This window comes from Geotrypetes seraphini, chromosome 14 (genome assembly GCF_902459505.1).
Source record: "Geotrypetes seraphini chromosome 14, aGeoSer1.1, whole genome shotgun sequence".
NCBI classification, from domain to species: Eukaryota; Metazoa; Chordata; class Amphibia; order Gymnophiona; family Dermophiidae; genus Geotrypetes; species Geotrypetes seraphini.
Genome location: NC_047097.1, coordinates 21,153,686 through 21,404,349, shown reverse-complemented (window position 1 = coordinate 21,404,349; position 250,664 = coordinate 21,153,686). Strand labels below are relative to the sequence as shown.

The window sequence follows — 250,664 nt, the reverse complement described above, 5'->3', positions numbered from 1 at the left end:
TAGGAGCCAGAATTGCTGGTTTTTTAATGGTTTATTGCTAGAATAGAAACTGATAGGGTTTCACTAGGTTACATGGGATAATTTTTAAATGCATTTACTGGTCAATAGCCAAAATTTCACCAGCCAGATATGGCTGCTGACCGGTTTAATTGTTTGTTCAAGGCTGTCTGCTAATTTTCAGCTGTAATTAACCAAATGGCTATTTGGAGGGCGTTCCAGGGACAAAGTCCGCACCTGGCTGGTTAAGTACCGATATTCAGCACTTCTGGCCATGGTAACCACATAAATCACAGTCCTATCTATATGCAGCAACCCATGGCCAGTTAAGTGCTGAATATCAACTTAGAAACATAAACATGATGGCAGATAAAGGCCAAATGGCTCATCCAGTCTGTCCATCCGTAGCATCTACTATCTCCTTCTCTCCCTATAGGCCAGGGGTAGGGAACTCTGGTCCTCAAGAGCCGTATTCCAGTCGGGTTTTCAGGATTTCCCCAATGAATATGCATGAGATCTATTTGCAGTGGCGTACCAAGGGGGGGGCAGTCCGCCCCGGGTGTAAGCCCTAAGGGGGTGCTCCAGGTCCGGTTCCCCCCCCTGCATCCGGTTCAGCCCCCGACGTCCGGGTGTCACGTCTGGATTCCCTCCCCCTCCCCCCCGGCCTCTGACGTCAGATGAGGGGCGGGACCATGACAGAGGAAACAGCTGAAGCAGGCAAAGATCGCTGGCATCGCGATCTTGCTGCAGGCTGTTTCCCCAGGTAAATGGTGCGGGGAGGCCGGGGGGATGAGCAGTCCTTCGTGGTGGTGGTGGGGACAAGCAGTCCTTCGAGGTTGTGGGGGGACAAGTGGTCCTTCGGGGGGGGCAGCAGGCCTTCAGGGTGGGGCGGGCAGGCAGGCCTTGTGGGGGTGGGGGGAGACAGACCTTCAGGGGGACATGCCTTCAAAGGGGGGACAGGCCTTCAAGGGGGACAGGCAGGCAGTCCTTCAAGGGGGGGACAGGCCTTCAAGGGGAACAGGCAGGCAGGCCTTCAAGGGGGACAGGCAGGCAGGCCTTCAAGGGGGGGGACAGGCCTTCAGGGGTGAGGCAGGCCTTCGGGGGGACAGGTAGGCAGGCCTTCAAGGGGGGGGACAGGCCTTCAAGAGGAACAGGCAGGCAGGCCTTCAAGGGGGGACAGGCCTTCGGGGGGGTGCAGGCCTTCAAGGGGGGGACAGGCCTTCAGGGGTGGGATGCAGAACTTTAAGGGGGGGACAGGCCTTCAGGGGAGGGGGGCCCTGGTGTAGAAGTACACGGAGGGAAGGGGGAGGGACTCAAAGAGATGTGCATATGCCGGACTTTGGGTGGGAAGAAATAATGGGTCTGAAAATAGAGGAGAGGGAGAGAGATAATGGACCATGGGTTTTAGGGAGGGAAGGAACAGAAAGGGAGAGAAGTTGGACACAAGGGATGGTGTGGAGGGGGGGGATAGAGATACTGGTTAAGAGGGTAGTTGGGAAAAGAAAGGGAGAGATGGTGGACCCTTGGGTGTTGGGGAAGGAAGGAGAGCTGCTGGATGAAAGGGTAGTTAAGAAAAGGTGGCTCTGTGGAGGGAGACAAAAAAAAGGAAAGATGCCAGACATCCGGGGGAGGGAAGGGAAACGGAAGGGGAAGACAGAGATGGCAGATGGATGGTTAGCACGGAAAAAGAAGAAAGAAGGAGACCCTGGCAAGCAAGTTATCAGAAGACAACCAGAGCCTTGGACCAACAAGATTTGAAAAATAACCAGACAACAAAAGGTAGAAAAACTAATTTTATTTTCTGTTATGTGATTACAATATGTCAGATTTGAAATGTGTATCCTGCCAGAGCTGGTGTTAGACCGCAAACATGAGCTAGGATTTAACAGAGAGAAGAAAAGTCCTTTTTGTTTCTTTATTTTATTTACACCACAGCGCCAGTGTGGTTAGGAGAAGCCAAAGGGAGGTGAAAAAGCTATAAAATAAACCCACCAGGATGTTTGAAAAAAACACCCAATTGGGCAGGAAAATTGAATCGATAAACCAATTCAATAGGCTGAATCGAATTAAAAAATTTTTTTCCTGAATCTGGCAGCACTGGTTTGCGCTACTGTCTTAGACTTTAGGACCTGGGATTGGGGAGAGATGGCATCCTCAGTACTTTATAATGCAAGTGAAACGAGGATTTGGTCAGACTTTTGAAAGGTTTGCAGAAGAAAAATATTGTATAGGTCGGGGACATGAGACAGCAGGAAATGGGAACTTTTCTTTGTTCTATTTTTGTGAATGGAAAGGCTGAAGATGTCAGAGAGTTCAGTTAAAATATGTGCTTTATAAGAAAATATCATAATGTGTTTTATAAAGTTTATAGCATTGCTGGCTTACCCGGTGAGGTGTTCCTAGTGGTGGTGGTGGCAGCGTGTCAATGTGTTGAGAGGAAGAGGTGGTCTGGGAAATTCTGCTGAGCAAACTCCGGGCCCATTTCTACCCCTCCAGTTAGTCCACTCCACTCAACTGGTTCACACACTGAGTGGGTCTTTGGGTGTTGGTCCTGGGTAGTTGTTTTTGGGTCTCTTCCAGTGGTTTGTCAGTATCTCCTTCTGGTCCAAGGAAGGAAACTTTGTTAACCTTAGCATTGACCTACAGAATATGTTTGTAACAGCGCTGCTTGTGTGGCATTAGGCAATGTAGTGATAGAAAGAAAAAATCAGACCTTTGCACATTTTTGCACTATATGGTGGGTGTATGAAGGGATTCACATTTCCTGCACAGCTAAGTCCGTGTGAAGTTACCTTGTGCTGTATTTGACATCTAGCAAGGTCTCTGTTTGGAAGGAAAGATCTAAACTTAAAAATGAAGTGGCCAGAAGTTATGGTAAAAGCAGATAGTGTAGCTGGTTTTAAGAAAGATTTGGACAAATTCCTGGAGGAAAAGTCCATAGTCTGTTATTAAGACATGGGGGATGTGTCTGCTTGCCCTGGATCGGTAGCATGGAATGTTGCTACTCTTTGGGTTTTGACCAGGTATTAGTGACCTGGATTGGCTACCATGAGAATGGGCTACAGGGCATAATGGACCATTGGTCTTACCCAGTTAGGCTATTCTTATGTTATGTTCTCATCTGTAGGGGCCTTTGTTTTCACTTCTTATTTTAATGTATTTTTTTTCTGGGAACTTATCAGTGTTTTTTATAATGGGAACATAAATGGAAGAAAATTAATGTGTGTGGAATGGGGGGGGGTAACTAATTTAATTCAATCCACCTCACCAGACATAGGAGAACTCACGCACCATTCACACACCCTGCAACCAAAAACATTTTTTTAAAAAACTGTTCGACAACCTCCTAGCCATTTGAGCTGCAATACTCGACCCCCAACTCTACAACCTATTGACCTCAACCACAGACTACAAAACCTTCAAAAAAGAAATAAAAACCCTTCTATTCAAAAAACACATAAAACCGAACTAACACAATCAGAACTGTCCCAAGCATCACCTGCAACTACTCCATATGTACTTCTGATGTCATGACAATTCAGACATAATTTATGTTATGTTATGGTATGTTTGGAATAATGGTTACATATATGAGGTTCAATAAAAGAAAATTTTTACTGCCTGTTTCTATTCTGACCATTTATTCTGTTTCATGGTCATTACAAAAAATATTTTTTTACATGGGGGGGTGTCAAAAAATGATGGGCCCCGGGTGCCACATACCCTACTGTCTATTTGCATGCACTGCTTTCAATGCACATTCACTGGGATAATCCTGAAAACCCGATTGGAATACGGCTCTCGAGGACCGGAGTTCCCTTCCCCTGCTATAGGCTAAGGCTCTTTACACCTGCATTGTGAGGTCATAAAGCTTTATGCTTATAGGTTAAGGCTCTTAACACTTGCATTGTGAGGTCATAGAGATCTATAGTTATAGAAATATAGAAACATGATGGCAGATAAAGGCTAAATGGCCCATCCAGTCTGCCCATCCGCAACATCCATTATCTCCTCTCCCTATAGGCTAAGGCTCTTTACACCTCTATTGTGAGGTCATAGAGCTTCATGCTTATAGGTTAAGAACATAAGAATAGCCTTACTGGGTCAGACCAATGGTCCATCAAGCCCAGTAGCCTGTTCCCATGGTGGCCAATCCAGGTCACTAGTACCTGGCCAAAACCCAAGGTATAGCAATATTCCATGCTACCAATCCAGGGCAAGCAGTGGCTTCCCCCATGTCTTTCTCAATAACAGACTTTGGACTTTTCCTCCAGGAAATTGTCCAGTTACGCTATCTGCTCTTACCACATCCTTTGGCAACATGTTCTAGAGCTTAACTATTTTCTGAATGAAAAAAAATTTCCTCCTATTGGTTTTTAAAATATTTCCACGTAACTTCATCGAGTGTCCCCCTACTCCTTGTAATTTTTGATGGAACGAAAAATCTATCTACTTTTACCCGTTCTACTCCACTCAGGATTTTGTAGACTTCAAGATTTTGTAGACTTCAATCATATCTCCCCTCAGCCGTCTCTTTTCAAAGCTGAAGATCCCTAACCGTTTTAGTTTTTCCTCATACAAGAGGAGTTCCATATCCCTTTACCATCTTGGTCGCTCTTCTTTGAACCTTTTCTAGTGCCACTATCTTTCTTGAGATAAGGAGACCAAAACTGAACACAATACTCCAAATGAGGTCGCAACATAGAGCGATACAGGGGCATTATGACATGCTTAGTCTTGTTAACCATCCTTTTTTAATGATTCCCAGCATCCTGTTTGCTTATTTGGCTGCCGCAGCACATTGGGCAGAATGTTTCATCATATTGTCTACAATGACTCCCAAATCCTTTTCTTGGGCGCTAACCCCCAAGGTGGACCCTAGCCTTTATTGGGGATAAATTCTGCAGGGTAGTTTCCCTAACCTTCCTGCTTCTAGTAGCAGGTTTAGGGATAGTTTTAGAGCACTGCAGGGTTTCTTCCAGCATGACAGGACTTTTCCTGTCGCAGTATAATAACATAACATTGTACTTATAAACCGCATAACCATAAGTTCAATGCGGTGAACAAAAGATTAAAAATAACATAACCTAAGGATGATATAAATTAGTTCGCTAAATATGTTGAAAAAAGTTGAGTTTTCAATTGAGTTCTAAAGTGCTTGTAAGAGCAAGCACTACGCAACAGTGGCCTAAATTCCCTGTCATAGAAAGCAGCCTGAAATGTTCGAAGGATTTCTTGCTCTTACAACCTTGAGCAGACTGAAATTAAACAATGCATGTGATTATCTCCTATGTTTATGGAATGCTATGAAAAATCTATCGGTCATATAGTTTGGAGCAATACCATACGCAACTTTGTAACAAAGACAACCCAGCTTAAACAAAACACATGCCTCCACTGGAAGCCAATGCAACTCACATCATATTTCTTTAGACCATAAATTAATTTGTCCCCCGTATTTTAAATCAGTCTAAGCCTACCATCTCTTTCTTGGCACATGTCAAATAGACACTGTTACAATAGTCGAGAAGATTTAGAAGTAATGACTGAACTAAAAGTTTAAAGGCCGGAAACTCAAAATATGATTTTATGGTACACAGCTTCCACAATGTGTAATAACCCTTTTCCACCACAGCATCTATTTGCTTTTTTATGGTCAAGTGTTGATCTATAACAACTCCCAATATTTTAATCATTGGATTGATCTTATAGAGTGTTGAGTCTATAATAATTGATGGTTCATGTAACCAGATAACCACTGCAGAGACAAAGTAAAGCCCCCACACTCTCCCCCAGTTATCACTGACCCCTTCACACCCCCACAAAGATCAGAATAAAAATGTACAAACCTGTCTCCAGAACATCAGCACCTGGTCTGGGAAAGCCTAGTAGAGCTACACAGAGATATCTTAAATTGCCTGTGGGGTGGGCTAGTGAACCATAGAGAGGAGGACCCAGGCCCATAAGCCACTCTAACTACTACATTTATGGCGGAACATGTGCGCCCACTAAAACCGCCCAAACCCTACTCTACTGCTATATAAGTGTCACCTGCAGCCATAAGGGCTATTGGGGTTATAGACAGGTAAGTATAGTAGGTTTTGAGGGGCTCACCATAACCTATAAGGGAGTTCTGGTGAGATGTCTATGTAGCACCCTTTTTGTAAAGTTCACAGCAGTGCCCTCTAAGGTGCCCCACTACTCTGTTGCCATGTCAGGGTGGCCAGTCCATTGAAAGATTGGCCCCTCCTACACCTAAATGGTCTTGTTCTGGGTGTTTTGGACTTGGATGAAATTTTGGTCGAAAATGTGATATAATGATAGATGTACTGGTGGTCTGGATGTCCAGATAGGTGATTTTCACCCCATAAAAATTCTAGATGTATTTTTTTGAGAATGGGCATTTCCCCTCTGCTGACGTCGGGCATCTATTTCCATATGACCAAATCGGACTTAAATTAATGTTTTGGTTATGCCCCTCTTTGGCTCCTAACACTTGCATTGTGAGGTCATAGAGTTCTGTGGTTATAGAAACATGATGGTAGATAAAGGCCAAATGGCTCACCCAGTCTGCCCATCCACAGTGACCATTATCTTTTCTTCTCTCTAAGAGATCCCATGTACTTACCCCAGACTTTCTTAAATTCAGACACAGTCTCTGTCTCCACCACCTCTTCCAGGAGACTGTTCCACCCTTTCTGTAAAAAAGTATTTCCTTAGATTACTCCAGAGCCTATCACCTCTTAACTTCATCTTATGCCCTCTCATTCCAGAGCTTCCTTTCAAATGAAAGAGACTTGACTCATGAGCATTTATGAATGTAGGTATTTAAACGCCAATATCATATCTCCCCTCTCCTGCCTTTCCTCCAAAGTATACATAACTTAACTGGCTATATGTTAGCTGGCTCTGCATAAAGTGGATATTCAGTGCTGAAGCCCAGATGTGACCCAGCACTGAATATCTGGCAATAACATTGATGGGGTTAAAAAAAAAACAACTTAGAAGAGCAGCTGTGAGTCAAAAGTTTACATCGGGTGTGGATGTTGTTTATGAATACCATCCTGGAAGCCACAACCAGATATTCCATGTATTGAATGAAGAAAGGAAGACCAAATGGCTTTTGGCATGGTTTATCAAAAATATCTTCTCATATAGAGAGGTTTATAGTAGTTCAACCCACAGACCTCAGAAATGCCAAGGAGTATGTTCAATTATCTTTAGAGAACATACGACCCTAAACGGCACCCATAGTCGTCATAGGTCTTTATTTTAATGTTTTTGCATTTATTTAGTAACTTATATATTTTTTAGATAATTATATCAAAAGGTACTCATCTTAGCTTTCATCTATGCGGGTGGGGGTAGGCACTCCGACATAGGCTATGTTTCGCCCCAACGGGCTGTATCAAGGAATCCCCCTGCAATAATATATAGTTATTTAGCGTTGTAGCACTACAACATTATAATAATTCTTAACATATAAGCATAAGAAAACATTCTACAATACCTTATATCCAGCGACTCATGCTTCCCGCTATAGAATTTTAAATCGGAAAACATGGCCGCGGCGTTTGTAGCTATAAATAGCTGATTTCGTTTCTAACGTAATGACGTCCTTCAGGCGTCAGACACACCCCCGGTCTAGTTTATCTATTATTTTGCAATCAAATTTAAAGACAACGTTCATTCAAATCAGAGTAAACCACTCGAGTTCAGCGTTAAGCCCTAAAGGTATAACAGAATTTAATTTGTAGATCCACTTCTGTTCTCTAAAATTTAATTTTTCTTTAAGGTTTCCACCCTCCCACCCTACAGAGACATGATCTATAACCCGCCATTTCATATCAGAAATCTTATGTTTTTTATCCCTCCAGTGTTGGACGAGAGGGGCCTCTAAATTCCCTGTATTTATTCTCGATTTATGCTCGGTAAGACGAATATTTATTTTCCTGCTTGTCCGTCCAATATAAAGCAATTGGCAGGGACATTGAATCATATAGATGACAGAGGAGCTTTGACAAGATGTATTAGAACGAGCCCGATAAGTAGTCTCAGTCCTTGGGTCGTTCCAGATAGGGCCCTCTAGTGTAAGATCGCACCATTGGCATTGGGCACAAGCTTGATGGTTAAATATAGTCATGTCATCTCTTCTTTTGATATCATAGCGGTATGTGGATAGAAAATCCCCCAATGTCCTCCCCCGTTTATAAGAAACTATAGGATAATTTTGAAATTGTGAGCTAAGTTGAAGAGTCTGCCAATGATTTTTTATTATCACAAACAGATCAGTACTTAGAGGCATAAATGGAAGAACCATTATCAGCTGTTCATCTCGAAGATCCATATTTTTCTCCCTAAGAAGAAGGGAGCGTTGGGCAAACTTTGCCCTAAGGTAAGCTCGTTTTACTGATTTGTGAGAGTAACCTCTCTCATAAAAGCGCTGGCTTAGGAGCTTAGCCTGTATTTCAGCTAAGATGTATTTCAGCTAAGATGAGTACCTTTTGATATAATTATCTAAAAAATATATAAGTTACTAAATAAATGCAAAAACATTAAAATAAAGACCTATGACGACTATGGGTGCCGTTTAGGGTCGTATGTTCTCTAAAGATAATTGAACATACTCCTTGGCATTTCTGAGGTCTGTGGGTTGAACTACTATAAACCTCTCTATATGAGAAGATATTTTTGATAAACTATTTGGAGAGGTTTCTAAATATAGGAGCTGGTTATAATAGATTTGTATTGACAAGAAAAATATGGCTCAATACAAAAATACCTTTGAAGGCTATACAGAAGAACAATTCCAGCAAATTTTATTAAGACCATGTTTGCTGGATGAAGGAGGCGATACAGCCACTACTAACTCCTGGGAAGATCTAGAGAACGTTTGGAGGAGGCTGACTCGGGCCGAGCTACACGAAAGTACTTTAGTTCAATACTTACGTAAGAGTATGATCCCTCGAGGTCTCCGAATTCTGAAGGAGCCAAAGACATTTACCATGGACAAAACGTTCATGGATAAGTGGACGGCTATCTTAAATAAATGTAGCAGAGACTTGATGATATTATTAGTAGAAACTACTTCTAATGTAGAAACTGAACTACGTGAACAAATCAAGAATATAGAACATACTATTCAATCAGACCAACAAGTTGACAATGATGATGTTGTAATAAAGAGGAAACACTTGGATGACACGATTTTGGCCTTTAAAGATTCCCTACGCTTGAATAAAATAAAGAAATTCAAGCGAGACGAACGAGATTACCAATATGATCGGGTATATACCTGGATGAAAAAACCAATGGGAAATAGACAAAGGGGAAACCCAAAGGGGCCCTATAACACTACCAAAAAAGTGGCATTTGATGGATCTTCTGGTACTTCCGAAGGAAGCAGTGGTGAAACAACGGATAGTTCTAGTCTACAATCAACTACCGAAGAAAGTTCGTCGTCTCTGAAACAAATAGAGCCATCCAAAGGACGAGGGAAAGGTGTACAGAGACCTCGCGACCAAACCGGTCCGAGCCTGCGCTCAAAACAATATCAGAAACATTGATTATAAATTTGTCATCAACCACTCTTTCAGAATTTCAGATTCAAGTTCTTCAGCTCGGCCTAGGATTTGTCCCTACAGTTAAATATGATTCATTTCTAATGAGAATAGCTTTTTTTCGGTTCTTTAGGAAGCTTCAATTGAAAATATTTTTTGAAGAAAATCCTCCGGGATTGGATATTTCAATTATGAAAAGACCCTCTAAATGGTGCCCCCCAGGATTTACTAAACCTTTTCTACTCACTTTTAGAGATCTAGTATTAAAGGACTTGAACGAGCTAGAACAACGATATTATGGTCATAATAGAAGCTATAATCTTTCTAAAAATCTAGAGCTAGCTCTTAAGGAACTTTCTAACAACTTAGACATAATGATAATGAGAGCTGATAAAGGGGGCGCCATTACAATACAAGACCGTGAAACATATAATCTGGAAGTTAACCGACAATTGTCGGACTCTCTAGCTTATATAAAGCTGGATAAAGATCCTACAGAAATGTTGAAAGTGGAAATTGAAAAACTTATTGATGAGGGTATGCAACGAAAATTTCTGACTCAGAAGGAAGCTGATTTCCTCCTAGAAGTAGGACCATCTACTCCGAAAATATATATGCTGCCTAAGGTGCATAAAAGACTCCAAAACCCCCCGGGAAGACCAATTGTATCTACCAGAAGATCAATTTTAGAACCACTGTCTAAATTTGTAGACTACTTTCTAAGACCGGAAGTTCCGAAAATTCCATCTTATCTTAAGGATTCAGCCCATCTGTTACGTATACTTGAAGAAAATAAAATGATAGAAAACGTTACCTTTCTTGTGACTTTAGACATAACATCTTTATATACGAAAATACCCCAAGAGGCTGCTCTTGATGTTATTAAAAAGATTCTGATGCAGATTGATTTGGGCAGATTTAAATCTGAATGGTTATTAGCCTTAGCTAGGCTAGTAATAACGGAAAATTTCTTCTGGTACAATGGGGACTTCTTTAAGCAAATTCAGGGGGTGGCAATGGGGGCTACTCTAGCCCCATCTGTAGCAAGTCTATATGTTGCCCATTTTGAACATGATAAAGTTTTTTCCGCTCCTAATTTCCAACATGTCATCCTCTGGAAGAGATATCTGGATGATATTTTGATACTATGGGATGGATCTGAATCCGAACTGAATGATTTTCTAGGATGGCTGAACTCTCTTAACCCTCACCTGCTGTTTACTATGTCATATCATAAAGATCATATCTCTTTTTTAGATATTCTCTTGATAAAAGATGGAACTCAACATCTCAAAACAACGCTCTTTCGAAAAGATGTGGATAGAAACCATTTCCTCCATTTTTCCAGCTCTCACCCTTTTTTTCTGAAGTTTAATATCCCGGTGAGCCAATTCCTGCGTATCAAGAAACTTTGCTCTTCAGAAGAAGATTTTGAAATACAGGCTAAGCTCCTAAGCCAGCGCTTTTATGAGAGAGGTTACTCTCACAAATCAGTAAAACGAGCTTACCTTAGGGCAAAGTTTGCCCAACGCTCCCTTCTTCTTAGGGAGAAAAATATGGATCTTCGAGATGAACAGCTGATAATGGTTCTTCCATTTATGCCTCTAAGTACTGATCTGTTTGTGATAATAAAAAATCATTGGCAGACTCTTCAACTTAGCTCACAATTTCAAAATTATCCTATAGTTTCTTATAAACGGGGGAGGACATTGGGGGATTTTCTATCCACATACCGCTATGATATCAAAAGAAGAGATGACATGACTATATTTAACCATCAAGCTTGTGCCCAATGCCAATGGTGCGATCTTACACTAGAGGGCCCTATCTGGAACGACCCAAGGACTGAGACTACTTATCGGGCTCGTTCTAATACATCTTGTCAAAGCTCCTCTGTCATCTATATGATTCAATGTCCCTGCCAATTGCTTTATATTGGACGGACAAGCAGGAAAATAAATATTCGTCTTACCGAGCATAAATCGAGAATAAATACAGGGAATTTAGAGGCCCCTCTCGTCCAACACTGGAGGGATAAAAAACATAAGATTTCTGATATGAAATGGCGGGTTATAGATCATGTCTCTGTAGGGTGGGAGGGTGGAAACCTTAAAGAAAAATTAAATTTTAGAGAACAGAAGTGGATCTACAAATTAAATTCTGTTATACCTTTAGGGCTTAACGCTGAACTCGAGTGGTTTACTCTGATTTGAATGAACGTTGTCTTTAAATTTGATTGCAAAATAATAGATAAACTAGACCGGGGGTGTGTCTGACGCCTGAAGGACGTCATTACGTTAGAAACGAAATCAGCTATTTATAGCTACAAACGCCGCGGCCATGTTTTCCGATTTAAAATTCTATAGCGGGAAGCATGAGTCGTTGGATATAAGGTATTGTAGAATGTTTTCTTATGCTTATATGTTAAGAATTATTATAATGTTGTAGTGCTACAACGCTAAATAACTATATATTATTGCAGGGGGATTCCTTGATACAGCCCGTTGGGGCGAAACATAGCCTATGTCGGAGTGCCTACCCCCACCCGCATAGATGAAAGCTAAGATGAGTACCTTTTGATATAATTATCTAAAAAATATATAAGTTACTAAATAAATGCAAAAACATTAAAATAAAGACCTATGACGACTATGGGTGCCGTTTAGGGTCGTATGTTCTCTAAAGATAATTGAACATACTCCTTGGCATTTCTGAGGTCTGTGGGTTGAACTACTATAAACCTCTCTATATGAGAAGATATTTTTGATAAACTATTTGGAGAGGTTTCTAAATATAGGAGCTGGTTATAATAGTTTTGGCATGGTTAACATGTGAGGTGAAGGAAGCTATTGGAGCCGAGAATAAATCCTTCAGAAGTTGGAAGAGGGATCTAACTGAAAATGTTAGGGGACAGCATGGGGAATGGCGGGTCGAATGCAGGGCGATGATGGGGAGGGGAGGGATATCTTGGGGGGGAGGATTGCATTGGAGGCAGGGCCACATATTAAAAACATTTTGGGGTATATTGGAGGCAGCAAGATTGTGAAGGAGGTAGTTGGAATGCTAGATGTCCAAGGGGGGAAATGAGTTCCCTTGGGGATTGGGAAAAATTTGTCCCCATGTTATTCTCTATTCAGTATCACTCCTCTATATCCCTATGCCCCTCCCACATTCCAGCATCATCCTGCTTATATGTCATGTCTGTCTGTTCTGTCCAAGCTAGATTGTAAGCTCTTTCGAGCAGGGACTGTCTATAAATGTGAAAATGTACAGCGCTGCGTATACCTTTCCGCACTATATAAGTGATAAGTGGTGTGCTCAGTGCCTCCAACGGAATATTTATTCCTTAATCTCTGCCTGTATGTTCTTTTATAATATAGGTTCCTAGAATGTTGCTCAGCAGCATTGCAAAGGCAGGTGGCCCTTTTCAATGTACATGTGCACTGCACCTCACTGTTCCTCCTAGCTCCACCCAAACACTGCCTCTGGCAATACCTAAGTACAGTCCACACAAAGGGAAATGTGCTCTTGTTAACATGTGCACTTGTAGGCAGGTGCAGACATTTACAATTTTATAGGGTCCATTTTCCACCTGTAAACATGCTTTATACACTAGAAATTTATTTATTTATTGGGATTCATTAACTGCTTTTTCATGAAGAGATTCACCCAAAGTACGGTTCCAGATTTTCCAAGGAGGACATGTCCGGGAAAATCTGGACGTCTAGTAACTCTAACCCAAAGCAGTTTACAATACACTGAATAGCAATCAGGTACTCTTAAGTATTTTCCCTATCTGTCCTGGCAGGCTCACAATCTAACTGGGGCAATGGAGGATTAAGTGACTTGCCCGGAGTCACAAGAGGCAGGTTGGGATTGAACTCACAACTTTAGGGTGCTGAGGCAGCTAGTGCTAGTGCTAGGCCACTCCTCCCCTGACAGTACTGTTATGGCCAAAATACCCAACACTGGGCCCAAGAGAAATGCCAAAGACACACTAAGAATCCCAAAACCCACCAAGGATGCTGCTGAAATCCAAAAGGAACTGAGCAGCCACCCAAAAAACAACCAAACCACAAGCATATTTATAAACGACCTGGAAAGTGGTACGAAGAGCAAGGTGATTAAATTTGTAGACGATACGAAGTTATTCAGAGTAGTTAAGACACAGAAAGATTGCGAAGACCTGCAACACGCTCAAGAAATGGACCTCGACATGGTAAATGAGGTTTAATGTGGATAAGTGTAAGGTGATGCATGTCGGTAACAAAAATCTTATACACGAATACAGGATGTCTGGTGCAGTACTCGGAGAGATCCCACCAGGAAAGAGACTTGGGAGTACTGGTCAATAAGCCAATGAAGCTGTCCGCGCAATGTGCGGCGGCAGCAAAAAGGGCAAACAGAATGATAGGCATGATTAAGAAGGGGATCACAAACAGATCGGAGAAGGTTATCATGCCGTTGTATCGGGCCATGGTACGCCCCCACCTGAAATACTGTGTCCAACACTGGTCGCCATACATGAAGAAGGACATTGTACTACTCGAAAGGGTCCATAGAAGAGTGACTAAAATGGTTAAGGGGCTGGAGGAGTTGCCGTACAGTGAGAGATTAGAGAAACTGGGCCTCTTCTCCCTTGAAAAGAGGAGACTGAGAGGTGACATGATCGAAACATTCAAGATAATGAAGGGAATAGACTTAGTAGATAGAGACAGGTTGTTCACCCTCTCCAAGGCAGAGAGAATAAGAGGACACTCTCTAAAGTTAAAAGGGGATAGATTCCATTCAAATGTAAGGAAGTTCTTCTTCACCCAGAGTGGTAGAAAACTCGGAAGTTCTTCCGGAGGCTGTTATAGGGGAAAACACCCTCCAGGGAATCAAGACAAAGTTAGACAAGTTCCTGCTGAACCAGAATGTACGCAGGTATGACTAGACTTAGTTAGGGCACTGGTCTTTGACCTAAGGACCACCGTGGGAGCGGACTGCTGGGCACGAAGGACCACTGGTCTAACCCAGCAACGGCAATTCTTATGTTCTTATGTTCATTAAAAAAAATAAATGGGACAAGCACTGTCTCCAGCACACCCCCTTTTGTTGTGCATACTAATTTTTTTTTAAACACCTTTTAGGGAGGGTCACGTGATGTCATGTGCGTGTGAGGACGTCTCCTCGCTTGCTCCGGGGCTACCCTGCATAATTATCCGCAAATTAAGACTTTTCCCCCACTTTCATCGCTGGTACACCGTCTTTTGGGACATCATCCCTGCATGGAAAGATATATAACAAGATCTCAAGACTCCATGCAGGCGAAATCGGTTAGAAAGGATCGGGAGCGAGTGCGGCCTAGCGAGACCAAGATGGTGGCGAGCCCCGCAGCGGCGGTCTCACATCTCACGGAGACCGCACTGAGCGATATAAAAGAGGCACTTGCACAGGTACTGGGGCCAAAACTAGAATTGCTCACTGCGCAAATCTCTAACATTGAGAACCTGTTAGCAGCTGCCGCGGCTCGCACAACAGAATTGGAGCAGCGGGTCTCAAATTTAGAGGATACCTCCACAGCTCGAGGTGCAGATCTTAGCGCGCTGCAGGCACAGGTGCGAGCCCAAGCCGAAAAGCTGGATGACTTAGAGAATCGCTCGCGCCGCTCTAACTTGCGCTTGATGGGCATTCCAGAAACGATTGCAGACCGGCTATTGTTGGACGTACTGGAACGCTGGCTGCGGGATGAGTTGCCACTCCCGCCTTCTGTGGAGCCTTTGCACTTAGAACGGGCACACCAATTGGGCCCCCGACCTGGCCTGGAAACACGCCCGCGGGTGGTCATCCTGAAGCTTTTGAATTTCAGGCATAAAGTGGAACTGCTACAACAATATCGGGCTAAGAGGGATGACTTGAAATATAATGGAACTTTGGTCCGCATTAGCCAAGATTTTTCTATGGCGTTGCAGGAACGGAGGAGGCCTTATTATCATCTCTGTGCACAACTTTCGGAGCTTAAACAGAGGTTTCAATTCAATTACCCGGCCCTCTTGAGGATCCAACGTAATGGAGTCTGGAAATCTTTCCAGTCCCCTGAGGCAGCAGCTGAATTTATCAAGCTCCTTGGTAATCCCAGTTCGGGGGAGGACTGACTGTGTGGACATTTACCTGCCTTGAGAGGTTTGATAGTGATACCTGACTGTTAGCTTTCTATGTTTGAAGGGGAAATTTGTCATATAGGCTCTTGAGAGCTTTATTTTTCAGTTGGTCGGGGTGGCCCTGGAAGAGGCGTCTTTCGTGACCTGCATTTCTCCCACATGATGGGGTTTTTTGGGATTGTTGGGGGGTATTGGGGGGATGGGAATTTCTGGGTGGCAGCAGCGGCTTTGTTATGGCATTTTGTGTTATATTCTGTTTATTGTTTGGGGTTTACTTTTATAGGGCTGATTGCATGGTTTGAATGGAGTGTGCATGTGGAGTCTTGGGGTGAGGCTGGGCGCCCTGGGACACTTCCTATTGGAGGGTTCACTTGCTTTGGTGTTCATGGTGGGGTTCCTTATGGATGACCAGACACTACGTATACTTTCCTGGAATGTGTTGGGAATTACATCCCCTGCTAAATGCACGAAAATCTTGTCCCAATTGAAGCATCATTCGGCTGATATAGCCTGCCTCCAGGAGACTAGGCTCACGGATTTAGAACATCAGAAACTTCGGAGAGGTTGAGTTGGGGATTTACACTATGCTTCTTCTCCAGGGAAGAGGGCAGGGGTAGTCATACTAATTAGGAAGGGCTTACCATGCACAGTCCAGGTCCTGCGGCGTGATCCTCAGGGCCGTTACCTTTTGGTGAAAGTGGTTGGACCTGGTGGGCCCTTTTGATTATTGGTGGGCTATGGCCCTAATGGTTATCAACATTCTTTCTTCCAAAATTTGGTTAATATTTGTTTACAGGATTCTGATTGCCCATTGATACTAGTGGGTGACTTGAATCAAGTATTAGATTCGGGCATGGACCGCTCTGGGTCAACGGGAGTGGCGACTGTAAAACAAACCAAGGGTATCCCTTATCTTTGTCGAGCTCTGGGGTTGGTGGACCCCTGGAGGTTACTTCACCCTACTGAGCGGGATTATACACACCAGTCTAGAGCACATGGTTCATTTTCTAGAATTGATTACACATTACTTTCTGAAACCTTGTTTGCTCGGGTCTCTGAGGCAACAATAGGCCCCCTTGAAATGTCGGATCACCATATGATTTGGCTTGATGTTGCAGTGGGAGGTCCTGTGGGTCCCGGGTCAGGATGGAGATTTCCCTCCTATCTACATAATGATGCCAACTTCCAGAAATTTCTATTGGAAAAGTGGGAGGCTTATTGTTCCTTTAATGCCCCACATATGGACCAACCTATATTATTTTGGGACACAGCTAAAGCAGTGTTACGTGGGGACATCATCACCTATGTTACTACTAGGACCCGACGCATAGCGCATCGTATAGTACAGCTTGAACGTCAGTTGGTGCAGTTGAAACGTGATTTATTAGATAATCCCACAGTGGCTAATAATGAAGTGTACAAAGCAGTGCTGGCTGAGTTAAATTCCCTTATCCATGAACGTACAAAAAAATTGTTTTTTCACAAATTTCAATTTTACAAATATGGCAATAAAGCAGGGAAACTATTAGCGTCCGTAACTAAGAGCTGGAACAGATCTAGGTACATTTCCATGATACGGGAGAGCTCGGGGAAGATGTTGACATCCGCAGTGGATATTTTGGCTAGCTTTAAAACCTACTTTGAGGCTTTCTATGCATCACCGGGCCCTTACACGGGTCCTGATGTGTGTGACTACCTGGAGGATGCGGGGATGCCTCGATTAACAGCGGCCCAGGTATCCCTGTTGGATAGACCTTTACATCTGCAGGAGGTGCTGCAGGCGATACAGAAATTGAAGCCTTGTACGGCCCCGGGGCCGGATGGTTATTCCCCTGAGTTTTTTAAGATCTTATCTTCTTCTATAGGGGGGGTCTCTCTTAGACTACTACACGGCCGTTCAAGACCAAGGTGCATTCCCCCGCTATGCTAATGAAGCCCTGATTACATTGATTCCGAAACCATCTAAATCACCCACAGACATAGAATCTTATCGACCAATATCTCTATTGAACGTTGATATTAAAATCTTGGCTCGTGTATTGGCGGATAGGTTGGCGCCTCTGTTGCCTACTATTATTGTGCCTAAGCAGGTGGGCTTTGTTCGGACGCGCCATTCCGTACTTAATGTTCGCCGGGTTTTACTGGCTTTCTCTCGAGCACATTTATTAGTTTATTAGTTGGGTTAGATGCGGCGAAAGCCTTTGACAAGGATCATTGGCATTACCTGTTTCAGGTATTGCAGTATATCGGCTTCCTAACAGTTATTTGGCGTGGTACAAACACTTTACTCAGGACCAACCGCCTCAGTGTTGGTTAATGGCGTGAGATCCCTCGCTTTTCCCGTGGGCAGGGGGACGCGACAGGGTTGTCCGCTGTCCCCCCTCCTTTTTCTTTTGTATCTGGACCCTTTGTTACGCACACTTCAGAGGGATGATGAGATCACGGGGTTACCAGAGGGTTCTTCCCAGTTGCGGGTGTTGGCATTTGCAGACGATCTTTTGCTCACTTTGGGTAACCCCCATAGTTCGTTGTCTCGAGCATTGGACCTACTAGACGAGTTTAATCTCTACTCAGGTTTAGTCCTCAATAAACAGAAGTCATTGGCGCTTCCGACCTCGCACCTGAGGTGCGACAGACCTGGCAGGGAGAATTTCCTCTGTAGTGGGCCCCTTCCTAATTGATTTACTTAGGGGTGGTTATTCCTCAGAACCTGGATAGGCTTTATAATGCTAATGTTTTGCCCTTATTACGTCGTACAGCGAACACACTTCATAATTGGTGGAAATATCCTCTATCTCTTTCTGGCCGGATTGCTCTCTATAACATGATGATACTGCCCCAATGGCTTTATATATTACAAATGCTTCCCATTATGTTAACAACCACACACTTATCTCAACACAAATCCCATCTTTCTGCATACTTGTGGCAGGGGAAACGGGCTAGGATTTCTTTATTTAAGCTAATGTTACCAATTAATCAGGGGGGGTTGGGTCTTCTGTGTGTGTCTAGGTTTAACCTTGCATGTCAATTACGTCATATCCATGACTGGTTTTGTAATACTACTTGTTTTTCATTACCTGAGATTGAATGTTTCAATTTTCAGCCCTACCATTTTAGTTATTTTTTACATGCTCTCCATTTGCCGGACGTGCCTCTGTTATCTTCACACCCATTCTTACCTGCAATGCGTAAGGCTTGGAAAATGTTGTGTGGGCTGTTGAAGATCTCTCCCTGCAGAACGCCTTACCTTTCTATAGCTGGCAATGGAGACTTTTTACCTGGCTTGGATTCTGCAATATTCCAGCACTGGTCTACTGTGGGCCTTCAGTATGTGTCTCAGGCGGTGCTCCACACGGGTCTTCCTGTTCCCTTTGCCGAGCTACGGACACTGTTTCATCTTCCCCCTGCGGATTGGTTTGCCTACCAACAACTTCAACATTACTTGCAGACCTTGACTCCGGTGGTGGTGCGGGAGGATGTTCAGAACAGTTTACAGGAAGCTCTTTGTCTTACAGCCCAAGAGCCCATACCGTTGAAAACTTATCACAAGTTCCTGCAAGAACTCTCTGGCGAACTGGACTTTATTTTCTTGGCCCAGAAATGGTCAGCTGATCTCCAAATACCTATTTCTGATGATATGATTTGTAAAGGTATTCGTTTGGGGACTGCTTCTACTTTGTCATCAGTGGAGAGGGAGCGAAATTACAAGTTTTTACTGCGCGCCTTTTATCCACCCAAGAGAGCTCACGTAATGAGGATAAGTACGGGATATGCTGTGGTAAATGCGCGCAGCCTATGGCATCTTTTGGACACATGTTTTGGACTTGTCCCTTGGTGTCTGCCTTCTGGTTGCAACTGGTGTCCTCTGTGGCTCAGCTTTGGGGTTGTTCCTGGAGGATGCATCCAAGTTTTCTCTTCACTCTACAGATCCGTTTTCACCCGCCTAGACCAGGTTGTGCGGCCTTCCTTCGGAAAACTGTATTGCTGGGCAGGAAATGTGTCCTATTACAGTGGCTCTCGCCTCAGCCTCCTTCTATTCCGCAGTGGAGAGCATTAATGTTACAACAAATGTTACTGAAATGAAAAGACATTGTGGACATGTCTGCTAAAGCAGGCGGTTGTTTCGTCAGTATTGGTATTCTTTTAGTTTGATCTTTACTCATTATGTTCAAAGACAACTTTGGGATATTTGATTTGTCTAATGTTTACATTCTGATTGTGTTATTACTTTTGGGGTGCTTACCGCTGCTGCTGCTCAGGAGGGGGGGGGGGGTGAGGGGATTGGAGTTGTATTATGACTAAATACCTGTTCTTTACTGTATCTTGTGTTTCTATTGGTGGTTTAATAAAAATGATTTAAATATATAAAAACACCTTTTAGTAAGCTTTCCAAAATACTGTGCATATTGTATATACTCCCAAAGTGACAGATCTCATAATATTATGTTAATTGATGCTTATCCTTGGACAAGAAGGCAGCATATTCTCACATGTGAGTGACGTCATCCACAGAGTCCGGTACGGAGAGTGGTAAAAGTATATTTCCACGTTAAGATTTTTTAGAAAGTTTGTGACTGCCCGCATCACGCAGGCACGAGTGCCTTCCCACCTGACGCCGGCTCGCGAGGTCATCAGTTTTTCATTTTCCATGGAGTGAAGATGGATCTCAACTTCGTTCCCTCCAGTTTGCCTTCCCGCTTCTTTTTTCAATTATTTTCATACTTGTTCATTGTTTATTATTCTACTTTATTTTTTTTAAAAACCGAAACTTAAATTAAATTAAATTAATATGTTTGGGTGTCAAAGGGCCCTCAGACAACTTTCAAACCTTTGCTCCTACCGTCAGCATCAATGGTTTTTCATCCTTACTAGCTGGTCCTGACTCCGAGGCTAGATACACAAATAAAGTAAAAGAACTAGAAGAATAAAAGCAATAATAGCAAACTACCACAATGTTTTCTTCCTCTCTTTTAGAAATATTAGGCCTGGAGTTGGATTTCTAGCCACTTGGATTTTTCTTTAGTGCCTGAACGAAGCATATACAGGCCAAGAGTACCAACTCCAGTTTTCCCATCGCAGCATCGATAAACATTGAGATTTAAAGGGAACATCATAACGTTACAATTTTCCTTCCTATGACGCCATCGATCCAGTGCTGCAGCTGCCACACCAATGTTACCGGCTGTTGACCAAATGGTACCAGTGCAGATCTTCAAGAAACAATTCAATGAGTTTATTGAAGAGAACCGGTACTTACATCGCCTCCCTTGGTACCGGCTTAGCCTAAATATAGCACTTTGAGGCCGCATGGTACCGATTTCAGGTCTACACTGACATGCTGCTTTTGATGCCCTTCCAGTAGTTATTGATGCTCCCCATCAAAACCTTTAAAGAATAATTCTTTCTTTGTTTTTTTGGCTTGACGCTCTCAATACCGAAACATCTGGGATTTATGTATGCTTTCTGACCTGACTTCACACATATTTCTGGAAGCACTGAGTGTGAATCTACATTATCTGTTCCAGGATCCTATGACATCCCATCGTATCTCTCTCCTCCTCCCTTTTTCCTTAAATATATCAGATGCCTGAGGAAAGCTCTATAATGGTCAGATATGGAGCCCACAACAAAAATCCTTGATCCCTTCGATTGTGATAGACATCTTCAGTTCCATATGTACTACTCAGGGCCGCCATCAGAAATTTCTGGGCCCCTTACTGAGCAATCCTATTGGGCCCCCCACGCACCCCTTCCCCTCCCGACCCCCCTTTCTTCCATGGGCCAAATACAAACATACTTTTGTCTGTCGCCGCACTCTTTGACCAAAAGATTTGTAAGCCTGCAACCACGTCAAGGTAGACTCTTTCAGCAGGGCCCTAACCTAACCTAAACTAAACTAATCTATACCTATCTATTCTAAACTAACATATGTCTAATACTGAACTAATAACAAACTAACAAACATCTGCATAATAAATAACTAATAAATAATTGTGCTAGTAGCTATAATTCACTTTTGAATGTAAAATCTCAGTTAAGGATTTCTTTTGACCTTTGTAGGCCAGAAGTAGATTACAATTGCACAATATTTTTTGTAACAAGTATTAAATGTGTTTTTATAAATACTGTAAGTTTAATAAATATAACAGAAAAAACTACACATCTGAGCACATATCTGAACATACACATCTGTATGATCCCATCCTCCTCAGCTTGTCTATAGCTGCATCATGCATGTTAAAAATGTACGATATGTTGATATGTGCACCTTCCTTCCTTCCCATACATCCTCCTCAGCCTGTCCTTACACGTCCACAGCTGCATGTTAATGATGATGTATATGTTATGATGATAAATAAGTGCATATGAGCACATCATTAACATGCAGCTATGGATGAATATAAAAAAGAAACAATATTCTGTACAATTGTCAATTTATAAATCAGCGTCTTCTCCCCACTCTCTCTTCCCCATTTCCCTTCAGCATCCTCAGCCCACTCTCTCTCCACTTTTCTTCAGCGCACGCACATAAAAACAAGCAAGTAATTTATATCATTTTCATTCTATTCATTCATAGAAATTAAAGTATAAATAATGGCAGTCACATAACAAAACATGATTTTACAAAAATAATTCCCTGCACAGTCAAGCCTGCAAGGATTACTAGATGTCTTTCAGCAGCTCCCCTCCCTCCCCCTTACCTTTGTGGCCAAGTCAAAATGATCTACCAACAATAAAATTTTAAAAACACAGAGAAAATGTTAATTATCATTTATATTCCGCGGGTTTTCAAAGAGGTCAAGGCAGATGACTTTATGCAATGTCACCTCAGTAACAACTATACAAAAATAGACAAATATACTCCCTCCCTTTTTATTAAACTGCCTGGCCAGCCTGGAATGTCCTCTCCGACGTCAGAATTGACGTCGGAAAGACTTCTTGTCGGCGGGGGGAGGTAGGATTGTAGTGGCGCCACCGGGGGAAAGGAAGGGCAGGAGGACCCAGACCTGGCCGGCTGTGCACCCCTCCAAGCCGTGCACCCGGGGCGGACCGCCCCCCCCCCCCCTTGGTACGCCACTGAGAAAAACAGTATGTGTCTCCACCTAGAATTTTACATGAACCATCAATTACTATAGACTCAGCACTCTATAAGATCAATCGAATGATTAAAATATTGGGAGTTGTTATAGATCAACACTTGACCATGAAAAAGTAAGTAGATGCTGTGGTGCAAAAGGGTTATTACACATTGTAGAAGCTGCGTACCATAAAATCATATTTTGAGTTTCCGGCCTTTAAACTTTTAGTTTATTCGTTACTTCTAAGTCTTCTTGACTATTATAACAGTGTCTATTTGACATGTACCAAGAAAGAGATGGCTAGGCTTAGACTGATTCAAAATACAGGGGTCAAATTAATTTATGGTCTAAAGAAATATGATCATGTGACTCCTTTCTACCGTAAGTTGTATTGGCTTCCAGTGGAGGCATGTGTTTTGTTTAAGCTGGGTTGTCTTTGTTACAAAGTTGTGTATGGTATTGCTCCAAACTATATGACCGATAGATTTCTCATAGCATTCCATAAACATAGGAGATAATCACATGCATTGTTTAATTTCAGTCTGCTCAAGATTGTAAGAGCAAGAAATCCTTCGAACATACACTAGCATTTCAGGCTGCTTTCTATGACAGGGAATTTAGGCCACTATTGCGTAGTGTTTGTTCTTACAAGCACTTTAGAACTCAATTGAAAACTCATCTTTTTTTCAAAATATTTAGCAAACTAATTTAAATCATCCTTAGGTTATATTATTTTTAATTTTTTGTTCACCACATTGAACCTACAGTTATTCGGTTTATAAGTGCAATGGATGATCTGCAGGAACGCATCACTGAAGCTATAAGCGGGATCATGCCATTTATGCTTTGGAGAGTCTGGTCCGAGCTCGATTATCGCATCGATGTTTGCCGAGTAACAGGCAGGGTACATCTCGAGTGTGTGTAATCAACAGATACTATATGAGACTTTATGAGTTGATGAAACTGTAGCCTCAAAGGTGAAAGAATATTCCAATAAATTTTGGTTTTGTAACCATTTAAAATCAAGGAGTGTGTTTGTGTTCACCCTGTATGATTACACCACCCAGAGGCAGGTAAAGGACTTTACACTTACAAAGAACTGGCATGGGAGAGTTGATACCTGACTGGTTTATAACAACATCACATAGGTAGTTTTGGTGTAACTGAAATTCTAAAACCTCCCAAAAGTTTCCAGTAGCTGACATACACAGAACCAGCTGCAGCCTTCTTAGAAGTAGTTCATTTCTGTCATAACATTAGCAGTGAACAGAAATACTGAAAGCAGAGTGAGTTTTTATTAAGCCCATTTCCTAGAACAGGGTCAGAGTGCTAAGGTTTCATGGAACTTGAATTCAAGCCGGCAGTTTATAATGGCATCAGTGTGAACTCCTTTAAAATGTAAACCAGCTACATGACATGCCACCTCTGGATCGGTCTGTACTCTGCTATTCCACATTCTTAAGTTTTACTTTGACTTAGAGAGGTTCTGTCTCTTGTTTCTCTTTCTTGTGTCTCTCTATTAGTATACCATCTGTGGAATGCCTGCTCTTGCAAGTCCTCCAGGACTGAAACTCCAGTGATACTTGCAAACACTTTTGAGTCATTGTCAGAGAGGCACTCCAGTGTTTAGTAACTTAATAGCTCTAACATCTGTTGTAGATGAGTCATGGGGAAAAAACTGAAAACATTTTTTCATGATAAAGTTTAACATTTTCACTCCTTTCTGATTCCTTATCTAGACTTTTTCCCCATTTCTCTTTTGGACTGCAAAGATTTCCTTCCTGGAAATGGTCATCTGGATGAACCAGCGACGTATTTAATTTCATCAGCAGTAGAGTCTGGGCTTTGCTAAGTTATGCTGACTTCCCAGCTTGCAATGGGCCTGGAGGAGTGGCCTAGTGGTGAGAGCTACTGCCTTGGCCCCCTGAGGTTGTAGGTTCAATCCCTTTGACCCTGGGCAGGTCAATCTTTTATTGGTCCAGGAACCCCAGTTAGATTGTGAGTCTGTTGGGACAGATATAAAAGACACCTAGATTACCTGAGTGCCATATAATATAAATCACTTAAGATCCCTGCTGGGACCATAAAAGTAATATATAAATACCCAAATAAAAATAAAATGCCACGTCAATGCTTTCAGGTTTCAAGATTGAAATACTGACCTGTTTGATTTAAAGATCATGTTCTTAGCTCTTCTGGCTAAGGCAGTATACAAACCACTTAATAACCTCACAATGTGGGGTCAAATTTAGTATAATGTTAAACTAATAGCCCAAATGAGACAATTATAATATTGTGAGACCAATATTCAAGAAAAGCCGAGCTCCTTAATTTAGGCATTGAGGTATCTATGGAGTGAGGAGTGGCCTAGTGGTAGAGTTGCTGCCTCAGTACACTGAGGCTGTGGGATCAAATCCCAGCACTGCTCCCTATGACCTGGGTATACAATAAGTACCTGTATATACTGTATGTAAACCACTTTAATTTAATTTAATTCTTATATACCGCTAATAACTGTGAGGTTTCTAAGCGGTTTACAAAAATGATGCATTAAAGATACAATAAATAAAAACTAAATAAATAAGATAGGTACTTGGAAATTCCCTAACTGTCCCAAAGGCTCACAATCTAACTAAAGTACCTGAAGAAACAGTATGAAAAATAAAAAGACAGAGGTAGAGATAGAGATAGAAATGAAATATTCCAACAAGTAATGAATAAATAATTTAAAGATAGAATTAAAATAATAATTAAAGTAAACAAAATAGAGATAAAAATAAGCATAGAGAGAAACAAAAACACACTCCAAAAAAGCATCAAGATCTTTGACTTGTAATTATTATGATCATTTAACACCAGATCTTAAATGCCTTAGGGGACAACGAGAAATACTGCAATATACATGAACATCATTTTTTTAAAACTCAGCATTGCTTCTTCAACTATTCACTGCCTAGTACTTGAAAATTACAAAATTAGCTGTGGCAAATACAGGTCAGTATCATCCTTCCTATCTTAAGTAAAATAGCATGTGTGCATTAGAGGTCAACCGAAACCAAAACTGTCTAAACGTTTTTGGCCAAAACTAAAATAGCAGCTGAAACTTATCACCCGATTTTAGCTAAAACTGAAAACTCAAGTTTGGTTCTATGAATGTGAACTAGTGAGGGCAACTGGGGAACGTAGAGCTTACGGTTTGCATCCCTCTGCTAAACCCGTGGCGGGGCATAATCGAATGGAATGTCTAAGTCCATTTTCGTCTAAGTCGCAAGTCGTCCAAAGTAAAAAACCAGCTTAGGACAAATTTTCAAAAAATACGTCCACAATTTTTTTTCATTTCAAAAATCGTCTAAGTATACGTCCTGTCGATCTGATCGTCCAAGTTGCTAAATTGTCCATCTTTATACCACATTTTCGTCCAACTTTTCGTCCAAGTCAAAAATGCCTAGAACAAGCCCTGTTGGACGTGAGAGGGGTCTGCAAAGTGATGGACTGAACACCTAGACATGGCACCTAAATAGTGGGGTACCTTGCAGGGCACTGCTGTGAATGTCACAAAAAGGGTGCCATGTCATCATCTCACTACAGCTCCCTTATAGGTCACGGTGAGCCCCCCAAATCACCTCCAGAATCCCTAGACCCACTTATCTACCACCCTAATAGCCCTTATGGCTGCAGGAGCCACTTATATGCCAGTACAAAAGAGTTTTGGGGGTGTATAGGGGAGTGCACATTGTTCAGTATCAATGCAGTGTTTACAGGGGCTTATGGGCATGGGTCCTCCTCTCCATGGGTCCCCAACCCACCCCCAAGATGGCTTAAGATGCCTCTGTGCAGGTCGACTAGGCTTTCCTATGCAGGGCTGCCAGGTGATGATGGTCTGGAGGCTAAATTTTAAAGGTGTGATTATGATTTTTATGGGGTTGGGGGGGTCGGTGATCACTGGGATAGTGTTTGGGGGTTTGTATTATGTGTTTGCAGTTCTTATCTGGTGACTTTAGGTGGGGTTTTGTGACTTAGACCATGTTTTAAATGGTCTAAGTCACACCGTCCAAGTTCCGTTGATCCTGTGCTGTATAACTTTCGGTTATACATGCAGTACGACTAAGTCTAAACCTGCCCACGTCCCACCCAACTCCCACCCTCGCCACTCCTCCTGAAACGCCCCGTTTAGCTATGGTTGTTCAGTGGCACTATGAAGGTCTAGGTCGTTTAGAAATACGTCCAAAACCCGTTTTTATTATCGGCACTTGGATAATATCGGCACTTTGACAATGTTAGTCCAAGTGCCGACTTAGGCCAGTTTTTGGACGTTTTTCTCTTTCGATTATGAGCCCCACAGTATCCAAAACCAGAATATAATAATTTAAAGAAAGAAAGACTGAATTTTACCTCCAAGCAAAATAGCCTCTGCATACAGACCTTAGTTCATGAAAACTGAAACTAAAAGCCGTGGAGGGGCATAATCGAAACATAAGTCTAAGTTTAATTTGGGCGTATGACACTAAATGCCCCAAGTCAGCAGTGGGAAAATGCCCATTTTCGAAAAATATGTCTAGAATATTTTTTTTTTTTTTTTGGGGGGGGGTTCTGGGTCATCCTCTCTATGGTTCACTAGCCCACTCCCTAGGCTATTTAAGACACCTGTATGCAACTCTACTAGGCTTTCCTACACCAGGTGCTGATGTTCTGGAGACAGGTATGTACTTTTTTTATTCCAATCTTTGTGGGAGTAGGTGTGGGTCTTTACTTTGTCTCTGCAGTGGTTATCTGGTCACTTTGGATACCTTTTTGGCACTTATACCTGTTTTTACATTGTCTAACTCACAACGTTTAAGTTTCGTCCAGGATGTTGAGTAAAACATTTGATTATCCCTGCAGGATGACTAGGTCTAGGTCTAGTCTAGGTCGGCTCACATCCCGCCCACATACTGCCCTAACCACTCCTCCAGATATGCCCTTTTTACCTCTGGGAGCACAGCGGTATTCAGAGGCATAAAAAGTTCCACCATATGTCCAGAAGGTTTGATTGGCACTTGGACGATCTGTCTTTTAGGCCGTCCAAGTGCCGACTTGGGCGGATTTTTATATGTGTTTAAGTTTTGATTATGAGCCCATAGTGCTTTAACAGTGGCTGACTCTGTGCCACACTTGAAGTGACAGCTGATGTCGTAACTCCAAGAGAGGCTAATTCCTAAGGAACTTATCACCCCAAATTTACAGATTTAAATTCTTGTTACAATTTTGTATCAAAAACATTTATTTGGAGTACTCTACCATATAAACTATTCTACTAGATCACACCTGCATTACTGCATTACTTGTACAAAAATAGAATATAAAGAGTAGCCCTCCTCCTCCCCACAGGACTACCTTACAATCCCTGTTGTCTAGTGGTGTAATCAGAACAGGAAGAATACCCCAATCATGGCAGACATTTTCAGAGCACAGCTGGAATAGCCAGAGTAATTTGAGATCATTCTTACCCTATCTATACCTCTATACTATCAGGGATTGTAAAATATGCCCGGAGTGTCTAAGGGTGGGGGTGGAGGCACTCAGGAGGGTCCAGAGGGTCTGTTCAGAGGGAGGGGATGGAGGCATAGGGTTACCATATTTGTGAAGACAAAAAAGAGGACACATGATCCTGCCCACACTCCACCCAATGTTCCCCTCCCCTCCCCCCCCCACACCTTTTCCCCACTTCCTTGGTCCTGCTTACCATTCTTTGTACCCTTTTATTGCTTCTCTCTCTCTCACCCTCCCTCCAACCCTCCTTCCCCATAGGTGCTTCTCTCTCTCTCTCTCTCCTTCCAATCCTCCTCTTCTGTTGGTGCTTCTTTCTTTCTCTCTCTCTTTCTCCTTCCAATCCTTATCACCCCCCATGGGTGTCCCCCCTCTCTCTCCTTCCAACCTCCTCTCCTGCTGTTTCTGTTTCTCCCCCCCTCCCACCAAGCACTATCCTACTACATTCTCTTTTCTCCAGCACTGTTTCCTTCCATAATGTTTCTTCAGCCCTCCCTCTCTCCTTGCTGTTTCTCCAGCCCTCCTTCCTTCCTTTCCTCCATACTGTTTCTCCAGCCCTCCCTCCATGCTGTTTCAACAGACTTCCCTCCCTCCATGCTGTTTCTCCAACCTCCTTTTCTCCTCTCCCCTCCCGATATTGATTCTTCAGCCTCCCTCCTCTGATGCTGCTTCCCTTCATGACCTCTCTCTCTAGCTCCCAACTCCCCCACCTACAGTACCTCCTCTTCGATCACTGTAATTCAGTCTTTGGGCAACAGGCCATCTAGGGGTTCCCCCCCCCCCCAAATGACCTTTCTATACATGTTTGCCCTTCATGCATATATCTTTTTTGGCCATTTTCAAACAATAAAATGTCTAGATGAAAAACATACAAAACAAGCCATTTGCAAGTTGGAGGGGCCAACCTTTTTAGTAGACTGTACACATAGACATGCCAGCACAGCAGTGGAGCATCCAAGGGGGCACTACAGTGTAAAACGTCCAAATCCGAATCCTGCCCAAAACACCCCTTTGTGATTTAGATGCACTGCCGACGAACTGCTTAGAAAACCATCTAGGAAGTAGGTTTTGAAAATGGCGATTTGGATGTTGTGTCGATTAACACATCCAAATGCCTCTTTATGTTGTTTTTTGGACATTTCTATGTTTTGAAAATGAGCTCCATTGCTTTGTTCAACTCTCTCGGCTTCCCTTAGGCTACCTGCTCTGGATTATCATGGCTCTTTCTTGATAGTGTGAGCTTCATCAAATTTTCTATCCCCCCTTTTTATAAAGTTGCGCTAGTGGCTGCTGCAGTGGTAACTTCCCTGAAGTCCTTAGGGATTTAAAGGGCTTCAGAGCTTTTGCCGTGCTGCAGCCTTATAAAAGAGGGGGTATATGAGAAAATAGACCAGGCAACACTTTAATTGAGCTGAAATGTTATATTCAGCATCTCCAAAAAGAAAAACTTCCATACAATACAGATTATATAGTATGAAAGCATCATAAGTATACCATCCATGAAGAAACAAATATGTCACCCCATCAATATTATATATAGCATAAACATGAACTAATATCTAATTCTCAGGGCTTTCTGGATATTGGTTCTCATGTAGCTATAAAGGTTTTTGAAAAGAGTTATTCTTATGGGTTTAAAAACTATTCTTTATTTATGGGTAAAATCTGTGGGTCCGACTTATGGTCAATGGAGAGATTGTATGTTACATCTTATATGTATGGAAGCTAGGTCTATTTCTGATTGGGCGATGAAGCAGGGAAGACTATTTCTTATGATTTAATGAGTAGATCATAAATTATTTATTTATTTTATATGCAGTCTTGAGAAGGGGAATGGGTAGGGGGAGGGTTTGGGAGAGGGTAATAGTTGAATAATCTTTCTTTTATTATAATTGTATTTGAAACAAAGTTTATACCATTAATTTATGAATTGTTTAATTTTGTATTTATACTTATACGTTATACATCAGGGATCTCAAAGTCCCTCCTTGAGGGCCGCAATCCAGTCAGGTTTTCAGGATTTCCCCAATGAATATGCAATGAAAGCAGTGCATGCACATAGATCTCATGCATATTCATTGGGGAAATCCTGAAAACCCGACTGGATTGCGGCCCTCAAGGAGGGACTTTGAGACCCCTGTTATGCATGATTGTAGTTGTTCATTTATATATTGTTCACTGTATTTATTATTTATCTAATAAAAATAATAATACAAAAGAAAGTCTTTGGCATATTTGCTCTAGCACTCTTACAGAAGCAACAAATGAAAGTTCTGTTTTCGTTCAGTTGCTGAAGAGGTTAAAATTCTCACCATTTCCCACTCAGCCAGATGGAGGGATGTTTTTGAGAAAGCGTGACAGCTGTGAAAGTTCTCCCCTATCACTATCTACAACAATCAAATGCTTTGTTACCTTCTACCAGTGACTTTCCAATGCAGTTGAAGACTCCTTGACTTATCTGATTACATAAAACACGCTATAGATAGCAGTCCAGTTAACACAATTTGTAAGCCCATGATCTGTTCAGTTTACTGCCCTTGCATTCCCTCTCTGCTTATATAAGCAGCTTACATTGAATCTTAAGAGAACACAGCTTTTGTTTGATCTACTGTTTCTCTCCCTGCCCTGCATAAGGAATATGCAGAATTCAGGAGGTCTGTGTGAGTGATGATCATGTGATATTTGAGGATTTTTTTTTTTTTTTTTTAAATCATGCTCTAAATCAGGCTTGTCCAAGTTCATTTGAGGGCTGCGAACAGGCCAAGCTGTCAGGATATCCCTAATGAATATGCATGACAAAGATTTGCATGCCCATCTTTGGTATACAAACTGTTCTCATGCATATTCATTAGGGACTTCCTGAAAACCTGGTCTACTTGCAGCCCTCAAGGACTGAACTTGGACAAGCCAGCTCTAAACATAGGCAAAATCATGCCCAAAGGGTATATTTATCCTAGAGCTTGATATGGTGAGGTGAAAAATACTGACATCACTATTTTAAAAGCACTTATCTGGTCAGCTAATACCCATAACTACAGGCCCAATTTATGCTATGGAACCCATTCACTAACATGGAGTTAGCACACCTTAGTAAATTTGGCCTTGATTGATAAAAGTTAGTACTTTTACATTTGGGCAGATTTCAGAGTAGTCTGGAGGAGGGCCAAAAATTAACAGGGATAGTGGAGGTTCTCAGTCCACCAACCAACTTCCTAAATTCTGCGTGTTATTTTGGCATTGTAACTGAAAAGAGTGTTATCTTATTTCATTAAGTTAAGAAATTCTATATTTTGAGATTATTTCAGATCATTGATTGAACCCTGTCCACATCATTCTCGTGTTCAAGTCCTAGCTACTTGATGATCATCATCATATTTTTATGGCATAATAATCTAATCTAATCTCCATTTTATATACCGGATCATTCCAATTAAGAAGGTAATAGAAAAATTTTCAATAAATTAGATCAGTCCTCAATTAAGAATCTCTGAAAGAGTTATGTTTTCAGATTTTTCCTAAAAAGTGATAGAGATAATGACGTTCTGATAATCGAGGGAAGATCGTTCCATCCTTTTACCAAGGAATAGGCTAAGGAATGTGAGAATTTATCTAGGGTTTTAATCCCTTTAACAGAAGGGAAAAGCAATTTAAATTTATGTGTATTCCTGGTAGTGTGAAACCGAAGAGAGTTTAATGATAGAGGTAATAAAGGCAAAAAAATTCCATGTAAAATTTTAAAGATTACATTGACACATTTAAATTGAATTTGCCAGTAAATAGGAAGCCAATGAAGTAGCCTCAACAATGGAGAGGCATGATCATATTTATGTCTTCCAAAAATTAATTTGGCCAAGTGTTCTGAATAAGTTGTAGCCTCTTCAGATTAAATACAGAAGTCGATTGCTGGGCCTTTCTTCAACATTGTCACTGTTGTCGCAACAAATGTGATCCTCCGCCGCCAACACTGCCCATCTGCTTCCAAGATGGGTGGTACATCGTTAGTCTGACATCTCCGCTGAAACCAGTCCACCTTGGGAAGCCCTGCTGGTAGTGCAACTACCGACGGCATAGCTTTCAGCTTCTCAAATGCACGCAAGCCCCAGAGGCACGACAAGCCCATGTACCATGACTGGAGACAGTACCTCTATATGCAAAGTTATATTCTGTATAGCTTAAGGTAAATATATACAGTAGTTTTAAGGTTACAAAATCCCCATAGTGCAGTTTAACAGAAGCCTCATTAATTATATTATTATATGATGTATCAAAGGGTTCCCCCCCACATATACATTTAAATTCTTCCTTTATCCAAGTTTTTAAACTGCAGTTCCATTTTCCATCTGTTGTAATTTTCCAAGTAACCACATTATACCAAGAAGAAGTGCATGTACCCTTCAAAACAAACTGCCGTCTTGGAGCCATAGCAGCAGACTCCTCCATTTCTGGAAGAACTGAGAACAGTGGCTGTTTCTAGCTGGCACAGGCTCGCAGGCTGGAGCAGCTGCCTTTGTACGTGGCCCAGATTACAATCGTTCCCTGGGTTACCCATAAAGATGCTGCACAGAATGACGATTTACAGGAAGTATGCAAAAGCTAGACCTCTCACATACAGCACCACACTATACAGTTTGCCTTCACCGCTAGTTCTGCTGTATATGTGATTCTATATCTTTTAACCTAACATGGATGCTCCTCAGTTTTGATTTCAAAAGAATCTGCAGGGCATGCATTCCTTATCTGAATGTGATGAAGTCAGATTTCATAGTCTCATTAGAGCAGAGATGTCTAAACTAGGATCCATTGGCCAACTATGCCTCACAGGCACATTTAATCCAGCCTGCATATCCCAGTGTCCCCTCTATTCCAGCTGCCATAGTAACATGATGGCAGATAAAGGCCAAATGGCCCATCCAGTCTGCCCATCCGCAGTAACCATTATCTTTTCTCTCTAAAAGATCCCACGTGTCTATCCCAAGCCTTCTTGAAATCAGACAGTCTCCGTCTCCACCACCTCTACCAGAAGACTGTTCCACGCATCTACCACCCTTTCTGTAAAAAAGTATTTCCTTAGATTACTCTGGAGCCTATCACCTCTTAACTTCATCCTATGCCCTCTCATTCCAGAGCTTCCTATCAAATGAAAGAGACTTGACTTATGCGCATTTAAGCAACATAAGTATTTAAACGTCTCTATCATATCTCCGCTCTCCCACCTTTCCTCCAAAGTATACATATTGAGATCTTTAGGTCTGTCTCTATATGCCTTATGACGAAGACCACGCACCATTTAGAAGATTTAGAATCAGAAAATAATATTAAAGATTGAACTAGGCCAGTTACTGGGCAGACTTGTACGGTCTGTGTCTGTGTATGGCCGTTTGGAGGAGGATGGGCAGGGGAGGGCTTCAATGGCTGGGAGGGTGTAGATGGGCTGGAGTAAGTCTTAACAGAGATTTCGGCAGTTGGAACCCAAGCACAGTACCGGGTAAAGCTTTGGATTCTCGCCCAGAAATAGCTAAGAAGAAAAAAAAAAAAAAAAAAAAAAAATTTTTAAATTGAATCAGGTTGGGCAGACTGGATGGACCATTCGGGTCTTTATCTGCCATCATCTACTATGTATGTTACTATGTTACTATGTATATTTTAGTAGCCTTCCTCTGTACTGACTCCATCCTTTTAGATTGTATATCTAGCACTGTCCTGGCAACTTCAACAAAGGCCCAAAATGCACACTTTTGATGAGGAATTGAGACATCCACAGTATTCTCCCCAGAAATTTTTTCCAGCCGGGTGGCATGAAAAAGTAGCCTGGTGGGGTGGGACGGGGAAATTTGGTGGTGGGGAAAATTAAGGGCTCCTTTTACTATGCTGCAATAGCGTTTTTAGCGCGTGCAGAATTGCCGCGCTACATGGCTAGAACTAATGCCAGCTCAATGCTGGCATTAGCGTCTAGCATGTGCGACAATTCTGCGCGAGCTATGCGTGCGGTAAAACCGCTATCGCAGCTTAGTAAAAGGAGCCCTAAATGTGTACTATTTGTATTAGTTAATTATTATTAGTTATTTTCCAATGACTGCCTTTCTTAAGGTTTGACACTTGTTCCATAATTTTTTATTAAATTTAATAAGTATCCAATTCTAGAAGTGAATAATTAGATATTTGCCCTCTATCAAATGGTATAGAGCAGCGTCTCTCAAACTCTTATAACTCCGGCACACTAAACGGAGCAAATGTTTTTTGTGGCACACTAAATGCGGCAAATGTTTTTCATGGCTGGAAAAAATTTCTGGGGAGAACACTGCTGCCGTTAGTTTTCAAAGTCCAATTACGTCAAAGAATGATGCTTATCTGGGCAGTTGTATAATAAAAAGAATGGATAAGATAACATGAGAAGTGAAATTGTCATGAATCAGAGGGATACATACCCTGTAGGTCCTAAAAGCAGGCTTGTGGATTAGATATAAACTATGAAGCATATGTGACACCCGAGGCCCATCATTTTTTGACACCCCCCCATCTGTATGAAAAACATGATTTTTAATAACAATCCACACATCACACAAGAGTGTACCTAGGAAAAGGCAGCATTTTACATACTGCAATGAGCAGTACATCAATACACCCATTGTAAAACTAAACAAGCCAGACTAGTACAGATCAATCCTACACAGTCAATCCTAACTGAAAACCATGTCTTTCGAACACACAGAACACAGAAAACACCTTCGCCTAGGATGGAATATGTAATCAAAAGCTAACCCCTCTCACTTTTACAAAACTGTAATGTGGTTTTTAGCCATGGTGGTAACAGTTCAGACTCTCATAGAATTCTGAGCAATTACTACCATGGCCGGTACTAAAAAAAACGCTCTACAGTTTTGTAAAAGGGGGGATAAAATAGAAAAACGTAGACAAAGGTTAAATTGAACCACCAAGAAGCTGGACTCTGCATACAATGCAACACCACAGAAACAGTGATGCATCTCCCCTACAGCAAAAAAATAAATAAATATAATTTTTTTCTACATTGTCTTCTCTGGTCTCTGCTTTCCTCATAGTCTTGTCACTCTCTTCCTTTCATCCACTGTCTACCCTTTCTCTGCCCCTTCTATATGGCATCTTCTCTCCTTGTATTCCACTTCCATCTCTCCCTTCACCCCTATTATTCTGGCATCCATCTTCTTCCCTTCCCTCCTCCAATGGTCTGGCATCTCTCTCCTCTTCTTCCTTTCCTTCTCCCACACTCTCTCCTCCCCCTTCCCCCCACCAAACTCAGAATTAATGAAATAACATGCTAAAAGAACTTACCCCCTCCCTAAAATAGGGCTTATACATACTTAAAATGAGGGCTGGTTACAAACAGTATGCCTAGACTATATAGACCTAAACAGGGCAAAAGTAAACGTATGGGAAATGAACAGCTGATAATACAGTGTATCTTGAAAACATAAGCCGATAGTAGCTCAAAGACAAGCCGACCAGGTAAATGAAAAGTGAAACCTGGGAAAGATCTAAATTATTGTTCAAATGAGCTTCTATTAAAACCAAAGAATAAAACCACAGCACTCGGGAAAGTAAAAAAGGGAGAGTAAAATGGTCTTACTGAAAAGGTCTCTGCACTGATGAGATAAACTCGTACGCAGAATAAATGTGAACACGCGACAGTGGGGCTATGATATTTGATCCGTTGAAAGAGGCGCCAAAAAAGTGTCGGCGGTGGATTGGATGCACACTGATAGGGGAGGGGCATCGAGCTGTTAAAAAAGGCTGCTTTAATAAATAAATGAAAATACTGGTGAAAAATTAAATCAAATACCAAAACCATGATACAATGCCGAACCTGACTGCAAGTGGTAGTGAAAGTAGCATAAGGCACCCGTAGTACTGTTAGTGCTAGAGCTGCTTAGAATAAAGAACCGTGCTGTAAATGAGTAGAAAAAAGAAAGAATGAGGTGATAAGATGTAAAGTGCTGGCCCCTCACTGCACCATTTGATAAAACTAAGGAGCGATGTTTTAGAGCAGGGAGGGGTGCCCACACTTTTTGGGCTTGCGAGCTACTTTTACAATGACCAAGTCAAAATGATCTACCAACAATAAAATTAAAAAACAAACACAAAGCACACTGTACGCATAGAAAATGTTAATTATCATTCCTATTCCGGGGTTTTTTCAAAGAGGTCAAAGCAGATGACTTTATGCACTGTCACCTCAGTAACAACCATACAAAAATAGACAAATACTCCCTCCCTTTTTACTAAACCACGATAGCAGTTTTTAGCGCAGGAAGCTGCGCTGAATGCCCAGCGCTGCTCTCGACGCTCATAGGCTCCCTGTGCTAAAAAAACGCTATTGCGGTTTAGTAAAAGGGGACCATAATGTAAAATATGAATAGCAGATATAAATTTAGACACATTTTGATCACTAAATTTAAACTAAAACAATTTTTCCTACCTTGTTGTCTGGTGATTTCATGAGTCTCTGGTTACACTTTCTTCTTCTGACTGTGCATCCAATCTTTCTTCCCTTCTTTCAGCCTGTATGCTTCCTCTCCTCCAGACCTCATTCCCTCCCCCAACTTTTTCTTCCTCTCTCCCTGCCCTTTCTTTCTTTCTCTCTTCATGCCCCCTTTATTTTTTTCTGTTTCCCCCTTGCTGGAGGTGTCGACACCTCTCTGCCCCCCATACTCCATGCTCATGCCCTCCCTTCTCCCCCGTACCTCTTTAAATCTTTACCAACACGAACAACTCCTCCAGCCTGCTGCTCGCGCCAGCCTAACTACTCTCTGAAATCACTTCCTGGTCGCGGGGCCAGGAAGTGACGTCAGCGGGAATGCCAATGCTGATGTGAGCAGTAAGCTGGAAAAGTTGCTTGTGCTGGAGAAAATTTAAAGAGGTACAGGGGAAAGGAGGGCGCAAGTGTGGTGTGGGGGAGGGTCGGGGCATGTATGGAGCAGGGGGTGTCCCCCTTGCCTCCTACCCTCACTATGCCACTGCCCTCCTCTTCTTATGTTGGGCCAATAAAGGGTATCTAGACATGCAAAGAGTCTACTTCAATATTACAGCAGACAAGGAAAAAGAATGAAAATAACTATACAGAGATGGAGCTACTGTGATACCGGAGAAAGCATATAATTCTTTCCCTCATTATTCTTCTAATAATTTAATCATGTAATAGATATAAGGGATAAAACAGGTGGGGCTTTACTAGGGGATTACAGCATTTCTCAGGTGGCTGAAGACACAAGGCTGACATGTGCAATAAGCCTCCAGAAACGCTCTGCCAGAGAGTCACAATTTATTGCTTGCCTTAAATCATAAATAGAAGGATGAAGTAAGGCTTTTTGCTATGCGACTGAAATGCAGCTATACAAAGAAAAGATTTAACGAAGTAGAATTATTCTGTTACTGATACTGCTAAGGCAAGTCAAAATCACTATAATTTGTATTGTGTGCAGACTGGTATGTTTTCATACATGTCCTTTGTGAAGAAGGGCAACAAGGCCTGCCTGTTCATTTGCAAGAACAATATATAACAATTAGCAGAAGCATACATAAAATCTAGGAATCCCCTCCAACCCTAGCTATCATTCTATATGTATTCCAGTGAACCACTGCATCAGCTGCCCCAACCCGATCCTTGTTAATGACTGGTTCCAAATTCTGCAGCAACCCAATAGGATACATGTAGCCTTACTTAACCCTATTTGATTCAATCTAATCATCTACTTGTTGGACCCAATCACCTACTCTTGCCTTATTTATTACTATTATTATTCTCACATAAAATAAGTTATTTTAAAAAAAGTTAACTAAAGGGAGAAGGTTTGGGATGAATTTCCAGTGAAATTCCAAAAAGACCACAACTTTATTCAAGGTTAAGCACTTGCTTGTTTAGCCAAGTTTATAGGTTGACTTTAAGGACCGGATTCTACAAATGGCACTGGTATCTGTGGCGGCCTAAAAAATGGCCGCTGATCGCGTGTCAATTACGCACTGGCGCCATTTGTAGAATTGCAGCTTCCTCAAACACAAGCACCAGAAACATAGGCCAGGGTTTTTGAGGCCTACATTTCCAGCACCTATGTTTGACGTGAACTATGTCTACGGAGGCGCCTAAGGACGTCTATGGTCATTTCTGGCGTTAGCCCAACTGATCAATTAAGTTGTGCAGATATATTTGCTACACGTACTGATGTATGCGCACAACTTTAGGTTCCTTATACAGAATTTCAGGGGTAGTGCTTATTCTGAATCTAGGACATTGTGTAGTCACATTATTACATCAGGGACATCATCTGGCAAGTGTCAACGCTTTCTACTATTTCATCATGCTGATTGCCCTACTCCAAAGGCTGATATAAATTTTCCTGCATGCCTATTTATTTCTTCCTTATTTTGTGTTCTTCTGAGATAAGTTGACCTCCAGACTTTAGTCATATTGGAAGAAACTGTCTACAGGACTCATTTTCAAAACACAGAGACACCCAAAAAGCTACATAAAGTATTATTTGAATGTGTTACTTGCCAAAACATCCAAATCACCATTTTTGAAACCTACTTCCTAGATGTTTCCCAAGTTATTCGTCTGCAGTGCGTCCAAATCTCAAAGGGGCATGTCAGTGGGGGGGGGGGGGGGGGGGGGGGCGGGGGTGTTTTAAGACTTTGGATTAGGACTTGGACATTTTGCAGCGATAGCTGAATATTTCATAGAATGTCCAGGCACCATTCACCAAAGATATTTGGGGCTAGACCTGTTTTAAGAACAAATAAAGGCCAAAAAGGTGCCTAAACTGACCAAATGACCACTAGAAGGATAAAAGCATAACCCCTCACACTCCCCCAGTGTTCACTGACCCCCCCTCCCAGCCCCAAAGATCTGAATGAAATTGTATATATCTGTCTGTCTGACAGCAGCAGATGTTAATAGCCAGGTCCTATTAGAGCAGCAAATAAGTGTCTGGAGTAGCTTGATGGCTGGTACAGTTGTCTCCAGAGTAGGGGACCCAGGCCCATGTGCCACTGTAACTTACAAGTATACACTTGTGGTGGAAAGTGTAATCCCACTAAAACCCTCCAAAACCTACTATATTGATATTTGTGAACAGGGTTAGGATTTAATTTGTTGAGGGTCCCTAGACACACAAGTGCACAGGGCCACTGCCTTGCCCCACCCCACCCACCATGCCCCATCCCACCAGGCCCTGGCCCCTTCCACACCCCACTATGTCCCGCCCCCTTCCAAACCTCTGCCCCGCCCCCATTTATCTACACATTTTCTTATTTACTTCTTTATTTCCACTTTATTTCTTTTATTTTAAAATTAAAAACAAACAACAAAGATTACCATACCAGTGTCAGTGTAGTTTTTCTTCTTTGCAACCTCCAAACATCTCTGACCAATCCCCCCTTCCTTCTCGAAGAAGAGATCTTCAGCTGGCAGGGCTTTGGGATGCCACCAATTTATATTATTGCATTTGGGTAGGAGGCATGGGGCATGGCAGGAAGAAAATTTAGTGTCAGCCATTTTATTGGACTAATACATTTCTCAATTAGATTTCAGAGGTTAAAACCTCTTTCAGGTCAGTAAACTATACTGCTATTACAGTATCTCTGTCTTGACCTGAGGAAAGGAGTTATGGTCTCTGACTTAGTAAAAAAATATATTAAAATTAGTCCAATAAACAGTATCACCTTATTTCCATTTTCTATTAATAAACGATTATCAACACAGCTACAATAATACTTTATCCTAAAGTAAAAATAAAACAAATAGAAATTTTTGTCTGGTTTCTGCTTTCCTCTTTCCTCATCTCATCATTCTCTTACTTCTATCTACTGTCTGCCCTATCCATCCAGTGTACCGCCTTCTCTCCCTATCTACTCTCTCCATGCTCTGGCACCTCCCTCCCTTCTTTCCCTCTGTCTGGCATCAGTCTCCTTAGTTTCCCTTCCCACCCCATGCCCTGGCATCTCTCTGTTCTCCTTCTCTTCCATCTATCCCTTCATTATCTGGCTTCTTCTCGTCATTCCTTTCTCTCCCTCCCTTCTTCCTTTTTCCTATTCTAGCATTTCTCCCTCCTTCCCTCCCTCCCCCCCCCCTCCTTTCCTTTCCTTCCATTCCCTCCCCTCCCATGGTCTTGGCATCTCTCTTCCCCTCCTATCCCTTTCCTTGTCATCTTCCTTCTCTACTCCCCAATTGCGTGCAGCAGCATTTCTCTCCCCCTTCCCTCTTCTTTCCCTCTCTCTCTCTGTCTCACACACACCCACGTCAGTGCACAAATTTCTTTTATTGCCTCTGGGCCCCTGACTGCCTGCCCAAAAACATCAGGAGGGCCCCACCGGTGTTAGGGGAAGGCAAGCAGGCTGCCTGGGCATCTGTTCCCCTTCCAGGGCCGGCATTAGGGGGCAGCAAACAGGTCAGGGGCCCCCCAACTGCGTGGTGAGATGATGTAAGCTTCCCTCCCTTCGACTCCCTCGCTGCCCTCTCTCCCATAGCTGCCGCAGCCTGTAAGCAAATTGAACCCATGCTGCGGGGCTACTCTAATACTGTGTATTTATACTTCCCTTCTTCTCCCTCCCCCATCTTAATAATAGCTTATAGGCTTTTCTTTTAGGAAATTATCCAAATCTTTTTTAAACCCTGCTAAGCTAACTACTTTCACCACATTCTCTAGCAACGAATTCCAGAGTTTAACTAAACATTGAGTGAAGAAATATTTCCTCCAGTTTGTTTTAAATCTACTATTTAGTAGCTTCATCACATGCTCCATAGTCCCAGTATTTTCGGAAAGATTAAACAAGCAATTCACATCTATCTGTTTCACTCCACTCAGTTATATGGGTACTGCTGCCACATGTTAGTGGTGCCTGGGTAACTCCTAACTGCCCCTCAGCCTTGCCTCCAGATTGCCCAGGCACTAACTGAATAGTGTCATGGTAATCAGAGCAGATATTCAGCGGCACTGTCTGAATGATGCACAACTCGATCAAGTCAGTTCTGGAAATAGAGTGCTGTGTGCAGAGCTAGTGGCTGTTTGGTATTCTGGTACAACATGGTTTGAAAAGTTGCCACCATGACTGAAATAAGAAACAAATGGGTTAATTCTATCTGGTAGCTGCCAGCAACATTTTTATTTATTAACCACTTTCATGAAGAGATTCACCCAAACCTTTTGAATAGTAGTCAGGTACTCCAAGCATGTGCCCTGTCTGTCCCAGAAGGCTCACAATCTAACTATGGCGTCTGGGGCAAAAGAGGGTTAAGTGACTTGCCCGTGGTCACAAGGAAAGGTGCTGGGATCAAACCCACAACCTTAGGGTGCTGAGGCAGCAGCTCTAACCACTAGGCCACTCCTCTGCTCTATGCCAAGTACCGGTATTATTATTTTTTGTTTTCTGTGTAAAATATGGGCACTTGAATTTTTGATATGGACACCTGATTGTTTGACTAGCCATTTTTACTCTTTATTTGATGGGCTGCTTATTAAAATAGTGAATTGTTAGTAGGTTTGAAAGTAATTAGACCGCAAGAACTGATAGCAGCCATTCAGGGAGTGGCGTGGGCCCAGGCTGGAGCGTGAAAACCTCGCACCTGCCTTGTGCGCCGCTGACCATTAAGGAGAAAGGAAAGCGGATGGCAAGGTGTCACTCTTGACAGGCCGTATTAAAAAACTTAATGGGCCGGATATGACCCGCGGGCCGTAGTTTGCTCATGTCTGACCTATACAGAATTATTGTACTTATAGTTATGAAACCTTTGTAAGTAATTTATTTTATTGAATACATACATTAATTTACTCATAGTTTGTAGTACAGAATTCAGAAGTTTGCCTCCCTAGGGCAAGAGACCTCACGGCTCTGAATGTAAGTGGAAGTGGTGTTTTTAAAAGGAAAAGCTTTGTGGCAGAGGTGCGAGAGGTCACTTTGGGCAGCCAAAAAACCTAGAGACTTGAAGAAGGCACAGATAGTTTATTAGCATACGTATGCGACTCCCGAGCTCCAAGCTGGCTGCAGAAGTGCCGAAAACAGGACGTTACAGAGATATTTAAACATTCTTCTGGCTATACAACTGAATTCTAGAAAAAACTTTTCACGTGTTACTTTTCTTAACAATCATTGGTGCTAAGCTCACACTAGCAGGTCATTATCACCTGAGGTGGAAGTTCCACCTGAGGTGGAATCACCTGAGGTGGAAGTTCATTCCAACGATCGACCACCCTTTCGGTGAAGAAGAACTTCCTGGTGTCGCCATGAAATTTCCCACCCCTGATTTTCAGCGGATGGCCTCTTGTGGCAGAGGGACCTTTAAAAAAGAAGATATCATCCTCCACCTCAATATCACCGGCCGTATTGAGGTGGAGGATGATATCTTCTTTTTTAAAGGTCCCTCTGCCACAAGAGGCCATCCGCTGAAAATCAGGGGTGGGAAATTTCATGGCGACACCAGGAAGTTCTTCTTCACCGAAAGGGTGGTCGATCGTTGGAATGAACTTCCACCTCAGGTGATTCAGGCCAGCAGCGTGAAGGATTTTAAAAGGAAATGGGATACACATGTGGGATCTCTAGGGGGGTAAATTCAAGGGGGTAGGGTTGTTGGAGTGGGCAGACTTGATGGGCTGTGGCCCTTTTCTGCCGTCATCTTCTATGTTTCTATGTTTCTATTAGCAGGTCACTTATCTAAGCCCTGCAGTCTTTCTGTTACATGTAGTTTATGCTGAGATAGCCATAAGAAGTTAGAATGTCCAAGCTAACACCCAGTACAGGCAGGCTAGAACATGAGATAAGTTAGGTTTGCAGCTAAACATAATTCAGCATTTTATTAAAGAGAAAACTTAGTTCAACACTTAGGAAAACCAGTCCCAGACTCCTTCAGTACTTGGAAAACCAGTCCCAGACTCCTTCAGATGGAAGTAGTTGCAGGCAGTGAGATTCTTGAGTTGTGCAGTAGTAGGTAAAAAGAGGCATTCACTTCAGGGGAACACATACTCCTAGAGTAACATAGAGTTGTTTTCAATTTTGGATCATTATGTTATAAAGTGTTGTTTGGCCTTACTGCAAATTATCTAAAGGAACATTTTGAACTGGCTGTATCTAAACGGTCTCAACGCCTCTTAAGATACTTCACTTTCCCTTCTGTTAAGGAATGTCGATATAAAAAATACTTTGATAGGCTATTCTCGTTTCAGGCAGCAGTCAGAGACAAGGAACTTAGTCGGTTGATAGTCAATGCTGTATTATATAAACATTTCAGAAAACTCTTGAAAACTCATCTATTCGATAAATTTTGGTAAGATCGGGATTTAACAATCCATTATTTTGTTGTAATTCCTGATATTGTCTCAGATTCTTAAAATGTGAACCGCATAGGAATAAATAAGGTTTTGCGGTATAATAATGTGATGTAATATGGAAGCATCTGGCTTGCAGGATCAAGAAGGAGCAATAAGAACACTCACAAGGGCAGGGGCAAAGCAAAGGGCCAATAGGAATAGAGGTCACAGAGGAGGTCATCAATGGTGGTCCTTGATTGGAGAAGTCATACTCTGGCTGACCCAGCAAAGTTATAAAGATATTCAGGAAATAGCAGCAGGTAGAAAAAGGACTCAAGCTCAGCTTAGAGGAGGTTTTTACAGAAGAAAAGGAGTGGAGCTTATACACTAAGCAGGGGTAGCTCCAGCACAAATGGGACTACATTACACACAATGCATTGTTCACATAGCAAGACAGGAAGTAACTGCAGTACAAAAAAATCCTAAGAAGTAAGAATAGCATTGAACACATTTTAGAGTTCTAATCTAAAGGATAGTACAAGGCTGTCAGGGGTAGAACACCTATATGGAATAAGAATGTGATACCATCCACTATAAATATTTCCTAGTTGATTAATTTTAGCTTTGCCAGGATCATGCAGAAACACAGTCTGAGGCCTTGATACTGAAGCTGAAATCTCACACATGGAAGCTGGGAAACCAGAGAAGTCATTCATATGACCTTCTCCATTTTCAGCAATGGGTACGCTTTGCTGTTGCTAAACTGCAGGTTTGTTCAAAAGGCAGCCTGGTATGCCACACTGACAGCTCTCTTGAAGAGAGATTTTGATGGACGCTTCATGAAACTCTTCTATGGATAGGCAAAATCTAGTGAACTGAATGCAGTGATCAATAGATCTAATCAGTGCACAATGTCCATGAAGAGAAGGTTTCAGCAAACATTGCATCTGTTATTGTAAGTACAAAGGAAACAACTGTGAAACCGATGATCTTGATGCAAACTTTATTAAAAAAAACTTCATATACAAGGTGCAATTCAATAATCCAAAACGATAATACACAGTAGATGTCTGTGTTTCAGTCAAAAGTGACCTTCTTACAGGGTCCAGTCTACTATGAACCACAAAGAATGGTGTGCTGAATAGCAAAACAAAGTACTATGTACTGTGCCCATCCCACTCAGCTGTGGAATTCTTCTGGTGGATCTGTTATTCTAATATTAAATTTATTAAAGATACACTTTCACAAGAAAGATACAAAAATGTCATATAGACAGTGCTGCTTTAGTTTAAAGGGATGTGTTTCAAAAAAATGGAGGAAAAGCCTCAGACAGAAGCCCTCCCACCGCCACAAAGGTGGATTAAGGTGGTTGGGTGATAACCTCACTGGCAAAAAACCTCCATTTCACTCCCAAGTATAAAAACTTTAGCAGGGCTGTCTATGCAAGTTGATAGAAGAAAAGCTTTCGACTTATCTTCAGTTGATCGGTACACCGACGGTGGCCAGCGTTTCACGAGGCTGCTGCCTCAGGGTGTAAAACAATCCGATCAAACTTTTAAACAGGACGCCAAAACGCCTCTTCCGATCAAAAGATCACCACCTACTTCTGGGGTTATGCCATGAAGAAAAAACATCACCATACATCTGTTCTATTCCACATTTCCTGGCAGATTGTATAAAAGGGGCCTAAAGTTATGCACCTATGTTGGCGTGCCTAACTTAATTATTTAAAAAGCATAATCGGGACTGATAATATGCAATTAGCATCTCATTATTGGCCTAGTCCAAGGAACCTGCTAGAAAGTGGACATGGTTAGGGACAGATTGTGGGCATTTTTGGCATGTAGGCCAAGAAAACCCTGGTATAAATATGATGTGCCTAAGGTTAGGGTGCCAACCCAGCACCTAAGTCCACTTTAGACACTGCTAGGTGTGATTCCATATATAGCGTCTAACTTAAGATTGATATGCACTAATTTAGAAAAACCAGCTTCCAAGAAGCATGAAATTAGAATAGAGGATCAAATTGGTTCCAGCGCTGGAATTACACTTATCTGCATGCAATGATATATAAGAACATAACAATAGCCTTACTGGGTCAGACCAATGGGCCTTCAAGCCCAGTAGCCCATCCTCACAGTGGCCAATCCAAGTCACTAGTACCTGACCAAAACCCAAGTAGCAGCAATATTCCATGCTACCAATCCAGGGCAAGCAGTGGCTTCCCCCATGTCTTTTTCAATAACAGACTATGGACTTTTCCTCCAGGAAATTGTCCAAGCCTTTCTTAAAACCAGCTACGCTTACCACAACGTCTGGCAATGCTTTCCAGAGCTTAACTATTCTCTGAGTGAAAAAAAATTTCCTCCTATTGATTTTAAAAGTATTTCCCTGTGTTTGGAACAATGATGAGAGCAAAGAGCCAAATTTCAGCAAATAATAATAAGTTGCTAATGATCATGACAGGGGTTGCTATTCAGAATATAACCAGAAATTGGAAAGATTATACAAGACTTAACTATACCTTTTGGTGGAATTCTATATGTTATATGTACAAAATAGAATGAGTTCTTGCTATACAAAAAGGAAAGTATAATAAGTTTAAAAAAATTTGGGGGCCATTGATTGAATATTCGAATGATTAGACACCTTTTTATAGAAAGAATATTATGATATGGGAATGGGAGAGTATAATGTGTAAGATTCAAATAAAATGTTAATATGTGTGGAAGGGAGGGGGGATAATATAGGACTTAATATTGTATGATTTATACAAGTGAATTGTATGAATATTGAATGTTTATCGTATACTTGTTATGAGATATAAAAATGAATAAAGAATTGGAAAAAAAGAAAAAAAAAAAAAAAGTATTTCCCTGTAATTTCAACGAATGTCCCCCTAGTCCTTGGAATTTTTGACGGAGTGAAAAATCAATCCACTTATACCCGTTCTAATCCTCTCAGGATTTTGTAGACTTCAATCATATCTCCCATCAGCCGTCTCTTTTCCAAGCTAAAGAGCCCTAACTGTTTTAGTCTTTCCTCATATAAGAGGAGTTCCATCCCTTTTATCATCTTAGTTGCGCTTCTTTGAACCTTTTCTAGTGCCACTATATCCTTCTTGAGATAAGGAGACCAGAACTGAATGCAATACTCCAGATGAGGTAGCATCTCTGCTTCTCAAGCACACCCTCCTCCAGTTTTCATTTGAGTCCTGAACTGTATTTTTGTGTTGAAAAAAGTTGGCTCAAGTATCAGGAGCCTCAATGACAAACTTATGGAATACGGTTTTTTATGTTTTCTTTAATTATGTCCACCAACTTTTCAGTTTAACTTAGCTGCCCTGGACAAATTCAGGCATTTTCTATTGCAGCTGCAATGTTTTAGATACAAAATTAGTTCCCTTTTCTGTTGAGATCTCCTTAGGCATTTCAGTTCCAGACAAATCAGATTAACTGTGCAGCTACTCAAGCAATACGTTTTAAAATTTTGCCTCACTGTTCATAAAACACCATTTATCTAATGTTGTATTTCAAACTGGCAAAACTGTTTGCAATTTGGACACAACTTCCTGAATTCCAGTCTCTAAGATGTACTGCCAATGTGAGCCATCCACGCTGAAATACACTCATATGATGATTAATGTCAGCAAATCCCAGTCTGGATGAGGCTAATTTAAGAAGCTGGATTCTGATCAGGTCCACATATGTTGTTTTAATTATGCATCTATAAAACGATTTAGAGGAGCTGCCAGATAGTGGGAGGTTCAGTGCATATATTTATTTTAGAAACAATATAACTTAAGAAATAAAAACTCTACATAATGCAATCAAATCTTTTTGAATGAAATTGGTTTTCAGCTAAACTTTGAAATGCTCATCTACTGTCTACCTCCAGTTTGTAAGACAGGTTATATGTCTGTAGGGTTACCATATGTCCAGGTTTCCCAGACATGTCCTTTTTTGGCACTCCAACAGGGTGTCCATGTGACTTCTTATTTTGTCATTTTGTCCCAGGGTTTTGCTATTTGGGGTGTGGTGGCAGCAGACAGCGAGCTGCTGAAAATTAAAATTCAGTTCCAAAGTCCAGAACTTACTGCAGCAGTCAATGTAAAATGCAGATGCACGGCCTGTGCCAGGTCATCTCAGGTCAAGCTGGAATGGTCACCTGATCTACTGACGCATGCTGTTCTTCAAGATGATTCGCTGGAACCTCCTCCCTCCTATCAATAGGACAGCTGCCAAGGTCCAAAGAGAGGCTGGAGGAAGCACTTTCCAGGGAGCAGCACCTCTCCTTCCATTCAGTACCTTCCCCCTCACCCTCATCTCCACCATCTCTCCTTCTATCACCCTTCTCTTCCCGGCTGGCAGCTCTCCTTCCAAGTTGTTCACTGTTCCTCATTCCCTCAACTCTACCTTTACTGGCCTACAATCACGGTCAGCAGCAGCAGCAATTTACAAATGCTGCCTTGCTGCCAGCCCTGGAGTTCTTCTTGGCACTGCATCCTACCCCTGAGGAAACAGGAAGTTGCATTCAGAGAACATGGACACAGTGGCTAAGAAGACTCCGGTTGCCTATGACAAGGCAGCGTTTGTAAACCCTGGCCTCCATTTCCAGCGCCTACCTTTGCTGCAGACGCGATTCTGTACCCGGTGCCATTACAACGGTTGACACATGATTGATGGCCGCTTTTAAGGTGGCCAACCACAGCAACATTTACAGCCTTATGTGCTTCAGAAAATCCCTATCATCAGCATCTATCCAGTTACCAGTACTTGCTAACTGAATAAGTCTCTTAGAATATCAGCTCCCATATAACTGATATTATGGTGTGTTAAACTGAGCTTTTCTTTTACTCTCTTCCTCTCTTTTGCTCTCGTTTGAGCATCTTGCATCTTCATTGTGTTTTTTGCAGAAAAGCAGATAAACATATGCAGATAGAAACACAGAAGTGGGACGGGACAATGGACCTTCCACTCATCCACCAATGTTCAAAGGACCAGACTGCAGTCAAACCAAATGTTTGGTTTGACACTGGTGGCTTAGAGGAAAGTCCATTGTCCCGTCCCACTTTTGTTTTTCTGCTTGTGCTCTTGTGGGCTCGTCCTCGCTGGACTCCTTGCAGTTTGTCCGATAGAAACACAGAAACATGGTTAAAGAATCGTGCGGTCTTTGTTTCATATATCCTGGCTGCAGGATCTATTGTTTTGCTTTGCTGCTACCCTAGGCAGCTGGCCTAGTCCTTGCCGCACTCTCATTTTGGATGCTGGGGATGGGCACCAACGGACCCCTTGCCTTAGGCAGCAAACTGTCTTCAGCTGCCCTACTCACTACACACAGCTGGCAACTGCCTAAGTGAGGGGTGAGGCCAGAAGGTCAGGGTGGAGCCATGTATCCTCTTTTTTTTGTCTTCACAAATATCGTAACCCTATGTGTCTTAACACTGCACCGGAGACCTCTATCAAGGTGCTTCATTTACGATGTCAAAATCATGCAAAACACAAATGAAACCAAGAAAAGAAAATCATGCCAAGGGAGGGGGGGGCAGGGGAGGTGATTTAAATGCTGGAAAGTACAGACCCAGTCAGTTTGATTTATGACTGTGAACTTTCCTACATTAATGTTTCTTCATGTAGGAGCTTAAGGTTGAAACTGGAGAAACTATTACAAATCCTAGCTAAACATGTCAATTGAACCGGTCAAATACCGGGACGACTGGAAGATAGCAAATGTCATCCCAATCTTCAAAAAGGATCGAGAGGAGAACCTGGCAACTGATAGACCTGTGAGTCTTACATCGGTTCCTGGGAAGATGGTTGAAGCACTAATCAAGGATAGCTTAGTGTAACACCTGGAAAATCATGACCTAATGAGAGCAGGGGAAATCATGCTTGTGAATTTACTTTAATTTTTTGAGAAGGTGAACAACAAATCGATAGCGGAGACCCGGTGGATATAATTTACTTGGACTTCCAGGAAAGCGTTCGACAAGGTCCCGCAACGCAAGGCTTTTGAGGAAACTACAAAGCCACGGAATAGAAGGGATGTACTCAGATGGATAGGCAAATGGCTAGAGAATAGATTGCAGAGGGTAAGCATTAATGGGAATTTCTCGGACTGAGAGAAGGTGGCAAGCGGCATACCCCAGGGCTCGGTTTCTTGGGCCCATCTTATTCAATTATCTTCATAAATGACCTGGAAGAGGGAACGACAAGTAATATAATCAAGTTTGCAGATGACACAAAACTATGTCGGGCAGTTGGATCACAAAAGGACAGCGAGGATCTCCAGAAGGATTTGAACCAGCTGGAGAAATGGGCGGAAAAGTGGCAGATGAAGTTCAACATAGAAAAATGCAAAGTGATGCACCTGGGTAGGAAAAACAAGGAACATGAATATATATTGTTAGGCGTAATATTGGGCAAAAGCGAACAAGAAAGGGACCTGAGGGTACTGATAGATAAGACCCTTAAGCCGTCTAGCTCTCAATGTGCGGCGGCGCAAAGAAGGCAAATAGGATGTTGGACATGATAAGAAGGGAATCACGAGTAGATCGGCAGACGTCATTTTGCCGCTTTACAGAGCAATGGTCAGACCACACTTGGAATACTCTTATTTCAATCTGCATATAAGATACTTTTTAAACACTTCTTAATGGCCTCCTTTTCAAATATGGCCGTAAAATGTTGGAATTCCTTACCCTCTAGTTTGAGACCAAAATTTTCCTCCATGCTAGATTTGGCCACGTATGGGACACAGACAGGACAAGTCTTTTCCAACATTGACCTCCATTCGCCCATGGTGAATTTGGTCATTCTTCTTTGTATCTCACTATTTGCCAAATATCACAAAGAATGAGAGATAGAGAAGAGTGGCCAAATCCAGCATGGGAGAACGGAGGCCGATGCCAGACAGACTTGTATGGTCTGTGTCCTGCACATGGCTAAATCCAGCTTGAGGGAACGGAGGCCAATGATGAACACACTTGAATGGTCTGGGTCCAGCATGTAGCAAGATACAAAGAGTGGCCAAATCCATCATGGAAGAAAGGAGGCTGATGCTGGACAGACTTGTATGATCTGTGTCCTGCATGAGGCAAGAGATAGGTGAAGGTTCAGGAGGAAAGGGAAGTCATCTTGACTAATAATTACTATCAGCATCACTTCATCCCCATCATGTTTGACTGCTTATGTGACTTACACAACCAGCATTTAAATATAGGTGACCTGGGATGGAACTAGTATACTGTCTTTTTGTGGTTACACAGTCAACCAGTTTACATATATACAGGTACTTATTTTTGTACCTGGGGCAATGGCGGATTAAGTGTCTTGCCCAGGGTCACAAGGAACAGCGCTGGGATTCGATCCCACAACCTCAGGGTGCTGAGGCAGCAACTCTACCTCTAGGTCACTCCTCACTGAGTGGTGGGCAGGACTCGTCACCTTATTGGGCAGACTGGATGGACTAAGAGGGTCTCTCTGCCGTCATTTTCTGTATATTAGATTTAGAAGACTATTGAAAACCTATCTTTTTAGAAAAGTTATACCTGAGAAGGTAGTATTTGTAGGTTTATAAATAGCTAAACTACTTTTGAAACTTATTATCAATTGTATTAAGTTAAAGGTAAATCATTGATATTATGTTCCCCCTTTTTATCTTTTGTAATCCTCAATAAACCCACTGGGCATTGTGGCAGAACAGAAGTTCTTATACTGTACTTGTATTGTAAAATAGCCCATCAGTAATTTGGGATCCCAGGTATGCTCTCCGATGTATTTCTAAGCTGAAACAAACCACTGAGACATTCTTTGCTAAACCTTCTGGAGCAATATTGCAACATGAGAAAACAATGTTACAATGTTTTCCACAGGCTGGTTAAGGCCTGAGAGGATCACATACATTTCTGCATCACCCAAGAACCTATAAGAAATCAGACTTCCGGTGGGGGTGCAGGAGAGTTTGAAGGAACAAGTAATTTGCCAGCCTGGTTATCTCCCAGAAACCTGTTCCATTTTAACACAAATAATGGCAAATGGTTCAGCCTCTCCATCCATACAGTTGCAGTTAAGGTTGAAAGTTTCCAACTGCAGGTTTAAAATAGCAGCTGTTGATGAATGCAAGCGATTCATAACAGGTTCAGGTTCAGTTTCAATATGAAAAGTCTTAAGTCTCAGATGATGCAACTGACTCAGATTTCACATTATAAACATATCTGGACCTTTGTTGGAAATGCACTCTCCTGCGAGGTCTAATCCAAGTATTTAAACTCTAGTATCCAATTATAGCCAGAGAAATCTGACCCACTTCCAGAATTTTCACCTTCATCTTAGATAAATATAATCAATCACATTCTGTACATGGATTCTACTTATTGAGCCCCCAGCGGTAGTAAAGGATGAGAGCAATTGCATGTATACTTAGGGTTTCCAAGTGGACACTGCCTTTTCAGAAAGACTTAGCTTTGCTGATTGAGCAGTGAAAGTCTCTCCTTGCCAGCGAACAGGTTTTGGGTTCAAATAACCCATCTCATATATTCAGGAGGACTCTACTTTCTAGCTTTTGAAAGAGATTATAAGGCGAGTATTAAAAAGCACTTATCCAAATAACAATATCATCTGGAATCAAGTCCCTACAGAGCACCCTGGCACTATGTACACAGTGCCAAGGTAGATAAAGAGCTGTCTTAAGTTATCCAGATACATTACCTCAAGGGTGGGCAACCTGAGGGCCACAATCCAGTTGGGTTTCAGGATTTCCCGTCATATGTATGAGATTTATCTACATGCATTGCCTCTATTGTATGCAAATGGATCTCATGCATTTGCTTTGGAGAAACCCTGAAAACTTGAGTAGAATGTGGCCCTCGAAGACTGAGGTTGCTCCCCCTGGGCTAACTGAATAAGACAAAATATTGAACCTACGCGGATAAGTTCCAGTACTGTCCACCTTAGCCAGATATTCAGAGCCAGCCATTATCCAGATACTGACACTGAATATCCAGATTTGGCTAATGGTTAAGTTGGCCCTGCCGGGGTGGCTGTCTGGCACATCTATCTTTGTCAAGGTATCTGCACAAGCATGTTCACTGTGACTTCTATCCAAAAAGTTACATCTGAGCAGAAGTAAATAAGGAACACAACTGTTAATTTTATGATCTACAGAAATCTGTCTAACAGTCTGTGACTATGCCCTCCACTGAACAGGAAATGCTGCAGACAACAATAACCAACTAAGACATGATATAGTCATCTATCCATGTGATCTATCTATACTGTAACTCAGCAGTATGAATCAGTCCTCTGTGTTACTGTGGTTCTGCATGTGCTGTCTCAGCATTTCTCCTGCATTATAATCCCAGGGACAAGAAAGGGCAGGATGCCAGATGCTGCTCAGCTGTAGAGCAGACCCTGTATGCATGACCAGACTGGCACCATAACAGCTCCTGAACAGCTATGGTTTTCTTTGAGTATTACTACTCTTAATACAGAAAAGATTTAGAAAGCAAACTATACACATCCAGTTTAAGTAAAGCTGAATATTCACTTACTATGGAAATGGTGATAAGATCCAAAAACTGTACAGGGACAAGTACATCTTGTACTCTCAACATGCACCTTTTTTGAACCTGGATAAATTCACTAACGGGGCACAAACTAGTTGCAACAGGTCCAAATGAAAGGCCCATCCTTCCCCAGATCAGGCAACAGAATGGAGGCCAGTAAGGGGGGGGGGACAGGACAGCTGTCCTGGGCCCCATAGCTACAGGGGTCCCTCAGCCCCCGTGGTTCAGCATCTCTTACCCTTAGTACCAGTCCTAAATGTCCCTTCCCCCCATCTCCTTCAAAAGGGTTGCTGGCAGCGGCAGCGATTCTAACAAGCTGTTACCTCCGGCCTCTGCTGCAACTTCCTGTTTCCACCTGGGCAGAACACAGCAGAGGAAAGTCTCTGGGGCTGGTGGCAGGCAGTGTATTAGACATGCTGAGGGCAACATCGTCTGTGAAGAAAAATGTTTAAAGATAGACAGGGCTGTTTGAAAGGAGGAAATATCCCCACCACAGTGTTTCTTGGAAACAAGATGTTCTTGATATGGACTTTATTAAAATATCAGCATAGCAATCTACATAGAAAACTTTCAAGACCCAGTCCGCTGAGAGCATTGGACCCAACACAGTCAATTTTTTTGCTTGAGAGGGGGAAATGCCATATGAGGGTGGGGCATGGAGGGAGAGGTGATAAGCCCTGGGATAGAAGGGAAGGACAGAGAAAATGGGCAGTGGGAGGGCAAGAAGGAAGAGAGGGAAAATGTTGGACCCAGGAGTATCAGTGGAATAGAGGGAGAGACAGATAGATACTGGACAACAATAGATAGGGAGAGATGTTGACCCTGGAGGTAGAGGGGAGGAAGGGACAGATTTTGATAATAAGAGGGAAGAGAGACAGATATGCTGAATTATGTGGAAGAAAGGAAAGCAGGAAAGAGAGTGATGCTAGATCATGGAGAGAGGAGAGATACTTGGCCAAAGGGGGAAGAAGCAAGAGGGAAGAGCTGGACCATAGGAGGGGGAAGCAAGAGGGAGGAGAGATGGGGCAGGGAGATGTTGCAGGAAAAGGGGAAGGGACCTGGACCTTGTGCCCCCCTGTTTGTTGATATAATACATGGCGACCTGGTTGTCCGTGCGAACTAGCACTACCCGGTCGCGAAGTAGGTGATAAAAGGCTTTCAGAGTGAGGAAAATCGCTCGAAGCTCCAGAAGATTGATGTGACAAAGGCGGTTGGCACGGGACCAAAGACCCTAGTGCGCAAACTGTCCAGATGAGCCCCCCAGCATAGGTCAACGAGTCCGTCGTGAGGACCTTTTGCGGAGGAGGAGCATGAAACAGAAAACCTCTAGAAAGATTTGAAGAGAGCATTCACCAACGAAGAGACCTCCTCAACAAAGGAGTCACGACAATGCATCAGGAGAGAGAATCCCGATCCTGGTTCCATTGGGACACTAAAGTCCATTGAAGAACATGGAGGTGAAGTCTGGCAAAAGGAGTCACGTGAACCGTAGAGGCAATGTGACCTAGGAGAACCATCATGAGCCGAGCTGGCACCGAGTGCAGATGGGCCACCCTTCGGCACAAACGGATTAGGGCCTCCTGACGAGGCCGGGGCAAGAAGGAGCAGAGACAAACCATGTCCAGGACCGCTCTGATGAACTCGAGAGACTGGGATGGGTAGACTTGTGAAAGTTCACCTCGAAGCCGAGACTCTGAAGGAGCAAGATGGTCTGCCTCGTCGCTCGCACGACCTTGGAGCTAGAGGATGCTTTGATTAACCAGTCGTCGAGGTAGGGAAACACCTGCAGGCCGCGGAGGCGCAGGGCCGCAGCTACCACAACCAGACATTTCGTGAAAACCCTGAGAGGCCGCCAGGCCGAAGAGAAAAACATGATACTGGAGATGGAGATCCCCCACCCAGAATCTCAAATACCGGCGAGAGTCCGGGTGTATTGGAATGTGCGTGTACGTCTCCTTGAGGTATAGTTAGCACAGCCAGTCCCCCTTGTCCAAGAGGGGATACAACGTGGGAAGGGTGAGCATTCTGAATCGTTCCCGGACTAGAAACTTGTTCAGAGCACGGAAGTCCAGGATCGGACACAGATCCCCCGTCTTCTTGGGTACCAGAAAGTACCAGGAATATAATCCGGAGTTCCACTGCTCCGGAGGAACCTCCTCGACTGCCCAAAGGCGAAAAAGGGCCTGAGATTCCTGCAGAAGGTGGGGAAGCTGAGACTGAGCAGAAGGAAACTCTCTTGGAGGCAGGTCTGGGGGTATGTGACTGAAGTGGAGGGAGTACCCGTCCCGGATGATAGAAGGCTCGGACTGGAATTGTCAAAAGGACGGCCCGGGCTTTGCCGGGGCCGGTGGCTGAGTCTTAGGTTGATGTTACTGCTGCTGTAGAGGCTGTTTTGAAGGAAGCCTAGAGAAAGTACGAGTGGATTTTAATGGATACCTCCGGAGAGGAATTTTATACTGGCAAGCCGGAGGGGCCTTTGGTTTAAGTTTCACCAGAGACGCAAAGGACCGCTCGTGGTCCGAGAGGCGTTTCGTGGCTGTCTCAATGGAATCATCGAAGAGCTCATGACCCACACACGGGAGATTGGCAAGTCGATCCTGTAGATTCAGATCCATATCCACAATCCGGAGCCAAGCAAGGCGACGCATGGTGATCCCAAAGGCAGTAACTCTCAAGGACAATTCAAAGGCATCGTAAGAGGCCTGAAACATATACAGGCGGAGTTGGGAGAGGGTCTCCTCGAGGAGACGAAACTCCTGACGCCGAGGCTATGGTACGACCTCCCAGAACGAGCGGAGGGCATCTACACAGAACCGTAGGTAGGACTTGAAGATGAAATTATAGTTAAGGACACGGTTCGCCATCATCGAATTCTGATAAAGGCGGCGACCAAATTTGTCCATCGTACGTCCCTCCCTGCCCGGGGGGACGGCAGACCTTCGAAGATTTAGACTTCTTCAAGGAAGACTCAACCACCAAGGACAGGTGGGAAAGCTGAGCACTCTCAAACCCTTTCACCTGGATAGTCCGGTAACGGGACTCCAACTTGGAGGGAATAGCCCTGACCGCATAAGGAGTCTCCAGGTTCCGGAGAAAAGTCTGCCGGAGAACCTGATGCAACCGAAGGTGAAGCGCCTCACGGGGTGCCTTGTCAACTCCCAGTTCCACCAGGTATTCCTGGGTAAAGCGGGAGTCGGATTGAAGATCCAAGTGCAGAGCTCTGCCCATGTTAGAGATGAAACGAGGGGCAGACTCCAATCGAGACCGGGGTGCAGCCGAGAAAGAGGGAGAAACTTCCCTGGAGTAGTAAGCTGGAGCCTCAGAGTCCCGGGAACGGAAGACCAATGAGGATCGACTACGGCATGTAGGGGGCGTCGAGGAATGGCCCCGCGCCAGATGGACCGAAGAAGACTCTGGGGTCCGAGGAAAATCGCTGGGGAAGCCTCGGAGAAGACGGGGTATAAGAAAAATCCCCAACTGGCTTTGAAGCATGCCCTTTAGAAGCTGGCAATCGCCTCGATGGGGAACATACACTAGAGCAGTGGTTCTCAACCCTGTCCTGGGGACCCCTCAGCCAGTCGGGTTTTCAAGATATCCCTAATGAATATGCATGAGAGAGATTTGCATACCTGTCACTTCCATTATATGCAGATCTCTCTCATGCATATTCATTAGGGCTATCCTGAAAACCCGACTGGCCTGGTGGTCCTCCAGGAGAGGGTTGGGAACCACTGCACTAGAGTCCAATTCGAGGACGTGTCTGGATGGTCTCGAGGTCGGAGACTGGCCCCGACAGGGCGGGGAAGCCCGGGCCCGTTTAGAAGCGGCGAGCCTCGCTACAGTAGCGGGGAAAAAAATTGTCCCCGGCCTGGACCCCCGAAAAGTCACCGGCGACTCAGGGGAAGAAGACTCGCTCAAGGGAAACCAACGAGTTTTACGCGTGAGGCCTCGAGAGATGAGGGGACGCTCAGGCTGGTCAGACCTTGACTGGATCGAGACCAAAGTCAAAGGTGTCGAAGTCGGGACTAGTTGGATTACCACCGAGGAAAACTGTGTGGTAATAAAAACCTTAAGCATGTCCTCGAACTTAGGCACCGAGACCAAAGGCAGGTGGGTCAGAGGTGCAGCAGTGCGCTCCTTCAGAGGCAACCTCGAGGAAGAGTATTCCCTACGGGAGGAGGCACGCTTAGATTGATGTCTCGAAGACGCCAAAGAGGCAGCGCTGACATGAGATTCCGAGATAGGCTTCTTCGCCGGCATACCTGAGGAGGGAAGAGGAGACTTACCCAAGGTCGGAGTAGCAGGAGGGGCCAAGGCTGACGGGAACTTTGAGGCTGAGGTGCACAACGAGGGCATTGAGGCCGAGCTCGAAGCCAGTCCCGCAGGATCCATGAAGCCAAAAAGTTGAAGAATTTTGGCCACCCATCGATGAAGAGCCCGCGGTTGCAAAATCGCACAACAGGGATGTTCTGCACCTAGGCACTCCACACACCAATGATGAGGATCGGTGATGGAGATAACCCGGTTGCACTTGGTACAGTTTTTAAACCCGGAACGAGGCCGGGACATAAGAAAAAGGAGGGTTGCGGCCCCACGAGGCTAGGCGGCCAGAGGAAGACCGGGAACCCGGTCAAAATTATACAAACTGAAAAAAATGAAAATAAAGAAGTGAGAACAGCGACTCTAAAGAAGTGAGCACAGCGACTCAAAAGAAATGAACCAAATAAGCCATGGTGCAAGAGGGACGAGATTGCGCGAAGCAAGGGAGCAGTGCTTCTGGCTCCGCGGAAAACAGAGAACTGAGGACACGCAGAGGAGATGCATGCCCTAGGCAGGGCGGGAGGGGCACGCGCACATTCGCCAATCGCAAGCCTGACGGTCTTCGAGCAAGTCTGCTTGCAAAAACGTTCGTTAAGGGGCTCCATCGGTGATGTCATCCACATGTAGAGAATATGCTGCCTGCTTGTCCTGGGATAAAGAATGCATTTGTGTGTATGTTTTATAGACAGAAATGAAAACTGGAGAGGTGAATCCACACTCCACCACCCATGCATCACAGACAGAAAAAACTTTCATTAGCGTCAAAAAAAGCCACTGCTTCAGGGCCTCAGTGAAAAAATCTCAGTTCAATGGACACACTATCTGTTCAACGTGTTTTTCCTCTCCTCCTCCATTGTGCTCATTTGCAGAGGAGAAACACGTCAAACAGATAGTTTGTCCACTGAACTGAGGGTTTTTTTTTCACTGAGGACCTTAAGCAGTAGCATTTTTTGCCACGAAACGATCGTCGGCTGGTGGACTTCACGGTTTGGACTAAGCATTTATTTGAAGAGATATCACTAGTTTTTTCACCTCGATGTCCTCACACTAATGAAAGTTTTTTCTGCTTGTGATGCATGGGTAGTAGGTTCACCTCTCCAGTTATCTGAGGTATTTTCTTTTGTTTGTGAAGCTGACTTGGTGAACAGCTGTTTTGGCAGTATCATTCATAGAGTGAATTTTTTTGCTTTTCTGTTTTATAGACAGATACACAGATACACACACACACACAATCTTTTCCTGTATAAACTTATCTTTCAACAAAGCGCAATTACATGGCTACTAATAGTCATTAACTTTGTTTCCAAATACATAAATTTTAGAAAATGTATGGATGTTAGCAGTTTTAAAATTACACACAAAAACTATGTTTGCCATATTGTAAACGACAAGACCTATTTAGAAGCTCTTCATGTTACTGAAAAGGAAGTCCCAGTTAAGGCCAGGCTCCAGTGAGGTAGTGTGAAAATTGCTGGTGTCTAAGACAGTGGTAGCCAGCCCTGTTTAGTGAATTTTTAAGGTGGCTTATGAGAAAATCAATGAATTTATAAAATGAGTTTATTCAAGAAGAAATCTGCACTAACATGCTTGCTATGGAGCAATCTCCAGCAATTAAATTTATCATAAGCTGCATGTTCTCATCTTCATGGCTGAAATTAGAGAAGGCTTTTCATCTTCTGAATCCAGCTCAATTCAAAATTTGACATAAGAATTCTTCCTGTATATTAGGGCCTTATCTAATTACCCAGAAACTAAAGAAATGTAGAAATCAAAACAAAAGGAAACAGCTTTTCAAATTTTGTTGAACTGCAATCTGCATCGAATGAAATAAATAACTGGTAAGTGTAAAACATAAAACATTTACATTTATTGTTTACATCTTCAAAATACATAAATGAATCGCTGAAATTTTTTAATCAAAATTTCATTATGGTTTACTTACAGTATGGTTCTACTACAAATGTACAGTTCTGTTTCCTGAAAAAGGAAATTTTGTCCATTTTTATATCTTATAATTCTTCCTCCTCCTCTTCCTCATCACTGATCACATATTTCTTGTGCTTTTTATTTGCTTTGTCCTCTTCTTCTAGTTTTCTCTTTCCTGAAGGTTCAATCTCCTGAAATAAATTTCACATAACAAAATAAAGGAAAATCTTCTACTCGTACGAAGACAGACTTATAAATAATGATTCCCTAACAGTCCTGACAAAAGCCACAATGAGAAAAAGGAAGAATAGGGACTTTTTCTGTGGTCACAGCATAGCTGCCAAGTTATTCAGTTCTGAGATGAGATTTTAGACCAGTTCTAGATTTCCAACAACCCTATCCTGATATTTTTTGGAAATCATAGCACCAATTTCAACAGACAAATAGAGGGACTACAAATACCACACCACTTTGATATAAAAATTCAAAACCAGGACTGGCTAAAACATCACCATCTTAGAACTGGATGGCTTGGCAGCACTGTCATCGTGCAAATCGAGGTGTGGCCGCTGTGCTTTAAGACACCCGATGAGAAATGTCATTAAGAGTCTGCAGCAATTCTACATAAAAACGAGTAGGAACATGATTGATAAGTTTATTAACAACAGAAACTACACTATACACTTCACAAGTATGTGATATCAGCAACTATTAACCAGCTGTCATTCTTGGAGTATACACCTTTCTTTCCTGGTCATATGCACAGAGAGTCAAAGACGGACTTCTTGGCTTCGCGGAAAACTGAGAACTGAGGAGACGCGCCCTGTGCTGGGCAGGAAGGCACTCGCACATGTGCAGTGCGGGCGACTCGAAACTTCGAGTTTCTTCAAGCAAGTCTGCTTGTGAGGCATCTGCATCCGGGCTCCGTAGATGACATCACCCATATGTGAGAATACCTGCCTGTTTGTCCTGGGATAAAGACATGCCGCACACTAAAAAAAAAAAATCCCCTGTTGCTGTATGCCAGCCCTGTGAAGCATGGTTAAGAATCTCTGCTCTAGAGCAACCTGCATGAGGAATTTCACGCAGATCCCTACAGGAAGAGATATTAGACAACATGTTGCTTTGATGCCCATCACTTATGTCAGTTATATATTCCAATGCAGCAACATGTCACAGGGGAGTAAACAAAATTTTTTAACCAGTGGCAGTTATTCTTTAGAAAGCGTCAAGTTTTTAAGATTGCTTTCAGCTCACCTCATCATCACTGTTGAGTTTCTTTGCTTTGAGTAATCGTTGTGCTCTGTCTTCATCGGACCCTTCATCACTGTCTGAAGAATAGATTCTAGCTCGTTCATCTGTAGGAGAAGAGAGTATGGATGAGTGCATAGATTTTACAGCTTAGTTTTGCCATTATAAAACTACCCTGTGATTTGAACATTAAAACAAGGCCCTTTCTTCTCTGTAGGGTTGAAAGATCTCATTGCACATTTTTAGAGTTACAAAACATCGCAGAATGGGACAGAACACTAGTAGAAAACCTACATCTTCAATTCAACAGACAGATACCCCACAATGATAAAAACATCCTTAAAAAAAAGAATACATAGCAGAATTCAGATGCTTCCCCTTATTTCAGCCACTTTCAACCCAGTCCTCAGGGCACACCTAGTTCCATCAGATTTTCAGGATATCCACAATGAATATTCATGAGTTAGATTTGCATGCATTTGGGGCAATGCAAGTAAATCAATCTTATGCATATCTGTAACACAGAAACAAATATTCAAATTTTTGTGCCAGGGGAATGGGACTTATAAACCGCCTTTTAATGGTTACATATTCAAAGCAGTTTACATATATAGATGGTCCTGGCTCCGTGCCTGGAATGTTCCAACACCCCAATTCTTTCAACACCTTCCATGCCTCCATCACCGTTTGCACTTTCTTAGATTTCCTGTTGATGGCATTCCACCCGCATCTGGTATGTTAAGGGGCTCGATTTGGTGTAACTTTTACAGGGTGTTTTGTAGGAGGTGGAGTCTGTGGTGATGTTACTGAGATGGAGGTAAGGAGTGGCCTAGTGGTAGAGCTGCTGCCTTTTTTCCAGAGGTTGAGGGATCAAATCCCAGTGCTGCTCTAGTGACCCTGGGCAAGTCACTTAATCCTCCATTGCCCCAGGAACAAAATAAGTACCTGTATATATGAATCTTTACTAGGAGATCCTAAGGTGATTGAGGAGGTACAACTTTCTATCACTTGTTATTTGGAAGAGAATGATACAGAGGATGTGCGTGACGGGATCCTCTGGGCTGTTGTGCGGAGGGTCTTGATTAAATGTGGGGGGCGAGGAAAACGAGGAACAGAGATGAGCGGACCCTGTATTTGAGGGAAGAATTATTGAATCTGGAGTTATAGCATAAAGAAACAATAGATCCTGGGTGGTTCATCAATTGAGGGCTTTAAGACAGGAACTACAGAAGTTCCAGCTGGAGGATGTGGTTTTTATGAGAGTTAGATTGAAGCAGAGTCTTTTTGAATATGGGAATAAATCTAGGGCTCAACTGGCTAGATTCCTTCGAAAGCAAAGATCTGTAGCTATGATCCAGGAAATCAAAGGGAGTGGAGGAAGGGTTCATCGCACAGATTCTGAGATACAGGCCTACTTTATGGCTTATTATAATGATTTATATAAGGGAGGCACTCCAACCTCGGGGGAGACTCTTGGAGCTTTTTTGGATGGTTTGCTTTTACCACAGCTGTCCCAGATGGAGCAAGAAAGATTGAATGAGCCAGTCTCGGAACCTGAGGTGCTGGGGGTAATTCAAGGTTTGAAGCCTGGAAAGGTGCCTGGGTTGGATGGGTCTACTGGCCTGTTTTATAAAAACTTTCAGGATATACTTAATGCTTTGTTGGTTAGGGTAGCAAATAGGGTTCACGAGGGTAGCGTTTTCCTGGGATCCATGAGGGATGCAGGAATAATTATCCTGCTGAAGCTGGGGAGGGATGTGACCAGTTTCGGGGCCTATAGACCTATTTCACTTTTAAATGTGGATGTTAAGATCATTGCTACGTTGTTGGCCCTGCGGTTGGCTCGCGTTCTTCCATGGCTTGTCCAAGCGGGGTTTATACCTAGGCGCCAAGTACGGGATAATGTGCGACGTACCTTGCATGTGATGTGGGAGGCCCAGCTTCTTCAGGGGGATGGCAGTGGCAATCAACGCGGAGAAAGCGTTTGACCGGGTTCTTTGGGATTTCCTTTGGGCTGTTCTGGCTAAAATGGGTTTGGGTTCATCCTTTTGTTACTGGGTTAGAGCTTTATATGCCAGGCCTAGGGTTAGTATTAAGATTGAAGAGTCATACACAGATTTTTTTCAATTGGAAGGGGTACCCGGCAGGGATGCCTGTTGTCCCCTAAGCTCTTTGCATTATCCATCGAGCCTTTAGCGGCTGCGATCCACTCCCATCCAGGTTTGCAGGGGGTCCAGATGGGGAATCAGGAGCATCGCATTGCATTATTTGCTGACGACATTTTGCTATATCTTCGCGATCCAGAAGATACGCTCCCCATTCTTCTAGATATTTTCCATCTTTATGGGTGTCTGGCAGAGTTCAACATGAACATGGACAAAACGGAGTTGATGGGTGTTAATTTGGAGGAAGGTGTGGAAGAGAGGATTCAACATGGATTTCTTTTTCATTTGGCGGGGCAAAGCTTCGGTATTTAGGGATCCAGATTATCAGGGATTTGGCCCAACTTTATTCAGCTAATTATGAGCCTTTATTGGCTTTGGTGCAATGGGATCTCCAGCAGTGGAGTGGGTTGTGGTTGTCATGGTGGGGCCGTATAGCAATGTTAAAAATGAATATCCTTCCCAGGCTGTTGTTTTTATTTCAAACACTTCCTATTCCAATTCCCCGGGGGATATTGATGGGATTGAAGAGAATGTTTTTTCGGTTTATTTGGGGACTTAAGGCTTCTAGGTTGACAAAAAGAGTTATGTGGGCCCCTAGAGGGCTGGGAGGGCTGTACTGAATCTTCTCTAGTATTATCAGGCAGCTCAACTCAAATTTATTTTGGATTGGTCTTTGGAAGGGAATGATTTGGAGGTACAGATGGAACAATTTTGGATTGGGCAGCAGCCTTTGCAGGACTGGATGTGGGGGTCCTTATCTACAGGGGCTAGATTGCGGGGGATGGGGAATCCCTTTCTTAAACATCTTATTGTATTGTGGGGTAAATGAGAAGGCAGTAGGCTGGGGGATGCGGAGACATCAACTTTAGCTGCTATCCGGAAAGAACCCACCTTTGTAGTGGGTAGTTTTTTCAGGGTATTTGTTAGATGGGAGAGATTGGGTATCCAGGTATTTCGGGATGTACTTCAGGGCCATGAGATCATCCTTTTGCTACCTTGCAGCAGAGATATTCGTTGCCACCCTGGGGATTTTTTTTCAATATTTACAACTTCACCATTAAATACAAGCACATCAGGGGTGGTTGGTGGATTCCCAAGGGGGTAGGGAGCATATGGAGAATTTTTGGTTATTCGTTGGCAGGGTACCCCATCCCATTTCTGTTATGTATTCTTTTCTTCGGGGCTGGACTAAAACAACCTATTTATTTTGGAGAAAGCAAAGTAGGAGGCAGATCTCGGGTCTCCCCTGACCGAGGGACAATGGGGCATAATTTGTTCTGAAATCTGAAAGAGCGTCTGTGTGTGTGTTGGTTCAGGAAAATGCATACAGATTTGTATCTCGCTGGTATTATAAACTTGACCATCTCCATGTTATGTTTCCTACTGTACCTAATGTTGGGAGATGTAGGGGGGGGGTACCTTTTTTCCATGTATGGTGGACTTGTAGCTAGAGTTGGACCATACTGGGATATGATTACTAGATATCTGACTGAACTGGATTGGGGGAGATAGTATACTCACACCTCAGACTTGTTTATTGGGGCTACTAATTGAGAACTGTATGGTGGCACAGAAAATTATTGCACCTAGGGTTGTCAGCAGCCAAATGTTGCTAGCTTCTTATTGGAAAAGGGGAATGGTACCATCTGAAGGGGAATGGAGGGACCGGCGGTGGGTCATTTGTTTCATATGGAATTTGTAACAGCTAAACAACATGGTTATTTTGATGTACATTATCGGGATTGGGCTTTGCTTTTTGGAAAACTTCAGGGTTGATTGTTAGTGGATTTTTGGGTGGATTTGGGGATGGCGGGGGTTGTGGATAGTATATTTAGGGGTGAGGAGATTGGTGGGGTCTTTGGATGTTCATAGGGAGGGAGGGGAGGGGGGATAGGAGTTCTGTGGGGTACTGTGTGCAATGTTGTTTTTCTTTACTTGTGCAGTATGAGTAGTGCTGACCCAAGTTGGGTATATGTGCTAGGCCTTGTATAGCAGAATGGATCGTGTGGGTTGTTTTTTGTTTATTGTATGCTGGTTCTGCATATACTACTTTGATGTTGGTTTAATTTCAATAAAAATTTGATATAAAAAAAAAAACCCTTTTAAATCATCCCCCCCAACCCCTGGTACCTTTTTAGGAAGCCCCCTCGCTGGCGCATGGCCTCAGGTCTCCAGCGGTGCAGAGCAGCCACGATATCTTCTTTATCCATGCCTGCCCCCGCACTGCTTGCTAAGTAGCTGTGGTCAGTTCTTGCGAGTCCCGTGAGAGCTGACGTCAAGCCATTCAGCGGGCGGTATGAGGGCAGGCTGCCCTACACCCACTGGAGACCCGAGCCCGCGCACCAGCAAGAGGGCTTCCTAAAAAGGTACCCCGGGGGGGGGGGGGGTGATGAATGTAAAAGGCAGGGAAGGTACCAGAAGATAAGCCGCAGCTAATACCATGGGGCGGCTTATCTTTCCAGTTTTTAAACATAGGCTGCCCTTTCTGCAGCCTATACATGGGTGCGGCCTATGCAGAGGGGCCTATGTGGGGAAATATGGTACTAATGCACAAAGTAAAGGTTTCCCATACTTTGCTTTGTAATACAAACTAATTCTGTGCTTTGAACTATGTGTATTGTTGTGTATGTTGTATTTTTTTTTTTCTTTTATCCAATAAAAATATTTGCATTAAAAGTAAAAAAATATGATTCTGAAAACAAATCTAACATTCTTTTCAGTCTTTAACTACCCATTTTTGAATGTGCAAATTATATGGTTGACAATATTATGCATTTGTAACCTAATGTTACTATGTGCTTTTGGGAACAAAACAAGCATAATATAATTAAAACAGTGAAACTAAAAGAAAAAAATAGGGCTGAGGATGAAATATAGTAGAAAAGATGAGTGTATACTAGCTGGGTGACCATGACATAAAACAATAAAACAGGCAGGAGAATAAACAGAACTTGGGTGACGGAAAGTTCACTAATGCAGAAGGTGAATGATCTAAGTTCACCAAGTTTACTTTGGCAACATGCACCTTTGCTATAACTGACCGCGACAGCCAGGTTTTGATGTAGAATCTAATCAAAATCTCAACCTGCATTTTCTCTTAAAAAATTATCTGCCTAGCATTATTATCATCATCATCATCACCATATCAACCATATAGCACATATATGAGAGTCCAGGTACTCTGCATCCGCTATTTAGGGAGGAGAGAACATCATCAGGTTTTTCTTTCTCCATACATATACACTAGAAAACAGAACACCGCCTTTCCCATGGTTAAAACGTATGCACACGATGCTCTCACATTTACCTGCATTTTTTTTTTTTTTTGGGGGGGAGGTTGGGAGACACATTTCAGTTAGGTCATTTTACCCTCCTAAATGCCATTGAAACAGTTCATACCACACAAAAATTTGCAGGACTCTAGCTGGCTAAAATATTAAACAGTACCTCTGGAGCCTCCTTTATATCTGTTCTTAATGGCTGCCAGGCTGATGGCCTCCTCGCTTTCTTCCTCCTCGATCATATCGATCAGGTTCCAAGTAATTTGCACTCAGCCCGCGCTGGTGCTGTTTCTCCCTCATCCGACGCTGCTGAGACTCTCTACGGATTGATGCTCTCAGCCGCTCTTCTTCTTTCTAAAGACGGAGAAAAAGCAGGACAAAAATTATGCAGAAGGGCTTCTAGGTCTCAAATAAAAACAAGAGAAAGAAAAATAAGAACAGCAATACCTTAATCATTTCTGTACGCTGGGATTCTGGGTCCCGGCCAGCCATTGGCAGAATTCGGATCTTTTGTGTCTTTGAACACCTATCTGCAAGAGACAGCGTCATCTTCCTGTGTGTAGCACTGTCTGTAGAGTGAGGCCTGTTAATACATAGGAGTGATTATCTTTATGATGCAAGCCACCGTTCTGGAAACAGTTACAATATGCAACAGAAAAACCATCTGTTATTTATACTCCAAAACCTAACTGTATGGCGCTCTATCCTAAAGCAGATGGACATCTCAAAATGGTCATAAAACGTCCATCAACCAAAAACACCCAAATCATGATTTTTGAAAGGCAGACTATGGATGTCCTACACTGTAGTTCATCCAAATGGAAATGGGGCATGTTTAGGGCGAGACTAGGAAAAGCATAAATTTAGGATGTCCAACAGCAATAACTGAAGAAGAGAAATGTCCCAAGTCAAGAAAGGACTTCTTAAATTAGTCCTGTTTCAATCACATCCAGGGTATAAAAATGTGCCCTGATTGAGTAACTGACCACTGGAAGAATTAACGCATGACCCCTCATGAATCACCCCAGTAGTTATTGCTTTCCACTTTTCCTCACCTCTGAAAGTTGACACCAGAAAGGGCAAGTCCTAGTGACTAGATTAAAGAATCAATGATACATCTGAATGGTTTTGACTATCCTATAGAACAGTTCATAAAAATATTGGGAGTGACTTTAGATCGACACCTTACCTTAGAACACACAGATTTGTTACTCAGAAAATGTTTTTCAGTTCTTTGGAAACTCCGAACCATTAAGAAATATTTTGATATAGCTTCCTTTCGTTTGTTAGTTCAGTCATCGATACTGAGTATCCTTGATTATTGTAATATAATCTACCTGGGCGCCTATAAGAAAATCTTCAAAAAAACTAAGAGTGGTTCAAAATACTGCTGTCTGACTGATTTTCGGTCTGACAAAATGGGAGCATGTTACTCCTTATTACCAAAAATTACACTGGCTACCAATTGAGGCTAGAGTTTTATTCAAATTCACAAGTATTTGCTTCAAATCAACCTTCAGTATGTCCCCATTTCTCTTTAAATCACTCCAGTAAGCCCACGTGTAGAGTCCAGTTATTCACAGATCCTACTGTCAAATTGTGTCATTTGAAGAGATTTCTTGAGAGAACTCTCTTTTTCCAGGCAGCCAAAATAAACGCCTGGTTTGGCAAAATCATGCCAGGAATCTCATCCTATTATTTTTTTTAGAAAACTATTAAAAACACAACTATTTGACAAATTTGTAACCCAAGCTTCCTAATGCTTTTTAAATATAACATGTATTGTGTACATTCTAGAAATTGACGCATCTTTTTGAACTGTATTTTCACTGGATGTTCAGCCTTATCTGCTGTGAACCGCCTAGAACCATTCGTGGTCTGGCAGTATATAAGGATTATTATTATTATTATTATTCTGAACACAGCAGCAAACAGGTCGGAAAGGTAGGACTGTAAACTAGGGATCCAGGTTCAAATTCCACTTTAACTCTTTTTCTTTTTTTACTTTTAAATTGTGAGTCCTCCAGAAACAGATATACTAAATATTAAAAACACCTACAATCATGAGGGCTATTGAGGTGGTGTACAGTCAAGTATGGAGAAATTAGGTTCTTACCTGCTAATTTTCTTTCTTTTAGTCCCTCCAGACCTGCACAGACAGATGATTTATGCTCTTCTGCCAGGAGGTGGAGACTGAGAACATATTGACTTTTAGCAGTAGTACAAGTGAGCTGTGCAGTCCCATCTACAATCAGTCTGATGAATAGCCAAGCATGGACTAACAAAGAACTTAAGAATTGTGAACTATAAACACAACAACTCCCCACAGAAATGGAGAAGACAAAATAGTTGTTCGAATTGGACAGAGAGACACTGTTGGATACTGACTAGAACAAAAAGCCTTCAAAGTGTCCCCACAGGTCGCCAGCTAAGCCAGACAAATCAAATGCAGCTGCTTCTATTACACTCCCCAAAACCAAGAAAAAGTATCACAGAAAAAACCGACTCTTCAGAACATAAGCAGTGCCTCTACTGGGTCAGACCCGAGGTCCATCGTGCCCAGCAGTCCGCTCATGCGGCAGCCCAACAGGTCCAGGACCTGTACAGTAGCCCTCTATCTATACCCCTCTATCCCTTTTTCCAGCAGGAAATTGTCCAATCCTTTCTTGAACTCCAGTACCGTGCTCTGTCCTATTACGTCTTCTGGAAGCGCATTCCAGGTGTCCATTCGTTCTGAATCTGTCTCCTTCCAACTTTTCCGAATGCCCTCTTGTTCTTTTATGTTTTGAAAGTTTGAGGAATCTGTCCCTCTCTACTCTCTCTATGCCCTTCATGATCTTGTAGGTCTCCATTATGTCTCCTCTGAGTCTCCGCTTTTCCAGGGAGAAGAGCCCCAGTCTCTCCAATCTTTCAGTGTATGAAAGGTTTTCCATGCCCTTAATCATTCGTGTTGCTCTCCTCTGGACCCTCTCAAGTATTGCCATATCCTTCTTAAGGTACGGTGACCAATACTGAACACAGTACTCCAGATGCGGGCGCACCATTGCCCGATACAACGGCAGTATGACTTCTCTCGTTCTGGTCGTAATACCCTTCTTAATAATACCCAACATTCTGTTTGCCTTCTTCGCGGCTGCTGCGCATTGTGCTGTTGACTTCATTGTTGTGTCCACCAGTACCAGTACCAGTACCAGTTGTGTCCAAATCTCTTTCAAGGTTACTTCCCTCTAATACTAATCCCCCCATTTGGTAGCTGAACATCGGGTTTTTTCTCCCTAAATGCATGACCTTGCATTTCCCCACATTGAAGTCCATCTGCCATTTATTCGCCCACTCCTCCAGTTTGCTTAGGTCCCTTTGTAGGTCCTCACACTCTTCCGCATTTCTAACCCTTCCACAGAGTTTAGTGTCATCCGCAAATTTGATAGAAAACCAAGCAAAACGACAGGGAGGGTTCAGTGCCAGTCTGGATTAACTAAAAGAAAGAAAATTAGCAGATAAGAACCTAATTTCTCCTTATCATCCCTCCAGACCAGAACAGACGGATGGGACGTACCAAAGCAGTACTCATCATGGGTGAGACCCCTGAAGGGCCGTCACAAGAACACATTCACCGAATATCACGTCCCAACATGCCTGAATGTCCATGCAGTAAAGGCCAACAAAGGAATGGAGAGAAGACCAAACCGCAGCTTTACAGATATCCACAAGAGAACTCTCAGCTAAAGAGGCTGCCTGACCATGAGTGGAATGAGCTGTGAGAAAATCCAGAACAGGTTTCTTCTGAAGAAGGTACACTGAAGCGATATCCTCCTTGATCCAGCGAACAATTGTAGCAAAAAAAGCACCGTCCCCCTTATGAAGACTCACGAGGACAAAAAGATGATCCGACTTACGAACTCCTGGGTCTGTTGAGCATAAACACGAAGGACCCTAAAGTTGCACAATTTCCTCTGCTCCAAAGAGCCCTCCTGACTACCCAAGACCGGAAGGGAAACCGACTGGTTGTTATGAAACAGAGAAATGACCTTAGGAAGAAAGGAGGGAACCAGCTACAACCCAATCCACTTCCTAGAGAACTCCATCGTGATCTCAGCCCACCCCTGGTAAAACGGGCACCTACCAAAATTTGGGGAAGGACCCGAACCGAGTCATTGGGCCAGACAGGCGGACCCCTCCTGCGAGCTCCCCGAAAGGACTGCATGTGTTCAAAGAATCATCCTCTGGAAGGGAAAGAGGCTGAACCCCAGTCCGGGTAATATTGGCAAAACTCACACAGACACTCATGCTGGCGCCACCCCAAGCCACTAGACGAGGTTGGTCCTCCAGAAGCTGAGGCATCTTAGAATCACTCAAGGCCTGAACAAGCTTATCCAATTCTTCCCCCAAAAGGAAGGAACCCAAAAAAGGAAATTTACTGAGCTTCGACTTAAGAGATCGCATCCACTGACCAATCATGAAGCTACAGGGTACGACGAGTAGCACCCTAATGCTCATAGACTTGGCAGATGCCTGCAACAAATCATACATGACATCAGAAACATAAGAAGCACAGAGCTCAATTTTAGCTACTAAGGACCAGTCAGCAGACACACTCGGATCACCAGAAACAAGCCCAGGCCACTAGACCGCCATAAATTGCTGCCTGGACAGGCAGCCACATCAAAGCTCTGTTTAAGGAGAGACTCCATTTTGTGGTCCTGAGGTCTCTCAAGGCCGAACCACCTTCCATGGGCACCATATGCCTGCAAGCAATGGCTAAGACTACAGTTTCAACCACAGGAGACTTAAAAGTATCCCTATCCCCATCAGGAATGGGATAGAGACAAGCCATGGACCGCGCCAGGAGGAAAGGCGCGTCCGGAGTCTTCCACTGAGCGTGCACCATATCCCGAATATCCTGATGCATAGGAAAAGAATGGGAGGCTGACCGGATTCCCCGAAGCAGAGGGTCCACAACCTGAGGGGGGATCCTTAGCTTCTTCCCCAAAACGCAAAACTGAAGCACCTGAAGAATAAGCTCCTGCAGCCCTTCCCAGTGAAAATGACCAAAGCATCCTCGCCAACTGGTGGTCCAGAAACCCAACCGCCTACATCATCTGCCCCCCTGAGGGGATCTTGGGGGTCTTCCATGAGGTCCAAGTCTTCATCGGGTGAAACCGCGTCACTGAGGAAAAAATCTTCATCCCACGAAACCTGCAAACACTTAGATGGAGGGAGGGGGGAGGGCTAGACGGGGCAGATGCTGGATGGAGAGATCCCCCCCCAAAGAACCGGAGACCCCCCAGGGAAGAAGCAGGACCCCCCAGCCACCTGCAAATAAGCCTTGTACATGGCTAAGACAAAATCAGCTCCTCAGGTCTTCTGACCACCTCACCTTCCCTGTCACCACAGATAATGACCACCAGGACCCCTCAGGGGAATTAGGGAAGACACGCGGTCCAGGTCCGATCCCGGTGTACCTCTATGGAACCGCAGCAGCCTGCGCTCTACACCTTAGCGGACGAACCTGGGGAGACATGGCTCCCATCCTCCAATTCTTTAGTCAGACGAGCCACAGCTTTATAGTCAGTTTGAAATTTATTCAAACTGCCTTCCATCTCAGAAACCCGGTGTTCCAACTGCACAGTCTTATCATCACATACCTTTAACTGCTGAGAGAGATTGTGAATTTCTTCTTTTAATATCTTTAGTTCAATTGTATTATCCTGAAGCATCTCCCTCATAGATTTCAGCTCCATTATCACTTGTTCAAACATTTCTGAGGTATCCTTAGAAGTGGCACTTTTAATAGAGTTGGTAGGTCTGGTTTAGCCCATTTAGCTGTGGCCCCCGCATCAAATGCTGTCTCTAATCTGGTCTGACTTCCAGAAGCCATATCTGCTGCAGAAGATTTCATCAATAAAAATATTCACAAGAGTAAATTTGACCTTATTTGCTGACAAGTTGGTTGAATAGTGCTGCTGAGGGAAGAGCTGTAGAAGCACCCGTCCATCTTCTGTTGCTACCATGCCATGCCCCTCCAGGAGAGAGATGGCTCCCGATCCCAGAGACCCAATAAAATATGGAGGCTGTCTAGAGGGTTTATTGCAGTATAAGCTTACAGAGCACCCTCTAGAGGCAGACAAAATTTAAGATGTCTGCGATCTCCCGCTGAAGGATCACTCCCACAGAATTAATCCACAGCACGTGGGCAAAACCCATGATACATATCAAATAAAAGACTAGAAATTGAAAAATAAATCACAAGATGAGACCATCACCCATGCAGCAGGGCTTCAGGAACAAACTGAGCATCATGGGAAGTACACAGAGAGATATCCTGAAGGGGAGGGGACAAGATTTGTTTGTGTGCCCTGCAGCCAGGGCTAAAGAGGATACAAGATCCCTCGAGTTCAGCCTCCAGAGGGATTGTACAAGAATGAGCACTTTTTAAGTTTAATAATAAAAATAATAGTTTATTTTTGTATACCGCCACACATCAGTTCTTGGCGGTTTACACAGTAAATTACAAAGTATTTAAGATACAGAGCCAGATAACAGTGTCTTATAAAAGGAAATAACACAATTCAATAAAAGATACTAACTGACAAAAGTACAACCCTAATTTATTCAAAGTATGCACATTATAGATTATTTATACTAAAATAGATAAGCTTCTGTAAACCTTATTCCATAAAAATAATAAAAATCCATTTATCAAATTGATATTGATATCTATTAAGTATTGCACTGTTTAAATAGATAGGTCTTAAAATCTTTCCGAAATTGCTGATAAGTGAGGGCTGGAGTAATAAGAGCATTCAAGTATGTATTCGTTATTCCTGCTTGAAACACCAGAGTCCTATCTAAAAATTTCTTAAAACGGCACGTTTTCGCTGAAGGAAAATAAAACCAGCCAGTTCTACGTATATTTTTTTTACATATAAAAAATCTAAAATGAGCAACAAGATAAGATGGGGCCAACCCAAATAAGACTTTGTAGCAAATACATCCAAATTTAAACAACACTCTAGCCTCAAACGGCAACCAGTGGAGCCTTTGATAATATGAGCTGATTGTAAACCGCTAGGGAGGGAAAAAAGTGCAGGTTAGCAATAAAAAATAATTAAGCTCAATTAAAGGCTTCCTTTCACACCGGCACTGCCTCAGGACATTTTTTATTTAACTAAAAAAAAACTTTAACTGACAAAGGAGCAGACCCTAAAGGCTCTCAATGCTGTACTTTGCCTGATTGTGGCAAGGCATACAGCTGAGGTACCTCTAAACAAAAATTGGGGAGGGGGGAGGGACTCGACCATCTGAGTATGGCACCCCCGAAAGGGTCCAAGCTATATCCGGACAGCAAAAAAAAAAAAAGGACAAAGGCCTTTAATCAGATCCAAGAGACCCTAACTAACAACAGGAAAGACTGCACAGGCTTACCACCTCCACCTGCTGGAGACTGAGAACAGACTAATTGTAGATGGGACTGCACAGCTCACGTGTACTACTTCCAAAAGTCTGTTCTCAGTCTCCATCTGCTGGCAGAGGAGCGTAAACCATCTATCTGTGCCGGTCTGGAGGGACGATAAAGAAAGTAGGTATTTCCATTTGTCTGGAAGGCTCACCATTTAAAATAACAGAGTTGCAGTGGAATATGAACCTGGATGCTTTGAATTTAAGTCCACTGCACTGACCACTAGGCTCCTCTGCTCTGCAGGGCAATTTTCATGCAAATGCTGCCAGACAGTCATTCTTTGTCTCTGCTTTTTTGCTGCTCATAATCTGGACGTTTTATTTTGGAAAATGGCTATTTATTTTGGACATTCTCACATATTACTGAGCAAGAAACCTCAAAATTCATTCAGTTTGAAAATGGCTATGAAATGGATAGGGTTTTTGGACTTGGGCATTCTTTCTAAAATGCCCCTCCATGTGTATTAAGATTGGAAAGGGGATAAATAACAATTAAACAGTGAGACCAGAGCATTTCTAATGCCATCTTGGTTTGCAAAATCAAAATCTCACATTGAAACAGAAAGGAATTTCCATCACTGCAAAAAGAAGTTTGCAAATGCTTCACTTCCAGACTGTTTCCATCAGAGTGGTGTCTTGCACACCTTTATATATCTATAAAATTAAAATGCTAAAATTATGGAAAGAAATATTCTTTGTTCTATATACTGTAGTTAACACAATCTTATCATCTTTCTGCAGTTTCATGATCAGATTTTGCTCCAATTTTCACTCCAAACTGCTCAGGCTTTAAACAGCAAGTTGTCGGAATGCACTGCAATGCTTAAGCTGAGAGGCCATCAAAGAAAATACTAGTGTACAGGGTTTTTTTTTTTCTTTTGTAGGCATTTGGGTCAGAAGGATAACATCCTTGCTTTTGTTTTCTCTTTAAATGCTAATAATTTTTGCTCATTGGCATCTCCCTATTGTTGTTCATTGTCTGTTAACACCCAATGTGCTCTGCAAGACTATTTTACATTAAAATCTGTTATCGCACCAAGAGCAAGGTTTTGGAACTATCTGAATAAATGGTCCAAAACAAATATCTACATATATAACCCCAGAGGGAGAGAGAAGAGAGTAAATCCATAACAGCTACTTTCTGACCACTGATGAAATTGCTCCTCTTTAATTAAATTCATGAATGTAAAAAACAAAATAAACCTATGAAACATTTAAACTCTGAAATGTGCTTTTAGTTAATTTCAGCGAGATTCATCAGTGTCATAAAACTACAGGACGAAGTGAAAGAGAAAAATATGATCCACTGCCCCACTTAAAGGGTTAAGCATAATAATGTGCTATGTAGAAGGTGATCAATCCTGTTTTTTCAGTTTCAGCAGAAACTGAATCTGCAGCCAAATTTACCATGCTAAAAATGGTACTGGCACATTCCCCTCAAACCAAAGCAGCCCAACTCTGCCCCCCGTGAAAAACAGGCCCCATTCTGCTCTCTCCCCTCCAAACAAAAATGTGACCCCCACACTAGGCCTACCTTACAAATCTTGATGGTCTAGTTGACTTGTCGGGACAGGAGAGATCCGTACTGACTTGGATCACTTCTATCTGCAGTCTGAGATGGTGTTAGGAGTGCTCTGATCTCACCATTCACCATACATACTCGAATATAAACCGAGACAACATTTTTCTTCTAAAATAAGGGGAAAGATGTTAACTCAAATATAAACTGATGGTTTATATTCAAGTACTGGTACTGAGGCAGAAGTGACCCCCACCTCCCTTCCCTGAAGTGTCATGTCTTCCGGCTCTGCAGCCAGCCAGTCCACCCCCTTTCCCAGACCCTCTGCGCGTCTCAAGTACTGCCCTGGTGGTCCAGTGGTGCGGGATACCAGAGCTACCAATCGATTGCTTCCTCCCGGAGACTTTGCCTCTGCAACTAACCAGCTCAACCCTTCCCCTCCCCTTCAGGATTACCTTAGATCCCTAGCAGGGCAGGAACAATCCTTCTATACTCCTGCCCAGCAGTATCTGTGGTTAAAAATATTTTTAAAAAGGCTGCAAAATTCCACGCAACCTCGCAAACCATTTTTTTTTAATTTTTTTTTTTAATTATGGAGACTGCCGGGCAGGAGCGTAGAAGGATCACTTCTGCCCTACCTCACCATTTGACCACCAGGGACCTAAGATAAGCCTGCAGGGGGACTGAGAAGGGAGGGGCAGGCTGGTTAGTTGTAGAGGCAAAGTCACTATGAAGGAGAGAGGGATTGATCAGTAGGTCTGGCTCCCTGCACCATTTGACCACCAGGCCAGTACTGGAGATCCACTATGGGTCCAGGTGAATGAGTGGTTAGATGGGACATGAATATAAATCAACCCCCATTTATTGGGCCCAAAAATCTCAGTTTATATTAGAGCATATATGGTAATTGTTATCTATCCCTTTTCAAAGTTTAATACACATAGAAAGACATTTTAAAAAGAATGTCCAAATCAGAACGGGGATTCTTGCTCATAATGTCCAAAAAATCCCTATCAATCTCAAGAAAGCTTCTGGCACCTCTTGCAGCATAAAGCTGCCATGGGAAGTTGCAGCAGCCATTCTGACTGCAGAGCTGGCATGGGGCAGGAGCAGCCCTCGTTTTTTGTCTGTGGGGGGAGTGAAGCCAGAGTGGGATGTGTTTTTACTCAGGGGTGGGGGCATTTTGATTTCAGCCAAAATGCACTCACATTTTTGGCTGAAACCGAAACAAGGCTGAATATGGACCAGTTTCAGTGCCAAAGCCAAAACTGAAACTCAGTCAGCCTCTAATGCTAAGTTTGGCGAAAGACAATTTGCACTACATTAGGTGCACAGTTTCATGTCACTATCTTCTCAAGTTTATTCAGAATGCTGAAGTGTGATATTGTTGTTCGGCTAACGCTGGCTTCCTCTTCTTACCTGAAAGTTAGCTTGGTCTTGAACACAGCTTGGCCCTGTAGACCAGTTCCCTGTCTGATGAACAAATGATTGTGGTCCCCTTGTAATGGTGCTTTGTACACATCGAAGACTTCATTGCCCAAATGTAATGACATGCTTCAAAGACAAATATTTATGGGTCATTAAATGTCCTAAATGACAAAAATAAATTGATACAAGCTGAATATTCTAATAAATATGTAACCACAAAAAAAATTCATAAGATAAATCAACATCAGAGATTCTATATAGCACGTTTCCAATCAAATACGGAGAAAAGACCTCAGTGTTTCCCAGGAGCATACCTGGGAAAATTTCTATGGGAAGTATTCAGTTGACATAGAGAAATACATCCTCAGTCTGAGGAAAAAATCCGTTTCAAAAACAGGGCCTGTCGGGAAATCTAAAAGGGAAATCTAAATCATTCCCCTGTGCGTTGCAATTATGCAGCACTAGGGTTCAACTGCGGAGATTTTTTTCAATATCAGAGGATATAGAATGATCACGTAAGATAAGTGCTGGTATCCTACTGTTTTATGAAAATCTAATTCAAAAAAGTTCTGTGATTATAGTTTTTGAAACAGAGTTTTTCTCAGACTGAGGATGTATTTCTCTATGGCAACAGAATAATTGCCATATAAAGTTTCCTGGGTATGCTCCTGGGAAACACTGAGGTCTTTTCTCTGTATTAGATTGGAAATGTGCTATATAGAATCATTAAATGTCCTGCCATCCTTGTAAGAAAAATCAAAATGTTTATGCAAAACAGGTGTACAATTCTCAGCCTTCCAAATAAAAACCAAGTTAGAAAAAAAAACAAAAAACAACAACATAGAAAAGTGACGGCAGAAAAGGGCCAAGGCCCATCAAGTCTGCCCACTCCATTGACCCTCCCTCCTAGCTACCCTTTGAGATATCGTGCTCTGATGACCCATCCCCTTAACTCTACCCTCCTAGAGATCCGACCTGGGCATCCCATCTGTTTTTAAAATCTGCCACGCTGCTGGCCTCGATCACCTGCACTGGAAACTCATTCCAATTGTCAACCACTCTTTCAGTGAAGAAATACTTCCTGGTGTCGCCATGAAACTTCCTGCCCCTGATTTTTAGCGGATGTCCTCTTGTGGTCGAGGGTCCCCAAAGAGAGAACATATCATCTTCCACCTTGATACGACCAGTGATATACTTAAATGTCTCAATCATGTCTCCCCTCTCCCTACGTTCTTCAAGAGAGTATAGTCGCAATTCGTTCAGCCTTTCTCCGTACGGGAGATCCTTGAGCCCGGAGACCATCCTGGTGGCCATTCGCTGAACCGACTCAACTCTCAGTACATCTTTACGGTAATGTGGTCTCCAGAATTGCACACAGTACTCCAGGTGAGGCCTCACCATGGTTCTGTACAGTGGCATTAGGATGTCAGGCTTCCAACTTACAAAGCTCCTGCGGATACAACCCAGTATTTGCCTAGCCTTGAATGAAGCCTTCTCCACTTGATTGGCAGTTTTCATGTCTTCACTAATGATCACCCCTAAATCGCATTCTGCTGCAGTCCTAGCCGGGTTTCTCCATTTAATGTGTACGTTCTGCATGGATTATTGTTGCCAAGGTGCATGACCTTGCATTTTTTAGCATTGAAGCTTAGCTGCCAGATCGAGGACCAATGTTCCAATAAAAGCAGGTCCTGCGTCATACAATCAGGCAATTTGCTGTTGCTGTTGCTTACAATGTTACAAAGTTTGGCATCATCGGCGAATAACGTTATTTTTCCTTGAAGCCCTTGAGGCAGGTCTCCTATGAATATGTTGAAAAGGATTGGGTCCAAGACTGAGCCCTGCGGCACACTGCTGGTCACCTCCGACGTTTTAGAGAGGGTATCATTAACCACCACCCTCTGAAGTCTACCACTCAGCCAATCGCTGACCCATGCTGTTAGTGTTCACCTAATCCCAACGATTTCATCTTATTCAACAACCTGTGGTGGGGAACACTATCAAAAGCTTTACTGAAGTCCAAGTACACGACGTCCAGGGACTCTCCCAAATCCAGTTTTCTTGTTACCCAGTCAAAGAAGCTGATAAGATTGGATTGGCAGGACCTACCCTTGGTGAATCCATGTTGGTGGGGATCGCGTAGATTCTCCTCGTCCAGAATCGTGTCCAATTTTCGTTTGATTAGTTTTTCCATGAGTTTACTCACTATCGATGTGAGACTCATCGGTCTGTAATTCGCAGCTTCTGCTCTGCAACCCTTTTTGTGCAGAGGAACAACATTAGCTGATTTCCAGTCCAAGTTCTACCCGCACTCAGAGACAGATTGAAGAGTGCGGCTAACGGTTCTGCTAGGACGTCACACAGCTCTCTGAGTACTCTGGGGTGCAGATTGTCTGGTCCCATGGCTTTGTTCACCTTGAGTCTTGATAGTTCCTCGTTGACATCACCAGGAGCAAACTCGAAATTTCGAAACGGGTCTTTCGAACATTGCTTTGCCTGTAAGTTATCAATTCTTTTTGATTTTAGAGATAGAGATAAATTATCATATATAGTGTCTGACAAAGGAATGCAGAGAAGACCAGACTGCAGCCTTGCAAATATCCACTGGAGGCACTAGAGAAGACTCAGCTCAAGAAGCTGCCTGACCCCTAATGGAATGAGCCTTGAGAAAGTCGGGAACAGGTTTCTTCTTCAGAAGATAAGCGAAAGCAATAGTCTCCTTGATCCAGCGCGCAATAGTAGCTTTAGAAGCGCCAGAAGGACAAAGAGATGATCTGATTTCCTGATCTCCTGGGTTCTCTGCACATAAGAGCAAAGGACCGGACTGACATCTAACTTGCGCAGCTGTTTTTCCTCAGAAGAGCCCTCCCGACTACCCAACACCAGGAGGACTAGAGTGATTCGCATGAAAAGGAGAAACTACTTTGGGAAGAAAGGGAGGAACAGGCCTCAAGACAACCCGCTCCCTAGAAAACTCCAAGAAGGGAGCTCTACAAGAGAAAGCCTGCAGCTCAGAAACACATCTAGAAGTAATAGCCACCAAGAATACCACTGTAAGAGTAAGGTCCTTCAAAGAACAGTTGCCTAACTATTCAAAAGGAGGGCGCACTAGAACTGACAGAACCAGATTGAGATCACAAGATGGAACAGAGGGCCGCAAGAAGCGAATCACATAAAGAATGGCAGTCAAATGCTGACCTGACACTAACCTCCGAAAGGCTGACAAGGTTGCAAGCTGAACCCGGAGAGAAGACCAAGCCAGTCCCCTATCCAGGCCATTCTGCAAAAACTCTAAGATGTTAGGCAGGGAAGTGCGAAAAGAAACCACTCCATGCGCATCACACCACTCCTCAAATAGATGCCAAACCATCACATAAATCTGAGAGATGGAAAGCCTCCAGGACCCCAAGAGAGTTGAGATCACTTTATCTGAATCCCCCTTCTTACCTAGGCGACCCCTTTCAAGAGCCAAGCTGTAAGACAAAAGGGACCTGGATTAAGCATTGGAATGGGACCCTGAGTTAGAAGGTTGTCCAAGAGAGGCAGAGGATCTGCCACCAGATGCCTCACCAAATCTGTGCACTATGGTCGTCAAGGCCAATCCGGAGCCACCAGAACCACGAGGCCCGAATGGCGAATTATGCAGAGAACTCTGCCCACTAATGGCCACGGAGGGAACACATACAACAGCCCCTTCATTGGCCACGGTTGAACCAGAGCTTCCAGGCAGGAAGCGATGATGGGAGGCCCGAATAGGAATGTGTAAGTAGGCCTTGGTCAGATCGAGAGAGGACAGAAACTCCCCGGCTGAACCGCCAGAATCACAGACCGCAGAGTTTCCATGCAGAAGGAAGGCACGTGAAGAGCCCTGTTGACCCCATTCAAATCCAGGATGGGTCGAAAGGTCCCTTCTGTCTTTGGCACCACAAAGTAAATCGAGTACCAACCTGTGCCCCACTCCTGCGGGGGAACTGGAACCACCGCGTGAAGATCCAACAATCTTTGAAGGGTCTGGCAAAAAGCCTGCTGCTTCCACGCCACCTGCGAGGGAGAAGCTAGAAACTGGTCTGGCAAGGACTTGACGAACTCCAGCGCATAGCCATCCCGGATCATTTCCAGAACCCACTGATCAGACATGATGTCTCTCCACTTTGGATAAAAGTCTCTCAACCGGGTGCACACCGGAACCAAGACAGGCGCTGGCAAGGAGTCATGGTACAGGACGGGCAGCAGGGGACCCGGCGGACTCTATGAAAGGACTGCATGCGCTGGAAGAACCTGCCTCTTGAGAGCCCAGGAAACTGAAAAGAAGCAGCCCCTCAACCGGAGCAGAAACGGTGGAAATCACGCTCATGCCCACAAGCAGCGCCACCTCGAGCCAGCGGCCTAGGCCTATCCTCAGGCAAACAAGGCACTTTATAATCAGTGAAATTCTAACCAACTTGTCCAGGTCCTCACCAAACAAGAAAGATCCTTTAAAAGGAAACTTCGTCAACTTAGCTTTGGACGCCAAATCCGCTGACAAAGTACAAAGCCAGAAGGCACAGTGTGCTGCCACTCCTAAGGCCCGAGACTTGGCAGACGCTTGCAAGAGGTCATACATGGCATCCGAGAGATAAGAAGCACCCAATTCAATTTTGGCAACTGCTTGCCTTAGCAAGTCCCAATTCTCAGATTTATCATCAAGTACATGCTGGGCCCAATGAAAACACGCCCCAGCCACCAGCCCGCCCCACATAGCCGCCTGGACCGACAAAGTTGTCACATCAAAACTCTGTTTAAGGAGGGACTCCAACTTACGCTCCTCCGGGTCCTTCAAGGCCACACCGCCCTCAACAGGCATGAGACCACTGCATCCACTACAGGCGACTTCAGAGTATCCATATCCCCTTCCGGAATAGGATACAGGCGGGCCATGGAGCGCGCAAAACGAAAAGGAGCTTCCAGCATCTGTCACTGTGCGAGCATGATGTCCAGAATATCCTGATGCGTAGGAAAAGAGTGGGAAGCAGAGCGAATCCCCTTAAGCAAGGGGTCCACCGTACGCGGGGGCTCCAACATAGGGTCCTCAAATTGCAAAATCGAGGAGACCTGAAGGATTAACTCATGGAGCTCTTCCCGCTGAAAAATGCGCACCACAGATGCATCTTCGCCAGCAGGGGGGTGCTCGAATCCCTCGCCGGCAGAATCTGGCCTCCCAAGAGGCCTCTTGGAATTCTTCCCAAGTGTCCAGGTCCTCAGCAATCACCTCTTGCTCCTCTGGGAAAAAATCCTCATCCAAAGAGACCTTCGGGTGTTTGGATGAGAGAGGAGTAGAGCGGGGCAAAACCACCACTGTGTGGGGCCACACCAGGGAAGGTATCATGGGTAACCCCCCCCCCCTCGAGACCTCCGGAACCTCCTGCAACTAGCATATAAGCTTTACAAAGTGCTAACATAAATTCAGGGGGAAAGACCCCCGGTGGCCCCAAGGGACTCCCTGTCCCAGCAGGGGACCCCGACATACCTTGCCCCTGTATTTCCAGAGCAGGGGGGGAAGGTCACCTGAGGTAACTGAAATGAATGAGGAGGTTCCTGCCAAAATTGGACCTGAAACCGCCAAAATTGGAGCTCCTGCAGCCTGTCGTGTCTGAAAAGCTTGGGACTTTTTTGACGCTGAGGCCGAGCAACCAACACGAAAAGGGAATCCCCAACTGAACCGGCGGTAAGGGAATCCTGTACTCCCTGACCGTCAGCGGTTGGGGAACCCCTCATGTGGGCGTCGGGGGAAGCCTGGGCTTCCCCACGATCCGAAGCCGTACCGCAAGGCACATGCATCCACTGCCGACAAGACTTCCCCACCGCTCCGGCCTGCACAACGCTTGCACAGGTTTGCCACGAGTACCTCGTGCCTGGAGTACTTTTTCCCTTTAAAAGAGCTCATTGTGCTGAAAACCGCCCTAGCTGTAAAGAAAGTGCCATTTAGTTGAGAAAAAACACAGGAAAAAAGGCATTTGTAAAGGGAAATGAGCCCTTTAGACCGGCACAGCTCAGAATTATTTTGTTATTTCTTTTTACTTAGTCAGGACAGACTCCACGGCTTTCAAAGTTGGAGGGCTGACCAACCAGGGGGTCAGGCCGCCTGCTGAGGCCTACTACAAAAATATGGGGAGGTGGAGGAAAGTGGGGGGAGGGACCCAGCACAAGACCCGCCGGGTTTAACACCCCCGAGGTCAGATGGATCCCCAAACAGAACCCGCCCAAGCTCTATCCGGCACAAAAAAGAGAACCACGAGTCCACAAACAAAGTTCCAACAGTGCTAAGAGGGGAGACTGAGGAAAATTGGAGTAGCAAGAGGGGCATGCTATACTGATATACATGTTTGATCTCAGTCTCCACCTGCTAGTAGCAGTGAGGCATATTACCCATTCGTAAGGACTACCAAGCGATACAGTCTACCAAGCGATACAGAAACAGTCCTTTTCATACATACAGAACACAACCTCTCTGTCCCTCACACTGGCACACTTGCTTCCTTGTCACCATCACCACACTGCCTACCCCTGATCCTGTTAGCATCATCTCTGTACCCCCTTATGCCTGTTCCTGTCACCAGATTCTCTCCCTTCCCCTTCACCCCATCCAGCCTGCCACTTCACTCTCTGCCCAAGGTGGAAGGCTATCACCTTGGCTGGCCTGTCTACCACCTTATTCTCTAGCCACCTGTCACCCATGCTCTATCTCACCATTGCCTCATTCTCCCTACCCCTCATGATGGTCGTCACCTGTCCCTTTTGCTAGTTCTCATATTAGCCATACTGCCTGCTTACTTGTCTCTGTTATCTTGTGCCCCACCTGCTCTCCCTGTCACCTCACTCCCTTCATTCTAGCTCTCACTCTTTCTTCTCCTCACCCTGGCCTGCCTGTCACTTCCCTCTCCCTTCCCCCTAGCTGTCTCCCACAATCCCAAGCCCACCTCTGCCTAACCTGTGGGCCAAATTGACTCTCCTCTCTTTCCTTCCCCTCCTGTCACATACATGCCAAGTTCCAGCACCCACCAAGCCTTTTCCCCTCCCCCACTAACCTGACCTCAGCAGCACCAGCCAGCTCCTACCAAGTGGTTTGGCAGGGGGAGTAGGCCCTCTCCCAGCCAGCCACCCCAGTGCCCAGGAGCTGCAGCCACCTTCACCACGGCAGGGAGGAGCCGTGGTGGGGGAGGTGAAGGGTTCTGGCCTGGCCCGCCCCACCCCCTGAGGTCCTTCCCTTCTCCAGACCCAGTGCCCACACTTACCCCGCGCAACTTTGGCCAGCTCAGGTAGGGGCGGGGTAGAACACAGCTGGGAGCCAGAGAGCCATCCTGCTCCTCGCTCAGGTGGCTGCACAAAGGCAACGAAAAGTGAAGCGTCGCAGCTCCCTAGAAGCAGCAATTCAGCCGCCGGCTCTCCCTCTTCTGGAGCTCATCACGTGGGCAGTAAGCTCAGCACAGGCACATTGGTTCAGCTGCAACACAATAGGCCAATCACAAATGACCTTAGAACTCTGAGGTCGTTTGTGATTGGCCCATTGTGCTGCAGCTAAACCAATGTGTGCCTGTGCTGAGCTTACTGCCTACGTGATGAGCTCCATGCCTACATGACATGCTGCTGATTCGTCAGGGCCTCAATTCGGGATAGGAACCCCAGTTCCATCCCCGTGGGAGTCCTGTCGGCCTTGGAGGGGTCCCCATGGGAGTCCCATTGACCTAGGGAGGATCCCCGCAGGACTCGCAGGATTTCCGTGATCCCCATTCCCGTGCAGACCTCTAGTCTATTATAGGTGAAGAGTTTCATATGGCAGGGCATTTTGGGGGTGGAGAGACAATTTTGGTAGCAGGGGCAGTTGCAGTTCAATTGCAGGGGCAGTTTATGGGGTGTGGGCAAATTGAAGTGGTGTAATTGTGGTGGCTGGTTAACAATTAGGGTAGTTCTCTTGATGGTATGGCAGTTGTATGGGGCTAGTTTTAGGGGGCGAGGAAGTGGGGCAGTTTTAGGGAGTAGAGGCATTTAAGTGGTTATAAGGACAGTTACAGGGCTCAACCTTTTTGGTGTGGGTCATATTGGGGAAGGTGAGGCAGTTGTAGGTGGGTATTGTTGGTGGGGTCAGTTCAAAAGACGACGTTCCAAACTGCTATGTTTCATCTGAGAGCAGTGTCTTCAAATGAGTTAGTTTTGTGCATACCACGACAGCAAGTAGTGAGGCACTCTTAAGCCAGAGCATGTGGAGTATTTATATATAAAATTTATATTCTACATTATCTGCAATTCTAAGCAGATATTAAGTACAAACTATAATCGCAATATACATACAGACAAAACATTCTACCAAAAACTACATCACATAAAATTCAACATGGGTAACCATTAAGACAAGGTATTTTACAACTAGGTACTTGCAACATGCCAAAGAAGGCTTACTTCTGAAATTCTATTCTGGAGAAGCTAGACCTGTGTATCCTATAGAAGTGCATTAGGACTTATTTCTCTAAAGTAGGGTTGTCCAAGTCCAGTCCTCGAGATCTACTAGCAGGCCAGGTTTTCAGGATATCCACAATGAATATGCATGAGAGAGATTGGCTTGCACTGCCTTCTTGGTAGCAAATCTCTCTCTCATGCAGATTCATTGTGGATATCCTGAAAACCTGGCCTGCCAGTAGATCTCAAGGACCGGACTTGGGCAGCCCTGCTCTAGAATCTTATGTCCAATCTAGCCCATTTTCAAACTCAACGTTTCAAGTTCAAGTTTAATAAAAATTTGTATACTGCCTATCCTATCAGTTTTCTAAGCGGTTTGTACATAATAAAAATAGTAAAATAGAGTAACATACAGGACCTACTGGAACGATAGGATTAAGGCAAAGAAGTACATTATAAAATAGGAAAGAAAGCCATATAGGGGAAATACAAAAGGTAGGGAGATCCCATCTGATAACCAAAGCAAATGAAAGATAATGTTTCATAAGGTAAGTGCATTAGAGGTTGAATGCATGTATAAAAAGAAATGTTTTTAGTTTTTCCTTTGAAATGATCTAGCATGGGTTCATCCCATAGTTCCAAAGAGATGGGAATGTGGCGGAGAAGTTTGTTATTCATGCAGTGCTAATATGGAGAGAGGGAACCTTTAAAAGATTTTGTGATTATAATCTCAGTGTTCTAGCTGGGGCGTAGTGAATTAGAAAATTGTTTAAGAATTCCTGCTGGTTGTTACGGAGTGTTTTGAATGTTAAAAGTATGATTTTATAGATCATTCTGTGTGGAAAAGGGAGCCAGTGAGCTTTTATCAGAAGAGGTGTGACATGGTCAAATTGTTTCACATTTCCAATAAGTTTTATTGCTGTGTTTCGTATAACCTGCAAGTGTCTGATTCCTTTCTGCGTGATACCTTTATATAGTGAGTTGAAATCTAAACACTTTCACTGCTTCATCCTCCATACATCCCATTCCATTTAATTTTTGCAGAATTATTTTGCCCCCTGACAAATGGACAACAGACAGACATTTCTCAGCTCCTTTGGTACAGTTCTTTCCAGCTTCTGTTAGGTTGGAAAGAATAAAAAGCAGCTGTGATTGCTTCACCATTGATGAAAGTGTCAACTAACCTTCCATCAGACCACTTAACTATGCGTGCATTGCTTTCTCTAACTTCATTTCCCTCTTCATCCCGCCGTGTCCTCCATCTTATGGTGTTTTCAACCTGCATGAACAGACAATGGTTACATGTACATCCCCAACAAATACAACCAAGACATGCTGCTCTGCATACTCAACACCTTTATGTTATGTACTTTCTGATCATCATCATCTTAACCTCACTATAGCACTAGAAAATACTCTCATGAACACCACCACCACAGCAACGCCTCAACATTGTACAACTCGCTTCTGTATCCAGACTGTATTGTTACTATTCATCACAATAACCTATTATATATTTACTCTTTGCTTTCAATTCTCCTGGAATGTCCAGACTAACAATTGTAACTTGATGCATTCTTGACTCTATGTACTGTAACGTTCCTGGAAATGTCCAGTCTTCTAACTTGTAATCCGCTTAGAACCGCAAGGCACAAGCGGAATAGAAATCACTAATGTAATGTAATGTAGAGAAAAACTGTATTAGTACATTCCTGGAATCTGCTGTCAGAAGATGTGGCAAAAGCAGCTGGCATAGCAGGGCTTAAAAAACAGTTTGGATACATTCCTGGAGATAAAGCCCACAGACTGCATTAAGTAGACATGAGGGTGAGCGCAGCACAGAATCTTACTACTTTTTGGGATCCTACCAGGTACTTGTGACCTAGATTGGCCTCTGTTGATAAAAGGATATTGGGCTTGATGGACCTTTGGTCTAACCTAGTATGTTCATATGTCTTTTATGTTTTAGTTAGCATAAATTTTGTAGCCTTTGCTTTGATGTGACAATGATTTTGTTTAGGTTGGTATACTTATTAAGTATGATATGCTTTTTCAATATTATAGTACAGTATTATATAATAATATGTTGTATTTACAATGATCTATGAAGGATTATCAAGTGTGTACGCAATGAAATTGTATAAATTTATGTGATACACTTGTTGTTATATGAAAAATGAATAAAAAACTAAAACATAGGTTTACTGTCAGCAGCCTTCAGATAAGCCTGCAGTATCTTTTACCTATGTGTATTTCTGAGAACTCACAAATGGAAATACTTTTCCAACCACATTCAGCCAAATTATTCAGGTATCTGTTATGAACAAAGCTTATGTGATAACTGAATGACATTGATAAACCAACTTCATACAGAATGAATATTTTCCAATCACTAACAATCTAGGATACAAAAGAACCAGCAACCTGGAGGTGAAATATCAGACACTCTCAACTATTCACCCCTGGTCTCTTTTTAATGCAGACTTATATGAAATGGCCATCTCCTAACCCTTGGCATACAGATCAAGCCAAGTAACAAGTTAAATAGCATCAAAGCAGTAAGCCAAGGGTAAAGGACGTTAAGGATACCTTTAATTTTAACCTAGTTCTTCCTTCTTCATCAAGCATCTCTTCATCTTCAAATTCATCCTCATAGTACTGAGGATCAAAAGGCCTGAAATGAAGTACAAAATCAAGTGTGTTTCCAGCTGCTTTCATACAGTAATTCAAAGTTGATACAGTATAAATTAGATTGCTATGTCATATAGTTTTGGAAATGTGCATAAGATTTGGCTTGAGCATTACCTTGGCTCCACACTCAGAAAGTTAGGCAGTTTCACAAAATAGAGATCATTTCCCAAGTCTGTATTCACTTTAGGGATTTCCACTTCTATTCTGGTTTCTGGAATAGGTTCTTCCTCTGGCTGGTCCCGATCCATGAGATCCTCGTTATCCTGAAGGACCAATCATGGAAAAATAACTGACAGAGAAACACCATGATAAGTAAGTGTAGCGGGTGTAAAGTTGTGGAATACCCTTCCAGGAATCTTGCATTTTTGTAAAATTACAATGAATTTTAAGAAAATGTTAAAATCCCAACTGTTTGTGAATGTTTTAAGCTGAATCTTTTATTCAAACCAGATTTGAAAATTCTCTGCTGCTTATTGACCATATTTAAAGCAATATTGTTTTGTAATAATTGAACTATATATGCTTGTCAATATTTTTTGCCTGTTATTATGCAAATCGCATAGGTAATATACAGTATATAAATTTTTAAATAAATAAAAGTTGGGCAGTTATGCACATCCCACCTGTATGACAAAAAGTGACAATAAGAAGACTTGCTGTATGGTACTAGGATTTTAGAAGCTCATCTCAAGTGAGCAGAAGCCAAGCTCTGATTCTCAGAACAGAAACTCCACCAAGTGAAAAGAAGGATAAAAAAAAAAAACTGGCTCCAATTTCAATGGGAGCAGAGAAAATGATTACAAGGCCCCACACTGCTTTTTCCTCTCCTTCTACTTATGACCTGTGGTCACTAATTTTCATGTCTTAGCTGATGTTCTGTTAAGAAAATATATTACCTACAAATCTTCTCCCTTTCCATAGTAGGAGAATTATAGTTCTGACAAACATGTCTGAGCAGAAGAGGCTCCTCTGCTTTACCATCCTGAAACACACTTCATATGGACCCAAACTCAGTAATGTGTTTTTTTTAAATTTATTTATTCAATTTTCTATACCGTTCTCCCCAGGGAGCTCAGAATGGTTTACATGCATCTATTCAGGTACTCAAGGTTGTATTCACTGGAAAGCAGAGGCTAGAAATGTTGCAGTGATAATATCCACAAGCTCTAGGAGACTGATGGGGTAATCTTAGCCATCACAAGACAGTGAAAATTACAGGGGGGAATTCAGGGTGCAGCGGTACAAGGCTTTTTAGGGAACTGTAGTCTGTGATCCCCTACCAAAAATTATCATTTAATTAAGCAGATGGGAAAGAAAGAAACATAGAATATGACGGCAGAAGAGGGCCAGTGGCCCAACAAGTCTGCCCACTCAAGAACCCTCCCTCCCTGGTTTACCCATCTTCAGTTTTTCAAGTTGTTCATACACCACCTTTGGCAAAAACAAAGGGGATGTGCAAAGGAAGACTTATGCTTCTGTAAGTCTGAGAAACAGCTCTCTGCATGAAAGTGCCTGAATTTCCAAGACTCTTCTCGCCAAGACGACTAAAAAAAGTATTAAATTAATCCAATAAAAAGGTATCACCCTATTTTCCTTTTTTAAAGTTTTATTTATTAATTTTTAATTTAGTGAGTGGAATGTGTCAGGTTTTGAAAGCTCTGAAAGCTAGCCAAAAAAAGTATTAAATTAATCCAATAAAAAGGTATCACCCTGTCTTCAATGTCAAATCCAGAAGTGATGCTTCCTCAAACGGTAAGGCTCAAACGAAGCCTTACTGAGTCCCCTAAAAATAATGTTAAGATTCCATGATAGGAATTGCTGTCTTACAGGAGACTGTACCCTGAGCACTCCCTTTAAAACCTGGCCTTATCAGGATGTGAGGCCAAACAGCTCTTTTCCATTCAGGCTCTGAAACATAAGAGATCCACTATCTGCACCATGAGGGATCCCATTGCCAGGTCCAGACCAGCTAAAAGAAACCCCCAAACCACTGACACCAGGGCTTTTAACGGCTCCACTTTATCCTTTGCACACCAATGTTGAAACAACTTTCAGGCCTTTGCATAGGCCGCAAATGTTGTTAGTCTCTTGGCTCTAAAGATGATCACTATGACCACTTCTGAGTAACCTTTATGCACTAGAGCTGTGTGCGCTTAAGAGCCATGCTGTAAGACCAAAGCATTCTGGACTCTCCATGCACTGTAATTTGAGACCTCTGTCCTTTTGATGGTATACCATGGCTGACGTGGTCAATCCTGCGCCACCAGGAAAACCAACTCCGGATGGTTTGCTATCCATCATATGACCCAGCCTATCATGGGCCACAGGGGAAGCATATACAGTACGCTTTGTTCTGGTCACAGTTGAACTAGGGAATCGAAGCCGGTGCTTCCCAGCTCAAACCTGCGGCTGAAGAACCAATCGTTTTCTGCTAACAACATGAGGTCAAGCACTGACTGCCCCCATAGATGCACTATGCAATGGAATGCTTTGTGAGACAGAGACCACTTTACTCAAGGTCTGTTGGCTGAAATAGTTGGCTTGTACATTGTCTATTCCCGCTACATGTGCTGCTGAGAGTGCCTGCAGGTAGGATTCTGCCCAATGAAACAACAACTAAAAATAGTAAATATTAAAAAATAAATAAATAAACTTGGCCTCTAGACAAAGCTGAGTACTTCTGGTGCCTTCCTTCCGATTGACATAAGCCACTACTGTGGCACTGTCTGAGAAAATCCTGACCATTTTGCTTTCCAGGGATTTTTCCAGCTTTTGTAGGGTGAGTCAAATGATTTGCAGCTCCAGTTGGTTTATGGACCACTTCTTTGCGACAGTGTCCATTGGCTCTGAACTGAGTGACTGAGACAGAAATGTGCAGAGGCATGTCTTTCTCCAAAGACTCTGGAAGGAGCCACCAACGCAAGCTCCGCCACACTTCCACCTTCCAAGCTAGCGGCTTATGGAGCAAATCCATCTGCAGGGACCAACGGGACAATAGAGAGTCCTGAAAAGGATGCATATGAGCTTTTGCCCAAGAGACTACTTCTATGGATATTATCATGGATCCTAGTATCTGAAATGGTGCCAAGCCTTAAGAATTGGCATCTTCAGGAAGTCTGAAATCTGATTTTTAAGATTAGTGCTAACATAAAATTAGGGGTAAAGACCTCCGGCGGCCCCAAGGGACTCCCTGCCCCTGCAGGGGACCCTGACATACCTTGCCCTTGTATTTCCAGAACAAGGGGAAGATCACCTGAGGTAAACGAAATGAATGAGGAGGTTCTCACCGAAATTGGACCTGAAACTGCCAAAATCGGAGCTCCTGCAGCCTGTTGTGTCTGAAAAGCCTGGGACTTTCCTGATGCTGAAGCCGAGGAACCGACTGATGTGAAAAGGGAATTCCCAGCCGAACTGGTGGTAAGGGAATCCTGTGCTCCTTGACCATTGGCAGCTGGGGAACCCCCCAAGTGGGCGTCGGGAGAAGCCCAGGTGTCCCCACGATCCGAATCCGAGACACATGCGGCAAGGTGCCCTGGCCGCTGGCATCCTCTGCCGACGAGGCTTCCCCACCGCTCCAGCCTGCACAATGCTTGCACAGGTCGGCCACAAGTACCTCACTCCTGGAGCACTTTTTCCCTTTAAAAGAGCTCATTGTACTGAAAACCGCCCTAGCTGTAAAGAAAGTGCCGGTTAGTTGAGAAGAAAACACAGAAAAAAAGGCAGTTATATAGGAAAATGAGCCCTTTAGATCAGCACAGCTCAGGATTTTTTTGTTATTTCTTTTTACAGAACAGACTCCATGGTTCTCAAAGTTGGAGGGCTGACCAACCAAGGGGGCCAGCTCACCTGTTGAGGCCCACTACATAAATATGGGGAGGTGGAGGAAAGTGGGGGGAGGGACCAAGCACAAGACCCGCCGGGTTTAACACCCCCGTGGTCGGACGGATCCCCAAACAGAACCCACCCAAGCTCTATCTGGCACAAAAAGGAGAACCACATGTCCACAAACAAAGTTCCAACAGTGCTAAGAGGGGAGCTGCAAACCCTTACTACCTGCTACCGGAGACTGAGGAAAACTGGAGTAGCAACAGGGGCATGCTATATTGATATACAAGTTAGACCTCAGTCTCCACCTGCTGGTAGCAGTGAGGCATATTATCCATTAGTAAGGATTATACCAGTCTACCAAGCGATACAGAAGTGGGGGTTCAGTTGCGTGGCGGGGGCGGGTGCTCAAGGGTTCTGCTGCACAAGGGAGGGAGGGAGGGAGGGAGGGAGGGAAGGATGGAAGTTGGGCAAGGGTTCTGCTGCACAAGGGATGGGAGGGAGAGAGGGATAGAAGCTAGGCAAGGGTTCTGATGCACAAGGGATGGGAGGGAGGGAAGGATGGAAGCTGGGAAGGGTTCTGCTGCACAAGGGATGGGAGGGAGGGAATGATAGAAGCTGGGCAAGAGTTCTCCTGCAAAGAGGGATGGAGGGACAGAAAGATGCTGCAGAGGGAAGGCACAAGGGGATGGGTGAGAGGGGAGGAAACATGCTGCACATGTGGGGGAGAGAAAGGACAGAAGAATTGGAGTGATGGAGGAGAGGTGATTGTGTACATTCATAAGCCTTACGTTTTCATGCTTTGCTACCTTTTAAAGACCAAAACCTTTTATGTTATATTAATTCACACAAACACTCCATCCATCTGCTCTTGGTCCAAGCCCTCTTTCAAATTTAAGAACCTATTGTGGCCCATGAGTCAAAAAGTTTGCCCACCCCTGTTCCTCTACCCATGTACTGTGCATCTTTTTTTTTTGAAGTGGGAGCAAAATATATATATTAAATTATTCTATTTAGAATTGGAAGGTAAATGGGATGAGAAAATGGAAATTATGCAGAACATATTGTACTTTTAAAATATATTATAATATTTAGTTACCTGTTATAAAGTATTGTAGTATATCCTTTGCAAATAAAGATATTAAAAAACATTCTATTTATTTCACATTTCTAGCCCACCTATTAACTAGATAGGTTATAATAAAATCCATACATGTGTTTCCCTTACCTAGCCAACACTGTTCACCTTTCTCCAAAGGTATGATTTTTACCCACATTGGGGTGAGAGGGGAGGGTGTGGTTTTAAAACATTGTTTTTATATGGTGAAACATTCATTTCCCCATATACAAACTTTTCTTACTCAGTTACAGTGTCTTACTTTAAGTTTAAAGCTATTGAGTGAAAAAAAGCACAACGGGCCTCAGAGGTGGGAATTCAAAAACTCGATATGGACCATTTTTCGGCACAAATTGCTTGCATCAGGGGACACCTTCACTCAATCAGACAAAGCTGAGAACAACAAAAGGATCCTTGATAAGTAAATATGTAACTAAGACAAAATAGACTCATCAGGTAAATAGCGTGCATATGCCTTAGAGCTAAACCAGGAAACCCTGTGCACCTTTCTCCACAGGTAGAAGACATACATGTTATGATTTTTATATATAGTGGAGTGAGAAGGGAGGGTGTGGTTTTAAAACACTTTTCATATAGTGAAACATTCATTTCCCCGTGTAAAACTTTTCTTACTCAGTTACAGTTTCTTACTTCAGAGATATCTATAGTCACACCGTGGTTATAAAGATAAACACAATTATCAGAAATCCACTGAATCTGTACTAGTGTTACCTAACTCTTATACATAGATTTTCTATTTTCCTCAGAGTATTTTTTATTAATCTTAATATTTTAATGTTTGTTTTATAAATTTCAACATTTATTTTATTCAGACATGGAGCATAGCATCATCTGGTGTCAGAGTGTGATAGATCACAGCGCTCCTAATCAAATCATTGGCATAAAATGATCCTCCACACCTGAGGCATTTTTCCACCTGTATAAAATAAATGTTGAAATTTATAAAATAAATGTTAAAATATTAAAATGAATAAAAATCTATGCATAAGAGTTAAGTAACACTAGTCCAAATTCATTGGATTTCTGATAATTGTGTATTACTTCAGAACTATCAAAGTTGAAATGGTAGTGACAGGATACAGAGCTCTTTTTACAAGGATCCTACTTACAAGAGGCTGGCCTGGTGTCAGAGGCTTATCCTCCCCATCACTCCCTGATGAGATATCATCTGCATCTCCAAACAGATCTGCAGCATCCTTATGGTCTTTAAGAATAAACAAAAAGCTTCCATTTAAATTTTGACTACAACTGCAAATAGAAATTAAATCAAAGCAAAAAAAAAAAGGAGCATGATCAATCAGTCATGTGACACCACAATATCTACTTACAAACTGGTGGTTAATTTAAATAAATCTCTGTTCAACTCTATACTCCTCTCTCAGGAATTCCTATACTGACCCTCAAATAAACAAATTTATATTTAGTTAGGCTGAGGTCATGGTGAGAGATGGGGTAGGCAAGAAAATCCAGAATGATTCCTTGCCTATTGTGGACAAATTAGCCATTTCCAGCTTCACTGTCCTTAGGGTTTTTTTTGTTTTGTTTTGTTTTTTACAAAGCCACAGTAGACAAGCTGCCATAGTAAATGTACCGAAGCCGATAGGAATTGAATGAGCTTTGGTGCATATTTATATTTATAAATATGATGTCGTTTGTGTGTCAATCTTTGATTTGTAATAATTTCCAAATGTATAATATACAACCATACACAGGAATAGAATAAAAATGGTCCATCGACAAACTAAAAAAGCATAAAGATGATGCCATATCAATTAAAGTTGTATTATTTTTGCACTTCTTAAGGGATGTAGCGGTATATAAGAAATAAATTACATTACATTACATCTCCCAGTTAATTTTTAAATGTAAAAGTTCTGATGAAGTCAAAGTCCAGCACAGGTGTTCAATGGGATAAATATTGGTAAAATATTACCCCTTTATAAAAACCCCACTGTGATATCAAAGATTCATTAAAAAAAAAAAAAATAACACCTCCAAGGTTCAGGAGGGGCTTGACAGTGAGGAAACAATCTCTTCTGGCATGAAACAATTTCTACATCATTCCTACAATTAGATTAGAGGCAACATAGAGAGTTGCTTCCCAATGCAGTGCAACTGAGCTATGGAATAGGTTGTTTGCTAGTTTGGAGCAAGAGGCTGTACTTAACATTTTAGAAAATTAGCTAGAAAGCATAAGAACATAAAATTTGCCGCTGTTGGGTCAGACCAGTGGTCCATCGTGCCCAGCAGTCCGCTCCCGCGGTGGCCCCTAGATCAAAGACCAGTTCCCTAACTGAGACCAGCCCTACCTGCGTACGTTCCAGTTCAGCAGGAACTTGTCTAACTTTGTCTTGAATCCTTGGAGGGTGTTTCCCCTATAACAGCCTCTGGAAGAGAGTTCCAGTTTTCCACCACTTTCTGGATGAAGAAGAACTTCCTTACGTTTGTACAGAATCTATCCCCTTTTAACTTTAGAGCGTGCCCTCTCATTCTCCCTACCTTGGAGAGGGTAAACAACCTGTCTTTATCTACTAAGTCTATTTCCTTCAGTATCTTGAATGTTTCGATCATGTCCCTTCTCAGTCTCCTCTTTTCAAGGGAGAAGAGGCCCAGTTTCTCTAATCTCTCACTGTACAGCAACTCCTCCAGCCCCTTAACCATTTTAGTCGCTCTTCTCTGGACCCTTTTGAGTAGTATTGTGTCCTCCTTCATGTACAACGACCAGTGCTGGACGCAATATTCCAGGTAAGGGCGAACCATGGCCCGGTACAGCGACATGATAACCTTTCTCTGATCTGTTCGTAATCCCCTTCTTAATCATTCCTAGCATCCTATTTGCCCTTTTGGCCACCGCCGCATATTGCGCAGATGTCTTCATCGACCTGTCGACCAGCACTCCCAAGTCTCTTTCCTGGAGGGTCTCTCCAAATAATTGCCCGGACATCCTGTATTTGTTTATAAGATTTTTGTTACCGACATGCATCACCTTACACTTATCCACGTTAAACCTCATTTGCCATGTCACGGCCCATTTCTCAAGCGTGTTTATGTCACATTGCAGATCTTTGCAATCCTCCTGTGTCCTCACTACTCTGAATAACTTAGTATCATCTGCAAATTTAATCACCTCACTCGCCATAGCAATTTCCAGATCGTTTATAAATATATTGAAGAGTACGGGTCCAAGCACCGAACCTTGCAGAACTCCACTGGTTAAGCTTTTCCAGTCCGAGTACTGTCCATTTACCCCCACTCTCTGCCAGCCAGTTTTTAATCCACATGAGTATTTCACCCTCGATTCCATGGCTCGCAATTTTTCAAAGTAGTCGTTCATGCAGAACCTTGTCGAACGCTTTCTGAAAATCTAGATATACGTTGACCAGGTTGCCTTTGTCTATCTGCCTGTTTACTCCATCGAAGAAGTGCAGCAACTTTGTCAAGCAAGATCTTCCTTTGCTGAAGCCGTGCTGGCTAGTCCTCATCAGATCATGTCCATGAAGGTGTTCAATAATGTGGTCCTTTATCAGCGCCTCTACCATCTTTCCCGGTATAGAGGTCAGACTCACCAGTCTGTAGTTTCCCGGATCACCCCTCAAATTTTTCTTGAAGATCGGCTTAACATTCACCACCTTCCAGTCTTCCCGAATCCTTCCCGATTTGATCAACAGATTGGCTATTATTTGAAGCAGTTCAACTATAGTCCCATTCAATTCCTTGATTACCCTCGGATGGATATCATCCGGTCGCGAGGATTTATCATTTTTAAGCCTATCAATCTGCTTGCATACCTCATCTAGACTGACTGTCAACCCTGTTAGTTTCCTGTCTTCGTTTCCCGCATATAGCCTGTTGGCTTCTGGTATGCTGTGTATATCTTCTTTGGTAAACACAGACACAAAAAATGTGTTCGCGGGTCGTTTCCCCTTAATATATCAACAGAACGGCTTGAAGTTTTTCACCTCCTTGGCTATTTTTTCCTCATAGTCTCTTTTGGCCCCTCTTACCACCTTATGGTCTCATCCCTTCGTAATTCCCTTTTCAGAAATTTAGCGCCGTGCCCGTTACTCTGGATCGATGTTTCACCCCTGTGAAGCAGAACACTGGTTCCCAGCGTCCCCTCTACTTCTACTCCTTGTGCCGGACCTCATAGTCCATTTAGAATTAAGTCCAGAATTGCATTTCCTCTCGTATTCTCCTTGACAAGTTGTTCCAGGAAGCAATCGCTTACAGCATCCAGGAACTTGGTCTCCCTACCGCTGCCGGAGGTGCATAGGTTCCAGTCTATCCCCGGATAATTGAAGTCACCCATGATAACTTCGTGCCTCCCTTGCAGTTGTGTTTAATCTCGTCCATCATTTCTCCACCAATTTCTTCGGACTGCCCTGGGGGTCGGTAGTAGATGCCAATCTTCGTTTCTGTTCCATTTGTTCCCAGAATTTTGACCCATAGAGACTCTAACTTATTCTTCGTGTTCTGTCCGGTAGACTCAATTCCCTCTTTGAGGTATAAGGCAATGCACCCACCTTTTTGAGCCACTCTGTCTCTGCGGTATAGCTTGTATCCCGGTAGCAGAGTGTCCCAGATGTTTTCTTCGTTCCACCATGTTTCCGTGATACTGATGATGTCAAGGTTATCTTTTTGTGCCACAGCTTCTAATTTACACATCTTATTCTTCAGGCTCCTTGCGTTCGTGTACATATACTTGAGTTTGCGACCTGTTACTCTCTTGCATTTCCTTCACTCTTGTGTCCCTTTCGATCTGTCAGGATTTATGTCTTGCTTATGATCCGGTGAGTCTTCCCCGCTATCTTTCTGCACGGTATCCTCTGGGTATACCGGTTCCCGAACCATCGACTCTCTGTCAACTGTCAGCTTCCCCTACTTCTTAGTTTAAAAACTTCTCAATTTCTCTCTTGATGTTGCTTGCAAGTAGCCTCGTTCCGTCTCCGCTGAGGTAGAGTCTATCCTTCCTGAATAGCTTGCTCTTCCCCCCAGAACGTCGTCCAGTTGCTCACAAAGTGGAATCCTTCTTCCTCACACCAGCGCCGCATCCACACATTAACTGCTTGCAGCTCCTTCTGCCTCTTCTCGTCCTGGGTACAGGCAGGATAGAATGCTTCCCTCTGCATTCTGGTCTTCAGCTTCCTTCCTTGCATCCGGAACTGGTCCTTCAGTACTTCCCTGTTGTAGTTCCTGTTGCTCACGTTGTTTGTCCCCCACATGGATCACCACCACCGTATCTTCCTCTTCCACGCTGTCGATGATCCCGTTGATGCGGCTCACTATGTCTTCTACCTTGGCTATGTCTTCCTCCCGCTATGTGGCTGTCAACTTGTCTAATGATGGAGTCCCCTACGATGATTGCTGTCCTCTCCATCTTCTCTTGCTTCTCTAGCCGCAGGTCTGTGTCCCTGGTGTATGTCCATCTCTCCAGCCATAGGTCCATGTCCTCTGTGCACCTCCATCTTCCCTCATCCTGGCGTTGGCTTGCACCGGACTCATCTTCTTGTGGGTTCTCTCCGCTGTTTCCAGATCTCGCTGCTGTGTCTCCCATTTCTTCCTTGTGGTCATCCTCCAGATGGTCCTCACTCTCTGTAGGTGTATCTTGACAGTTCTACTGTTGCTGGTGATTTTCCACGGCCTCCCTGTATGCCTCCTCGATGAACTTCTCTAACTCTTGGACTTCTTCCTCGATGGTTTCCTCTGTCTTGACATTCTCTGCATCACTGTTCTCCTCCTCCACTGCTCAAAGTGCTTCCAGGGAGTCTGACTTGTTTCTTCAGGCTCTCCAGTTCCCCGCATCGAGTGCATACATAAGACCGCCTCCCAGACGGGAGGTAGTCATACATATGGCAAACGGTGCAGAAAATTGGGTAGCTCAACTTCCTGCTTCTGTCTGCTGCTTCCATTGCTGCCTGCTTGCCAGTCTCCTGAGGCTGTCCTCTATGTCTGCTGTTCTCTGTGAGTGCTGCGGTTGCCCTCTGCTCTACTTGCTTGTTTGTGTGTCCTCTGTGTCTGCTGCGGTTGCCCTTTGTTCTCCTTTGCAGTGACTCGTCCCTTCTCAAGGCCCTTCGTAAAGGTGCTCGCGCTAAGACGAGCGCTTTTAACGCTCACCTTTGACAGGCACCGTTGGCCCCTTCCCTTTTAAGGGGGAGCTCCAGTGGATGACATCTGGAGTGGGAGAAGCTAACTCTTGCCACTTGCCCCTTGCTCTCTCCTGCCTTCCCACCCCTGCTGTTTCTCTCCTGCCTTCTCTCTCCTGCTGTTTCTCTCCTCTGTCTCTCCCCTGCTGTTTCTCTCCTGGCTTCGTTCACATGCCTCTACCTGATTGCTGTTGGCCCCTCCCCTTTTAAGGGGGAGCTCCGGTGGATGATGTCGGAGGTGGGCGGAGCTAACTCTCAACGCTTGCCCCTTGCTCTCTCCTGCCTTTCCTCCCCTGCTGTTTCTCTCCTGCCTTTTCTCTCCTACTGTTTCTCTCTTGTCTCTCCCCTGCTGTTTCTCTCCTCTGTCTCCTCTCCTGGCTTCGTTCACATGCCTCTACCCGATTGCTGTTGGCCCCTCCCCTTTTAAGGGGGAGCTCCGATGGATGATGTTGGGAGTGGGCGGAGCTAACTCTTGCTGTTTGCCCCTTGCTCTCTCCTGCCTTCTCTCCCCTGCGGTTTCTCTCTTCTGTCTCCTTTCCTGGCTTCGTTCACAAGCATTTATGAATCCAGAATGTATGAAGCATTTATGAAGCTAGAAAGCATTTATGAATCTGCTTTTACTTAATTCCCCACCCCTTTTACAAAACCGCAGTATGTGTTGTTGTTTTTTATATATATATGTTTATTGAACACTGCAACCAAAACATACAGACCAGATCCATAACATACCAAGTACAGAACAATAACAGAGTAGATACTCATACAAAGGCAAAAAAGTAAGCCAGCTGAGCATCGGAGCTGTTACCGCTGCTGCTGGCTCTAAAATCCACGCTACGGTTTCGTAAAAAAAAGGGGGGGGGTCTATTATTAGTTATTCACTTGTTGGAAGGGGTTATATTATAGAAGAGGGTTTTATCTTGTCTGATTTGTGTATTGGTATTATTGTATGGATTTATATTGGGTTTTTCTTTGAAATTTGCATTGGAGCATATCTAGCACACATCAGTAACTCTAGCTATAAGATAGAATAAACAAAAATAAAAGTTTTAATAAAGCTCTTATAAAAAATTGTACTTTCAATGTCCTCCTAATATAACTGTATTTTCAGCATATCTTCACAGTACACAGGGTTTGAAAACTTCCCCCAGAACCTACTCACCAGGGCAAAGTGTACTTACCATGCACTCCTGCCACCCCCAATAAATTATTTTCTGAGCGTGGCAAGAAGAGGATGGCAAGAAGAGGATGGGGTAGGACTTAGTTCATACTACATTTCTTCCCTAACAAATGCACAGTCCTCTTTCCTTTCCCACACAGTCCTCCCAGTCATCTCATTCTCTTCTATTTTTTTCCCCTCCCACTACCTGCTGCAACCCTTGTTTTGTCTTTCCATGCCTTGCTTGAAGCCAAAGATGTAGCCGCCGTCTCCCAGGACCGCAATCAAGACAGGCAAACTGAATGGACTTTTCAGTCCTTGAAAATAATTTCCACCTTTCTAATTTGGCAAGCTCAAATATCACCTTTTAACATAAACCGTTATGTTACCTTTCTGTTGTTCTCCATCACTCTCCATATCCGAATCTGATGCAATTGTTTTCTTATGTCGCTGACGTACAATTTCTTCATCACTATCGCTGCCTCTGGCAAATGCTGTGAAAATCAAGAGAAGACTCAAATAAAGGAACTCAAACCATTTTAAACTATCAAATTCTAAATGCATGCACAAGACTACTACTGCACATTTTAAGATTTGCTGTAAAGAGATAGTGTAATATTTTAAAAAATTTCTTCACACAGGGTGTGGAGGAGGTATGGAAGACTGATAGAATGGCCTTCCACTGTTCATGGTGAAGACTTAAAAGTAAGAATTAAAAAATAGCTAGAGATAAGGACAGAGAATTCTCAGTTTTAAAGAAGTGAAAACAAAATTCAGCTAGCATTTATGCCACTTATAAACTGAACGAACATTATAAGGCACGCTCGAATCTGGCCAAGTTAAGTACATTGGGATTACTAACCTTTGGATATCAGTATCAGCATTTTTATTGCTATTATTTTCTGTCTGAATTTTGAATTGAACACTTTAAATATATTGATTGGACACTGAGCTTACGGAGATATATTGCTTGATTTTTTACTTTATTATTTTGATTTTGCACATATATACTGAAGGATCTGGGGATGTATTACAACTTGTTACCCATTTGGGTAAAGTCAACAACTTGCCTAAACAGGAGTTCCTGGGCAGAATTGTTAAGACTTAGGACCGTCTATACACATTTATATTTAAGACTGGTTGTTATATTATTTTGAGCAATTGAATCTAGATCTCCATAGCCTCTTAATTCTGAAAGATTTTTAATATATTTAGCTTTCTTATCTTTATTTATTTGGGTTTCTTGGTACAAAGACTTATAAACTGGAACATCAAATAGACTAGACGAACCTTGCGGTCTTTACCTGATGCCACAACCCATATTTTTAGGTTTCCAAAAGTAAAATCTTTCTTTATAACTTATATAAACAACCATCCAGTTAATGAAGACATCTCTTCCTTTTAAAAGCATTACAAACTGCATGAATCCACATTACTATTACAATCCTACAAATATGTGATGACCAAAAAGCCAAAGTGAACTGGGTAAAGTCTTCTAGGCAATTTTTATCTAGATGGTTTGAAAATGTTATCCTTTTGTTTCACTTTAATAATAACTGACTATTTTGTGCAAATCTTTTAAGTATTTTGGTAGTGAAGGAGTCTAAGAATGTCTACTATAGCTGAAGGTGTTGGAATATAGAAAAAAATGGGCATAAACACAGTTTTAATATCAATCCTAAACTACATCCGTTATTTTTTCTGGTTAAGTGGTTTTTAATTAAAGCAGTCCAAAATTGCAATAAAAAAAATTGAGGAAAAATAGATCTAAATGAAAGCCCAAGTGGACACATGAAAAATAACAATCCCACCTGATTTATGTTCCTGTTCATCCTCCTCATCCGAATTCTGGGGCTTCTCATCCTCCTCATCTGAGTTTTGAGGCTTTTCCTCCTCATCCGTGTTCTGGGCCTTCTCCTCCTCTTCCTCCTCATCCGAATTCTGGGGCTTCCGCTCCTCCTCCTCCTCCTCATCTGAATTCTGGAGTTTCTGCTCCTCCTCCTCATCTGAATTCTGCACCTTTTGATCTTCCTCCTCCTCGTCTGAATTCTGCACCTTTTGATCTTCCTCCTCCTCGTCTGAATTCTGCATCTTTTGCTCTTCCTCCTCGTCTGAATTCTGCACCTTTTGCTCTTCTTCCTCCTCCTCGTCTGAATTCTGCACCTTTTGCTCTTCCTCCTCCTCCTCGTCTGAATTTGGCATCTTTTGCTCTTCCTCCTCCTCGTCTGAATTTGGCATCTTTTGCTCTTCTTCCTCCTCGTCTGAATTCTGCATCTTTTGCTCTTCCTCCTCCTCATCTGAATTCTGCATCTTTTGCTCTTCCTCCTCCTCGTCTGAATTCTGCATCTTTTGCTCTTCCTCCTCCTCGTCTGAATTTGGCATCTTTTGCTCTTCCTCCTCCTCATCTGAATTCAGCATCTTTTGCTCTTCCTCCTCTTCCTCATCTGAATTCTGGGGCTTTTCCTCCTCCTCTTCTGAGTTCTGGGGCTTCTCCTCATCTGACAGATCACTCTTGTCCTCTCTGTCCCACTTTTCATCCTCTGAATGTGCATCCTTTTCAGATTCATCAACCTCTGAGTGATGGCTACTACGATATGACCTATGTCCTCCATCTTCCTCAATATCATCATCATCATGAGCTTCTGAACCACTCTGCTGGTCCATATCTGACTGGTCATTATCTTCATGATCAGAATGTGGAGATCCTTCAGAATGTACATCTGATTTTTCTGATCTGTTGTCACTAACACTATGGTGGGAGCCTCCTTCATCTTCACTGTCATCTCCAAACAGTTCCTTATTGCTGGGCTTTATTGTTTCTCTGTCTTCATCTTCTCTTTCACTTTCACTTCCAGAAGGGTTGCTACCTGACCCCACATTTTCTTGGTCAGAGTCAGAACCAGATCTAGAGTCGGAATCTACAAATTAAGGATTTCATCCAGTTATCTTCATTCATTCAATAATGTATAAAGTATTTGACCTTATAAGATTAAACCTTTACACAACTCTTCCACAAAAATCCAGATAAACCCATGAAGTTTCTATTGAAAGCTCCGATCTAAATTGCATTTGAAATACCATGATAGATACTGACTGCTGGTAAAAAAAAAAAGCTAAATTAAAAAAAAAAAACAAACAAACCACAGAGTAACATGATGTGCTGAACACAAGAAGTTGTGTTAGTCCTGAGCTCTGAATTAGAGAATGACACAGGGACAGATTTTTCCCCATCCCCATGGGAACTCATTTTCCCATCCTGGCAAGTTCTTTTCCTGTCCCTGCCCCGTTCTTGCAAGCTCCGTCCTCATCTACACAAGCCTCAAGCACTTTAAAATCATAAGCGTTCGAGGCTTGTGCAGTGAAGGCAGAGCTTACAGGAATGGGGCAGGGACAGCGACAAAACTCATGGGGACGGGACTGGGAAATTGAATTCCTGGGGGGAGGAGGAAAATTTTGTCCCCGTGTCATTCTCTACTCTGAATGTTGCCCTAAAAATATGACTCTGCTTGCAGAATGTTATCAGAATTAGAAAGTAGTAAGTTAAATTGTGACAGATAACTTTTGAAACATCAGGAGATGACAAGAAAGCCTTTAACAAAAGGCCAAGCAATGTAATAAAACTGGGGAAAACCAACACAAGTTGCCAATAGCTGTTAAAATTGATTAATAAAACACCCTTTGATAAGTGTCCCCCATATCATCCTAAGATTCATTTGTTTAAATGACTGCCTGACAATTGCCTGCATCAGGGGCACAATAACTCTTATTTTAAGCATAACTATCACATAGATAAACTCATATACAGTGTGAGGCAAAAAAAAAAAAAAAAAGTAAACTCCTAGAGGTTTTTTGATGTTATCTCAGCAACTGCTTGGAATTTCAGCTTTATTTGTTGTTTATTATCTTTAAACATGGCAAAATGACAGACTTAACGTGGCCACATTGATTTTTGTGTGTTCAAAAATGACTGCATTGTAAAACCACCATTATTTGAGAAAAAAAAAAACACAATAGAAAATGCGATACCAGTTTACTGCTAAAATGTCAGTAACATCTATATAACAAGATAATTAAACCCCCTTTTACAAAACCGTGGAAGCGATTTTTAGCGCAGGTTGGCACACTAAATGCTCTGCTCCCAACGCTCATAGGAACTCTATGAATATCGGGAGAAGCGCAGAGCATTCAGCGCGCCAGCTTGTGCTAAAAACCGCTCTTGCGGTTTTTTTAAGGTGGGGGAAATGTGGTTTAATAGTAATATGTAAGTATGATGACTAAATAAGTACATAAAATTCCTTTTTGAAATTCAAAGTAGTTCTGAGAAAACAGCAAAAAAAATCTCTAAGGGGTTACTTTTTTGCCTCATCCTGTATATTATAAATAGTAACATATGGGAACTTTTGATTCTAATTTTAATATATAAGAGCTCTATATAAAGACAGAAGAACATTAAGAATGACTTGCGCATTTAAATTATAAATGATAAATAAATAAGAATTAATAAAAAAGAAAGGATAAATGGATTCAAACTACTTTCACGGAAGGTCAATACCCACAAGACCAAGGAGAAATCATAATCACCCCAATACTGAAAGACCACAAAATAGATACCCCTTCCAATTACAGACCCATCGCTTCAATTCCATTATATGTTAAACTAACAGAAGGTCTGGTAGCACAATACCTCACAAATTACCTTGAAGACCACAACCTACTTCACCCCACACAATCAGGGTTCAGATCAAACCACAGTACAGAGACACTACTAGTATCTCTACTAGATATAGCCCGACAGCACCTTAGTAAAGGAAGAAGGATGCTGATTATCCAACTCGACCTCTCTGCCGCATTTGACCTGGTAGATCACACCATACTTCTTCAGATTCTAGAAGCCATAGGGATCTCAGGCGGGGTATACAATTGGTTCCAAGGATTCCTCAAAACAAGAACTTACAGAGTAAAAACAAAAGATCTCTTATCGGATCCCTGGTCTAACCCCTGTGGAGTACCTCAAAGGTCACCTCTGTCGCCTATGCTCTTCAACCTCTTCATATCCTCCCTTGGTACCATTCTAGACAACCTAGAAGTAACTTCATTCAGCTAAGCAGACGACATAACCATACTCCTCCCCTTCGACTCACAAGACCCCACCCCAATAGACAACCTGAAAAAAACATTAGAAGCAGTGGAAAAATGGATGCTAGACCACAAACTGAAGCTCAACCCAGACAAAACAAAATTTCTACTGCTTGAAAAGGACAAAACCCCATCTATAACCAAATTAGAAATAACCAAATTGTAACTCCTCGGAGTTACAATAGACAGATGCTGCACCCTGCAGGTCCAAATCAACAAAACTACTCAAAAAGCATTCTTTACTATGCGCAACCTACGAAAAATAATAAAATTTTTCGACAAAGATCAATACAGACTTATAGTCCAATCCCTAGGCCTGAGTCTAGTGGACTACTGCAACATCCTCTACCTACCATGCCCCACATCTAATATAATAAAGCTCTAGCCGCACATGCACAATCCCACCTGCGTGCGCCGGTTTTCCATGAGCTGTAGGTCTCGCGCCTAGCTGTGCCAGTGGCTTGCCTGCTCTCCACCTCGCGCAGTCCGGAGTTTATTTTAAAAGAACAAGCCACGTCAGCTCCTCCCACGAGCCGCTCCTGCGTCGGAGAAGGCTTCCGACACAGGCGCGATCGTGAGAGAGGACACCCGGCACCCTCAAACCCCAAAATGTGTCAACGGGAACGCAGGAAGGGAAGGGGGGGCGGGGCAGCAAGGGACGAAGGGAGCCATGGCGCTATTTTGTCGGCTCCCACACACAACCTACTCCTCCCGCGGCCCGGACAACGAACTCCACAGAAGCAGTGTGGCCAAACCAGCTCCCCGCGGCCCAGCAGAGGCCCCACGCCAGAGTGCGTCGGCAAAAGATGCAGAAGCCAGCTCCCCCGGAGCCCAAATCCCAACAGAGCCAGACGGAAATAGATAAGGTAAAGGGGAAATGGGATCTTGAATATGGTTAGGTAAAAGCAGGACTGGACGGTGGGGGGGAGGTAAAAGCAAGGGAGAAGGGCTACTGCTGGACAGGGGGAGCACGGAAAGGGTACTACTGGACAGGGGGGGAGGTAAAAGCAAGGAAGAAGGGCTACTGCTGGACAGGGGGAGCAGGGAAAGGGTACTACCGGACAGGGGGGGAGGTAAAAGCAAGGGAGAAGGGCTACTGCTGGACAGGGAGAGCAGGGAAAGGGTACTACTGGACAGGGGGGGAGGTAAAAGCAAGGGAGAAGGGCTACTGCTGGACAGGCGGAGCAGAGAAAGGGTACTACTGGACAGGGGGGGAGGTAAAAGCAAGGGAGAAGGGCTACTGCTGGACAGGGGGAGCAGGGAAAGGGTACTACTGGACAGGGGGGAGGTAAAAGGAAGGGAGAAGGGCTACTGCTGGACAGGGGAGCAGGGAAAGGGTACTACTGGACAGGGGGGGAGGTAAAAGCAAGGGAGAAGGGCTACTGCTGTACAGGGGGAGCAGGGAAAGGGTACTACTGGACAGGGGGGAGGTAAAAGCAAGGGAGAACGGGAGCACGGAAAGGGTACTACTGGACAGGGGGGAGGTAAAAGCAAGGGAGAAGGGCTACTGCTGGACAGGGGGAGCAGGGAAGGGTGCCGCTGGACAGGGGGGAGAGAAAGAAAAAAAGAAAGAAAGAAAGAAAAGAAAAGCCTAAGTCTGCACATATATTCTAGCACCCGTTAATCTAATGGGCTTAAACACTAGTACTTAATAAAACAACTACAGACTGTACAGAACACAGCCCTTAGACTTATCTACTCACTTGGAAAATTTGATCAAATCACCAACACCTAACAGAAGGTTATCATGCGCTGTACTGGGCCATGGTGTGCCCTCACCTGGAGTACTGCATCCAGCACTGGTCGCCATACATGAAGAAGGACACGATACTACTTGAAAGGGTCCAGAGAAGAGCGACTAAAATGGTTAAGGGGCTGGAAGAGTTGTCGTATAGTGAGAGACTGGAGAAAGTGGGCCTTTTCTCCCTTGAAAAGAGGAGACAGAGGGGAGATGATCGAAACATTCAAAATACTGAAGGGAATAGACTTAGCAGATAAAGACAGATTGTTCACCCTCTCCAAGGTAGGAAGAACAAGAGGGCACTCTCTAAAGTTGAAAGGGGATAGATTCCATACAAACGTAAGGAAGTTCTTCTTTACCAAGAGAGTGGTAGAAAACTGGAACGCTCTTCCAGAGTCTGTTAAAGGGGAAAACACCCTCCAGGGATTCAAGACAAAGTTGGCAAGTTCCTGCTAAACCGGAACGTAAGCAGGTGAGGCTGGACTCATTTAGAGCACTGGTCTTTGACCTGGGAGGCCACCGCTTGAGCAGACTACTGGGCACAATGGACCACCGGTCTGACCCAGCAGCGGCAATTCTTATGTTCTTATGGAATTGGAAAAGCTATGATAGGTTAAACCTTTCTTTTTGGTGGGAAACATTATGGGCTCCTTTTACAAAGGTGTGTTAGGGCCTTAACGCGCGGAATAGCGCGCGCTAGCCACTACCGCCTCCTTTTAAGCAGGTAGTAATTTTTCAGCTAGCGCACACTATAGCACATGATAATCCAGTGCGTGCGCTAAAAATGCTAATGCACCTTTGTAAAAGGAGCCCTATGTTGTATTACAGGTTTTAAAAGAATGAATGCAGAACTGGGAAACAACAGGTTTAAAGAAATATGGGGTCCGATGGAAACATATGTCAAATAGAAGATTGATTTGGTAAATCATTAATTCCTGGAATTTCTTAATTTTCCACACACATCCAGATAGAGAGGGAGGAGGGTAATTTGTTGTTAATATTTGTTCAAATACAAGTGCTGTTATTTGTCACTTCTGAACACATATTTGTTTGCGCTTATTGTAAGTCTTGAAAATTAATAAAGATTTAAAAAAAAAAAAAAAAAAAGATGGGGGAAATCCACTGCTTATTCCTAGAATAAGCAGTATAAAATCTGTTTTACTTCTTGGGATCTTGCCAGGTTCTTGTGACCTGCATTGGCCACTGCTGAAAACAGGAGGTCTTGATGTACCTGTGAACATAAGAAGTTGCCTCCGCTGAGGCAGACCATAGGTCCATCCTGCCCAGCGGTCCGCTCCCGCGGCGGCCCATCAGGCCCATTGCCTGAGCAATGGTCTATACCTATCTATACCCCTCAATCCAATCTATACCTCCTCAAGGAGGAGGAGGAGGTGGGCTAGTGGTTAACAGCTGCTGCCTCAGCCCCCCTGAGGTTTCAAGTTCGATCCCAGCCTGCTCCTTTGCCCCAGGTACCACAGTTAGATTGTGAGTAGTTACCATATGGCTCCAGAAAAAGGAGGACGTATTGAGACATGGGTTTTACTTCTGCTGAAAGCAAAAGGAAGTAAGGACAGATAGAGACATCTGGGCTTTACTCCTGTTGAAACCAATGGAAGTCAATGATGTCTCAATCCGTCCTCCTTTTTCTGGAGCCATATGGTAACCCTAATTGTGAACCTTTATGTGGACTGTCCAGCCACTAACATAAGGAAACCGAGGGGGAGGAGGTAGTATCCTGAGTAATTTATAACTAACAAAAGGATCTCACTTCCTAGGCGACAAAGTAACCACTAAGCGCCTGACTCTCGTTAATGAACAACACCGGTCCAGCACAGTGTACGGGTGTCACCGGGGTGACTGAGCTCGACAATCCCGACACAAGATAGCCGAAGAGGCCTAACCGGCGGCGGACATATCCGACAATCCGAAGAGCAGCCGCGGCCATCCTACAAAGCAAATTCACCTTTCTGATCATTGTCGCTATCTGCATCGCTCCCGAACAAATCCTTCATGTCAGCCATCGTGCACCCAAGAAGCCCTGCCTCTCTTTCGCCACAGTGCCGTAAAAGAGACGGAAAGCAACGCAAAGACGCGATTCAGCGGCCCGTGGATCTGAGCATGCGTAGGAGGCTTTACGGCCATCTTGCAGATGGCAAAGAGAGCCGGTTGATCGTGTCCGAAAGAAAAAAAATGCAATTATGTGACTTTTTTGAGCAGAGAGAGCTCTTAGCAACAACGTCACTTTGCACTTTGTTTTGTTCACGAGCAGATATCGAGAGAGAGAAGCCGTCAAGTTACTCAAGGCTAGAAGGGCGATTGTAAAGCAATCTCTGATCTGTTTCAATATAGGACCTACAACTCTGCTTTCAATGGCTAGAAATAAGGACTATTAAAAATCCCACATTACTCTGGGAAGTAAATTCAAAAGCAAGACTGGCCAAAAATCGTATGAAACTGGGTAATTTAACCGCTCTAGAGTAGTGGTTCCCAACCCTGTCCTGGAGGACCATCCGTAAGGTGACCATTTATTTATTTCATCAAAAGGGGACATCTATTAATTCTCAGTCCCGCCCCCAATCCCGCCCTAGCCCCGCCCCCAATCCCGCCCTAGCCCCGCCCCCAATTTCTTCCATTCATTTTTCATGTACACATAACATCTTCATATTAATTCATAATGGTAACCTTAAAACTAAAAAAAGTACAAAGCACACTATACGCAGAGAAGATGTTAATTATCATTTATATTTGGGGGGTTTCAAAGATGTCAAGGCAAATGACTTTAAAATATGCAATATCACCTCAGTAACTATAGAAAAATAGATAAATATAGTGCAAAATATAGACAGCAGATATAAATTCTCAAAACTGACACATTTTGATAACTAAATTGAAAATAAAATAATTTTTCCTACCTTTGCTGTCTGGTGATTTCATGAGTCTCTTGTTGCATTTCCTTCTGACTGCATCCTTTCTTTCTTTCTGCACTCAGACCCAACAATTGTCCCTTTTTATTCCCTCCCTCCCTCCTTCCTTCCTATGTCCTCAATGCCTCCTTCCTATGTCCTTAGTGCCCGTTCCTGTGTCCTTTAGTGTCCTCGGTTCCTCCTTCCTATGTCCCCATCACTGCCTTCCAGTCTTTGTCTCTACCCCCTCCCCTATGCTCTGGCATCTCTCTCTTCTCCTTTCCTTCCTTCCTTCCCACTCCACCCCATGGTCTGGCATCTCTATCTCCTTCCGATCTCTTTCCTCTCCTTCCATCTCCCCCTCCCACTCCATTATCTCTTCTTCCTTTCTCTCCTTCCTTCCTCCTGGTCTGGCATCAGTCTCCTCCCCCTCCCCCCCATATACCCTGACATCTCTCCCCCCTCCATGGTCTGATAGCTCCTATGGTCTTTGCATCTCTTTCCTCTCCGCTCCGTTCCCTGGTCTTCCTTTTCCCGGCACGCACACGTTAGAGCCCAGAGCGTAGGTTCAGTTTGTATGCAGAAGTCAGCATCGGCGGCAGCAGCAGGGTTAGTCGGTGCGGAGAACACTGCAGGGGTTTGGCGCTGGACCAACCGTCCCCTTGTCCCCGCGCACAGCTTCAGAACGCTGTCCCTGAAAACGGGACATTTCAGCGTCCCGAAGCGGTGGCTCGGGACAATGGGACGGTCGGTCCAATAACGGGATTGTCCTGTTGAAAATGGGACGTATGGTCACCTTAACCATCAGCCAGTCAGGTTTTCAGGATAACCTAATGAATATGCATGGTACAGATCTGCATACATGTCACTCTATTACTTGCAAAACTCTCTCATGCATATTCATTAAGGCTATCCTGAAAACCTGACTGGCTGATGGTCCTCCAGGACACGGTTGGGAACCACTGCTCTAGAAGACATAAAAACATATTTTACCATAGTAAGACATCTTCTGGAAAAATATTACAACTCATTGCACTTTAGCACTACTGTAACACAAATTCTAAATTGCAGGGCAGTTGTAGAAGTTCTCATGACTTGGCTAGGAGAAGGGAAAGAAATGGGACAGGCTTCTTGGATCGATTGATCGTCCCATAACCCAGGGGTGTCAAACTCAATCACCTTAAGGGGCCGAAATCTAAAACACAGGCTAACTTGCGGGCCAGACCCCACCTCATAAAATGCTAATTATAACACCATTTTTTCCATTCATTTGTCATACACACACACACAATATAATCTTATTAACACCTAATGGTTAACCACAAAATTAAACTACACAAAACACACTGTACAGTATGTTTCTCAACATTCATTCCTACCAGAACACAGATAACCCCTATGCAAATATGGGACCAAAAACTAAAAGTACTAATTTTTTTTTTTTTTTTAAACACCCTAAGATTCAAGATTCTGCATGCAGAACAACCCCCAGGGAAAAAGAAACAGATTAAAATGCTCAAAATTGACACAATTCAAACACTAACTTGAAAATAAAACCATTATCCCTATCTTTGTTGTCTCCCTCCCTCCATGCTGTGCCTCCCTCTGGCAGGTGTTTAACCTTCAGGTCGGCTCCAACCTGGCTGTTTTATGCGGCCCATGGTCCGATGCCCTCCGGTGTCATAGTGTGGTCGGTTCCCTCCTCCTCACAGCCGTAGTGTGCACGGAGCCACGTGCAGCGGCTCCTTGTGCGTCCTGCATCTGAACCGGAAGCCTTCTCTCTGACATCACAACATCAAAGGAAATGCTTCTGGATGAGGTGTGGGACGCGTGAGGAGCCACTGCACGTGGCTCCGTGCACATTACGGCTGTGAGGAGGAGGGAGCCACAGCCACAAGGTAAAACTGGGGACATCGGACAGCGGGCCGCATAAAATGACCAGGCGGGGCAGAGTTGGCCTCAGGCCTTGAGTTTGACACCTGTGCCATAACCCAACAAAAGCATTAAGATCAAACTCAAAAATCTTCTAGTTGTCCCTTCCCTATGTCATCTTTTCTACAACAGTAAAACAATCTTTACCAGCTCCTCTCCGTGAGGAGTCATCTACTATAATAAAACCCTAAGCGCGCATGCGCACTCCTACTTGCGTGTTCCGTTTTCCATGATCAGTAGGTCCCCGGCAGTAGGAGTATGCATGTGTGCTTAGGATTTTGTTTTTCTGTAAGCATACTCGAGGACCTCAAGGTGCTGTTGATCGATCTGGCCTGCTCCCTGCTCCCATACTGCCTTGCCGTAGTGTATTTTTAAGTTCTGGCCAGACAGCGGGAAGGAAGGAGGGGGAGGAGGATGTGTTTAAGGAAGCTGTTTTCCTGTAAGCACACTCGTGGACCTCAAGGTGCTGTTGTTCGGTCTGGCCTGCTCCCTATGTGCCTTGCCATAGTGTATTTTTAAGTTGAAAGACGCGGCGGCGGCTCCTCTCACGATCCCCACCTGCGTTGGAAGTCCAACGCAGGCGGGGATCATGAGAGGAGCTGCTGGGGTACCTTGTCGAAGGCTTTTTGGAAATCCAGATATACAGTCTATAGGGTCACCTTTGTCCAGCTGTTCGCTTATCCCTCAAAGAAATGCAGTAGGTTCGTTTGGCATGATCTTCCTTTATAGAAACTATGCTGGCTTGTTCTCAACAGATTATTTTTTTCTATGTGCTTACTGATATTTTCCTTGATCAATGATTTGGCCATCTTCCCCAGAACTGAGGTTAAGCTCACCGGTCTGTAGTTCCCCGGGTCGCCTCTCGATCCTTTTTTGAAGATAGGTGTAACATTTGCTATCTTCCAGTCCTCCAGGATTACACCTGTTCTCAAGGATAGATTACAAATCTGCCGCAGTAACTCCTGTACACTGCTGTATGCCTGTTGGGCTGAGCCCCCTTCTCCTGGATGCTTCTCAGGTGTGGAGATAGCTGACTTCATTTTAGAGCTGCACATGGCCAAAGAAAAACATTGTTCCCTATCTGGTTTACACCTTTAAATCTGCTAGCCTAAACACAGCTAGTCTGCATTAACTAGCTTTGAAATTGCTAGCCCCAAGTAACTCAGTGTTGCTAAGCTTTAAAGGACAATATTATTCCCCACAGAGTATGTAGGATACACTCCTGGCCATTTCTACCTCTGGAATGAGCTGGTAGTGTGGAATAGATTCTGTAGAAGAAATTCCTTGAAATCAACTGAACTTTAAGTTTATTTGTTTTAAGTTTGCATTAAGAAGTTATTTAAGGAATACAGTCTAATAATATTACAAGGCTAGTGGTTCAATGAGTTTATCTGTATGTGATCCTCTGGGAGAAGCCTAGTTACATAGGTTTGATTTCTAGATAAAAGCCTTTTGGTCCCAGGTTACTGCAAAGACAAAATTCATAGGCCTAGATTCACTAACCTTCCCGATCCTATTCGATCTGTGGCAGGCCGACTGATCCACAACGCATCATGCAAATAGGGATGATCAGAGGCACACACCCCGACCGCACGGATTGCTGGAGAACGATCCTGATGCATGTGCAGACCATCTTCTTTCCTCCGCACAAGGAAGAGCAGGAAACTTTTTTTTTTTAAACAGAGCTGAAAACTTTACTTTTCGCAAGCCTGTTGTTTTAACCTGTGGATTTAAAGCACGGCTGCACTACAGCGTGCAGCCCCGTGTTAAAACCATGGAGTCGGGGCAGCAAAAGCAGGAGAGTTGGGGCAGAGAATAGGAGACTTGGGGTAGCAAGAGCAGGAGAGTTGTGGCAGGGAGCAGGAGAATTGTGGCAGGGAGCAGGAGAGTTGTGGCGGCAAGAGCAGGAGAGTTGTGGCAGCAAGAGCAGGAGAGTTGGGGCAGAAAGCAGGGTTTTTGCACAAGCGACTGGTCCTCATCAGTCACTTGTTTTTATATCAGCCAGCCCAGTCGGTGTGCCTGCATTTGTTTAGTGAATTGAGGTCCTTCCTACTTTGCACGCCGTTTCCCCTCATTTGCATGCGCGGATCAGATCGGAGGATGATTGGCCACGAGGTTACATGATCAGTACATGATCGCAAACATAGGCAGAAGTACGCTACAGGGCTTCAAAGAAGGTCTGGACAGGTACCTGGAGAACAAAGGGATTGAGGGGTACAGATAGTAGAGGTAAGGTTATAGGGACAGGATTAGAGGTAAATTACAAAATTAGTCAGAGACCACTGTTCAGGCAGTGGGCCTGATGGGCCGCCGCGGGAGCGGACCGCTGGGCAGGATGGACCTCTGGTCTGCCCCAGCGGAGGCAACTTCTTATGTTCTTATATAGTGCAACCATGCTACAGCGTTGTCAGACTTTTCATTCATGACTACAGGACTTTAGGAGCCCTGGTGCATGTTCCCTAGTTGAGAAGTGTTGTTGCCATGGGATGGTTGAACTGGAATGGGGGGAGAGTTGGGCAGTTGTGAATGAAAGCTCATAGCATCATAACCTAAAGGCTGTTTCTAACAGAGCAGACAGCTCATACCTTAAAAAAGACAAAAGATACTTTGATATTTTAAAAAAATGTATTTACTGTAGTTTATAAAGCATATGAAAATGATATATTTTGAAACAGTTCATTTTTGTTTCTCGAACAGAAACTTAATTGAAAACGCTCTGTAGTCTGTAACTTACAAACAGTATAAAATCAGATCAAAATCTTCAGAGACAAGAATTAATTTGCATTGTTAATTATAACACCCCCCCCTTTTTTTCTTTTAATCAAGCCACGCTGCCGAGCATCACGAGCTAAATGTGGAGCAACCCATAGAAACAGAATGGATGGCTTGGCAGCATGGCTTGATAAAAGATGGGGGATAGTATTTATTGTGCTGGGCATATTTTCAGAAATCTAAATTCTTATGATTACACACAATTTGTCTTTTATATTAGTATCCTGAGCTCACCATAACAGATCAGAATAATATACAATTACTATAAAATGGCAGACAATAGAGCAATTTTACAAGTTCCTGCATATTTTAGGAACTAATAGGTAATTTACCCTCCCAAAAAAATCAAAACAAAAAAAGGCAGTAAATCTTGCTTTCAGTATATTTTTGGAGCTTATTCTACAGCTCTTTTGCTTGGTCTAATTATTTTTATGCCCTTAACATTCCAAGGAATACATTCCTTTCACTTGTATGGTACTGGCGATGGAAAATCTGACAAGGGGTTTTCAGTTCAAAGTCACTCTAGAGGTTTCTTTTGAAACAGACCAGAACTTGGAGTATCTTATTCCTTTCCTCCTATAGAACCGAAGCAAAAAAACAATCTTCACAAATTATTCAAGTTAGCATTGCCAAGACATAAAAAACCTATTTTCTATTGTATTTGTTATACCAAGGCTCCCTTTTACTAAGCGGCATTACTGAGTGCCACGCGGCAACTGAACAGAAGCACATAGGAATTTAAAGGGCTTCGGCACAGTTACTCGGTGTTAGGTCAAAAGCGCGCCGGGACAAAGGCGCACCCAGACAATTGAGCGCAGCGCGCGCCGCTCTAAATTACTGTTTTTAGTGCTCCGACAGGGGGGCGTGGGGGGAACCCCCCACTTTACTTAATAGACATCGCGCCGCGTTGTGGGGGGTTACAACTTCACTTTTTCCCTGTTTTTAGGGAAAAAGTTCAGTTTACAGTAAAATGTGGAGGGTTACAACCCCCCAAACCCCCCATAACACTGGCGCGATGTCTATTAAGTAAACTGGGGGGGGGTTCCCCAACAAAACCCCCCATCAGAGCACCTAAAAACTGTAATTTAGAGCGGCGCCCGCTGCGCTCAATTGTCAGCGCGCGCTTTTGTCTTTCGCGCCGTTGTCTATGAACCCAGTTACTCAGTCAACCTGTTCTAATCACCTTAGTAAAAGAGGGCCCACAAAAGATGCTTGGTTCAACACTTCCTGTCCATTTCTGAAACTTACCAAAAGATTCCCTAAATCCTTGCTGGTATTGGAAAATAATCTTCCTGTTCTATGACAAAGCTGAAATGATGTGTGTTACTATGCAGGCAAGAGTATACATATTAATCCACATACTAACCACATGCCATGTTATTGGGCAGGAACTAGGCAAAGAAAGGGTGTGGACTGTAAACTGAGTTAGCACCTGATGCCATGATACTATTGGTAAGGGTCAGAGCTGCCATTTTGAATCAGAGTTGGCAAAGGGGCAAGGGAGTCTGGGATTCACTCCTGCCCCATCAATTAACCCATCAGGTTCACCCCTAAGTACAATTAGAAGAGTGATGAAAAAAGATTGTTTTGGTTTTTTAATGCAGTGTACTGTGGATATACTTATTCCAATATCTGCTAATGAAAATTACTGAGTGTTAAATGCTTGCTCTGTGCAGCAATGTTGAGCAAAGAGAAGCAACATTCCATGAAACTTTAACCACAGAGATAAGCAGGAATTTATCCAAACCTTTTTTTCTAAATCTAAGATATGAACATAAGAAGTTGCCTCTGCTGGGGCAGACCAGCGGTCCATCCTGCCCAGCGGTCCGCTGCCGCCGCGGCCCATCAGGCCCACTGCCTGAACAGTGGTCTCTGGACTGGCAGTGGGCCTGATGGGCCTCCGCGGGAGCAGACCGCTGGGCAGGATGGACCTCTGGTCTGCCCCAGCAGAGGCAACTTCTTATGTTCATATCTTAGATTTAGAAAAAAGGTTTGGATAAATTCCTGCTTATCTCTGTGGTTAAAGTTTCATGGAATGTTGCTTCTCTTTGCGATTCTGACAGGAACTTGTGACCTGGCTTGGTCGCTGTTGGAAACAGGATACTGGACTAGATGGACCTTTGGGCTGACCTAGTACAGCAACTCATGATAATATGTTCTGTGTTATAACAGTTGGTATGCTCAACATTGCTAACTGCTAACTGCTTTAATCACATTGTCTGCTTCTGTAAATTTCAGAGCTTAACTCTTCGTTGAGTGAAAACATATTTCCTCCCATTTGTTTTAAATGTGCTACTATGTAATTTCATGCATGGAATATCCCCTAATCTTTGTACTTTTTGATGGAGCACTCAATTCAGGATTATATAGATCTTTATCGTATCTTCCCACAGCATTCTCTTCTTGAAAGTTTTTATTTAAGGGCCCTTTTACTAAAAGGCATTAAGCACTTAACAAGGGTTTTAATACCCAGAAAACAGCTATCATGCAGCCACATTAATGAGTTTTGCAGTAGTTTGCCTGATTCTGCATATTACATTACCTGATATTGACTTTTTTCCGTTAGAGGCACGAGAGTGGATGTGGAAGCAAAAGCCAAACTAACTCATTAGACTTTTATGCACTAGCGAGCTAACTGGGACCATGTACTGCCTCCTAAATAGGAGGCACAATGTGCTTCCACATTAAATGGGAGCAGGTACTATGCATTAATCTGAATGTTAACCTATAATACAAAAAACAACAATGGGAATGCTCCTTTTTAATAGTGTTAGTTTTAGGCTTGCCATACATTGAAAGTCTGCATATAGCTTGTTAAGCCCAAAACTTAACTAATTTTAGTAGTAGGGCCTCTTAGTCATATTATAAAAATGTATCATAATAAGCGTGGTACATGAGGTAATATGCTACAAAATAGTTTTAAAATGGGGAAATACACACTTATACAGTACTAGTCTTTAGGCCCGTTACATTAACGGGTGCTAGAATAAATGTGTGTCTTTATGTTTCTTTTTTTTCATTTTCTCTCCTTGGCTGCTTTCTTTCTTTCTGTCTCTCTTCCTCCTGCTGTCTGTCTTTCTTTCTGTGTCTCTTTTCTTGACTGTCCAGCCCTTCTCCCTTCATTTTACCTCCCCCCTGCCCAGCAGCACCTGTTATTCTCTTCCCCTGTCCAGCAGTAGGGCTCCCTTCTTGTTACCCCCCTCAGCCTGTTACATTAATGAGTGCTAGAGTAATGTTTGTCTGTCTGTTTGTTTGTTTTTTTTTATTTTTCTCTCTCTCCTTGGACACTCTGTAATTCTTTTGGTCTTTCTCCCTGGCCCCCTGTCTGTCTATCTTTATTTCTAACTCTATCCTCTTCCCTCACATGTGCCTTTTTTTCTTTCTCCTTCCCATTTCCTTCCAAGTCTGCTCCCCCTATCCCTCAGATTTCCATTCAGCAGCTGTCCCTCCTCTCCCCCACACTTCCATTTATTGTCTGTCTCCCTCTCTCTACTTGCTTGGATTAGTAATTCCTCCTAGTTCTCTCTCTCTCTCAACTCATACCCTTGGACAAACTATTTTTTTTATATCTTTTTCACTTCAGCATTGTCTTCACATATCTGCAAGCATGGCGGGTCCTGTGTTCATGAAAACAGGAAGTAGGCAGGACCCGTCAGAGAGGAAGGGCTGAAGCCGGCAACAGCAGCAAATTTTAAACACTGCTGCTGCCCGAAGAAGCCAGGCCTTAACCGCAGCCGGCAATGGTGGTGGGAGTGGAGGGTTTTCAAATGTTCAGCGGCGGCGGTGCTGGGGGGGGGGGGTTGGGGTTGAAAAGCCGTCGTTCGTGAAGTATGCCGCCTGCATACTTTATGGCCGACGGCTTTTCACGACTTTAAAAACTTAGCGGCATAGTCTTTTGGTGCCCTATCCCCTTCCCGCGTTCTGTCCGTCTCCCAGCGGCTCCTTTCACGACCGCCGCCTGCGTCGGAAGCCTTCTCCGACGCAGGTGCAGCTCACCCTTACTGCGCTATCTGCCTGCCCCGGAAGTGTTAATTTTGGTTGTTTCGTCACCGACTCGGGCTCGGGACCTTGCGCTGTTGGAGGAGCGGAGCGGGCTTCTGGAGGCAATAGGGAAGACTGACTGCGAGGTACACTGGTAAATAGGAAGACGTCGGGAAGGGGTAGGCAGCAGACAATGCGGTTCTCCAAAGTCCCGATCCCTTTCCGAAGCTGGAGAGGGGCGGGAAAAGCTCACGATCGTCTCTTTTTTCGCTCTCCTGGGCCTGCTCTCCTTCCCCTAAGTACCAACTCCTCACTCCCCGCCATCTAGCACATGCGCCACAGCGCGACAGATCAGCGCGAGGTGGAGAGCAGGCGGTGATGTAAAACACGCGCATGCGCAGTCGTGTTTCCGCGACAGATCAGGGAACACGTTTTTTTAGTGCGCATGCGCGGCCTATCATTTTATTATATTAGATATCCTACTTTGGCCACAGTCTGAAGCATCCATATTCATTTTATTATATCAGTTACATTTTATTACATCAGTCAAATGCGAGATGTGACTTTATTACACCGTTACATTTTATTACATCAGTCAAAAGCGAAATGTAAATGAGCAAATAAATGACCTGCCCAGGGGCAAACTACAACTGTTTTTAAAGTTATCTTACTATATACTAATATACAAGGGTTGATTCATAAGTCATGGCAACTTTAGTTTTCTCTTGAAAATGCGCCAACATTTGAAAGTGTACGACATGTACTTCTTAATATTTGCCACCAAATGAGAGATTAGTAAATGGTCGATGGTAGGGGTGAAGCAAAAAGAACATTTGAATCATTATTTTATTATGGCAGTGTACAACATGAACAACAAAGTACAAGTACAAACTGTTTAACTGTTAACTTCCTTCAAAGTGGTCTCCCAGGTTGTCTTGTGTCTCATCCTCTTCGTGAGGGTCACACTGTGAATGAACAGTATTACAAGTCATTTCTGCAGTACAATACAGAAGAAACATCCAGAACTGTTGCACAACACCATAATCCTTCATGACAAGGCTTTGAAGGCTGTAACAGTTAAACATACTCACTCTCAAGCTGCCTGTGTGCTTGGTTTAGTGAAACAGCTAACGTTCATTATTTGTTTGTTAATAAACAGATTTCAAATGTCATGTTTTTTTGCTTCTCCCCTACCAGAGGCAGCTGCACTCATTTCTCATCTGGTGGCAACAGTAAGTGGTACATGTCACACACTTTCAAATGTATTTCTAGTGCAACAGATACATTATTCCTGAACCTTCAGGTAGTCAATCTATTCCCATGAGAATTCTTAATTAGCATTATTTTGCTTCACTTCCTATCTCTCTGGGCTGTTCTCCAATTCCTACAAGTGAGATGGTAGGAGCCTGTCTTTTCTGCTCATGTGTATTTTTACATTAAATTTGTTTTTGCTTACCGTTTGTGAGGCTTTTCGGTGCTACAAAGGATTCCATTATTGGAACATCTCTGGCTGTGGGAGAATACAGATTCTAAGGTTGGAGGTCTGCATCCAAAGAGCAGACTGCCTTGCAATGCACCCACTTGGACAGCTTGCACAAACAGTTTGGGAGCTCACGGACTGGTCCCTTTTGAGCAAGGCTCGACCCAGGTTCTGTGTGCAGTGTGCTTAAACATAGGCTGAGTAGCTTTGTGATGGTTTTTCCAGGATCGGGGCTGACTGCTTTCCTCCCCTGACTGCATGCATGAGGTTCCGGTCAGTCACTGGACCCGAGAGGCAGTCTGAAGAGAAAAGTAGTCTGGATTCCAGGCTTTTTTGAGGCAGAGATTCTCCCTGTAAGCTGTCTGCAGCTTCTTCACAAGCAGCCCCCAACACACAGCATGGCACAGTGAGCAACAGGCTGACAGTCTTTATATCAGAACTGGGGGTTCTTTAAATGTGTTTTTTTGTGTGTGTTTTGGTGTTAGAGCTAGGGTCCCCTTCCTCTAAAATTTCAAAATCGCTAATTCATTGACCCCAGGTTAGCTCCCACAGGCCGTTTTTGGCACTAAAATCGTTGCTGCAGTGGCCATCTTGGATTTCCCACTTCGAAAACAAAAGCCTCTATTTGTCTCAAAGCACCTTGGTTTTGATCAAAAGCAGGTGTGATGGACTCCTCAGGCTAAGATACCCTGGATTCATGCAAGATTTGTGCTGGATGGCCATCTGAGGATCATCTGTGTCCCACCTGCTGCGTGGCACGAGGGGGTGTTGCTGGCTTAGCCTCCTCTAGTTGCTTGAGGGTATTAGTGCCCAGATGGTGTGAGCGCCAGGCAAAAGTTCAGGTTTGAGCCAGGGAGAAAGCGCAAGTATGTCCCTAGCAACGCACAGCCATGCCGCTTCTTCCAATCCCAGAAAGGAGCTCAGCATGTCCATACGGGCTGCTGTCCCTGCCCCATTCCTGTAAGCTCTGCCTTAACTGTACAAAACTTGAACACTTATGATTTTAAAGTGTTTGAGGCTTATGCAGACGAGGATGGAGCTTGCAGGAATGGGGCAGAGACAGGAAAAGAGTTTGCGGGGTCAGGACGGGAAAATGAGTTCCCGCGGGAAAGGGGAAAAAATTTGTCCCCGTGTCATTCTCTAGTTTAGATGCCCTGGTGCAGCCTTGGCCATAGGCAGGATTTCTTTACATCTTCCCTCTATGGCCCATGATAGGCAGACTTCTGCGCAGGATCATGACACTCCAAGGGTTGGTGATTCTAGTAGCATCAGACTGGCCAAGACAACTGTGTTATGCAGATCTGGTTCATCTACAAAGGGACCAAGGTCTTAGCCTCCATGTCATCCAAGACTGCTCACTCATGGCCCCATTGCTCTGAAGAATCCAGAATGCTTGGTCTATGGCATGGTGCATAAAGGCTATTCGGACAGAGTGGTCTCCACCCTTCTAAGATGTAGGAAAAAAGTGACTCTCACTGCATATACGAAAGCCTGGAAGTGCTTTCAAGTTTGATACTTAGAGGAGTGAGGACCCGACCTCTGCACAGATATCGGTGGTGCTCGCCTTCCTACAGGAAGGTCCGGAAAAAGGCCTAGCGGTTGGCTCTCTTAAAATTCAGATTACAGGGCTCTCGTGTTTAGGGCCTAAGGTTAATAAGAGCAGTGTAGCAACACATCCAGATGTGGTCAGGTTTTTGAAGAGCATTTTGCATCTCTGTCCTCAAGTGCAACAGCCTTTTCCGCAATGAAGTCTTAATCTGGTCCTATGGGTGCTGGCTAAAGCACCCTATGAACCTCTAGAGTAAGCTTATTTGATGGATCTTGCAATGAAAACAATATTTTTGGTAGTGATTACTTCAGCTCAATGAACTGCAGGCCTTGTCATGAAAAGATCCTTTCCTTAGAATTTCAAGATTCAGGTATGGTATTGCGCATGGTACCATCTATCTTACCAAAAGTAGTCTCCAGTTTTCATATCAATCAGGAAGTGTGATTGCCTGTTTTCACACCCTCGGGATCGAGGAAGAGTGATAAAGTGCTGAAACTGTTGGATGTGCACATAGTGTTATGAACAAATTTCAACTGCTGGATTATCTCTTTGTTCTGGCGGGTGCTGCCCATAAAGGCTGACTAGCCTTGAAACCAAACCAACCATTTCCAGATGGATCCATATGGCCATTTCTTTTGCTTATATCAGAAGCAGAAAGCGCACTCCACTAGAAGTGTGGCTTTCTTATGAGTGGTATCTCTGGAAGAAATCTGTAGAGCGGTCACATGGTCCTCTCTCTATATGTTCACAAAGTTTTACAGGGTGGATGTAGCGACCAAAATGGACTCTGCATTTGGATCATCAGTATTGTCGGCAGGCTCATCTACCCCACCCTAGACTCTGGTGATTGCTTTGATACGTCCTGAAGGTTCAGGAATAATGTGTCTGTCACACTATTAGGAAAAATTAGGTTCTTATCTTGGTAATCTTCTTTCTAGGAGAAAGACACATTATTCATCCTGTCAGATGTTTATTTACCTGTTTACTACCTCGAACATGCCAGGAAATCTGGACATCTTGTTTGTTTTCTCTTTCCAGCATTGATAAGGATAGAGGACGCGACTGCTGTGTTGAAGAATCTAGGAGGTATTTGACAAATCTCTTACATTTAGAGCATGTTTCAATCCACTGGTGACTTGTTTTTACCTTGTTATAATTGTAAATGCTTAAGTTTTGTTTCATATGCTATATGTTAATGATATGAGCAGAACAGACATGCTTCTTGGGAAGAGTATCTGTATCCTACCCTATTCTGTTTCCTCTCCAGGGCTGACCATCTGCTTTGATACAAATGGAAGAAATGGAGGACAGCTCAAAGAGATGGGAGGCAGAGCAAAAGAATGCTAATTAAACTCTCTACAAGAATTCTTGTGGGAATGGACTGACTACCCTAAGGTTCAAGAATATGTTTGGGTACTAGAAAAAGATTACCGAGGTAAGAACCTAATCTTTTCATGTTAGAGTTTCAGTGTTGGCATTTTCAAGAGAAAAAACCCTCATATAAAAAAATCCAACCAGTATAACCAAGGGAGGCAACGCAGTTATCATGGGTGACTTCAACTATCCAGGAATAGACTGGAACCTAGGCACCTCCGGCTGCGCTAGGGAGACCAAGTTCCTGGATGCTGTAGGCGATTGCTTCCTGGAACAACTTGTCAAGGAAAATACAAGAGAAAATGCAATTCTGGACTTAATTCTAAATGGCCTGTGAGGACCGGCACAAGATGTAGAAGGGACGCTGGGAAACAGCGATCACAACATGATCTGCTTCAACCTGGACGCAGGGGTGAAAAATCGGCCCAGAACGACGGCCACGGCACTGAACTTCCGAAAAGGGAATTACGAAGGGATGAGACTCATGGTGGGGAAGAACGCTAGAGCAAGCTTGGTCCCTTTTTAAGGACACAGTTACTGAAGCGCAAAATCTATATATATCGCATATCAACAAGGGATCCAAGAGGAAAAAGAACAAGGAACTGGCGTGGCTCACTGTAGAGATGAAGGAAGCAATCAGAGACATGAAAACTTCATTTAAGGAATGGAAAAGGTCAAGAATGGATGTAAACTGGAATAAGCACAAAAAACATCACCGCAGGTGCCATAAGGCGGTAAAAGGGGCCAAAAGAGACTACGAGGAAAAAATAGCCAAGGAGGCAAAAAACTTAAAGCTGTTCTTTCGGTATATTAAGGGTAAACGACCCGCGAAAGAAGTGGTGGAACCATTGGATGACCATGGAATAAAGGGAGTGTTAAAGGAGGACAAAGCAATCGCCGACAAACTGAACACATTTTTTGCGTCTGTATTTACCGAAGAGGATATACACCCATCAAGCTATATGCTGGAAATGAAGATGGGAAACTGACAGGGTTGACAGTCAGTCTAGAAGAGGTATGCAGGCAGATTGATAGGCTTAAGAGTGATAAATCCCTGGGATAGGATGGCATCCATCTGAGGGACATCAAGGAACGGAAAGGGACTATAGCTGAACTGCTTCAACTAACAGCCAATCTGTCAATCAAATCGGGAAAGATTCCGGAAGACTGGAAGGTACCGGGAAAGATGGTAGAGGCACTGATAAAGGACCTTATCACTGATCACCTTGACGGACACGGTCTGAGGAGGACCAGCCAGCATGATTTCAGCAAAGGCAGATCTTGTTTGACAAACTTGCTGCACTTCTTCAAGGGAGTAAACAGGTAGATAGACAAGGGCGACCCGGTCAACATTGTATATCTGGATGTTCAGAAGGCGTTCAACAAGGTTCCACATGAACGACTACTTCGGAAAATTGCGAACCATGGAATCGAGGGTGAAATACTCATATGGATTAAAAACTGGCTGGAGCATAGGAAACAGAGAGTGGGGGTAAATGGACAATACTCGGACTGGAAGAGCGTCACCAGTGGGGTGCTGCAGGGCTCGGTGCTTGGACCCGTGCTCGGACCTGTGCTCTTCAACATCTTTATAAACGACCTGGACATTGGTACGACGAGTGAGGTGATTAAATTTGCGGACGATACGAAGTTAATCAAAGTAGGGAAGACACAGGGGGATTGCAAAGATCTGCAACGTGACATAATCAAGCTCATGAAATGGCATCGACATGGCAAATGAGGATCAACGTGGATAAGTGTAAAGTGATGCATGTCAGTAACAAAAATCTTATGCACGAATACAGGATGTCTGGGGCGGTACTTGGAGAGACCTCCTAGGAAAGAGACTTGGGAGTTCTGATCGACAAGTCGATGAAGCTGTCCATGCAATGTGCGGCAGCAGCGGCAGCGAAAAGGGCGAACAGAATGCTAGGAATGATTAAGAAGGGGGTGCGCCGTCACCTAGAGTACTGCATCCAGCACTGGTCGCCATACATGAAGAAGGACACGGTACTACTTGAAAGGTCCAGAGAAGAGCAACTAAAATGGTTAAGGGGCTGGAAGAGTTGCCGTACAGTGAGATATTGGCGAAACTGGGCCTCTTCTCCCTTGAAAAGAGGAGACAGAGGGGAGATGATCGAAACATTCAAAATACTGAAGGGAATAGACTTAGCAGATAAAGACAGATTGTTCACCCTCTCCAAGGTAGGGAGAATGAGAGGGCACTCTCTAAAGTTGAAAGAGGATAGATTCCATACAAACACCTAGAGAGTGGTAGAAAACTGGAATGCTCTTCCGGAGTCTATTATAGGGGAAAACACCCTCCAGAGATTCAAGACAAAGTTGAACAAGTTCCTGCTAAACTGGAACGTACGCAGGTGAGGCTGGAATCATTTAGAGCAGTGGTTCCGAACCCTGACCTGGAGGACCACCAGGCCAATCGGGTTTTCAGGCTAGCATGGAGCAGATTTGCATTCCTGTCACATCCATTATATGCAAATCTGTCTCGTGCATATTCATTAGGGCTAGCCTGAAAACCCGATTGGCCTGGTGGTCCTCCAGGACAGGGTTGGGAACCACTGATTTAGAGCACTGGTCTTTGACCTGGGGGCCGCCACGTGAGCGGACTGCTGGGCACGATGGACCACTGGTATGACCCAGCAGCGGTAATTCTTATGTTCTTATTAGAGAAGTTAAGATTATTTTTTCTAATCAATTTCTTTATGCCTACCATAGATATTTAAAATGATGTTGGACATCTTTGATTTTATAACCTTACAATTTCTTTTCTTTCTTTCTTTTTAACAGTTCAGTATTATAAAGTAGTACAGTCATTTATAATTTTCTATACATCACAAGCTTAACACTCCATTCCATCCTCACTTCCGACAATTACCCTGATCTTCTCTAGGGTAAAGTTCTTTAAAATACAATTAAAAACATTTATTTTGAGATAATCTGTCAAGACTAGTACGTGCTTACTATAAACAATTTGGCACTATGCTACACAGTGATGTGTAAGAATAATATTTCCATCTCTACATACTGTACGTACTTCAGTAACTTTATCTAAAATCAGGGTGGTAACTGATTTTCATATCTGCAGAATACTGAAATATAGTATCACAATATTAGCCAATCTGGGGGCTAGAAAAAGTTCAGTTCATTTACAAGGTATAAAAAGGGCAATTCTATAACCCAGATGCTTACATTTACAGTTCTAGTATTTATGAGTGTATGTGCAATGGGACAAATACCCATTTAATTTACATAATGTGTATTTGCAAGAGGGACATGAACAGGCAGGGCTCCTACTTACATGTGTGTTTTACAGAGTACTTTAAGGTATGTGTAAACCTGCCACATGTAAGCTGACGTAAGTGCAAGTGCTTAAATTTTAGGTATGTTGATAGCTGGTTATGCTAGTATTTAACATAACCTAGGCAACTAGTTCCCCTTATAGAATAGGATCCCACTATTTATCTTCCAGGTGCCTAATGAGAGGCATCCATTTATAGAATTGCCCCCTATAGGCAGAAGTCTTATTTCTTTTGCTCTATTTCATGCCTGTGTTTTGTCAACATTGGATATGTTAAACCTCAGAGTACAAGAGACACCTTACAATTTTTGCTTAAAAATTTCCAACAACTTTTATGCACACAAATCTTACAAAATAATGAGCATTTGTAGATTATTAAAAATAGCCTATTTACAAAAGCTTGGTTTGATTGAATGATACTGCCGTGTTACAGTCTAAAATCACGATAGACTATAATAAAACACTATCATGCCAAGAAAACCCTGAGCAGACACACAAAAAAGAATCTGGTATGACAAACACATTTTTTAAAACCCTGTCCCAAACCCTATCCCATTCCCAGAAGATTCTTTTAGCAATTTATTTATAAAAGTTGTTGCACTTCAGCAGCTATATAAAACTATTTTCCTGCACGCTTTTACCAACAGCTGTGTATGGCTGCACCGCAGTTCCAGAGTGCGCCACTCCATCACAGCCTTCAATGCACAGAACATAGCCTATGTGAAACATATATAAAAATTATGTCCACAGAGAATACAGCTAATAAAAAAACCCCTCATAGAACCAGTTTATTTTTTAGGGGGCGGGGGGCGGGGAGGACCTACTCATATTCTAATACTAAAGACTAAGAGTCACATTCCTGCCTCTTTCTAGCCATAATGTACCAAGCAGTTCAGAATTTGGAAAGGTAAGTCCAAATTACTTTTGACAAATAGAAAACAAGGATGATGTTCATGAGAACCACCATCTCAGGCTACTTCTGTGATAAACACAGATATGCTTTAGGTATACTTACTAGACCTTTTTAAGAATACACAACACAGATGCTAGAGATCTGCAAGGCGATTCTTCGCTAACTTATCTTTTCAACCATGAATAATCCTTTTCAGCCTTAAGTTAAAGGCACTGCAGTGACAGATATCCGTGAAAGATTTAAACGTCAGTGAACATTAACAAGGAGATACAAATAACACATATAAAATTTAGACCCTAAATGTTTTCTAAGACATATCCTATTTTTACTCAAGTTAGTGGTCTCATAGATCCTTCCAGTTAAACATCATTATTTAAGATACTTATTTATTCAGCAAGACAACCTGTAATTGTATTCAGTACTTGCTTATTGATTCTTCATATGCTAGAAATTTAGGTGTAAATCAATTTCATATTATTTATAATATCTTAGTAAGATTGTCTAGTAAGTTTTGAAATGTTGTTAGATAGGTTACGAACTGAAAAACAGTGATGAAAATACAAGAAATGAAAATCAATGTATTTAAAAAGAAAAAGATAAACTAAATGGATTACGGTTTCCAGTCTTTTCCCTTCTTCCCAGGCAAATGAACTGAGATTGCTAAAGCCCCTGCTGAGCAGCTGCACTCTGATGATCTCTGAAATCTCCAAGTGGTGTTCTCCAGGCAGTAGTAAGACCTATTCATGATCTTTTTCAACTCGTCTCTTGCGAACTGTGTTTGGCGAGAAAAGAATAGGAATAGTTAAGCTTTCTCATTATATATATATATATATACTAGTTGTTTAGCCCGTTACATTAACGGGTGCTAGCAGCCCTTCTCCCTTATTTTTACCTCCTCCCTGTCCAGCAACACCTCTCCCCCTTTCCCTGCTCCCCCCATATAGCAGTAGCCCTTCTCCTTTTATCTCCCCCTGTCCAGCAGCACCCCTCCCATTCCCTCCTCCCCCTGTCCAGCAGTAGCTCTTCTCCTTTATGTCCTGCTCCCCCTCTGTCCAGCAGTAGCCCCAGGAAAAGAGTGAGGATCACAGGACCAAAGCTTTTACTGACATCCAAGTAGGGGAAATCCACTCTCCCCACCTCCTTGCTCCTGCTGCACTTCCTCCTTGGCTATACACACGCGCGCGCACACACTTACATACAGCTCTCCGGCTCCTCGCGCCCCTCCTCCACATTCCACTTCTTCGGCGGGGGCCAACGTTTTCTTTATTTTGTTTTCTTTTCACGTGTTCCTCCTTCATGGAAAAACAGCACTACCGGCCAACTTAGTCCCTTGCCGCCCCCTTCCCGCGCCGCACAACCACCTTTCTTTCCCTCCCTCCATCAGGTGCAGTGAATCCACCAATGTTAAAAGGAGCCACGTCGAAATCGGAGGCCTGCCACTGCCGTAGCACTTTCCCCTCTGCCTTGGCAGAGAGGAACGTGTTACGGTGGCGGCAGGGCTCCAATTTCAAAGCAGCTCCTTTTAACATAGGCGGAGTTGAACTGACCTGATGGAGGAAGGGAAGGAACGGTGGGGCAAATTTCGGCAACAGCAGGAATTGTTTGGCGGGCCAAGCACCGTGAAACTTTGTTTCTTTAGGCAGCCCCGGGGGGGGGGAGGGGGTTGAATCGTCGATGTGCAGGCCGCTGAGACGGGAGTGAGCAGTTCGGCTTCCCCTATCTGGGGAAACCAGGGAAATCGCCGTGCCGAACTCAGCTGCGCGTCGGGAGTGAGTTTTTCGACTTCCCCTATCTGGGGAAACCGCCGTGCCGAACTGAGCTGCGCGTGGGGCCGTAGTAAGCGCGGGGCATGCTGCAGTCTTGGCGGCCACGGACATACGGATCATGGAAGCACGCTGATAAGACTGCGCATGCGCCGCCTACGGTTTTATTATATAGATATATATATATATATACACACAGTATATGTTTTACAAATAGTGGCATGGTAAGGGAGGATGATGCCCGGAGGGGAGGGAGGTGTCTCTTAATTGCACTTCCCCCCCAGTATCTTTTAATTCCTTCTGTTCTTCACTGGCAGTGAGCAGAGACTCTTACCCACTGCTTGCATAGCTTGAACCATCCATCTGACGTATCTGCCTGAACAGGAAGTTACATCCTAGGGAGAGCTTCGAGCCAATATGAGCAGTGGGTACGAACCCCTGTTCGCTGCTGGTGAAGAACAGAAAGAATTAAAAAGATATGGGTGAAGGGGAGTACAATTAAGAGACCCACCATCGCTGAAACCTCCCTAGAAAAATGTAAAAGTAATCTAAAAAGCTATCTTTATAAAGATGCTTATGAATCTTAGATCAGACAATCCTTTTGATTCTCCTATTTACTTTTAGATCAGGTCTCACCTTAACAATTACTCTTAACCCTTTCAGGACCAAGGGACATATTTGTCCCATAACTTTAAAATCCTATAAATTTTGATTGGGATAGTCTACAGTTCTGTTCCGACATTCATTCATTAGCGTCGTTGCCAGATTGACGAGAAGATTCACTTGCCACACTGTCCATAAGCCAGAAGTGTGATTTAAAAAAAAAAAAAAAATGATATTTCACAAAAAAAATCAATTTTTTGGCATCTGCAAGCCCTTTTTACCATAAAAATGTCGTCAAAACCACAAAAATTGGCCTACGATCCTTATGGTCCTGAAAGTCTTCATAAAAAATTGTTCTTCCCTAATTGTTATTCTATTTTAATTGTTTATTTTAAATCAAATGCAATTTAACCTCTAATTCTTTACGTATCTTTAATGTAACTATGGATAAAATTGTGTGTATATGGTTTTAAACTGTTTTATTTGTCCCCCCCCAAATTATTATTGTTATACACATTGAAAATACTTGATATTGCGTTTTAAATCAAAATCTCAATAAACTTGAAACTTTGCTAAAATGTAAATACACCACATCTAGCACACTCCCTCTATCTAATTATCTGGTCACCTAATCAAAGAAATTGATCAGATTTGTCTGACAAGATCTGCCTCCAGTGAATCTATGTTGTCTTGGGTCCTGCAATCCACTGGATTCTAGAAATGTCACTATTCTCTGTTTTAAAAGCATTTCCGTTAATTTAATTTAATTTACTTACCACAGAAGTCAGACTTACTGGCCTGTAGATCCCTACTTCTTCCTTACATTCACTTTTGTGAACAAGGACCACATCCATCCTTCTCATAGAAACAAGATGGCAGATAAAGGTCAAATAGCCCATCCAGTCTGCCCATCCACTGTAACCATTATTTCTTCCTCTCTGTAGTGTAAGAGATCCCACGTGACTATCCCAGGCTTTCTTGAAATCAGAGACAGTGTCTCCATTGCTTCTACCAGGAGATTGTTCCATGCATCTATCACCCTTTCAGTAAAAAAGTATTTCCTTAGATTACTCCTGAGCTATCACCTCTTAATTTCATCCTATGCCCTCTCATTCCAGAGCTTTCTCTCAAATGAAAGAGATTCGACTCATGCACATTTACATTACGTAGGTATTTAAATGTCTCTATCATAGCTCCCCTCTCCCGCCTTTCCTCCAAAGTATACAGATTGAGATCTTTAAGTCTGTCCCCATACGCCTTATGATAAAAACCACACACCATTTTAGTAGCCTTCCTCTGGACCAACTCCATCTTTTTTATATCTTTTGGAAGATGCGGCCTCCAGAATTGTACACAGTATTCTAAATGAGGTCTCACCAGTGTCTTATACAGGGGCATCAATACCTCCGTTTTCCTACTGGCCATACCTCTCCCTATGCACTCTAGCAACCTTCTAGCTTTCGTCATCACTTTTACAACCTGTTTGGCCACCTTAAGATCATCACATACAATCACACCCAAGTCCCACTCTTCTGTTGTGTACTTAAGTTCTTCATCCCCTAAACTGTATCACTCCCTCGGATTTTTGCAGCCTAAATTCACGACTTTGCATTTCTTAGCATTAAATTTTAGCTGCCAAATTTCAAACCATTTTTCAAACTTCGCCAGGTCTTTCTTCATGTTATTCACACCATCCTGGGTGTCTACTCTATTGCAGATTTTGGTATCATCCGCAAAGAGGCAAATCTTACCAGACAGCCCTGCAGAAATATCATTTATAAAAATGTTTAAATGAAAAAGCCCAAGAACAGAACCTTAAGGCACACTACTGATAACATATCTTTCCTCAGAGCGATCTCCATTGATCACTACTCTCCGTCACCTTCCACTCAACCAGTTCTTGACTCAGCCCGTCACTTTGGGACCCATCCTGAGGACATTCAGTTTATTTATTAGATGTCTGTGTGGAACACTGTGAAAGGCTTTACCAAAATCTAAATAAACCACATCTAGCGCACTCCCCTCTATCCAATTCTCTGGTCACCCAATCAAAGAAATTGATCAGATTTGTCTGACAAGACCTACACCTCCAGTGAATCCATGTTGCCTCCAGTCCTGTAATCCACAGGATTCCAGAAGCTTGACCATTCTCTGTTTTAAAAGCGTTTCTATTAATTTACTTACCACAAAAGTCAGACTTACCGGCCTGTAATTCCCTACTTCTTCCTTACTTCCACTTTTGTGGAGAGGGATCACATCGGCCCTTCTCCAGTCCTCCGGTACCACTCCCGACTGTAGAGACTCATTGAAAAGGTCAGTTAACGGAGCGGAACTTCCCTAAGTTCCTTCAGCACCCTTGGATGTACACCATCCGGCCCCATCGCTTTGTCTACTTTTTATTTTAGCTAGTTCCTCACAAACACAACCCTCTGAAAATTGATCAGGGACTACCACTCCTCCATCCCTATTCATATTTGTCTTCTGTGGTCCTGTTCCTGGTGCTTCAGCCATGAACAGAGAATAGAAATATTTGTTAAGCAATTCAGCCTTTTCTTTATCAGCTTCTACATATTTCTCCCCATCACCTTTGAGTCTCACAATGTCACTTTTACACTTTTTCCTATCAATAATATATCTAAAAAATGTCTCCCCATTTTTACCATGTCAGCTATTTTTTCTTCCATTTGCATCTTTGATTTCCTCACTACACGACCAGCCTCTCTTAACTTTTCCAGATATTTTTGCCCGTCTTTCTCTTTCTGCGATCTTTTGTAGCTTAGGAAAGCTAACCTATTTACCTTCTCAGCTACTACTTTTGAGAACCAAAGCGGCCTTCTTTTCCTCTTACTTTTACTTACTTGCCTCACAAAAAGGTTTGTCGCTCTTACAATTACTCCTTTCAGTTTTGCCCACTACATTGCCACTCCTTCCAGCCGTTCCCATCCAGACAACAATTCTTTGATGTAATTCCCCATCCGAACAAAGTTAGTTTTTTAAATGTCTAGAACCTTTGCTTTTGAATGAGCCCTCTCTATACCCATCTTATATCAAAAACTGTACCATGCAGTGATTTACACATTATATACTGGTACTTATGTACCTGGGGCAATGGAGGGTTAGGTGAATGGCACAGAGTCACAAGAAGTTGCAGTGGAAATCAAATCTAGTTCCCTAGGATCCCAGGCCACTGTACTAGGGTAAGAAACTACAGTACATTAAAAAGCCAATCTGTCAGATTCATTTCCCCCCTGATTTTCCCTTAAGACAAATCTGATAGTTCCTTTATTGAGACAAATGCATTGATTACTGATTATAGCAAGAATACAATTTATGATTCTCTGTTTCTCATAAAATGTTACATGGTTTAGAGCAGTGGTCTCAAACCCACGGCCCAGGGGCCACATGTGGCCCGTTAGGTACTATTTTGAGGCCCTCGGTATGTTTATCATAATCAAAAAGTAAAATAAAACAGTTTCTTGATCATATGTCTCTTTAGTTATAAATGACAATATTATTAACACTTTGCCAAAAGGAAAGATTTATAAACTATAAACAGTTTTACCTCATGCAAAATTGTTATTTCTTTAATAAGACATTAACTTTTTTTCTGAGGCCCTCCAAGTACCTACAAATCCAAAATGTGGCCCTACAAAGGGTTTGAGTTTGAGACCACTGGTTTAGAGCTAGATTACTTATCTGAAACTATGAGTGTCTTATTTGATTCATTCTGTTTATGCTAATAAAGTGGATCATCTGCAACTTCTTGATTCTAGCTTGAAAATAATATGTAAAAGACCATTCAAAGGAAAGGCACCAGAATATTGGGATGCTTTACCTGAAGGCAGCTATTTGAAATTTCAGAAGTTTTTGTAAATGTGATTTTCTAAATACTTAAAAGGGTCTTTGAAATTATACATAAATAGATTTTGTTCTTAATAATGCTATATTAATTGTAAACTGCTTAGGGCTAAACAATACAGGATTATATTGTAATGATCAGCATTTATCAGGAATCTGCAGGACAATCATGATATACAGCCCTACCTGAAATTACTCTACCCTCTGTCCAATCCTTTTTGAATCTGCAGCTGGCACAAATATTTCCTTGAAAACATTCCTGTGTCATTCTTTGTGCAAAACATTTCATAACATCTGCTTTGATCCCACCAATCTGCTTCAGTATTAAATTACTATAATTTCTAGTTCAGAGGTCTACGAAGGGAAAAATTCTTTAGAGGGTGAGGAGGGGGAGGCAAAGTGAATTGCCAGCTCTTGTTCTAGTGCTTTATTTTGCAGCATTTAGCAAATATTCCAAAGTTAAAATTTCCAAATGCAAATAACATTTATCTGCATTTTTTTTAAACCTTCTCGCTCTTTCTTGGTCTTTTCTTAGCTCCAAGCTGTCTTCTAAGGTAAGCACTCAAATGTTCCCAACATAGGAGCCAGCTCCGTGGATGCTTGAGCACTCCCAAATATGAGGCAAATTCCAGGGAGGGGTAATTTCCATTGGTTGTAGCATCCACAATCATTTTGAAAAGTTGGCTCCTATAGTTCTCACTGTTCTCTTCTTCTTTGTGACTCTGTGCAGCGTTATGTGCGTCTGGTAGCGCTATAGAAATAAATAGTAGTAGTAATAGTCTACTCCATTCATACCCCTCCACTTTGTGAAAAGAGATTATTATGGAGACTAGCTTTGCTCTATCTGCTCCAAGGCCACTCCTTCCTTCCTGTTCTCTACATGCAGCCTTGGAGGAGACAAACTGGAGCAGAAGGCTGTTCTCTGGGAGACTGTCCTATAGAAATGGGGCAACACACTCATGAAACTAATCACAACCAATGCACATGGTTGAGATAGCTCCAGGCCCAGGAGAACAGGCTGAGCAGTGAAAAGTAAAACCTGGACAGGCTCTGCCTGTCCTCCATGACCTGGAACCATCTGGTAACTCACAATCTACAGCATTTCTATTTTATGGTACTCTAATATATTCTAGTTTTTAGCAGCCTCATAACTACTTCTCTATTCTGATTTCCCATGAAAACTATATTGCTTTTTAACCAAGGTAAATATCAAAGAAAGCAACAAAGAGCCTCACTCTTCACAGCTATTCATTAATCCACTTTCCATTTGTGTGGCTTACCCAAGTCATTATTCTTTGTTATAGCAGCTGCTGCTCTGGCTCGTGGTCCCTGCTGAGTAAAGTGGTATCCAAACTTGTAGATTGATAAATTTTCTTCAAGCAGTCGTGCTATTTCCATTTCTACAACGGTTCCCAACTGCTGCCTCTGATGAGATTCAAAAAATATTTAGAAAAATATTAATAAAAAAATATGCTTTGTCTTAGTCCATATAAATCAAAAGACAAATGGTGAACCTAGGCATGAGGCATTAAAGGAAAAAAAAAGACATACCAGAAACTTGCAAAAATTCCTTTTGAACTAACAGAACCTTGATTTCTTATGGTGGTTTAGCATAACAAGTTTTGAACTGAAAATAAATCCAAGTTTCCTGAAATTCATTGTCCATTCTGTTCCTTATCCATGTGTTGACTTTCAGAAACTGAGAAATTAAATTTGAAAAACAACTGAAGGCTAATAAGAACATAAGAATTGCCAACTCCGGATCAGACCTTAGGTCCATCAAGTCCGGCGATCCGCACACGCGGAGGACCCGCCAGGTGTAATGAGGAGGTGGGTGTGTAATATCTTACGGCAATGAAAACATTTGAACACTAAGGGCCTGTTTTACAAAGCCGCGCTAGCGGCTGCAGCGCGGTAACAGCCCCAAAGCCCATAGAGATTTAAAAGGCTCGGGGCTGTTGTTGTGCGCCTTTGTAAAACAGGCTCTAGGTATTACTGCTGAAGCTGATTTAAAATGGTTTATTATAGATATTCAAAAATAATTTATAGATATTTAAATAATTAATTTGAATGTGTTATTACACTTAGTGCTTTGAAAAGTGAGAGGATTCTCTATTCTGGAGCATTACATTATATGCAAAAGATATGCAATGAGGCTTTTTCCAGCTTTGCCTCATGGGAAGAGCCTATACCCAGCAGCAGGCTCTGGCATATTGCTCTTTACGTCTCCCCTTACTTGGTGATGGAGTGTATACCCAATTACAGGTAAACTGGAAAAAAGAGACCTACTCTCAATTCTTAGAACTGTCTTGAACCTGCGGCCTTTCAAGTTTGCACTGCTTAATTAATATTAATTAGGCACACTAATAAATTCTAGGGAATTTAATGAATAGCAGAGGATGGCAATCAGTCCAATTCACTTTAACTGCCATCTACAAGGATGTATCTGTGAAACCGCCAATGTCCATCTAATAAGAAGATCTGTTGTCCAGGATTACCCCGTTACAGGTGCCATATACAGAATTTGGAGGTTAGTGTGTACATTTCTATATACTGTCATGTTGGAGTGGTAATGGTTACACAGCCATGTGCTAATCATTTTCACATGCTAATTTCCACTGCTTATTGCTCTTCAGTATAAGATAGAAACATAGATTATGACGGCAGAAAAGGGCCATAGCCCATCAAGTCTGCCCACGCTAATGACCCACCCTCAGAACTTCACCCCGCTAGAGATCCCACATGCATAGCCCATTTCTTTTTAAAATCTAGCACGCTGCTGGCCTTAATCACCTGCAGTGGAAGTTCATTCCAATGATCGACCACCCTTTCGGTGAAGAAATACTTCCTGGCGTCACCATGAAATTGCCCGCCCTTGATTTTCAGCGGATGTCCTCTTGTGGTCGAAGGTCCTTTAAGAAAGAAGATATCATCTTCCACCTCGATGCGGCCCGTGATATATTTAAACGTCTCAATCATGTCCCCCCTCTCTCTACGTTCCTCGAGCGAGTATAGCTGCAATTTATTCAGTCTTTCCTCATATGGGAGGTTCTTGAGTCCCAAGACCATCCTGGTGGCCATTCATTGAACCAACTCAATTCTCCGCACATCTTTTTGATAATGTGGTCTCCAGAATTGAGCACAATATTCCAGATGAGGTTTCACCATGGATCTGTACAAGGGCATTATGACTTCGGGCCTCAGGCTGACGAAACCTCTACGGATGCATCCTACCATTTGTCTAGCCTTGGATGCAGCTTTCTCCACCTGATTGGCAGTTTTCATGTCTTCACTAATGATCACTCCTAAATCACGTTCTGCCTTAGTCCTAGCTAAGGTCTCACCATTTAGAGTATAAGTTCTGCATGGGTTTCTGCTGCCAAGGTGCATGACCTTACATTTTTTAGCATTGAAGCCTAGCTGCCAAGTCGAGGACCAATGTTCCAATAAGAGTAGGTCCTGCTCCATACTGTCGGGCAAAGCGCTGTTACCTACTTTGTTGCATAGTTTGGCGGCGTCGGCAAATAATGTTATTTTACCTTGAAGCCCCTGAGTCAGGTCTCTTATGTATATGTTGAAAAGGATTGGTCCCAAGACCGAGCCCTGTGGCACTCCACTGGTTACTTCTGATGTATTGGAGGGGGTACCATTAATCACTACCCTCTGGAGTCTACCGCTTAACCAGCCATTGACCCATGTCGTCAATGTTGCTCCCAGTCCCATCGACGTCATCTTGCTCAACAATCTGCGGTGCGGGACGCTATCAAAAGCTTTGCTGAAGTCCAAGTATACGACATCCAGAGACTCCCCATATCCAGTTTCCTTGTTACCCAGTCAAAGAAGCTGATTAGATTGGATTGGCAGGACCTTCCCTTTGTGAATCCATGCTGGTGGGGATCCTGTAGATTCTCCTCGATCAGGATCGTATCTAATTTGTGTTTAATAAGTCTTTCCATGAGTTTACTCACTATTGAGGTGAGACTCACCGGTCTGTAATTCGCAGCCTCCGTCCTGCAACCCTTTTTGTGCATTGGAATGACGTTAGCCATTTTCCAGTCCAAGGGGACTTTTCCGGTACTCAGGGAAAGATTGAAGAGCATGGATAGCGGTTCCGCCAGGACATCACACAACTCCCTAAGAATCCTGGGGTGTAGATTGTCCGGTCCCATGGCTTTGTTCACCTTGAGTCTTGATAGTTCGCAGTAGACGCTGCTGGGTGTAAACTCGAAATTTTGAAACGGGTCTTCCGAGGTTTGCCTTGCCTGCAGCTGTGGACCTGGTGCCTCACAGGTAAAGACTGAGCAGAAGTATTCATTTAGTAGTTTGGCTTTATCAGAATCCGATTCTGCATAATTCTCGTCTGTTATCCTGAGGCGTACTATCCCATCTGTGTTTCGTTTCCTATCGCTAATGTATCTGAAGAAGGATTTATCACCTTTTTAATGTTTTTTGCTAGATGTTCTTCTGTTTGAATGTTGGCCTCTCTGACTGCCGCTTTGACTGCTTTAGACCTGGTCAGATAGTCTTCTTTTGCCACCCTGTTTTCTGTTTGCTTGTAGGAAATAAAAGCTTTTTTCTTTTCCTTAACAAGATCCGAGATCTCTGCAGTGAACCACTGGGGCTTGTTCTTCCTCCGTCGTTTGCTTACTGTTTTTGTATAGCGGTTTGTTGCCTCATGCAAGGTGCATTTCAGGGTTGACCACATAGCCTCTACATTATTGGTTTCATCTTGGTTTTGTAGTGCCCGATGGACGAAGTCTCCCATGCGTTTAAAGTCAATGCCCCGAAAGTCGAGAACCTTTGTTGCTGTGTTTGATCTAGTGAAGCCTTTCTTGATGTTGAACCATACCATGTTGTTGTTGCTGGAGGCTAGCATATCGCCTACTGAAACTTCTGGAACGCTTTCTCCGTTGGTGAGTATCAGGTCCAGTGTCGCCTGATCTCTAGTGTGCTACAGTACCATTTGTTTGAGTCGCGCTCCCTTTATGGAGGTTAAAAGCCTTCTGCTGCCGCTGATAGTAGCGGAAAGTGTGTTCCAATCAGCGTCGGGCATACTGAAGTCCCCTAGCAGTACCGTGTCCCCTCGTAAAATGATGTTCTCTATGTCTTGGATTAATTCCATCTCCTTGTCTTCCTGTTGTTTTGGAGGTCTGTATACCACACCAAGATACAGGCATTTTTCGTTTCCTCTGGCCAGGTTCACCCAGAGTGATTCCCCGGTGTACTTGACATCCGTGATTCTGGTAACTTTGATGTCATCTCTAGTGTATAGTGCTACCCCACCCCCTATCCTGCCCTCTCTGTCTCGACGAAGTAAGTTGTAACCTGGTATAGCCATATCCCACCCATGTGAGTCCATGAACCAAGTCTCAGATATCGCTATTACATCGAGGTCAGCGTTCATTATTTCTGTCTCCAATTCTAGAATTTTATTGCCTAAGCTGTGTGCATTAACATACATAGCCCTCCATACTTTATGTTTGCTAAGACCCTGTGTAGAATTTCTCACCTGAGTTTGAATGGCTCTTATAGTATGGTTTTTACTGTGTGTACTTACCTCGGTCTCAGAAATGGAGTGTCGACTCACCTCTCCTGGAAAATTACTTATTGCGCTGGTACATGAGTGGGTACCCTGCCCCAACTTACCTAGTTTAAAGCTCTTCGAAGTAGGCAGGCTAGTCGATGTCCGAAGACGATTCTTGCCTCTTCTGGTCAGGTGGAGTCCGTCTGGTCCCTGCAGTCCCTGTATGTGCCTCTCCATGGTCCATGAAGCCGAAGTTCATCTCCCTGCACCAATTCAATGTAGCCACTCGTATCGTCCTCTAGGATATCGCTCCTCCCTGGCTCTTTCCCTTGTCTCATACAGGGAGGATCGAGAAGACCACCTGGCGCTCCCATACTGCCTCAGCTTCTCACCCAGGGCTCCAAAGTCCTTAGGTATATTCTCTGGGGTGTTCCTGGCAGTGTCGTTCGTTCCAACGTGAATAAGGAGCATGGGGAAGTAGTCCTTGGGCTTGATGAGTTGATCCAGGCAGGCGGTTACATCTCGGATCTTGGCCCCTGGCAGACAGCAAACTTCTCTCGACTGCATGTCCGGTCTGCAGATTGGTCCCTCGGTGCCCCTCAGCAGGGAGTCCCCAATGACTACCACGCTGTGCTTCTTTGAGGTGGAGCTGAGGCAGTTGTCTCCGGAACTGGGACCGTCTGTAGGATGGACCTCCTGTGCCTCACTTGCAGGTCCTTCCTGTAGTATCTGGAATCTGTTCCTCAAGGTTATTAGTGGGGTCGATGTAAGACTGCTCTGTTTGCAAGAGAAGGGGACAGGAGAAGAAGAAGAAGAGGAAGGTCTTCCGTGTTTTCTTGTGAAGGAGGTTACCAGCTGCCAGGAGTCAGCGTCCCCATCCTCTTCCTGCACCCCAATCGTTGGTGTCAAAGTTGTAGGTTTGGTCGGTTTGGGCGTCTCGAGGATGGTCTTGCCTGGCTCCTGCTCGGTGATCTGGGACAGCTCCTGGATGATTCCATCGATGAAGGCCTCGTCCTCCCTGATGCTTCTCAAGCGCTTCATCTCCTCTCTTAGGCTCCTCAGCTCTCGCAAGATGTCTCCGTCTAGCTGGTCTATCTCTTCCGTCTGTGTGGAGACTGTGGTTATCTGCTTGGGGATGGCCTCGGTCTGTACAGAGACCTCTGCCCTCTGTCCTGGCTCTCCCTCCGTCTGTACGTGGACCGAGGCCATCCCCTGGATCCCTTTGGTGACTGGTCTGCCGGACTTGATTGTAGTCTTGGCGTTCCTAGTTCTTCCTGCCATTTTTAAAGGTTTTTTTTTTAAGATAGCTTGAAAGTGTGAGTGAGAGTGTGAGGGATAATTTGAAAGTGTGAGAGTGGGAGGGATAGAGTAACTGGTAGGTTCTGCCTGTTGTCTGTTTTGAGTGGACTGTCTGCTTGTTGGCTAGCTAGAAGGGTATGAGTTTGATAGAAAAGATAGTCTAAAAGTTGATTAGCTAGTTGTATGTGCCTGGTATGTGTGGAGTCCTTTACCTTGGTGGTTATTCGGAGCCCTCCCTTGAGGCCCTTCGCAAAGGCGCTCTCGCTAAGGCGAGCGCCTTTGCCGCTCGCCTTTGCCGCGCACCAAAGGCTACGCGCCGTTGGCTCCTCCCCTTTTATGGGGGGAGTTCAGCTGGTGACATTGGGGGGTAGGCGGAGTTATCTCTCGCCTCTACCCCTCGACTCCGCTCGATCCGCTCCCTCTGTTCTGCTTCCCCTCTGCCTGTTCTGCTCTGCTTTTTCCTCTCCGCTGTTGTGTCTCTGCTCAATCTGCCTCTCTCCGCTGCTATCTGCTCTCTCCTCTCCGCTCTCAGCTGTTGACTCTCTCTGCTCAATCTAGGGAGGCTGCTTGAAAAAGATACGGTGGCAAAGACAGCAGCGGCAGGGTCCGGCAGTGGTGTTTAAAAAGGTGCTGCGGCACGGGGATTGTTGTTTTGTTTTTTTTTTTTTGGGGGGGGGGCAGCGTTTAAAAAGGTGGTGCAGCTGGTTTGCAGCTGTACAGGGGATACAAATTTTGCATCTTTGCTTCATAAGACACACAAAGATTTCCATGGGGAAAAAAGTGCATCTTAAGGAGCAAAAAATACGGTAGCTATTTCTTCATTAATCAATGCAGTGGCAACTTTCAGTTCAGTTGTAAAAACAGATGGTGTTTTAGCAACATTGCAAGATCAGTTTTAAAAGGTAAATGATGAGTCTTCTGAGTCACAGAAAGTACACGCTGCCCTAATAAAAGATAAAACACAAATAGAAGTATAGAGAATTTGGAAAACTCCATCAGATTTTTAAATTTGAAGTTTTTGAATTTCCCCAAATCATCTCAAATATTCTTCTAATAATTTATTTAAAAATAATTTGAGGAAATTCTTACATTACCCAAAGAAGCTATTCCACCAGCTACTAAGATGCATTATATAGCTACAAAAAACTAAAGTTTCATCTGTGCAAGAGAATAAATCAGGAGCCATTCAAATTTTAAGCATTAAACAGATATCTTAGGATAGCCTGGATTTGACTACATTTTCTGGAAAAATCTGATACGGAAACTGACTAGTGAAATCCTTCTAGTGACCTTTGTTTTTCCATAGGAACGTGATCATATTCTAAAACTATACTTTTGTCACAGACAGAAACTTTTCACGGACCAAAAGATATGGATATTTCCCGATTTGACAAAGAATACACAGAAGCGAAGAAAAAAAAATTCTGCAGATGAGGCAACAGGTGGTTTTACTTGGGGCCAAATTCATGTTAACATTTCCTTGTAAATGTTGTGTGACTCATGGATTATTTATTTATATTTTGTATTTATATACCACTTATAGCCTAAGTGGATTACATTCAGGAACTCAAGCATTTGTCCCTATCTGTCCTGGTGGGCTCAAACTCTACCTAATATATCTGGGGCAATGGGGGATTAAGGGGTCCTTTTACTAAGGCGTGCTAGCCGATTTAGTGCATGCTAAATGCTAACCCGTCCATTATATTCTATGGACAGATTAGCGTTTAGCGTGTGCTAAATCGGCTAGTACGCCTTAGTAAAAGAAAGGGTGACTTGCTCAGGGTCACAAGGAGCAGTATGAGATTTGAACCCTGATCAGTTACAATTTTTTCTTGTTGCAAAGAAGATAGGTACTCCAACGCTGGGTAGTGAAATGCTGTAAAAATGATAATTTAGCTATACTTCTCTTTACTTTAGTGATTATTATCTTTATATAGATTACCCTAACTTCAGGGATATTTTTCTTTTTTTGGATCCCCCAGTATAGTGGTCTGACATAGCACTATGTTTTTCCTTTTGTTTAATATCTGGGAAGTGATTTCTAAGATATGCTTTCTTTCTCAAGTGCAATATTTGTGTTTCTTTTTTGAAAATTTGAAAAGCAAATAAAAAAAGATGGTGCCACAGTTGTGCACATTGCCTTTTACTAAAGAGAGGCTTTTCTTGTACCAATCTCTGGATCCCACAGCTAATCACTAGGGATGTTCATTTGTTTGAAACATTTCCTGTGTCATTTTATTGCCTGAAGAGACAGGGAAAAAAATATGAAACATGAAATTTAAAGACGCAGCTTTTCATAGATGCCTTTTTAAAACGATTTCCGCTAAAACTGAGCCCTGCTATTCCTTCTATTGTATTTTCTTGAGGATTGTATGTAATTTTACTTTTATTAAATGACTATTTTACTATGTATTTGTTTTTATTTTTTCGTTATTTTAACACTGTGTATGTAAACCATTTAGCTTTAGACGGTATAGAAATTTTTTAAATATATAAATAAATTTTGTCTTATACCATCATGAAGAGCATGTGTACTACTACTGATATTGCTCCTGAAAACAAACAAGAACACCCTCCAGAAAACAAAATTTCCCACAAATATTTGGGCCGCACACACCTGCTAATCAGTCTAAACCAGGGAGAGGCAATTCCAGTCCTCGAGAGCCACAGGCAGGCCAGGTTTTCAGGATATCGGCAAAGAATATGTATGAGATGGATTTGCATGCACTGCCTCCTTGAGATGCAAATCCATCTCATGCATATTTATTGTGGATATCCTGAAAACCTGACCTGCCTGTGGCTCTTGAGGACCGGAATTGCCTACCCCTGCTCTAGACAATACAGCTCTGTCGTTGGCTAGCAAAAGAATATTGGTATTATACAAATGTTCCTTGATTTTCTCAGTTTGAAAAAAAGTGAAATTAAACACCACTGTGTTAATAACAGGTCTCCTGAGAAAAGCTGTTCCAGATAGCTACATTTGTAAAACGATTGCACAGTAAAAGTCATAATTATATTGTATTCTAGAATTCACAGCCTTACCTGATTATCAATTTTAATTTCTGTCAGACTTTCATTCTCTTTCAGTGCTTCTACCAGTGCCAGAATACCAACTCCTGTGATGAAATTGGATTCTACATTCAGACTCTTCAGTGTTCGGTTCACTCTCAGCATGTCAGCAAAAGCCTTGAATACACATAAATTTTTGGGTTTTTTTTTTTTTTTTTTTAAACTTAAAACCAAGCTAACAAGATCAAAATGTTTAAAAAGCCCAACATATTGACTGGTAATCAGTTTGTGCACTACATTACATTTTTATTACAGCTTATTCTTAGATGATAGTCAGCTGATTCTATTAATGCCTGGGGTCAAACACAATCTAGATACTGGAGTGCTGTTTATAACGTATTATCCACTGCTTAACACCACATAAGTTGAAGTTTAACCCAGAAAAAAATGGAGTTACTTTACATAAGCCAAAGCCAGACGTCACTCATGGTATATCCAGAAGTAGCAAGGTATGTAATTACTTCACTGGGCATCAAGTGAGACAACAAGGCTTCAGGTGTGTTTTTTGCTCCTAGACAGTTTCAACTGTTTATGTATAACATTCTTTTGGGTTGGAAAGAACATGTGGGGCATATAGTTAGCATAGCTCACAAAATTATTTTTAAATTGCCATATGTATACATTTGTGTATATAAATCACCTGTCTGACTCTAATTTCTAGATTACAGCAATTTAATTTTGTTAGATTTGCCCAAGAGGGAAATTCAGCAACTGCAATTGGTTCAGAATACAACTGCACAGTTAGTGGAAGGTTTTGCTAAGCCTGATCCATTTTTGTACTGTTCCTTTGGGTTTTTGCAGCCCAAATGCATGACCTTGCATTTCTTAGCATTAAATTTTAGCTGCCAAATTTAATGCCATTCATACATTCTGGAGTGTTTACTCTATTGAAAGATTAGGTTACTCACCTCTGCTAATCTTCTTTCTTGTAAATAGACTCTGGAAGTTTCACCATAGGGTCTTGTGAGCTCTCTAGCCTTGGCTGCAGGGCTCAATTAATTTTTGTCTCCTCCCTCTAAGGCACATGTTTCAAACACAAGGCCCGCGGGGCAAATCTGGCCAACCTGGCCTTTTTATGTGGCCCGTGGCAATGTTCCCGACCTTCCCCTTTGAGCCCAGCGTGTCCTCCCCTCCGCACCGGTCCGCCGCTGCAGCACTGGAAAATCCACCGGCCTCAGCAGTGCTGTTCGTGGCTCCCCCTCCTGCCCTGTCCACCGCGGTCCACCAGGGCAGAAACAGGAAGTTGCACATCATTGGACAGACCGTGGCAGGCAAAAAGCAGGAGGAGCCGCCACGCACAGCACTCCCGAATCGCCGAGGCCCGCAGATTCCCTGGCCTGGCAACAACATCGGATCGGCAAGGGAGGAAAAGGCACGACGGGCTGTGAAGAGAGCGAGATGAAGGGAGGGAGGTTGGACCTGGGGTAGTGTGGAGAAAGAGGGAGAACCATTGGGAAGAGAAAGGGAGAAATGGTGAACCTGGGGGGAGGGAGGGAGGCAGGTAGACAGGGGGGATAGATGGGATGGAGGGCAGTTGGGAAGAGAAAGGGAGAGAAGTTCAATCTGGAGATAGAAGGGGATGGAGAAATGTTAGGCCTGGGGGTGGAAGGGAGAGAGATATGCAGCATCTTTTTTTTTTCTTTCCATATCATTGTTCAGCATCAAGGGGGAAGAAGAACAACAGAAAAGAGATGGAGCAAAATGTTGGACCAAGAGAAGAGAGGAGGAGAGATAGAAGGAAATAGGAGGCTGGGAAAGGAGTGAGATGGGAAATGGGAGAGCTACAGAATAAGAGAAGATGGAAAATTGATAGCAGAAAATTTAAAAAGGAAAAGGATGAGAAAGAGGGCGAGATTTAAGTGGACAGAAGCAGAAAAGAAAAATGGAGAAAAGTTGAAAGGGAAAAATCAATATGTTGGAGACAGGGACTGGAGCAAGAGAGAAGAGGAGAAAAAAAATGGACAGCAGACACTGGAAAGAGAATTAGAAGATAGACAAAATCAGAAAGAGAAACTGGGACCAAAAGCAAAATGACCAGACAACAAAAGGTAGAAAAAATAATTTTATTTTCTATTTTGTGATTACAATATGTCAGATTTGAAATATGTATCCTGCCAGAGTTGGTGTTAGACAGCAAGCGTGAACTAGGACCTAAAAGAGAGGAAAAATCTTTTTTATTTATTTTGTAGCCAGCGTGGGGTTGGAGAGGTTACATCCCTATACTTCTACTAAGACTAACCCCCCTCCTTTGCTGGTGTGCAGCGTGTTTTGGCGCCGGCGATTGATCCGACGCTCACAGATGTCCTGTGAGCATCGGAGCCGCCACCGGCAATAGCAAAGGAGGGGGTAAGTATCTTAATAAAAAAATCCAGCCCATGGCTTAGCCTGCATTTTAGATTTCAGTCCCTTATGTGATTTGAGTCTATTCTAGCACCCATTAATGTAATGGGCTATAACACTAGTGTTTTATAAACCTTTTAAACCTTTTAAAGGTGATATTGCCCAAGTAACCAATAGAATTTGGAATGGTTTAACAATAATGGAGAACTGGGCATGTCAAATTAAACTAAAATTTTAATAGGGGAAAAAAATTATGGTGATACATAGTAATTTTAGTCAGCTAACTAGTAAGGAACTTATTAAAGGTATTCCCTACAAATCAGAAAATTAATTAAAAATCCTAGGAGTCAAAATTTACAATATACTATCTTTTGAACATCAAGTGAAACAGGTGTCAAATAGGGTGTTCAAAGTTCTCTGGAAATTGAGAAAAATTAAATCTTATTTTGACTGACTCTACTGTCTTTCAATTAATAGTACAATCCTTGATATTAACACATTTGGATTATTGTAATTTGATATACAACTTTTACAAAATACAGCAGCAAGATTGTTCTGCCCAATAACATGATTTGAATAATGACCAGACAACAAAAGGTAGAAAAATAATTTTATTTTCTCTTTTGCGATTACAATGTCAGATTTGAAATGTGTATGCTGCCAGAGCCGGTGTTGTAACCCTATACTTCTACTAAGACTAAGGGGTACTTGTATTAAGGTGCGCATTTAGCTTGCACTAAATTGGTTAGTATACCTTAATAAAAAGACCCCTAAGTATCTTAATAAAAAATTTGGCCCATGACATAGCCTAAGTTTTAGATTTCAGCCCCTTATGTAATTGTGTTTGACACCCCTGCCTTAGAGGGAGGAGACAAAAATTAATTAAGCCCTGCAGCCAAGGCTAGAGTGGTTACAAGAACCTATGGCAGGGGTGTCAGGATTTCCCCAATGAATATGCATGAGATCTATTAGCATACAATGAAAGAAGTGCATGCAAATAGATCTCATGCATATTCATTGAGGAAATCTTGGAAACCCAACTGGATTGCGGCCCTCGAGGAGGGTCTTTGACACCCATGCCCTATGGTAAAGCTTCCAGAGTTTATTGTACAAGAATGCAGATTTTCGTATCATTTGCAAAGAGGCAAATTTTACCCAATGGCTCTTCAGCAATATTGCTTACAAAAATGTTAAGAACAGGCCCAAGAACTGAACCTTGAAGCACACCACTAGTAACTACCCCTTCCTCAGAGGAATCTCCATTGACAGCTACCTTCTGTTGCCTTTCACTTATCCAGTTCCTGACCCAGTCTGTCACTTTGAAGTCCATACCAAGGACACTCAGTTTATTTGACGCCTGTGTGGAACTCTATCAAAGGCTTTACGAAAATCTAAATACACCACATCTAGCACACTTTCTCTATCCAATTCTCTGATCACCCAGTCAAAGAAACTCTAGTGAATCCATTTTGCCTTGGGTCCTGTAATCCACTAAGTGATGACTAGTGACTGACTTAGGGCATATGGTTATGGGGTTCTTTCACAGCAACTGCAGCCAAAGCTGACCAGAAGAGCAGAGTACTGGAGCCAGAAGACAAAACTACTCCCCTTCACATGGCATTGCACTCCATGCTGCCCTTAAGCCAGCAAGCTGACCCCTATATTTCATTTTCTAATGAAAAGCATTAGTTGCTGCAGCATATAGCTCTTTTTTCATCTATAATGCCATGTAACTATTTCTCCATGATTGTAATGATGGATTACTTACAACAGCACACAAAGAACAGTGGGAATAGACAATCAACACTCCACAATAGTAAAAAATATAAAAAAACAAACTTGTTTATTCCAAAACAAAAGGACAAATATTAGTGTTTGATTTTTTTCTGCGTTGGTTTGATTTTGACTTATATTAACATAAGACTTGTTCACCTGTGTATTACAACATTACAGTGACCCCTGATGCAGGCGTTTTGATTTGTCAAAACACAGTATTGTGTCGGGTCCATAGTTGATGTTTCCAAAAAGTCTTTGACAAGGTGCCTCACGAACGTCTACTCCGGAAACTGAAGAATCATGGGGTGGATGGAGACGTACATAGATGGATCAGAAACTGGTTGGCAGGTAGGAAACAGAGGGTAGGAGTGAAGGGCCACTACTCGGACTGGATGAGGGTCACGAGTGGTGTTCCGCAGGGCTCGGTGCTCGGGCTGCTGCTATTTAATATATTCATAAATGATCTAGAAACAGGGACGAAGTGTGAGATTATAAAATTTGCGGACGATACAAAAATATTTAGTGGAGCTGGAACTAAAGAGGAATGCGAAGAATTGCAAAGGGACTTGAACAAACTGGGGGAATGGGCGGCAAGATGGCAGATGAAGTTCAACGTTGAGAAATGTAAAGTATTGCATGTGGGAAGCAGAAACCCAAGGTATACGATGGGAGGGATGTTATTGACTGAGAGTACCCAAGAAAGGGACTTGGGGGTAATGGTGGACATGACAATGAAGCCGACGGCACAGTGCGCTGCGGCTGCTAAGAAAGCAAATAGAATGCTAGGTATAATCAAGAAGGGTATTACAACCAGGACAAAAGAAGTTATCCTGCCGTTGTATCGTGCGATGGTGCGCCCGCATCTGGAATACTGCGTCCAATATTGGTCGCCGTACCTTAAGAAGGATATGGCGTTACTCGAGAGGGTTCAGAGGAGAGCGACACGTCTGATAAAAGGGATGGAAAACCTTTCATACGCTGAGAGATTGGAGAAACTGGGTCTCTTTTCCCTGGAGAAGAGGAGACTTAGAGGGGATATGATAAAGACTTATAAGATCATGAAGGGCATAGAGAGAGTAGAGAGGGACAGATTCTTCAAACTTTCTAAAAATAAAAGAACAAGAGGGCACTCGGAAAAGTTGAAAGGGGACAGATTCAAAACGAATGCTAGGAAGTTCTTCTTTACCCAACGAGTGGTGGACAACTGGAATGCGCTTCCAGAGGGCGTAATAGGGCAGAGTACAGTACTGGGGTTTAAGAAAGGATTGGACAATTTCCTGCTGGAAAAGGGGATAGAAGGGTATAAATAGAGGATTACTGTACAGGTCCTGGACCTGTTGGGCCGCCGCGTGAGCGGACTTCTGGGCATGATGGACCTCAGGTCTGACCCAGGAGAGGCATTGCTTATGTTCTTATGTCCTTTTGTTTTGGAATAAACAAGTTTGTTTTTTATATTTTTTTACTATTGTGGAGTGTTCATTGTCCGCTCCCACTGTTCTTTGTGTGATTTTGAACCCATGCGTTTTTGTCCTGTTGGACTCTTTACTTACAACAGCGACAGGATCGTTACTTCGAGTTGCTGCAAGGCTGAATGTCTTCACATAGGAGTTCTTTTCCAAAGCTTTTGCATAATCTTTCAGTGTTGGAATGGGAATACTCTCAAATATAAAAAAGCAACAATTAATTCTCTTTAGTCTTTCTACTAAATCAAAATATTCTCTTCTCAGCTTTCTCTCTCATAAATCTTGCATTCGCTATAGATTTTTTTCTGAAGTGCACATAGTGGTAGAGAAATAAGGAAAAGTTATTGCTTTACTGCAGGGGTAGGGAACTTCGGTCCTCAAGAGCCATATTCCAGTCGGGTTTTCAGGATTTCCCCAATGAATATGCATGAGATCTATTTGCATGCACTGCTTTCAATGCATATTCATTGGGGAAATCCTGAAAACCCGACTGGAATTTGGCTCTCGAGGACCGGAGTTCCCTACCCCTGCTTTACTGGAACATTACACTTTACATTTGTGTTCTGTAGAACAGATCCACATTTAGTCAAGCTCTGCAATAAACCAGATATTGTGGCAAGGGCTTTTACCTCTAGAACTCTGTTCCATTCCCACTAATATTCCAGTCACAACCTTTCCCTTAACAGGGTTAAAGGACACGCACTCTGTGATTATTGAAACAAAGACTTGAATTACAAGGAAAATAACTACAGTATTTCATTTGGTCTTTTGCAATATTTTTCCTCCATCCTCGCATTTCAAACAAGTACAGGGGCTCAGGGAGCCCTAGCCAGCCCAAAGACTTGTACCACAGAATACAAACATGCAATATAGTGAGACATCAGATAGGTTGTGGGAAGATAATCTCGACATCAAGGTCAGGATGTACACAATTCCCCCTGCGTTTTACAAAGGCTCTGTCAGATCTTATACTATCCACTAATATTGTCTTTTCCTTTTTCTGTATTTGATATTCATTGTAACCTAGGCCTTCTATTTTGCCCTAAGCAAAAACAATATATCTGCAGTAAATCACATTTCAAGGAAAGTGAACCTTTCTAGCATTCTTTTGCCAACCTGACAATATCTTTTGTGTCCAAGGGCTTCTTTTTTTTTTTTTTTTTGGCATTTTATAGAACACTTTGGAAACAAAATCTCTCATCAGGTTGGCAAGTGAATGTTTAGAAAAGTTCACTTTCCCTTGAACTGCAGATGCAGATCTTGATAAACAGGGCAGGATAATTGTGCTTCCCACTTTTTCTTCCCTTTCTTATACATCTTATTTTTTTTGCTTTTACTTGTATTTGTAAATCACTTGGGTGCTAGATCAAAGAAAAGTGAACTATGAACTTTATAAAATACCTGTATTTACTGCATGTCCAAAGGGAGAGCAGGAATTTAAAAGATAAAAAGCTGTATGTATATGGCAGAAAAAAAGAAGCAAACAGAATTAGGGATAGGTGGTGGCATTCCATAAATTACTCCAAAGGAGACTCCAGGGTCCCACCAACATTAGGTTTTGTTTTTTTTAATAAATGTGATTGGACCGTACTCCTGGAGTCTCTTTTGGAGTAATTTGTGGAAGGCCATAAAGCACAGTTACTTACCGTAACAGGTGTTATCCAGGGACAGCAGGCAGATATTCTTAACGTATGGGTGACATCACCGACGGAGCCCCGGTACGGACCTTTTTAACTAGAAAGTTCTAGTTGGCCGCACCGCGCATGCGCGGGTGCCTTCCCGCCCGACGGAGGAGTGCGTGGTCTCCAGTTAAGATAAGCCAGCTAAGAAGCCAACCCGGGGAGGTGGGTGGGTCGTAAGAATATCTGCCTGCTGTCCCTGGATAACACCTGTTACGGTAAGTAACTGTGCTTTATCCCAGGACAAGCAGGCAGCATATTCTTAACGTATGGGTGACCTCCAAGCTAACAGAGAGGGAGGGGGGATGGTTGGCCATTAGGAAAATAAATTTTGTAACACAGATTGGCCGAAGTGTCCATCCCGTCTGGAGAAGGTATCCAGACAGTAGTGAGTAGTGAACGTATGAACTGAAGACCAAGTGGCCGCCTTGCAGATTTCCTCAATAGGCGTGGAACGGAGGAAAGCCACAGAAGCAGCCATAGCTCTGACCCTGTGGGCCGTGACAGCTCCTTCCAGTGACAGGCCGGCCCGAGTATAACAGAACGCAATACAGGCAGCAAGCCAATTGGACAGCGTTCGTTTAGAGACAGGACGACCCAGACGGGTGGGATCGAAGGTCAGAAAAAGTTGAGGAGAGGATCGGTGAGCCCTGGTACGGTCAAGGTAGTATGCAAGGGCACGTTTACAATCCAGTGTGTGTAACGCCTGTTCCCCAGGATGAGAATGGGGTTTCGGGAAGAAGACAGGCAATACAATAGATTGGTTGAGGTGAAAAGCCGAAACCACCTTGGGAAGGAATTTAGGATGGGTACGCAGAACCACCTTGTCATGGTGAAAAACAGTGAACGGTGGATCGGCGACCAGTGCATGCAGCTCACTGACCCTCCTGGCAGAGGTGATGGCAATGAGGAAAAGCACCTTCCATGTGAGAAGTTTGAGCGAAGTAGTAGCAAGAGGCTCAAAAGGAGGTTTCATGAGGGCAGACAAAACCACATTTAGGTCCCAGACGACAGGAGGAGGCTGTAGAGGTGGTTTGATGTTGAAGAGGCCTCTCATGAAGCGGGAAACCAGAGGGTGAGCCATGAGAGGTTTTCCGAGGATAGGCTCATGAAACGCAGTGATGGCACTGAGGTGGACTCTGATTGAAGTAGACTTGAGACCAGCCTCGGACAGAGAGAGCAGATAGTCCAGAATGGTCTCTACCGCCAATGAGGTGGGATTGTGATGATGCAGGAGGCACCAAGAGGAAAACCGGGTCCACTTCTGATGGTAACATTGGAGCGTGGAGGGTTTCCTGGAGGCATCCAGAATGCGACGGACAGGCTGAGACAGGGTATCTGGAGAGGTCAGCCCGAGAGAAACCAAGCAGTCAGGTGGAGGGAAGACAGATTGGGGTGTAGTAGAGACTGATGCTGCTGTGTAAGCAGAGTAGGAAACACAGGAAGAGGAATGGGCTCCCTGGAGCTGAGCTGGAGCAGGAGGGAGAACCAGTGTTGTCGGGGCCACCGGGGGGCGATGAGAATCATGGTGGCCCTGTCCTTGCGGAGCTTGAACAAGGTCCGCGACATCAGAGGGAGTGGAGGAAAGGCATAGAGGAACCGATCCGTCCAGTCGAGTAGGAATGCATCTGGGGTCAGACGATGCGGAGAGTAGAGTCTGGAACAGAACTGGGGCAGCTGATGGTTGTGAGGAGCTGCAAACAGGTCCACTTGCGGGGTGCCCCAGCGAGCAAAAATGGAGTGGAGAGTAGGAGGGTCCAGGGTCCACTCGTGAGGTTGCAGGATGCGGCTGAGCTGGTCGGCCAGGGAGTTCTGTTCGCCTTGGATATAGACAGCCCTGAGGGACAGATTGTGGGCTATGGCCCAGGTCCAGATTCGGAGGGCCTCCTGACAAAGGGGACGAGATCCGGTGCCGCCTTGCTTGTTGATGTAGTACATGGCGACTTGGTTGTCCGTGCACAGGAGAAGAACCTGAGGGTAGAGGAGATGCTGGAAAGCCTTGAGAGCATAAAACATGGCTCTGAGCTCCAGGAAGTTGATGTGATGTTGACGCTCCTGAGGGGTCCAAAGTCCCTGGGTGCGGAGATCGCCCAAGTGGGCCCCCCATGCATAGGGGGAAGCATCCGTGGTTATGACCATGGAATGAGGAGGCGGATGGAAGAGAAGTCCCCTGGAGAGATTTGAGGAGTTCAACCACCATTGAAGAGATTGCTGAAGAGACGATGTCACAGAGATGGGATGAGAAAGAAGATTCGTGGTCTGTGACCATTGGTTGGCAAGGGTCCATTGAGGTATCCTGAGGTGGAGTCGTGCCAGAGGAGTCACATGGACTGTTGAGGCCATGTGGCCTAGAAGGACCATCATCTGGCGAGCAGGGATGGATGGATGAAGGAGCACCTGCCGGCAAAGGTGAAGTAGCGTCCGGTGCCGGTCGGCAGGAAGGAACGCCCTCATCTGATTGGTATCGAGAACTGCTCCGATGAACTGCAGGCGCTGCGTAGGAAGCAGATGTGACTTGGGATAATTGATCTCGAACCCCAAGAGATGGAGGAAAGAGATGGTTTGATGAATGGCTTGCAGCACAAGCGGAGATGTAGGTGCTTTCACCAACCAATCGTCCAAGTATGGGAACACTTGTAGGTTGTGGGACCTGAGAAAAGCCGCTACCACAATCAGGCACTTGGTGAACACCCTGGGTGATGATGCGAGACCAAAGGGCAGCACCTTGTACTGATAGTGGTGATTTTGTATCTGGAATCGGAGGTAGCGACGCGAAGCCTGATGGATTGGGATGTGAGTGTAGGCCTCCTTGAGGTCCAGGGAACATAGCCAGTCGTGTTGAGATAGAAGAGGATAAAGCGTGGCCAGGGAGAGCATTCTGAACTTTTCTTTGACCAAACACTTGTTGAGGTTCCTGAGGTCTAAGATGGGACGAAGATCTCCCGTTTTCTTGGGTACCAGGAAGTAGCGAGAGTAAAATCCCTGACCCCTTTGGTCTGGAGGAACTTCTTCGATGGCATTGAGGAGGAGGAGGGATTGGACCTCCCTGAGTAGGAGAGGAGTTTGGGAGGAGTGAGAAGCAGACTCTACGGGAGGATGATCTATGGGAAGAGTCTGGAACCTTAGTGAGTATCCGTGGTGGATGATGTTGAGAACCCACAGGTCTGATGTGATGGCCTCCCAGCGTTGGAGAAAGATGGTGAGGCGGCCTCCGATAGGTTGAGGAAGAGGCATCGAAGGGTGGAGACTGGCTATGCCCTGGAGAAAGGAGTCAAAAGGGCTGAGGAGGTTTAGTCTGAGGGAGAGGCTTGGTCGCCTGGTGAGACTGAGAGCGAGCCTGAGTGTGCTGTTGTTGGCGAGGACGGCGAGATTGCTGCTGAGGAGGATTCAGCGGCCTGGCAGAGAATCGACGTTGATAAGAGGACTGAGGCCTGTATGGTCGTGCCGGTGGAGTTTTCTTTTTGGGTTTAATGAGGGTGTCCCATCTGGTCTCATGAGCCGAAAGTTTTTGTGTTGTGGTATCAAGAGACTCCCCAAAAAGTTCGTCACCAAGACAGGGCGCGTTGGCGAGACGGTCCTGGTGGTTTACATCAAGGTCAGACACCCTCAGCCAGGCTAGGCGTCGCATGGCCACAGCCAGTGCGGAGGCTCGTGAAGTAAGCTCGAAGGAGTCGTAAATCGAGCGCACCATAAACTTTCTGAGCTGAAGGAGGTTGGAAATCTGCTGTTGGAAGAGTGGGACCTTACGCTCAGGTATATATTTGTCTAGAGCAGAAAGTTGTTGGACCAGGTGTTTCATATAAAATGAAAAATGAAAGGTGTAATTGTTGGCTCTGTTAGCCAGCATGGCATTCTGGTACAGGCGCTTTCCAAATTTGTCCATTGTCTTTCCCTCTCTGCCAGGAGGGGTGGAGGCATAAACGCTGGAGCCTTGAGATTTTTTGAGAGTGGACTCTACAAGGAGGCTCTCATGGGGCAATTGGGATTTGTCAAATCCCGGAATAGGGATGACCCGGTATAAGCTGTCCAGTTTTTTAGGGGCACCTGGAACAGTCAATGGAGTCTCCAAATTTTTATAAAATGTTTCCCGGAGGATATCATGTACAGGAAGTTTAAGAAACTCCTTGGGAGGTTGGTCGAAGTCCAAAGCTTCTAAAAAGGCCTGGGACTTCTTAGAGTCGGACTCAAGGGGGATGGAGAGAGCCGCTGACATCTCCCGAAGGAACTTCGTGAAGGAGGATTGCTCAGGCTTAGAAGTGGTTTCAGCCATGGAGGGTTCCTCATCTGTAGAAGAGGCATCCTCCTCGGTACCGAGTGGGGATTGTTCCCATAGGTCTGGGTCCCTGATAGCCGGTTCAGTATGGCGGGTTTTAGAAAGGGACTTGCCAGATCGCATGGATACGGTGCCGGGGGATGAAGACCGGCGTCGATCTCTGTCCCTGGAGGAATGGTGCCGATCCCGATCCCGAGACGACCGGCGTCGATCTGGGGCCTGGGAAGGGTCCTCTGCCGAGCAAGTCTGAAGTGCAGGCTGAGCAGATAAGACCGGCATGGATGTATTCAACGGTACCGAGGGGGTGGATACCGGTGGAGCGGTGCGAAGCTCGGGCTGGACCGGTACCGGAAGGAGCGGTGCCAGTAAGGTTGGAAGGAGCTGTTGGAGTTGCTTCTGTAGCTGCTCCTGAAGCTTGTCCTGGAGGATGGCCGAGATTCGGTCCTCCAATGGGGGCACCGGTACCGCTTTAGATTTCTTCGGTACCATAGGTGCTGCTCGACGCTCCGGTGATGAGGAGGCCGATGACGAGGCACTCACCGTGATCGGAGCGGAGCGTTTACGGGAGCGGCGGGACGTCGGAAGAACCGGGGTCACCGCTGTAGCTGGAGGTCGCTCAAGGGAAGTGGAAGGCTTCTTAGCCGGCTTACCTGGCGCTATCGATCCCGAAGGAGGATCAGGTGGTGTCGATGTGGTCGGTGCCGATTTAGGCGGTGCCGTCGACGTCGGGGCCTGATCCATGGTAGAACCGGTACCGAAAAGAATATTTTGCTGTATTTGCCGGTTCTTAAGAGTGCGTTTCTTGAGAGTAGCACAGCGGGTGCAGGTGTCAGCCCGATGCTCTGGACCCAAACACTGAAGGCACCAGTTGTGTGGGTCAGTTAAAGAGATCGGGCGTGCACACCGCTGGCACTTCTTGAAGCCCGGTTGAGGGGGCATGAAGGGAAACACGGCCTCCGCGAAATCAAACCCGGAGGCTTGGATGATTACAACAGGCCCCGCCGGGGCCGGCTGCAAAAATAAGGAAAAAGACACGAAAAGAATTTTTTTTTTTTTTTTTTTTTAGAAGAATGAAGTCGAAAGACAAAAATAGAACCAAAATTGGATCAAAAATCGCGAGCGGGAAGGCAAATTGAGAGTTTTCAACGGCCGTTGAAAAGCACATGCGTCTTCTTCGCTCCGCGGAAACGAAGAAACTGGAGACCACGCACTCCTCCGTCGGGCGGGAAGGCACCCGCGCATGCGCGGTGCGGCCAACTAGAACTTTCTAGTTAAAAAGGTCCGTACCGGGGCTCCGTCGGTGACGTCACCCATACGTTAAGAATATGCTGCCTGCTTGTCCTGGGATAACCTATTCCTGCTCTGTTTTATTTGTGGAATTTTTTTTTTTTAGTAACTTTTTACTGGTCTCGTCCATTGCTGTAGAAAAAGAGCATCCTTCTCTCCCCAACTGTGTAGGAGCAGTTTTAACACCATCCCACTAACATTTGCACTCCCCTCCCCATCTCCTCTTATGCCAGTCCCCCTCACCCCTCTCCTAAGTAATCCATTAATACACCCCTTCAAAAAAAGCAGTCCAGTAACCTCCCCAACTCACCCCTCCACTGGGCTTCAGATTCAAAATGGCACCTTTGACCTCCTAGGAGTAGTCTTGTGATACTACTGCTAGGGGTCAAAGAGCTCAACAGAGCAGGAGCAATTAGGGATAGAATACAGGATAGGTGCTGGGGATAGAATTTGGGGATATTAGATCTAGGGAGAAACTAGACTGTTTTTTGGGGGGGAGCTTGAGGGTGGGTAGTGATACTGATGTGGGAGGAAGTGTCAGAAGGTGGGGGTTTCAGCTGGCCTTTACTTGTGCATTGGTGGATATAGAAGCCTACATAGACATTATTTGGTCTCTACATGTATTCCCCTTGTAAAATGGGAAAAGCACACCCCATCCCACCTTGAAACTTCTTTGTAGTACGGCTCTCCATGAGATATAGATTTCTACTAATCTCCACATGTATATGTTGCTATTTACCTGAAGAGATGTTTTTCAAAGAACCTCCTAAATACTAGGAATATATAATGAACCATACAAGCAATACTATACAGCTATGGTTTGGGGGTTTTCAGTTATGCTGCCCTAATTTGGGAGATTTGCTTCTTTGTCATAAAAGACTCTTGACATTTCCTTTTCCAATTCACTTGAATTGATGTGAATTTGTTTAGGGCAATGAAGGAAAAGTGAACTACTTAAAGAAAAATTACCTTTATATTGTTCAAATTAACCTCTGTCAGGCGAGAATCATTGTCTTTAATCCTCTGTAAAGTCTCTTCTACATTTGTAGGATTAGGTGGTTCATCAGAAATGGGTTTGACCCTTTCACCTCTGACCACATCTGAAATACAGTAGTAATTCTACAATGAATGAACGAACCTTATCCATGATAAATAAAATTTCTTCTGTTATAAAAATTGACATGTCATACCACATAAGTACAATTTAACAGCATCTATAAATATAAATGTGCCCCTAATATAGATTCCAAAACATCCAATTCAGCAAATACTTAGGCATATAGGCAGCGGAATGCTTTTTTGTTTGGAGAGGCCCGCAAGCTCCACCCCAGACCCCGCCCCCCCCCATAATAGTGCTACTGTAATTGTAATACCATTTTTCCCATTCATTTTTCATATATACACACAATATAATCTTATTAACAATACATAATGGTTAACCGCAAAATTAAAACTATGCAAAGCACATTGTATGTTTTTCAACATTCAATACTACCAGAACACCTGGCTTTGGTCACACATGCAGAACATAGATAACCCTAAAAGTACTTATGTTCTTATGCAAGACTCTGCATGCAGTACAACCCCCAGAGAAATAGAAACAAATGCATTTCTTCCTGAACAATGCAAAATACAGACAGCAGATGTAATTTCTCAAAACTGACACAATGCAATCACTAAATTGAAAATAAAATCATTTTCCCTACTTTTGTTGCCTGGTGATTTTGGTTTTCAAACCATCTTTCCCAGTCTCTGGCTGTACTTCCTTCTGTCTGTGCTCTTAACTTTGTATCCAGGGCCACCTTATCCATTTGCTGTTTTTCTCTCCTTCACTTTCTGCCATACATCCATTTTCTAAAGATATATAACACAAAACTGGCCTTTGTAAATGACTAGCCTATGGAGGGTGATCAAAAAGATGTTTATAAAAATACTCAGAGTTGTGAAACTCTGAAGGGAAGGCTGAAAAACCTCCCTTAGGTAAAGAGTTTACCTTCCAGTCATTGTTATTTCATAAAAAATCTTTGATCACCGCCATATGAAGATAGCCCAGTGCCTGTGGCACCTCAGGCAGCGCCTCTCTATCCTGTGCTAACAAACTTGGACAAGCCTGCTGTATTCCCCTGTGCCTTTTAACCCCGCCCCTGGTAAAAAGTGTGCCAGGGTCTGCAGTACCCACAGTAGTCTCTCCTGCCAGTTTTGGAACATCCAACCCTTTTAGAATTGAGGGAAATGCGACTTCTTTAGCACTCTCCAGACCAGTAGAGGTTAACTTTACGATTGGGTATATATCTAATCATGACCAGCAGGTGGAGACTGAAAACAAAACTTTGGGACAGTATATCCTAGCCCCTCCTCTCTATTTCCCTCAGTCTTCTTTCAGTCTCCAGCAGGTGTTGAGTGATCTGTACCCATCTCCCTTGGTAGGGCTGTTGGAATTTGTTTAGGGGTTTATTGTCCCTGTTTTTAGCCGGACGGAGCTTGGACGGACTCTGTTTGGGGGTTCGTCCGACCTCGGGGGTGTCAAACCCGGCGGATCACGAGCGGGGTCCCTCCCCCCACTTCCTCCACCTCCCCATATTTTTTTAGAGGAGCCTCAGCAGTAAGCCTTGCCCCCTAAATCAAGCAAGGCATATTGCTTCGAGAGCCTGTGGAGTCTGTTCTGTAAAAAAAAAAAAAAAAAAAAAAAAAAAAAAATCCTGAGGTAGTGCTGGTCTGGAGGGTTGTATCCCTTTAAGAAAACTGTATTTTACTGTATTTTTTCAACTAACCGGCACTTTTTTACAGCTAGGTCGCGTATGGAGCAATGAGCACTTCTAAAGGGAAAAAGTGCTCATTGTGCTCCAGACGCGAGGCACTCGCGGCCGGCCTGTGCAAGCGGTGTTCAGGCCGGTGCGGTGGAGGAGCTCCGTCGGCAGCGGCTGCAGGCGCCCAGAGCTCCCCGCCGATGGTGCCTCGCGAGTCAGCAGGGAACGGTGGAGAAGCCCGGTCTTCTCCGTCCGCCCACGGAGGGATTCCCCGAGCCGCCGACGGTCGGGTTTTAGAGGATTCCCTCTCAGCTGATATTTTGACAGCTGATGCCGGCTTGCCTGTTTTAGCGGCTGAGACTATTCAGGTCTCTCAGCCGCTGCAGGCTATGGAGGGAGCTGTTTTGGCGGGAAAGACGCCATCTTCTCTGTCTGGCCCCTCCATTTTGTCTTCCACCTCAGGTGACCTTCCCCCTGTTTTGGCTAAGCAGGGGCAGGTTTCTGCTGGGTCCCCTGCTGTGGCAGGGAGTCCCTTGGGACCCTCGGGGGGTTTTTCCCCTGATTTTTTCTTTTCATTATGCAAAGCCTATTTTCAGGCGGCTGGGGGTCCCGGTTGCGCCCAGGGGGTCTCGGGGGGTGGGGTTTCCTCCGCGCTCCCTGCGGCTTTGCCTCTCTCGTCTGACGTGACGTCCCCTCCGCCGCCTCTCTTGTCCAAGCGTCCGCGGGTGTCGTGGGACGAGGATTTGTGGTCGGAGGAACGTGTCGGTCTGGAGGAGGACCTGGACCCTTCTGAGGAATTCCAGGACCCTCTGGAGGGGACGGAAGCTGGCGGCGGGTTGTCGGGTTTCCCGTTCTCCAGTGACGAGGCGTCCGTGGTGCGCCTTTTTCAGAGAGATGAGCTGCCTGACCTTATTCAACAGGTTTCTTCGGCTTTGCGTTTTGAGGACGCGCCGCCGGAGACTCCGCGTGTGGGGGACCCTCTGTTACGAGGGATCCGTTCCGTTTCCCGCTCTTTTCCTATGCATCAGGATATTCGGGATATTATTCTTGAGCAGTGGAAAACGCCGGAGACGCCGTTTCGGCTGGCGCGCAGCATGGCTCGCCTGTATCCCATTCCTGAAGGGGATCGGGCTACGTTAGCTTCGCCAGTCGTTGATGCGGTGGTCTCGGCTATTTCCAAGCGGCATACCGTGCCTGTTGAGGGCGGTTCTGCCTTGCGGGACTCTGAGGAGCGCAAATTGGAGACCATCCTTAAGCAAAATTTTCAAGTCTCTGCCTTTGGGGTCCAGGCGGCTATTTGTGGGGGACTGGTCGCTCGCGCCGTGTTTCGGTGGGCGGAGCGGGTCTTGGATCGAGAGTCTGACGACTGGTCTCTGGTGGATCAGGAGGTAGCGAAGATTGAGATGGCTGCCTCATTCCTCTCGGATGCTCTGTATGACTTGGTGCGGATCTCGGCTAAGTCCATGGCTTTTGGCGTGGCCGCAAGGCGTGTGTTGTGGCTGCGCGCTTGGGCGGCGGATGCTGCGTCCAAAGCTAAGCTTACTAAATTTCCCTTTCGGGGGTCGTTTTTATTTGGAGAGGACTTGGATAAGTTGATTCAGACTCTGTCGGATTCGAAAGTTCCCCGTTTGCCGGAGGACCGTGCCCGCCCGGCGTCTCGGGGTGGTGCGGCCCGGGGGCGTTTGCGGGAATTTCGCAAGTATCGCCCTGGGCGTGGGGCTGCTTCTTTCCAGTCTCCGGGGTTTTCCCGGGGTCGGTTCTTCCAGCGCATGCAGCCCTTTCGGGGGGCCCGTCGGGGGGCAGGGAATCCCTCCGCCGGTTCCCCCGTTTCCCGTCCTGCACAATGACGCCTTGCCGGCGCCCCCCTTGGTTCCGGTGGGGGCCCGGCTGCGCGACTTTTTTCCCAAATGGGCCGAGATCACGTCCGATCAGTGGGTCCTGGAGGTGGTGCGGGACGGTTATGCCCTGGAGTTCGCCCGCTCTCTGCCGGATTTTTTCCTCGCTTCTCCATGTCGGACTCCTGGGAAGACGCTGGCGTTTCGCCAGACCCTTCAGCGCTTGCTAGATCTCAGGGCAGTAGTTCCGGTGCCCCCCCCGGAGTGGGGCACGGGCAGGTACTCCATTTACTTTGTGGTGCCCAAGAAGGAGGGGACTTTTCGGCCCATCCTCGATTTGAAAGGGGTCAACAGGGCTCTCAAGGTTCCCTCTTTCCGTATGGAAACGCTGCGGTCGGTCATTCTGGCGGTTCAGCCGGGGGAGTTTCTCACTTCTCTCGATCTGACGGAGGCCTACTTGCATGTTCCTATTCGGGCCTCTCATCAGCGTTTCCTGCGCTTTGCGATCTTGGGTCGGCACTATCAGTTCTGTGCGCTTCCCTTTGGGCTGGCCACGGCTCCCCGGACGTTCACCAAGGTGATGGTGGTCGTCGCGGCAGCCTTGCGGTCGGAGGGCATCCTGGTACACCCCTACCTGGACGACTGGTTAATTCGGGCCAAGTCGTTGCAGGAAAGCTCCCGGGTTACGGCTCGGGTGGTGGAGTTTCTCCGGTCGCTGGGCTGGGTGGTCAACCTTTCCAAGAGTCGGTTGGTTCCGGCTCAGCGTCTGGAGTACCTCGGGGTGCTGTTCGACACCTCCTTGGGGAAGGTCTTCCTCCCAGAGGCCCGGGTGAGCAAATTGCAGTCTCAGATTCGCCTGCTTTTGGCGTCCCGGTGTCCTCGGGCGCGAGATTTCCTCCAGGTCCTGGGGTCGATGGCGGCGTCCCTGGACGTGGTGAGGTGGGCGCGGGCCCACATGCGTCCTCTCCAGTATGCTCTGCTCCGGAGGTGGTCTCCCCAGAGGCACGGGATGGATGTTCCGGTTCCCCTGCGAGGCTTGGCGCGCTGCAGTCTGCGTTGGTGGCTCCGGACCCCTCACCTAGTTCAGGGGGTGGGTCTGGATCTTCCGCAGTGGACGGTGCTCCTTACGGATGCGAGTCTCCTGGGTTGTGGGGCCCAGTGCCTGGGTCACTCAGCTCAGGGAACCTGGTCCACGGAGGAGGCCTCCTGGTCGATCAACGTGTTGGAGACCAGGGCGGTCCGGCTGGCGCTGTTGGCTTTCCACTCCCTTTTGTTGGGCAAGTCGGTCAGAGTCCTGTCGGACAATGCCACGGCGGTGGCTTATGTCAATCGTCAGGGGGGGCACCAAGAGCACTCTGGTGGCGCAGGAGGCGGCTCGGCTCATGGTTTGGGCGGAGTCGCATCTTCTGGACCTCTCGGCCTCTCACATTGCCGGGGTAGAAAACGTTCAGGCGGACTTCCTCAGTCGTCACTTCTTGGATCCGGGAGAGTGGTGTCTCGGCGCCGAGGCGTTTCAGTTGCTAGTGCGTGCTTGGGGGCAGCCCCTGATGGATCTGATGGCTACAAGTGGCAACGCCAAAGTACCCCGCTTTTTCAGTCGTCGCAGGGACGGTCTGGCCGAGGGTCTGGATGCTCTGGTCCAACCGTGGCCAACGGAGGGGCTGTTGTATGTGTTCCCTCCTTGGCCATTAGTGGGCAGAGTACTGCTTCGCGTTGTTCGCCATCCGGGGCTGGTGGTTTTGGTGGCTCCGGATTGGCCTCGTCGTCCGTGGTATGCGGATCTGGTGAGGCATCTGGTGGCGGATCCTCTTCCTCTGCCTCTCGGGTGCGATCTTCTGACGCAGGGTCCCATTCCCATGTTCGACCCGTCTCCCTTTTGTCTTACGGCTTGGCTCTTGAAAGGGGCCGCCTGAGTAAGAAGGGATATTCCGACAAGGTGATCTCTACACTTTTGGGGTCCCGGAGGCTTTCTACCTCTCGGGCTTATGTACGGGTTTGGCGTCTTTTTGAGGAATGGTGCCGAGCGCGGGGAGTGGTCTCCTTTCGCGTTTCTCTGCCTAACATTCTAGAGTTTTTGCAGGATGGCCTGGATAGGGGCCTGGCCTGGTCTTCTCTTCGGGTTCATCTGGCGGCCCTGTCGGCTTTTCGGGGGCTGGTGACAGGTCAGCGTTTGTCAGCCATTCCTGATGTGATTCGCTTTCTTAGGGCGGCCAAGTTGCTCAGGCCTCCCATAAGGCCCTCAATTCCCTCTTGGGATCTCAATCTGGTTCTCTCTGTTCTAGTGCGCCCTCCTTTCGAGCCGTTGGATGGCTGTTCGTTGAAGGACCTTACGCTGAAGTCAGTCTTTTTGGTGGCCATTACTTCCGCTAGACGGGTGTCGGAGCTACAGGCTTTCTCTTGTAGGGCTCCCTTCCTGGAGTTTTCGAAGGAGCGGGTTGTTTTGCGGCCTGTTCCTTCCTTTCTGCCGAAGGTAGTTTCTCCTTTTCATGTCAATCAATCGGTGGTCCTCCCGGTCTTGGGTAGTCGGGAGGGTTCTTCTGAGCAACGACAGCTGCGCAAGTTGGATGTCGGTCGGGTCCTCCATGCTTATGTGCAGCGGACCCGGGAGTTTCGGAGCTCCGATCATCTCTTTGTGCTTCTGGCGGGTCCTCGTCGGGGGGCTGGCGCTTCTAAGGCTACTATTGCGCGCTGGATCAAGGAGATGATTGCTTCCGCTTATCTTCTGAGTCAGAAGCCGGTTCCGGAGTTTCTCAAGGCTCATTCCACTAGGGGTCAGGCGGCTTCTTGGGCTGAGTCGTCGCTCGTGCCTCCGGTGGATATTTGTAAGGCTGCGGTTTGGTCCTCCTTGCATTCATTTGTTCGGCATTATCGGGTAGATGTTCAGGCGCGTCGGGACGCGGTGTTCGGTGAGCGTGTTCTGGTATCGGCCCTTCGGGGGTCCCGCCCGTGAGAGGGACTGCTTTGGTACGTCCCAATCGTAAAGTTAACCTCTACTGGTCTGGAGAGTGCTAAAGAAGGAGAAATTAGGTTCTTACCTGCTAATTTACTTTCTTTTAGCTTCTCCAGACCAGTAGAGGTCCCCACCCTGTCTGTTGTTGTTGTTGTTGGGGCTGTTGCGCGGGCAGTTTTTGGTTTTTGCTGCGGGTTCTAGTATTTTTCTAGGGCCGGGGAGAATTGAAGAACAGCGGCTGTGGCTCGGCTGGCTTAGCTGGCGAGCTGTGGGGACCTTCTTCCTTCGGGAATTTCTCCTCTGCATTTTCCAACAGCATTTTTGGGTATGTTATTTGTTACTCCTTTCGGAGTATTGTTTTTTCTCTCTGTTGTTTTCCAGTTCTTGGTTCTGCTTGGCTATTCGGCAGACTGAGGGAAATAGAGAGGAGGGGCTAGGATATACTGTCCCAAAGTTTTGTTTTCAGTCTCCACCTGCTGGTCATGATTAGATATATACCCAATCGTAAAGTTAACCTCTACTGGTCTGGAGAAGCTAAAAGAAAGTAAATTAGCAGGTAAGAACCTAATTTCTCCTTTGACCCCCTCAAAGTGGATTAAATTTGCCTAGCAGTCACCCAGACACTGAGGACTCTGGATCAGACTCTGAGTTGTCTGATGCAGTATCCGACAATAATACAGCACAAGTGCCTGCACAGACTCCTTTCCAAAAGATGGACGTCCCGTTATGACCAGAAGAGCTGGCAGTAACCTGGATGAGTCCACAGTTCACATTTGTGCAACCACCTTAACCCTGTACCACCCCATGGTCGGTGTGCTTAGGGACCATCTGGCACAACACCAAATCCCAGTACAGCTACCACGACCCACCTTTAAACAACCTATATATGCTAATCAGAGCCATATTTATGCTGACCCTGTACAATCCATGTTCCAGTCAGCACTATCTCCAATGGAGATAGTACTCCAGAATGAGGGATCTCCCAAATATGTATATGTTTGGGTATCCAACTTGGCAGGCTGGCAGGAGGACAGGCCCTGCAAATTATTCCCTACCCCCCCCCCCCCGAGAGGGTTTGTTTGCACAGTCCATATGAATACCTCCAGACTGTGCATCGGACAATGGCACACATTTCCGTTAATGACCTCTTGGCAGAGGTCTGTGCCCAGCTGGACCTCACACAAAAATTTGTGACCATTTACCATCCACAAAGTAACGGGTACGCAGAGAAGGCCCATGATCCTCTAAAAGTGGCACTGCAAAAGCTCATGCCCCCTTATTGCTCCGATTGGCTAGCATACCTGCCTGCTACGTTGTATGGTGTCCGGAACAAATTGACCATGTCTCCGTTCCAGCTTTTAACTGGACGGCTTCCTTTTGAGCCTTGGTTTCGTGCCCCTGGAAACAAGTCCTTGCCAGCAGTATTACAAGACTATGTTGTTTCCTTGCAGACAGCTGTCCGTGAACTCCAGCATTATTGCAAGGGCCCCAAAGCTGACCTACCCCGCTCGTGGACCTACAAGTTCCACCCTGGTCACGCTGTCTACAAGCGCAATCATCACAAGACAACGTGGAAAAAAAATCAACCGTTCCTTGGACCCTTTACTGTGGAACTGGTTTTTCCCTTTGCTGTAAAGCTGCATGGACAAAATACTTTAGTGCATGCTAAGGACATTAAGCCTGCCCCATCTGTGGATTGTGAAGTTTTGCATTAATTCTTCTAGTGCTGTCGTGGGCCCACATGATTCATTCATGCCCTGTGATTTTTATGTGTTTTTGCCCTTTTGATTCTTTTTCTCTGTCGTGGGCCCACATGATTCATTCATGCCCTGTGATTTTTATGTGTTTTTGCCCTTTTGATTCTTTTTCTCTGTCGTGGGCCCACATGATTCATTCATGCCCTGTGATTTTTATGTGTTTTTGCCCTTTTGATTCTTTTTCTCTGTCGTGGGCCCACATGATTCATTCATGCCCTGTGATTTTTATGTGTTTTTGCCCTTTTGATTCTTTTTCTCTGTCGTGGGCCCACATGATTCATTCATGCCCTGTGATTTTTATGTGTTTTTGCCCTTTTGATTCTTTTTCTCTGTCGTGGGCCCACATGATTCATTCATGCCCTGTGATTTTTATGTGTTTTTGCCCTTTTGATTCTTTTTCTCTGTCGTGGGCCCACATGATTCATTCATGCCCTGTGATTTTTATGTGTTTTTGCCCTTTTGATTCTTTTTCTCTGTCGTGGGCCCACATGATTCATTCATACCCTGTGATTTTTATGTGTTTTTTGCCCTTTTGATTCTTTCTCTCTGTCTTACTGTGTGCTGCGTATGTAAATATGGCCAGAGCTTTCCAAGGCACAGTTCTCCTCCTCTTCCTCGTGCTCCTGCCCCTTATGGCCTCTCCGTCCCCTGTATCCCCCTCTAGTCTGTGCCTCCCATGTCTCCGCATACCTGGAAAAATTCAATATCCTAAGCGACAATCAATCGGGCTTCCGCACGGACCACAGCACAGAGACCATCATCGCCTCCTTACTAGACCACCTGCACATACTCTTCAGTCGGGGCTCCAGCGCCCTGATCTTACAATTTGATCTAAGCAGTGCGTTTGACCTAGTTGACCACACTATTCTCCTGGAATGCCTGGCCCACATTGGAATCTCAGACCGGGTACTCATCTGGTTCCAAGGGTTCCTACGAAACAGATCCTACAGGGTACACAAAAATGACAACTTCTCCTACAGCTGGGTGAACTCCTGCGGTGTACCACAAGGCTCCCCCTTATCCCCCACCCTGTTCAATATCTACCTCGCCTCCCTCAGTAACCTCCTTCACAAACTTAAGCTCAAATTCTTCATCTATGCAGATGCCATCACAATTTTCATCCCTCTAACCAGTCTATCCCAGGATCTTCTCAACTACATAACTAGCATACTCAGCCAGATAGAACTCTGGATGCTCTCCTTCAAACTAAAGCTCAACCCAGACAAAACAAAATTCTTTCTAGCCACCCCCAAAGACAAAATCAAAGACACCACAATCCAGGTGAAAGGATTGGTTTTCCCACTCGAACAAACATTAAAAATACTAGGAGTCACGCTTGACAAACATCTATCCCTAGAAAATCACACCGACCTCATTGTCAAGAAAGGCCTTTCAGCACTCTGGAAACTCCGTACCATAAAGAAATACTTCGATGACACTGCATTTCGACTATTAGTTCAATCCTCTATCCTCAGCATACTGGATTATTGCAATATCATTTACCTAAGCTCCACAAAGAAAATCACCAGAAGACTAAAACTGATTCAAAACACAGCTGTCCGCCTCATTTTCGGCCTGAACAAATGGGAACACATCACCCCCTTCTACCACCAACTGCACTGGCTACCCTTCGAATCCCGAGTCCTCTTCAAGTTCGCCTGCATCTGTTACAAGACAGTATTTGGTCTCTCACCAAAATACCTCTCCCCACATTTCAATATGTATTGCACCAACAAGAAATCCCGCAGAATCCAGTTGTTTACCTTCCCCTCCATAAAATCATGCCAGCTCAAAAGATTCATCGACAAAACCTTCGCCTTCCAGGCGGCCAAGCTGAACCCTTGGCTAGCCCAAATGATGCTAGAGGCCCCGACCTACCTAGATTTCAGAAAACTTCTCAAAACACACCTCTTCCGCGAACAAGACCCTTAGTCCTTACTCCCCGCATACACTCCAACCCCCCCACCCCCACCTCCCTCTCCCCCCCCTCTTCTGGTTTCCCACTCCCTCCATTTTATCCTCTAACCCAACTACGATAAACCTGTGCCTCCTTCCGCGCTACCTGCAATTCCGATAAAATTTTTGTAAATCCGGGTTCAGACCGGATCCTAATGTAACGAATGTAAACCGCCTAGAACTCTTTGGGTATGGCGGGATATAAGAACCTAATAATAATAATAATAATAATAATAATATTGTCAAGCTGGCCAATTGACAACCACAACACTTCTGTACTTCTCTGCTTATGATTGCCCCCTGACAAAATCTCGGGGACATGAACATATAAAGGTACTTTCTACACTGTCTGTACCCTGCCAAATGCAATTTGTTTTGACCCTAGTTCTGCTCCCATGAAGATTTCCCTAGAGATCCTTCCCATTTTTAAACCAGATCATAAACTGTCCATCCCCATTCCTTCCCTTGATCACCCTGCTTCCATTGTTTTCGATGTCTGCTCCCTTACTGCTGACCTTGACTATTTCAGAGCTGATTTTGGGCTTAAAAAAGTGCCAGGTATGACAGGCGTGGCTGTGGTGGTCTGTATTGGCAACGTTCCTATTCCTCAGCCGGAAAGTACATGTGCCCTGCCCGCACCGCTATGACCTCCTGCTTTACGTGGGCAGATGTAGTTCAGGCCACCTGGAAACCCGCCAAGTTTATTGGATTTCCGGGTATGTTCCTTAGCAAGTTACCAGCCCCTCCCGAGTGTAAGTTAGACACCTGCACCCCTGTAAATTTGACTAGTCAGACTCCTCGTATGTTCCTCACCCCCTATCACTATGGCCTTTACAATGACAGGTCTGGCAGTGACCCGGCTGCTAGAATTGAAATACAGGTCACCACCACCAGAGCTAAAACCTCATCCCATAAGGTTTTCCATACAGTTTTTGAAGAACTAAAGCACAAGTTTGAACCCAGTCATGTTGCCCGTAACCTATTTCTACAATTTGCTGAAACTATTGCCTTCTCTCTTAATGTTTCTAATTGCTTTGTGTGTGGGGGCACAAACATGGGTGAACAATGGCCTTGGGAAGCTAAGGAATTGTCCCTGCTTCCCTCTGATTCTCCAGTTACCCTCTACTTCTCTGCCCCTTCCCCTGCTGATTGGGTGTTGCGTCATGGCATTGTTTTCAACGCCTAAATCTGGCGCCCCACCTTAACGACTCTTTCCCCTTCATAGGCAATTCACGAGAGCCATTCAAAGAAGCTGCTGAGCAGGCAGCGCCAAAGCACGCTTCTGCTGGTTGCCGCTCAGCAGCAGAAGAAATCAGATGCCACCGACCAGGTTAGCAGTGGGCAGGAGCGTGAAAAGCTCACTTCTGCCCGTTGCTCCTTAGACCACCAGGGATCAAATTTTTGGGGAGGCCACAGCCCCTGTGCCCCCCCCCCCCCCCGTACTAGCGCATATGCTTAGGCAGGCAACTCAAATGATACTTAGGCAGACAACTCAAATGCTGTTAACTCAAATGATAATGCAGACGCCGTGGAAAGCCTGGCATGGACTAAGGGGGGCTGGGTACAGAACCTGGCAGGTAGGGCAGGGAGGGAAGAGGGCTGGGTGCAGAGCTTGGCTGGGAGTGAGGAAGACTGGGTACAAAGCCTGGTAGGGATGGGAGGAAAGAGGGCTGGATGCAGAGACTGGCAGGGAGTGAGGGGGGCTGGATACAGAGCTTGGTAATTAAGGGAAGAGGGCTGGATGCAGAGCCTGGCAGGGAAGGGCGTGAGGGAGGGCACACTGGGTGCAGATCCTAGCAGGGCATTGAACTTGTATATTAAGCCCCCGTCTTATATTAGTCAACCATTTTTCCTCCTTTTTTGGGGGAAGTGGGGATCTCAATTTATATTCGGATCAACTTACAGTGGTGCCTCACACAACGAACTTAATCCGTTCCAGGAGCAAGTTTGTTATGTGAAACGTTCGTTGTGTGAAACGCGTTTTCCCATAGGAATACATGTTAAAAAAAATAATTCGTTCTGTAGCATAAAATATGCTAAGATGACATAAAAAAAGATAAATTTTTGGTTATTATTTTTATTTAGATACATCTAAAAACATAATTGTTTTTTAAAACAACACACATTTTTTAAATTTAAAGACAGACTAAGTAGAGTCTAATTTTACAGTGAGAGGGCAGAGTCTCAGCGGCAAAAACTGGGACTTAACTGTTCATTTTTTTTTTTTCTACCGTGTTTCCCTGATGATAAGGCAGGGCCATCAAATAAGACAGCCCCCCCTTTTTAGAAAAAAAATGTAAAATAAGGCACCCCCCCCGCAAATAAGCCACCCACCGATACCTGCGCTTACCCGAATCGGGTGGTACGGTGGGTGACTCCGTGTGGTCCCTGGCACCCCCGACACGATCGGGGCAAGAGGGAGCTCAAGCCCTCTTGCCCCCCGACTCCCCGACACGATCGGGGCAAGAGGGAGCTCAAGCCCTCTTGCCCCCCCGACTCCCCGACACGATCGGGGCAAGAGGGAGCTCAAGCCCTCTTGCCCCCCCGACTCCCCGACACGATCGGGGCAAAAGGGAGCTCAAGCCCTCTTGCCCCCCCGACTCCCCGACACGATCGGGGCAAAAGGGAGCCCAAGCCCTCTTGCCCCGCCGATTCCCCAACTCCCCGACAATATCGGGCCAGGAGGGAGCCCAAGTCCTCCTGGCCACGGCGACCCCCTAACCCCACCCTGCACTACATTACGGGCAGGAGGGATCCCAGGCCCTCCTGCCCTCGACGCAAACCCCCCCTCCCCCCAACGACCGCCCCCCCCCCAAGAACCTCCGACCGCCCCCCCAGCCGACCCGCGACCCCCCTGGCCGACCCCCACGACACCCCCAACCCCCTTCCCCGTACCTTTCTGTAGTTGGCCGGACAGACGGGAGCCAAACCCGTCTGTCCGGCAGGCAGCCATCGACGGAATGAGGCCGGATTGGCCCATCCGTCCCAAAGCTCCGCCTACTGGTGGGGCCTAAGGCGCCTGGGCCAATCAGAATAGGCCCGGGAGCCTTAGGTCCCTCCTGGGGGCGGGGCCTGAGGCACATGGGCCCAACCCGACCATGTGCCTCAGGCCCTGCCCCCAGGAGGGACCTAAGGCTCCCGGGCCTATTCTGATTGGCCCAGGCGCCTTAGGCCCCACCAGTAGGCGGAGCTTTGGGACGGATGGGCCAATCCGGCCTCATTCTGTCGATGGCTGCCTGCCGGACAGGCGGGTTTGGCTCCCGTCTGTCCGGCCAACTACAGAAAGGTACGGGGAAGGGGGTTGGGGGTGTCGTGGGGGTCGGCCAGGGGGGTCGCGGGTCGGCTGGGGGGGGCGGTCGGAGGTTCTTGGGGGGGGCGGGCGTTGGGGGGAGGGGGGGTTTGCGTCGAGGGCAGGAGGGCCTGGGATCCCTCCTGCCCGTAATGTAGTGCAGGGTGGGGTTAGGGGGTCGCCGTGGCCAGGAGGACTTGGGCTCCCTCCTGGCCCGATATTGTCGGGGAGTTGGGGAATCGGCGGGGCAAGAGGGCTTGGGCTCCCTTTTGCCCCGATCGTGTCGGGGAGTCGGGGGGGCAAGAGGGCTTGAGCTCCCTCTTGCCCCGATCGTGTCGGGGAGTCGGGGGGGCAAGAGGGCTTGAGCTCCCTCTTGCCCCGATCGTGTCGGGGAGTCGGGGGGGGGGGCAAGAGGGCTTGAGCTCCCTCTTGCCCCGATCGTGTCGGGGAGTCGGGGGGGGCAAGAGGGAACCAGGCGGAGAGAGGGCAGTTAAGCGCAGTGCCTGCGCGGAAGGATGCAGCTCGGGCGACTTCGTTGTGTGAAACGAAGTTCGTTGTACGGATCAAGACATAAAGTTCGTTGTGCGCAGCGTTCGCTGTGCGAGGCGTCCGTTATGCGAGGCACCACTGTATATTCGAGTATATACGGTAATATATTGAGATCTGTTGTAGATTTTGTGCTATATTTCTTGGGAAAAAGATGTAAGAATTGCAATTTCTGAGATCAGGAGAAACACATGCTTATGCACCTGCATTGGTTTTAGCATGTCACATCGGGGAAATTAACTATTTCTGGTTTGCATCAAATTTTGATCAAGTTTTATTTTAATTTGAGTCGCTTATTTAGATTTACTAAGCAAGTTACAACAGTAATAAAAATATAAACATATATTTAGACATACCATTTAAAATTTAAAAATGATGGGTTAGACCGACAGACTAATCAATGCACAAGGTAAGGAGGGATAGAACTACAATTCAATGCTTTAAAGTACAGAAAAGAACCATAGATGGAAAGAACATTAGGAAGGGAAAAGTAGAAACCTGATGGGAAACTAGTATAAAATTTGAACATAATTTAAAGATTAAAAGCATCTTTAAAATGAAACTCTTTAAGTTACTTTTAAAACGGCTAAGATCATTTTCCTCTCTTACATGCTGAGGCTAAAGTGTTCCAAAGTTGTGGAGCCATCTTTGGAATTTCGGATAAAGGATCTTGTACCTGTACTATGCGATGATCCCTTATCCTAATATACATCTTTCACTAATGGTTTCATCAAGCTACACAGACAAAGTGACAGACATGGGGGAAGCCACTGTTTGCTCTGGATTAGTAGCATGGAATATTGCTACTATTTGGGTTTATTTGGCCACTGTTGAAAGGAGGCTAGATGGACCATCTGGCTATTCTTATGTTTATGTTTATACTTCAGCCAACAACACTTTGCCATCCTTGTCCAATCTATCATCTTCTCCAAACTAGATTACTGCAACGCCATCTACTTAAATCTATCAAAAAAAAGTATTCTAAGACTCCAGCTAATCCAGAATACTGCAGCCAAACTGATCTTCTCAAAACGCAAGTCTGACCATGCCTCCCCACTCCTTGCCAAACTTCACTGGCTCCCAATAATCTCCAGAATCCATTTCAAATGTTCCTGCCTGGCTTTCAAGATCATTCACAGAATCCTGCCTCCTCTTATCCCACTGTCTTTCAACTCCTCCAGTCCCGACTCCTCCAGAACTGCCCAAAGGCTTAAACTAGCCTTCCCCTCTCCACGCGGCATCCACTATTCAGGCAAACTGGGAAAATCCCTTCTCTTCAAAATCACAGGTCTTTGGAACGACCTCACCACCCCGCTGCGGAACCTGAGCTCCCTTCAGTTATTCCGCAAACAACTGAAAACCTGGCTTTTCAGCAAATTGTAGCTCTATCCTTCCCCCCTTTCTCTCCCCCCTTCTACACATAGGTTCATGTAATCCTTTTTCTTCTTCTCTACCCACTATTTTAAGTTCTTGTAAACCGTGTCGAGCTCCATTCTCATGGAGATGATGCGGTATATAAACTTAAGGTTTAGATTAGATTAGATTTAAGTTTAAACAATTTTTTATTGATGACTGAACACATATTTATGAAACACTGCACACATCATAAGCCATGTCATCAGATTGTCATGTTACATAAACAAACCAACCAAAACAAGCCCCACTCCCGATTCCTCTCATTCAACATGGCTATTCTTATGTTTAAAGTGGCTCTCAATGTGTGGCCATGGCTGTGTGTGTTAATTCGCACCTCTGATAAACAACAGTATATACTCTATAGGCCAACTTTCATACTCACTTGAATATCCATCTTTGCTGACACTGTTACTGCTGTCTATACCATCAAATTGTGGTATCAAATTGTGCATTCCAAGGATAGCTGTCCAAGGAGAATAAAAACAAACAAACAAAAACTGAATGTACTGTTTCCAGCTAGATATTTACACTCCAAAAATTTCCTTTGAAAAAATTACAGAAACAAAACATTAGAATAAAATGTATATATTTCTTAATCTGGCTGTCCAGTCTAGGTTAGTTTACTTTTGGAATGCAACCATAATCAAGAGAAATATAAAAAGGAAGGTAACTACCTGGATGCAAATGTCATTCCTGAAAGATGACAAAATTGTGTGGCACAGATACATTCAACTGTTTTGTTTTCTATAATTTATCTGTAGCATGGATCCTCCTGGTACCCTACCTGACAGCATACTGTATTTTTATATTGGGTCATCAGGGCTGCAACATTCCTGGACCCTACAGATAAGACATTTAAAGATAAATGCTTGCATCATTTTCTTCAAGCTGGCTTGGAAGGAGTTCAGTCTTATCAAATATAAATTGACTCCAGTACTTAACTGTTTTTCCTCCTCTCTGGCTTCAAGGAATAACAGTCAAAACAACCAGCTTCTTTTCCTTAGTAGCTTAATATCTTAAGTTTTGGCAAAGAAAGATTAAAGGACTTCTTTAACACGCAATGAATGGTGGACAGTTGAACCCAACGCTAGGATTCCAGGTACAAGAAGTAACAAGTATGCTAAAACTGAGACATGATGGTGGCAATTCTATGAAAGTTAAGCTGCATTCATGCACATGTGCTCAATAGTATGCAAAACAGGCATGTACATGTGCAGCATGTTACGTACACACAATATACATGCCCTGAAAAGGGGGAGGGGGTGTTTGTGGTGAAGAGGGAGAAATTAGGTTCTTACCTGCTAATTTACTTTCTTTTAGCTTCTCCAGACCAGTAGAGGTTAACTTTACGAATGGGTATATATCTAATCATGACCAGCAGGTGGAGACTGAAAACAAAACTTTGAGACAGTATATACTATCCTCCCTTCTCTATTTCCCTCAGTCTGCCGAATAGCCAAGCAGAACCAAGAACTGGAAAACAGGAAGAAAACAATACTCCGAACAGGAGTAACAAATAACATACCCAAATGCTGTTGGAAAATGCAGAGGAGAAATACCCGAAGGAAAATGTCCCCACAGCTCGCCAGCTAAGCCAGCCGAGCCACAGCCGCTGTTCTTTAATTCTCCCCGGCCCTAGAAAAATACTAGAACCCGCAGCAAAAAACAAAAACTGCCCGCGAAAACAGCCCCAACAACAACAACAACAACAGACAGGGTGGGGACCTCTACTGGTCTGGAGAAGCTAAAAGAAAGTAAATTAGCAGGTAAGAACCTAATTTCTCCTTCTTTAGCACTCTCCAGACCAGTAGAGGTTAACTTTACGAATGGGACGTACCAAAGCAGTCCCTCTCACGGGCGGGACCCCCGAAGGGCCGATACCAGAACACGCTCACCGAACACCGCGTCCCGACGCGCCTGAACATCTACCCGATAATGTCTAACAAAAGAATACAAGGAGGACCAAACCGCAGCCTTACAAATATCCACCGGAGGCACGAGCGACGACTCAGCCCAAGAAGCCGCCTGACCCCGAGTGGAATGAGCCTTGAGAAACTCCGGAACAGGCTGCTGTTTCAGAAGATAAGCGGAAGCAATCGTCTCCTTGATCCAGCGCGCAATAGTAGCCTTAGAAGCGCCAGCTCCCCGACGAGGACCAGCCAGGAGGACAAAGAGATGATCGGACTTCCGGAATTCCTGGGTCCGCTGCACATCAGAGCGAAGGACCCGACCGACATCCAACTTGCGCAGCTGCCGTTGCTCAGAAGAGCCCTCCCGACCACCCAAGACCGGGAGAACCACCGATTGATTGACATGAAAAGGAGAAACAACCTTCGGCAGAAAGGAAGGAACAGGCCGCAAGACGACCCGCTCCCTAGACAACTCCAAGAAGGGAGCCCTACAAGAGAAAGCCTGCAGCTCAGAAATACTCCTAGCAGAAGTAATGGCCACTAAAAAGACCGCCTTCAAAGTAAGGTCCTTCAAAGAACAGTCGTCCAAGGGCTCGAAAGGCGGGCGCACCAAAACAGAGAGAACCAGATTAAGATCCCAAGAGGGAACCGAGGGCCGTAGGGGAGGCCTAAGCAACTTGGCCGCCCGCAGAAACCGAATCACATCAGGAAGAGCCGATAAACGCTGACCTGACACCAACCCTCGAAAGGTCGACAGGGCCGCAAGATGAACCCGGAGAGAAGACCAAGCCAGGCCTCTATCCAGGCCATCCTGCAAGAACTCTAGAATGTTAGGCAGAGAAGCGCGAAAAGAGGTCACTCCCCGCGCCCGACACCATTCCTCAAAGAGACGCCAAACCCGCACATAAGCCCGAGAGGTAGAAAGCCTCCGGGACCCCAACAGTGTAGCGATCACCTTGTCTGAATATCCCTTCTTGCTAAGGCGACCCCTTTCAAGAGCCACGCCGTAAGACAGAAGAGAGACGGGTCGAACAAGGGAATGGGACCCTGCATCAGAAGGTCGTCCGAGAGAGGCAGAGGAAGAGGAACCGCCACCAGGTGTCTCACCAGATCCGCATACCACGGACGTCGAGGCCAATCCGGAGCCACCAGCACCACCAAACCCGGATGGTGAACAATGCGAAGAAGCACTCTGCCCACCAGCGGCTAAGGAGGGAACACATACAACAGCCCCTCCGTTGGCCACGGCTGGACCAGAGCATCCAGACCCTCGGCCAGCCCTTCCCTGCGACGACTGAAGAAGCGGGGCACTTTGGCGTTGCCACTCGTGGCCATCAGGTCCATCAGGGGCTGCCCCCAATCTTGCACTATCAACCGAAACGCTCCGGCGCCGAGAAACCACTCTCCTGGATCCAGGAAGTGACGACTGAGGAAGTCTGCCTGAACATTTTCTACCCCGGCTATATGAGAAGCCGAGAGGTCCAGAAGATGGGACTCCGCCCAAACCATGAGCCGAGCCGCCTCCTGCGCCACAGGAGTGCTCTTGGTGCCCCCCTGACGATTGACATAAGCCACCGCCGTGGCATTGTCCGACAGGACTCTGACCGACTTGCCCAGCAAAAGGGAGTGGAAAGCTAACAGCGCCAGCCTGACCGCTCTGGTCTCCAACTCGTTGATCGACCAGGAGGCCTCCTCCGCGGACCAGGTGCCCCGAGCTGAGTGGCCCATAAACTGAGCCCCCCAACCGAGGAGACTCGCATCCGTAAGGAGCACCGTCCACTGCGGGAGATCCAGACCCACCCCCTGAACCAGGTGAGGGGCCCGGAGCCACCAGCGCAGACTGCAGCGCGCCAAGCCTCGCAGGGGAACCGGAACATCCAAATCTTGCCTCCGGGGAGACCACCTCCGGAGCAGAGCATACTGAAGAGGACGCATGTGGGCCCGCGCCCACCTCACCACGTCCAGGGACGCCGCCATTGACCCCAGGACTTGGAGGAAATCTCGCGCCCGAGGACCCCGGGACGCCAAAAGCAGGCGAATCTGAGATTGCAATTTGCTCACCCGGGCCTCTGGAAGGAAGACCTTCCCCAAGGAGATGTCGAACATAACCCCAAGGCACTCCAGACGCTGAGCCGGGACCAACCGACTCTTGGAAAGGTTGACCACCCAGCCCAGCGACCGGAGAAACTCCACCACCCGAGCCGTAACCCGGGAGCTCTCCTGCAACGACTTTGCCCGAATCAACCAGTCGTCCAGGTAGGGGAGAACCAGGATGCCCACCGACCGCAAGGCTGCCGCGACGACCACCATTACCGTGGTGAACGTCCGAGGAGCCGTGGCCAGACCAAAGGGAAGCGCACAGAACTGAAAGTGCCACCCCAAGATCGCAAAGCGAAGGAAGTGCTGATGAGAGGCCCGAATTGGAACCTGCAAGTAGGCCTCCGTCAGATCGAGAGACATCCAGGATGGGCCGAAAGGTCCCCTCCTTTATGGCCACCACAAAGTAAATGGAGTACCTGCCGGTGCCCCACTCCGTAGGGGACACCGGCACCACTGCCTCGAGATCTAGCAAACGCTGAAGGGTCTGACGAAAAGCCTGCGTCTTCCATGGAGTCTGACATGGAGAAGCGAGGAAAAGGTCCGGCAGAGAGCGGGTAAACTCCAGAGCGTAACCGTCCCGCACCACCTCAAGGACCCACTGATCGGACGCGATCTCGGCCCATTTGGGGAAAAATTTGCGCAGCCGGGCCCCCACCGGAACCAAAGGGGGCGCCGGCAAGGAGTCATTGCGCAGGACGGGAAGCGGGGGAACCGGCGGAGGGATTCCCTGCCCCCCGACGGGCCCCCCGAAAGGGCTGCATGCGCTGGAAGAACCGACCCCGGGAAAAAACCCTGAGCCGGGAAAGAAGCAGCCCCACGCCCCGGGCGATACTTGCGAAATTCCCGCAAACGCCCCCGGGCAGCCCCACACCTAGACGCAGGGCGGGCACGGTCCTCAGGCAGACGGGGCACCTTCGAGTCCGTCAGAGTCTGAATCAACTCATCTAATTCCTCTCCAAACAAAAAGACCCCCTAAAGGGAACTTTAGTAAACTTAGCTTTGGACGCAGAATCCGCCGCCCAAGCGCGCAGCCACAAAATACGCCGCGCGGCCATGCCATAGACTTAGCCGAAATCCGCACCAAGTCATAAAGAGCATCTGAGAGGAACGAGGCAGCCATCGCAATCTTCGCTACCTCCTGATCCACTAGAGACCAGTCATCAGACTCCCGATCCAGGACACGCTCAGCCCACCGAAACACGGCGCGAGCGACTAGCTCCCCACAAACAGCCGCCTGGACCCCAAAGGCAGAGACATCAAAATCCTACTTAAGAAGAGTCTCTAACGCACGCGCCTCCGAGACCCTAAGAGCAGAACCGTCCATAACAGGCACGGTATGCCGCTTAGGAAGTGCCGAGACCACCGCGTTCCCCATTGGCGAAATTAAGGTAGCCCTACCTCCCTCCGGGACGGGATACCCAAGAGCCAAGGCGCACACCAAACGAAACTGCGCCCATAGGCCACTGCGCCAACACAAAATCCCGCAAATCCTGACGCACAGGAAAAGAGCGGGAACCAGGACAGACCCCCTGAAGCAGAGGGGCCCCCATACGCGGGGTCTCCGGCGGCGCCACTGCAAAAATGCAGCACCAAGGAGACCTGCTACACAGGTCTAAAAGCTCATCCCTCTGAATAAAAAAGCGCACCACGGACGCATCTGCTCTGGAAGACGGGAAACCCGCCGCCCCGCTGCCAACAGGCGTCCCCTCTAGAGGATCCTGGAAGCCCGCCAAAGCAGCCAGGTCCTCAACCAGGCCAACACGCTCCTCCGCCCACCAATTCGCAATCCAAGCCCCCCCACGGGCGCTTGGATGAGGGAGGAGGAAGAGGGGACGCCAAACGAAAAGAGGGAGGCAAAGCCATAGGGGGCGCGGAGGGAAACCCCCCCCGAAACCCCCCAGGCGCACGTGGGACCCCCAAAAGTCCGCACAAAGAAAGAAAATAAATTGGGGGCAAAAAACCCCTGGGGGTCCCCAGGGACTCCCTGCCCCAGCAGGGGTCCATGCTGAAACCTGCCCCTGTGTTCGCCATACAGGGGGAAGGTCACCTGAGGTTGCAGACAAAATGGAGGGGCCAGACAAAGAAAATGGCGAAGTTCCCGCCAAAAATGCTCCCTCCATGGCCTGTAGCGGCTGAGAAGACTGAACAGTCCCAGCCGCTAAGACAGGCAAGTCGGCATCAGCTGTCAAAAAATCAGCTGAGAGGGAATCCTTCGGGGAATCCCTCCGTGGGCGGTTGTGGAAGACCGGGCTTCCCCACTGCTCCAAGCCGACTCGCGAGGCACCATCGGCGGGGAGCTCTGGGCGCCTGCAGCCGCTGCCGACGGAGCTCCACCACCTCACCGACCCAAACCGCCGAGTTCAGGCCGGCCGCGAGTGCCTCGCGGCTGGACTAAAATTGTGGCCTACTCCCCCGGAGAAGGGCACAATTGCTCCAGACGCGACCTAGCTATAAAAAAGTGCTGGTTACATGAAAAAATACAGTAAAATACAGTTTTCTTAAAGGGAAACAACCCTTCAGACCAGCACTACCTCAGGATTTTTTTTTTTTTTTTTTTTTTTTACAGAACAGACTCCACAGGCTCTCGAAGCAATATGCCTTGCTTGACTTAGGGGGCAAGGCTTACTGCTGAGGCTCCTCTAAAAAAAATGTGGGGAGGTGGAGGAAGTGGGGGGAGGGACCCCGCTCGTGACCCGCCGGGTTTGACACCCCCGAGGTCGGACGGACCCCCAAACAGGGCCCGACCAAGCTCCGTCCGGCCAAAAACAGGGACAATAAACCCCTAAACAAATTCCAACAGCCCTACCAAGAGAGATGGGTACAGATCACTCAACACCTGCTGGAGACTGAAAGAAGACTGAGGGAAATAGAGAAGGGAGGATAGTATATACTGTCTCAAAGTTTTGTTTTCAGTCTCCACCTGCTGGTCATGATTAGATATATACCCATTCGTAAAGTTAACCTCTACTGGTCTGGAGAGTGCTAAAGAATGGGTATTTACTGGTCATGACCAGCAACTAAGCATATAGGACCTATTCTATACACCTTGAGTGCTTGGATAATACATAGAAAATGTGCACACATGTACACCTCCTATAAACAGCAGCCCCTAGAATGGTACTTGATGCACTGTGCTGCTCTTTGGCATCTTGGTGCATGGTTAGGTCTCACGCTTCCTCTATTTACCTTTCTGTCCTCACCTCGCCCCTTATAGTCCCATTAACATTCATTCTACACCATTTTGTCCCTTTCTATCAAATGCCCTCTCCAACGTCTAAACACTTGACCCTCCCCCTGCCTCAACCTCCTCTCTGTACAACATCCAACATACGCACACATGCTTACATTTGGTTGTGTCCATCTACTACTGTCTGTCTGTGTCACTGTATCTGTGTGCGGCCATCTTTAGGAACCGAAAATCCTACCACTTACTAAACTAATCTGTGTGCATGCTACCCAAAATCCAGTCGCAGTGCCTACATCCTGCCCCATTCTGGACAACATGCACGTTTTCAGAGTTTCCAAATCACTGCAGATGGCTGCTAGGTAAGCTAAGCACACCAACATGTGCCTCAGGCCCCACCCCCAGGAGGGACCTAAGGCTCCCGGGCATATTCTGATTGGCCCAGGCGCCTTAGGCCTCACCAGTAGGCGGAGCTTTGGGACGGATGGACCAATCCAGCCTCATTCCGTCGTTGGCTGCCTGCCGGACAGGCGGGTTTGGCTCCCGTCTGTCCGGCCAACTACACAAAGTACAGGGAAGGGGGGTGGGAGTGTCGTGGGGGTCGGCCAGGGGGGTCGCAGGTCGGCTGGGGGGGGCAGTCGGAAGTTCTTGGGGGGGCCGTCGTTGGGGGGAGGGGGGATTGCGTCGAGGGCAGGAGGGCCTGGGATCCCTCCTGCCTGTAATGTAGTGCGGGGTGGGGGTCGCCGTGGCCAGGAGGGTTTGGGCTCCCTCCTGGCCCGAACAACTAGCGGGGGGGGGGGGGGGGGGTCGCCAGGGCCAGGAGAACTTGGGCTCCCTCCTGGCCCGAACAACTAGCGGGGGGGGGGGGGTTGCCAGAGCCAGGAGGGCTTGGGCTCCCTCCTGGCCCGATATTGTCGGGGAGTTGGGGAGTCGGCGAGGCAAGAGGGCTTGGGCTCCCTCTTGCCCCAATCGTGTCGGGGGTGCCGCGGTTGGCTGGGGCAAGAGGGCTTGAGCTCCCTCTTGCCCCGATCGTGTCGGGGAGTTGGGGAGTCAGCGGGGCAAGAGGGCTTGACGTCAGAGAAAGGGCGGGACCGCCAAGAGGAAGCAGCAGAACACCGGTAGGAGCTTCTACATGATGGGGGGGGTCGGGAGGCTGTGGGGGTGCGAGCGGTCCTTCAGGGTGGGGGTGCGGGTGAGCGGTCCTTCGGGGTGGGGTTGCGAGCGGTCCTGCGGGAGGGGGGTGAATCGGACATCGGTGGGGGGGGCATCAGGCTTTCAGGGTGGGGAGAAGAGAGTCGGGGCAGGCGAAAGGAGAGTCGGGGTGGCCAGAGGAGAGTCGGGGCGGGCGAAAGGAGAGTCGGGCAGCATGCGCGGTATATGGGTGTGCGCAGTATACAATAATTTTTTTACATATATTTTGGTTTCCCACACGCTATACCCGTGTGCGCGTTTTACACGGGTGCGCGTTATCTACGTGAAAATACGGTACTCTGCTTACTTCAGAACACAAAATACACTACATTCTCAAAGAACAATATTTTGGGTGGCAATTAAGTAAACATTGAAAGCGCTTCACTTTTCTCAGCTAGATCAAAAATGATGGAAATGATGGAATCAGTTATTGCTAGTCAACTTTCCAATTATTTGGAGAAATTTTCTATTCTGCTGCCATTTCAACATGGGTTTAGACCAAATTTCAGCACAGAAACTCTTTTATTGTCATTAATTGCAAAGCTCCAAAAGTTACAGATGCAAAATAAATGTGTGGTGTTGCTACAATTCGATCTGTCAGCTGCTTTCGACGTAGTTCTTCATGATATCTTGATTCATATGTTATCCGACATAGGTTTAAATTATGTGGTTTTAGATTGGTTTAGCAAATTTCTTTTGATGCGCTCCTATAAAGTAAATCTAGAGGGTGAGGTTTCATCTTTGTGGACACCCAACTGTGGGGTGCCGCAAGGTTTCCCTCTGTCATCAATCTTGTTTAACATCTACATGACCTCATTGAAAAACTTTTGTCTCTCATCTGCAGAGACTATAATCACTTATGCGGATGACATTTTCATTTTATTAAAAATCAGCTCCGATCTTGGTGATTTGGTTTTGGGCATAGACTGTTGCATCTCCAAGTTACAGATGTGGGCAATGTCTATTTCAAATGAAATTGAATGCTTCAAAAACCAAACTGCTTTGGATCGGGCCTAGATTAGAAAATCTTTCTGCCAATGTTATATTGAAAACAGGTATCTCATTACATCTAGATTTTTCCTCCAGAATCTTGGGTATTATCCTGGACTGTTCACATACATTTCACAATCAGATAAATTCTCTAGCAAAGAAGTGTTTCTTTAGCCTACGTATGCTGAGGAAAGTTAGATCACTATTCCATCAAGAACATTATTTAGTACTGGTACAGTCCACTGTGCTTGCTCAGTTGGATTATTGCAATTCTGTTTATTTGGGCATTAAACAGGGTAGTCTAGATCAGATGCAGTTGATAAAAAATACGGTAGTTAAACTTATCTTTGGAAAGAGAAAGTATGATCATGTCTCCCCTTTATTGAGCAATCTTCACTGGCTTCCAGTTCACTTTAGGATACAGTTTAAGTGCATATGTGTCATCTTTAAGTTCCTTTATGGAATATTTGACCCTTCAATTCCTTTATGTTGGAATACTACCAGATTTTGTTATTCGAGAATTATAACATATAAATTATCGTTTCCCTCTTTTAGAGTACTCGGATCCGCTGGAAAACTTAGTAAATTTATGACGTTTAAACTGGTAAAAATTTGGAACAGACTTCCTGACTCTGTCAGGTTGATAGGTCAGCTACAACAAATCCTGAAAGATTTAAAAACTTAACTGTTCACACAATATCTTAAAGGCTTACCTATTGAAGTGTTGCAGTAATGGTATATTTCATTCTTTTAGTTCTTATTCAATTTTAGATCTTAATCTTAACTATTAGCGTTTTTTCTAGAAATAATGCACTAATAGCATTTTCTCTTTTAGGCTTACATTTTATGTTTACTCTGATCTTATTCATTTGTGAACCGAGTCGAGCTCTTTCGGGAGATGACCCAGTATATAAACTGAAGATTAGATTAGTTTATTTAGCGTCTGCTATGCCATATACTCCTTCCCGTGCCTTGAGGTCAATCAATGCTAATAGAATGGTTCTCCCCTCTCCCTGATTTGCCCAATATGAATCCACATGAAAATCAGCTTACTTTTTTATATCACTTTTTTATGGAATAATTTGCCTCCTCAGATTAGGGCTGAACAATTATTTACGTCTCTTTTTAAAAACACTTTTTAAAAATGGCTTTTAATTGTTCTTTTTAGTGAGAACTGATCAGAATTAGATGACACAATTGGATATTATGTACGATCGGTTACTTGTATGAGTGTGAACTTTACTTTTTGGCATTCCTTTCAATGTTTTTATGTATTTATTGTAAGCCGCCATGGCCTTCTGCACTGGCGGGGTATCAAATGACTAATAAACATAACCTGTAACTATGTTGTTACTGAACCTAGAATTAAAGCAGCAATGACTTTTTGTTGACCCAGCTTGAAGATGAAAGAAATGAAGAGTATTTATTGCCCACAGGAAGTAGGTATGAATATGCAGACACGCATTTGTGCTTCAGAAACTGACCTGCAAGGTCACATAATTCTGTGTCCGTGGCACTTGACAAGGCTTCTTCCAGTTCTGGATCCAGCAACACTTTCTCCTGTGGGTGAAATTCTACAGGTTTCTTTTTGGGAATAAAAAGTTTCCCTGGAAAAAGAGAGAGAAAAAAAACCAATTGTTATTTCAGTGCATTAGAACCAGGAAAACCTAGTTCAAATCTCATTGTGGCTTCTTATGATCCTGGACAAGTCATTGAGCTCTCTCCTCTCTCAGGTAAAATGTAGGTGGAAGTGTGGTAGGTAGCAAGAGATCTGTGAGCATTTTTATGGCCACACAATTCAGAGAAGTGTTTCATGCAGAAGATAATGCAGCATGGACTCCAATTTTAAAGATCAGAGCATGCAATATTAAAATGCATGAATAGAAATGAAGTTTACTAAGTAAACAATGCCGATGCCCATTTTGAATGACAGTGGTGCTAGAGAAAAAAGTGAATAGGCATTGCCCCTGCCTTTCAACTTTTTAAGATACTGTAGGTGAGGAGGATCAAAGGGCTTAGGGAAGAGGAGGAGTGTATACCAAACCACCAGCAGATTTTTTTATGCTCGGGGAAAGGGGAAGAATCTAGACTACCAGGACTAATTTTGTGGTGTTGAAGGGGGGGGGGGGTACAGATCCACTTTTAATATCTCCCTTCTTGTCAGTACATGACACAATCACTACTCATGCATTAACAGGAAATTATATTTATCAACACAAAAACCCAATGGAAAAAGACCACAATTAAAAATTCCTCTCCATTTCTAAATAGGGCAGCAAATGGAATATTATATATATAAAATCTTTATATATATATATATATATATATATATATATATATATATATATATATATATATATATATATACACACACACACACACATACATATGAACATAAGAAGTTGCCTCCACTGGGTCAGACCAGAGGTCCATCGCACCCAGCGGTCCGCTCCCGCGGCGGCCCATCAGGTCTATGATTAAATATAAAATCTTTAGTTGAAGTCACAGATTTTTCTATTTGCTCCCCTATTTAGAACTGGAGAGAGATTTTTAATTGTTGTTAACAGAAAATGAAACAATTTAACAATGAATGGCAGATTACTGCAGTGGTATGTACGTTGTTTTTTTCTGATACTTTTAATGCAGCAGGGATATTGTGTTATCACTGCATTGAGGCACCAAACCTCTGCAGCAAGCTCATATTAGAAGCTGTACACTCAGGTATTGTGTACAGCTATTAACATACGGCTTTCTGTACTGGACCCTGAGATTGTAAACCCTCTGGAAACAGGAAAATACCTACTACACCTCAATGTAACTCACCTTAAATTACTACCAAAAAAGGTGTTGCGCTAAATCCAAAATCCCTTCATAGATTACATTTAATATAAGCATAACTAGAATTCCCTTTATCTGGATTTTAGTAAACCATATCCTGGGATGAATGAAAATACATCATTGTGATTATTTTCTGTTATGAATTGCTAGGCCTGATTCTGTAAACAGTGCCTAGCAGTTGATTAACAACTGTAAATGTAGGTGCCACATGACACTGTTTATAGAATCAGGCCCCAAATGTGTTAAGTGCTTTGTGAACTTGCAAATCTCCCCTGAGCCATTTTTAGTCTTTCCTCATACGAGAGGAGATCCATCTTCTTTATCATCTTGGTCGCTCTTCTTTGAATGCTTTCTAATGCCACTATATCTTTCTTGAGATAAGGAGACCAGAATTGAACACAATACTCAATACAGGGGCATTATAACTTTCTTAATATTGTTAACCCTCCCTTTTTTAAGAATTCCTAGCATCCTGTTTGCTTCTTTGGCAGCCACCACACATTGAGCGGAAGGTTTCATTGTATTGTCTATGATGACACCCAGATCCTTTTCTGGGGCACTAACCCACAAGGTGGACCCTAGCATCTGGTAACTGTGATTTGGGTTATTCTTCCCAATGTGCATCACTACATTAAATTTCATCTGCCACTTGGACACCCGGTCTTCCAATTTCCTAAGGTCTGCCTGCAATATTTCACAATCCGCATGCGTTTTAATAACTTTGAACAGTTTAGTGTCATCTGCAAATTTAATCACCTCACTCGTCGTTCCAATTTCCAGATCATTTATAAATAAGTTAAATAGCACCAGTGCCAGTTCAGTTCCCTGCGGCACTCCACTGTTTACTCTCCCCCATTGAAAAATATGACCATTTAACCCTACCCTCTATTTTCCATCCGATAACCAATTCCTAATCCATAACTGAACTTTGCCACTTATCCCATGACTCTAATTTTTTCAGGAGCCTCTCATGAGTAACTTTATCAAAAGCTGTCTAAAAATCTAGATACACTGAAATGTTGTACCATTGCTCCCAAGAGTAAAATCTCTCTTCAGTTCAAAGTAATGTGTTTGCCACCTTTGTTGAATATTAGACATTTAGAAAGGTATGTTAGCAAACAAGTTGTTCATATAAAGCAATCAATTCTAAAGGGATCAAGTTCTCTTACTTAAGTTGCATCATAGCCCTCTTACAGACATTTCCTTCAACACAAACAGTCCAGGCATACAAGTCTGAGGCCGCAGCTTCTATTCTTAGACTGCACCCTGTACACACCCTTTACCCTCTAGTCTAATGAAACACACCCAAATATAAACATAGACATGTAGCTCTTAGAGAATGTTCCAATACAACTGATTAAAAGCAATCAGTTTTAAAAATAACAGAGGAAACTCTTAACTTAGGTTGCGCTCAGGGCCCACTGTTCCCCACTTGTACTGGAATATTAATCATGATGTTAAGTCATTCTCAGTATTATTTGAGAAAATGGGCTAAAAATCATAATCACCACTATTACTAGCTTCTACCGTGTGAATGCAGAAGGCTGAATGAGGCCCAAATAGCCAAGGTTCGGTAATATATCCATTCTGAAAAGATATCATTCCATAAATTATATTCTTCTTCTTCTGTATCACTGATCTCCACAGACCCAAAGCAGTTTACAACATAATTCCACAGCAAATGTCAGTATAAATGATCTGGACATAGGTATGACGAGTGAGGTGATTAAATTTGTGGACGATACGAAGTTGTTAAGAGTAGTGAAGACACAGGGGGTTGCAAAGATCTGCAACGTGACAATCAGACTCGAGGAATGGGCATCAACATGGCAGATGAGGTTCAACGTGGATAAGTGTAAAGTGATGCATGCATGAATACAGGATGTCCAGGGTGGTACTTGGAGAGACTTCCCAGGAAAGAGACTTGGGAGTTCTGATCGACAAGTCAATGAAGCTGTCTGTGCAATGTGCGGTGGCGGCGAAAAGGGCGAACAGAATGCTAGGAATGACAAAGAAGGGGGATCACAAACAGATCGGAGAAGGTTATCATGCTGCTGTACCGGGCTATGGTGTGCCCTCACCTGGAGTACCGAGTCCAGCACTGGTCGCCGTACATGAAGGAGGACATGGTACTACTCGAAAGGGTCCAGAGAAGGGCGACTAAGATGGTTAAGGGGTTGGAGTTGCCGTATAGTGAAAGATTAGAGAAACTGGGCCTTTTCTCCCTCGAACAGAGAAGATTGAGAGGAACTTGATCGAAACATTCAAGGTACTGAAGGGAATAGACTTAGTAGATAAGGACAGGTTGTTCACCCTCTCCAAGGTAGGGAGACCGAGAGGGAACTCTCTAAAATTGAAAGGGGATAGATTCCGTACGAACGTAAGGAAGTTCTTCTTCACCCAGAGAGTGGTAGAAAACTGGAACGCTCTTCCGGAGCCTGTCATAGGGTAAAACACCCTCCAGGGATTCAAGACAAAGTTAGACAAGTTCCTGCTGAACAAGAACGTACTCAGGTAGGGCTAGTCTCAGTTAGGGCGCTGGTCTTTGACCAGAGGCCCGCCGCGTGAGCCGACTGCTGGGCAAGATGGACCACTGGTCTGACCCAGCAGCGGCAGTTCTTATAAAAATCCTAAGATAAAGCATCTAAATAAACATAAAATACAATAAAGCATAACAATGCCTATATAAAAACCCATCCCCAGACTTTACAATTCCTCTCCCAGAAGGACTGTAATATAATTTTATTCATTATTTATTCAATTTTCTATACTGTTCTCCCAAGGGAGCTCAGAATGGTTTTACATGAATTCATTCAGGTACTCGAGCATTTTTCCCTGTTTGTCCAAGTGGGCTCACAATCTATTGCTGAAGATTTCCTGGAATTTACAGGTGTCACAGGTGATGTGGAAACTGAGTTGTTGGTTTAAACCAATACTAGGTTTTGTGAATAAATCAAAATTAAGTGAATATATATTAAAGTTTGGGCACTAAAGGAGTTTTTTTTTTAATCTATCAACCCAGAAAATGGTATGAAGTTGAATTTGGAGGGTAAGATATTGGTCTCTCATGTTAAGATTGGGGCAAAAATGCTGTCTGTAGCAGGTGCCAAGCTTTGGAATGCACTACCTGGTATTCTGCAATTTTGTGATGGGAGACTGAATTTTATGAAAATGTTGAAAACACAATTATTTGTTAATGCCTTCATGTGCTAATGCTATTTGCTGCTGAGTCTTACTGTCCTGTAAATGTTTTTATGGGATTTTGTCTTTCCAACTTGGATGAATTTGAAAAAAATGTTTTAATAATGATACTGTTAGTTAATGTTTTATTGTGTTTGTTCTGTTGAAACATGTTTTAGTATTTTTAATATGTATATGCATGTAATTTTGTAAACCACATAGTTTTTATGCGGTATATAAAATTTTAAATAAATAAATTAAAGAGAGATTGAGAAAATGCCAGAGACTTTGTAATTAAAGATTGAAATGTTTAAATTGCTGTATCTGCATTCTAGCTGTGTGCTGAGAGAGTTCAAAAGGTTGATCCTGTGACTAAACGAAAATAATTTATTAACCATTGTTCATATACAAGAGGACGTATGAAGATGTATGGAATTACAAGATAATAAGTTTCTCAGAGGAAACAAGAAAATCTGTTCTTGTACATGGAATCACAAATAACTACCGTATTTTCATGCATATAACACGCGCGTTATACACGATTTTACAAACCGTGCATAACCTTGCGCGTTATACGCGTGAGCGCGTTTTACAACTTTTTTTTTTTCAATCCGATCGGCATCCCCCCTGCGAACCGGCATCCTCCCCCCCCGCTCGCTTACCCGCGTTTTACAACTTTTTTTTTCAGTCCGATCCGGCATCCCCCCTGCGAACCGGCATCCTCCCCCCCCCCCCCGCTCGCAACACCCCCCCTCTCCCGTGATCCTACATCCCCCCCCAGCACTGCAAAACATCTCTTACCCGACTGGGCACCGGCACCAATGCACAGGACGTGCCAGTGCCAGTGCCAGTGCCCGAAGATCCTCCCTCGTTGGTTTGGGCTGGGCGGTGCGGTGCAGGAGAGATCCTCCTTCTTCCTGCGCCAGGCTGGACTAGGCTTTGAGCATTTGCGCATGCTCAAAGCCTTCTGGTCTCGCTCTCTTCGAGATTATTTCGGAGAGAGCGAGACCAGAAGGCTTTGAGCATGCGCAAATGCTCAAAGCCTAGTCCAGCCCGGCGCAGGAAGGAGGATCTCTCCTGCACCGCACCGCCCAGCCCAAACCAACGAGGGAGGATCTTCGGGCACTGGCACGTCCTGTGCATTGGTGCTGGTGCCGGTGCCCAATCGGGTAAGAGATGTTTTGCGGTGCTGGGGGGGATGTAGGATCGCGGGGGAGGGGGGGTGATGCGAGGGGGGAGGATGCCGGTTCGCAGGGGGGATGCCGGATCGGATTGAAAAAAAAGTTGTAAAATGCGGGTAAGCGAGCGGGGGGGAGAATGCCGGTTCGGAGTAGGCGGGAGGAGGTTTTAGCATGCGCAGTATACGCGTGTGTGCGCTATATTAAATTTTTTTAACATAAATTTGTGTTCCCCGCGCGCTATACCCGAGTGCGCGGTATATGGGTGAAAATACGGTACATGGATGCCTGTTTCTATAGATTAGGGCGCAGGCCTATACTGACATGATGTGTGTCTGGAGAGGTCAGGGATGTCAGGGGTTGTTTAGCAGTCATATGGAGAAAAAATGAAACACCGACATCTACTGGACTTGATGCAAGTGAATTGTCTGTCTTTACACTGTATTTTACATTTGGTCCAGGACATAGAGAGTTAACTGAATAATTACATTGAAAATATATGTTTTTGTAAACGTACCAGGCTCCACAGGATGTGTTTGGAAAGTCTGTATGTCATGCTATTGTATGTTAATGCTGTAAAGTGATGTCAGGGAAGAGAATAAAATGCATAGCTTTTTCAAACTGTTTTTGAAGGAATTTGAACAGGAGAATTTTAACATGTCTTCTTATTCCTTCATTTGATACAAAATTACTTTAAATTTTATATTTACTTTATATTTCTTAAATAAATAAATAAATAAATAAATAAGCTCTTCTCTTCTGCATAAAGAGGAGTTTTCATCCTATGGAACTTCTGAACCTGTATCCAGGTAAATTGCAGCCGCCCTGCTGGATACTATCTAATGTACCTGGGACAATGGGGGATTAAGTGACTTGCCCAGGGTCACAAGGAGCAACATGGATTTGAACCCACAACCTCAGGGTGCTGAAGCTGTAGTTTTAATCACTGTGCCACACTCTCCCCTCCAGTAAATTAACAAGAGATATAATTCTGAAGCAACCAAAGAATCAGATTCATAGTTCATAATCTAGTACAAATAGAACTTATAGAAAGCTTGACTGAGACAGTTCATGAAAAAGTTTCATAAATTTAGCAATATTAGTAAATCTTGCATATTTACAATGCTGTTGCCCCAAAGAGCCTACAATCTATTCTTTTCCTCTCTTGCTTCCTTCCAACAGTCTTTCACTGTCACCACCCAGCCCTTCCATGTCCTTTAAATGACCTTTTCACCCCTCTCCCTCCTTCCATAATCAAGTCTCATATAATCAAGCCCATCTTATACTAGAGAGCTGCACAGGGATGGGGACAATGGAGATCCTGAGGGGATGGAGGCACCTCGAGGGGCTTGAATGTTACCTCAGTAGTGTGCCTCCTTTTCCTGCCCTCCAGCCACACTTGACCCCTCCACAAAGCAACATGCAGTGCTTCAGCATGCCACCCACAGCCGACCCGGAAGCCTTTCCTCCAATGTCAGAGCCGATGTCAGAGGGAAGGCTTCTGGGTCAGCCAAGTGCAGCGTTCAGGAACCGTGGCCCTGCCAAGTGCATAAGGCAGAAAGGAGGTGGCAGACTTGGACGGCTCCAGTACAGTCTCGCAGGAGGGAGGCACGGAAGTAGTTGAGCCACAGAAAGGAGGGAGGGAGTGATTGGACCAAGGAAGCGAGAGAGCTGGGACATGAACTTGGGATAAAGGAGGGAGTACATTCGGACATAAGGATATGAACTTGGGACAAAGGCTGGAATGAGGGATAGGGGCACAAACTTGGGACACAAAAGGGAGGGAGGGAGTGCATTTGGACACGGAAGGGAGGGGGGCATGAACTTGGGACAGAAAAGAGAGCGAGGAAGGGGGTATGAACTTGGGACATAGGATGGATGGAGGGAGGGAAAGAGATGCTGAAGTGGGGGAGGGAACAGAAAGGGAAAATTGCTGGGTATGTGAGTGAGAGGGAAAGAGCTGGAGCACACGGGGAATGGAAGAAAAAGAGGAAAATTGTTGGACATAAGGAGGGAGAGGAGTGAGGTAGAGATGCATGGGGAAGAGAAAGATGAGAGGGAGAAATATTGGATATGGTGGTGGAGAAGGGTGGGACAGATTGAAAGGGATTTAAGAGGGAGGAATGTTGGACATGGTGCTGGAGCAGGAATAGAGGACAGACTGAAGGGGATGCAAGGGGGAGGAAAGCTGGACATAGTGACGGAGGGAGAGATGTGGCATGGTGCTAGAGAGAGGTGACAGAAAGAGAAACGTTGGGTATGGGGCTGGTGGGCAGGGATGGAAGATAATACATATGGTCCAGGGGATGAGAGAGGGAGAAATATTGGATGTGGCAGTAGAGGGGATGGGAGAGATGCACTCTGGATCCCTCTCTCTCTTTTCCCACTCCCTTTGCAGCAAGGGAGGGAATGAGAGAAAGAGATAATAGACTGTGAGAGAGGGAGACATGTTGCACATGGGGTAGAGGAGAGAGGAAGAAATGCTATGCAAGAGTGGGGATGGGGAAAAGAGGGAGATTGATCCAGGATAGAAGGGAGTGAGGGAAGAGAGAAATGCTGGACTGACCATGGTAGAAGGAACCAATGGAGAGCAATCGCTTGAAGAAGAATTTGCAGAAGACAGGAGAGCAGAACCAACTTGATGGAAAAATAAATCGCCAGACAACAAAGGTAAAAAAGGAATTTATTGAATGAAATATGTTAGCTTTGGGGAATGTATATAGCAGATGTCTTTGTATTGTGTTCAAAAGAAAAAGAAATGCATTTCTGGTTTTATTTCTCCAGTGCTGAAGAACTTGCTGATCCTTGCTGTGGCTGGTGGGGATCCCCAAGCAACGCCAGCTGAGGACCTCCTCCAAAAGCAACCAGAACTTCCTTCCACCATGTGCCAGCATCTACGACTTGGACGCTACTGCTGCCTGCAAAGCTTGGCAAAAGGAACCCCCATCGACCTTCAGAAGAAGTCTTCAGATGGCATAGCTTGACGGTCCTCATCAGCAGGAGTATTTATATTTTATATTTAGAGGTTCTGGCAGAGACCTGTTTACAAAGTATGTATTCTTCCCAATTAATATTTCCAAATTAATAAAGTGTCTTTGCGTATTGGTAAATTTAATAGCATAATTAAATTTGTAAATTTAGTAGCATAATTAAATGAAATAACTACTTCTGAAGTTTATGGGGATAGGTGGAGATGGGTTCAATTTCTATCCCCGTGCAACTCCCTCTCTCATACCCTTTACCCAACTGTAAATCCCTAAGTCCATACTCCTTCTTAATCACTGCTTTCCTCCTCACTTCATTTATAAGTCCCCATTCACTCTCCCACCCCATCTTTTCCATTTACAGTAGAATCTCAGTTAATTGGCATTCTCAACCAATGGGGAAAAAAATTGCCAACCAACCCACCCCCACACCAACCCCCCCCCCCCCCAAGTCTCCTGCGCTCCTCTGCCAACCTCCATACAACCCCCCTCCCTCCAGACCCCAAAGCAGCAGACAGCCACAAATCTCCCTCCCTCCTACCCACGAAGCAGCAGCAGCCATCCTGACAACTCCCCCTTCCTCCCTCAGCCCTGAAGCAGCAGTGGCAGCTGATCCTGAGAAGCAGGCTGCTTCCAGCAAGCCATGGCAGGGTCTTTCGTCTGCCATATCACTTCTGACACAGCAGAAGAAAGGCCCTGCCAGAGCTGGCCAGAAGCAGCTTGTTTATGGTGTTTCTTCTGTTCACCGCTGCCGCTACTGCCTCAGTAAGGGAAGGAGTAGGGTTGTGAGGATCAGGTGCAACTGCTACTTCGAGGCCAACACAAAGACTGTACACACTGTACTTTTACAAAAAAAAAACAACAACAGTGTATACATACAATGTAATAAGCAAGCTGTTCTTTACAAGAAGGGTAATGAAATGATGAGTTTAAGTAGCAAAATTATACAGTGACAGGGTCACAAAGGAACCTATTCCATTTTTCCCATAGGATCAATGATTCTATATTTGTGTTTTCAGTATTCAAGTGGTTTTCTAGGAACTTAACCCCAGAGAACATACAGTATTCTATATATTCAGTACTTTTGTATGGAGAGTGGGCAATACTGAATATACATATTTAGAAGTGGTCACCGCTAGCTCTATGGCTAGTGGTGATATCAGCTCAGCCTTTTTGCCTGGTATTCAGCGATTCTGTGATGGGAGATTGAACTTTAAGAAATAGGTTGAAAATGCAATTATTTGTCAATGCCTTCCTGTGCTAATGCTATTCTCTGTTAATGCCATCCTGTCTTGTAAATGATTTTATAGGATCTTGTGATTCCATCTTTTAGGATGAATTTAAAGAAGATTTTGATAATGATACTGTTTGTTAATGTCTTCCTGAGTTCGTCTTGTTGAAACATGTTTAGCATTTGTTAAATATGTATGCATGTAATTTTGTAAAACGCAGTTATTATGCGGTATATAAATTTTTAAATAAATAAAATCTTTATTCACATGGCTTTCTGAATATGGCTGACTATCCAATCAGGTGCAACACTTATGCTCCACCTTCATTCTACCTGAGGTGGTCTGTAGGATATTCAGTGGCCCTAACTGGACACTACTTCTAAATACTGGCAGAAAGGAAACTTATATATATAACGACTACCGCTATACAGATAAGTGCTTTTGAATAACCTGCCAAATGAATGTTAACCACCTGGCAACTGCGGTTGTGAAAGCAGTATACTCCATTCAATGCAATTTTACAAGTATAAAATTATTCTCTTAAGTGATTGAAGAATTTTTTCATTCAGAAATTAAAATATCTGCAAGGATTCAATGTAAATTGTAGAAAATTACTATCAATAACAAGTAAGGCAAGAATGCAGAGCACACTTGCAGATATACACATAGCGAGAGAGAGAGAAAGCGAGTATGTGTGCGTGTATACATTTGGTAGCCAGTAAGAAAGCTGAAATGTTTAGTGAATGGGATTCACAGTAGAAAGCAAGCTAATTAAATATATATCCGAGTAAATTAAAATAAAAATAATTCCCTAAATGTGATGTACTGTAATCCAGATGTGCATGTGTTTGTGTAACTCTGTTTTATATGAGAGGGTCTGTAGAGGGCACTTTTGAGGAAACTGGCTGATTTGTAGGGTTTTTAAGCAGTTGCAGGTGGTAGTTTTTAATGGTGAGGGCATTTTGTGGGGAGGTAGGAGAGTTGTGCAGGGTAGTTTGTGGAGCAGGTTTTGAGGGTGAGGCGGTTTGGGATGACTGGGAGAGTTAAACAGGGGAGAGGCAGTTTGAAAGCAGGAATTCTCTAATTGCTATGTTTCAGTTAAGATACATTTTAATGCTACAGAAGCTGAATTCCTTATCCACAGAAATGCACTGGGACATTGGGGGGGGGGTTTGGGGGGGGCTTATTTTCTTGGAATTTATGGTCCCATTTGCCCCATTTTCAAACCTGATGTGCATTTTCATCTATTTTTCCACATACCAAGTTTCATCCCACTTAGTTATTTCTGTGTCTTCTGTTTTGTGAAAGCTCTATGTGTTATTTTTTGTAGGGGGTAGCAGTTGATGGTGGTATGGTTGCGGAGGTGGGGGGGGTTGTTTTTTGTAAATAGGATCAGTTCATGAGCTAATGAGGCAGTTGAGTAGTTTTTTTGGAAGTATGGCAGTTTGCAGAATGGTAGGGCACGAGGAATATCTTTTTTTTTTGAGGGAGGGGGGGCAGAGGGCTAGAGGCAGATTTCAGGGGTCACTTTGGTTGTGGAGCAGTTGCAGAGAGGGACCACGAGAAACCGTTATATTTGAGCTATGGGCTCCTTTTACTAAGCTGCAATAGCGGTTTTAGCGCACGCTAGACCTTAATGCCAGCATTGAGCTGGCATTAGTTCTAGCTGCGTAGCGCAGGTTTAAGAGCCTATGTGCGCTAAAAACACTATCGCAGCTTAGTAAAAGGAGCCCTAAGTCTTTAATTATGATACAGCTTTGAAGATATTTTATTAAAAAGTTACACTTGGGAATATCTAAAAACATTCTGGTGCAGTGGTTAGAGCTACAGCCTCAGCACTCTGAGGTTGTGGGTTCAAACCCCACACTGCTCCTTGTGACTCAGGCAAGTCACTTAATCCCCCATTGCCCCAGGTATATATTTCCATACATAATTGCAGATATTTCAGGGCTAGCAGGCTACTGGGCAGGGCTCTGGGTTTCTGGCCCAGGAATATCTAAGAAAAAGGACTATTTAAACTAAATTAATTTATGGAGCATGTATGGCTGGGCAGACTGGATGGACCACTTGGGTCTTTATCTGCCATCATTTTCTATGTTATGTATGTTACTATATTAGATAGATTGTGAGCCTACTGGGACAGATAGGGAAAAATGCTTGAGTACCTAAATGTAAACCACTTAGGCTATAAGTGGTATGTAAATACTTAAATAAATAAATAATTTGAAAGGATAGAAAAAAATGACGACAAGCAATTGAAGCTTATGAGTTTATCTGCCAGGTCAAAATTAGGCTTCTTGAATTTGATGGTTCCTCTTTTTAAAAAAAAAAAAGTAAAACTTAGAAATCAGTAGGCATTAACTATTTTATTTTTGCCTTTATAAAATTGGCACCTTTTGGACTTCACACATAGGCATTCTCTTATAAAATGAGTCAAAAAAAGAAAATAACCTATAGTACAAGTGCACATACCCTATTCTACTGCTGTTTCCCCAGCCAGAGTGCAGGAAGTCCAGTGGAGATGCAACATACCTTGTCTGCTCTTTCCCATCCCATCCTTTCCCTCTGTTTCCAGTCTTGTAAAATTTTGTCAATAGTCTGTTTTAGTCTCATTTATTGTATTATCCCTTTTATATTGTAATGTTATGGAAATGTACATCGCTTAGAATTTAGATTAAGCGATTAATCAAATCCTCATTAAACTTGAAACTCTTCCGGAAGAAAAACTAAAGAAAATAGAACTTGCTAAGGATCTGGAAGAGATGGCAGCAACATTTCATAGTCAAATGTACCCATATTTAATCAGCAACATGCATGGTTTCTTTCAGACATGCCTGTAGAGACTGAAACAAAACTACTTTGTTGTACCACAGTCACTGTTTGCAAACACGAAATGAAAACAGCTCACTACATCAATCCATAGCCTTAAATATTTCTCAGAAAACAATGAAACACTGTATAATTCTCAAGCATATGATATGCGAGTAACAGAGTGCCACAAAACAAGTGGTCTACTTTCACTGGAGATTCTATTTCTTTGGAAGCCAAAAATCAAATAAAGGAAAGCTCTGCTTCCCTCCCTGCAGTCAAAAACAACACAAATATTCAAGATAAAAAGAGGTCAAAATTCAAATTTAAATTTCATTTTATTTCTGAATAACAGAGTAAAAAAAATGCCCTTAAAAACATGGCATTTATCTTCTGGAAGTGGTGGGTATATGCACAAAAAGCTAACAGAGTAATAAGACAACTTACACAGAAGAATGAAATGTGTCCTCTTTGGGGGTTTTTTTGTTTTGTTTTTTCTTAACATGTTGAAACAGGTCAGCAAAGTCTGCCAAAAAAAGTGGCATTTAGGGTAGCTCAAGCAGCCAAGAGTAGGATTTTAATATTAGTCCATTTAAATGCCTGGAAAACTTTCAAATGTTAACTCGTGTGAAAGGAGGAAAGGGTGGTTCTTTCTTTGTAAGCTTACTGCGAGTTGGGATGCTGCCATCTGGTCTAATTGAACACAGAGAATGCCCTTTCCAAGTTGATTTGCATGTAGTCAGTCATCATAGCTATTAAACATAGTAACATAGTAGATGACAGCAGATAAAGACCTGAATGGTCCATCCAGTCTGCCCAACCTGATTCAATTTAATTTTTTTTTTTTTTTTTTCTTCTTAGCTATTTCTGGGCAAGAATCCAAAGCTTTACCCTGTACTGTGCTTGGGTTCCAACTGCCGAAATCTCTGTTAAGACTTACTCCAGCCTATCTACACCCTCCCAGCCATTAAAGCCCTCCCCAGCCCATCCTCCACCAAATGGCCTTATACAGACACAGACCGTGCAAGTCTGCCCAGTAACTGGCCTTAGTTCAATATTTAATACTATTTTCTGATTCTAAATCTTCTGTGTTCATCCCACGCTTCTTTGAACTCAGTCACCGTTTTCCTCTCCACCACCTCTCTCGGGAGCGCATTCCAGGCATCCACCACCCTCTCCGTAAAGTCGAATTTCCTAACATTGCCCCTGAATCTAAGGAAATTAAATAAGCCTCACGCCACATTGATATGAGAAATCTTAGATGAGCCACTGTTGGAAACAAGGTACTGGGTTTGATGGACCTTCAGTCTGTCCCAGTATGGCAATGCTTAGCTTCTTAAAATTATTTCTTTTTTAACCAACACTTTTCTCACAGCTTGCGATACCGTTGATTTCAAACATCAAAGGCTGGAATCAGATATTTCCGCAAATTACTGTATTGTAGCCCAACAGACCAGTACCATTAGTGTTTTGGCACAGAGCCGCCTGCTTTAAGGGCTGTGATTTTTCTTCAGAATCTCTCTCATCTCCATAGGCCATTCATGGCCCAAGTTGTGACATGTTACTAAATGAGCTCACTTATTTCATTTCAAGGGAATAAGTTTACTTGACTATTGGCCAGTTCTACTTCTAATCATAATAAGAGTAATTTTATGTTTAAATCATTTTTATTGAGCACAATAAACAAGCATAGCCAACATGAGAACCAGCAATATAAAAAGAAGAGCAACACAAGTAGCAAATACCAGGCTCAGACAATTTTCAATATCAACCACCAATCCCAACCTCCATCCACCCATCATTCAGAGCAGATGCAAGTAAACGAAAGAAAAGAAGAAGGAAAGAGAAAAGGAGAGGACAAAATGTAGGATCAAAAACAAAAATACACGTTTTGACTCTTATATTATCTTAAAAGTTCAGATGTTTGTGGTAGTTGGGGCTAATCTGTGGGTGAAGGAGGTTCTTGGGTATATGGGGGAGTTTATGACCCGACTTCTTTGTGTTGGGGGGTGGTTTTCATCCCCAAGTGGGTGGGATGCTTTCTTGTGAGGCTGTTGTGCATTCTATTAAGGTTTCTTGTCTGGTGAAGTTTCTTGGGTGATAGTGTCTGCCTGTATGTTGTTGTCACTATTGGTATTGGTGAAAAGTGGTGGCCTGCTGTTCTCCAGTTTGTTGTGAGTAGGGAGAGAAGTAATAGTGTGCATAGGAGTTTGGTAGTGGGGGGTGACATGTTGTTGATTAGCGGCTGGAGAGTGACTGTAAGGTACAATGCAGGAGCAAAAGAAGAGAGCTGTGGGAGAGCTGGGACTGAGGGCGGTTGAAAACCGGCCAGTAACCCTTCTCTGGTTGAGATCCGCGTGGTTTCAGGGATCTGGGTCGCAACATCCAGCTAAAGTTGGGCAGAGGCAGCCAGATAAGTAACCTGCACTGGTAGGAGGCTTTCAGCGATCCCCGGTGACTGGAGGAGGCAGGGGCTCTAAGGGCGTCGGGCGGAGGAAGGAGGGACAAGATGGCAGAAACTTCCTCCTTCCTCTGCCTAGGAAGTCCTTTTCTTTGATTAGTTTTATTTTAAAAAGTTGCAAAATTATAACTTAAGGTGGTTTTTCATACAACCACTGCCATAAGGGCCATCTTACCTTTCTTTTCTCCAGTAAAAGGTACATAATCTTCCCTGTCCTTGTACTCCAAAGCCTCTTTTTCCAAGAACGACAGGAGCCGCTCTCTGTCAAACGGTCCTGAGGCTTCTTTAGTGGTTTGGTCTTTCTGCCGTAAGCCTACTGGCAAAAGAGCATTCTGGCAAAAAAACAAATTTTTGTTTTAAAATCTGGTCATTAAAATCAAAACTATGATAACATACAATATAATATTACACTTTTCAAAGGGACCTGAAGCACATGCCAGCAGATATTTACATAGAATATTCCCAACCCTCCCTCCAATGAAAACAAAAACTTTTCTAAGAATATAAACAAGGATGAACCAAGACAATAGTAAATAGTGATAAGGTGAGTAGACCCTTCAGCAAATAGGACCAATCAAAAAACATTTGTGGTTCCCAAGAGCATAAATCCGAGTGAAAGTGCTGGGTTAGGAGTTTTGTTTCCAACTATTCATTAATTGCTCTGCTAAGCCTGTTAGTATAACTATTCTAGATGAGTCAAAAATATTCCAAAAAATAAAATGTGGGAACTCAAAATTCAACCTCAAATACACACAGTAATATCATGGTGGAACCCTAAAAATGATCCAAAACTCTTTGGAAAACAGAATTATTCTACGATATGTAATATAGTATGTATATTTATAAACAAAACCCAAAATCAAAGTACCATATATATATATTGGCCATGTTATGTCCAAACACAAATCTGCACTATACAGCTACTATATATCATTTCTATAACCCTTCACTGTATAAATACTTAAGAAGTAGTCTGTTCTCCTTAGAGCTTACCATAAAACAACCCCAATACCTTACCTCAGGATCGAGCTCATCAAGAACGGTTTCCAGCTGTTTCAGTTCCTCTTCAGACAACTTATTCAGAATTTCATCTTCATCGATATGTCTAAACTTGTCAAAATCCTTCCTGAATGGCAGGGCCATGGCTTCAGAGCTACCACCCTTGCTGTTTTAAACCCTGCTGAGAGTACAGGAAGAAACAATTTATTTTATATGAAAGAGATCACTGCTTAATCAGAAATGGAAAAGGTTGAAAAGCAGACATTCAATGGTCAGAGTTAGATGTACAGTTATCAATTTAAGACTACCATTAAGAGAAGTATTTTACCACCAACTCACACTATTTTATCACAGGTGATGAGACCTAGTTACTGATAACTATGCATAACCATACAATAACATGCTTTAACAGTAACCCTTCCACATGACATAACATTTTCCTGAATAGTTTTCTATTTTCTAAAATTTTATTAGGATATTGCTCAGAAGATGATATTCAACAAAATATTGGTCTATTTCAAGCAGCTTTATGATCCGCCTCTCCATATTACATTACCATGCAAATATCACAAATACGGTGTCAATTATCTTTCTAGGACATGAAAAGGTTTGCAAAAAGGACACCTAACCAGACAAAATGTATTTGCACACCCAAATATTCAAATACAGCTGCAGCATATCTAATACAGGTGGCCTGGAAAGCTCCAATATGTAGATGCAGTGACCATATTTAATACAAATCATTTGGAAAGCTAGACAGGTGTCCGCCCCACCCCGATTCAACGAACACCGATTCTCTCTACACCTATTTTTTAAAAAAAATGTTGCATTTTTCTACCGAAGCCCTTCATCTGAGGGAGTTTAGCTGCCCTCACGCGTTCATACGCCTAGCACCCATACAGTCAAAGTCCCGGAACCCTCGTCCCCTCCTCTCTTCCAAAGGCCTTGGCATCTCTCCTGCTCTCGAGTGCAGCCTGTCTCCCATTCTCCTCTCCGACACCTTCCCCACATTCTCTTTCTCAACCCCCACCTCCGCCACTACCTAAAAATTCCTCTTCCCGTAGTCACTGGCAGCAAATTCATCCACTCTGCTCGCAACTAGCCTCGAAAGGAAATTGAATAACGATTGGTCCTTGCAGGAAACAGGAAATACCCTCCCTATAGCCCCAGATCTTTTCACTCTGCTACGTCTCAACCTCCCCCCCCCCCCCCCCCCCACGCGCACGCAATTTCCTGTTTCTAGCAGGGCGGGACAGGAAATAGCTTCGAGGCTAGTTGCGAGCAGAGTGGATGAATTTGCTGCCAGTGACTACGGGAAGAGGAATTTTTAGGTAGTGGCGGAGGTGGGGGTTGAGAAAGAGAATGTGGGGAAGGTGTCGGAGAGGAGAATGGGAGACAGGCTGCACTCGAGAGCAGGAGAGATGCCAAGGCCTTTGGAAGAGAGGAGGGGCGAGGGTTCCGGGACTTTGACTGTATGGGTGCTAGGCGTATGAACGCGTGAGGGCAGCTAAACTCCCTCGGATGAAGGGCTTCGGTAGAAAAATGCAACATTTTTTTAAAAAAATAGGTGTAGAGAGAATCGGTGTTCGTTGAATCGGGGTGGGGCGGACACCTGTCTAGCTTTCCAAATGATTTGTATTAAATATGGTCACTGCATCTACATATTGGAGCTTTCCAGGCCACCTGTATTAGATATGCTGCAGCTGTATTTGAATATTTGGGTGTGCAAATACATTTTGTCTGGTTAGGTGTCCTTTTTGCAAACCTTTTCATGTCCTAGAAAGATAATTGACACCGTATTTGTGATATTTGCATGGTAATGTAATATGGAGAGGCGGATCATAAAGCTGCTTGAAATAGACCAATATTTTGTTGAATATCATCTTCTGAGCAATATCCTAATAAAATTTTAGAAAATAGAAAACTATTCAGGAAAATGTTATGTCATGTGGAAGGGTTACTGTTAAAGCATGTTATTGTATGGTTATGCATAGTTATCAGTAACTAGGTCTCATCACCTGTGATAAAATAGTGTGAGTTGGTGGTAAAATACTTCTCTTAATGGTAGTCTTAAATTGATAACTGTACATCTAACTCTGACCATTGAATGTCTGCTTTTCAACCTTTTCCATTTCTGATTAAGCAGTGATCTCTTTCATATAAAATAAATTGTTTCTTCCTGTACTCTCAGCAGGGTTTAAAACAGCAAGGGTGGTAGCTCTGAAGCCATGGCCCTGCCATTCAGGAAGGATTTTGACAAGTTTAGACATATCGATGAAGATGAAATTCTGAATAAGTTGTCTGAAGAGGAACTGAAACAGCTGGAAACCGTTCTTGATGAGCTCGATCCTGAGGTAAGGTATTGGGGTTGTTTTATGGTAAGCTCTAAGGAGAACAGACTACTTCTTAAGTATTTATACAGTGAAGGGTTATAGAAATGATATATAGTAGCTGTATAGTGCAGATTTGTGTTTGGACATAACATGGCCAATATATATATATGGTACTTTGATTTTGGGTTTTGTTTATAAATATACATACTATATTACATATCGTAGAATAATTCTGTTTTCCAAAGAGTTTTGGATCATTTTTAGGGTTCCACCATGATATTACTGTGTGTATTTGAGGTTGAATTTTGAGTTCCCACATTTTATTTTTTGGAATATTTTTGACTCATCTAGAATAGTTATACTAACAGGCTTAGCAGAGCAATTAATGAATAGTTGGAAACAAAACTCCTAACCCAGCACTTTCACTCGGATTTATGCTCTTGGGAACCACAAATGTTTTTTGATTGGTCCTATTTGCTGAAGGGTCTACTCACCTTATCACTATTTACTATTGTCTTGGTTCATCCTTGTTTATATTCTTAGAAAAGTTTTTGTTTTCATTGGAGGGAGGGTTGGGAATATTCTATGTAAATATCTGCTGGCATGTGCTTCAGGTCCCTTTGAAAAGTGTAATATTATATTGTATGTTATCATAGTTTTGATTTTAATGACCAGATTTTAAAACAAAAATTTGTTTTTTTGCCAGAATGCTCTTTTGCCAGTAGGCTTACGGCAGAAAGACCAAACCACTAAAGAAGCCTCAGGACCGTTTGACAGAGAGCGGCTCCTGTCGTTCTTGGAAAAAGAGGCTTTGGAGTACAAGGACAGGGAAGATTATGTACCTTTTACTGGAGAAAAGAAAGGTAAGATGGCCCTTATGGCAGTGGTTCTATGAAAAATAACTGGCCTGCATTGCTCCTCTTAGAGCCAGTGAACAGAAAATTGAAAGAAACCACCTTAAGTTATAATTTTGCAACAAATAATTAAAGCAAATGATCCTGATATTTTATTAAAATACCAGTTTTTCAGGGTTTTTTTAAATTTTAGGTGAATTTTGTTTAAGTGATAGACAGACACACTCTGTCTCCTGGTCCTGCCAGCAAAGAAAGGGGCAGTCCCTTAGTCTCTCAGAGGAGTCGACAGGGCATACTGGAAGGGAGAAGATGAGTAAGGAAGGAAAAGGGTGGAGTAGAGGAGAAGAGAGAAGATTGAATCGTAAGGAAAGGGTGGGGCTAGAGGGAGAGGCTGGCGGGTGAAAGTCGATGGCAAGGAAGGGAAAGTGCAATGTTGGGTGGCAGCTGAAGGAGGAGAGAGTGCATGGATGGATGGATGGAAGGAAGAAAGTACAAGAGGAAGGTGGGAAGGAGGGATAGTTCAAAAAGGTCTGATGGATGGCGAGAGAAGCTTGCATGCCTTCAGTTATTCACACAGCCAGGCATGCTGCATAAAAGTACAGACACATCCTATCCCCTCAGCCTCTGATGAGCTCACCCTCGTATCTCCCCAGGTAAACAGTTATATGTATATCATATCGTTGATACCTCTTGTATGCATTCGGTCACTACTTAAAATATACCTGCCTGCTCTGGCACTCGCTTTCACATCTCAGGCTACCCTACTGAGACACATTTTACTATACCTGTTTCAGCCATGTCCTCAAACCGACGTTCCTTCAACTGTGAATGGAGAAAAAGGAATTGCCGTGTGAAATTGTAGATGTACACTTTTCAATTTATTTTTTAATTGTTTTTTGAGTTTCTGGAACATGTTCTGTTCTCTTTGATGACCTTAATTTTTGAGGGAAATATTGCCTTTAAAGGGAAGGAGCATACAGTGAAGATAGATAAATATGTTTTTTTGTGGATAGTATTATAGAAGTGCTAGTATCATACTGAGGCTCCAGCTTTATATGGTAATTTTTCTGAGTCATATTGCTTGTCAGGCTTATGTGTGCACATGAGGCTTTGAAGCATAGGATCCTGTTGCTACACACCACTATCTATGTATCTATTTGTATTTCTTAAGATTGTATGTATTAATAGCCTTTTGTCCAGATCTCCTTGTCCTATTTAAAGGATGTTTATGTACCATAAAAGATTGTTCCCCACTGCGGCCATACAGTTTAAAAAAAAAAAAAAGCTAAGTGCATTTATGAAAAAATGCTAAGTCCATTTATGAATGTTAGATAGAGGTTGGAATGCCTAAATGAATAAGCTTTATTTAAGGGAAGAGAAGAATCTTGAGAAATTCAAAAGTAACTTAAAAACATTTCTCTTTAAAGACGCTTTTGATAATTGACGAAACTTACTGCAGCTTAGAATATTTTATTGTACTATATTACACAGTTTTTTTTTGTTATTCCTTTTGTATTTTTCCTTTTTTGTTCTACTTTCCTATAATGATTTATATTTCATTTCCCTCCTTTCCTTGTGTTTTTAGTTTGTAATCGTATTTTTTTTTTTTTAATATTGTAAGTTAATATGTATTGTTCTGTTTCGTATTATTTCCCAGAAATTGTAATTTTAATTTGTTCATCGCTTTGAAATACGATTAAGCGATTAATCAAACAACTATTAAACTTGAAACTTGAAGCTTAAATAATAAGATGAAGTCCAATAACATGACAAGTTGAAGAACATGAAAAATATTGTAGAAGATTTAATGGATATAACCAATTAGAAAAAAAAAATAGATAAAGATTAAAAAGTTTAAATAAAGTTTTTAATAAAAGCTAATGGCTGATATATAATAAAGAGTAGCAAAAACAGCTTTCATATACACAGGGTGAATTCAGTGAGGAGTGCTGCTACGCTGATAAATTCATCAGAGCAGCGTTCTGAGATATCCCCAGTGTTTAAATATCATTGTCCCGTTCTTTGCATTCTTGGTTGTATATGGCAAGAGAGATTTCTTTGGATTCTAATTGATTATTATTAGGGGCATAAGTATTTCAAAATAGTTAACCATTCATATTTCAGTCATGTAAACAGTTAACCATTTCTAAACAATGCCTACCTTTTGTGTGACCTCCATCTGTGGGGATTTGGGAGGGTGGGCACTATTGTACCCATGTACTTCTCAGCCATCCCTGAGGACCCACGTAGCATTCCAGGAAAGGGAAACCCACACAAGTTGATTTCAAGCTGACATGAGTGAGTCTCACTTGGCAGTAGCTGGAAATTCAGTGGTAGAAGTTTTACTATCCAATCTAATTTTTATACCTGAGGGCAATGAAGGGTTAAATTCACAAGGACCCTGGATGTCAATCCTAGTGCGCTAACCACTAGGCTCCTACATGTCTACTTGTAAATAGTGTCCTACAAGAAATGATGAAATCCCCTTCTACCCTCAAAAGAGCATAAGATATGCCAAGCTGGGTCAGACAAACCCAGAATCTTGCCTCTAATGGTGGCCTGTTCAGGCTAATAGAAAATACTGAAGACATTTTAAAGAATAGAAGCAGCCATGTTAAAGCTCTATATTTGCCCTTCTTGTGCTTTTGGGAGCATTACAGTTGGGGTGTCTCTCTCAGGTGAAATTTTAGTGCTCTGATTTCCTAACATGTTATGAGACGATTCACTGGAGACAAATAACTGAGCCCTTATGAAGCAAGTCACATCCATACCTTGTTTCTCTGTCTCCATCTGCTGGTCAGTGGACAAATTCCACAGGTTCTGGATTGATCTGGTATGGATGCTATGGAAATAGATTTAAATTTCAAACTGCTGTTACTGTAGCTCAGCATTCAACTGGCAAACAGTACAATGAAAACATCACAGGATGCTCTTAGAAAAGCCCATTAGAAAGCTTTGCTAAGCACTTGCCTAATAACTAATTTTGTTGCCTAATAACTAATTTTGTTGCTAATGTTCTCTGGCTGAGGACAGAGGGGGGTGGGGGTGGGGACGACACATTGGAGGAGAGGTTTCCAGGTTAACGGCAGTTAGAATCGCTGCCAGGACCTGTTGAAGTGACACTTTAGGGAGGGAGATGCAGGACCGTGGGAGCCCAACCTACCTACCTACTTCCCTCACACCAGCACTGACTAAATGCATTGCTGCTGGTGGGCCTAGGCCCACATGTTGGCTACGCTCCTTGACCCAGAAAGCATAGTCACATGGCGACTGAGCAAAGGAAGGAAGTCTCGGGCAGTGGATCATGTGACTGATTCATACTTGTGGTGTTAGCCTGTGCAGAGACACTCCCACAATCAAGATTCTGCACAGAAAAGGTAAATTCTGTGTGACTGGGGATTTCTGTGGAAATTGTACATTGCACAGAATTCTGTCAAGAGTATCTTACAATTACACAAAAAATACATGTTGAATGAGGGTATTGCCATATTGTAAAAACAGATCAAAAGACTTACCATAGGCCCAATAGCCTCTTCTTGCCTAGACCTTATTCAGAATATACATATGTACATATATAGTTGTCTTTTCATATCCTGTTCTTTTGTCTTACACTGGGAGTCAAGGCCACTTCGGTGGTTTTCTGATCTATGTATTTGTAATACAGATTTGTGTAGGCGTATTCTAGTGAAAGATTCTATGCACTAGAATTTCACACAGAGCTATTGTATAGTATATAGTTTGTGGGCTGAGATAACACAATAGTAGATTATGGGATGGAGTAGCTCATAGAATTAAACAATTAAGCACAAATAAGTAAGAATCAAATCATAACTGAACATCCAAAAGATGTAATTTAGTGGAGACGTTGAAATGCTGGCTTTTTGTTGTTTTTTTTTAAAAATAAATCAGGTATTTCAGCTGGAGACATTTTGCTATGTTAAATGAAGCCTTTTATTATGTAAAGCCACAGTGAAATGATACCTTACTGGGTATATGTGTGGTGTATAGAGATAGAGATAAAGGTATGTGAGTGTATCCCTTGTGGTCTGTGTAAATAAATACTTTCCACCATGGAATCTTTTATAATTCTACTTCTTGGGACTTTTGGGATCTGTGCAACACACATTATAAAGTATGCTGACATTTAAAAATCCTCCATCCACAGATGTAGAAAAGAGTTGTGCCAAAAGACCATATTCATTTTAAGTTCCCATGAAACAAAACACCTCATTCTCCATTTTGGTTTCATATTTTGCAGATCTCAGTGTAGTAATAAGGGGTAATTTTATAAATGAGTTCACGCTTAAATCCTATGTTCATATTTTTCTTTGAGTAGGAAATCATTGCAGCTGATTTATTTGCTTACATTCAGGGCCTACCAAGCGGTGACTCTGTTTTTAGCATAAATCCCTACTTTTCTGCACATGCCTCCCAGGTTGGTTTTAAGCTGGTGGTGCTGGAGATACTCTTGACAGCCATAATGAATTCATTTAGGCTTATTCACTGTACATGTTCTGAATTCCAAACTGATAGGTGTGTCTCCAGGACTTGCCGAGTTGGCAAATTGAGGTTCTCCAGATTGTTGGCAATCTAAATATGTTCACTTGGAACATAGGGAACCTTGCAATGAAGCTAGAGACATTATCTCTCAATTAAACTGTTCTAAAGAAACAGGCAGATGGCTTAAGGATTCCCTCTCAATCAACAGAGGTAGAGATGAAAGAGATGCTTCAACTGGGACTTTATTGCATTAAAACAAACATCAGGCTCAACACAGCCTGTGTTTCGGCACCTTAGTGCCTTTTTCTGGAGTCAAACTGTTGATATATTCTGTTGTTTGGAGAATGACACTTCATATAATGGAACGCAAAAAAAGCCCAAACGCTGCAATATCAGTCTCTTAAGTCCAAATAAATCAAGCTAACAGGAAGCATAACACTCATTCTCCAAACAGAATATATCAACAGTTTGACTCCTGAGAAGGCACTAAGGTGCCGAAACACAGGCTGTGTTGAGTCTGATGTTTGTTTTAGTGCAATAAAGTCTCATTTGAAGCATCTCTTTCATCTCTACTTTTGTTGATTGAGTGTGATATTTCATAGAGGTGTTTCTTGGGGGGGGGGGGGTGTTTACTTTTAAGTATTCCTGCCACAGGGAAGCGACATATCCAACCAGAGGTAAGGAGTTGCTGTCTGTGTTTATCACTGTCTCCAGGAGTAGCAAAAGAGTAACTTTTTCCTAGATTAACTTGATAAGTACTTAACCTTTGATTACATAACAGGAAACATTGTTTAGCAACAAACAATAAAGCAGAGATGTGTGTTTTTGGGATATTAGCAGTTGCACTGAGAATGTATTAACAAGTTCTGAGTTTTACTTATGTTATAAATTCGCAATAATTTCCATGTGAGAGAGAGAATGAGTTGAGTTAAAGGAATGTCCAGTAAGTCTTTCAGTGCAATTTCTCTGCCTCTCCCTCGGCTCACTTATTAGCATTTAACTACATGTGCAATGTATACCTTATAAATCACATTGGTTCCAACCGAGCATAACCAAAGACTTCTCGCCTTTAAGCACGCATTTTGGTATGCATGAAGCTCTCTTTAATTTACTTCAGCTGACTTACCTTTTTTGCATTGTGTCCTGCATACATTCTAAACCAATATACCTTTTAGTAGAACTTAAACATATGATCGGAGAACATGTTTGTTTGGTTTTTTTGGAGGGGGGGGGTTCAAATATTTAGTGAGGATTTTCAGAGACCTAATATCTTTCCAAAGATATGAAACTGTAAGGGAGTGAAAAAAAGTCCATCTGCAAAAAACATGTTAGCATTACGTCTAACCTTGTTTGGGAAGAGAAATGTTGCTGCTGCTGCACCCAATTTTTTTTTTTTTTTGGGGGGGAGGGGGAAGAGAAAAGCTGCTGCACCCAATTGGGGGGGAGGGGGAAGAGAAATGCTGCTGCTGCACCCAATTGAGGGGGGAAGAGAAGTGCTGCTGCTGCTCCACCCAATTGGGGAGGAGATAGGGGAAGAGAAGTGCTGCTGCTGCACCCAAAGGGGGAGGGGGAAGAGAAGTGCTGCTGTAGCACCAAATTGGGGAGAGAGAGGGGAGAAGGAAGACCGGGGAAGGGAGAGGAGAGGAAAGAGATGCCAAGACCATGGGAGGGAGGGAAAGGAAAGTTGCTACCAGACCATGGGGGGGGAAGAGATGTCGGAGTATATGGGGGGAGGGGGAGGAGACAGATGCCAGACCAGGAGGAAGGAAGAAGAGAAAGGAAGAAGAGATGCCAGATAATGGAGTGGTAGGGGGAGATGGAAGGAGAGGAGAGAGATGCTAGGGCATGAGTGGATGGAAGGGAAACTAAGGAGACATAAAATGTGAGACCAGAGGGAAAGAAAGGAGAGTAGGTGCCAGAGAAGGAGGGAGAGATAGGAGAGAGATGCCAGGGAATGGGGGTGGAGTGGGAAGGAAGGAAGGAAAGGAGAAGAGAGAGATGCCAGAGCATAGGGGAGGGGGTGGAGACAAAAAATGGAGAGGAGGTGAAGCAGAAATGAATCGTGTACAAAGGAGAGAAAGGTCACAGGATATACAGTTTATTGAAAGGACATAGAAAGAGGGAAGATGCCATATGGAACAGAGAGAGAGCAGACACTGGATGGAAAGGGCTGAGAGGGTGGACAGTGGATGTAAGGAGCAGAGAGAGGATGGACAGTAGATGGAAGGGGTAGAGAGAGAGAGGGCAGAGGCTGGGTAGAAGGGGCAAAGAGAGGACAGATGTTGCAAGCAAGGGAGTGAGGACAAATGCTGAATAGAAAAAAAAGAGTGAAGAGAAGATGATTAAAGCAGAAATGACAAAAGGTAGAAAAACTTTTTGTTGTTGCTTTACGTAGAATCAAGTAGTATTGTAACTATTGATTCAAGTTTATAAATAGGAAATGGAAATAAGGCAATTTTTTTTTTGGGGGGGGGCTAAACCCCTTTCCTCAGGTCAGGACAGGATACCATAACAACAGTATACTAAACTGTCTTGAAGAAAGAATTGAAAGCTAATTGAAAAATGGATTAGTCCAATAAAATGGTATTTTCTTATTTCTCATTATTTGTTTTATTTCTATTTGTTAATTTGTAAAGTGGTGGTTGTTATGTTAGCAGTTTTTTCAAATTTACATCTACTGTCTTTATATTTTGCACATTATTAGGGGACACGTGTCACTGTTTCTGTGGTGTTGCATTATATGCAGAGTCTAGTTTCTTGGTTCAGTTTAACTTTTGTCTACATATTTCTATTTTTAGTTTGTGATTATTCCATATTGAGTGAGAGTGTATCTGTGTTCTTTGTGTATGAAAAGGACATGGCTTTCTATTAGCATCAACTGTACAGGATCAATGCGTGTGTTGGTGTTCTAGTGATCACTGCAGTGTTTTAAGATGCTGCCTTTTCTTAGGTGCACCCTTATTGTGTGACTCATGGATTATTACTAAAAATATATTTTTTATAAAGAGGAGGGTGTTGTTAAAAAATGATCAGCACTGGCTGTCATATATACTAGGTACACCATTGGATTTAATGACCCTATTCTAACTTTACTGTTGACGTAGGTGTTGTTCCCCCCCCCCCCCACACACACACACATACACACACTATAAAGAATTAAATTAAAGTTGTATTAACATCAAGCAGCTTTCAAATGACATTATAAGCAAATGAAAATAAAATATTTTTAATACATTGCTAATTATTACCTGTATCTTTACCTAAACTATTTTGCCCTAGCTCTCACTATGATCTTTATCTGCTACTTTTTTATTTTGCTGTAGTGCAATCACATAGGTCTTCAAGGCTCAGTAACACCTCTCCATAAATTATGTGGAAGAGATCTGGAAGTGGGGATCACATCTATTTCAGATCCTCAGTGAGACCTCAGGAAGGAACCTAGTGATCAAACATTATTAGAGTGCTGTAGAGCCATTTCTTTTATGACTGGATGAGCTATAGTTATCTTTTTTTCTTTTTTTTTTTTAGTTGTTTAAATTCATGCAGAAATAAATGGCTAGATTGAACCTTAATGACTTCATTAACGCATTTCCCTTTGAAAGAGGGCAAATATCTAATTATTCACTTCTAGAATTGGATACTTTTTAAATTTAGTAAAAATTTCTGGCACAAGTGTCAAACCTTAAAAAAGGAAGTCATATTGAGCATTGGAAAATAATTATAATTAATAAAAATAGTACATATTTAATTTTCCTCACCACCAAATTTCCCCGTCCTGCCCCACCCGGCTACTTTTTCATGCCACCCGGCTGGAAAAGATTTCTGGGGAGAACACTGGTACTGTTAAATGATTTCTTTTATTTATTTATTTATTCATTCAATTTTATGTACCATTCTCCTAGGAGAACTCAGAACAATTTACATGAATTTATTCAGGTACTGAAGCATTTTTCCCTGTTTGTCCCGGCAGTCTCACAATCTAGCTAATGTACCTTGGTAGGCATCTTGTTCTGCTTATTTATTTCACGACTTGATTTTAAAGTTCATTAACCATTTTGAACCAGTTGTTCTGTATTTGGATTTTGAAAAGGCATTTGACTAAGTACCTCATAAAAGACTTCTGAGGAAATTAGAAAGTCATGGGTAGGAGGTACACTTCTCCCTCGTATTCACGGTAGATATGGGCGGAACATAGCCGCAAATATGGAAAAACCGCAATATAACTTTTTTTTTTTTTTTTTACGTTATTCGTGGTTTTTGGAAACAGCCAGAGTTTTTACTATTGAAACCACAAATAACTTTTCAATAGTTATTTGAGGTTTTTGGAAACAGTGATTCACAAAGCTGTTAAGGCTTTTAGCAGGCAAGCAGGCGATGCCCAAAGATCCCCAGTGATTTTCAGGGTAATAGCGATGTTCTCCATGGATGCTGGGAAGCAGCGTTTTTCTCTGTGCACACTGGGAAGCTGGGAAAGCAGCGATTTTCAAGGTGAAATATTTGAATCATCAATTTTGTGGGAGAAAGCATGGAAGCAGCGATTTTCAGAGTGAATGCTGGTAAGCTAAACTTTTTTATCAGTACAGTAAAAGAAAAGGAACTTTAATCATGATGTAATTTTTGGGGGCGGAGTCAGCATGCGGACAATCACGAATAAGCAAAACCGCAAGTGCTGAAACTGCGAATACGGAGGAAGAAGTGTAATGTCAAAAATATCAAAAACTCTATTCCCTTCTATTGTGGGGAAACCATAAACAGGTGGAGGAAAAGACCTCACATAAATTTGTGGAACTTAACAGCACAGCAAAAGCTGAAGACAAGTAAGTTCACTTTATCATCACAGGTCAGAAAAAACTCCACCTGAATACAGAAAGGTCTTATTCTGTGTTTAAGACCACCAATAGGAGAGCAAACAGGGATGGGGAAAATAGCAGAAGTCCTAGAATTTACTGGTAATAGTCCATATAGACAATCCAAAAATCCATGCTGGGAGTAAAAATCATAGCGGGAGAGGGAAAAAACAGATTCTTTCAAAATGTAACAATAGAACAGACCCTCATAGCACTCAGAAAGCCTTTACTGCATCAAAAACAACAAAACAGTAAAGAGCCACAATATAAATGTAAATAGTTACAAACAAAACAAAATAAAGGAGGGTACTCAGCGAATCCACGATTACAGCTCACAGTTGCCACTCTCCTGCTTCCAGAAAATCCCAGACCGGATGCACAAGGTCCCAACAGGAGTACCCCATTTCATTGAAAAGCATCATCAGCCTGCTTTATTAGAGGCCTGATTTATTAGAGGCTTGAACACAGGCTATGGGGCCCCTGTGTGATTCCCTTTGGGTTTCAGGGAGCCAGCTGCATCTCCACTTTGCTGAATCTGTTCATACACTCTTGCTGTAGCTGTTTAAATATGGAGTAGAAGGATGGGGACAGAAATGTGATGGAAGAAACTAGAATTTAAAAAAACAAAACATATTAATAGGGATTTAAATGCAATGAATAAGTGCTTGCTGAAACCCTAAAAACAGAACTGTTACTGGCTCAAAACGTGATTCCTTTGGGCTGATCTGATATTGTCTTTGTACTTGGTGTTGTAAAAAAATTTTTTAAATATATTTAGTGATGTACATAAGGAGTTTCTGGGTAAATTATAATTTTGGAAGGTGGTAGGTAAAGTCTTTGTATACGTGTAGCTAACCTTTGGCCTTATATATGATTATCCCAGAACTCAAAAGATACTTCTCTCCATTGATTAAAGAACTCCTTAAAATGATATGGAAATATATGTGATATTTATTGGAAGTGTTTTTGAAGAATATTATTTACAGTACTGCTTCCTTTTGGTCATTTGGTGTGACCTTTATAAAATAGGCACCTTGTTGGCTCCTCAGATAAGCATCCTTTCATAAAATCAGATCCAATGGCAGTAACTTTTTTATTTGAGGTGTAAGCTGATGCATATGAAAGCTAACAAATGGTACCTAAAAGATACACTGGGTATTGGTTCCCTAAATATTTTTGCAGATATGCAGTTTGTAGTGATCTCTCCTGGTCCTCCTTAAACATAATGTGCAGCTGTTTCCTAAGAAATATTAATTTGGAAAGCTAGTAAACCAAATATCTACCCAAAAAACTTATTAGTTTTTGGGTTTCAATCATATTTTTCTATCATGTTTTTCTAAGTTTATGAGAGGGTCTCTTCAGAGAAAGGTGTTTCAGTCTGGGATTGAAGCCTCTAGTTTGAGGAGAAGCCATCTGGTGTAGTAATGAATAGAAAGTAGGAAAGCCTTTATTAATGCTGTGCATAGAGAATGACATGGGGACAAATTTGTTCCCATCCTTGCAGGAACCCAATTTCCCCCATCCCGTCCCCGCAAGTTTTGTCACTGTCCATGTCCCATTCCTGTAAGATCTGTCTTAACTGCACAAGCCTCGAACACTTATGATTTTAAAGTGTTTTGAGGCTTGTTCAGATGAGGACAGAGCTTGCAGGGACAGGAAAAGAACTCGCGGGGATGGGACGGAAAAATACGTTCCCACGGGGCCGGGAAAAATTTGTCCCCGTGTCATTCTCAAGCTGTACATCTGTTAATGTTCAGCATTACTAAAAAGCCCTGATTGTCTTGGTAAAATATTTATTTGAAAAATATATTGTGATCGTTTTTACTAATTATTTGAAATGATGCACACATTTTAGTTTTGTGAAAACATTCTTGGAACTTTGCAGTAGTGCCTGCCAGTTTTGGTTTCAGTTGCATTTTTGAATTTTTTTTTCCATCTCTCTCTCTATTCTTTTAGTACTTTTATTTTGTGTTGTGCTTTATTTGCTGCAGAAGAAAAAAAATGAACATTATTCCATTTGTCCATATTTATTTATTTATTTTCATTTTTCTCTTGTTTTGCATAGTTTGTGTTTTTCTAATAAATGCAGTTTGTTGGTCATATCTGTGCCAGTCGCAGGAGCTGCTTCTACATTTTCAGCAGGTGAGACTGACCATTTTCTGCTTGTTTGTGCATGCCTAAAAGGAGAGTGACCTGAATATTATCCCCAAATTGACTTTAAAAAGCTGTTGATTATCTGACCTTTCTTCCTTCCTCCTTGCCCCTTCACTCACTCAATTTATCTATTCTGACCATTGTAATCTGATTTTATGGTTTCCAATTGTATTTGTTTGTGAACTTCCTGGTGTCACTACATTTATTTAGGCGATATATCAAGTCTTCATAAATAAGTAAGCACTAACCATCATGACTGAATGTTGGCCAGTAATCTAGGCATATTGTTTCTTCTAGCTTAAACAAGCTCCTAGAAATTCTTACTTCTATCCCAGATATATTATGCAGATGTATTTGGTGGGCATTTTTTCTGATATCCAGTTTAACCAGGTAAACAATGATGATTTTCTTTCCAGGTCATACAAGGATACCAATGTTGAACCTTTTGAAACTGGCTTCCTTTTCCTTCTTACAGCTGGAGTAGAAGGTGGAATAACTATGTTCGCTTTTCCCTCACTGAAATCGTGTCATCTTAAAAGATTCCTCGAACGAACCTTCTCTTTTCAAGCGGCCAAACTAAATTCATGGCTCGCCCAAATTATACTGGACGCCTCTTCATACCTCCACTGTAGAAAAAAGCTCAAAACTCTACTTTTCAATGGACCAAATCCCTCCCCCACCCCTCTAAGATTGTTGCTCCCCCCTTTCATCTAATATGCTTTGTCCCCCCTTCTCAGAAATTCAATTGTATTCGCTTACAGTACATACTGTATGTGCTCTGTATTTAGCCCTTCCCTCACCCAAATTGTCACTGTAAACTAGTTTGACCCTACGATTGCCTTGTTATGTTCTTTTTTCAATCGCACTGTATGTAATTCATCTATCTGTTGTGAACCGCCTAGAACTCCCTGGGTATGGCGGTATGCAAAATAAATTATTATTATTATTACTAGTCTTTAAGCCCATTAACATTAACGGGTGCTAGAATAGATGTCTGTCTGTCTGTCTGTCTGTCCCTCTTCCTGCCCCTGTGTCTTTCTTCCTTTCTTTCTTTCTGTCTCCCTCCCTCCCGCTGTCTGTCTGTTTTTATTTCTATCTGTCTCTCTCCCTGCTCCATATGTAACATTCCCTCCCCCTTCATTTCCCTATGCAACAGCATTTCCCTCCCCCAACCTCACTTCCCTGTGCAGCAACAGCAGCAGTATTTCCCTCTCCATCCACTTCTCTGAGCAGCAGCAGCAGCAGCATTTCCCCCAACCCTCCCCCTTTGCTTCCCACGGTCTGGCTTACCATCGCACTCACTGTGGTTAAGGAGATCGAGAGGGCACAGCAGGAAAAACGGCACTACCGGAAGAAGTTTATTTTTAAGTTTAAAGTTGCCGCCGCGGTTCCTCTCAAGATCGCTGCCTGCGTCGGAAGCCTTCTCCGATGCAGGTGCGGCTCGTGAGAGGAGCCGCCGCAGCACCTTTAATCTTAAAAATAAACTTCTACCAATAGTGCCGTTTTCCCTGGATTTAGGTTTGCGCGAGGTGGAGAGCAGGGAGAGAAAGAGAGAGCTTCGGGCGGCCGACATCCGCCTCGGGCCGCCGACAGCTACCGCGGCCGACATCCGCCTGGGAGGGGAGGGAGAGAGAGAGCTTCGGGCGGTCAGCCGCGGCGGCCGACATCCGCCTTGGGGAGAGGGAGAGAGAGAGAGAGAGCTAGCTTCGTGTGTATGCGCACACCTACCTGCAATGCCCTACATCTCACGGAAAACGGACGCATGCAGATGGGAGTGCGCATGCGCGAGTAGCCTTTTATTATATTAGATTATTATTATATTTACCTGCAGGAATGTTTTTTGAAATCTCTAGATAATATTTTTTTTCTTTTGTTAGGAAAAATATTTATACCTAAATACAAGCCCTTAGAAACTCGTAGAGAGGAGAAGGTGACCCTTGACCCTGAACTGGAAGAAGCACTGACTAGTGCTACGGATACTGAACTCAGCGACCTTGCAGGTAAGAATCTGTTATAATCTCTCATGGGTTTTTGCACATGCCCTGTTTAGCCCTTGAAGTGGGATGCCAGCTTTGGCAATTCAAAAAACAAGTATACGCTTGACCTCTCATTGAGAATGCCTAATATCCAGGGCTATTTATTAATTTATTTAGCCAGTCCTCCCAGAGTACATCAAAATACCAATCCTGACTCCAACTCCTACTGATATTAGGCTTTAAATTTTTTGTTTTAGATCCAAAATACTGGTAAATATACCTTATATTTACCAGTACTTTACATCCAGAACCTATGTATATATTATAAGTATAAAATGTTTTATCCCAGGACAAGCAGGCATGATATTCTCACATGTGGGTGACGTCATCTACGGAGCCCCGGCGCGGACAGCTTTTCAAGCAAACTTGATTGAAGTTTCAAGTTTGCACACTGCACCACGCATGTGCGTGCCTTCTCGCCCACTAGAGGGCGCATCCCACCTCGTGGTCCTCAGTTCAAATTTTTCCGCGGAGCAAGAAAGCCCTGTGGATCTGAGCTCCAGTGTTTTTGCCTTCTAGCTGCCGCGTTTAGTTTGTTTTTCCCTTCGAATTAGTTCGCGGTATTGTTTTCCTTTCGTTTCTTTTCAAAAAAAAAAAAAAAAAAAAGTCTTTCGTTTTTCGTCGGGTTCCGGGGGCTCCCGGAAGCCGTGGCCGCGGGACGTCGGTACGTTCCCGGCCTTCTTCTTTTTCTTCGTGGATGTCCCGTCCTGTTACGGGATTCAAAAAGTGCAGCCGGTGTGAGAGGTTGCTTTCCATCACTGACCCTCACCGGTGGTGCATTGTCTGTCTTGGGCCCGAACATCCGACAGACTCGTGTGATCGCTGTGCTACCTTCCAAAACAGGGCCCTCCGTCGCCGTAAGGCAAGAATGGCCGAATTGTTCGCCGTCGACGCGCCGCCTAAGGCCTCGACGTCGGCCTCGGCCTCGGCGTCCTCGGGGGCCTCGGCCTCACCTCGGCCCTCTTCCTCGAAGGCGTCGTCAGTGAAGCAAGCTTCGGGTAAGTCCTCTGTTCCATCCCCTTCAGCAAAGAAGCCATCCTCGAGTCAGGCCAAGGCGGGTGGGTCGACCCCGGCCCCGCATCGGACCTCGACTCCGCACACCCCGAGGGAATACTCGAGACCGAGGTCGCCCTCCAGGGAGTGTGCCCCGGACTCGGAACTCCCCACCTTCGTGGGGATTCCGGCCTTCCAGGATCTCCTCCGAGCTCTGATCTCATCGGAGCTGTCGGGAGCCCTGGAAGTGTTGCAGCGTGCTGCGGTTCCGGCGGCCTCGACCTCGGCCTGGACGCCTTCGGTCTCGGAGGCCCCGGCCTCGGCTCCCTTCGGGAGCCCCGGCCTCGGCGACCTCGGTCTCGGGTACTGGGACCCCGTTCACCTCGGTCTCGGCCCCGCCCCGGACCTCGACCTCGGGGGAACCCCCTGAGCGGAGTGTAAGGCCCAAGGAAAAGTTGCGCAGAGTGCGCCGTCTTTCCTCCTCTTCCTCCGGGTCTTCCAGACACGCCTCGCCCTCGACGCGACCTCGGACGGGGCGTCGATCGAGGAAGTCTAAGCGGGCCCCGAGGCTCGCCTCGGCGCGACCGTTCCTCGTCGTTCGGGGGCGAGGCGTTGCAGGTGTCGGAGTTGCGCCTCGACAACCCGAGGCTCCTCCGCTCACCCCATGGGAAGTCTTCCCGGGCCGCCTCGCCGAGGAAACGGGAGAGTGTCCCACGAACCCCGGGGTCCTCACCCAAGGGTTCTGCGAGGAGGATAACTTCCCCTTCCCCCTCGAGGGCCCTCGAGAGGGGATCCTGGGATTCGGGATCGGTTAGGGATCCTCATTATTCCCATGAGGCCTCCCCCCTCTCCTCGGTGGGGCGGTCGAGAACCCCCTCTCCCCAGGCTAGGCCGTCCTCATTTTCATCCTTCGTTCAGGACATGGCCCAAGCCCTGGGGATTGACCTGATGGTAGGCTCTCGGTATTCCAAAGAATTTTTGGAGGAACAGGACCTCCCCATTCTTCCTAGGGAGGTGCCTAGACTCCCTCTCAACAGTGTCCTTCTGCAAACCTGGCTGAAGAACTTGTCAAACCCTCTTACAGTCACGTCTGTGCCTTCAAAAATGGAATCGAAGTATAGGACGATTCCCCCTAAAGGGTTCGATAAGGCGCAGCTCTCACACCAGTCTCTTCTGGTGGAGTCTGCTCTTAAAAAATCACAGCCCTCACGGGTTTCTGCGGCGGTTCCACCAGGCAGGGAGGGGCGGACCCTGGACAAGTTTGGCCGTCGCCTCTATTCAAATTCCCTGATGGCCACCAGGGTTATAAATTACGCCTTCACCTTTTCCTCCTTTTTGCGTGGTATGGTGAAGGACCTTCCTCAATATCGAAACTCGTTACCGGACTCCCAAAGAGCAGGATTCGACAAGTTTATGTCCAACCTGTCTCAATTGCGGTTGTACCTATTCCATGCAGTGTACGACGCCTTTGAGCTGGTTTCGAGGGTGTCGGCCCTCGCGGTGGCCATGCGCCGCTTGGCCTGGCTTCGCACCCTCGACATGGACCCAAACCTGCAGGAACGCCTGGCAGACTTGCCTTGTGTGGGGTCCGAGTTATTCGACGAGTCATTGGATGCGGCGACCAAGCGCTTGTCGGAACAGGAGCGCTCTCTAGCATCCCTGGTCCGCCCCAAACCTAGGCCCCCGCCGCAGAAACCCTTTCGGCCTCCGCCGCGCCGATACCCTCAGAAGTCGACCCCGGCTTTCTCGAGACCGCCTCCGAGACGTCCGTCTCAGCGAGGCAGAGGGGGACAACCCCAAGCCCCGGCGCAGGGCCCTTCTAAGCCAGCGCCTTCCTTTTGACGGGCTGAGCGGACGGGGCGGGTTCCCCTCCGCACTTTCTCAGGAACCCCTTCCTATCGGGGCCGTCTTCGGTTCTTCCGGGAGGCATGGACCGGGATTACCTCAGACGCTTGGGTGCTCCGGATCGTCTCCGAGGGCTACTCGCTCAACTTTGTGTCCTCGCCGCCGGACAGTCCCCCAAGTTTAGTCCCCTGCAACCGTTCGCAGCTACCGACCCTTATAACCGAAGCCAAATCCCTCTTGAAGCTTCGGGCGGTCGAGCCGGTCCCCAAGGACCAGTGGGGTACGGGGTTTTACTCCCGCTACTTTTTGGTCCCAAAAAAGACCGGGGACCTGCGCCCCATACTGGACCTCAGGAAGCTCAACAAATTCCTGGCCCGGGAGAAGTTTCGAATGCTATCTCTCCCGGTTTTGTACCCCCTCTTGGGGGAAGGGGACTGGATGTGCTCCCTCGACCTGAAGGAAGCATACACCCATGTTCCGGTGCACCCCGCCTGTCGAAGATTCTTACGATTCCAGGTGGGGGACCTCCACCTCCAGTACAGGGTACTGCCCTTCGGCCTGGCCGCGTCCCCACGAGTATTCACGAAGTGCATGGTGGTGGTTGCAGCAGCCCTCAGGTCACGTGGACTCCATGTGTTCCCTTACCTGGACGATTGGCTCATCAAAGCCCCGACCAGGGAGGGGGTTATCTCAGCGACCCGACAGTCTATTGCCTTCCTGCAAACTCTCGGGTTCGAGATAAACTTTCCAAAGTCTCAGTTGAGACCGTCGCAGTCTCTTCAATTCATAGGTGCGGTGCTGGACACGGTGCGCCTACGCTCCTACCTGCCGACCCAGCGGGTGGAAACCTTGGTACGGATGAGCCGCCAGGTCTCCCAACTATCGAGGGTGTCGGCCAAGCGCATGATGATGCTGCTGGGCCATATGGCCTCGACGGTACATGTCACGCCGTTTGCGAGGCTACACCTGAGGATCCCTCAGTGGACCCTCGCGTCCCAGTGGCGCCAGGAGTGCGACCCGGTGTCTCGCCTCATTTCGGTAACTCCGCCCTTGCGGAAATCGCTGCGTTGGTGGACAGACTCTTCAAATCTGTCCATGGGGCTATTGTTTCGCACTCCGCCTTTTCGCAAGGTCCTGACCACGGACTCCTCGGAGTACGCGTGGGGAGCCCATCTCGACGGTCTTCGCACGCAGGGCCTGTGGTCGTCAGAAGACCGTCAGTGTCATATCAACGTGCTAGAGCTGCGAGCCATCTTCCTAGCACTTCGAGCCTTCGTTCACATATTGCAGGACCAGGTGGTCCTCGTCCGCACGGACAATCAGGTGGCAATGTATTATGTGAACAAGCAGGGAGGAACGGGATCATGGCCCCTCTGCTCCGAAGCTCTTCGCCTCTGGGAGTGGGCGGCCTCCCGGAACATCTTCCTCCGGGCGGTCTACATCCAAGGAGAACGGAATTGCCTGGCGGACAAACTGAGTCGACTTCTGCAACCGCACGAGTGGACTCTACACTCAGCAGTTCTACGCGAGGTCTTCGCTCGCTGGGGAACGCCACAGGTGGATCTGTTTGCCTCTCCGGAGACACACAAACTACCACTATATTGTTCTCGGATGTACTCGCAGGACCGTCTGGAAGCGGATGCCTTCCTACTCGACTGGGAAGGGAGGTTCCTGTATGCATTCCCTCCGTTCCCTCTGATCATGCGAACGTTGGTACACCTAAAATCGTCCACGGCCACGATGATTCTCATAGCACCTCGGTGGCCGCGTCAGCACTGGTTCTCCCTGCTGCTCCAGCTCAGTGCCAGAGAGCCTCTTCCCCTGCCTGTCTCTCCTTCTCTGCTGTCTCAGAGTCAAGGATCCATGTTACATCCCAATCTGCAGTCATTGCACCTGACAGCCTGGTTTCTTGTTCCCTGACTCCTCCGGACCTGTCTCAATCGGTGAAGGAGGTGTTGGAAGCCTCCCGCAAGATCTCGACGAGGCTTTGCTATGCGCAGAAATGGACCAGGTTTTCCACCTGGTGCTCGTCTTTTCACCTGGATCCGGTATCAGTTCCGGTATCCTCGGTTTTAGAATATTTGTTTCATTTGTCGCGCTCCGGCTTGAAAACCACTTCGGTGCGGGTTCATCTCAGTGCGATTTCTGCTTTCCACCAACCTCTGGAGGGACGCCCTCTGTCACTCCATCCCTTGGTGACACGCTTCATGAAAGGGTTACTCAGGGTTTGTCCCCCTCTTAAGCCTCCGTCTGTCGTGTGGAATTTGAATGTGGTTCTGGCTCAACTGATGAAACCCCCGTTTGAGCCACTCAACAAGTCCCTCTTGAAATTTCTGACTTGGAAGGCGGTGTTTCTAATTGCCCTCACCTCCGCCAGGCGGATCGGGGAGTTGCAAGCCTTGGTGGCGGACCCCCCTTTCACTGTCTTTCATCACGACAAGGTGGTTCTCCGCACCCATCCTAAGTTTTTACCTAAAGTTGTTTCTGACTTCCACCTCAATCAGTCCATTGTCCTTCCTGTGTTCTTCCCGAAGCCCCACTCCCATCCTGGCGAGACGGCGCTTCACACGCTTGACTGTAAGAGGGCGTTGGCATTTTATCTTCAACGCACCAGGCCTCATCGGAAGGTTCCTCAATTGTTTTTGTCCTTCGATCCCAATCGATTAGGGCATCCAGTTTCCAAGCGCACTCTGTCTAACTGGTTGGCCGCTTGCATTTCCTTTTGCTACGCTCAGGCTGGCCTTCCTCCCCCGGGTCGAGTCACGGGGCACAAGGTCCGAGCGATGGCAGCTTCGATAGCTTTCCTCCGATCCACTCCGATGGAGGACATATGTAAGGCTGCCACTTGGTCTTCGGTTCATACATTCACCTCTCATTACTGTCTGGACACTTTATCCAGGAGTGACGGCCGGTTTGGCCAGTCAGTTTTGCAAAATCTGTTTTCCTAAATTGCCATCCTCCCACCTGCCCTTTTTTTGGTTAGCTTGGAGGTCACCCACATGTGAGAATATCATGCCTGCTTGTCCTGGGATAAAGCACAGTTACTTACCGTAACAGGTGTTATCCAGGGACAGCAGGCATATATTCTCACAACCCGCCCGCCTCCCCGGGGATGGCTTCCTTGCTAGTTATGGAACTGAGGACCACGAGGTGGGATGCGCCCTCTAGTGGGCGAGAAGGCACGCACATGCGTGGTGCAGTGTGCAAACTTGAAACTTCAATCAAGTTTGCTTGAAAAGCTGTCCGCGCCGGGGCTCCGTAGATGACGTCACCCACATGTGAGAATATATGCCTGCTGTCCCTGGATAACACCTGTTACGGTAAGTAACTGTGCTATATTCACCATATATAATAACTACTACTACTAATCATTTTATAGCACTACCAGACGCATGCAGCACTGTACATTAACATGGAAGAGACAGTCCCTGCTTGAAAGAGCTTACAATCTAGTAGTGGCAGACAAACATGATAAAAATGGTGAATCTATACATGCTGATTAAGTAGGGGAGATGAAGAAGCTATATGGATTACTCTGAAAAGAGAAGATGGAACTTCTATCTACATGGGTGTAGTCTACAGACCTCCAACTCAGTCACAACAAATTGATAAAGATCTGATTGTGGATATCCAAAAGTTTGGAAAGAAAGAGGAGGTGCTGCTGTTGGGAGATTTCAACCTTCCGGATGTGGACTGGAAAGAAGTAGGGAGATTGTGGATGCCTTTCAAGAGGCTCTGCTCAGACAAATGGTGACGGAACCCACGAGGGAAAAAGCAATATTGGATCTGGTCCTCACAAATGGAGAGAGCATATCTAATGTACGAGTAGGTGCTCACTTGGGAAGTAGCATAAGAACATAAGATTTGCCGCTGCTGGGTCAGACCAGTGGTCCATCATGCCCAGCAGTCTGCTCACGCGGCAGCCCTTAGGTCAAAAAACAGTGCCCTATTTGAGTCTAGCCTTACTTGCGTATCCAACCTTGTCTTGAATCCTGAAGAATCGTTTCCAGGTTTCTACCACTCTGAGTGAAGAAAACTTCAAGTTTGTACGGAATTTTTTCCCTTCTAACTTTAGCGAGTGCCCTCTCGTTCTCTTTACCTTGGAGAGGGTGAACAATCTCTCTTTCTCTACTAAGTCAGTTCCCTTCAATATCTTAAATGTTTTTATCATGTCCCCTCTTTTCAAGAGAGAAGAGGCCCAGTTTCTCTAGCCTCTTGTTGTATGGCAACTCCCCCAGTCCCTTAACCATTTTCGTCGCTCTTCTCTGGACTCTTTCGAGTAGTACTATGTCCTTTTTCATGTACGGTGACCAGTGTTGGACGCAGTATTCCAGTTGGGGGGGGGGGGGCGTACCATGGCCCAGTATAATGACATGATAACCTTTTCAGATCTGTTTGTGATCCCCTTCTTAATCATTCCTAGCATTCTGTTTGCCCTTTTCGCCACTGCCGCCACACATTGTGTGGACGGTTTCAGTGACTTGTCTACAAGTACTCCCAAGTCTCTTTCCTGGGGACTCTCTCTGAGTATAGCACTGAACATCCTGTATTCATGCATATGATTTTTGTTACTGACATGCATCACCTTGCACTTAACCATGTTGAACCTTATTTGCCATTTCGTAGCCCTTTCCTCGAGCGTATTTGTCTCTTTGTAGGTTTTCGCAATCCTTCTTTGTCCTCACTACTCTGAATAACTTTGTATCGTCCGAAAACTTAATCACCTCACTCATTGTGCCAATTTCTAGGTCGTTTAGAAATATGTTGAAGAGCACAGGCCCGATCACCGAACCCTGCGGCACTCCAATCATGACACTTTTCCAGTCCGAGTATTGTCCATTCACCCCCCACTTTCTGTTTCCTATCCGCCAACCAATTTTTAATCCATGTGAGTATATCACCCTCGATTCCATGGCTCGCAATTTTTTGAAGTAGACGTTCATGCGGAACCTTGTCGAACGCCTTCTGAAAATCTAGATAGACAATGTTGATCGGGTCACCCTTGTCTATCTGCCCATTTACTCCTTCAAAGAAGTGCAGTAAGTTTGTCAAGCAAGATCTTCCTTTGGTTTGATATAAGAGCTAAAGTGGAGGGTGGCTGCACAATACTAAAAGTCCTAGATTTCAAACGTATGGACTTTAATAAAATGGGAGAGTACCTGAAGAAAGAGCTGTTAGGATGGGAGGACATAAGAGAAGTGGAAAAACAGTAGTCTAAGCTGAAAGGAGCTATAAAATTAGCTACGGAACTTTATGTAAAGAAAATAAATAAATAAAAAGAGAAAAAGGAAACTGACATGGTTCTCCAAACTAGTGGCGGAGAAAATAAAGGCAAAAGTTGACGTTCCTGAAATATTAAAAAAACCCAAGTAGAAGAGTACAGAAAGGACTACCAGGTGAAAGTGAAAGAAGCTAAGAGGGAAATACGTCTGGCGAAAGCACAGGCAGAGGAGCAAATGGCTAAAAATGTAAAAAAGGAGACAAAAATTTCAGATATATCAGTGAAAGTAGGAAGATGACCAATGGAATTGCTAAACTAAAAGATGCTAGGAACCGATATGTGGAGAGTGATGAGGAAAAAGCAAACGTGCTAAACAAATACTTCTGCTCTGTGTTCACGGAAGAAAATCCTGGAGAAGGACCGAGATTGTCTGGCAAAGTTACATGGGAAAATGGAGTAGATTCTGTGCCGTTCATGGAGGAAAGTGTTTATGAACAACTTGAAAAACTGAAGGTGGACAAAGCGATGGGACCGGACGGGATCCATCACAGGTTCTGGCGGGTCCTATTAGAGACTTATTCAACAAATCTCTGGAGATGGGAGTGGTCACAGGGATGAAGCGGGAAACTACAGGCCGGTAAGCCTCACTTCGTTTGTTGGGAAAAATAATGGAAGTGTTGCTGAAAGAAAAGATAGTGAGCTTCCTAGAATCTAATGGGTTACAGGATCTGAGGCAACATGGCTTTACTAAAGGTAAATCTTGTCTAACAAACCCGATTAAATTTTTTGATTGGGTGACCAGAGAGCTGGATTGAGGACATATGCTAGATGTAATTTACTTAGATTTCAGCAAAGCCTTTGACACGGTTCCTCATAGGAGGCTCTTGAACAAACTTGAAGGGCTGAAGTTAGGAATCAAAGTGGAAAACTGTATTAGAAACTGGTTTACGGACAGACGCCAGAGGGTGGTGGTTAATGGAAGTCGCTTGGAGGAGTCCCTCAGGGTTCAGTGCTGGGGCCGATCCTGTTCAATATGTTTGTGAGTGACATTGCTGAAGGGTTAGAAGGAAAGGTTTACGTTTTTGCTGATGATACCAAGATCTCTAACAGAGTAGACACCGAGGAGAGAGTGGAAAACATGAAAAGGGATCTACAAAAGTTAGAGGAATGGTCTAATATCTGGCAACTAAAATTCAATGCAAAGAAATGCAGAGTAATGCATTTGGGGATTAATAATCGCAAGGAACCATATATGCTGGGAGGTGAGAGGCTGATATGTACAGATGGGGAGAGGGACCTTGGGATGATAGTGTCCGAAGATCTAAAGGTGAAAAAGCAGTGCAACAAGGCAGTGGCTGCTGCCAGAAGGATGCTGGGTCTGTATAAAGAGAGGCATAACCAGTAGAAGAACAAAGGTGTTGATGCCCTGTACAGGTCGTTGATGAGACTTCACTTGGAGTATTGTGTTCAGTTTTGGAGACCGTATCTGGCAAAGGACACAAAAAAGCTTGAAGCAGTCCAGAGGAGGGCGACAAAAACGATAGGAGGTTTGCGACAAAAGACATACGAGGAGAGACTGGAAGCCCTGAATATGTATACCTTAGAGGAAAGGAGGGACAGGGGAGATATGATTCAGATACTTGAAAGGTATTAATGTAGAACAAAATATTTTCCAGAGAAAGGAAAATGGTAAAACTAGAGGACATAATTTGAGGTTGAGGGGTGGTAGACTCAAGAGCAATGTAAGGAAATTCTTCTTTATGGAGAGGATGGTGGATGCCTGGAATGCGCTCCCGAGAGAGGTAATGGAGATGAAAACAGTGAGAGAGTTCAAAAAAGCGTGGGATGAACACGGAGGATCTAGAATTAGAACATAATAGTAAATATTAAAGAACTAAGGCCAGTACTGGGTAGACTTGCACGGTCTGTGTCTGTATATGGCTGTTTGGTGAAGGATGGGCTGGGAGGGTGTAGATGGACTGGAGTGAGCTTTGACGGAGACTTTAGTAGTTGGAACCTATGAACAGTACTGGGCACAGCTTTGGATTCTTGCCCAGAAATAGCTAAGAAGAAAAAAAACTAAAATTTTTTTAGATTGAATCAGGTTGGGCAGACTAGATGGACCATTCAGGTCTTTATCTACCGTCATCCACTATGTTACTATGATAAGGCAGATAGGGTGGGGAACTATAGAGGGAATGACAAACAGATTTTATAATGTTGTAAGCTCTTGTTCTGAAGCTGAAGTTCCAACTCCACAACAGCAGCCAGTCACAGTGCTGCGCAAAAGTTGCGCTCCTGCATTGTGTGTTGCTCTTCTAAGACAAAGGCAGCAGTCCAGGAGACCGCGCTGGACCACTTCCACTAAAAAAGGTACTGGGGGGCTGCAGGCAGCTGTGGGTGGCTTCGGGCAGCTGCGGGTAGCTTGGGCTTTGGGCAGCTGCGGGCTTCCCAGCACCAGACGCACCTATGTGTAGAGGAGAAGAAACCAAGAAGGAAAAATTCAGAACCAAATTTTTTCTTGGTTTTTCCTCCTCTACAGGTGGGTTCGTCCTTATGGTCCGGTGTGTCTTAGGTCCAAAAAATATGATACTTGTTGGCTAGGGGGGGATTGTATAAAGTAGTTTTTTACATTTGGAAAATGCCTTTTACAAAATTGCACAGTCGTATACACACATATAAGCATGCACACAGTTTGTAGTTGCTTCAAGTTTGGATGGTGTTGTAATTCACATGTATCTTATGAAACATACACTTTGAGCATACACAGACATTACACTTTGCTGTAGAGCAGGTATAAAAATCTATTTTAGTGTTGATATTTATGCAGTGTTTGGTTTGGAACCTGGAGCCTATTTTATAAAGACACATAAATGTATATAATCTTTAACCTGCAGTGAAATATTGAATATTACTGCTCTTTAATTTATCACAGGAGCCACTGATGGCTTCAGTGTTGCTTATGCTGGAATAGATTAAAACTCAACCAAGATTAAACTGAGCTATTATATGGTCAATTAGACCTTTTTCAGATTGTAATTATGTATTTGAGTTTGCAGGCCAGTTAGTATCCCTTGTGTATGAAATTAAGTATTAGGAGTGATTTTGGTTGCCTTTACCTTAAACAAGTTGCATCAGTCCTTATTTTGAACAATCTGAACTGGTCTCACTTGTACGTGCTTGGATTATTTCATATTTGCATTGTTGCACCATGCCCATAGGATTACCTGAATATTTGTAACATCTCTGGGGGAAAACATAACTAAAGACTAGCGATCACTGCTATTTTGTTATGTAAGCATATTACATCAGTATTGGAAAGACCTCCATTGATTACCAAAAAGTAGGGGATAGAATTTGAGATTTAACTTTGTTTTTTAACTTTGAATGATCTCAGGGGTCATATTAATTTATTTAGACCAGAGTAAATGTTACATTTATTTGGCCTGAGCCTACTAGTGACTGTTTTTGCAGAAACCAAAATTAACACTTTCTAATGTGTGGTCCCAAGTCTATAAAACATTTCTTGGGGGAATTAAGAGAGCCTACTGATGTATATTGTCACATAAAATGTTAAATCTGGTTGTTTATGGTTGCATATGGGAAAGATTAGGGGGGAAGAGTATTTTTCCTATTGCAACTGTAGTTCTACCCCTCTTTCCTATTTGTCTCTGTCTTGTTTTGGTTTACGTCTTAATTGTATATCCCCAAAATTTGATACTCTTTTTTTTTTTTTTTTAAATGTAATGTACAGCGCTTTGACAATTTTTAAGTGGTATATCAAATTTTAATAAATTTAGATAGTGAGGACTGTTAGAGTTCTGTTAGAGTTCCAATTTCTCTGCTATATAAGTTTTTATTGTGTAAGCTGTTATGAGATCTTTAAAAATGAATTCATGGTATGTAAGATGAATGAAGAAAGAGAGAAAATCCTATAGTAACTAAGTACCACGCTCACAGTAAATGAATAACATAAGCTATTTTATTCCTCAAAAAGCTTCGAGCGGCTGTTCTTCCTTTCTTCCTTCCTGGAAGCACTAGGTTGCTGATATGTGGCCTGATACTCCTAGGCAGCTATTTAAACAGGAGCAATTCTGTCCTCCTAGGCTACTGGCATCAAGATGTTGCCAGTCAAGGTCTAGTGGTAGTTTCATGCTTCAACCACTAGGAGTCAAGCTGAAAAATAAGGACCACACTTGTTTTCAGTGCACCCTCACACATCTGCCCCTAAGTTTGTTGACTGAGATAAGACCTCACTTAGCCCTACTGTTGACATATGGCTGCAAGGACAGTGATTTGATCTTCTCACTTTGTTTCAAATACTGCATGTACTTTCTACCCACAGGGTTTGAACCAATAAGCAAAGTAGAAACTGTAGGCCAAATTCCATATATGGTGCAAAAAAAAAATTGGTGCTGATGCTTAGCACGATTCTATAGAAAGCTCCCAATATAAAGACTTCATTAGTTGGAACCTAAGAGCAGTACCGGGCAGAGCTTTGGATTCTTGCCCTTATATAGAATCACGCTTAGCAGCTGTACACGGCATTTAGGTTAACACATTTAGGCCAAGGATATAACTCTGTTGGAGAAAGTGCAGAGGCGAGCCACGAAACTTGTCAAAGGAATGGAGCATTTGAGCTCCAAAGAACGACTCAGGAAACTGGGACTGTTTACCCTCGAGAAGAGAAGACTGAGAGGGGATTTGATAGAGACTTTTAAAATATTAAAAGGATTTGATAAAATAGACCAGGAAGCAGCAATTGCTAACATTTTCAGATGTGACACGGACAAGAGGTCATAGCCTGAAACTGAGTGGCAGCAGGTTCAGGACAAATGTCAGGAAGTTCTGTTTCACACAGCGAGTGGTGGGTGCTTGGAATGCACTCCCAGAGGAGGTTGTGGCGGAGACTACTGTACTGGGATTCAAGCGCAAGTTGGATGCATATCATATTGAGGGATACGGTAAAGTCGGGTCTCCAAAAAGGAGTACCTAAATGAGCCGCCGCGTGTGCGGAGCACCGGACTGGATGGACCTCGGTCTGATCCGGTGAAGGCGTTTCTTATGTTCTTAAGGGAAACCAGGCCTAATTGCCTGCGCCAAAGTTGTGTGCAGATTGGCCATATTCTGTAGCAGTGCACCTAACATTTAGGAATGCCCATGCTACTGTCCTGGCCGTGACCCTTTTGAAATTCGCACACTAGAAGGTAGGCACATGCTATAAAGCTTCACAAGTTGTGTATGCAACTTTTAATTAGTGCCAGTTAGCATCAGTTACTAGGTGTTGCCAATTATCAGTGCAGATTAGCTTGTTAACAATAAGTCGCATATGCAGATTGGCTGTGCGAACCAATGTGCGCACACAATTTAGTACGCCATATATAGAATTTGGGCCTATGCGCATATTTTTGCTTTGGTTGTGGTTTGCCCAAGAATAGAAAATTGTGCAGGTAAATTTTTCATAAGGAGCCATACACTTAGTTTGAATCATAATAATTTGTAAAATTATGTCCTTTGTTATATAGTGCGCTCCCTTGCCATCCCTGGGAGCGCTTCAAAACAATGTAGCAAAATTACCGACATTGAAGGTGAGCAGCCTTTAAAACTCAGATTTTATGAGAGTTAAATAGCTTTTTCACTCGTGGAAATGGCTTGGAAAGTTGTCCTCCCAACGGTTCAGAATTTTGAAATGTTCAGCTCTGTTCCTTTAAGGCTGTCTCTTTGTCTGCAGCTGTTCTTGGAGTTCAGCATTTTGTCAGCAGAGCACGAAGCGATGAACAAGGATCCAGTGATGGATCTAACAAAGCAAGTGGAAAAGGTAAGTAACTGGTGGGAGGGGTGGATTTTCAGTGCCAGTGGTCAGCGTATCTATTTAAATTCATAGTTTATCCAAAAAGGCTGAATCACAGCTACTAGAATCATTTATTAGTCCTACCCCAACTCTAGTTCAGCGCAGCTCCAGTTCTCTTTTATACAGATATCATGGGACTTACGGCCTGCTGCGCTGCACTAACGGCCCCGAAGCTCATAGAGATTTAAAGGGCTTTGGGGCTGTTGCTGCACGGCAGCCACTAGCTTGGCTTTGTAAAAGAGGCTGTTAGTGTGGGGTTGAATATGTCATCATCATCTATATACATTTTGAAAATTGAGAGAAAATGTATAGCTGGTGCTGGCCCAATCCGAGCAGTGCTCTATGCAGTCCTCAAGAGCCAGGTCTCATACTCCCCACAAGCATCACTCAACGTCAGGACAGAAACGTCATCTTGGTGTCAAAGTTCTTCTCATTCTATGTCAGATCGACGACATAGAACATAAGAATAGCCTTACTGGGTCAGACCAATGGTCCATCAAGCCTAGTAGCCTGTTCTCACGGTGGCCAATCCAGGTCACTAGTATCTGGCTAAAACCCAAGGTGTAGCAATATTCAATGCTACTAATACAGGGCAAGCAGTGGCTTCCCTCATGTCTTTCTCGATAATAGACTATGAACTTGTCCAAACTTTTCTTAAAACCAGCTGCGCTATCTGCTCTTACCACATCCTCTAGCAACACGTTCCAGAGCTTAACTATTCTCTGAGTGAAAAAGAATTTCCTCCTATTGGTTTTAAGAATATTTCCCTGTAACTTCTTCGAGTGTCCCCTAGTCTTTGTAATTTTTGATGGAGTGAAAAATTGATCCACTTGTACCCGTTCTATTCCACTCGGGATTTTGTAGACTTCAATCATATCTCCCCTCAGCCGTCTCTTTTCCAAGCTGAAGAGCCCTAACCGTTTTAGTCTTTCTTCATATGAGAGGAGTTCCATCCCCTTTACCATCTTGGTCACTCTTCTTTGAACCTTTACTAGCGCCACTATATCTTTCTTGAGATAAGGAGACCAAAATTGAACGCAATACTCCAAATGAGGTCACACCATGGAGTGATACAGGGGCATTATGACATTCTTATACTTGTTAACCATCCCTTTTTTAATAATTCCCAGCATCCTATTTGTTTTTTTGGCCGCCGCTACACATTGGGCGGAAGGTTTCATCTGGGGATAATTGTAGACAATACGATGAAACCTTCTGCCCAATGTGCGGCGACGGCCAAAAAAGCAAATAGGATGCTGGGAATTATTAAAAAAGGGATGGTTAACATCCAGAAATACTTCTCAACGTTGATGTAGTATCTAGATTTTCAGAAAGCTTTTGACAAAGTTCCTCATGAGAGACTTCTGAGAAAATTAAAGAGTCATGGGGTAGGAGGCAATGTTCAATTGTGAATTAGGAATTGGTTATCGGATAGAAAACAGGGTAGAGTTAAATGGTCATTTTTCTCAATGGAGGAGAGTAAACAGTGGAGTGCCTGCAGGGATCTGTACTGGAACCAGTACTATTTAACTTATTTATAGGTGATATGGAAATTGAAAAGATAAGTGAGATGTTTAAATTTGCAGATGACACCAAACTCTTCAAATTTGTTAAAATGCAAGCAGATTGTGAAAAATTGCAGGCAGACCTTAGGAAATTGGAAGACTGGGCGTTCAAATGGCAGATGAAATTTAATGTGAACAAATGCAAAGTGATGCATATTGGAAAGAATAACCCATATCATAGTTACAAGATGCTAGAGTCGAATCTTAGGGCTTAGTGCCCAAGAAAAAGATCTGTGTGTCATTGTAGACAATACAATAAAACCTTCCACCCATTGTGCGGTGGTGGTGAAAAAACCAGACAAGATGCTAAAAATTATTAAAAAATGAATGGTTAACAAGACTAAGAATGTTATAATGCCTCTGTATTGATCCTTGGTACAACCTCACCTTGAGTATTGCGTTCAATTCTGGTCGCCTTATCTCAAGAAAGATATAGCGGAACTAGAAAAGGTTCAAAGAAGAGTAATCAATATGATAAAAGGGATGGAACTCCTCTCGTTTGAGGAAAAACTAAAAAGGTTAGGGCTCTTTAGCTTGGAAAAGAGACAGCTGAGGGGCGATATGATTGAAGTCTACAAAATCCTGAGTGGTGTAGAACAGGTAAAATGGATCGTTGTGCGTTTCTTTTCTTTTTTTTTTTACTCAAAAATGACAAAGACTAGGGGACACTTAAAACCAATAGGAGGAAATATTTTTTCACTCTGAGAATAGTTAAGCTCTGAAACGCATTGCCAGAGTTTGTGGTAAGAGCAGTTCAACGTAGCTGGTTTTAAGAAAGGTTTGGATAATTTCTTGGAGAAAAAGTCCATTGTTGAGATAGACATGGGGGAAGCCACTGGTTACCCTGAATCTGTAGCGTGGAATGTTGCTACTTTTTGGGGTTTTGCCAGGTACTAGTGACCTGGATTGGCCACTGTGAGGATTGGCTACTGGGCTAGATGGACCATTGGTCTGACCCAGTAAAGCTATTCTTATGTCATAGTTGATACTCATCCCCGCTTCAATGTCTGTCTCAACATCACCTGTCTCGACATTCCCCATCTCCAAGACAGGGCACTGAAAAATACAACTCTGACTTGTCTAGTCATTGTTCCTCTGAATTTCCAGAGCTCTTAGCTGAGAAATCATATAGGATCTCTGCAGGCCCATCTCCTCCACCACCTTACAGGAGATCACCACCAGAGTCTCTTCATTTACAAATTTTATCTGGCAGATAGGTCAAGCCCTGCCAATCAAGAAAGAGTCAGAGTCTGAACCCAGGGCAAAACATTTTGATGCAATAGACTATGAACAGCTACCAAAAGATTGTCTAAAGCTCTCTTTTCACAGTCTGATAAAGAATACCATGTTTAAGAATTGGGAAGCACTGTTGGTTCCCAGTGCCCTAAGGAAATTGGGTTCTTTATACAGGGTTCAATCATGTCCAGGATTTGACAAACTGCAGCTCCAGCATTGGTCATTCCTAATAGTCTGCATTGAAAAAAGCTAGCAGCTCCAAAAACCTATGCTAGAATCTCTCCAGGCAGAGAAAGATCTGGTCGCAGACTGTTTCAAAATCAATGCTGACCAGTAGGAATTTGAGTTACAGTTTTTATAGGACTTTTACATGAGGTCATTAGTTCATAAACTTAACCCAATATGAACAGTTCATTCTAGATCAACTAAATAATTTGCAACATGTTACCAATGACTTTCTGGAAACAAGAATGTATATGGCACAGATCAGTATTTGACACCTTTGATATCACCTCAAGAGCATCGGTATTATCTATTCCCATGAGGAGGCAAAGTGTGGCTATGAGTGTTCGATCTAGACACCAACCAAATAGGCATAGAAGTTCAAGACACAAAAAAATTATTCCAGTTACTAAAAGAACTCACAGACACCAAACCCTAGATGGCCAATAACGACACTCCACCCCCTTCAGCCACCCTGCTAACTGAATACTTTAGAAACAAAATTACAACAGCAGGTCAACCTTCGCAGGAACCCCAATCCACCTTGATGCCCCCCCCAGAAGAAGAATCAGCTGCAGCAGACAGAACCTGGTCCAACTTCAGCACAATACAATAGTCCGACCTAAATAGACTACAAAAAATACAGCCATGCAGCCTGCAATATCAACCATTGCCCTCCATACCTGTTAAAAGCCTCCAGCCCAAAATTCTGCACTCTCCTCATACATTGGATACAATCCCTGCTCACAGATGGCCTTTTGCCACAAGTCCTCAGCAAAATCATCATCACCCCGATCATAAAAGACCCAAAAGTAGCAACAGATCTACCATCCAACTACAGACTCATAGTCTCAATAGGCCTCGTAGCTACCAACTACCTAGAATACCATAACTTACTCCACCTTACTCAGTCTGGTTTCAGATCCAACTACAGCACAGAGACACTACTAGGTTCCCTCCTGGACACAGCTAGACAACATCTTAGCACAGGCAAAAAAATGCTGGTTATTCAATAGATCTCATCGCAGCATTTGACCTGGTAGACCATGACAAAGAAAAATCAGAACCATGGTCCAACCCCTGCGGCGTACCCTAAGGGTTGCCATTATCCCCAATCTCTACATTGCATCCCTTGGCACCTGCCTAGACAAATTAGGCTTAACTTCTTATAGCTATGCAGACGATATCACCATCCTCCTTCCTTTTGATCAACCCTCCATGACAGACACAATACATAGAACACTAGAAACAGTGGCAACATGGATGAAAGAACACAAACTAAAACTGAACCCAGACAAAACAAAATTTATACTTCTCGAAAAAAAACAAAACTCCAACCATAACAAACTTAGTAATAAACTCAATCACATACCTCCATTCAACCCTACCCTAAGACTTTTGGGAGTGATGATAGACATGCAACCACAAATTAACAAAACAATGCAGAAATCATTTGCGGTCATGTGAAACTTAAGGCAAATCCAAAAATTCTTCGACAGAAAACAATTCCAGCTCATGGTTTAATCCCTAGTCCTAGGACTTCTAGACTACTGCAACATCCTCTATTTCTCCTGCCCCGCAATCATGATAAAACTACTACAAATAGTACAAAACACAGCTCTGAGACTGATCTATTCGCTGAAGAAATAAGACCACATCACCGCCACATACCTCGACTCACACTGGCTCCCAATACAAGCAAGAATAGTATTAAAATTTTACTGTCTACTATTTAAAGCCCAGCCTACTTGAACAACCGCCTTATCTGAACTACCACAAACAGGCAAAGGAGAACCCAGACACCATTCCCCCCCCCCCCCCCCAAATCAAATGCAAAAAAATGTACGCTGGCCTACTGGCCAAGCAGGCAGCAAAACTAGACCACCAACTATCCAATCTACTGATCACAACACCAGACTACAAAACTTTCAGAAAAGAAATAAAAACCCTGCTATTCAAGAAATCCATCAAGACAAAGTAACACTGCAGGAAGCATTTCAGTCCCCCGAAGTAACCCACTCTACTCTGTAACACTTCTGGAAATGTCCAGAATAACCTCTTATGTAATCCGCCTTGAACCGCAAGGTAATGGTGGAATAAAAGTCATGTAATGTACAAGAATGTTTGGACAACATTCCCTGCTTGGGTGGTGAGCTCTTTGGGGAAAAGATAGAAGAGACCACCCAAAAGATCACTAGATGAATAATCCATGACTACCCAAAAGATCATCAGATGAACAATCCATGACTACTCTATCTGCATCAAAAGCTTCCAAACCTCAGGCTACCAAGCACTTCTATAATCCCAAGTGCTCTTCTTATTATCCTAGATGAAGATACATCCCATCATCTACCTCGTCTAGAGCTCCAACACAAAGACCGCCCTAGGCAACAGAGGTCTCAGAAGACCTAATCTGAAACTCAACAAAAATCCCAAGTCTTTTTGACTTTGCACTAGAGAACTTAGCCAGCGTCCTACAGACTTTTCCCATCGAGGGTCGTCTGACTCATTTCCATCAATGTTGGACCCTCATTACATCAGACAACAGGGTCCTACAAATTGTGAGACAAGGTTATGCTCTTCACCTCTGAAAAACACCTCCAAACCATCCACCAAGAGAGTCCTCTTTCAGTTCCCATCAGAAGACACTTCTTCACCAAGAACTCTCAGCTCTTCTACAGGGCTTAATAAAAAGTGTGTGTGTGTTGGGGGGTTGGTGATGTATCAGAGTTATATCACCCAATATTTCTGAGAAATGATATAAGCATTTGGCATAGATTATTGGGTGTGTTAATGTTCTAAGAGTTTACATGTGCAAGATCCAGGGTTTGGATGTCTGCTTTAATTGCACAATTTTATGTGACATTTGCAATCTGACACATAACACATATGATAAGTTTCCAAGTTTTATTAAAATTTGTTGAAACACCTATCATGAATTCTAAGCGTTTTACAATATTAAAAACAAAGGGGAGACTTACAAGAACATATAGACAGGACAAATTAAGGACTTAAAATAAAAACCAAAATAAAATAAAAACAAAAGGTAAGTTTCAAAACTGGTTTTGATCTGAAATGTACTGTACAATGATATGAATAATGGTTTAAAATATTACACTAAGGAATTTTCCTTCCATATTGCCTTAAATCTCTCCTTTAATTGTATTGCTACAGATGTAGTGAAAGGTGAAAAGGTTAAACCTGTATTTGAGGAGCCACCTAATCCCACAAATGTGGAAGAAAGCTTGCAGCGGATAAAAGCAAATGACCCTAGTCTACTGGAAGTGAATCTCAACAACATTAAGGTACTGGCTGTAAATTCTGCTCACACTTGTCACATGGGCTTCCATTCTGCAAATTTTTTGACTCACATAATGGCTGACGCCCTGGAGATATTTAACCCACTGCATTTCTTTCTTTGATTTTTATTGTTCTTTTAATTGTGATTTAAGAAGTTAATTGTAAAATATTTTTATTGATTTTATTATATTTATGGGTTTTATTTTCTGATAGCTTAGGAAGAATATAAATGGTAAATTAAATTACTAAGAAAATTAAAATCTCCCAAAATATTGGGTTCTGATCAGTGTATATTTGTCTCTCCTATGGCAATGAAGTAATGTGCGATATTGGGTGTTTTTGGTGTGTGTGTATCTGTACTCTTAACAGCTATGTTTCACTGTATTCAAAATTTCTGTGTTGCAGAAGCCATAACTGCTTCTCCCACAGAAATTCAGAGGGCTAATTTTTAGGGGTGCTTATTTCTGTGAAACCATCAGTCTCGTCTGGCTCATATTTTAAACATAGAAACATGATGACAAACAAAGAAACATGATGACAGCTAAAAGTCAAATGGCCCATCCACAGCATCTACTATCTCCTTCTCTCCATAAGAGATTCCATGTGCCTATCCCTTACTTTCTTTAATTTAGATGCAGTGGCCTTGATTCTACAAAGTGCTCCTGATTTTAGGCAGCTATAGGCGTCCTACAGCTATCTAATCAGTCAATTGGGAGGCATTTTTTCTAAAAAAAAAAAAAAAGCTCCACTTGGAGGCTGCCTATATTGAAGGCGCCTCCAGGGAGCCTAGAGAGGCCCGCCTAAGCTTGCCTAGCCTTAAGCGAACCTAGGCGGCCCTACGGGTCTCCTAGCAGAGCAGGAGAGGTTTACAATGTAGGGTAGCAAAATGCTGGCCTACATGATAAGTAGACGCGGTCGCTATACCTCTCTGCCGCAATTAGTATAGCGGACGGAGCTACGGCCGCCAGTCTCCCCTCCCCCCCAAACGATCGCAGCAGGAGGGTGCCTAACTCCTCCTGCTGACAAAACCCGCCCCCCCCCCCCAACGGCCCCGCCCCTATGAATGTCGCCGGCAGGAGGGTACCCAACTCCTCCTGCCGGACCCCCCCCCCACGAATGCCCCCACTCCGGAACCCTTCCTTGGGCTTACCTCCAATTTGGCCGGACAACAACTCACACCGTCCAGCCAGCAGGCCCGCCTCCATCCAAATGAGGCGGGGCCCGCCCCTCCACTGCCCAACCCACAGGATCCTATGTCCCTGATTGGCCCAAGCGCCTAAGGGTCCCTCCTATAGCGAGAGGGGCCTTATGCACCTGGACCAATTAGGGCGGTGGATGGGCTTTGTCCCCGTACCCATATTGAGCATTTTTTTCCCCCCCACCATTTCGGCGAGCTACCTGTGGGTAACAGCCCACCGTGTCATTCTCTACTGGAAACCCTAAAAGAGCAGAATAAATTGTTGGGCTAGGTAATAGTTGTATAGCTGGTTATATGGAAAGTGTTGCAGATCTATAGGGAAGTGACCAACTTTAGTGATGATGTCCATATGTCCTCAAACTGCAGAACATTCCAATTCCAACACTGAAAGAATTTGCAAAAGCTTTGGAAACCAACATCCATGTGAAGAAGTTCAGCCTTGCAGCAACTAGGAGCAATGACCCCATAGCCGTTGTAAGTGAGCCCTTCTGTTGAATGTCTTCATGAAAAACATTTACTTAAGATTGCATTATGTGTGCTTCATCCTCTTTTTCTTTTGGTCAGTGTCTCCTTTTTCTCTCATTCACTAGCTGGGGTTTTTGGGTGATTTCCCAGCATGCCCTAGTCCCCACCACACACACCTGTAAAATCGCAAAATTGCTATTTTTCTGGGTTCCCTATGTTTTTCCCGGGCCGTTTTAGGGCAAAATCGGCACCCACAGCAACCATCTTGGATTTTCTTTAAAGTTTTTAAAGTGTATTTTTTGGATTTAGAAGCTTTGTTTTTGCTCCAAACTTCATATTTGGCCTCTTCAGGATAGGATGGCATGAATTCATTCCATAAATGCAGCAGATCCCATACTACCCTCCTCCGGAGAAGCCCTACTTTCTTCCGATTCCCCCGGAGATGCGATTGCAGCTTCTGGGACACCTAAAATGGGTGCAGAGGGCACTTCTGCCAGAATTTGTGGATATGATGTATTGGGCTTTTATGAGAAAAAGGGCTACTATGCCTGTCTCTCCCACTCAGACTCCAGTGCAGAAGTCTGTTCCACCTTTGGAGTCCAGCATGTCGATTTTGTTCCTTTACTGGGGCACCAGAAAGCCAGTGACTGGTGCCCGCCATTGCTTCGGTGCCTTTTCTGTCGCATGTTTGCTCGGCGGACTCCGCGGATGTGGCAAATTTAGCGGATCTCGGGGAATCCAAAACAATGGGTTCCGGGGACCTGGGGGTTGACCAGGCAGTGCGCAGGCTTCTTCAAGTCTAGCCGCCTGCCCAACCTTATTTTGGAGTCACTGCAAACACTGAAACTTGATTCAGGCCCAAGCAGTTCAGGCACAATGTTCAGTCATGAGCCTAAGTCCCCCACTATCTGCTGCATTTCTGGACAATGTGGATTTTGGCTGGAATGCTTTTGGAGGTCTGGGAGTTCCCGGAGGGTCCCGTGCAGAGTGCTAGGGCCATGGTAAAGTATCCTATTTCATTGGAGTTCATCAAATGCTTAGTCCCGCCGAAGGCGAATTCAGCTGTGGCTCAGGTCACTAAGCGTACCTCTTTACCTTCGGACAGAGTAGTTATCCCTGAAGGATGTTCAGGACAGGAGAGTGGATTTTTGTTCTCAAGCGTCTTTTTGATGCTGCTGCGGCAGGAGTGCGAGCTGTGGCAGCCACTTACTTCATGTCCCAGGCATGTCACACCAAGCTCTGCCAGGATCCCGAGGAGGTTGTCCTTTGGGACCTCAACTTCTTGATATCCGGGGTGAATTATTTGGCAGATGCACTCTGACATCTTGAAAGTTTTTGCTAAACTGGGAGCTTATTCTGTATCCGTCCAGCAAATGCTCTGGATTCGCAGTGGTTGGGTGATTCCTCATCTAAGGCTATGCTGAGCAGGTTACCTTTTAAAGGTTCACTCTTGTTTGGCCAGGATCTGGATGACCTTATGGCCAGTGTTCAGGATCGTAAGCCCAAAGTGCTCCCTTGCTCTAAGCCTCGCCCAGCCAGGGGTATGGGACGGCCAAATTTTCATCCCTACCAGCACACTTCATAGTTCGCCAGGTCTACGGCTGTGGGACAGCGTTATGGAGCTACCTCAAGACTTCGCTTTGTAGGAGCAGCACGCCAACAGTCTTCCAACTCCCGTCCTTCTGCCCCTTCCATGAGAAAATTATGATGCCAGGTCCCTGGCGGTTCCTCCCCTCCCGGATTGGGGGGCGGCTTTCAGACTTCCTTCCAGAATGGCAGAAGATTACCTTGAACAAATGGGTCCGCGAGGTGCTCAGGGAGGGCCTTCGACTGCAGTTTTTCAGTCTTCTGGACTCCTTCCTGTCTTCGCCGTTGATACCAGGACAGAGCCAGCAAGGTGTGAGCCTTGGGGCGCAGGTTGCTGGATCTGGTGTCCATAGCACCAATTCCAAGCGGAGACTTGGGCTCCGGGAGATATTTGATATAGTTCACCGTGCCAAAGAAAGACTCCGAAGATTGCAGGCCTATTTTGGACCTGAAGGTAGTGAACGCCTTCCTGCGGGTTCTGCGTTTCGGGATGGAAACGGTGCATTCTGTTGTGGCAGCGGTGGTGCCAGGGGAGATTTTGGCATCCTTGGATCTCGCAGAAGCGTACCTCCACATCCTGATTTTTCTGGACTACAGGAGGTTCCTGAGATTTCACATGCTAGGGAGGCACTTCAGTTCGCGGCGCTCCCTTTCGGGTTGGCGTTAGCGCCCAGATCCTTCACCAAAGTCATGGTGGTGGTATTTACAATCTCGATGATTATTTGATAAGAGCTCCCTTGCTGGAGAAATGTCACAGGGTGGTTCTACAGGTCCCATTACTGGAAAGTCTCGGCTGGGTGATCAGTCTCAAGAAGAGCTATCTTGAGCTGACAGAGGACTTGGAGTACCTGGGAGTCTGGTTCCACACAGGCAGGAACTGGGTGTTCCTGCCAGAACCGAAGAAGCTTAAGCTTCAGAGTGCCATTCAGGACATGTTAGTGGTTTCAGCCCCAATGGCCTAGCAGTATCTGTAGTAGTGCTGCCCGATTTATTCAATATAGCCTGTTGAATCGATTTTTCGATTTGATTCAATTTTCCTGCCCAATTGGGTATTTTTTTTTTTACAAACATCCTGGTGGGTTTATTTTATAGCCTCTTCACCCCTTTGCCTTCTCCTAACCACACTGGTGCTGTGGTGTAAACAAAATAAACAAAAAAGACTTTTCCTCTCTCTGTTAAATCCTAGCTCACGTTTGCAGTCTAATACCAGCTCTGGCAGGATACATGTTTCAAATCTGACATATTGTAATCACAAAACAGAAAATAAATTTTTTTTTTCTACCTTTTGTTGTCTGGTCATTATTCAAATCTTGTTGGATCCCAGGCTCTGGTTGTCTTCTGATAACTTGCTTGCCAGGGTCGTCTTCTTTCTCTGTGCTAACCATCCATCTTCCATCTCTGTCCTCCCCTTCCGTTTCCCGTTCCTTCCCTGGAGGTCTGGCATCTTTCCTTTTTTTCGTCTCCATCCACAGATCCACCTTTTCTCAACTACCCCTTTCATCCAGCATCTCTCCATCCTTCCCATCACCCCAGGGTCCACCATCTCTCCCTTTCTTTTCCTAACTACCCTCCTATCCAGTATCTCTATCCCCCACCTCCACACCATCCCTTGTGTCCAACTTCTCTCCCTTTCTGTTCCTTCCCTCCCTAAATCCCATTGTCCACCATCTCTCACCCTCTTCTCTGTTTTTAGACCCATTATTTCTTTCTCCCAAAGTCCGGCATATGCACATCTCTTTGAAACCCCCATTCCCTCCCTACCTCTGTGTACTACACCAAGGCCCCCCTCCCCTGAAGGTCTTTCCCCCCCTGAAGGCCTGTGCCACCCTCCATGAAGGCCTCTACCCCCACCCCACATCGAGCCTCCCCTGAGGTGTTGGGATGGCTTTGATACATCCCTATGGTGAAGCTTCCAGAGGTTAGATTAGGTTACTTACCTCTGCTAATCTTCTTTCTTGTAAATAGCCTCTGGAATCTTCACACCCGCCCATCTATTCTGTCCAATTCGCAGGTCGCCTGCCAGAAACTGGTGAGCTGGATTTCTGTCTTTGTCCAGTCTCGCTGAGAGTTCCATATGTGTCCTTTTATGCAAGGTTAAGAGGTTAGAGGAGTCCCGGGGTGGTGCCCCTTCTGATCTTCAGGCTGTGTCTCGTTTAGTGAAAAGTTACTCTGTTTTGCAGTTTGTAAATGTTCAAATTTCTTGTTAAGCTAAATTTGGCCTTTTTGGTGTTCGTTAATTATGTATTTAGTTAACATGAACAGAACTGACTTGTAGCGGGGAGTCCCCGCACCTCCCTCTCTTTTCTTGTGTTTCCTGTTTGTACTAGATCTTCCTGGCTTTGCTACCTACTGAGCTTAGAGGGGAGTGTCCAGGGAGGTGACCTCAGAGTAAGGGATGGATTTATTTGTAAGTTCTGCAGCCAAGGCTGGAATAGATGCAAGACCCTATGGTGAAGCTTCCAGGGGCTATTTACAAGAAAGAAGATTATCAGAGGTGAGTAACCTAATCTTTTGTTCCTTCTGTACTGCTAGGCTCTTGCAGATATGTTGAAAGTTAACAAAACACTGAAGAGTCTGAATGTAGAAACAAATTTCATCACTGGAGGTGGTATTTTGGCACTGGTGGAAACATTGAAAGAGAACGAAACTTTGACAGAGGTCAAGATTGCTAATCAGGTAAGACTGAATTTTACTTTGGGGTAGAATTCTAACATTGGCTTGCTTGGTAAATGATTTGCCTACAAGAAGGAAACCTGCCTGAACTCAGTACATGCTACTAGTTTTGAACTTTATTCTAGGTGGAGGCAGAGTGTGACAGCTGTGTGTTCATTCTTTGGATCTGAGAGAGAAGGGGAAAAGTAGTGCATATCACTTTATTTTGGTTTTATAACCATCCTCCTAGAAGAGCTCAGAACGGTTTACAAGTTTACATACTTAATAAAGTATATTTATACAAATTGATGGCAAAAATACTTGGTGCAAGGTGACAGAATTAATTTTTGTAGAAAATGATTTTCTGGGTCTATAAGCTCTACAGAGATTTTTGAAAATTGCCTCCATAAAGAATAGCAGGCTAAGTTACTTCACTGGCTTCCTATCTGCCATCGCATACAGTTCAAGATCTTATTGCTGACCTACAAGTGTGTTCATTCTGCTGCCCCTCAATATCTCTTCTTGCTTCTCTCTCCTTATACACCTCCCAGAGAACTCCATTCTTCAGATAAGTCACTCTTAGCGTGACCCTTCTCCTCCACTGCCAATTCCAGATTTAGTTCCTTTCATTTAGCTGCCCCCTATGCCTGGAATAAATTACCCGAGTTTGTCCATCAAGCCATTTCCCTTCCCTTGTTTAAAAGCAGACTGAAAACCCACCTTTTTTATATAGCCTTTAATCTTTAACCTGACTCCGCTGCCCTCCAACCCAGCCAGCTGATTAACCATTCCCATGACGTCCTGTTTGTCTGTCTTGCCTGTTTAGATTGTAAGCTCTTTCGAGCAGGGACTGTTTACTTACTCTTTGTGACTCTGTGCAGCGCTGTGTGCTTCTGATAGCGCTATAGAAATAATTAATAGTAGTAGATTGTGAATAATGCCAATTTTATTTTTGTAATTTTAAATAAAGAAGTAAACCGGCTTAGTTGATTAGGCTTCAGAATAATGTCCAGGAATCTCCTGCGCCCTGTAAATTTTTCTTTGGTGATTGAACAGAGGTCCTTTCTGAAACAGGCTCCCAACTGATGGCTCAGCCTTCGACTCCAAGGAGTTGTAAGAGGTAATTGTGTCCGATGTAGCGTTCAGACAGGGACTATTTCTCTGCATTTCTAGGTAATTCTGGACATGACTTTAGAAAGGCCCTTCCTCAAGCAACATCTCTCTTGCATGTGGAGAAGGGGCTTTTCTAAAATAGCACGGCTGTGTATGCACTGATATTTGTGGACTAGAGAATGACACGGGGACAAATTTATCCCTGTCCCCGCAGGAAGTCAATTTCCCCGTCCCATCCCCACGTGTTTTGTTGCTGTCCCTGTCCCTATCCCATCCTGTAAGCTCTACCTTAACCGCACAAGCCTCAAACACTTATGATTTTAAAGTGTTTGAGGCTTGTGCAGATGAGGACCGAGCTTGCAGGACTGGGACAGGAAAAGAACGTGCGGGGATGGAATGGGAAAATGAGTTCCCGTGTCATTCTCTAGTGTGTTCTTACATAGTGCTGCAGTAGCATTTCCAGGGCTGGAGGTGTGAAGCTTATGCATACCTCATACAATATACATACACATATTTGTTTGCCTCAGAAAAGGTGTGCATTTTATTTGCACATTGTCTGGGTGCTGCTTTTATAAGATGCATAGGTACCTAGTAATATAATTTGGGTGTTCTAGAGACACAAAATAACTGCCTTGCTGAATAACAAAGATGTGGCCTATTGTGTTGGAAGACAGCAGCAGTTTACAGACTTGCAGGTTGAAATTATTTCTCACAGGGTAGAGGTACTAATTTAAGATTACATCATGAACAGTGCTGGGTATTTCATTGCATACCGTTAAACCTAATGAATTAATTCAGACTTTGAGCGGTCTTCATTCCATTGAAGTCAACAATTAATTTCATGTCTGTCGATTATGCATGGAAGTGGAGGGGCTTGTTGCTTTAGAAATGGTGGGTGTTTTGAGCGCTTCAGTGAGACATTGAGGCTCGGTGAACTGAAACTTGACTGAAATTTGTGCCTTTAAAGGTTCATTATGAAGATAACAAAACTTTTGCCCAGAAAGCAGACATATGTCTTAACATAAATATTGGGTCTTTGCATGTAGCATTAGTGCCCCAATAATTGCATGATTCTTATTAAGGGAACTGATGTAACAATTTGTCTCAGAAAATTCTGTGTATTTGTCCACGTGTAATTACCACTGCTTGTTCATTTAAAAATGTAAAAACTTTTGAGCCATATGATGAAATGAAGTAGCACAAACATTTTGAGTTGTTCAGATTGGCCTGACTTATGTGTTCATGTTTGATACCTCTTCTACATATTTTTATATGTTATGATTAATAAATATGTATAAAAGAAAATATTTTTTGTTCTAGTGGTATGGTGGTTTTTGTGCTTTGATAAAACAAATATAATGTACCATTCACATATTTTAGCACCCTGATACAAAAGCTCTTTGTGTTGCTGGAGTTCTCTGGCATTGGATAAGATAGCAAACTGAAAATGGGCCTTGCTGCTTTTTCTTTATGTCATATTCTGTGGTCCTGTATAAACTTGCTGGGAAAATGTTATATTCCCCCACCTCCCATCTTTCTCCTGTGTGCTTTAGATTTTTTTTTTTTTTTTAATTCACTGTGTGTGGCACAGCACCCTGAAGTTGTGGGTTCAAACATATGTTGCTCCTTGTAACCCTGGGCAAGTTACTCATTTCCTCCCCCCCCCCCCCATTGCCTCAGGTACATTAGATAGATTGTGAGCCCACTGGGATAGACATGGAAAAATGCTTGAATACCTGAATGTAAACCACCTTTTGGAGGATGTCTGTCCCACATGTATTTTTGAATAGAATTCAGTCTGTTTGAAAATGTGAGATGGACATCCATGTACAGGAAGCATCCAGCATATGCATCCATGTTATAGACTGAAACATCCAAATTTTGAACAGGGGAAAACAAGGGACATACACATTTCTAAAGCAGCATTCTTATTAATGGCCACTAGAGAATGACACAGAGAAAAAATTTGTCCCCGTCACTGCCCGTCCCTGCAACCACCGACCCTGTCACTGCAGCATCCATACAATCCTCAGTACTGCAATATTTAGCTTATTCCTTCCTTCCTTATAAATTAAAGTTCTGGCTGCTGAACTAGAGAAAGAGATGTTCAGCTGGCAGGGCTTTGTTTATAAATTTTTGTCAACACAACTAATATACTACTGTATCCTAAAGCAAAAAAAAATAAAATAAATATAATTTCTTTTTCTACCTTTGTTGTCTGGTTTCTGCTTTCCTCATCTTCTCCTCATTCATTTCCTTCCATCCACTGTCTGCCTTCTTTGTCTCTTCCATATGCTTTGTTACTGTGCCTCTCCCTTCCATCTCGCCCTCCACCCCCACCCCAATTGGTCTGCCACCCATCTTCTTCCCTCTGTTCCCCCCATAGTCTGGAATCTCTCTCCCCCATTTCCCTTTGGTGTCTGTTCCTCTCCACCCCACCTTCTCTAGTTCTCTTCAGCGTCTGTTCCTCCCCACCCCACCTTCCCCAGCTCCCTTCAGCCTCTGTTCCTCCCCACCCCACCTTCCCCAGCTCCCTTCAGCCTCTGTTCCTCCCCACCCAACCTTCCCCAGCTCCCTTCAGCGTCTGTTCTTCCCCAGCTCCCTTCAGCCTCTGTTTTTCCCCACCCCACTTTCCCCAGCTCCCTTCAGCCTCTGTTCCTCCCCACCCAACCTTCCCCAGCTCCCTTCAGCGTCTGTTCCTCCCCACCCCACCTTCCCTAGTTCCCTTCAGTGTCTGTTCCTCTCCACCCCACCTTCCCCAGGTCCCGTCAGCGTCTGTTCTTCTCCACCCCACCTTTCCTCCCTCCCTGCCTCTTACCTTCGTGGCAGGCAATTTCTAAATTTGATTCCTACGAGCAGCCGGGGCGTTGAAGTTGTGTGTGGCTGCAGGAAAGGTCGTCTCTGATGCAATCACTATTTCAAAATCGTCCAACAGCGATTGAATCGCTATCTTTAGTAAATCTGGGCCTAAGTAAGGACATCCTTCTTTTTAGACATGAATATTTCTACCCTTTCAGTAATCACTATGTCCAGATTTCAGGCCTGCCCTAGTCCCACCCAAAACACACTACTGAACCTACTGCACTATTGCTTGTAGGAAGCATCTTTAGAGAAATTGTCTGTCGCAGGGAGGGGAGATGCTTGGGCGGTGGCAATCAGGAGGGATGAAGGGAGGGAGATGCTTGGGCGGTGGCAGCGGCGGAGGCTATCAGTATGGAGGGAGGGAGCGTGATCGGTGACTGCACGTGTTCCCTTCCTTAACTGTGGAGACAAGGCCATTCACCGCTCCACGGGCTGCTTCAACTGTCACTACTGTCAGGGCTCTGTCCCGACTCAATCGTTCACTGAGCGATTGAGTCGGGGAGTTTGCATACGGAGACAAGGCCATTCACCGCTCCACGGGCTGCTTCTCCTGTTACTACTGTCAGGGCTCTGTCCCAACTCAATCGCTCACTGAGCAATTTAGTCGGGGAGTTTGCATGCAAATGATTTGCACCTCCGTGATTTGCACCTCACCTGCATGCATAAAAGATAGTGAATTAATCGCTGTTTCAAAATCGGCCAGAGAACCGTCCAACAGCGATTGAATTGCTATCTTTAGTGAATCTGGGCTTAAGTAAGGACATCCTTCTTTTTAGACATGAATATTTCTACCCTTTCAGTAATCACTATGTCCAGATTTCAGGCCTGCCCTAGTCCTATCCAAAACATGCTACTGAACTTACTGCATTGTTGGATATCCCTGTTCGGCCTTTGCAGAATCATGATTTGGACATTTCAAGCACACAGATGTCCATTTCGGCCTTTTGAAACATCCAAATGTTATGAAAATGAGTGCCATAGTAACTGTTTCCTCTTTGACTTATATCATGTTCTGTGTTTATGACCATATAGAGGCAGCAACTAGGAACTGCTGTAGAGATGGAAATTGCCAATATGCTGGAGATGAACTCTGCAATTCTAAAGTTTGGCTACCAGTTCACCCAGCAAGGCCCAAGGACCAGGGCAGAAGCATCCATTACAAAGAACAACGATCTAGGTGAGAAAATTGAGCAAGCAGTGGTTTGATTGTAAGATAACCTCTTCATGGGAAAAATAGGTATCTGATGGTCTACTGACATGTAACCCACCACTGTTTGCATCAGATATGTTTTCATTGGTACTCATGGTCTTTGTCAGGACTGAGCATTTGTAAATAGTAATTCAATATTGCACTATTACCGACCGGAAATTGTCGGAGGAGAAGCTTCTGCCCACAGACTTATGTGACTTCAGGCAGGCTCCAGCAGATTGCACAAATTACACTAATACGCCATGAAGGTAAGGGGGAGGAAGGGAGATGCTCGGACCACTGGGTGGCGAGAGGGAAGGGTGGTGATGGAAAGGAATGGAAAAGATGCTGAAGGGAAATGGGGAAGGGAATGGGGAGAAGACGCTGAAGGGAAATGAGGAAGAGAGAGTGGGTTGAAGACACAGGAAGGGAAATGGGGAAAAGAGATTGGAGAGAAGACGCTAGAAGGGAAGAAGACAGAGATGCCAGACTATGGGGGGAGCGGAGGGAAGAAGATGGGTGCCAGACCAATTGGGGGATGAAGGGAGAAGCATAGTAACAGAGCAAATGGAAGACACAGAGAGAAGGCAGATAGTGGATGGAAGGAATTGAATAAGAAGATGAGGAAAGCAGAAACCAGATAACAAAGATAGAAAAAAAAATTCTATTTATTTTCTTTCTTTTTTTTTTTTTTTTTTCTTTAGGCTAAAGTAGTATATTAGTTGTGTTGCTAAATATTTATAAACAAAGCCCTGCCAACTGAACATCTCTTTCTCTAGTTCAGCAGCCAGAACTTTGATTTATAAGGAAGGAATAAGCTAAATATTGCAGTACTGAGACTTGTATGGATGCTGTGGGATAGTAGTCACAGAGACGGGGTGGGGACAGTGGTTGCGGTGACGGGGACATATTTTTTCCCCATGTCATTCTCTAGTCCCCAAACCCTCCCCAGAGGGAAGTGGGTTTTATTTTTTTTTGGTGGGGGAAGGAGGTCCTTGGGAGCGAGGGAGGCGAATGCCTTTTGGGGTGGAGTGGTTATTCTATTGGGGGGCAGATGAATGTATTCATTAAATTTTGGAACCAGCCAAAAACCTTAGGAGTCAGTAGCTGAGACTTCTATCAATTCTCCATTTTCATTCTTCCAATGTTATCCTCGGTGAATTTTTTTGGGGGAAGGGGAATCCACTCCCTTTTTCAGAAACTACTTTACTAAGGCTCTTTCCCTATTTAATGTCTGTGAGCAATCAGTCTCTTAAAGCGTTTCTGCAGATCACTGGCAGTTGTCTCTCTGTTTTACAAATCACCATAGTCTTAAGTCTCTCTCCCTCTCGCCTTTGACTAATCTGCCGTTCTCTCCCTCTCCCCTGCCTTTGCCTAATCTGTCACGCTTTCTCTCCCTCTTTCTCTCCCCTGCCTTTGCCTAATCTGTCTCATGCTCTCTCTCTCTCTCCCCTGTCTTTCTGTACCACACTGTGCAGTTCAAGCTTAGAGCCCAATTGCGGTTCACATCATAGAGGAGTGCTGTTTGTAAGGGCAGCTAAAAAAAAAAAAAAAAAGCCACCAGGACATAAAATTTCAGTCACTAGAGTGAACAAAGAAGGCAATGATTTTGGCACGCCTGCCTCCTTTGTGGCTACGCCAGCTGTATATACCTTGCTTTGGACCTAAGCACAGGAATTAACAGGGTTTAAAGGATTAAGGCTTCCAGTCTTCCTTACCAATTTTAGAAGTGATGTTAACAGCTGGTGTGCTGACAGTTAGCTTCTGATTCTAATACATTAGGTACATGGACTCCATCTTAAAGGTCACATTTCTGGATTTGGCAGCATTTGAGTCCTGACCATTCTCTTTAATTCCCATCTCTTTTTGCTAGAGGGCACCAGTAAGAACTGCTGTACACACAAATTGTAAAAAACTACTTTTTTTTTTTTTAACTACAGTTCGTCAAAGGCGAGTAGAAGGAGAGCATCTGTAGCATGAGCCTGGAAGACCATACTGCATTTGAGATAGCTGACATTGCTGCGATGATAGTATGCCAGAAGGAAAGATACTAATAAAATATAATGTTGATGTATTTGTATATACTGAGTACTAATTGTCCAGTAGAAAAGAAGACTGTAATCCTAGTCACAAGTACATTTTCATAAACAGTTGCATTTCATTTTTACTGTTCGCAAGAGTTAGCATTCTTCACCAATAAGGATCGGTTCCCTGCATCTCATCACAAGATGTGGTTTAAATGCTTTTATCATGCCAGGTGTCTGTATCATTTGGAATAGGGGCACTTATTAGTATTGCCAAACCCAAGGTGCTGAAGTATTACATTTGCTAATGTCAGAATTTTGTATAACAGTTTCTTAACTTGAAATTTAGGATCTTCCATGTAATTGACCCTGTTTGTTTTTGTATTTTTTGCTGTGTTATGTAGCATACTATGCATGCACAGAAAAAAAGTATGGTTTTGTTTTGTTTGCCCTCTTTTAAAAAAAAAAAAAAAAATTGGTTTCGATTATTGACAACTTATCTGTGGAACAGAACAAATTGGTACGTATAGTAATTTTTTCTGATATAATTTGAGACTTACTCTGTGCAGCTACATCAGGATATGTTATAGTGGCATCCTCTAAAAGGGGAGTAGATTTCTCTACTTCTAAAGGAAGGATTTTTTTGTTTTTCTTAGAGTGATAGATTTATGGGAAGAAAAATCTCAGAATTCAAAAGTAAGTTTGTTTAGTGCAGGGGTGTCCAATGTCGGTCCTCGAGGGCCGCAATCCAGTCGGGTTTTCAGGATTTCCCCAATGAATATGCATGAGATCTATTAGCATACAATGAAAGCAGTGCATGCAAATAGACCTCATGTATATTCATTGGGGAAATCCTGAAAATCCGACTGGACTGCGGCCCTCGAGGACCGACATTGGACATCCCTGGTTTAGTGGATAAAATTAGAGCTATTGAATAAAGAAAGTTGTTAATCCTATTATTTTAATCCAGTCATAGTATTCGAGGTTAGAGACTGGCTCAAGATACATAATGCTTTTGTCTTTTGTTGGGTTAGTGCGTAGGGCAGTCTGGTGAAAGTTGGACTTCCTTTCTGCTTTCAGTCTTAACAAGTTGGACATAAAGAACTGTCCCCCTCCCTCCTGCATACAAGAAGCCATCTGCTATCCCCATACCTAAAAG

At 44.1% G+C, this 250,664-nt stretch overlaps 3 protein-coding genes across 5 annotated transcripts; 1 reads left to right on the top strand and 2 right to left on the bottom strand.

The window, feature by feature from the left end:
* Positions 1-59,301: 59,301 nt before the first annotated feature.
* Positions 59,302-108,801, bottom strand: LEO1 (LEO1 homolog, Paf1/RNA polymerase II complex component). Its single transcript, XM_033920899.1, is given in 13 exon segments — positions 59,302-59,579; positions 60,646-60,746; positions 66,252-66,321; positions 66,323-66,439; positions 66,533-66,668; positions 76,482-76,616; positions 86,105-86,199; positions 87,510-87,594; positions 87,726-87,874; positions 93,684-93,778; positions 100,263-100,367; positions 101,685-102,791; positions 108,714-108,801. Coding segments are annotated over 13 exon segments (2,361 nt in total). The 5' UTR covers positions 108,772-108,801; the 3' UTR covers positions 59,302-59,471.
* Positions 108,802-126,875: 18,074 nt separating this feature from the next.
* Positions 126,876-200,652, bottom strand: LOC117348099 (tropomodulin-3-like). 2 transcript variants are annotated; one of them, XM_033919787.1, is made up of 10 exons: positions 200,501-200,652; positions 199,477-199,639; positions 198,635-198,791; positions 183,263-183,385; positions 172,786-172,866; positions 156,877-157,007; positions 148,756-148,863; positions 143,063-143,206; positions 134,478-134,622; positions 126,876-127,745 (listed from the first exon to the last, which is right to left on the bottom strand). In XM_033919787.1, the coding sequence occupies exons 2-10, from the start codon at positions 199,600-199,602 to the stop codon at positions 127,711-127,713; spliced, it is 1,050 nt and encodes a 349-aa protein (XP_033775678.1). In that variant the 5' UTR covers positions 199,603-199,639; positions 200,501-200,652; the 3' UTR covers positions 126,876-127,710. The 2 variants fall into 2 exon arrangements, with proteins under 2 accessions (XP_033775678.1, XP_033775679.1); XM_033919788.1 differs by having other exon boundaries at positions 199,477-199,636.
* Positions 200,653-200,670: 18 nt separating this feature from the next.
* On the top strand, positions 200,671-250,272 carry LOC117348098 (tropomodulin-2-like). Of its 2 annotated transcripts, none has more exons than XM_033919785.1 (10): positions 200,671-200,789; positions 201,650-201,812; positions 202,498-202,654; positions 216,024-216,146; positions 229,973-230,059; positions 236,290-236,420; positions 237,980-238,087; positions 242,198-242,341; positions 247,325-247,469; positions 249,422-250,272. In XM_033919785.1, the coding sequence occupies exons 2-10, from the start codon at positions 201,687-201,689 to the stop codon at positions 249,454-249,456; spliced, it is 1,056 nt and encodes a 351-aa protein (XP_033775676.1). In that variant the 5' UTR covers positions 200,671-200,789; positions 201,650-201,686; the 3' UTR covers positions 249,457-250,272. The 2 variants fall into 2 exon arrangements, with proteins under 2 accessions (XP_033775676.1, XP_033775677.1); XM_033919786.1 differs by having other exon boundaries at positions 200,700-200,789; positions 201,653-201,812.
* Positions 250,273-250,664: the final 392 nt, after the last annotated feature.

Bases quoted from the DNA above. Each gene is read 5' to 3' on its own strand.
- LOC117348099 (XM_033919787.1), bottom strand. From the start codon at position 199,602: ATGGCCCTGCCATTCAGGAAGGATTTTGACAAGTTTAGACATATCGAT. The intron at 198,792-199,476 runs GTAAGGTATTGG...TTTTTTTGCCAG, and splicing joins TTGATGAGCTCGATCCTGAG to AATGCTCTTTTGCCAGTAGG. The intron at 172,867-183,262 runs GTCAGTTTCTGA...CTCCTTGGACAG, and splicing joins AGAATTATGTGACCTTGCAG to CTATCCTTGGAATGCACAAT.
- LOC117348098 (XM_033919785.1), top strand. From the start codon at position 201,687: ATGGCCCTGCCATTCAGGAAGGATTTTGACAAGTTTAGACATATCGAT. The intron at 201,813-202,497 runs GTAAGGTATTGG...TTTTTTTGCCAG, and splicing joins TTGATGAGCTCGATCCTGAG to AATGCTCTTTTGCCAGTAGG. The intron at 230,060-236,289 runs GTAAGTAACTGG...GTATTGCTACAG, and splicing joins TAACAAAGCAAGTGGAAAAG to ATGTAGTGAAAGGTGAAAAG.